Source organism: Salmo salar, chromosome ssa10 (assembly GCF_905237065.1).
Source record: "Salmo salar chromosome ssa10, Ssal_v3.1, whole genome shotgun sequence".
NCBI classification, from domain to species: Eukaryota; Metazoa; Chordata; class Actinopteri; order Salmoniformes; family Salmonidae; genus Salmo; species Salmo salar.
Genome location: NC_059451.1, coordinates 6,586,045 through 6,874,402, shown reverse-complemented (window position 1 = coordinate 6,874,402; position 288,358 = coordinate 6,586,045). Strand labels below are relative to the sequence as shown.

Sequence of the window (288,358 nt, the reverse complement as noted above, 5' to 3'; positions counted from 1 at the left end):
TAAAGGGCACCAATAAGAAATGACTTGCTTGAGCCAAGAAACACAAGCAATGGACATTAGACAGGTGGAAATTTGTCCTTTGGTCTGGAGACCAAATTGGAGGTTTTTGGTTCCAACCACCGTGTCTTTGTGAGACGCGGTGTGGGTGAATGGATGATCTTCGCATGTGTATTTCCCACCTTAAAGCATGGAGGTGTGGGGGTGCTTTGCTGGTGAAACTGTCTGATTTTATTTAGAATCCAAGGCACACTTAACTAGCATGGCTACCACAGCATTCTGCAGCAATACACCATCCCATCTGGTTTGTGCATAGTGGGACGATCATTTGATTTTCAACAGAACAATGATCCAGCACACCTCCAGGCTGTGTAAGGGCAATTTACCAAGAAGGAGCGTGATCGAGTTCTGCGTCAGATGACCTGGCCACCACAATCACCCAACCTCAACCAAATTGAGATGGTTTGGGATGAGTCGGATCGCAGAGTGAAGCAAAAGTAGCCAACAAGTGCTCAGCATATGTGAACTCCTTCGAGACTGTTGGAAAAGCATTCCAGGTGAAGCTGGTTGAGAGAATGCCAAGAGCGTGCCAAGCTGTCATCAAGGCAAAGGGTGGCTATTTGAAGAATCTCAAATATATATTTTTGGATACTACATGATTCCATATGTTATTTCATAGTTTGTCTTCACTATTATTCTACAATGTAGAAAATAGTTTAAATTAAAACCCTTGAATGAGTAGATGTTCTGAAATTGTATTGTGTCAAAGCTTTTTAACCTGTTGGGGCTACAGGTTAGCAATGAACCCCGAGTCGGGATTGCTAACAAGGCTGGAAATTCAAAACATCAAAAATCTAATAATTTCAATTTCTCAAACCATCAACTATTTTACACAATTTAAAAGATAAACATCTCCTTAATCTAACCACATTGTTCGATTTTCAAAGAGGCTTTACGGCAAAAGCATAAAGTTTATGTTAGGACAGTACATAGCCACAAAAGTACAAACATCCATTTTCAATTCAAGGTCAGGCGTCACCAAAAGCAGAAACCAGCTAGAATTATGCACTAACCTTTGTCAATCTCCATCAGATGACACTCCTAGGACATTATGTTATACAATACATGCATTTTTTGTTCCATCAAGTTCATATTTATATCCAAAAACAGCATTTTACAGTAGCGTGAAATTCAGATTTTTTTCTTCTCTGAAATGCTTCCGGTGAACATAACAAAATTACTATTCGACAACATTGGTAAATTATAATATTGTCATTCAAAGAATAATATATTATCATCTCGTAATTGCTACCGAATGGCCAGATCTCAAAATAACTTTACTGGGAAATCACATTTTGCAATAAACGGGGTGCTATGCTAAGAACAACAGGCTATGCTATACAGTTAGCATCATCTAAAAATAATAATAATAATAATAACATTGTAAATACCCCCTTACCTTTTGATTATCTCCATCAGAAGGCAGGATCCCAGGTCCGGAAGGCATTCCAGGTCCGGAACAAATGTGGTTTCTTTTGACAAAGTTCATAATTTATGTCCAAATAACACCAAGTACTTAGCGTTCATTATGCTCCCACAAAACGTGGTTGGAGGGCTGGTAAAATCACGCCGAAAAGCTAAAAAAACCTAGTAAATAATCTATTTATGTTCGTTCAAACATGTCAAATGTTGTTTAGCATTAATCTTTTGGTTCATTTTTAAAGTTAAACATCAGTAATATTTTCACACAACCTATCCTATGTCTAGATAAAAAATGATGGTGTCTGTGAGTATAACAGAACTCATTTGGCAGGCCAAAACCTGAGAAGATTCCAAACAGGAAGCGCTCTCTCTATTTCTTGGCCTTCTTGATCATCTCTATCCAAAACAGGGGATCTCAGGCTATAACGTGACATTTTCTAACGCTCCCATAGGCTCTCAGAAGGCGCCAGAACGTTGAATGGTGACATTGCAGGCCATGGCTGAAAAACAGTAGCGCATTTGGATAGTGGTCAATCTGAGAACAATGAGACTGGGGCGCCTGCACGAGCCGACAACATGTTTTTATTTTTTCGTCTTTGAACGAAAACAGGGTTTCCCGGTCGGAATATTATCGCTTTTTTACGTGAAAAATCACATAAAAATTGATTTTAAACAGCGTTTGACATGCTTCGAAGTACGGTAATGGAATATTTTGAATTTTTTTTGTCACGAAACACGTCGGGCCTGTCACCCTTCACCCTACGGATAGTGTCTTGAACGCACGAACAAAACGCCGCAATTTGGATATAACTATGGATTATTTGGAACCAAACCAACATTTGTTATTGAAGTAGAAGTCCTGGGAGTGCATTCTGACGAAGAACAGCAAAGGTAATCCAATTTTTCTTATAGTAAATCTGAGTTTGAGTACCACACTTTGTGGGTGTCAAAATAGCTAGCCCGTGATGGCCGGGCTATCTACTCAGAATATTGCAAAATGTGCTTTCACCGAAAAGCTATTTTAAAATCGGACACCGCGATTGCATAAAGGAGTTCTGTATCTATAATTCTTAAAATAATTTGTATTTTGTGAACGTTTATCGTGAGTAATTTCGTAAATTCACCGGAAGTGTTCGGTGGGAATGCTAGTCACATGCTAATGTAAAAAGCTGGTTTTTGATATAAATATGAACTTGATTGAACAAAACAATTATGTATTGTATAACATAATGTCCTAGGAGTGTCATCTGATGAAGATAATCAAAGGTTAGTGCTGCATTTAGCTGTGGTTTGGGTTTATGTGACATTATATGCTAGCTTGACAAATGGGTGTCTGATTATTTCTGGCTGGGTACTCTGCTGACATAATCTAATGTTTTGCTTTCGTTGTAAAGCCTTTTTGAAATCGGACAGTGTGGTTAGATTAACGAGAGTCTTGTCTTTAAAATGGTGTAAAATAGTAATATGTTTGAGAAATTGAAGTAATAGCATTTCTAAGGTATTTGAATATCGCGACACGGGATTCCACTGGCTGTTGAGTAGGTGGGACGCAAGCGTCCCACTGGCCCAGAGAGGTTATATGCCAACATTTGGGAAGATCAAACCTTTTCAACCCTTGGAATTCGGCCCAACTAAGTCACTTTCCTCAACGAAGTCAAATTCAACTTATGGCCTCCTGGGGACACTCTTTAACGATGCCCTGAGTTTCAAGTCTTTAAGTTAAGAATTGACCATTCTACTTAGGATGGAAAACAGTGTTTTTGTGTAACTTCAGGAAGAGCATGAAGGACCATATTGAGAATTAAGACACTTCCTGTTGCCACTGGATGCTGAACCTCAACACAGGGCATCTCTATGGTCATGATTAGTTGTGTGCAAGAACTGTTAGCTAGCTCAATCGCAGTCAACGGGGGCTCCATGGTCATGTGATGGTTGTAGGTAATGCTTTCCTATGGAAGAAAAGCCTTGTTCTGTATGGGACTAAGTTTTCACTGTGAAGAGTTAATTTCACATGGTCAGATATGTGGGCTTGCATTCATCGAGTGTTTGTTGAACGATCCTATGCGTGCATTTTGTTTCTAGCCTCAACCATTCTGCCAATGTCACTCAAAGGCAAATTAACTCTAGGTCAGGCTTTAAGGCCTAGCTTTCTGCCATGTAGTGGGTGGAGGGTCGAATTAATTGTTAACCATAAGCAAATTATGTCAAAGGGTTGAGGCCCTAACCCTAGCATCATGTCACTCCCAGCTCAACCGTAACCCTAATTATAGCTTCGTATCAACCCCTGGCTCAACCCTAACCTTACCTTCCTAGGGTTATGTCTAGGGTTAAGGTTGAGGCCCACATCTTGGCTCAACCCTATACCTAGCCTCAACCAATGACATGTATATAATTATTGGATTGCTGATGCTATGTGTTGGCCATTGAGAGGCTTAAGCCAATGGTCGGCCATAACGGGCACTCCTTAGTAGGAGCAGTCCTCCATATTTTAATTAAATGTTTTAAGGAAAATTTAAATGCGTTTAAGTATTTTGTTGAAGTCGGAAGTTTACATCCACTTAGGTCAGTCATTAAAACTCGTTTTTCAGCCACTCCACAAATTTCTTGTTAACAAACTATAGTTTTGGCAAGTCGGTTAGGACATCTACTTCATGCATGACACAAGTAAGTTTTCCAACAATTGTTTAGACAGATTATTTCCCTATCACAATTCCAGTGTGTCAAAGTCTACATACACTAAATTGACTGTGCCTTTAAACAGCTTTAAAATTGCAAAAAATTATGTCATGGCTTTAGAAGCTTCTGATAGGCTAATTGACATTTGAGTCAATTGGAGGTGTACCTATGGATGTATTTCAAGGCCTACCTTCAAACTCACTGCCCTTTGCTTGACATCATGGGAAAATCAAAAGAAATCAGCCATGACCTCAAAAAACATTGTTGACCTCCAAGTCTGGTTCATCCTTGGGAGCAATTTCCAAACGCCTGAAGGTACCACGTTCATTTGTACAAACAATAGTATGCAAGTATGAACACCATGTGACTACGCAGCTGTCATACCGCTCAGGAAGGAGACGCGTTCCCTCTCCTAGAGATGAACGCACTTTGGTGAGAATTGCAAATCAATCCCAGAACAACAGCAAAAGACCCTGTGAAGATGCTGGAGGAAACGGGTACAAAAGTATCTATATACACAGTAAAACGAGTCCGAAATCGACATAAGGCCGCTCATCAAGGAAAAAGCCACTGCTCCAAAACCACCATAAAAAAAGCCAGACAACGGTTTGCAACTGCCCATAGGGACAAAGATTGTACTCCTTGGAGAAATGTCCTCTGATCTGATGAAACAAAAATAGAACTGTTTGGCCATAATGACCATCGTTATGTTTGGAGGAAAAAGGGGGAGGCTTGCAAGCCAAAGAACACCATCCCGACCGTGAAGCACTGGGGTGGCAGCATGTTGTGGGGGTGCTTTTCTGCATCAGGGACTAGTGCACTTCACAAAATAGATGGCATCATGAGGGAGGAAAATTATGTGGATATATTGACGCAACATCTCAAGACATCAGTCAGGAAGTTAAAGCTTGGTCGCAAATGGGTCTTCCATGTGCATACTTCCAAAGTTGTGGCAAAATGGCTTAAGGGCAACAAAGTCAAGGTATTTAGTGTGGCAATCACAAAGCCCTGACCTCAATCCCATAGAAAATGTGTGGGCTGAACTGAAAAAGCTTGTGTGAGCAAGGAGGCCTACAGACCTGACTCAGTTACACCAGCTCTGTCAGGAGGATTGGGCCAAAATTCATCCAACTTATTGTGGAAGGCTACCTGACACATTTGACCTAAGTTAAACGATCTTTAAAGGCAATGCTACCAAACACTAATTGAGTGTATGTAAACTTCTGACCCACTGGCTATGTGATGAAGGAAACAAAAGCTTAAATAAATCTATTCTGATATTTCACATTGGTGATCCTAACTGACCTAAGACAGGGAATTTTTACTAGGATTAAATGTCAGGAATTGTGAACTGAGTTTAAATGTATTTGGCTAAGGTAATGTAAACTTCTGACTTCAACTGTATATACTTTAAGAATTGTTTTTATATACAGTACCAGTCAAAAGTTTGGACACCTACTCAAGTTTTTTTTTAAAACAATTTTCTGCATTGTAGAATAATAGTGAAGACAAACTATGATATAAACATGTGACCAAAAAACTGTTAAACAAATCAAAAGATATTTGAGCTTCTTCTGTACTTTTCTCCATTAATCTTTCCCTCGATCCTGACTAGTCTCCCAGTCCCTGCTGCTGAAAACATCCCCAGAGCATGATGGTGCCAGGCTTCCTCCAGACGTGACGCTTGCAATTCAGGCCAAAGAGTTCTCTTGGTTTCATCAGACCAGAGAATCTTCCTCATGGTCTGAGTCCATTAGGTGCCTTTTGGTAAACTCAGTGGGCTGTCGTGCCTTTTACTGAGTTGCTTCAGTCTGGTCACGCCACCATACAGGCATGATTGGTGGAGTGCTGCAGAGATGGTTGTCCTTCTGGAAGGTTCTCCCATCACCACAGAGGAACTCTGGATCTCTGTCAGTGACCATCGGGTTCTTGGCCACCTCCCTGATCAAGGCCCTTCTCATGCTTGGCCATGCAGTCATGGCTCCCGAGTGGCGCATCAGTCTAAGGCACTGCATCTCAGTGCAAGAGGCGTCACTGAAGTCCCTGGTTGAAATCCAGGCTGCATCACATCCGGCAGTGGTGGGAGTCTCATTTGTTCTTAAACTTCTTAGGGCTAGGGGTCCCGCTAGCAATTCAAATGTATAATTATGGATTTTAAACATTTAAAACCTCTTGGGGCTAGGTGGGACGCTAGCGTGCCACCCGTGGTGCACTCCATCAACAGCAGGTGCATTTCAAGAGCGGCAAATTTGAATCCAAATAAATGTCAAAATTCAAATTTTTCAAAAATACAACTATGTTACACCATTTGAAAGATAAACATCTCCTTAATCTAACCACGTTTTACGATTTCAAAAAGGTTTTACGGCGAAAGCATAAATTTAGAGTATGTTAGGACAGTACATTTACAAGAGTTGTGTGTAATGTTTTGTCAAGTCAAAGACAGGGTCACCAAAACCATAAAACCAGCTAAAATGATACACTAACCTTTTACAATCTCCATCAGATGACACTCCTAGGACATTATGTTAGACAATGCATGCATTTTTAGTTCTATCAAGTTGATATTTATATCCAAAAACAGCGTTTTACTATGGCATTTATGTTGAGGAAATCGTTTCCCTCCAATAACCGGCAGTCAAGTCAGCGTCACAAATTAAATAATTAAAATTAGAAAACATTGGTAAAATATTATATTGTCATTTAAAGAATTATAGATTTACATCTTTTGAACGCAATCAACTTGCCAGATTTAAAAATAACCTTACTGGGAAATCACACTTTGCAATAATCTGAGCACTGTGCCCAGAAAAATACGCGCGTGCGATACAGACTAGACGTCATGTTGGGGAGATCTAAAATCGAAAATACTATGTAAATAATCCATTACCTTTGATTCTCTTCATCAGATGTCACTTCCAGGTATCACAGGTCCATAACGAATGTAGTTTTGTTCAAAAAAGCTCATCATTTATGTCCAAAAATCTCCGTCTCGTTAGCACATGATGTAAGCCAGCCGGACTTCTCGTCATGAACGAGGGGAAAAAATATATTTCCGTTCGTTCAAACATGTCAAACGTTGTATAGCATAAATCATTAGGGCCTTTTTTAACCAGAACATGAATAATATTCAAGGTGGACGAATGCATAGTCTTTTATAACGTATTGGAACGAGGGTACCCAACATGAAGTAGCGCGCCAGGTGTCTAATGGGACATCACCGTTCCATGGCTCTTGTTCGGTCAGATCTCCCTCCAGAAGACTCAAAACACTTTGTAAAGGCTGGTGACATCTAGTGGAAGCAATAGGAAGTGCCAAAATATTCCTAAACCCCTGTGTTTTTCAATGGGATAGGTTTAAAGTCAATACAACACATCAGGTATCCACTTCCTGTCAGAAAATGTCTCAGGGTTTTGCCTGCCAAATGAGTTCTGTTATACTCACAGACACCATTCAAACAGTTTTGGAAACTTTAGAGTGTTTTCTATCCATATATAATAAGTATATGCATATTCTAGTTACTGGGTAGGATTAGTAACCAGATTAAATCGGGTACATTTTTTTTATCCAGACGTGCAAATGCTGCCCCCTAGACCCAACAGGTTAAGTGTCTTATCAGCTGAAAGCTTAAATTCTTAATTTAATTGCTCTGTCTGGTTTACAGTAGCTATTACAGCGAAAACATGCCATGTGATTGAGGACGGTGCCCCACATCAAAATATTTTTCCACTGGCGCAGGTTTCATACATTAACATATAACGATAAAATATTCACTTACTTTTTGAAAATCTTCCTCTGATTTGTCATCCAAAGGGACCCAGCTATAAGATGTAGTGTTTTGTTAAATAAAACCCTTCATATCCCAAAAAGTCAGTTTAGTTGGTGCCATTGATTTGAGTAATCAACTCGTTCAACTTGCAGAGAAAGGAATCTGTAAATCTACTCCTGAAAGTTGTTTCAACAAGTGAAAATAAGTTTCTATTTACTCTTTAGATACCCTAAAATGTAATCAAACTATAATATTTATTTTGGAAAGAATTATGTTCAATAGGAAACCGATTTTTAGCAGGTGCGTAATGTCTTCGTGGCGCGTGCAAACACAAATTTCCAAGACTGTCCCTCTACTAAAACTGTTATTTCTTTGTTTTTGAAGTTACAAACCTGAAACCTTGAACAGACTGCTGACACCCTGTGGAAGCCATAGGAATTACATCCAGGGAGCAAATTGTCAATATGAAAAAAGCTTCTGGTTGGTTTTTCTTTGGATTTTCTCCTACCATATCTATTGTTATATTCTACTACATTACTTTAACATTTCTACAAACTTCAGTGTTTTCTTTTGAATGATACCAATTATATGCATATCCTGGCTTCAGGGCCTGAGCTACAGGCAGTTTACTTTGGGCAAGTCATTCAGGCAGGAAGTGGAGAAAAAAGGGGCCTAGACCTAAGAAGTTAACTGACTTGCCTAATTAAATAAATGGGTGAATAGGGAGTACAGGAGGGGACTAAGCGCGCACCCCTGAAGGGCCCCTGTGTTGAGGATCAGCGTGGCGGATGTGTTAGCTACCCTTACCACCTGGGGGCTGCCCGTCAGGAAGTCCAGGATCCAGTTGCAGAGGAAGGTGTTTAGTCCTACGGTCCTTATCTCAGTGATAAGCTTTGAGGGCACTAATGGTGTTGAACGCTGAGCTATAGTCAATGAATAGCTTTCTCTCGTAGGTGTTCCTTTTGTCTTTGTGGGAAAGGGCAGTGTGGAGCGCAATGGAGATTGCATCATCTATGGATCTGTTGGGGAGGTATGTAAATTGGAGTGCGGGCACTACTGGGGAAATGGTGTTGATGTGAGCCATGACCAGCCTTTCAAAGCACTTCATGGCTACAGACGTGAGTGCTACGGGTCGGTAGTCATTTAGGCAGGTTGCCTTGGTGTTCTTGGGCAGAGGGACTAGGGCGATCTGCTTGAAACAGGTTGGTATTACAGACATGGTCAGAGACAGATTAAAAATATCAGTGGAGACTCTTGCCAATTGGTCAGCGCAGGCCCTGCAGCCTTGTAAATGTTGACCTGTTTTAAAGGGCTTACTCACATCGGCTACAGTGTGATCACACAGTCGTCCAGAACAGCTGATGCTCTCATGCATGCTTCAGTTCTATGCTGCCAATGACTGGAACAAACTGCAAAAATCTCTGAAGCTGGAGACTCATATGCTGTCAGAGCAGCTCACAGATCACTGCACCTGTACATAGCCCATCTATCTACCTACCTCATCCCCATACTGTATTTATTAATTTCTTGCTCCTTTGCACCCCAGTATCTCTACTTGTACATTCATCTTCTGCACAGCTACCATTCCAGTGTCTAATTGCTATATTGTAATTACTTTGCCACCATGGCCTATTTATTGCCTTTACTTACCTCATTTGCACTCACTGTATAGACTTTGTTTTCCTTTGTTCTACTGTATTATTGACAGTTTCGTTTATTATATGTGTAACTCTGTGTCAAATTGCTACGCTTTATCTTGGCCAGGTCGCAGTTGCAAATTAGAACTTGTTCTCAACTAGCCTACCTGGTGAAATAAATACATTCAGTGTTGCGTTCCTCGAAGCGAGCATAAGTAATTTAGCTCGTCTGGTAGGCTCGTGTCACTGGGCAGTTCGTGGCTGTGCTTCCCTTTCTACTCCATAATAGTTTGCAAGCCCTGCAACATCCGATGAGCGTGTAGTACGATTCAGTCTTAGTTCTCTATTGACACTTTGCCTGTTTGATGGTTCGTCGGCGGGCATAGCAGGATTTCTTATAAGCGTCCGGGTGGGAGTCCCGCTCCTTGAGAGCGACAGCTCTAGCCTTTCGCTCAGTGCAGATGTTGCTTGTAATCCATTGCTTCTGGTTGGGGTATGTACAGTAGAAGTCAGAAGTTTACATCACCTTAGCCAAATGCATTTAAACTCAGTTTTCACAATTCCTGACATTTAATCCTAGTACAAATTCCCTGTCTTAGGACAGTTAGGATAACATTTTATTTTAAGAAAGTGAAATGTCAGAATAATAGTAGAGTGATTTATTTCAGCTTTTATTTATTTCATCACATTCCCAGTGGTTCAGAAGTTTACACACACTCAATTAGTATTTGGTAGCATTGCCTTTAAATTGTTTAACTTGGGTCAAATGTTTTGGGTAGCCTTCCACAAGCTTCCCACAATAAGTTGGGTGAATTCTGGCCCATTCCTCCTGACAGAGCTGGTGTAACTGAGTCAGGTCTGTAGGCCTCCTTGCTCACACAAGCTTTTTCAGTTCTGCCCACAAATTTTCTTTAGGATTGAGGTCAGGGCTTTGTGATGGCCACTCCAATACCTTGACTTTGTCCTTAAGCCATTTTGCCACAACTTTGGAAGTATGCTTGGTCATTGTTCATTTGGAAGACCAATTTGCGACCAAACTTTAACTTCCTGTCTTGAGATGTTGCTTCAATGTATCGACATCATTTTCCATCCCTCATGATGCCATCTATTTTAAGTGCACTAGTCCCTGCTGCAGAAAAGCACCCCCACAACATGCTGCCACCCCCGTGCTTCACGGTCGGGACGGTGTTCTTCAGCTTGCAAGCCTCCCCCTTTTTTTCCTCCAAACATAACAATGGTCATTATGGCCAGACAGTTCTATTTTAGTTTCATCAGACCAGAGGACATTTCTCCAAGGAGTACAATCTTTGTCCCCATGTGCAGTTGCAAAACGTAGCCTGGATTCTTTAATGGCGGTTTTGGAGCAGTGGCTTCTTCCTTCTTCCAGTGGCTTCTTCCTGCTTCCTTGTCGATATAGGACTCGTTTTACTGTTTTCCTCCAGCATCTTCACAAGGTCCTTTGCTGTTGTTCTGGGATTAATTTGCACTTCTCGCTAAAGTACGTTCATCTCCAGGAGACGGAATGCGTCTCCTTCCTGAGCGGTATGACAGCTGTGGTCCTATGGTGTTTATACTTGCGTACTATTGTTTGTACTGATGAACGTGGTACCTTCAGGCGTTTGGAAATTGCTCCCAAGGATGTCCCAGACTTGTGGTCGACAATTTTCAGAAGCTTCTAAAGCCATGACATTTTTCTGGAATTTTATAAGCTGTTTAAAGGCACAGTATGTTAACTTCTGACCCACTGGAATTGTGATTAAGTGAAATAATCTTTCTGTAAACAATTTGAAAATTTCCTGTCATGCACAAAGTAGATATCCTAACTGACTTGCCAAAACTGTAGCTTGTTAACAAGAAATTTGGAGTGGTTGAAAAATGAGTTTAAATGATTCCAACATAAGTGTATGTAAACTTCTGAGTTCAACAGTATTTACGGTCACTGTGGGGACGACATCATCGACGCACTTATTTATGAAGCCAGTTACTGATGTGGTGTACTTCTCAATGGAAGAATCCCGGAACATATTTCAGTCTGTGCTAGGAAAACAGTCCTGTATCTTAGCATCAGCGTTCTCTGGCCACTTCCTTATTGAGCAAGTCACTGGTTTGGGGATAGTGAACCTGCTTTAGGTTTTGCTTGTAAGCAGGAATCAGAAGGATAGTGTTATGGTCATGTTTGACAAATGGTGGGTGACAGAGCTTTGTATGCGTCTCTGTGCGGAGTAAAGGTGGTCCCGAATTATTATTTTTTTCCCTCTGGTTGCACATTTTAACATGCTGGTAGAAATGAGGTAAAACGGATTTAAGTTTCTCTGCGTTAAAGTCCCCAGCCACTAGGAGCGCCTCCTCTGGATGAGCATTTTTCTGTTTGCTTAGGACCTTATACTGCTCATTGAGTGTGGTCTTAGTGGTAAATAGACAGCTGCAAAAAATATAAGCTGTAGACCACACTATTTAACAAGAGTTTATCATGAGATACTCTACGTCAGGCGAGCAAAACCTTGAGACTTCCTTAATATCATATTTCATGCACCAGCTGTTATTTACAAATCGACACAGACCGCCACCCCTTGTCTTACTGGAGGCAGCTGTTCTGTCTTGCAGATGGACTGAAAATCCTTCCCGTCGGACTCGTTATGTACAAAATAAGTAAAAAATATAAGTTACAAACAAAAAATAGCAGTTTAGGAGCGCATAAAACGGCAGCCATCCCCTCCGGCGCCATTAGGTCACAAAAATTATATTATAAGTAGACATTAAGGTGTCTGTAATAGAATAAATGTGTCAAAAACGAATGTAGACATGAATAAAGGCATTTCTATAGCTTTACAATTGAGGAGTACCGAGATGGCTGCGCAGTGGCTTCAACAGTGGCCCCTGTCATAATCCAGGCTTTATTTGTCTTTTATATAAATTAGGGTACCAGTGAGCCTTTCTTGTAGTGGAGCTGTTACAAAATAATTTATAATAATGAGCTTTTTTTTCATGTTCAGATATATACATTAAGATAAAGGGGAATATAGATACATTCACCAAAATGTATTAATTATGTTTAAACCCTTTCTCATGCTTGCAGTCTTCAGCGATTTTGAAAGAATTGTGACATAAAAACCCTGTCTCTGCCACAACATAGTCATTACTATATTAACAACATTACGTTTTTATCATAAACATCAACATTATCCAAACCACAAGCCAGAATGAGCGCATTTTCATTTCACTGGCAGAATAGGGAACTTTTGATTTCCTGTGTATTTGTCTGCTCATAGTGAACCACAAAGTCCAGCATTCATAGTGAAAAGGCAGATGGGGCTTGCCTACAGACTTTGTTGGTGGCATTGTTTACTTCAAATGACCAACACATCAATCTCAGCTCTTCTCTAGGCACATTTTTTTAATGTTTGTTTTTCCACTAACGTTTGTCATCATGCCGTGGGGTGTTCTGTCTGGCTGTGCTAATTACAAACATGTGTGAAAATGAGTTAGCTTTCACCATTCTACCTACCAGAGATTTACCCTGATACTGCCAGATGTTTGTGGCTATCAAGAATGATGCTTACGGTGACCAAAGATTATCAGAGGGGTTTCAGGCTGAATGGATGGTGAATCCATTTAGACGACAGCTGAGAAGTGATGCGATACCATTGTTTTCTCCCTTTACAATGTGTGCATATACATATACGTGTGTGTGTGTGTGTGTGTGTGTGTGTGTGTGTGTGTGTGTGTGTGTGTGTACATTGTAAAGGGAGAAAACAATTGGTATATATGCAGGCATCAACCACTACCCTGAGAGCACTTGATTCCGTTTTTCATGTGGCCCTCAGCGTCATTACCAATCAAAATCATCTAGCACATTATTGTGATCTCTACAGTGCCGTTGGCTAGTCGTCATTGACCTTGCATAGGCTTAAACACTGGTATACACTGATTTTATAAGGCCATATTGGGTAAAATGCCTTTTTTTTTTTACCTCCTAGTGTAGGGGGCAGTATTTGCACGGCTGGAAAAAAAACGTACCCGATTTAATCTGGTTATTACTACTGCCCAGAAACTAGAATATGCATATAATTATTGGCTTTGGATAGAAAACACCCTAAAGTTTCTAAAACTGTTTGAATGGTGTCTGTGTATAACAGAACTCATATGGCAGGCAAAAACCTGAGAAGATTCCTTACAGGAAGTGCCCTCTCTGACCATTTCTTGGCCTTCTACACTCTCTTTATTGAAAACTGAGGATCTCTGCTGTAACGTGACACTTCCTACGGCTCCCATAGGCTCTCAGCAGGCGGCAAAACGCTGAATGATGCCTTTGGAGCCCCTGGCTGAAAAACAGTAGTGCATTTGGATAGTGGTCGATCAGAAAACAATGAGACTGGGGCGCATGCACGAGGCGACACCATGTTTTTATTTCTTCGTCTTTGAACGAAAACAGGGTTTCCCGGTCGGAATATTATCGCTTTTTTACGAGAAAAATCGCATAAAAATTGATTTTAAACAGCGGTTGACATGCTTTGAAGTACGGTAATGGAATATTTAGACATTTTTTGTCACAACGCGTCAGGCGTGTCACCCTTCGTCACCCTTCGGATAGTGTCTTGAACGCACAAACAAAACAGAGGATATTTGAACATAACTATGGATTATTTTGAACCAAACCAACATTTGTTATTGAAGTAGAAGTCCTGGGAGTGCATTCTGACGAAGAACAGCAAAGGTAATCAAGTTTTTCTAATAGTAAATCGGAGTTTGGTGAGTGCCAAACTTGGTGGGTGTCAAAATAGCTAGCCGTGATGGCTGGGCTATCTACTCAGAATATTGCAAAATGTGCTTTTGCCGAAAAGCTATTTTAAAATCGGACATAGCGATTGCATAAAGGAGTTCTGTATCTATAATTCTTAAAATAATTGTTTTTTGTGAACGTTTATCGTGAGTAACTTAGTAAATTCACCGGAAGTTTGCGGTGGGTATGCTAGTTCTGAACATCACATGCTAATGTAAAAAGCTGGTTTTTGATATAAATATGAACTTGATTGAACAAAACATGCATGCATTGTATAACATAATGTCCTAGGTGTGTCATCTGAAGATCATCAAAGGTTAGTGCTGCATTTAGCTGTCTTCTGGGTTTTTGTGACATTATATGCTAGCTTGAAAAATGGGTGTCTGATTTCTGGCTGGGTACTCTGCTGACATAATCTAATGTTTTGCTTTCGTTGTAAAGCCTTTTTGAAATCGGACAGTGTGGTTAAATTAAGGAGACTCTTGTCTTTAAAATGGTGTAAAATAGTCATATGTTTGAGAAAATGAAGTAATAGCATTTCTAAGGTATTTGAATAACACGCCACGGGATTCCACTGGCTGTTGAGTAGTTGGGACGATTTCGTCCCACCTACCCGAGAGGTTAATCATAAATGTCAGTTAGTCCCATTCTCACATTGGTGGAGTTTAAACACTTGGTCGATGTAAATATCATAGAAGCATGTAATTGTCTATAGGTCAGCTGTTTTTTAGGTATGACATTTTTGTTTCTTTACGTAGTATGTAATTGTTGTACTGTATGTGTGTCTATAGTTGTTGTCTGAGACCTTGTTCCCCCTGTTGCTGTTGGACCAGGTCTCTTAAATTTTTTTTTTTTTTATCTCAATAAGAAAAACCTGTATTAAAAAAAAGGTTAAGTGAAACATTTAAAATAAGATTCTTAGAGGCAACATAACATTACCTAGACTAGGTACATTTGCTAGCTAATGTTATAGTCCTGATTTGAACTCTGAAAGCCATCAGCTAAATCATATAGCTAGCTATCTTTTGGACACTCGCTGTCTATCAATTTTGCATATGCCATGGTAGTCACTACTAGACCTTCAGCAGAGTAAACATTTGTCTATCTTTGATTACAGTTAGCTAACCTAAGCAAGCTAACGTTAGCAAATAAGAGCAACTCAATCAGGTAGCCATCTATTCCACCCTTGTCTGGAAAATACTGTTACTAAAAATGGATTTGTCGATATAGCTAACTCACTCTCGGTGTGTTGGTAGTAATGATGGTGTACAAATTGTCTATGGTTGGTTGGTTAGTTGATTATCAGCTGGCTAACAATCTTGCTCCCAATTTAGTGATGCTAACTAACACCAAGCTGAAAATATTAATGTTAGATGTGTTCAGCTAGCCAGTCTAATAGAAATCAATACAATTTGTGTGGTGGTTAAATTATGTATTGTGTGTTTTTGTAGGTGTTACCGTACATAATCTGATTCCACCAACATGTTTCCAACCCCTAGCTCTGCACTAGGTGAAGGTAAATTGGTAAAATATTTACACATTGACGGCTAACATTGCCATTCTTACTGTAAATTGAGCTTACACATGAATCGGGTAGTGTTTATGGGGTTACAGGTGGTTAGATGTAGCCTCAGAACCACAGAGTACCTTCCAGACCGTGTAATCAATTTAATCTACCCCTTTTCTCTTTGTAAATCTCCTTCCACAGCCCTGCTGAAAAATACCCCAAAGGGATGACATTTTTGGTAGACGAGCATTACCTTGTGGTAATGGAGCACAACAAGATTGTGGGACAAGAACAAGCAAGGGACACTGAAAGGTATAAAATCAACATCACAACAGTAATGCCACAACCATCTCATTCTTCTCTCTGCAGATTCTCAAAACACAATACAAAGACACATCAACAAAAATCCCATGCTACTATTGACAAGAATGATCTGTCAGTCAATGGACTGTGGGAGTTTTACAGATAGGTCTTTGAATGAGGAAGGGGTTTGGTTGTGCTTAGACAGTAAATGTATTATGTATGAAAAAGTTTGAAAGGTGCCATTTCTCCTCAAGCTCACTTTCACAACAATACGCACTGTGTAAGAACTGCCCTCCTAAGACTTTTCACACCTTCTGCTGCCCCCCCAGCCCATTCACTTTGACGTATCTCTCTGCTCAAAAGCAGCTCCGTGTCCCTCATTGTCCCTGAACAGTACACTAGTCTCTCTAAACACTTAGGTCCCAATTGGTTTGACACCTTTACCAACAATGGCATGTTACTCTACGTGCCTTCCACAAAGTGTAAAATGGTAACACCACAGCCATGTCTTTCCAGGAGACATGCAGTACCAGCAAATCTCCTGCAAGAGGTCCAAACAGTTGGTGGTTGGTCTACGAGCCCTACACCACTTCTGGCAGACTTATCCAGCTGGCCGTACACCGCAGATGGGACAAAACCATCACCACAAACACTCTGCTTCCACAGCCCACCATGCCAAACACCATTGCCAGTGTACCGGATAAAGGACCATAAAATAAATATGGATTTTTCTATCAATCCTCAATTTGTCTGGCTTTATGGATTCACAGAAGGTATTTATACAAGATGTATAGGGCTCTGTAACATCAACCCGATTTTAGACATTCAGATATATCCCAAAAATATTTATTTGTCAATCTAAAATACAGGGGAGTGAAATATTTCATGCTAACTCAAAAATAGCTAGGTATTAAAAGTTATGGTAAAAGTATGAACAGTGGTGTACAGTTCAGTGTGTAACAAAGTGCAGAGAACTGAAGCTACAGATTGTTACAACAGATAATGTGATTCAACCAAAGATTTTTGGTTTCAATTACTGGGAAAAAGAGGAAAGGTACCGTTTGGTGTAGCACAGAGAATTTTTGACCAACCTTAGCTTGGCAATGGTGCCTTAGTCCTTAAAACAGGAGTCTCAAAATGTCCATGTCCAGTTGCAAGGGTCCATTTTGAATTTAGAAAATGCTCCGTTAAAACAAATGCTTTATTGTTTCATTAACTAATCCAACAGTGTACACCGCCATCTTATCTATTTCAAGTTCTCTCATTGATCGAGACAGGTGTGTCCACTCCAAAGTGTCGCAAGACATGTCTCGGGCCTCCCGAGTGGCGCAGCAGGGCATGATGGGTCACTACAGATTTGGGTTCAATTCCGGGCTGTGTCACAGCCGGCTGCGACCGGGAAACACAGACTCAAATGGCCAAGCGTCTTCCAGGTTAGGGGAGGGTTTGGCCGGCCGGGATGTCCTTATCCCATCCCGCTCTAGTGACTCCTGTGGCAGGCCGGGCACATGCACGCTGACATGACTGCATGTTGTACGGTGTTTCCTCTGACACATCGGTGCGGCTGGCTTCTGGGTTAAGCGAGCAGTGTGTCAAGAAGCAGTGTGGCTTGACAGGGTCATATTTCGGAGGACGCATGGCTCTCAACCTTCACCTCTCCCGAGTCCGTACTGGAGTTGTAGCGATGGGGCAAGACAGTAACTAGCAATTGGATATCATAAAATTGAGGAGAAAAAGGGGTAAGTCTTTTTTTTATGAAATAGACACCTGTCTTGATCAATGAGAGAACTTGATAGACTAGATGGTGGCATAGACATTGTTGGATTACTTCATGGAAAATTATATTTTTTAAACATTTTCTAAATTCAAAACAAACCCCATGCAACTGGACACAGACATTTTATGAGACTCTTGTTTCCACGAATCAAGGACAAAGACAGCATCGCCAAGATAAGATTGATTAACTTCTGTGCTACACCAAACTATCCTGTAACTTCCAGTAATGAATACCAAAAATATTTGGTTAAATTACATAAACTGGAGTAACAAACTGTGGCTAAGAGAACTTCTGATCAGCAGATGGGAGACGTAGTCATGATGAAATTGCCATTCCAAAGAAACGTTGAGTAAGTTCAGGGGACATTTGTATAGTTGTGGGAGGAGTGTTGTCATAATAAAACTGCCTTTTAACTACTCTTGAGTCATCTTCTGCTTGGATTCCAGCATAATTTCCAATCCATCAAGGTGGATAAAGTTAATTGGATACAGTTTTGCTACAAAGACAGAGGCAAAGGAATTCTGTTTCTCTCCAAGAATCCACTGCAGGAAGAAGCCCAGGTACCACGTATTGTCTGTAAGTGAAAAAATATAATAAATTAATTAGGGTAGATTAGTTGAACATGCATACATGTGCATAGGCACAGAGATTACACAGAACAATATCTAGCCTAATATACCAGACCGTACAAATGTACGTACGTAGGCAGACAGTATCTACAGTGACTTGCAAAAGTACCCCCCTTCGTGTTGTTCCTATTTTGTTGCATCACAACCTGTCATGCAATTAGATTTTTATTTGGATTTCATTTAATGGACATGCACAAAATAGTCCAAATTTGTAAGGGGAAATGAAAAAAAGAACATTTATTTAACCAGGTAGGCAAGTTGAGAACAAGTTCTCATTTACAATTGCGACCTGGCCAAGATAAAGCAAAGCAGTTCGACACATACAACAACAGTTACACATGGAGTAAAACAACAGTCAATAATACAGTAGAAAAATAACTATATACAATGTAAGCAAATGAGGTGAGATAAGGGAGGTAAAGGCAAAAAAGGCCATGATGGCAAAGTAAATACAATATAGCAAGTAAAACACTGGAATGGTAGATTTGTAGTGGAAGAAAGTGCAAAGTAGAAACTGAAATAATATGGTGCAAAGGAGCAAAATAAATACTGTAGGGGAAGAGGTAGTTGTTTGGCTAAATTATAGATGGGCTATGTACAGGTGCAGTGATCTGTGAGCTTTTCTGACAGCTGGTGCTTAAAGCTAGTGAGGGAGATGTGTTTCCAGTTTCAGAGATTTTTGTAGTTTGTTCCAGACATTGGCAGCGGAGAACTGGAAGGAGAGACGGCCAAAGGAGGAATTGGCTTTGGGGGTGACCAGCGAGATATACCTGCTGGAGCGTGTGCTACAGGTGGGTGCTGCTATGGTGATCAGTGAGCTGAGATAAGGGGGGACTTTACCTAGCAGGGTCTTGTAGATGACCTGGGTTTGGCGACGAGTATGAAGAGTGGGCCAGCCAAGAAGAGCGTACAGGTCGCAGTGGTGGGTAGTATATGTGGCTTTGGTGTCAAAACGGATGGCACTGTGATAGACTGCATCCAGTTTGAGTAGGGTATTGGAGGCTATTTTGTAAATGACATCGCCGAAGTCGAGGATCGGTAGGATGGTCAGTTTTACGAGGGTATGTTTGGCAGCATGAGTATAGGATGCTTTGTTGAGAAATAGGAAGCCAATTCTAGATTTAACTTTAGATTGGAGATGTTTGATGTGAGTCTGGAAGGAGAGCTTACAGTCTACCCAGACACCTATGTATTTGTAGTTGTCCACATATTCTAAGTAAGAACCGTCCAGAGTAGTGATGCTGGGCGAGCGGGCAGGTGCGGGCAGCGATCGGTTGAAGAGCATGCATTTAGTTTTACTTGTATTTAAGAGCAGTTGCAGGCTACGGAAGGAGAGTTGTATGGCATTGAAGCTCGTCTGGAGGGTTGTTAACAGTGTCCAAAGAAGGGCCAGAAGTATACAGAATGGTGTTGTCTGCGTAGAGGTGGATCAGAGACTCACCAGCAGCAAGAGCGACATTGTGTAAACATAGAAAAGAGTTGGCCCAAGAATTGAACCCTGTGGCACCCCCATAGAGACTACCAGAGGCCCGGACAACAGGCCCTCCGATTTGACACATTGAACTCTATCAGAGAAGTAGTTGGTGAACCAGGCGAGGCAATCATTTGAGAAACCAAGGCTATTGAGTCTGCCGATGAGGATGTGGTGATGGACGGAGTCGAAAGCCTTGGCCAGGTCAATGAATATGGCAGCACAGTATTGTTTCTTATCGATGGCGGTTACGATATCGTTTAGGACCTAATTTTAGAAAGGGTACAGATTATCTAGCCCGGCTGATTTGTTGGGGTCCAGATTTTGCAGCTCTTTCAGAACATCAGCTGACTGGATTTGGGAGAAGGAGAAATGGGGAAGGCTTGGGCGAGTAGCTGTGGGGGGGTGCAGTGCTGTTGACCACGGTAGGGGTAGCCAGGTAGAAAGCATGGCCAGCCGTAGAAAAATGCTTCTTGATATTCTCAATTATAGTGGATTTATCGGAGGTGACAGAGTTTCCTATCCTCAGTGCAGTGGGCAGCTGGGAGGAGGTGTTCTTATTCTGCATGTACTTTACAATGTCCAGAACGTTTTTGAGTTTGTGTTGCAGGAAGCAAATGTGTGCTTGAAAAAGCTAGCCTTGGCTTTTCTAACTGCCTGTGTATATTGGTTTCTAACTTCCCTGAAAAGTTGCATATCACGGGGGCTGTTCGATGCTACTGCAGAACGCCACAGAATGTATTTGTGTTGGTTAAGGGCAGTCAGGTCTGGAGAGAACCAAGGGCTATATCTGTTCCTGGTTCTACATTTCTTGAATGGGCCATGCTTATTTAAGATGGTGAGGAAGGCATTTTTTTTAAATAACCAGGCATCCTCTACTGACGGGATGAGGTCAATATCCTTCCAGGATACCCGGGCCAGGTTGATTAGAAAGGCTTGCTCGCTGAAATGTTTCAGGGAGCGTTTGACAGTGATGAGTGGAGGTCGTTTGACCGCTGACCCATTACGGATGCAGGCAATGAGGCAGTGATCGCTGAGATCTTGGTTGAAAACAGCAGAGGTGTATTTAGAGGGCAAGTTGGTTAGGGTGATATCCATGAGGGTGCCCGTGTTTACGGCTTTGGGGTGGTACCTGGTAGGTTCATTGATAATTTGTGTGAGATTGAGAGCATCAAGCTTAGATTGTAGGATGGCTGGGGTGTTAACCTGTTAGGGCTAGGGGGCAGCATTGACACGGCTGGATAAAAAACATACCCGATTTAATCTGGTTACCACTCCTACTCAGTAACTAGAATATGCATATACTTATTACATATGGATAGAAAACACCCTAAATTTTCTAAAACTGTTTGAATGGTGTCTGTGAGTATAACAGAACTCAAATGGCAGGTCAAAACCTGAGAGAATCCTTTACAGGAAGTGGCCTGTCTGACCATTTGTTGAACTTCTTTTCCATCTCTATCATTTACTAAGGATCTCTGCTCTAACGTGACACTTCCCACGTCGTCCATAGGCGCTCAGAGCCCGGGAAAAAACAGAATGTCGTCATTCCAGCCCCAGGCTGAAACACATTATCGCCTTTCTCAAGTGGCCGATCAAGAGACACTAGCTTATGCGCGTGACCCGACCGCCCCCGCCTTTGGGATTTTTTCCTCTGTTTGCCGAAAAGGAGATTCCCTGTCGGAATATTATCGCTTTTCTACTAGAAAAATGTCGTAAAAATTGATTTTAAACAGCGGTTGACATGCTTCGAAGTATGGTAATGGTATATTTAGATTTTTTTTGTCACGAATTGCGCCATGCGCACGACCCTTCTTTACCATTCGGATAGTGTCTGGAACGCACGAACAAAACGCCGCTATTCGGATATAACGATGGATTAAGGGAAACATTTAACCTCTATGGGCTAGGTGGGATGCTAGCGTCCCACCCGTGGTGCACTCCATCAACAGCAGGTGCATTTCAAGAGCGGCAAATTTGAATCCAAATAAATGTCAAAATTCAAATTTTTCAAACATACAACTATTTTACACCCTTTGAAAGATAAACATCTCCTTAATCTAACCACGTTTTACGATTTCAAAAAGGTTTTACGGCGAAAGCATAAATTTAGAGTATGTTAGGACAGTACATTTACAAGAGTTGTGTGTAATGTTTTGTCAATTCAAAGACAGGGTCACCAAAACCATAAAACCAGCTAAAATGATGCACTAACCTTTTACAATCTCCATCAGATGACACTCCTAGGACATTATGTTAGACAATGCATGCATTTTTAGTTCTATCAAGTTCATATTTATATCCAAAAACAGCGTTTTACTATGGCATTGATGTTGAGGAAATCGTTTCCCTCCAATAACCGGCAGTCAAGTCAACACCACAAATTAAATAATTAAAATTAGAAAACATTGGTAAAATATTATATTGTCATTTAAAGAATTATAGATTTACATCTCTTGAACGCAATCAACTTGCCAGATTTAAAAATAACCTTACTGGGAAATCACACTTTGCAATAATCTGAGCACTGCGCCCAGAAAAATACGCGTTGCGATACAGACTAGACGTCATGTTGGGGAGATCTAAAATCGAAAATACTATGTAAATAATCCATTACCTTTGATTCTCTTCATCAGATGTCACTTCCAGGTATCACAGGTCCATAACGAATGTAGTTTTGTTCAAAAAAGCTCATCATTTATGTCCAAAAATCTCCGTCTCGTTAGCACATGATGTAAGCCAGCCGGACTTCTCGTCATGAACGAGGGGAAAAAATATATTTACGTTCGTTCAAACATGTCAAACGTTGTATAGCATAAATCATTAGGGCCTTTTTTAACCAGAACATGAATAATATTCAAGGTGGACGAATGCATACTCTTTTATAACGTATTGGAACGAGGGTACCCAACATGAACTCGCGTGCCAGGTGTCTAATGTGCCATCATTGTTCCATGGCTCTTGTTTGGTCAGATCTCCCTCCAGAAGACTCAAAACACTTTGTAAAGGCTGGTGACATCTAGTGGAAGCAATAGGAAGTGCCAAAATATTCCTCAGACCCTGTGTTTTTCAATGGGATAGGTTTAAAGGTAATACAACACATCAGGTATCCACTTCCTGTCAGAAAATGTCTCAGGGTTTTGCCTGCCAAATGAGTTCTGTTATACTCACAGACACCATTCAAACAGTTTTAGAAAATTTAGGGTGTTTTCTATCCATATGTAATACGTATATGCATATTCTAGTTACTGGGTAGGAGTGGTAACCAGATTAAATCGGGTATGTTTTTTTTATCCAGCCGTGTCAATACTGCCCCCTAGCCCTAACAGGTTAAATGTCTTGGAATGGCCTAGTCAAAGCCCAGACCTCAGTCCAATTGAGAATCTGTGGTATGACTTAAAGATTGCTGAACACCAGCGGAACCCATCCAACTTGAAGGAGCTGGAGCAGTTTTGCATTGAAGAATGGGCAGAAATCCCAGTGGCTAGATGTGCCAAGCTTATAGAGTCATACCCCAAGAGACTTGCAGCTGTAATTGCTGCATAAGGTGGCTTCTACAATGTATTGACTTTGAATAGCTATGAATAGCTATGAATGTTCAAGGTTGTTTTTTTGGTCTTATTTCTTGTTTGTTTCACAAGAGAAAATATTTAGCATCTTCAAAGTTGTAGGCATATTGTGTAAATCAAATGATACAACCCCCCCCCGAAAATCCATTTCAATTCCAGGTTGTAATTCAACAAAATTGGTAAAATGCCAAGGGGGGGAGTGAATGCTTTCGCAAGCCACTGTAGCTACAGCCATGTCTTACAAGGATGCTTGGGCTAATATTTGTATTGTAAAACCAGTTTATCAGTTTCAGAGATTTACAACAGTTAAATTGTTGTATTTTTGTTTCTCCTCACTGTTAGCTAGTAAACTTAGCTAGCTATATTGCTGGATAGCCATTTTTTATTTACAACTGTTTGGAACCTTATCTTGCATCATGCCTATAATTTTGTGATTTTGAAATGGATCCACATTCATAATCATAACCAATGTCAACCCTCATCAATTATGTTACATAGCTAGCTAGTAAAACTATATACAGTTGCTGATGTTACACTTTTGCAAAAAAATTACAAATGGGAGGCCTGGCACATAGTAATAAGTTAGCAGGTGGTAGGCTAACCAGTTTTTATTTTATTTTACCTTTATTATTTGCTGCGGGGACTTGCTTCCATTCAGCCACGAGCATTAGAGAAGTCGGGCAATGATGTTGGCAGTTTTAGCCTGGCTCGCAGTCAGCATTCCAATTCATCCCAAAGGTGTTCGATGGGGTTGAGGTCAGGGCACTGTGCAGGCCAGTGAAGTTCTTCCACACCGATCTCGACAAACAATTTCTGTATGGACCTCGCTTTGTACACAGGGTTATTGTCATGCTGAAATAGGAAAGGGCCTTCCCAAACTGGCCCACAAAGTTGGAAGCACAGAATCGTCTAGAATGTCACTGTATGCTGTAGCGTTAAGACCTACAGCACTCCAGTCGATGGTTGGCATTGTGCATGGTGATCTTAGGCTTGTGTGTGACTGCTTGGCCATGGAAACCCTTTCATGAAGCTACAGACGAACAGTTATTGCGCTGACATTGCTTCCAGAGGCAGTTTGGAACTCGGTAGTGTTGCAACCGAGGACAGACGATTTATACACACTAAAAGCTTCTGCACTTGGCGGTCCCAGTCTGTGAGCTTGTGTGGCCTACCACTTTGTGGCTGAGCCGTTGTTGTTCCAAGACGTGTACACTTCACAAATACATCACTTACAGTTTACCAGGGCATCTCTAGCAGGGCAGAAATTTGACAAACTGTCTTGTTGTAAAAGTGGCATTCTATCACATTGAAAGTCCCTGAGCTCTTCAGTAAGGCAGTTCTACTGCCAATGTTGTTGCTGGAGATTGCATGGCTGTGTGCTCCATTTTATACACATTTTATGCAACGGGTGTGGCTTAAATAGCTGAATACACTAATTTGAAGGGGTGTCCAAATACTTCCTATTTATTTCAAATATTTTTCTTATTTTTGGGTTGGTGGTTGGATAGATCAGCTTTAATATTGCAAATAGTGTGGCTTCTATCAGTGTAATTGTCTGCATCATTTCCATATATATTATTTTAAATATATACAGCACCAGTCAAAAGTTTGGACACACCAACTCATTCAATGGTTTTTCTTCATTTTTACCATTTTCTATATTGTAGAATAATAGTGAAGACATCAAAACTATGACATAACACATATGGAATCATGTAGTAAGCACAAAAGTGGTAAACAAATCAAAATATATTTTCTATTTGAGATTCTTCAAAGTAGCCACACGTTGTCGTGATGACAGCTTTGCACACTCTTGGCATTCTCTCAACCAGCTTCATGAGGTAGTCACCTGGAATCCATTTCAATTAACAGGTGTGCCTTGTTAATTTGTGGAATTTCTTTTCTTTTTAATGTGTTTGAGCCAATCAGTTGTGTTTTGACAAGTAAAGGGTGCTACAGTGGCTTGCGAAAATATTCACCCACATTGGCATTTTCCCAAATTTGTTGCCTTACAACCTGGAATTAAAATATATTTTTTTGAGGGTTTTTATCATTTGATTTACACAACATGCCTACCAATTTGAAGATGCAAAATATGTTTTACTGTGAAACAAACAAGAAGACAAAGTAACTGAACTTGAGCGTGCATAACTATTTACCCCTCCAAAGTCAATACTTTGTAAAGCCACAATTACAGCTACAAGTCTCTTGGGGTATGCCTCTGTAAGCTTGGCACATCTAGCCACTGGGATTTCTGCCCACTCTTCAAGGCAAAACTGCTCCAGCTCCTTCAAGTTGGATGGGTTCCGCTGGTGTACAGCAATCTTTCAGTCATACCACAGATTCTCAATTGGATTGAGGTCTGGGCTTTGACTAGGCCTTTCCAATACATTTAAATGTTTCCCCTTAAACCATTCGAGTGTTGCTTTACCAGTATGCTTAGGGTCATTGTCCTGCTGGAAGGTGAACCTCCGTCCCAGTCTCAAATCTGTTGAAGACTGAAACATGTTTCCCTCAACAATTTCCCTGTATTTAGCACCCTCCATCATTCCTTCAATTCTGACCAGTTTCCCAGTCCCTGCCAATGAAAAACATCCCCACAGCATGATACTGCTACCACCACTGCCACCACCACTCTAGGGAGTTTTTCCTAGCCACCATGCTTCTACACCTGCATTGCTTGCTGTTTGGGGGTTTAGGCTGGGTTTCTGTACAGCACTTTGAGATATCAGCTGATGTAAGAAGGGCTTTATAAATAAATTTGATTTGATGACCATGCTTCACTGTGGGGATGGTCTTCTCGGGATGATGGGAGGTGTTGGATTTGCACCAGACATAGGGTTTTCTTGATGGCCAAAAAGCTCAATTTTAGTCTCATCTGACCAGAGTACCTTCTTCCATATGTTTGGGGAGTCTCCCACATATGTTTTGGCGAACACCAAACGTGTTTGCTTATTTTTTTCTTTAACCTCTTACATCTAGACGTTCCGCTAGCGGAACACCTGCTCCAATATCCAATGATAGGCGTGGCGCGAATTACAAATTCCTCAAAAATACAAAAACTTCAATTTTTCAAACATATGACTATTTCACAGCATTTTAAAGACAAGACTCTCCTTTATCTAACCACACTGTCGGATTTCAAAAAGGCTTTACAGCGAAAGCAAAATATTAGATTATGTCAGCAGAGTACCAAGCCAGAAATAATCAGACACCCATTTTTCAAGCTAGCATATAATGTCACAAAAAACAAAACCACAGCTAAATGCAGCACTAACCTTTGATCTTCATCAGATGACAACCCTAGGACATTATGTTATACAATGCATGCATGTTTTGTTCAATCAAGTTCATATTTATATCAAAAAACAGCTTTTTACATTAGCATGTGACGTTCAGAACTAGCATACCCCCCGCAAACATCCGGTGAATTTACTAAATTACTCACGATAAACGTTCACAAAAAACACAACAATTATTTTAAGAATTATAGATACAGAACTCCTCTATGCAGTCGATATGTCCGATTTTAAAATAGCTTTTCGGTGAAAGCACATTTTGCAATATTCTCAGTAGATAGCCCAGCCATCACGGCTAGCCATTTAGACACCAACCAAGTTTAGCCCTGATCAAACTCCGATTTACTATTACAAAAGTTTCATTACCTTTGTTGTCTTCGTCAGAATGCACTCCCAGGACTGCTACTTCAATAACAAATGTTGGTTTGGTCCAAAATAATCCATCGTTATATCCGAATAGTGGCGTTTTGTTCGTGCGTTCCAGACACTATCCGAAATGGTAAAGAAGGGTCACGAGCATGGCGCAATTCGTGACCAAAAAATTCTAAATATTCCATTACCGTACTTCGAAGCATGTCAACCGCTGTTTAACCTGTTAGGGCTAGGGGGCAGTATTTGCACGGCTGGATAAAAAAACGTACCCGATTTAATCTGGTTACTAATCCTACCCAGTAACTAGAATATGCATATACTTATTATATATGGATAGAAAACACCCTAAAGTTTCTAAAACTGTTTGAATGGTGTCTGTGAGTATAACAGAACTCATTTGGCAGGCAAAACCCTGAGACATTTTCTGACAGGAAGTGGATACCTGATGTGTTGTATTACCTTTAAACCTATCCCATGGAAAAACACAGGGGCTGAGGAATATTTTGGCACTTCCTATTGCTTCCACTAGATGTCACCAGCCTTTACAAAGTGTTTTGAGTCTTCTGGAGGGAGATCTGACCGAACAAGAGCCATGGAACATGATGGCCCATTAGACACCTGGCGCGCGAGTTCATGTTGGGTACCCTCGTTCCAATACGTTATAAAAGAGAATGCATTCGTCCACCTTGAATATTATTCATGTTCTGGTTAAAAAAGGCCCTAATGATTTATGCTATACAACGTTTGACATGTTTGAACGAACGTAAATATATTTTTTTCCCCTCGTTCATGACGAGAAGTCCGGCGGGCTTAGATCATGTGCTAACAAGACGGAGATTTTTGGACATAAATGATGAGCTTTTTTGAACAAAACTACATTCGTTATGGACCTGTGATACCTGGAAGTGACATCTGATGAAGAGAATCAAAGGTAATGGATTATTTACATAGTATTTTCGATTTTAGATCTCCCCAACATGGCGGCTAGTCTGTATCGCAACGTGTATTTTTCTGGGCGCAGTGCTCAGATTATTGCAAAGTGTGATTTCCCAGTAAGGTTATTTTTAAATCTGGCAAGTTGATTGCGTTCAAGAGATGTAAATCTATAATTCTTTAAATGACAATATAATATTTTACCAATGTTTTCTAATTAATTATTTAATTTGTGGTGCTGACTTGAATGCCGGTTATTGGAGGGAAACGATTTCCTGAACATCAACGCCACAGTAAAACGCTGTTTTTGGATATAAATATGAACTTGATAGAACTAAAAATGCATGCATTGTCTAACACAATGTCCTAGGAGTGTCATCTGTTGGAGATTGTAAAAGGTTAGTGCATAATTTTAGCTGATTTTATGGTTTTGGTGACGCCTGTCTTTGAATTGGCACAACATTACACACAACTCTTGTAAATGTACTGTCCTAACATACTCTAAATTTATGCTTTCGCCGTAAAACCTTTTTGAAATCGTAAAACGTGGTTAGATTAAGGAGATGTTTATCTTTCAAAGGGTGTAAAATAGTTGTATGTTTGAAAAATTTGAATTTTGACATTTATTTGGATTCAAATTTGCCGCTCTTGAAATGCACCTGCTGTTGATGGAGTGCACCATAGAGGTTAAAATCAATTTTTATGCCATTTTTCTCGTAGAAAAGCGATAATATTCCGACCGGGAATCTCCTTTTCGGCAAACAGAGGAAAAAATCACAAAGACGGGGGAGGTCAGGTCACGCGCCTAAGCCCACAGTCCCTTGATCGGCCACTTGAGAAAGGCGATAATGTGTTTCAGCCTGGGGCTGGGATGACGACATTCAGGTTTTTCCCGGGCTCTGAGCGCCTATGGACGACGTAGGAAGTGTCACGTTAGAGCAGAGATCCTTAGTAAAAGATAGATGGCAAAGAAGTTCCAGAAATGGTCAGACAGGCCACTTCCTGTAAAGGAATCTCTCAGGTTTTGACCTGCCGTTTGAGTTCTGTTATACTCACAGACACCATTCAAACAGTTTTAGAAACTTTAGGGTGTTTTCTATCCATATATATAATAAGTATATGCATATTCTAGTTACTGGGTAGGATTAGTAACCAGATTAAATCGGGTAAGTTTTTTATCCAGCCGTGAAAATACTGCCCCCAAGCCATAAGAGGTTAAGCAATGGCTTTTTTCTGGCCACTCTTCTGTAAAGCCCAGCTCTGTGGAGTGTACGGCTTAAAGTGGTCCTATGGACAGGTACTCCAATCTCTGCTGTGGAGCGTTGCAGCTCCTTCGGGGTTATCTTTGGTCTCTTTGTTGCCTTTGTGATTAATGCCCTCCTTGCCTGGTCTGTGAGTTGTGGTGGGCGGCCCTCTCTTGGCAGGTTTGTTGTGGTGCCATATTCTTTCCCTTTTTTAATAACGGATTTAGTGGTGATCCGTGGGATGTTGAAGGTTTCGGATATTTTTTTATAATCCAACCCTGATCTGTACTTCTCCACAACTTTGTCCCTGACCTGTTTGGAGAGCTCCTTGGTCTTCATGGTGCCGCTTGCTTAGCGGTGCCCCTTCCTTTGCAAAGGGGTGAATATGTATGCAATACGTATGCATACACCAATTTTCCATTTTTTTAGTTTGTTACATTTTTTTGAAACAAGTTATTTTTTTCATTTCACTTAGCCAATTTGGACTATTTTGTGTATGTCCATTTCATGAAATCCAAATAAATCAATTTAAATTACAGGTAGCATAGCAACAAAATAGGAAAAACACAAAGGGGGATGAATACTTTTGCAAGGTACTGTAGACAGAAGACCTACTTTGTTAAAATACCAAGTCCATGTAATGGCAAAAACAGCTCCAATAAGCAAAGAGAAAAGAGAGTCCATCATTACTTTAAGACATGAAGGTCAGTCAATACGGAACATTTCAAGAACTTTGAAAGTTTCTTCAAGTGCAGTCGCAAAAACCATCAAATGCTATGATGAACTGGCTCTCATGAGGACCGACACAGGAAAGGAAGACCCAGAGTTACCTCTGCTGTAGGGGATAAGTTCATTTGAGTTACCAGCCTCAGAAATTATTGCCCAAATAAATACTTCAGAGTTTAACCTGTCTGGGAACCTGGGACGCTTGCGTCCCACCCTAGTCAACAGCCAGTGGAATCGCGACGCGCGAAATACAAATACCTCATAAATGCTATAACTTCAATTTCTCAAACATATGACTATTTTACACCATTTTATAGATACACCTCTCCTGAATCGAACCACGTTGTCCGATTTCAAAAGGCTTTACAGCAAAAGCAAAACATTAGATTATGTTAAGAGTACCCGGCCAAAAATAATCACACTGCCATTTTCAAAGCAACTAGCATGCATCACAAATACCCAAAACACAGCTAAATGCAGCACTAACCTTTGACAATCTTCATCAGATGACACTCCTAGGACATCATGTTACACAATACATGCATTTGAGGTTCGATAAAGTTCATATTTATATATAAAAACAGCAATTTACATCAGCGCGTGACATTCAAAATATTTTCCCTCAAATGCTTCCGGTGATCAGCGCTACAATTTACAAAATTCCTATTCGAAAACATTTTTAAAATGTAATATTGTCATTAACCTGTTAGGGCTAGGGGGCAGCATTTGCACGTCTGGATAAAAAAAATGTACCCGATTTAATCTGGTTACTAATCCTACCCAGTAACTAGAATATGCATATACTTATTATATATGGATAGAAAACACTCTAAAGTTTCTAAAACTGTTTGAATGGTGTCTGTGAGTATAACAGAACTCATTTGGCAGGCAAAACCCTGAGACATTTTCTGACAGGAAGTGGATACCTGATGTGTTGTATTACCTTTAAACCTATCCCATTGAAAAACACAGGGGCTGAGGAATATTTTGGCACTTCCTATTGCTTCCACTAGATGTCACCAGCCTTTACAAAGTGTTTTGAGTCTTCTGGAGGGAGATCTGACCGAACAAGAGCCATGGAACGATGATGTCCCATTAGACACCTGGCGCGCGAGTTCATGTTGGGTACCCTCGTTCCAATACGTTATAAAGAGTATGCATTCGTCCACCTTGAATATTATTCATGTTCTGGTTAAAAAAGGCCCTAATGATTTATGCTATACAACGTTTGACATGTTTGAACGAACGTAAATATATTTTTTCCCCTCGTTCATGACGAGAAGTCCGGCTGGCTTAGATCATGTGCTAACAAGACGGAGATTTTTGGACATAAATGATGAGCTTTTTTGAACAAAACTACATTCGTTATGGACCTGTGATACCTGGAAGTGACATCTGATGAAGAGAATCAAAGGTAATGGATTATTTACATAGTATTTTCGATTTTAGATCTCCCCAACATGACGTCTAGTCTGTATCGCAACGTGTATTTTTCTGGGCGCAGTGCTCAGATTATTGCAAAGTGTGATTTCCCAGTAAGGTTATTTTTAAATCTGGCAAGTTGATTGCGTTAAAGAGATGTAAATCTATAATTCTTTAAATGACAATATAATATTTTACCAATGTTTTCTAATTTTAATTATTTAATTTGTGACGATGACTTGACTGCCGGTTATTGGAGGGAAACGATTTCCTCAACATCAATGCCATAGTAAAACGCTGTTTTTGGATATAAATATGAACTTGATAGAACTAAAAATGCATGCATTGTCTAACATAATGTCCTAGGAGTGTCATCTGATGGAGATTGTAAAAGGTTAGTGCATCATTTTAGCTGGTTTTATGGTTTTGGTGACCCTGTCTTTGAATTGACAAAACATTACACACAACTCTTGTAAATGTACTGTCCTAACATACTCTAAATTTATGCTTTCGTCGTAAAACCTTTTTGAAATCGTAAAACGTGGTTAGATTAAGGAGATGTTTATCTTTCAAAGGGTGTAAAATAGTTGTATGTTTGAAAAATTTGAATTTTGACATTTATTTGGATTCAAATTTGCCGCACTTGAAATGCACCTGCTGTTGATGGAGTGCACCACGGGTGGCACGCTAGCGTCCCACCTAGCCCATAGAGGTTAAAGAATTGTAGATTAACATCTCGTGAATGCAACCGCATTGCCAGATTTTAAAATAACTTTACTGGGAAATCACACTTTGCAATAAACGAGCGGACTATGCTCAGAAAAATAGGCTAGGTGATACAGGTTAGCGCCATCTTGGAACCATCTAAAATCAAATATACTATTGTAAATATTCTCTTACCTTTGATTATCTTCATCAGAAGGCACTTCCAGGAATCCCAGGTCCACAACAAATGTAGTTTTGTTCGAAAAAGTTAATCATTTATGTCCCAATAGCTCCTTCTTGTTAGCGCGTTCCGAAGGCTACTCATAATGTACGAGGCGCGCCGGACTTGTGGTCACGAATGTGCAAAAAAATATATATTTACGTTCGTTCAAACATTGTATAACATTAATCTTTAGGGCCTTTTTCAATCAGAGCTTCAATAATATTCAAGGCGGACGATTGCATTGTCTTACTAAACATTTCGGAACAAAAGGGTACCCATGGGCGCCCGCGTCATAGTAGTAATGGCCCTCCCCCTGTGACCAACTTTCTAAGCCTCTCTTTCGGTCAGTTTCTACCATAGAAGACTCAAACCACTTTGTAAAGACTGTTGACATCTAGTGGAAGCCTTAGGAAGTGCTAAATGAATCCTAACTCACGGTGTGTTACATAGGCAAAGCGTTGAAGGTGATTCCACAAATTAGATTTCCACTTCCTACATGGAATCTTCTCAGGTTTTGGCCTGCCATATGAGTTCTGTTATACTCACAGACACCATTCAAACAGTTTTAGAAACTTTAGAGTTTTCTATCCAAATCTACTAATTATATGCATATTCTAGTTACTGGGCAGGAGTAGTAACCAGATTAAATCGGGTACGTTTTTTATCCGGCCGTGCAAATACTGCCCCCTAGCCCCAACAGGTTTTAAGTAACAGACACATCTCAACATTCGCTATTCAGAGTAGACTGCGTGACTCAGGCCATCATGGTCAATCTGCTGCCAAAAAAACACTACTAAAGAATACCAATAAGAATTAGAGACTTGCTTGAGCCAAGAAACATGAGCAATGGACATTAGACCGTTGGAAATCTGTCCTTTGGTCTGATGAGTCCAAATGTAAGATTTGTGGTTCCTACCGCTGTGTCTTAGTGAGACGCAGAGTAGGTGAACGAATGACCTCCGCATGTGTGGTTCCCACCGTGTTGGATGGAGGAGGAGGTGTGATGCTGTCGGGGTGCTTTGCTGGTGACACTTCTGTGACTTATTTTGAATTCAAGGCACACTTAACCAGCATGGCTACCACAGCATTCTGCAGCGATGGGCCATGCCATCTGGTTGGCGCTTAGTCAGACTATCATTTGTTTTTCAACAGGACAATGACCCAACACACCTCCAGGTTGTGTAAGGGCTATTTGACCAAGAAGGAGAGTGATGGCATGCTGCATCAGATGACCTGGCCTCCACAATTACCCGACCTCAACCCAATTGAGATGGTTTGGGATGAGTTGGACTACAGAGTGAAGGAAAAGCAGCCAACATGTGCTCAGCATATGTGGGAACTCCTTCAAGACTGTTGGAAAAGCATTGCTCATGAAGCTGCCTGAGAGAATGCCAAGAGTGTGCAAAGCTGTCATCAAGGCAATGGGTTGCTGCTTTTGAGAATCTAAATTATAACATATATTTTGATTTGTTTAACCTGTTGGGGGTAGGGGGCAGTATTGACACGGCCGGATAAAAAACGTACCCGATTTAATCTGGTTACTACTCCTGCCCAGTAACTAGAATATACATATAATTATTGGCTTTGGATAGAAAACACCCTAAAGTTTATAAAACTGTTTGAATGGTGTCTGTGAGTATAACAGAACTCATATGGCAGGCAAAAACCTGAGAAGATTCCTTACAGGAAGTGGCCCTCTCTGACAAGATCTTGTTCTTCTTGTCTCTGTTTATTGAAGACTGAGGATCTTTGCTGTAACGTGACACTTCCTACGGCTCCCATAGGCTCTCAGAGCCCGGGAAAAAGCTGAATGATATCGAGGCAGCCTCTGGCTGAAACACATTTGCGCTTTTGACAAGTGGCCGATCAGAGGACAATGGGCTTAGGCGTGTGCACGAGTCGACTCCATGCTTTATTTTCTTTCGTCTTTTTACATAAACGCAGATTCCCGGTCGGAATATTACCGCTTTTTTACGAGAAAAATGGCATAAAAATTGATTTTAAACAGCGGTTGACATGCTTCGAAGTACGGTAATGGAATATTTAGAAATTTTTTGTCACGAAATGCGTCGTGCTCGTCACCCTTTACCATTCGGATAGTGTCTTGAACGCACGAACAAAACGCCGCTGTTTGGATATAACTATGGATTATTTGGGACCAAACCAACATTTGTTATTGAAGTAGAAGTCCTGGGAGTGCATTCTGACGAAGAACACCAAAGGTAATAACATTTTTCTTATAGTAAATCTGATTTTGGTGAGTGCTAAACTTGCTGGGTGTCTAAATAGCGAGCCCTGTGATGCCGGGCTATCTACTTAGAATATTGCAAAATGTGCTTTCACCGAAAAGCTATTTTAAAATCGGACATATCGAGTGCATAGAGGAGTTCTGTATCTATAATTCTTAAAATAATTGTTATGCTTTTTGTGAACGTTTATCGTGAGTAATTTAGTACATTTTTTGTAAATTCACCGGAAGTTTGCGGGGGGTATGCTAGTTCTGAACGTCACATGCTAATGTAAAAAGCTGGTTTTTGATATAAATATGAACTTGATTGAACAAAACATGCATGTATTGTATAACATAATGTCCTAGGTGTGTCATCTGATGAAGATCATCAAAGGTTAGTGCTGCATTTAGCTGTCTTCTGGGTTTTTGTGACATTATATGCTAGCTTGAAAAATGGGTGTCTGATTATTTCTGGCTGGGTACTCTGCTGACATAATCTAATGTTTTGCTTTCGTTGTAAAGCCTTTTTGAAATCGGACAGTGTGGTTAGATTAACGAGTGTCTTGTCTTTAAAATGGTGTAAAATAGTCATATGTTTGAGAAATTGAAGTAATAGCATTTCTAAGGTATTTGAATAACGCGCCACAGGATTCCACTGGCTGTTACGTAGGTGGGACGATTTCGTCCCGCCGGCCCTAGAGAGGTTAACACTTTTTTTGGGCTACTACATGATTCCATATGTGTTATTTAATAGTTTTGATGTCTTCACTAAAATTCTACAATTTAGAAAATAGTAAAAATAAAGAAAAACCCTTGAATGAGTAGGTGTCCAAACTTTTGACGGGCACTAGGTATTTTGTAACAATTATATATATATACACTACGGTTCAAAAGTTTGGGGTCACTTAGAAATGTCCTTGTTTTTGAAAGTAAAGCACATTTTTGTCCATTAAAATAACATCAAATTGATCAGAAATACAGTGTAGACACTGTTAATGTTTTAAATGACTATTGGAGCTGGAAACTGCAGATTATTTTATAGAATATCCACATAGGGGTACAGAGGCCCATTATCAGCAACCATCACTCTGGGGTTCCAATGGCACGTTGTGTTAGCTAATCCAAATTTATCATTTTCAAAGGCTAATTGATGGTTAGAAAAACCTTTTGCAATTATGTTAGCACAGCTTAAAACTGTCGTCCTGATTAAAAGAAGCAATACAACTGGCCTTCTTTAGACAAGTTCAGTATCTGGAGCGTCAGCATTTGTGGGTTCGATTACAAGCTCAAAACGGCCAGAAATAAAATACCTTTCTTCTGAAAAGTGTCAGTCTATTCTTGTTCTGAGTAATGAAGGCTATTCCATGTGAGAAATTGCCAAGAAACTGAAGATCTCATACAACTGTGTACTACTCCCTTCACAGCACTGTGCAAACTGGCTTAAACCAGAATAGAAAGAGGAGTGGGAGGTCCTGGTGCACAACTGAGCAAGAGGACAAGTACATCAGAGTGTTTAGTTTGAGAAACAAACGCCTCACAAGTCCTCAACTGGCAGCTTCATTAAATAGTACCCACAAAACACCAGTCTCAACGTCAACAGTGAAGGGGCAAGTCAGGGATGCTGGCATTGTTGGCAGAGTTGCATAGAAAAAGCCATATCTCAGACTGGCCAATAAAAACAAAAGATTAAGATGGGCAAAGGAACACAGACACTGGAACTCTGCCTAGAAGGTCAGTGTACAGAAGTCGCTTCTTCACTGTTTCCTGGAGTCGAACCAGGGACTGTAGTGACACCTCATGCACTGAGATGCAGCATCTTAGAGTGCTGCACCACTCGAGAGCCTGTGTTTGTATCTGTGTTTTCTCAGCACATTCAAGATGGGAAGGTATATTGAGCCCAGATATGCATTTCTTGGCTGAGGTCCATATCTGGATCTCTATATGCTTTTTGATATTATGAAAATTAAGAAGGATTTCTGATGCATTTCTGATTTTTCAGCACATGCTCAATGTTTTGACAAATATGAAATACTTTCATGCACGTACCATTTTTGGCTTCCCTCTGGATATTATAAATGTTATGGCCAGATAGGGTCTCAATAGATAAATACATTTTTTTTAACTAGGCAAGTCAGTTAAGAACAAATTCTTATTTACAATGACGGCCTACCGATGTCTTGAGATTGGCTTATGTGGACAACTTATTTTCTCTATATGTTGACAAATACTGACAATAGGCCTACATAGTATATCAGCACATAGAATGCATATACTCTTTGAAGACATGTTCAATAATTGGACAAATATTAAATCCATATCATTCTTTCAGACACTATAATTTTTGTATTCCCTCTGGATAAAGGTGCGTGCAAGCCATAAGCCAAAAGTGCTGTAACTGGTAGCATAGCAACAAGAATCACGTATTTTCTGCTGTGGGGTTCCAACTGTCATTTTTTTGTTTGGCCGGCACAAATGAGTGTGTAAACGGTGTGGGCGAACTGACAACTGGAGAAAGAAAGAGGTGAGAAGCTCATCAGAAAATACTTCAAAGAAGTTAATGGTAAAGCGAGTAGCTAATTTGACATGTTTTATTATCTTAGTAACTAGAATCAAGGATGTTAGCTACTTTGGCCAGTAGCCAGGTAGAGAACTATACCTTGTGGTATAGTTATTTGAAATGACTATATTTTCTTGCAATATCGACAATTTTGATTCATGATTTATGCATTGACAGTTTGGAGTGGATCACAGAACAACACTCTACCACCATGTTGGGTCTGTACTGTGAGGTACCGTCGCTGATGACCCAATCTGCATCCATTGCATCATCCATAATTAAAAAAACGAGCAGGCAGGGGTATTAAGGGGGTGCAACTTATATTTTCTGTTAAATAAATGTAATAAATTTTTTGCAAAGATTGGCCTATGTTTGCATCTTTCCATAAAACAAGTGTTGTGATTGGAGCTCTGGATTTGCTGTGCTGCATTTTTTAATACGGAAATAGCAGAAATGTGCATTGGAAATAGCAACTTTGATTAAATATGACAATGTTTGCCTTTCTGCGCCCTGTAGCCTATTTCTGAATATGGTGCAAATGTAAGCTCAGATATGTCACCTTCATGCAAAGAAGAAGCACAATGATTTTCGGCGCCTGAACAGGGAAAATAATTTGGGTGCTGGACATTTCATGAGTCGGATTGAGCCCATTTTCGATGATTCACATATCATGTAAGGATGTCCAATGAAATTCAGCTTTTTTTATATATACGGATACATAAATTATCAGGTCATGACAAATGATACATTTCTGAAAGTATATGGATTTGTTTATGCCTGAGTATAAATGCTTAGATACAATATGTCAGCATGTTGACACATACCCTTTGCGGAGTTAGAAAATTCTACAAATATGTAAGTACCAGGTGCGTTTCAAAAATGTATCTCACCTCAGATGTCTCCCTGGATTCATACTGTAGCAGGGAGAGTTTGTAGGTCCGGATTGGATGCATGTAGAAACTGTCCCATTACGGAGAATATCCTAGCTCCTTTTATGAAATTAAGGACGTCTATCTGGAACATGTCTACTCCTTATATCTAATAAAATGTCAGATATCATGAAATATACAGATAAAGATATCCCCTGATATTGACCCATTTCACTTAGTGTTAATATTTACAAACCTCAAAGCAAAGTTTGGAGACAAATGCTCGCTCTCAGATACACAGCCATTGTGGTCTTTCCCCACTCCACATCACATCTTCCGTTGGGGCATCAGTGTGTGGATCCTTAAAGTAACTGTCCAGTGTTTTAAGATGTCTATGAAATATGACCTATAATTAATTACAATATTAGTTAACCTCTTAAGCCTCACCAATATCCAATCATAGAGCGTGGCGCGAATTACAAACACCTCAAAAATCCCCAAACTTCCATTTTCAAACATATGGCTATTTTACACCTTTTTAAAGACAAGACTCTCCTTTATCTAACCACACTGTCCGATTTCAAAAAGGCTTTACAACGAAAGCAAAACATTAGATTATGTCAGGAGAGTACCCAGCCAGAAATAATCAGACACCCATTTTTCAAGCTAGCATATAATGTCACAAAAACCAAAACCACAGCTAAATGCAGCACTAACCTTTGATCTTCATCAGATGACACTCCTAGGACATTGTTATACAATACATGCATGTTTTGTTCAATCAAGTTCATATTTATATCAAAAACCAGCTTTTTACATTAGCATGTGACGTTCAGAACTAGCATACCCACCGAAAACTTACGGTGAATTTACTAAATTACTCACGATAAACGTTCACAAAAAACATAATTATTTTAAGAATTATAGATACAGAACTCCTTTAAGCAATCGCGGTGTCTGATTTTAAAATAGCTTTTCGGTGAAAGCACATTTTGCAATATTCTCAGTAGATAGCCCGGCCATCATGGCTAGCTATTTTGACACCCACCAAGTTTGGCACTCACCAAACTCAGATTTACTATAAGAAAAATTGGATTACCTTTGCTGTTCTTCATCAGAATGCACTCCCAGGACTTCTACTTCAACACCCAATGTTGTTTTGGTTCCAAATAATCCATAGTTATATCCAAATATCTGCGTTTTGTTCTTGCGTTCAAGACACTATCCGAAGGGTGACGCGCCGGCGCATATCGTGACAAAAAAATTCAAAATATTCCATTACCGTACGTCGAAGCATGTCAAACGCTGTTTAAAATCAATTTTTATGAGATTTTTCTCGTAAAATAGCGATAATATTCCAACCGGGAGACCTTGTTTTCGTTCAAACACTGAAAATAGAAAATGGAGTCTTCACATGCACGCGCACGCCAGTGTCATTGTTCTCAGAACGATCACTTTCCAAAACCCCTACTGTTTTTCGCCCAGGGACTGCAGAGCTATCATTCCCCATTCTGGCGCCTTCTTAGAGCCTATGGGAGCCTTAGAAAATGTCACGTTACAGCAGAGATCCTCTATTTTCGATGAAGAGGCTACAGAAGGCCAAGAAATGGTCAGACAGGGCACTTCCCATATAGAATCTTCTCAGGTTTTGGCCTGCCATATGAGTTCTGTTATACTCACAGACACCATTCAAACAGTTTTAGAAACTTTAGGGTGTTTTCTATCCAAAGCCAATAATTATATGCATATTCTAGTTTCTGGGCAGGAGTAATAACCAGATTAAATCGGGTACGTTTTTTATCCGGCCGTGAAAATACTGCCCCCTATCCTAAACAGGTTTTAAATAGTTTTCCTTCCAAAAAATGGTAATTAAGTATTTTAAAAAGCAGGTTTTCTGTGTTGGAATAATGTGGGTGTACAACAAAAACAATATAATGGTCATTAAACATATTAATGCAAGTAGAACGCTTGATTGGCCAGCTCATCCTCCTCAGAAGGATGACATCACCCCTATGAGGAAATAGCAATAATTTTTAAACGGTCTGTTTGAGATACAAGTTTGAGGTGGTGGTTTTAAAGTGTTTTTTTTCTCGATAATTTATGCTTTGGCCACAAATAACATTATTTGGGTATGAGTTAACAGAATATGAACTTTATGTGTCCATTCCAGGGTGCTCACTCTTTGCTCATGTCTGAGCTGCCCACTACTGTTTCCTTATTGACCACATGACCATTGTCTCCAAGGTATTCATTATGGTCTTTATGGTAAGATACACAAGAATGCAGCAGCAGCTTCTGAGCCTTTGCCACCTCGGAGTAGTGGAGGGAAGCTCCCGAATACAATTCCACCAGCTTATGTTCAATACTACAAACTGGTGACCCAAGTGTTCACAAAACTGGTTGGAGGGGTGGTGTGTGTACATGAGCACACAAACTCAAATGGAATATTGATGTACTGATATGAGGTTTGAAATCTGAAAAAATACAAATGGATAATTATAATTAATTTCACTTATGCAGTACTTTTCATTACAGAAAGAATCTAAAAACGTGTACATTTTAAAATAGGCTTTAACAGTAGCGTGTACACCTTTACGGGTGCTTCTTAATAAAGCCTCCAACAGATGGGTGGTTATGGTCAGATTCTGGAAGTTCATGGCTTTAGCGGTCAGTAGAGTTGGTGATCACTGGTCAAAGAAGATGGATTAAGAGCCAAATACAATCGCTCTCATGCATGTAAACATTGAACACACACATACTTCTAAAAATGTGAGGCTTCTATTTGTGTAGTTCTACGTTGTATTATGCAGTACCTAGGGCTTTTGTGGTGACCGTATTACCGACATGCCGGCAGTCATGAGTCATGACCACAGTCAAATTCCATGTGACCGTTGAGTCACGGTAATCTCCTCCTATGCATATGTATAGGAACGGTGTTGATGTGTTGATAGTACTTAGCTTGCACTCTATTGTCCCTCTAATCACGCTGACATCAATGCAAATGCTATAGAAAATCACAGAAAAACACCTATCGTCAAAACAGCATCATGCTTTTAAAACTCAACCTTAGGCTGCATTGTTTGTTTGACCTCAATGTGATCAATCAATTTGAAAAAAATAAGTTCAACAGGTTGATACTGAGTGTAAAACATGGTCATTGTTGATCTTGTTTCAAAGCCAAACACAACAAAATTGACAGCGCTTTCTAAGGTGATTAATTCAAAGCATTTAAGACTTTGCATGTAGAGCACCCATACACATATTAGAGCTTATGCATACACATAGGCCTACAGTATATATGAGCCCAAGCCCGATACAATGCATAGCCTAACAGCCATCGCATATTACGGACTGCAGGAAAAAAAGCCTGTACTCCAAAATTAAATAAAGTAAAGTAATCACCTTTGACTGTGGGCTGGTATTATGCACACTGCATGGACTGGTTACCATATGCTATGCTCCAAACTTTCTATCCATGAGTCTGGGAGAGAATATATATGCCTAGGCGATGCTGTTGGTTCATTGATTATGCAGGGTGGCTAACAGAGTAGGCTAGTTAGCCTACAATTATAGTAAATTTGTATTTGATTTTGAATAGCCTAGTAATAGGGGATTTTTTAAAATATTTTCATAATTAAGAGGTTGACATTACTTTTAACTATAGACATATCACCGCCGTGCTCTGCCATCTCCTCCTCTCTCTCCTTCATTCTTTTCTCAAGCACGCAGAGAGAGGGGCTGTCAACAGTTTAATGAAATATGTTTTGTTGTGAAAACATGTTATTATGGATGTTCCCAATTATGGATGTTTCTCTTCGGATGTTCCCAAAGAGGTTTCCCTTGGTTTCCCAAATTAAGCACTGGGTAACTGTAAGAACAGGGTTCAGGAGTTCCTGAAAACAGAGTTTGGACGGAATATCACCTGTCACGCAGTGAGAGGCTGCTCCTCATGATGCATGCCTTTAATTTTTCCACATTTAGTTGTGTTAACAGCCTGAATATAAAATTGATTAATTAAATAGATGTTTTGTCAAAGTGGAATTATGTTTTTAGAAATGTTTACAAATAAATAAAACATGTTAACCTGAAATGTCAATAAGTATTAAAACCCTTTATGGCAAGCCTAAATAAGGTCAGTAGTAAATATTTCCTTTACAAGTCACATAATTCATTGCTCTGTGTGCAATAATTGTGTTAAACATGATTGTTGAATGTCTACCTCATCTCTGCACGTATTGGTAGATGGGTAAAAATGATTTTAAAAAGCAGACATTGAATATCCCTTTGAGCATGGTGAAGTTATTAATTACACTTTGAATGGTGTATCAATACACTCAGTCCCTACAAAGTTACAGGCGTCCTTCCTAACTCAGTTACCAGAGAGGAAGGGAACCGCTCAGGGATTTCACCATGAGGCCAATGGTGAATTTAAAACAGTTACAGAGTTTAATGGCTGTGATGGGAGAAAATTGAGGACAACATTGTAGTTACTCCACAATACTAACCTAATTGACAGAGTGAAAAGAAGCAACCCTGTACAGAACAAAAATATTTCAAAACATGCATGCTGTTTGCAATAATGCATTAAAGTAAAACTGCAAAGTATGTGGCAAAGAAATTAACGTTATGTCCTGAATACAAAGTATTATGTTTGGGGAAAATCCAACACAACACATCACTGATACCCCTCTTCATATTTCCAAGCATGGTGATGGCTGCATCATGTTATGGGTATGCTTGTCATTGACAAGGACTATGGAGTTTTTCAGGATAAAAATAAACAGAATAAAGCTAAGAACAGGCAAAATCCAAGAGGAAAACAGGTTCAGTCTGCTTTCCAACAGATACTGGGAGACAAATTCACCTGTCAGCAGGACAATAACCAAAAACACAATGCCAAATATACAATGGATTTGCTTATTAAGATGACATTGAATGTTCCTGAGTGACCGAGTTACAATTTGGACTTAAATCGGTGTGAAAATCTATGGCAAGACTTGAAAATGTAATCGCTGCCAAAGGTGATTCTAACATGTATTTACTCGGGGTTGAATGCTAATCTAATAAAGAAATATGAGTGTTTTATTTTTTATACATGTTTTGTTTTTCTGTCAGTTTAACATTATAGAGTATTTTGTGTAGATCGTTGACAAAAAATGACAATTAAATACATTTTAATCCCACTTTGTAACATCAAAATGTGGAAAAAGTCAAACGGGTGAAATACTTTCTGAAGGCACTGTAAGTGTTCTTATAAATCTAGATATTTCTATATGCTTCGTAAAACTACAGGTGTAGACTAATAGTGAAATGCTTACTTACAGGCCCTTCCCAACAACACAATGAAAATAAATAATTATAATAGAAAAATAACGTAACACCAAGAATAAATACACAATGAGAAACGATAGCTTGGCTATATACATGGGGTACCAGTGCCGAGTAGATGTGCAGGGGTATGATGAAATTAAGATAGATATGTACGTATAGGTTGGGGTAAAGTGACTAGGCAACAGGATAGTTAAGACAGTAGCAGCAGCGTATGTGATGAGTGTGTGTGTGTGTGTGTGTGTGTTGAATGTGTGCCTGTGTGTATGTGTTATATGTGAGTGAGTGTGTGTCAGTGGAGGATCCTCAGAGGAAGAAGAGGAAGACCATCCTCCTCAGTGAATTTCCGAAAAATGTAAATATTGAAACATTAAAAAAGTTATCCTTTTAGAATAAATATATTCACATCACCAAGTAATTGAGTAAAATACAATGTTTTGCAATGAAGGTCGAATGTAGCCTCAACAGCACTCTGCAGGGTAGCACCATGGTGTAGCCGGAGGACAGCTATTTTCCATCTTCCTATTGACTCCAACACAAAACCTAGGCGGCTCGTGGTTCTCACCCCCTTCAATAGACTAACACAGTAATTATCACAATTTCCGGAGAACGTCCTCCAAATTATCAGAGCTCTTGCAGCATGAACTGACATGTTGTCCAAACTTTGAACATCCCACGGAGCACCATTAAATCTGTTATAAAAAAATGGAAATAATATGCCACCACAACAAACCTGCCAAGAGAGGGCCGCCCACCAAAACTCACGGACCAGGCAAGGAGGGCATTAATCAGAGAGGCAACAAAGAGACCAAAGATAATCCTGAAGGAGCTGCAAAGCCCCACAGCTGAGATTGGAGTATCTGTCCACAGGACCACTTTAAGCCGTTCACTCCACAGAGCTTGCCTTTACGGAAGAGTGGCCAGAAAAATCCATTGCTTAAAGAAAAGAATAAGCAAACACTTTTGGTGATCGCCAAAAGGCATCTGGGAGACTCCCCAAACATATGGAAGAAGGTACTCTGGTCAGATGAGACTAAAATTGAGCTTTTTGACCATCAAGGAAAATGCTATATCTGGCACAAACCCAACACCTCCCATCACCCCGAGAATCTCATCCCCACAGTGAAGCATGCTGGTGGCAGCAAGATGCTGTGGGGGAAGTTTTTCATCGGCAGGGACTGGGAAACTGGTCAGAATTGAAGGAATAATGTATGGCACTAAATACAGGGAAATTCTTGAGGGAAACCTGTTTCAGTCTTCCAGAGATTTGAGGCTGGGACGGATGTTCACCTTCCAGCAGGACAATGACCCTAAGCATACTGCTAAAGCAACACTCAAGTGGTTTAAGGGGAAACATTTAAATGTCTTGTAATGGCCTAGTTAAAGCCCAGGCCTCAATCCAATTGGGAATCTGTGGTTTGACTTAAATATTGCTATACACCAGCGGAACCCATCCAACTTGAAGGAGCTGGAGCAGTTCTGCCTTCAAGAATAGGCAAAAATCCCAGTGGCTAGATGTGCCAAGCGTATAGAGACATACCCCAAGAGACTATTCACCCCCCAAGAGGTATTGACTTTGGTGGGTGAATAGTTATGCACGCTCAAGTTTTCAGTTTTTTTGTCTTATTTCTTGTTTGTTTCACAATAAATCAAATGAGACAAACTCCCCCAAAATCAATTTTAGTTCCAGGTTGTAAGGCAACAAAATAGTAAAAATGCCAAGGGGGGGTGAATACTTTCGCAAGACACTGTTCAAGTCAAGGTAAGCTTTTGGTTTTATTCATTTATTGCCACCGGGGGCCTCTGGAGAAACGGCTACACTGCTTGCTGACTGTACACCGTACTGCATGATTGTAGCACGTTTAAGTAGCACGTTAGTTTTAGTAGCGTAGATGCGAGACGGAATTATACAACGAGCAAGTGATTATGCTGTTTGCATGTGGCTGCTATGAAAGTGAAATGTGTTTGCGTGTGATCAAGGGGTGTATTCATTCTGCCAATTCTGTTGAAAAAGGTTTCTTAAATGGGGGGTTCCTGAGTGTTGCAGCGGTCTAAGGCACTGCATCTCAGTGCAAGAGGCGTCACTGTAGTCCCTGATTCGAATCCAGGTTGCATCACATCCAGCTGTGATTGGGGAGACCTTATAAATGAAAATGGTTTCTTTTAACTGACTTGCCTAGTTAAATAAAAAATAAATAAATAAGGACTAACAAAATGAAACGGGAATAACATACCTGAATTTGTCCAATAGAGACTCGTTTGCAACTCTTGGACTAATGATTACACCTTAGATCAGCTAGATGCAGGCAAGAGTTTGCGAGGCGGTATTGAATGTGTTACTCTCTGTCACCTTGATTACTTAAATTTGTCTCTTGACCTGTGCACCTACGTTGTAAACTTTAATTCATAGGCTAGGTTGTAGCAACCTCATGATGTTTATGGGGAACATTTGAGTATCATTTAGTAGCCAAAACCTATCAATATTACATTGAGCTGGGTGGATGGAATATGGATAACAGTCATCCAATATGCTGTAATAGAAATAAGGCCATGCTCATAAAGAAAAAAAGATCGTCCTCCCTCATCTTAAATGGCACAGACCGCCAGTGGTGTGTGTGTTTGTGTATTTGGTGGAGTGTCATTGTAAGTATGTGTGTGGGCACAGTCCAGTTGGTGTGCATAGAGTCAAAAAGAGTGCAAAACTGTCATTGCAGATAGTCCAGGTAGCTGTTTGGTTAATTATGTAGCAGTCTAATGGCTTGCGGGTAAAAGCTGTTCAGGAGACTTTTGGTCACACAATCCGGTACCATTTGTAGAGAGAAGTCTATGACTTGGGTGGCTGGAGTCTTTTACAATTTTTAGGGCCTTCCTTTGACGTTGCCTGGTATAAAGGTCCTGGATGGCAGGGAGTTCGACCCCAGTGATGTATATAGTTGCATCATGCAGGCCATATATGTTTTGATATGCAAGACATTCTAAGGTTTATATTATTCACAACTAAAGATGCCAAATAACTCTATATCTAGCATATACCACGTGTTTAATGTGAAGTGGCTCAACATAGCCACTTCATATTCGCACTCTCTTGGGAATGGGAAAAATATCCTTTCTATTTTCAAGTTCAATTATACTGAACAAATTTCTAAGATCTTACTGAGTTACAGTTCATATAAGGAAATCAGTCAATTGAAATAAATAAATTAGGCCCTAATCTAAGGATTTCACATTACTGGGAATACAGATATGCATCTGTTGGTCACAGATACCTTAAAAAATAGGGGTGTGGATCAGAAAACCATGCAGCGCGATACATCTCCTTCGCATGAAGTTGATCAGGCTGTTGAGTGTGGCCTGTGAAATGTTGTCCCACTCCTCTTCAATGGCTGTACGAAGTTGTTGGATATTGGCGGGAAGTAAAACACGCTATTGTAAACATTGATCCAGAGTATTCCAAGCATGCTCAATGGATGACATGTCTGGTGAAAACTGGGACATTTTCAGCTTCCAGGAATTGTGTACAGATCCTTCCGACATCGGGCCGTGCATTATCATACTGAAACATTATGTGATGGTGGCGGATTAATGGCACGACAATGGGCCTCAGGATCTCGTCACGGTATTTCCACACTACGCCAGCTCGCCCACACTACGCCATACACATGGTCTGAGGTTGTGAGGCCGGTTGGACGTACTGCCAAATGATCTAAAACGACATTGGAGGCAGCTCATGGTAGAGAAATGAACATTCAATTCTCTGGCAACAGCTCTGGTAGACATTCCTGTGGGCAGAATGCCAATTGCACGCTCCCTCAAAACTTGAGACATCTGTGGCATTGGGTTGTGTGACAAAACTGCATTTTAGAGTGGCCTTTTATTCATCCCAGCACAAGGTGCACCTGTGTAAGGATCATGCTGTTTAATCAGCTTCTTGGTATGCCACACCTGTCAGGTGGATGGATTATCTTGGCAAAGGAGAAATGCTCACCAACAGGGATGTAAACAAATCTGTGCACAAACTTTGAGAGAAATAAGCTTTGTCTGCATATGGAACATTTCTGGGATATTGTCCACCAGAGCGGTTGCCAAATAATTAAATGTTCATTTCTCTAACATAAGCCACCTCCAACATCGTTTTAGAGAATTTGGTAGTACGTCCATCCGGCCTCACAACTGTAGACTACGTGTAACCACGCCAGGACCTCCACATCCGGCTTCTTCATCTGCGTCATCGTCTGAGACCAGCCACCCGGACACCTGACGCAACTGAAGAATTTCTGCACAAATTGTCAAAAACTGTCTCAGGGAAGCTCATCTGTGTGTTCATCGTCCTCACCAGGGTCTTGACCTGATTGCAGTTTGGCGTTGTAACCGAATTCAGTAGGTAAATGCTCATCTTCGATGGCCTCTGGCATGCTGAAGAAGAATTCCAGTTTCAACCGTACCGGGCAGATGGCAGACGGAGTGTATGGCGTCATGTGGGTGAGCGATTTGCTGATGTCAGTGTTGTGAACAGAGTGCCCCATGGTGGCTTTGGGATTAGGGTATGGGAAGGCATAAGCTACGGACAATGAAAACAATTGCATTTTATCGATTTCAATTGAAATGCTAAGAGATACCGTTACAAGATCCTGAGGCCCATTGCCACGTCATTCATTTGCTGCCATCACATCATGTTTCAGCATGATAATGCATTGCCCCATGCCACAAGCATCTGTACATAATCCCTGCAAGCTTTAAATTGCCCATTTCTTCCATGGCCTGCAAACTCACCAGACATGTCACCCATTGAGCATGTTTGGGATGCTCTGGATCGACGTGTACGACTGCATGTTCCAGTTCCCGCAAATGTCCAACATAGACATTGAAGAGGAGTGGAACGACATTCTACCGGCCACAATCAACAGCCTGATAACTCTATGCGAAGGAGATGTGTCACGTTACTTGACTAAAATGGTGGTCACACCAGATACTGACAGGTCTTCTGATCCACGCCCCTACATTTTTTTAAATGGATCTTTGACCAATAGCTGCATATCTGTATTCCCAGTCATGTGAAATCCATAGATTATGGCCTGATAAATGTATTTCAATTGACTGATTTCCTTTTGTGAACTGTAACTGTACAATCTTTGAAATTGTTACATGAAATGTTTATATTTTTGTTCAGTGTAAAATAGGTGGTTTTCTTTTGCTTTTGACATTTTGACAATGTCACATTTGACATTTTGAATATATGCTTTCTGTTTAGTGGTTTTATTTTTGATGCTTTGATCAGTAATTACTTTTGATATTTGTGAACTACCATTATATTTGGTAGACAAAAAGTGAAAGAGTAATAGCCCATTGCGGTCCAATGATAGCTCAATAATGTCTTCTGAACATTATAAACAAAGGTGGTAAAATTGTCAATTGATGTGAATTTAGCACATCAATTGGGCTCCCGAATGGCGCAACGGTCTAAGGCACTGCATCTCAGTGCTAGAGGCGTCACTACAGACCCTGGTTTGATTCCAATCTTTATCACAATCGCCCGTGATTGGGAGTCCCATAGGGCAATGCACAATTGGCCCAGTGTCATCTGGGTTAGGGTTTGGCCGGTGTAGGCCGTCATTCTAAATAACAATTTGTTCTTCACTGACTTGGCTAGTTAAATTAAATAGCACCTGTGGTGTGCAGTATACTACATTTTTGCTGGTCACCATAATTGCTACTTGCATCTATCTAGTATTTTTTGGCTGAAATATTCTGCAAAGACCAACAATAAAAAAAAACAAGCCTCTGTAGGACAACAATACAGCGCATTCAGAAAGTATTCAGACCCCTTGACTTTTTCCACATTTTGTTATGTTACAGCCTTATACTAAAATGGATTCAATTGTTTTTTCCCTAATCAATCTACACACAGCACACCATAACGACGAAGCTAAAACAGTTTTTCTGTTGTTTTTTGCACACACCAAAAATGACAATAAATGAAATGTTCCATTTACATAAGTATTCAGACCTTTTGGCAACGATTACAGACTTGAGTCTTCTTGGGTATGACGCTACAAGCTTGCCACTCCTGTATTTGGGGAGTTCCTTGTATTCTTGTCTGCAAAGCCTCTCAAGCTCTGTCAGGTTGGATGGGGAGCGTGGCTGCACAGCTATTTTCAGGTCTCTCCAGAGATGTTTGATCCCGTTCAAGTCCGGGCTCTGGCTGGGCCACTCAAAGACATTCGGAGACACTCCTGCATTGTCTTGGCTGTGTGCTTAGCATCGTTATCCTATTGGAAGGTGAACCTTCGCACCAATCTGAGCTCTTGAGCGCTCTGGAGCAGGTTTTTATCAAGGATCTCTCTGTACTTTACTCTGTTCATCTTTCCCTCGACCCTGACTAGTCTCCCAGTCCATGACCCTGAAAAACATCCCCACAACCCTGATGTTGCCACCACCATGCTTCACCGTAGGGATGGTGCCAGGTTTCTTCAAGACGTGAAGCTTGGCATTCAGGCCAAAGTTTTCAATCTTGGTTTCATCAGACCAGAGAATCTTATTTCTCATGGACTGAGAGTCCTTTAGGTGCCATTCTGCAAACTCCATGCAGGCTATCATGTGCCTTTTACTGAGGATTAGCTTCCGTCTGGCCACTCTACCATAAAGGCCTGCTTGGTGGAGTGCTGCACAAATGGTTACCCTTCTGGAAGTTTTTCCCATCTCTACAGAGGAACTCTGGAGCTCTGTCAGAGTGACCCTCAGATTCTTGCACACCTCCCTGATCAAGGACCTTCTCCCCCGATTGCTCAGTTTGGTCGGGCGGCCATCTCTAGGAACAGTCTTGGTCGGTCCAAACATCTTCCATTTAAGAATGATGGAGGCCACTGTTCTTGGGGACCTGTGCCCTGTGTCGGAGCAGTCCTGTGTCGGAGCTCTACTGATAATTCCTTCGACCTCATGGCTTGGTTTTTGCTCTGACATGCACTGTCAACTGTGTGACCTTATATAGACAGGTGTGTGCCTTTCCAAATCATGTCAAATCAATTGAATTTACCACAGGACTACAATCAAGTTGTAGAAACATCTCAAGGATGATCAATGGAAACAGGATGCACCTGAGCTCAATTTAGAGTCTTATAGCAAAGGGTCTAAATACTTACAGTATGTAATTAAGGTATTTCTGAATTCTGATGTACAAAGGGCTGCAACTAAAAGATACCTTTTATGTAAGTCCACTTCATGCACATTATCACATTATCTCAAGACTATACATTTTGTTGTAGCAATCATAAATGTATCCTTGCAACTTTTCATGTCTCCAAAATATTACTAGTTTGAAAAAAGTCTTAATAGGATCTATTCAGTGAAACTCAATTTGCATTCCGTATAGAGATAGTTGCTGTATTATTGTTTGAATACAGACAACTGCATCTTGAAATCCAGTCATGTTTCCTCTATGCGTAGTCCTCACTCAAGATTCAGAGCAGAGTCGGACAAGTCATTGTGTTTGACCCAAGATATTAGCCCCGTGTGATAAGGCCTGTTGAAAACCACATGTGCTAATTTTGTGATAACCTTTCCCCTCATGGGTCAGGCTGTGGCGCTGTGTCTCCCGCCTCTCTGAGTAGAAATGCCATGCAAAATGCATGACATGATATTCAAGATTTTCCTCATCAGATTGAAGAGCTTATACTTGTTTTCTATGCCTGCAATCAGTCAATTATTCTTCAAGTACACGTAATGAACATTGCAAGAATGGTCAGAATTTAATCAAAGCCTGTGCATGAGCATGTGCAGAATTATTATAGTCATAATCAACCATCCAAGTATTAGCTCAACCATTACATGACAAGCCTATCCGGTATCTGATATGCATAATATCCAGCACATTTTACAATGCTTTCATGTGATTTTCTTGTAAAAGACGTATTGCAATTAATTTGACCTGAGCATATTTTACTTATTTTTTACAACCAATAAACTGGTCCTGTGTGACTCAGTTGATAAGAGTGTGGTGGTGCTAGCATCTCCAAGGTTGTGGGTTTAATTCCGACAACTTCTGAGAAGAACTATGAGGTTAAAACATTGCAAAATGTGAGAGGAAAGAAAGCAAAAGCTAATCAAATACATTATATGTTCCTTCCATGCACCCTTTTTATTTAGCTTGACAGCAGAGCTTGGGTTCTAAAACGTTTTGTAAAGATAAGCAAATTAAATTTGCAATAGGAAAGGTGATTGTCCTGGTTGAACTTCTGTCACAAAGCTTGCTAGATTATGAGAACATGTTCAAGTGCATTGAGAGATCTTCAATTCAATCAACAGACATAGTTAGACCATGTTTAAGACCTCTGTGTTAAGTATGAAAGAAATAATCTTATTAAATACTTTTTTCTTTACATTGTTGAATGTGCTGACAACAAAATCACACAAAAATAATCAATGGAAATCCAATGTATCAACCCATGGAGGTCTGGATTTGGAGTCACACTCAAAATTAAAGTGGAAAACCACACTACAGGCTGATCCAACTTTGATGTAATGTCCTTAAAACAAGTCAAAATGAGGCTCAGTAGTGTATGTGGCCTCCACGTGCCTGTATGACTCCCTACAACGCCTGGGCATGCTCCTGATGAGGTGGCGGATGGTCTCCTGAGGGATCTCCTCCCAGACCTGGACTAAAGCATCCGCCAACTCCTGGACAGTCTGTGGTGCAACGTGGCGTTGGTGGATGGAGCGAGACATGATGTCCCAGATGTGCTCAATTGGATTCAGGTCTGGGGAACGGGCGGGCCAGTCCATAGCATCAATGCCTTCCTCTTGCAGGAACTGCTGACACACTCCAGCCACATGAGGTCTAGCATTGTCTTGCATTAGGAGGAACCCAGGGCCAACCGCACCAGCATATGGTCTCACAAGGGGTCTGAGGATCTCATCTCGGTACCTAATGGCAGTCAGGCTACCTCTGGCGAGCACATGGAGGGCTGTGCGGCCCCCCAAAGAAATGCCACCCCACACCATGACTGACCCACCGCCTAACCGGTCATGCTGGAATATGTTGCAGGCAGCAGAACGTTCTCCACGGCGTCTCCAGACTCTGTCACGTCTGTCACGTGCTCAGTGTGAACCTGCTTTCATCTGTGAAGAGCACAGGGCGCCAGTGGCGAATTTGCCAATTTTGGTGTTCTCTGGCAAATGCCAAACGTCCTGCATGGTGTTGGGCTGTAAACATAACCCCCACCTGTGGACGTCGGGCCCTCATACCACCCTCATGGAGTCTGTTTCTGACCGTTTGAGCAGACACACACACATTTGTGGCCTGCTGGAGGTCATTTTGCAGGGCTCTGGCAGTGCTTCTCCTGCTCCTCCTTGCACAAAGGCGGAGGTAGCGGTCCTGCTGCTGGGTTGTTGCCCTCCTACGGCCTCCTCCACGTCTCCTGATGTACTGGCCTGTCTCCTGATAGCGCCTCCATGCTTTGGACACTACGCTGACAGACACAGCAAACCTTCTTGCCACAGCTCGCATTGATGTGCCATCCTGGATGAGCTGCACTACCTGAGCCACTTGTGTGGGTTGTAGACTCCGTCTCATGCTACCACTAGAGTGAAAGCACTGCCAGCATTCAAAAGTGACCAAAACATCAGCCAGGAAGCATAGGAACTGAGAAGTGGTCTGTGGTCCCCACCTGCAGAACCACTCCTTTATTGGGGGTGTCTTGCTAATTGCCTATAATTTCCACCTGTTGTCTATTCCATTTGCACAACAGCATGTGAAATTTATTGTCAATCAGTGTTGCTTCCTAAGTGGACAGTTTGATTTCACAGAAGTGTGATTGACTTGGAGTTACATTATGTTGTTTAAGTGTTCCCTTTATTTTTTTGAGCAGTGTATATTGCAGGGTTTAATGAGGTTGGATGAAGGGGCGCTCTTGGGTACTGCTAAGATCATGGAACCTTTTTCATTAAACGCTTTGATTCCCACAATTACACCGGCATGATTTAGTGCTTTTCTAACCCCTTTTAAACATGTGTTTCAGCTACAGACTTCTGGGGTTGTTGCATTGGATTTGTCTATTTATTCTGCACACGCTGATACTAACCATTAGGCTGTGCAATTAACGGTGGCTGAGCTAGAGCAGTGTTTCTGAGACAAGGCCGGATCCCAAAAACGGTTCTTCTCACAAAAACATCTGTAAAGTCAGAACGGTTTGAGCAACATACTATTATGACCCCACTATGAAAAGGTTAGCCAGTATGGCTCGTACAAGACAAGGCTCATTCAAGGATACTTACTTAGCTTATGAAAAGCTGAGTCTCTCATGAACATGCTCACAAGCCACACAATAGTTGTTAGAAGGTAAGGTTTTTTTTCTAAACAGATAATAGGAAATACCAGGACATAGTATCTTTAATAACGTAAAAAGCTAACATAGTTGCTGTCACTGTCACAGTTGTTGTAAGAGACTGACCAAGGCGCAGCGTGTGTTAAGGTCCACATATTTATTTAACGTGAAACTTCTTCAACAAAACAACTAACAAGCAACAAAACGTGACTAGGTGGTGCACCAAGCACAAAACCTAACAATATCCCACAAACACAAGTGGGAGAAATGGCTACCTAAATATGATCCCCAATTAGAGGCAACAATTACCAGCTGCCTCTAATTGGGAACCATACAAAACACCAACATAGAAATATTGAACTAGAACACCCCCTAGTCACGCCCTGACCTACTACACCATAGGGCCCTACTACACCAAGGGCTCTCTATGGTCAGGGCGTGACAGTCACAAACTACAACAAAGTTGTCACTATTTGTTGGATATTAATTTCTGACTGAGCATACAATTTCTGTACTTACAGCATTCTCATAAAAAAGAAAATCTGTTTTTTTGCTTGGAGGACCTTAATTTTTTTTTACATTTGTCAATAAAACTCATGAAAGCAACTGTTTATGTCAAATTGTTTTGTATTCTACTTGTAGCCCTGGTTGTCTTGAAAAGAAAATGGTAAAACACTTCAATGTGAGGCTAAATATGAGGGCAGAGCAAGCAGATGAATGAAAGTAGTGAATTTCAGCTTTTTCACTGTGGACTGTTAAAATGAAGTGCTTTGTAACACCAAAACGAGTGGCAACCGAGCTGCCACCAGCGCAAAGGAGACAAAACCTTAACTTCCCTGGAGTATTGAAACACATCACCCTGAGATGTTTTGAGACATGACAGTGTGATGTAACACCACTTAATGAAGTGTTGTGCAACCCCCTGCCAAGGACTGGGAGCACTACCGGAAAAAGTTGAAAACATTATTTTGGTGTTTCAAGTTCTGTTTAGTGCAGAATTAGATACCTTCTCCTTTGTTGTCATTTCCTCTCTCTATAGTTTCTAAACACTAATGTGGAGTTTAAAATCCTGTCTAGTGCAGAATTAGATCACTTCTTCTGGATTGGTTAATGTATCTGATCAGTTGCCAGTTTAACCCATTTTGGCAGTCTACTGTACATTGAGCAGCACCTCTGCTCTCCAACATCAGTAACTGGAGGTTTTTCAGCAGGCATTGCAGGATACTATATTTTCCTCTTCTGTTAAAAGTTGGAAATGTGGGAATGGATTGTCTCAGTGAATGTCATTTGGCCTGATGGTTTTTATATCCGTTCATCATGATTCATTACACCTCATGGCACAACAAGCTGCTTAAAACTAATATAGAAGTATATTTTTATTTCTTCCTACATGCATACAACATTGTATAAAATTAAAAAAAAACACAATCCTATAAAAACAGAGCCACATGCAAGGAGATTAAAACCAGACTGTAGCTCAGTTGGTAGAGCATGATGTTTGCAATGCCAGGGTTGTGGGTTCGATTCCCACAGGAAAAAAAAAAAAAATTATGAAATGTATGCATTCACTACTGTAAGTCGCTCTGGATAAGAGCGTCTGCTAAATGACAAAAATGTAGTTCTATTTTTGGTTGTGCTCATATAAAATACACTTACATTTTATGAAACATTAAGTTTGATTTATTCTTAAATGTTTTGGTAAAATGAAATTAACAAATCATTATAATGACTTTTTTTGAGTCGATTTCAATTCAATCCAGAATAATTTTTTACAGTGTGGCTGTGTGGTTGAGTATGTAAAAATCCATTGAAATTCCAATGAAATGTACCATCTTACTGCCCCAGAAGTTGGGGGTCCAATTCCTTCTTCCGTCTGTCCCACTTTCACTCATTCTCTGTCTCCTGTCCTAATCTGTCTAAATAAAGCAATAAAAAAAATGTAGGTGGAATTCCCGCCAAAAATATTCTCCATAGGCCCTTCTCATCAATCAATATTTAGGCTATAAACCATTTGCATTTCTTAATGATTCGATTGATTGTTTGAGAGACACAATCTGCAAAAAATCAATAGTGTGTTTTGATGCTGCTTTCACTGAAAACCCCCAAAAGTGTTTTTACAACACTCTCAGAAAATCAAATAAAATCCCATTCAATATTCATATTGAATAACATTTTTTACATTTTAGTCATTTAGCAGACGCTCTTTTCCAGAGCGACTTACAGTAGTGAATGCATACATTTCATGCATTATTTTTTTAATTTTTGTACTGGCCCCCCGTGGGAATCGAACCCACAACCCTGGCGTTGCACACACCATGCTGGCGTTGTAAACACCATGCTCTACCAACTGAGCCACAGGGAAGACTGAAATAGCCACTTTGGGTGTTTCAGGGTGCTTCAATTCTGTTTTTAAACACTTCCTGTGTCATAACACTTACATAGGGTTTAAATTCAAACACCCTCCTAACATCAGATCTCAGCTTAGATGCATTGCTTTTCATGGTTTCAATACACAATCATGATGTTTTGAGTCTTTCTATTTTTACAGTATGGGAGTCCCTGGGACCAGTTTTTAAAATACTATCCCATTTTGCACACCTGTGTAAGGACATTATACCCACTTTCACATGCTCGAGTAATTAAGTGCAATTACAAAGTATCTCTTCAGAAACTGGGACCGAACCATTCCATTCATTGTCTTCGCAAATAAGAGTTATTTTTCCGTGTTTTTTTCCATCACATTTATCTGGTCTATATATACCAAACATTAAGAACACCTGCTCTTTCCACGACATAGACTGACCAGGTGAATCCAGGTGATTACAATGATCCCTTATTGATATCACTCGTTAAATCTACTTCAATAAGTGTAGATGAAGGGGAGGAGACAGATTAAAGAAGGATTTTTAAGCCTTAAACCAACGTAAACATGGATTGTGTATGTGTGCCATTCAGAGGGTGAATGAGCAAAACAAAATATTTAAGTGCATTTGAACAGGGTATGTCAGTAAGTGCAAGGCACACCAGTTTGTGTCAAGAACTGCAAAACGGCGGAATTTTTCACGCTCAACAGTTTCCCGTGTGTATCAAGAATAGTCCACTACACAAAGGACTCAATATGAGGGAGGTGTTCCTAATGTTTGGTATACTCAGTTTATAATCAACCAAAACTTTTGATTGGATTGGAAAGATTTCATTCAGGCTAAATTGGCATGATAAACCGTTGAGTAATAGATTTGAGATGTATGCCATTCTGGTACTCCAGAAATGTTTTTTAATAACAGTTGAAGTCGGAAGTTTACATACACTTAGGTTGGAGTCATTAAAACTTGTTTTTCAACCACTCCACAAATTTTTTGTTAACAAACTATAGTTTTAGCAAGACGGTTAGGACATCTACCTTGTGTATGGCACAAGTAATTTTTCCAGCAATTGTTTATGGACAGATTATTTCACTTATAATTCACTGTATCACAATTCCAGTGGGTCAGAAGTTTGCATACACTAAATTGACTGTGCCTTTAAACAGCTTGGAAATTCCAGAAAATGATGTCATGGCTTTAGAAGCTTCTGATAGGCTAATTGACATCATTTCAGTCAATTGCAGGTGTACCTTTGGATGTATTTCAAGGCCTACCTTCAAACTCAGTGCCTCTTTGCTTGACATCATGGGAAAATCAAAAGTAATCAGCCAAGACCTCAGAAAAAAAATTGTAGACCTCCACAAGTCTGGTTCATCCATGGGAGCAATTTCCAAATGCCTGAGGGTACCACGTTCATCTGTACAAACAATAGTATGCAAGTATGAACACCATGTGACTACGCAGCTGTCATACCGCTCAGGAAGTACATTGGTGCGAAAGTGCAAATAAATCCCAGAACAACAGCAAAGGACCTTGTAAAGATGCTGGAGGAAACAGTTGCAAAAGTATTTATATCCACAGTGAAATGAGTCCTATATCGACGTAACCTGAAAGGCCGCTCAGCAAGGAAGAAGCCACTGCTCCAAAACCACCATAAAAAAAGCCAGACTGCGGTTTGCAACTGCACATCGGGACAAAGATCGTACTTTTTGGAGAAATGTCCTTTGGTCTGATGTAACAAAAATGGAACTATTCGGCCATAATGACCATCGTTATATTTGGAGGAAAAAGGGGGAGGCTTGCAAGCCGAAGAACACCATCCCAACCGTTAAGCACGGGTTGGCAGCATCATGTTGTGGGGGTGCTTTGCTACAGGAGGGACTGGTGCACTTCACAAAATAGATGACATATTGAGGGAGGAAAATTATGTGGATATATTGAAGCAATATCTCAAGACATCAGTCAGGAAGTTAAAGCTTGGTCGCAAATGGGTCTTCCAAATGGACAATGACCCCAAGCGTACTTCCAAAGTTGTGACAAATGGCTTAAGGACAACAAAGTCAAGTTATTGGAGTGGACATCACAAAGCCCTGACTTCAATCCTATAGAACATTTGTGGACAGAACTGAAAAAGCATGTGCGAGCAAGGAGGCCAACAAACCTGACTTAGTTACACCAGCTCTGTCAGGAGGAATGGGCCAAAATTCACCCAACTTATTGTGGGAAGCTTGTGGAAGGCTACCTGAAACGTTTGACCCAAGTTAAACAATTTAAAGGCAATGCTACCAAAAACGAATTGAGTGTATGTACATTTCTGACCCACTGGGAATGTGATGAAAGAAATAAAAGCTGAAGTAAATAATTCTCTCTGCTATTATTCTGACATTTCACATTCTAAAAATAATGTGGTAATCCTAACTGACCAGGAATTTCTAAATGTCAGGAATTGTGAAAACTGAGTTTAAATGTACTTGGCTAAGGTGTATGTAAACTTCCGACTTCAACTGTATATTGAAAATATTTACATACTATATATATTTACATACTTTAAATATTTACATACTTTTTACAAATAAAGCTTGCAAAGCTGATGTTTCCAGGGACCTACTCTAGGGCTCTGTACACTAACCTTAACAATGTGGTCCAGCGGTTAGTGCCACCAACCCTGGTACATACAGAATATCCTAGGCCAGGGGTTTTCAAACGTTTCTTGCCCAGGGACCCCCGCCCAGGCAAACCGGCGCCCCAGCGACCCCCATTATATGTTATCACAAAAAAAGTCACATCTTGCCTTATCATCAGGTGAATGATAATGGCAAGTAGAAGTAAAACCTGTAATCAACATTTTAAAATAAGGAGATTTGGAAGTTTGACAGTTTCATTATTCTGACCTCCCCACAGTTTATTGTTCGCATAGTCTATGAGCTAGAAAGGTATCTTGTAGAGAAAATGCTCCTGTTGTAAAGCAAATTTTCTGCAATTCTATACAGTTTGACATGGAGTGTAGAGACAATTTTGCAGTTTAAAGCTAATTTACTGCAATTCTTTGTCATGGCTAATGCTGTGTTCCTCTGCTCAAACATTATAACAAAATCAATGAGTATATGCCATACATTTTCAATTCTCCCTAACTGTCTAGATCTAATTGGATTGTTAGTTCTCAAAGATGGTATTATTCAACAATCGATATAGTTCAATATCTTTTCTCCATGTTTTCCACCCCGAAAATTACCACTTAGAATTAGAATTTTCTATACACCAAAAAACCTGTAATTAGCTCCAATGACTGTAATTTCCTCCATATTAAAGGGATAGTTAGAGATTTTGGCAACGAAGCGTTTTAGGCTATCTACTTCCCCAGAGTCGGATGAACAAGAACAGCTAGCATGCTAACTGTTCCTGTAGACTTTCAGTCATAGCGCTAATGCTAGTTGGCATTGGCTCGTGAAACTACCTCGCATTTCCTTTATACTGGACACAGAGACATAAAAATGGTACCTATGATGGTATTCTGTAGCAGCGAGAGACATTCATAAAATAATAAATGTTCACATACATTTTCTTTTTATATTAAATAAAATGCGGACCCCCTGCAGCACTTCTGCGGTACTATTAAGCATTAATTTTGGCCACTTTTTATGCATTGCTGAGCAGTCCCCTCCAATGTATTTAGAACAATAATGTTTTATGGAAATAAGTTACATGTATTTAAGACTTTTATAATTGCAATCCTTTATACCAGCACAAAGAAGTTACTTTTAAATTAGTCAAATGAATAAGAATACACAATTGGAGGGAGGAATGTGCATTTACAATGATGAATATGTAAGAAATAATTATTTTTTCCCTCAATTAAAACTGCAGGCAATTATTCTAAAAGATTATTGACCTCTAAGGGGACTTGTGATGTCACATATTTGCTCATCTCTATCCTTGGTATAGTATTCATCTTAATTAGTACAAGAGTGTATTAACTTGGACAGATTAGTGCACTAATACATTAGATTTTTATTATTGTTCGGGTGGGGGAGGTTAGAAACCACTGTCCTCATCCTAGAGACCTATTCTTCATCATTGTCAGATATGACCTTTTGAGTTTCTTGTTATTTTGACAACTTTGACCGAGCAGTTATTTTGGGGGGGTCTTTCATTCAAGGATCAAATATGCATGTCCTTACAAACGGTGACAACTCAAAGGGTGACAATATTTCAGATGAGGCTCTTTGGAATGGACAAGGACAAGGTCTCATACAGCTCATAGAGTAAATAGTATGGGTTATATTCATTAAGTCACTGGAAATGGATAAAAGATTGATCCACCCACTCACTGTATGTGTTGAAAGCAATAGAGGGAGACCACTTACACACAGAAATATAGTGCTAATAGATACTAGCATTTACAGTATGATGCACATTTCCTCATCAATTCAAACATGTTAATTTTGCACAAAAGAATGAGTCTTTTGTATTATTTGTTATTCCCATACTTTTCCAACCTTTTGCCACTGCTGCAGGGCATATGCATGTTATCAGTATTATGCTCTTTCAAAGAATTTGTGTCTGTCAATGAAGCCTGCAATCTTGAGATAAATCAATCTGAGAGATTTTCTTATTGAAAGAAACCATAACCAGATTCCTAGATAACACCATAAGATGGCCCATGCCTCATAACATTGAACAAACAATATTTTTCATTCTAGACAAGTATGTATTTGAGAGATGGGATGATAGGTGATCACTATTGTTAGAAAACAAACCAATCATACTTCTTCCGAAGCAGTGAATGGCCCAAAGTCTGTGACAGAGTGTACACAATTCTTTACAAAAAGCTTTGTTTACAAATTAATATTCATATAATCCTGACATTGAGCAAATCATTCCAGGCATTACAACGCATACTGAGACTTCAGTAAGCATAATTATACCACCTCTTTTGTTTAAAAATATGTCCACATTTACACAAACCAGAGCAGGTTGATACAAAGTGAAGCAAATTAGAACTGTTGGTCTCTGCTGAACCATTACTGGCCACCGCATATCATTTTTTGATGGGTCACAAGCAGTGTTGGTCTTGCCTGTGACTCAGTTGGTAGAGCATGGTGTTTGCAACGCCAGCACGGTGTGTGCAACGCCAGGGTTGTGGGTTCGATTCCCACGGGGGGCCAGTACAAAAAAATAATGCATGAAATTAAATGTATGCATTCACTACTGTAAGTCGCTCTGAATAAGAGCGTCTGCTAAATGACTAAATTGTAAAAATGTGTTGGAGGTTTTTAGTTACAAAGTAACACGTTACAGTATTAATAACTTTTTGCGGTAACGAGTAATATAACGGAGTACTGTTCCAATTTGAGTAATAATATTTTAGTTACTGATCACAGAGAGGTCGCCGTTACTTTGTTACTTTTGTTATAATTCACTTCCTATTACAGTTATTGATCCAAATACATATTTGTGATGATTATTATTCCTTCTCTGTTGGCGCAAAAAAAAAAAAATCCCCCCCGCCCCAGATTGTAAATGTTTTTGTCCAGAGTCTGACATCCTCTCACCAAGTTGCTGTTTACGCACGCACTGCTACTAACTGCATTGGTGAGGGAGATGAAAAAGGCCAGAAGCGTCTAAAACATTGAGTTTCTCAGTGTGGAAGCACTCCCGTTATTTTGATTTGGTAGGAGGACAAAATGACAAGAATATAACTGAAAAATGTAAACTGTGCCCAAGAGAGAAACACCTCTCCACTGCTAGGAACACAACCTCCAATATCTTGGAGTGCCTGCAAAAGCAAAGTGCCAAGACAAAACTCGTAGCGAAAGACCCAAAGCATGACCACTGCTGCTGAAGATGACTGTTGGCCTACCTCATTCTTTCGACCAAGGCTTGATTTTAATCGTTCAGGAGGACAGGCTGCAACCCAGGGAGAGCTGAACAAGCTTGTAGATCGGTATGTAGTAGAGGAAATGCTGCCCTTATCCACGGTAGAATCCCCCTCAAAATACTGACAAATGTGTATGTGCATAGGTAACGTTGACATTGTTTACATTGAGTGAGGACATGCAACATTTTGTGGTATAATGCAAAAGTTATACAATGATTAGTGTAACTAATTACTTTCCCCAGGGAGTAATAAGTAAACACATTTTTTACTGTTTAAATAATTAATGAGTAATAGGTAATATATTACTTTTTCGAGTAATGACTACAACACTGGTCACAAGTGAACCACATCACATTTCATTTGAATAGGGATTTTATAATTACATCTGTTGCTTTCATGTATCCTTCATTCGACACATATAAACCATATGGTCTAGGTTGTTTTCTGAAAGAAAAAGGTTGTTTTGTTTTTTACAACAAATTCAATGTCTAAAACAGCCAAATAAACTCTGGGATTCTTCTGTGTGTTTATGCCATGATACATTTTTGGGAATTATTTGTTTATATGGCGTTTTGGTCATTTAACAGTTAATTTATTTGACAGTTGTGCAAGCCAGAGCCTAACGTGTCCATGCTGGACCGTGGTTTTTCAAATTTGATCTCAAAGCCCTCACTGTGTTTGACTTCTTTTTAATTGTTTCCTGTCTGCCGACCCAATTATAAGTACAGGATTCTTTGGGAAAAATTGCATTAACAACATTTTGAAACGGAAAAATTTGTAAATAACTGAAATTCAAACCAAATGATGAGCTTATTAGTTGGGTCTTGATTTGATCATATTTTACTTGGTTTTTGTCAGCTCTTGGTATACACATGTCGATTCCAGTTTAGATGCTGGTTGGGCACCTAAGCTGCTTTTGTTTGGTCGGTATAATGAAAGATGGAAGAAAAAAATAAAACTCTGTATTGATTGAGAGAAGCTTAAGTCAGTCTGACTTTATCATCTATTACTGATTTTGGGTCAGGTGAACTGTGTGTGATATGTTGGTTAACTTAAAAAAAAAAAAAGACTATCAGCATTATGTTAGTGGCAATTGCAATGCAAATGGGGTGTTAGGAGTTATTTATCAAGACTGTATCAATTATTTATTTCTGTAAACATATCTCAAAATAACTACCTTGGTAATAATTTTTTTCATTACTTGGACGAAATGCTCACATCCACTGCATATTTCTCTTACTGCATTATTTCTGAGATAAGTTAAGTGATAAGTGATTAATAACGTTTCAATGTCTTAATCTGCAAGTATTCCATCAGATTTACAGGTAATACTTTGAGGTGAAGATAGATGCGTGAAGCAATGAATAAGACAATTTCAAACTATTAAAGACTACTGCAGTGATAACACATAAAGGCTAACTTTCTTAGAAATGACCTGGTGAGACTGAGCCTTATACAGCACACTCAACAATGCATGAGACATACTGCAAACTGGTGAAAAGAAAAGGAGCTCTCAACGCTAAGCTCTCCCAAGCTCTCTTTATTCCATTGTAACGACAACCACATGAAGGAAAACTATGAAGGACAAATATGGAGTACAAAGTCTAGTGAGTTTGTTTAACATTTAGTTTCATGGGTAGTAACTCCTCTCGTGGGCGTCAGCCAGGAAGTTGTAGCCAACCTGCCTCACTCACCAGTGGACTGAAAACACATGTTTAGCGAGGATTGTGACAGGCACATTCAGTGAAACTGATGGGTAAAAATGGCGGATTAACCCTGCCGTAATGGCAAAGGATTTACCAAGGGAGACAACATTATGCACTGTTGCCACTCTGAAATGAGCGCTGTGCATAGTTCACTCTCTGCAGTGTGAGGGCAGCTCCACAAGGTGCACATGAAGGGAGGTCAAAGCTCTAAGCTGCTGGGTTGCCCATGGCTACATAAATATTAACTGAGCCTCCACTGTTTTGAGAGGGCTTCTTTGATTGTGAATCTCCTCGGAGGGTTCGCTATCCGCTGAGAGTACAGCAGGCATCTGACAAAACTTGGTTTGATGCAAACAAATTAATATAGAGAGGTGTTGCATTTGGTTAACGGGTCAAGAAAAGCCAGTAGTTCTATGCAAGTATGTTGAAGAGAGAAATAGCATACTTGTAGGCTAGATAGTTTGTTCCTGTTCCATGGTGGAACACATATTTGGAGGTTTGCCCGAGGTATTTTACTTTTACTAGGTGAAATTCTATCCTCAAAGGGTCCTTCATAGATTAAACTTTCAAACCATTTAGTTTACAGTTAGAATGACATCTCTATTGAATTGAGAGTTTTTCAAGTTTATTTCATGGGCTTTCCAGACACAGAACTTTTCACAATGTCAAAAACAATTGTTAACTACATCAATAGTTATCATATGCAGTACCTCTGCCGTTTCATTTAAGGACCAAACAATTGACAGCTGTGCCATATAGATTGCACAATAGTTGGGAAAAGATTTTTGATTGACTGATTCCATGGCACATGATTTATGAACTGATACACAAACAACGCTGTATTCAAAACTTAGAGTTCTTCAATTTAAATAATTATCCAAAATTCTTGCAACCAATAGAATGTTATATATATGGGGATACAACCATCCCAGCTCTGTCCATATGTAGCTTGTTTTTGGTCACAGGTTCAGAAATGGCTGAAGAATTACAACATTTACCTGGAGCTAACTCTGCAAATAGCACTACTGCGTGATTTAAAAAGTCATAGTCTATTGATCAAATATATAATAATACTCTTAGCAAAAAAATATATATTTATTTACATTCTGTAGAAATTATGAGAATAGAAAGGTTCATAACTTTTTTGAAACATCAGTGCACAGTTGAAAAATATATGACAAATTGAAATCAAAACTGGATGGTGTTCAGAGATAAAATGTCTATAGTATGTATAAGCTGGAAGTATAAGCCTAAGTGGTGTTGTCCATTAGTTACTCCAATTAGGGGAAGAGTGGTGAGGTTAGGGGAAAATAATAAGGGAAATCATTATAAATGTAATTGAATTATTAAATAAAAAATATATTAAAGTATTTTTTTTTAACTCTGCTAAGATATGCTAGCAGCAATTTGAATTGGAAGCCAACAACAAAGAAACAAGAGGGCAATGTAGTCAGATAACTTATAAACTTGTTAAAAAGAATCAGCATAATGCACAAGTATCTGTTAACTAAGGTGTGAACTATCTATGGGGCACACAAGCTCTACAAATCATTAGCCATCATCATCAAGTAGTCCATGGAGAGACACAGACTTTTTGTGTGCAAATATTTTTGGGAAAAACTATAAGAATTGTTCAAAGAACAATTGAGGGTTCTAAACAAGTCATTGATACTCATGGGAACAAGGGAGCCATATTTATTCTCCTCATGGTTGACAAAATGTCCTCTAAAGTGTGCCCCAACACATATAACCAATATAAAAACAGATAGATACACTTTATCGACATTATCACTAACAAAACATTTTTCATTTACTAGACGTTCTTATCCACAGCGACTTACAGGAACAATTAGGGTTAAGTGCCTTGCTCAAGGAAACATCGACAGAGTTTTCACGTAGTCGGCTCAGAACCAGCAACCTTAGCTTTCGGTTACTGGCCCAATTCTCTTAACCACTAGGCTACCTGGTAGCCTTCTTTTGGTAGCCTTCAATAAGGCTTGATTCAACATTGGTGCTACTAGTGTTTTAATTCAGAAAAAAAGTATCTTGTAACTCTGATTTCTCTGTTCCCGCCCTCATTTCCCTGTCTGCAAGCTAGGTGGGCCAAGCAATCAGGTCTGGAAAAAGTTATACTTTAACCCGAGGTGCCCCAAGCATGCACCATTTAAAACATTTCTGTCTGGCAAGTGATTACTTGCAACCAGCATACCACATGCGAGATATCACTGGTATCAAAGCAGTCTGACTTGCCTTGTTAAATAAAGGGTAAATAAAAAAATACAAATACGTTCATCATAAACACAAATACAATTTCTGTACAACCTTAATGGCTCAATGCACTGAACAATAAATAGGGACCACATACTGAAAGTTGGTGGTCTCACTTCAATGTGTGATGGTATCGCCATTGTAACATTGTAATTAACAGTGTTCACCCTTATCAATAACAAAGTAGTTAATGAATATAATGTGTTAATATATGTGTAACAATTCAGATGTAACTCAATAAGTATAGCTACAATGTAACATGATAGAATGTATGTAGGGATATATGTCTCATATATCCAAGAAAGTGAAATGAAGTACATGCATACAAAATTGCTTTTTTAGCCCTTTAAGACTGTCTTGATCTAGTCTCTCTAGTTCTACAGAGTATTCCTTCAAATATGAATGTCTGCCTTTGGATGACCTTTATAACATCTGCTTTCTCTTTTTGTCCCTTAAAACAGTTGTATAATTATGTAAAATGCTTATGAAAACACAACTATTCCCCTCTCATCCGTTCACCATCACCTAGTGAATATGACTCAATTTCACATTTCCCTACAACAGTTGAAAGGATGTTTTTATTGAAGCCAGGTGTATACCAGTCTCTTGGTGCCTGATAATGTTCCCGGACTGCATTCCTCAAGCAGATCATAACATTTTCCACAGCATCACGACTGATGGTTGTCACTTAGGAGTTTTTCCTGAAAAGACTGATCTTCACTGAAGTTCCATCCCAAATAAGCAAATGAATACGTAAGATAATAATTGAAAAATTATGAAATAGCCAGGTATTGCATTCGTTGATGTATAGGATTCTGAGATAAGATTTTTTTTTTTTTTAATTAGCCCTTTATTCCATGGTAGCTCAAAAAATAAAACATATTTTTAGATTGCTTGTCATACAGTTTATTGCTATACAATTTGTCACCATTATGCAACAATTCCCAATCACACAATATACATTGTTTAGTCATTGGTCAGCTTTGCCCATCTCTCTCTACAGTAGCAGATCACCTTCCCCCTTGGACTGTTGCAATGGTCGTTCAGTCTTTTATTGAGGCCAGTTGGAGAAAAATAATCTCTCTGCACTTTTCTGCTCCTTCCTTTTTTGATGCTAGGTAGTGTTCAAGTAAGAATAAGTCCTCAGTCATTGGTTGAATAGGCTGGACTGCCTATTGTGAGGGGATTGAGCCTCTCCTACACAAAAATAAAATGGAGAAGTAAAATAGTGGCATATATTTATAGATAATCTACTTCACATTTGTACTCTGTTCACTGTAATCTTCTTTGCGACAGTCAGGGCTAAACGGCCGAGCATTAGTCTTCTTGCTGGACATGATAATATGTTTATATGATTCGTTCCTATTGGATGTGTGCGTGTGTCGACTCCGAGTCAGTGTGGATCGGGACTCCGTGTCAGGTTTTGACAGCAGTCCATTCACAGACGACTCTTGCAGAAGGCAGCCTGCCCTGCTGCGACTCACTGCACTGGGCACTGGCTCTGTTTACTGGAAGCCTGCTCCGGTGAATCAAGCAAGTCTCTCAATGCTGTGAGCGGTATCTTTTCCCAAACGCGAGCCCCTTAAACTTTGCAGCACCATTGAACCTCATTCTCTCATCCAGGGGAACTCGGCGTGGATTGACATCAACTGCAGTCTCCTTTTTTTTCTGCAGAGAACAGGTTTCACTGCCTGTTCGCTCTTCTTCCCTCTGTCTCTTCGGGTTTCTACTCTGTGGATTGTTGCTTTGACTCCAGGCGAACAGGGGAGCAGAGATTAAATGCTCAAGCAGAACTGTTGATGAGTTAAGACTGAGCAGCACCTTGCCATGGAAGAGTATGTCCGGTCTGGGGGAATGTATGGGCTGAAAGAGGGACAAGCTGCCTGATAAAGCCCTATCTGTCCCAGATAAGTGGAGCATGCATCAGAACTGCAGAGATTCTCTCAACACTGCTGTGTTCTGATCTGCAGAGGAGTTCCTGTTACAAGACTGCCTGCTTTCTACACACAGCTATTGTCCAACAGATTTTTTTCTGCCTCTGACTTCATCGTATTTATCGTGACTGTTTTCTCAGAAAGGTAAGGATTGCCTTTAAGAGAACTGCATTTCCCTATTACTTAGGCCTACTATCACTTTACCAACCATATCCAAGAGTGGTTTAATCTCTTGACAAGTCTCTGTCTGTAACTTTCTTGTATCACTTTATTAGGGGAATTGTTTGTCAAGTTCAGATATATACCTTCCAACTCACATATGTGAGGATATCAAGTCATTAATCACACACTACAGTTGTATATTTTACTTTCCCAAACCACAAACAAACCATCTGTAGGCTGCTTGAAATCTTGAGTTATGAAAAACCAAAGAGCAGGTTTGCCATGAATTAGGTCTACTTTTAAAGAACATAACTGTTTGAAATAGGCTAATTAAAATGATCCAAGGGATACCATGGTTAATAGAAAAATGGTTAATAGAAACAACCAGATGTGGATTGATTTGGTCAGCTGCCTCCCTCTCAATTTGACTGAATGGAAACTATTAAAATGAGGCGGGACACGTAAAGCACCATTTAATTGGAATTGAATTTATGCCTTTAAAGTTGTAGATAGAGTTGTGCTCCTTGCTGTTTTTTTCATGTAGCCTATCAATGGGTTCCTTGCTTGAATAGGGCTGTATGTTAGCAGTGATCTAAGAATCAATGTGGCTGTGATTCTGGAGAGCAATGAGGCTAATCTCTTTCAGTCTAGCCAGGGCCTTGACTGCTATATTTTGAGAAGGGAAAACTCTAGAATAGCCTATCTTTGCATCATAGTAGACAGACAATATTATGTGTATAACGAGTTAATTAAACTGCAATGCATTGAACTGAAGAACAATATGTAGCCTAATACGACAGGCACTTGATGTTGAAAATGTGAAATAATTGGTTAAAAATATAAATTCCAAGGAAACGACGAGATATCATCTATATGTGTCTTATTTGAAACACAGTTGCGCACAGTGGCAGTAAAATTAGATAATTTTACTGCACATGCATTTTTTTACCAATATCAAAACCATCTTGTCAACCTGCATGTGTTAACGACCGAAGAAAAAGCTAATATGCGGAGCGGAGCTCCTATATTACCCCGGCCAACTCAGCGTCCTAACGGCTGTGTGTGAAGCAGTGGAACAGAGGAGAAAAACGAAATATCGATCATTCATTGTACAGGATACATTTTACTCCAGTCCAGTATTCCCTTTTCCGCCACTAAACTACCAGCACGATTCTCCATTCTGTCATATTTTGTAAGGCGTTACGCCTGATGTGAAATGCTAATGAAAGTTCCTAACTGGATTTGATATCAATCATATGCACTTGTTTCTGCGTGCGATCAGCCAGCGTTAGATATGGCAATGACAGAATAAAGGTTAGTCATTAGCATAATAAGTAGGTTTACTCATTGATGAAGATTTTTTTTTAAAGTTTTTATATTGATAAAAATATGTCACTAATCCAACGTCTCAATATATATTAATTTATATAAATATGAATAAACCTACCTCAGATGAAGCTATATGCTATAGCTGATCATCTAGAATGGCTAACTATTTTATTGTCTTTGTTCATAAATGCAATAATATATAAATGGAATAATACTTTAGTCCTTTGCAAATAGGCTCTAGTCCATCTATCTCATCAGTCCCATAGGGTAAAATGTAACTTTATTTTTGGCTGCAAACAGGGTAGGTCAAATGATGCAACTAATATTATAACTCAACTGTGAAGTTGTTTGAACAGAGTGTGTGCGAACAAAATCTGCACTCTTATTAGATTATTTGAGGCACATTGCTACTCTTCTTCCCCAGCCCCTTTCGTAAAGGGGGATGCCATTTCACATGTTTCTGCACAAAATGTTTGAATTAATGCAAGTACTAATTTTTACTGGTTGAAGGAATAGATGAGCAAATGACAGTGGTCACAACTCTTGCTCGATGGAAAGAACTCCAGCCTTGTAACCAATAGGGTTAGCTGATGCCGAAAGGGTAGGGGGAGTGTGAGTTAGTAAAATGGGAGGTGAAGTTGTAACCCGTCTCTACCCCTTTTATTGTGTTTCTATGTGAAAACACAATTTCCCTGCTTTTTTGTTTGCCAGTTGAATGATATTTTCACGGGAACATGTAATAATGTCTTTCTAGTTTTATTTCCACTCAACTGCAATACTGGTTGTTTTGATATTCTACATTTTTTATCTATTATTTTGTATTAGTTGAGGATTATGAATGTAATACATCTGCAGAATAGGTATAGGCATATACATTTTATGAACAGAGAGAGTATCTGGTTAACTGTCAGAAGCTTGTTGAAAAGAGTACCATTAGATACATTTCAAGCTGTTGCGAATCATACACCCATGTATAGCTTAGGCCATTTATAGGCTTCTCAGTGGTTTCTCATGTGTTGGTCTATTTTATGTCTTTTAGCTCTATGCAATCACACTTTCCCGAGCCAATATGCCTTTATAAGCGTGGTATTGTTTCATTTAAACCAACAGTCGCTTTTTGGACCCAGTCTTGTGTCAGAGGGAGTGCGTCCTGTTTCAAAGAACTGCAGCTGTTGATGTACCAGAGCCCGAATTGCTCCTCTGCCTCTCTGTTCATTTCCACTCACAGATCAATAGACTCAGTGTAGTTCTCTATGGATTTAGGGGACCAAACGGGTACATATTATTATTAGCTCTCTATTCTTGATTGCAGCTGTAGCCTACATTATTGTTATCAAGCAAAAATAGTAAAGTGTTAATTTTAACCTCATAGAGACTGTATTTGAGGAGAAGTAGCACATACTGTACACTATCATATTGTGAAGGCTAGAAAAATCAAGAACCACTATTAATGTTTATATTTAATATTTTTGAATAGATAACACTAAATGCCAAGAGAAATCTTCTCAGGTATGATTGAGTGGCATACTAGAGCATCTCCTCCACTTCAATGGGATCATGTAGATGATTTTGCGTCTCCTACAGTTTTGAAGCTACACAACCAAACTAGATAGCCTAATCTGTTATGACTGTATTGAGGCAATGCACTATTGATTTTGGAGTTGTATTTGTACTGTGACCCCTTTGTGCACACTGGCTAAAATGTTTTATTCTTACTGAACTGAACCCACATTCAGAATGTGACCGTAGTCACATTGGGGCTTTGTTTGACTAGGCTCCTCCAAATAAAGTGGTGTGAAAGTGAAGCTGTGCTTTTTACGAATGCTGTCCAGAATGGCCCGGAGCTGTGCTGTTGCTTTTATTCACAATGTAAGGAACACCAGATTGACACAGGTCAAGAGTACATGCATTCACAGAGTTAAAGTGACTTCCTCCGCAAGTAAAATGACACACAATGAGCCCTTCAACGGACACTCAATTATGGTTAATATGTTATCTGTTTTGTACAAAGAGGCGTTTTCGGACACAATCATTTCTGTTGCTGTTTCTTCTATATGGAGCCCTACTGTGCGGATAATCACTCGCCATTAAATGGAAAAAACAAGGTTGTAAAAAGGGCTAAGGCAAATTGTATGTAATGCGCAGGTCTTTGGGCCAAAATACCTCCCCTTTTATGACTGATTTTATTTTACTATTGGCAATCAGTAAAACACTATGAGCCAGGGTGTTCCCCTCCCTGCTATTTTATGAAACATTTGTTTCCACTTGCCAAAGGCTTCTGTAGCAGTGGATAATTATTTACCTTCTGAAATGGCAGGTAAAACTTTCTGCTTGCCTTATTAATTTCCTTCCAGGGACATGACATAGCATGTACAATGGTAACAATAAATAAGGGTCAATTTAGACCCGTGAAAGAAATAGTGAGGATATTTTTCTATGGCTTCTATATTGTTTTTCCACTGGTCAAGTGGTAGCCATCCTAAGCTTATCTAGCATCTATTTTTCATTAGTTTGCCCCTTTTGGTGCTCCTCTGAATAGGATTCTGGAAATAAAACGGAAACACAAAGATCTTAAAGGCATAGCTGTAAAACTCATGGCTCGTGGCATAAAACAGCTCTTAAGCAAAACATTTTTTTTTGTTACTGGTTGTGGCCAACTATATATATTTTACAGAACCATATTGCATACGTTAGGCATCTCTTTTTCTTGAATAGAACATGTAGTGTGTCATAAGCGGGAGGCATAAGTGTAACCAATGAGATAGTTATATTTTCTCTTGTGCCGTATATTCACAGGATTTTGTCAGCTTTGACAGAAATAATGCAAAAATGTTCTGACAAACATGTAACTTAATTAACTATGCCATTATCAACAAATAATGAAAATAATAATATGAATTACTGTTATTATTAAATATAAGTACAACTAAATAGAAAAAAATGATTTTGTATTTGTTGTTAATTAAATAATAATGAAGACTGAATATAGACACAAAATAAAATATGTCTGTAAATACGCATGTACACACACACACACACACACACACACACACACACACACACACACACACACACACACACACACACACATATCTCACTTTTGGTGGTACGTGCACTAAAGTTGTCATTCTCAGCCCGAGCCTGACCACCCAGTTGGGTTTCGGGCTTGCTGTGTTGTGTTAAGAAATAAAAAAACACCTTTTAGCCTACTACGGCTCTCTCTCAGCTGCAGCAGCCACTAATGGCACCAGGATTCCAATAATGGTTGGGCCAGGGAAATTTGATCAAATTGATGATGAAATGTATTTTTCTGATGATTGAAATGTTTTGAATAGTGATACGAATAGACTGGAGTGCACTCAGGAGAATGATGATCCACAATAACACGACAGGCAGGGTTTCGCAGTATCAGGAGAAGCCCATATTCCAATGGCATCTGTTAACACCCATACATCCTAACAAAATACACCCTATGACTGCCCTGCTAATGTGCCTTGCTGGACCTTGTAAACAGCTACCTTTTAAATAAAAGATTGTATTTAATTACTGAGAAATGCGGTATGACAAACAGAGGATAGCGACAGAGTTAAATTTCATGCTCAGAGCCGTCATTACCCTAGCTAGATCAGGGATGGGCAACTTTAATGGGGTAAAAAGGCGGCCACAAAATCTGAAATCATCATGAGGGGCCGCAGTGGCTCGCGGGTCTGCCTACCCACATCCATACCCACACATAAGTTAAATGTTGTTGGGGGCCCTCACCCACCTAGCGAGCAAAAGAGTTTAGCGTCCCCCCCTCTTGACAGCGGATATATTTTTTTAACGTTTTAGAGTTAATTTCCTGCAATTGCCATGGGTGTAAAGAAAATGTTGCAGTTGTAAAGCAAGTTTGCTGCAATTCTACTAATTTTGCCGTGGGTTGGAGGGAAAATTAGCAGTTTTACAGATAATTTCCTAAAATTCTACATATTTTACTATAGGATGTAGAGAAATGTTTGCAGGTTTTTATATGATTTCTGAGTGCGAGTGACTAACAAAATCAATGGGTAATTTGACCATGATTAGTAGAAGTTTAGATAGCTGGCTAGACTAATTTACCAGTCTAAAAAATGTTTGCTGACATGGGCTAATTGAGTGACTGTCAGTGACTGACATAACAAGAGAAAAATTGCTGATGCACAACCATATTTCGGAATTGCACCTTATGTGATCAGAAGGGATTTCCTGTGCCCTGGATCATACAGCACACTCAGTACTGTGCCCTCAAACAGAGACGGTCCTTGGAAAAGCTGCTCTTGACAAAGATGCATTGTTCAGGTTAGCCTATAACCCACTGCACTGAGTGGCTACATCTTGAATACAGTGAGGGAGCTTGTAACAAGGCGGCAACTGTCACAGCTAGACCTGCTGCTTTCTCGGTAAGAGGCACTCTGTCTTTCTGTTGACCATATAGCGGTATCACTCTTCTATCCCTGACAAAACAGAAGCTATAAAGACGGTGGGTCAACTCAAGAGAAATGCTGAAAAACAGAGGACAAATGCCACTCCCAATAGAGATGTGTAAACGCCCAACTGAAGCCATTTTTTTATATATCTCAATATTAAATATTTTCTGGGTAACAATTAAGTACCTTACTGTGATTATGTTTTACCATTTCAATTTAAAACAAACAAAAATAGCTTCTTAGCAATGAATGATTTTCTCAAGCAAGAATTTTAGACTGTCTGGGAGTGGTCTGACTGGAGAAGGGAAAATGAAAAACTAGCTGTCGTTGGCAGAGAGGTTTGGAATTCTCTTTCTTATTGGTCTATTAACTAATTTACCACCTGGTGATGTAACCAGGCAGGACAAAACTCCATCCCATAAAAACAGGCTGAAATTTCTGCCTGCCTTTTCAAACAACTCTTAGACAAAAAAGGCATTATTATAATTTTCTACATTTCACAGTATTATTCCAACCTCATAATGTTGAAATATATACAAAACACAGGCGAATCACATTTTTGACTGCACTGGGCCTTTAAGTGAAATATCGGCCCTTGGGGAGGTGAGATTTAGTTCCATTTGAGCCTGAATGTAATTTTTCCCTCTACACAACATAGCTGGCAATGAGACTGTGAAGTAAAAACTGACCTCCATTGGACTGAACTATTTGTTCTGTCCTGTACCTCAATATATTTGGTGTTGATGTTGTGTGCAATAATTGTTTCACATAATTTTTGAATGACTACATCATCTCTGTACCCCACACATACAATTATCTGTAAGGTCGCTCTGTTGAGCAGTGAATTTCAAACACAGATTCAACCGCAAAGACCAGGGAGGTTTTCCAATGCCTCACAAAGGGCACCTATTGGTAGAAGGGTAAAAATGAAGAAAAAAAAACAGACATTGAATATCCCTTTCAGCATGGTGAAGCTAATAATTACACTTTGGATGGTGTATCAATACACCCAGTCACTACCATGATACGGGTGTCTTTCTTAACTCAGTTGCCGGAGAGGAAGGAAACCGCCCAGGGATTTCACCATGAGGCCAATGGTGACATTATAACAGTTAAAGAGTTTAATGGCTGTGATAGGAGAAAACTGAGGAAGGATCAACAACATTGTAATTACTGGACAATAGTAACCTAAATGACATAGTGAAAAGAAGGAAGCCAGTACAGAATAAAAATATTCAAAAACATGCATCCTGTTTGCAATAAGGAACTAAAGTAAAATGGCAAAAAAATGTGGCAAAGAAATAAACTTTATGTACTGAATACAAAGCATTTTACAAAGAATAGTACCACTATTCAAATTTTCAAGCATGGTGGTGGCTGCAACAAGGACTAGGGATTTGTACTTATAAAAAGAAATGGAATAGAGCTAAGCAAAGGTAAAATCCTAGAGGAAACCATGGTTCAGTCTGCTTTCCAAAAGACACTGGGAGACAAATCCACCTTTCAGCAGGAAAATAACCTAAAACATAAGGCCAAATATACACTGTAGTTGCTTACCAAGATGACATTGAATGTTTCTGGGTGGCCTAGTTACAGTTTTGACTTAAATCGTCTTGAAAATCGATGGCTGTCTAGCAATGATCAACAACCAACTTGACAGAGCTTGAAGACGTTTTTGAAGAATAACGTGCAAATATTGTACAATCTAGGTGTGAAAAGACTCACAGCTGTAATCGCTGCCAAAGTTGTAACATGAATTGACTCAGGGGTGTGAATACTTGTGCAAATGAGATATTTTTGTGTTTCATTTTCAATACATTTGCAAAAATGTCAAAAAACATGTTTTCACTTTGTCATTATAGGGTATTGTGTGTAGATGGGAGATACATTTTTTTAAATCCATTTTGAATTCAGGCTGTTACACAACAAAATGTGGAATAACTCAATGGGCATGAATACTTTCTGAAGGCACTTTAGACAAGAAACTTGAACCAATTTTAAATCCACTGTAATTTGTTGTGGCCTCACATTAGCCAGCTAGCAATATAAACATTTTTTTTACTGAAAAACGCAGTTAGGGGCAATAACAATGGCCATTTCTCTGTTGTAGCATAATACAATGAATCTAATGTTGTAACAAAACAATGGACAGTAGTGAGGTTATGGTTCATATTAAACAACTGAAATAAAGTGCCACATTAGCAACAAATGTTACAACATTGTGACAAATACACCCCAGTGTGATTAAGCAGTACGAAAGTGGTAGACTGGCTCTACAACATGCCCACTATCCTGCCAGGTCTAAATCCCTAGTTAGGCATGTGAAAAGAAACACAGAGACCCAAGGAGCAGGGCTGCATTGAATGCAGATTGTGTCGGATTAACACGGGGAAGATTGAGCGATTGTGGCCGTGGTGACTTTCCTGTACGGCTTTGCTTGTACAGCTGCACCAGGCCCGGCATCGTACTGACGCTTGCCCAGGAAAAAAAAGCTATATTTGGGTTTATCTGTCTGACAGTTAGATTTTCAGTTTTATAAAAGAAAATTGTATCAGTTGGAATATCAAAATGTACAAAGCTTCTTGTATGTTCCAAAAGTGTATTTGAAAAACGACGTGATGAAACTACACTCAGAATGTATGCCTCCCTCCAAATAAAGTGTAGGTGGTATTTCTGACACAAAATCACACAAACTATGACTTCTTTTATCATTCGGGGGACTTGTTTGCTGAATAGTGATTCACCTCCTACTAGGTTGGTTGTAATTAAATATGGTATGAGAAATATAACCCCTACCACCACACACCTGGCATTATCATCTGAACTGAGCTGGTATTACCTGAGTTGGTATTACCATTAGCATCCTTTAAGACATGGAATAAACAATGCACTCTTTTTGTTTGTCTTATTGCACTTCTTTCAGTTAGAAAATTGGAGATTACCATAAATATTAAACTTTTACACTAAATTAGGTTTAGTTGTATATGAATGCTTATTGTGCGCAAAGGATTTGTTACACTTGAGTGAGCACTGAATTAAAATATATAGGCTATTGTCAGTAACATGCAACATGAACATCCCCTTTCTATATCCCCTGCAGCAACTGGTGTAAGCCATGCAATTGGGTAGTTGATGGAATAAAATACTATTAAAAAAAAGAGAGACAAAAAGAGGGGAAGCAGGGGTGTATTTTTGTCCTTGCAGAGCTGCACTGGTTGCCGCTCGTGGCATTTCCATCATTCATCACCTCGAGCTGATAACTAGCAAGTCTGGAGCGAGCTGACAGGATGCATCCAGCCCCCATTACCATCAGAAATAGGTCCAGCAGGCCCTAGGGCAGCCAAGGAGCCACAGCTCCAAAAGGGAGCCTGTTCAAAGTCTCTAAAAAGTTGGCTTTGTTGTGCCTGATAACATCTAGGATTGGCGCAGGCACCTTTTTGAATTGCCTGAGAGATCCTCCTGTTGTTAACCCTGTAGCCTTTACTAAATTAACAGCGTTGTGGAAATGTAGCCTCGAGAACTTGATGAATCTGACCATTAGCAAAAGTTGTAAACATTTTGGATCTAAGACATGCTACACAAAACCTACATACCTAAGTGCATTAGCCAAAAAGGGGACATTTGTCACACTTTGTATTTTTTACATTGTTGTTTTTCCGATTTACATTGTAGGCCAGGGATAAAATAATGTAGTGTAGCCTTTTTATATCCTTGACATTTGTGGACTTTCAGATTTCTCAGAGAAATGTTCCAATAAGGTGCTGATATTTGCATGATTCACAACTGGAGCATGCACCAGTAGCCTGAAACAAAATGCTAATTGATGTTACATACACTACCGTTCAAACGTTTGGGGTCACTTAGAAATGTCCTTGTTTTTGAAAGAAAAGCATATTTTCTGTCCATTAAAATAACATCAAATTGTTCAGAAATACAGTGTAGACATTGTTAATGTTGTAAATTACTATTGTAGCTGGAAATGGCAGATTTTTAATGGAATATCTACATAGGCGTACAGAGGCCCATTATCAGTAACCATCACTCCTGTCACGTTCGCATGAATTATTCGGGAGACAGGAGCAGGAATGCGTAATAGGGTTTTTTATTGATCCCAAATTACGGCGTGCCGAGTAAAGGCACGGGGACGAAGACCAAACAAACACGTAACAAAACACAGGGTAGAAACCAAAAACAAAAGAGCGAGGAGTACCTCGAATAAATAACACGTGCACAATGATTAACACATGGGACAAGACCCATAATAATTTGCGGAATCCACAATGGCACGAAAGCCAAAACACATAGCACAGGTACTCACACGCATCTACCGACATTGTAATAATAATTGACAGCCCTATGGAAACCAAAGGGCACACTGATACAAGTAATAATCAGTGGGAATAGGGGACCGGTGTGCGTAATGAAAGTTCCGGAGAGATCCGTGACAACTCCTGTGTTCCAATGGCACGTTGTGTTAGCTAATCCAAGTTTATCATTTTAAAAGGCTAATTGATCATTAGAAAACCCTTTTGAAATTATGTTAGCACAGCTGTAAACTGTTGTTCTGATTAAGGAAGGAATAAAACTGGCCTTCTTTAGACTAGTTGAGTATCTGGAGCATCTTCATTTGTGGGTTTGATTACAAGCTCAAAATGGCTAGAAACAAAGACCTTTCTTTTGAAAATCGTCAGTCTATTCTTGTTCTGAGAAATGAAGGCTATTCCATGCGAGAAATTGCCAAGAAACTAAAAATCTCGCACAACGCTGTGTACTACTCCCTTCACAGAACAGCGCAAACAGGCTTAAACCAGAATAGAAACAGGAGTGGGAGGCCCCGGTGCACAACTGAGCAAGAGGACAAGTACATTAGAGGGTCTAGTTTGAGAAACAGACACCTCACAAGTCCTCAACTGGCAGCTTCATTAAATAGTACCCACGCAAAACACCAGTCTCAACATCAACATCAACAGTGAAGAGGCGACTCCGGGATGCTGGCCTTCTAACCAGAGTTCCTCTGTCCAGTGTCTGTGTTCTTTTGCCCATCTTAATCTTTTCTTTTTATTGGCCAGTCTGAGATTTGTATTTTTCTTTGCAACTCTGCCTAGAAGGCCAGCATCCCGGAGTCGCTTCTTAACAGTTGAGGACTTGTGAGGTGTCTGTTTCTCAAACTAGACCCTCTAATGTACTTGTCCTCTTGCTCAGTTGTGCACCGGGGCCTCCCACTCCTCTTTCTATTCTGGTTAGAGTCAGTTTGCGCTGTTCTGTGAAGGGAGTAGTACACAGCATTGTACGTGATCTTCAGTTTCTTGGCAATTTCTCACATAGAATTGCCTTCATTTCTCGGAACAAGAATAGACTGACACGTTTCAGAATAAAGGTCTTTGTTTCTGGCCATTTTGAGCCTGTGATCGAACCCACAGATGCTGATGCTCCAGATACTCAACTAGTCTATAGAAGGCCAGTTTAATTGCATCTTTAATCAGAACAACAGTTTTCAGTTGTGCTAACATAATTGCAAAAGGGTTTTCTAATGATCAATTAACCTTTTAAAATGATAAACTTGGATTAGCACAATGTGCTATTGGAACGCAGGAGTGATGGTTGCTGATAATGGGGCTCTGTATGCCTATGTAGATATTCCATAAAAAAATATGCTGTTTCCAGCTACAGTAGTCATTTACAACATTAACAATGTCTACATTGTATTTCTGATCAATCTGATGTTATTTTAATGGACAAAAAATGTTTCAAAAACATGAACATTTCTAAGTGACCCCAAACGTTTGAACGGTAGTGTTTGTCAATTGCAGATGTCAACATTGTCATTTTTTTCTAATGTTACTGAAGTTAAGTTGTGTTGTTGATGTGCTTAGCCTAAGTGTAAATACATATGGGGACATACTGTTTGTCGATTTTCATTTTTTACTTCATACCATTCCATCTATGTTTTTTGCCAGATAGAAGAGGTTTTAATTCACTTTAGGTTTACAGCTATAGGGGTCACTGGTCTGCACTAAGGATGGTTACTGTAGTTATGATTCGACATTGAATCAGTGTGGAATTTCTCAGTGTTTGCATTCTGGTGTGATGAATTCTCAATTTTATTAAACTATCACACCATGTTCAAGTCATACCATTAGGAACCAAGTAGACAAAGAGAAAGCATTGTGGAACATGTCAACAACGACAATTCAAGTCTTGTGTTTGTGGGGAATCTTGGGTTGGGTCCTATTTAAGCAATTGCCTTTGTCAAAGCCACATTAGTCCTGTAATTAGATTATCTTCTATCGCCGTGGCTTAGTACATTTTGTTGTTCTGTGAATGCCTCTCTCGTGTCAAGAAACATTTAAATAGATATCTCACAGGGAGCCTGTTGTCTTGTGAGGAGATTTCCACCACTAAACAAGGGCCATTATCGAGGTATTACTCTCTCTCACAGCATGGTGCTCTGTTATCACACTTCCTCCATATTCATATGGAGTTTTTAACTCCCTATTATAATTTTGTATAATTTAGAGCTGTGGTAATTACACTTCAGTGGATTACCTGTGCAGAGATACCAGAGATGGCAATCTATACCTCATGCTGGCTCGGCGTAGCAGTTCAAAGGTACGACCTAGACTGAAATTTTATCAGTTTGTATAACACAGAATGGGTCAACCTTTCAGGATTTGTTTGGGAATTTGAATTCCTTTGGTATTCAAAAGGAGAGGGTTTATGACAGGAAAGATAATTTTCCCGGTATATTTTTTCTCCAATTCGCTTTCAGTTTGATGTATCATCCTCTGTGTCTTTGGATTTGCCGACTTTGGTCCAGTTACTCTGAGTCGTTTGTTTCCCCTCCTTTGTTATCACAAAAGAGCAAACACATCTTAAACATACACAAGGTGCAGAAGCAGTGATTGCTGTATCGGTTGTCCTGCTGTGGGTGGTAGAGGGCGATAACGTTGCCAGTAAGCCATGTACATTAGAATATTTTTTTATCACGCCAAGACTCTGATTCTTGAAAAGATTATTTTCCATTGAAGGGAGGCACGTCCTTTTGAAAGGATATATTTTTGCATGACTGACGTAGCTTTAACAAAATGGATTGGAAATAAGATGCTAACACTCAATAGATATCTGCTATATTGAAAAAATGTATATCAATGAAATGGAATGTGGCTGTTTAATATCGTAGGTTGCAATATGTGTCATGTTTGTTTATTGTTCAGCCCTTTGGTTATATAACAACATGTAATACAGCAATTATAGTAAATTGTTTTCAGTTTCATAGAGCACTGACAATGTATTCTGTTTAAGTTTTATGCATGTGGAAAAACCAATCCATTCTCGCTATAATTTTATGGAAAAGCCCACAATGTTTACACCTTGAAGATAACACAGCTGAAACTATTTCAACATTTTATGACTTCCTCTTTGTTTACAGACGATGAGTTGTTGCAACCCAGTCAGTCTACAGTAGGCCTAGACACACAACTGGGCCCCACTCTGTTACAGTTATGCAGACGGGCGTGCTCAATGAGCCAATCCAAGGATGTTTGCATCACAATCGTTCGTATAACACTGGGTGAACACATGTTAATGAGCATGTAACTGCTCAGATGAAAGCTCAGTCCAAAAGCTGCTCTCTGTCACAACCCAAGGCAGAGGGCAACAAGCACTGATACTGATCGAACATGGCCTTAAATATGATGTAAATTAATTGATATAGCTCCACAACCAAACCAGTTTAAAATGACTGCATTGAATGAATGAGTAATTATGATATTACAGTGCCTAAAATCTGTTATAATAGTTTTTCCTTTACAAAAATATACTTCATGTTGTACGGTGCATTGGAGAGGCAAACCATTCATTTGCAAGCAACAGTATCTTAAAAAAAGGTAAATATACCTTCACAAGGTTTAACAAGTTGCATTACCTGTTAGTCAATATTTAGGGCTGACAACTGCTTGCTCTCAAGAAATACTACACAAACTTCTTTTGTCTCCCGGTTTCCTGATGAGAGCCAACCTGTGCTATTCTACCTTGTTTAGCATGCAATGACATGCAACACTTCCCTTGTCTCACGAAGGCATTCATGTCGTCTTTTGAGATTGAAAATAGATGCTACAGCAGCGAGAAAATGTAGAGGGTGAAGTTTGACGTGTCTGCTCCAGTGCTGGCTCAATGTGTTTGTGTTGCTGCTCTGAGGGAAAGGTCCTTGCTCTGCTGTCTATTTTAGTAAGGGCTGAGATTATAGCATCCCTCATTTTGCTTTTGTTTGTCCTTCCTCGGAGCCATAGGAAGGATCAAAGCCTCAATTAGATAGTGTGCCAGGACAGGAAAACTGGAGTATAATGTGTAATCTTAAAGAATTAGCACACCTTCCTAAACTATTGTTTTGCCTATACTGTACACCACACTTCTGTGCACTTCATATATACAATCATATCACTCTATAGTGTCTCCTACCATACCCTTTTTCTTTTTTGTCTTCCAGTGATAGAAAAGATTTGTCTGAATGGAGATAAATTGGCTGCTTACCTACTTGCTCCACATCCATTCTAGATGTTGCTTTTACGAGTCATCGTCTGTGTTACGTTTTTCATGTTTAGTGTTGCCACCCACCATCTTAAAAATTAACCTTCCTGTTGAATAATGCCTCACGATCATGGTGAATTATTGATGGGCATGGTCCTTAATAGAGGGACAGAGCAGGCTTTTTACCCATTCATCTGCTCATTTTCATCCTGTTGTACAGAGAGATTAAAGCTGCTCACTGGTGCTTTTAATGGTAAAGGTAACCACACTTCCACTTGCATGGAGGAAAAAACAAGTATTGTGAATCTAACGGTATACTTTTTCAGTGTCAACACTATCTACTGTCGTTTTGTGACACTAAGTATTATGTGTTCTCTCTGTGTACTGTATACAACTAATGTGTTGTATCCGCGTGGCAAATTAAAACTCAGACAGCCTTGGCGATTTGCCATAGCCTTGGAAGTTCTCTCTCTGACCGGGTTGTTATTAGATGTTGAAGTTTGATTCGGGAATACGTCAGCACAGATGAAGTGGACAACATTGACCCGACACCCAGTATTTTGTGCCAAGTGCCTGTCTGACTTTGTCTTCACCAATACCGCATTGTATCATTTTTTAATGAGCGCAACACTGATGCATTCCGCTGAAATTGAGAAGATGAGCTAAGGAGAACTTGGCTGGGCCAACTGCCGAGCTTCATTTTGTGATCCCTGATTTGTTATGACTAATTTAGGCACAGCATCATGGCACAATGGATCATAGGACAAACGCCTCTGTTGTGCTCATGAAATGCTCTCTAAACAGAAATCCTACAAAATATATCCACATTGGGTTGTCTGTCTCCCTGCATCCACAATGTTATACTGAGAGTATTCCATGCACTTTCCATGCTCCATCTGTCTTTTTCAAGGAGAAATGTATAGTATCAAGGACTTATTGGAGTTGATTGGCAGGTACTATCGCCATGAGACACCTATGTAATGGTGGGCCTCACATTTCTGACCTCCTTATTTATCTTCCTGTATTAATGTCAGCCTATTAATTCCTGAGCTGAGAAGCATTGACAATGGCACCATCTGACAGCTATGGCAGAACAATTCTTATCTACTTTCTCTTGAAAGGAATAGTTTTGTGCTATCAGTAAATGGAAATTACATTTTCAAATTTCATTTGCTATAATCCACTTCACTTCCACTAAAACATCAAAATGACCACTAATAATGTATGGAACCTGTATTAAAACTTGTTACCATCTCAAATCATCTAGCTATAATCTACATGGAGAGACAGGTATAGGCATCTCTCAGAACTAATAGGGTTTTCTGTTGCATTGCTAAAATGATTATGGGGTTATGGATTCCATACTAGTGGGAGAAAGGGCAAAAAAACACAAACCATGTTATGGTACAGCCCAATAATATTTTACAAAAAAATACACATATTTCCATGCTGAACCAGAGAAGATACTTGAACCACTGTTTGGGATCAGAATGTAGACATATGATATTGTATGTAATAGAGATGGTGTAGATTTCCCATCAATATGTTTATTCCTGGTTTATGGTTGACTTGTATTAACTAAGTGAATTCGTACTTAGTTATATGTCTTGCTCATCCAAGACATATTTTGGTTAGTGGCCTTTTTCCTTTTCCTCTCCCAATGTTTAATTAATGACCTATCTTAGCTCATGATTGTTTTATTTAGTAGCCATATGTCCTGACCAATGGGGAATGCTCTAATCGATTAATTGAATGGCCAGTAAAAATGATTTATGGAGAGAACACAAAGAGCAATGGGCGGTACAGTTCCAACCTTAGAGATGTGTTCACTGTGTATTCTACACTACTGTATCATTCTCTATGGTGGAGGTGTAGCAAAACTGAATGGTTACTCTTCGCTACATTCAGAGAAAAATTCCAATATTTAGTTATATTCTGAAAAAACTGTGTTCATATACTCTGAGATGATTAAGTAGAGCTAGTTAAAAACTGTGAATGGGAAAAGACTTAACTGACTCAGATCTCTGAGTTGTAGATTAGTGTCTTCGATTGCATGACAGTGCGAATTGTCATTGTTTTAGAAGCAAAATGGAGGAGCAGTATTTTATTTTTGTCCTGAAAAGACAGCTCTGACTACTGCAATATGTTTTGGATAAGGGAGAGGGGCGTAATGAATTGTTAGCTAATCATTTTTTACTGGACTAGTGAAAATGTACACACACAACATTTATATAAGAGATTGTACGCCATCTGTTGCCACATTTCATTTTCCTAAAATAGTGTAGTGACCCAATTTACAACTGCTACTTCAGAAAAGTATAATTTTTTGGTTTTGCTTTGTGTGCCCCCTTCCCTTCTCATCCCTCCCAGAATAGCTGTAGCAAAGCTGTTCTGGTGAGCAGTGTGTGTTTGACCTAGTATTTCGCCATGATGATCTCTGTCAGGGTCATGGGGCTGTGTTCAGGGGCAACAGCAGTCGCACTGTGTTTGGTTGTGGTGTCAGTCATGCTCCTTGTTCTGACTCTGCTCCATGCTGTTCTCAATCATTCCGCCGACCGAGGGGTCAGCGACTTGATTCCACTCCCCGCCATTTCGAACTCAGTGGGACTCCACAAGTCATCTGATCACTGGCTCAATCTCTTCCCCACCGGAGGGAGAATTTTCTGATTTACGCTTGCAAATTGTACATCTGCAGCAGTGTCAGAGAAGAAATGCAATCTCTTTAAGGAATATATTTCCTCAACGAGCTAGGCTAGGTTACTCCATGACTGAGCCACAGGTCCCTCGGTATTTTATGCCTTCAAAGATTATAATTTTTTACTTGGTAAGACATGAGGATAAGGAGAGTTTGGACAAATGTGGAAAGGACTATAGTGTGAATGTATGATTTTGTTTTTTTTAAACCAAATGGGAGCAGCTATATTTTCATTCAACATGTGCTGAACCAGCACACCAAATCGTTGGATGCGATTTACATTTTGGTGAATCACTGGCCCCCTTTTTTACATTGTTGGGATGTTCCGTGACAATTAACATCCCTACTCGTTCTTGAAGCCTGGGGGCTAATGCAGAGGTCAAGCAACACCTGCAGGCTGTCAATCTTTTATTGTAACCTAGACCCATCCCCCTCTGTCGCTTTATCCTGTCTCCTCCCCATTCTTCCATACCTCGTTTCATATAATAGCAAGCTCTTCCTCTATTCTCTTGTGGCCCTCTTCAGCAGCTTGAGAGGGACAACAGATCTTTGTCCAAAGGACTTAGCATTCTTTCACATCTGCCACTTGTTCTCGGGGCCTGTCATTCAAAATTCAAACTGTCCCTTTTTAATAGCTCCCTTCCTCCCAAATACTTAGCTTTTGTTGCTTTTTAATCGAAAGAACAAATGGGCTCCGCAATTCACGTTTGTCACTCTTACGTCGATTTGATTATAAAGCTGTCTGCCGGTGCTTTGGTTGGATACAGCAAGTGCACATATGTTAAAAGCCTTTGGGCCAACACCTCTGTGGCTTCTCTATCTCTCCGAGTACATCTGTCTGCATTTGCCTCGTATTTAGCAAAGACAATGCTGTGCCTGTTGACATTTCACAATATGTTCTTTACATTCACAGTACATTGACCTCCTATCATGCTTCTTGTGAAATTGAAGGTAGCCTAGGATGATGATTCCTTTGACAACTTTCAATATGACAGCTGGCGCTTTTAAGGTCCGTCTCAGATCAAATCAGAGTCAAGAGTTGGTTAAGAAAACAGTCAGGATATGATCACCGGTGGTTTCGGCTCTAGCTACAAGGTAAAAAAGGTCTCCAGCAGAGAAGTGAGACCTCGGCACGTTTAATGATGAGAATGGCAGGCAGGCAGACTCCCCCATTCGCCTTTGGTGTCTCAGCATGCTAAACACTCTCAGCATGATACAAAGATTATTAAAGTATAGAACTGTTATCATCCATTTACAGAACACCCATTCTCCATGTAGTAGGGATCTGCCGTCTCATTTATTTATTTATTTATTTTCGATGTGGGGGAGCCTGCTGCCTCTGAGGCAGACAGCGCAGCGCTGTTGAAGACATTCTGTCTTTGTCCGACTCAGTCTTATTCAGGACATCTGTGGTGCTGCAGGCTGCAGCTGCTACATCCCTACCTATATGATGCTGATATAGAAGCCTAGTCATACTGATACAGTACCATGGCCTCAAGCAAAGGAAATGTTTTCTTGTCTCTCTGTATCTGCTCCAGAATGGGTTTTTCATGAAAACTACAATAGTGCATCAATGTGTTTTAGGTCATAAAGGATTTCAGTGTAACTCTCTTTTTTGAGTGCTCTTCAGTTGTACTGTAGTTTAATTTTCAAGATAAAGTAACTAGGTTCCTGTTATGACGATTTTGTCCAATGTTGAAAAAGCAATGAGAGCCGTCCCTGCTCCTCGGGCAATTGTGAAAAGTAAAGTCTGAATATGTTTGTGGTCTTTCAAGGTCATCTGAATTCCTATTGCAGCCATACAGAGTTGGCATATTTTATGTTTGCTTTATCCAATCCAATTTTGTATGAGATGGCACCTTGCTTGTGAAAAGGAAATCTCTTAGCCCATACACATGTAACAGTATTGATTCCGTACCTCTCTATTTATTTATTTGTCCCCACACAGCTCCCACCCCTTCGGAGGACAAAGGCAACCTTGTTTTACACTCTTGTTTATACAGATATTTTGCTACATACATTTCACATATATGGCACTTTTCCACACAGTATTACATGACAAAAATACAGTTCAGTATATACACCACATACAAAAAGGCATTCAGACACATGCGGCACACATGATTCCTGGCGCTCTCGGCCCCAGCCACTACAGATCAAGAGTTTTTAATCTCATCCCTCAGCTACTCTCAGCCCATCCCACCTATCTCCGTAAACCACCCGCTCTTGTTTTCCATGTGCCATATATTTTTCAACTGTGCTGTGATGTCTTACATGAATTCTGAACCTTTCTAATCTCATAGTATCCACAGATTGTAAATAAAAAATGTCTATTTTTGCTAAGAGTAATATTATATTGTTAATTGATTGACTATGGTTATCCAAATCGTCCAACAATACTATTTCTAGGGTTAGTTTTAAGTGAATTTTGTGAATTTTCAGCCATTCCTGAACCTGTGACCAGAAACAAGCCACATGGGGACAATATCAGAATAAATGTTCTAATAAATGTTCCTGACTTTCTCCCCTTTTCCCTTGCCTCCTCCATTTCTGTGGTAATGCTGCAACCAGTTGGTTATAACTTTGGATAGAGCAAACATTCTCATATATTTTTGAAAGCTGCATGTGTGCCATAACTTCCCCATTCTTATTCATAGTAAAGATAATACAATTTGTTTAAAAAAATCAATAAAGAATGTTTTTTCATCAATCAGTATATTTTGAGTTTAACCATAATATTTGGTCTGGCTTTTCAGGAGGATGAAATGTAAATTGTAGCCAGCTTCGTATTGCTTGTTACATTTTCAGTTAACCAAAAATGAAAGGTTGTAATTTGTTTAAAGGCAAGAAGGCCATCTTTGAACAGCAGGTGAGCTATTCTTACTAATCTGCTACAGAACCAGTTTGGGTGTAGTATAACTTTTGTATGACTGAAGCTTTTAGTGAGACGTTTGATGCTTTAATATTTCAGAATTTTAGCCCCCCAAACTCATATTCATTATATAAATAAGAACATTTAATTTTGTCTGCTTACTTTTCCAAATAAAGTGAAATATTTCTTACTCATATAATTAGGTTTTAGTCCAGAGAGGCTAGAGAAATTATCTATATCGCCAATGAAACTGTGCAGGGATCCAGATTGCGGACTTAAGAGAATTAGAGCCATCGGCATGCACTGATATTTTTGTTTTTAAGCCCTGGATTTCTAGCCCCCTGATTTGAATAACTAACATTTCGATGGCCATAACAAACATATATGGAGACAGTGGACAACCTTGTTTAGCTCCTCTTGACAGTTCAATATTTTCTGAGAAGTAACCATTATTTACTATTTTACATCTGGGGTTGCTATACATATCTTTAAGCCATTGCATAAGAGATTGACAATTAAAATAGTCCAGGCGTTTATATATAAAGTACGACTAGAATTTATCAAAGGCCTTTTCAAAATCTGCTATGAAGACCAAGCCTGGTTTCTTCGATGTTTCATAGTGTTCTATTGTTTTAAGTAATTGACTTATATTATCTCCAATGTATTGTTTGCGTAAAAAACCTGTCTGATCAGGATGAATAATATCCGGTAAAACCTTTTTTAATTCTACCTGCTATGCATTTTGCCAGGATTTTTGCATCACAACATTGAAGTGTAATGGGCCTGCAGTTTTTTAAGTGGACTCGATCTTTATACTTAACACCTGGGTCCTGTTTCAGTAATAGTGAAATCAGACCTTCTTGCTGAGTATCTGATAGTCAACCATTTTAATAGGAGTAGTGAAAACATGCTAATGGTGGATCTTTTAGTACATAAAAAAAGTTTTTGTATAACTCTATTCGTATGCCATCAAGCCCTGGCGTTTTTCCGAACTGAAAATATGTAATATCGTCTTGAAGTTCCTCCTCTGTAATTTGGCCTTCACACAAATCTTTTTGTACTTTTGTGAATTTTACACTATTATTAGGAAAAATGTCCTTACAGTTGCTATCATTCAGTAAAGATGGAGGAAACTAAAAAGAGAACATACAGTGCCTTCAGATAGTATTCATACCCCTTGACTTATTCCACATTTTGTTGTGATTGTTTTACCGTAAGATTGAAAATTATTGAAAATGAAATACAGAAATATCAAATTTACATAAGTATTCACACCCCTGAGTCAATACTTTGTAGAAGCACATTTGTTAGTGATTACAGTTGTGAGTCTATTGGGATAAGTCTAAGAGCTTTGCACCTGGATTGTACAGTATTTGTCCATTATTCTTTCTACAATTCTTCAAGCTCTGTCAAGTTGATCGTTGGTCATTGCTAGAAAGTCATTTTCAAGTTTTTACATAGATTTTCAATCAAAATTGTAACTAGACCACTCAGGAATATTTAATGTCGTCTTGGTAAGCAATTCCAGTGTAGATTTGGCCTTGTGTTTTAGGTTATTGTTCTGCTAAAAGGTGAATTTGCCTCCCAGTGTCTGTTGGAAAACAGACTGAAACAGGTCTTCCTCTAGGATTTTGCCTTATAGCTGTCCTTGCCGATGACAAGCATATTCATAACATGATGCAGCCACCACCATGCTTGAAAATATGAAAGTTGTACTCGGTGATGTGTTGTGTTTGTCCCAAAGAAAATGCTTTGTATTCAGGACAAAAAGTTATTTTCTTTGCCACATTTTCTGCAGTATTATTTAAGTGCCTTGTTGCAAACAGGAATATTTGTGGAATATTTTTATTCTCTACAGGCTTCCTTCTTTTCACACTGTCATTTAGGTTAGTATTGTAGTGTGACTACAACTGTTGATCCATCCTCAGTTTTCTCATATCACAACCATTAAACTCTGTAACTGAGTTAGGAAGGACGCCTGTATCTTTGTAGTGACTGGGTGTATTGATACACCATCCAAAGCCTAATTAATAACTTCACCATGCAAAAAAGGGATATTCAGCATCTGCTTTTTTATTTTTACACATCTACCAAATTGGTGCCCTTCTTTGCGATGCATTGAAAAATCTCCCTGGTCTTTGTGGTTGAATCTGTGGTTGAAATTCACTACTCGATTGAGGGACGGGGTAGTCATTGAAAAATCATGTTAACCACTATTATTGAACATGGAATGAGTCCATGCAACGTATTATACAATTTGTTAAGCACATTTTTATCCTGAACTGTAGGCTTGCCATAACAAAGAGGTTCAATACTTATTAACTCAAGACATTTCAGCTTTTAATTTATTAATTTTAAAAATGTTCTACCAACAAAATTACACTGACACGATGGGGTATTGTGTGTAGATCAGTGACACAAAATCTCTATTTATGACACAAAATCTCTATTTAATCCATTTTAAATTCAGGCTGTAACACAACAAAATGTTGAAAAAGTAAAGGGGTGTGAATACTTTGAAGGCGCTGTATGCTTAAAATCTTTTGCTTCTTTCAAGATAATGTATCAATCAGTGAATCATGGATGACTCCATTTTTTACGAGTTTCTATAAATTATTCTTCGTATCATTTTTATGTTGAATAGTCAAAATGAATTTGCTTAATTTTTCACAATTTTCCATCCAGTTCTCTTTATTTGTATAATATTACACTAAATCATTCTTGAACAGTTCTTTTAGTTTTTCCTCGTTATTCTGTGCCTCTATGTTACAGCTTTTATTGCCATCCACCTGCGATGTTAGTTCCTCTATTTCCTTTGCTAGTCTAATCTCTTTTGACTGAATTTGTTTTGTTTTAAAGATGAGTAGAGAATTGCATGGCCTCTGAAGGCACATTTGAAAGTGTACCATACAATAAGGGGATCTGCAGTTCCTGTGTTATGCAAGAAAAAGTCAGTTATAAATTATTTTGTCTTGGTTAAGAACAGATTATCATCCAATAGGCTTTGATTCAATTTCCAATATCCCCGACCACGTGGAAATTCTGTAAGAGTTTTGTGGATGCCAATTAGGTGGTGGTGTGATCGCATACTGTCCACTATACAACACTTTTTTTACTTTAGGTGCCAGCGAAAAGGACACAACAAAGTAGTCAAGATGACTAGCTTGATTAAGTCTCTTACATGTACTGTATATTTCACTAGGTCAGAGTTTTTAAGCCTCCACATATCCTTAAGTCCTAATGTGTCCATCATAGTCGTGATCTTTTGTCTCTGAATGGCACATATACACAATCCATGTCTCAATTGTCTCAAGGCTTAAAAATCCTTCTTTATCCTGTCCCCTCCCCTTCATCTAAACTGGATGAAATGGATTTAACAAGTGACGGCAATAAGGGATCATAGCCTTCACCTGGATTCACCTGGTCAGTCTATTTCATGGAAAGAGCAGGTGTCCTTAATGTTTTGTACACTCAGTGTATAGGCTAGCCTACCATTTGTATTTGATATTCATACTTCTGCTTATTCGATCTGGTCACAAACATAGGCCTACGGCATTGAAACAAATTCTTGTTTAAAAAAAATCTAATCTGTGCCTTAGAACCAAAAAGTTGCACGTCTTGACTGTTGACCAATGACCAGTCATCAGCATTGGTGTGCAAAGGCAGGTGCACATATACAGATTAGTGACCAGAAAATAGTCTACCTACATTAATATTACTCATATAAAGTAGGCTACCGTTTTAGCAATCTGCTATGGATGCACAGTATAGTGAAACTCCTGTACTTTTTAGACACTAGAAAATGAAAAATGGTTCGGTACTAGCATTTGTGTTAGTTTCGGCACTTCTATCAAATGTGTCTCATGTCTTAGAAGAATTTATCCTTTCTCAATCAGTATATCAGCGCAGCCGATGTCACCTTATAGTGTGAGTGCACCGTGCATTTCTCTGGTCTGCTCCACTTAAAAAAAAAAATAATAACATATATATTTTGTAGGGGCTTTAATATTGCAGATATTTTGTAGCTTCCATCAATGTAATTGTCTGCATCACTTCCAATCCCCATATATAGATATATACACTGCTCAAAAAAATAAAGGGAACACTAAAATAACACATCCTAGATCTGAATGAATGAAATAATCTTATTAAATACTTTTTTCTTTACATAGTTGAATGTGCTGACTACAAAATCACACAAAAATAATCAATGGAAATCCAATTTATCAACCCATGGAGGTATGGATTTGGAGTCACACTCAAAATTAAAGTTGAAAACCACACTACAGGCTGATCCAACTTTGATGTAATGGCCTTAAAACAAGTCAAAATGAGGCTCAGTAGTGTGTGTGGCCTCCACGTGCCTGTATGACCTCCCTACAACGCCTGGGCAAGCTCCTGATGAGGTGGCGGACGGTCTCCTGAGGGATCTCCTCCCAGACCTGGACTAAAGCATCCGCCAACTCCTGGACAGTCTGTGGTGCAACGTGGCGTTGGTGGATGGAGCGCGACATGATGTCCCAGATGTGCTCAATTGGATTCAGGTCTGGGGAACAGGCGGGCCAGTCCATAGCATCAATGCCTTCCTCTTCCAGGAACTGCTGACACACTCCAGCCACATGAGGTCTAGCATTGTCTTGCATTAGGAGGAACCCAGGGCCAACCGCACCAGCATATGGTCTCACAAGGGGTCTGAGGATCTCATCTCGGTACCTAATGGCAGTCAGGCTACCTCTGGCGAGCACATGGAGGGCTGTGCGGCCCCCCAAAGAAATGCCACCCCACACCATGACTGACCCACCGCCAAACCGGTCATGCTGGAGGATGTTGCAGGCAGCAGAACGTTCTCCACGGCGTCTCCAGACTCTGTCACGTCTGTCACGTGCTCAGTGTGAACCTGCTTTCATCTGTGATGAGCACAGGGCGCCAGTAGCGAATCTGCCAATCTTGGTGTTCTCTGGCAAATGCCAAACGTCCTGCACGGTGTTGGGCTGTAAGCACAACCCCCACCTGTGGACGTCGGGCCCTCATACCACCCTCATGGAGTCTGTTTCTGACCATTTGAGCAGACACGTGCACATTTGTGGCCTGCTGGAGGTCATTTTGCAGGCTCTGGCAGTGCTCCTCCTTGCACAAAGGCGGAGGTAGCGGTCCTGCTGCTGGGTTGTTGCCCTCCTACGGCCTCCTCCACGTCTCCTGATGTACTGGCCTGTCTCCTGGTAGCGCCTCCATGCTCTATACACTACGCTGACAGACACAGCAAACCTTCTTGCCACAGCTCGCATTGATGTGCCATCCTGGATGAGCTGCACTACCTGAGCCACTTGTGTGGGTTGTAGACTCCGTCTCATACTACCACTAGAGTGAAAGCACCGGCAGCATTCAAAAGTGACCAAAACATCAGCCAGGAAGCATAGGAACTGAGAAGTGGTCTGTGGTCTCCACCTGCAGAACTACTCCTTTATTGGGGGTGTCTTGCTAATTGCCTATAATTTCCACCTGTTGTCTATTCCATTTGCACAACAGCATGTGAAATGTATTGTCAATCAGTGTTGCTTCCTAAGTGGACAGTTTGATTTCACAGAAGTGTGATTGACTTGGAGTTACATTGTGTTGTTTAAGTGTTCCCTTTATTGAGCAGTATATATTTATATATACACACATACATACACACACGTACACATAAATACATATATACAGTTGAAGTCGGAAGTTTACATACACATAGGTTGGAGTCATTAAAACTCGTTTTTCAACCACTCCACAAATTTCTTGTTAACAAACTATAGTTTTGGCAAGTCAGTTAGGACTTCTACTTTGTGCATGACACAAGTCATTTTTCCAACAATTGTTTACAGACAGATTATTTCACTTATAATTCACTGTATTACAATTCCAGTGGGTCAGAAGTTTCCATACACTAAGTTGACTGTGCCTTTAAACAGCTTGGAAAATTCCAGAAAATGATGTCATGGCTTTAGAAGCTTCTGATAGGCTAATTGACATAATTTCAGTCAATTGGAGATGTACCTGTGGATGTATTTCAAGGCCTACCTTCAATCTCAGTGCCTCTTTGCTTGATATCATGGGAGAATCAAAAGAGATCAGCCAAGACCTCAGGAAAAATAATTGTAGACGTTCACAAGTCTGGTTCATCCTTGGGAGCAATTTCCAAACGCCTGAAGGTACCACATTCATCTGTACAAACAATAGTACGCAAGTATAAACACCATGGGACCAGGCAGCCGTCATACCTCTCAGGAAGGAGACGCGTTCTGTCTCCTAGAGATGAACGTACTTTGATGCGAAAAGTGCAAATCAATCCCAGAACAGCAAAGGACCTTGTGAAGATGCTGGAGGAAAGAGGTACAAAAGTATCCACAGTAAAAACGGGTCCTTTATCAACATAACCTGAAAGGCCGCTCAGCAAGGAAGAAGCCACTGCTCGAAAACCGCCATAAAAAAAGCCAGACTATGGTTTGCAACTGCACATGGGGACAAAGATCATACTTTTTGGAGAAATGGTGTGATGAAGTTAAAATAGAACTGTTTGGCCATAATGACCATCATTATGTTTGGAGGAAAAAGCGGGATGCTTCCAAGCTGAAGAACACCATCCCAATCGTTAAGCACGGGGGTGGCAGCATCATGTAGTGGGAGTGCTTTGCTGCAGGAGGGACTGGCGCACTTCACAAAATAGATGGCTTCATAACGAAGGAAAATTATGCGGATATGTTGAAGCAACATTCAAGACATCAGTCAGGAAGTTAAAACTTGGTCGCAAATGGGTCTTCCAAACGGCCAATGACCCCAAGCATACTTCCAAAGTTGTGGCAAAATGGCTTAAGGACAACAAAGTCAAGGTATTGGAGTGGCCATCACAAAGCCCTGACCTCAATCCTATAGAACATTTGTGGGCAGAACTGAAAAAGCGTGTGTGAGCAAGGAGGCCTACAAACCTGACTCAGTTACACCAGCTCTGTCAGGAGGATTGGACCAAAATTCACCCAACTTATTGTGGGATGCTTGTGGAAGGCTACCCGAAACATTTGACCCAGGTTAAACAATTTAAAGGCAATGCTACCAAATACTAATTGAGTGTATGTAAACTTCTGACCCACTGGGAAAGTGATGAAAGAAATAAATGCTCTCTCTCTGCTATTATTCTGACATTTCACATTCTTAAAATAAAGTGGTGATCCTAACTGACCTAAAACAGCGATTTTTTACAAGGATTAAATGTCAGGAATTTATTAATACGGAGTTTAAATGTATTTGGCTAAGGTGTATGTAAACTTCCTACTTCAACTGTATGCACATCTTTAAAAAAAAGAAAATCCTTTTGCCTTCCAACCCAACAACTTCTCTCCCAGTTGGAGTAAACTAGTGAACAACACTTAGTCCTGTATTTCCAGTTTATACATACTATAAACATTTTATGGAGAGTCTATTTTAAAATAATTTTATTTTGTTTGTTTTTAACTCTTGTCTTTCCTCTTCCCTCAACCTTCCAATATATTTATAATATTTATATTTGTAATGTCCGTCCTGTTTGATTTCTATTTGCCATATCTTTCAAACTGTGCTCTTTCAAAAAAGTTCTTAACCTATATAAGTTTTACAGGCAAAGTATGTTTTACATTAGTTATCTTGTTATTAGTTATTATTTAGATAAAGTTCAAATGAGTTTATATATAAATGTCTGGAACATTTACATTTTGGAGAATCTCTTGTAAAATGGGTTAATATAATGTATAGTAACCCTATGAGTAAAAAGGTAAAATATGGCTAATTCTCTGAAAGTTTTAAAATGTCAAGAGGAGTATAACAAGGTTGTCCACTATCGGCAGTGAAGAGGCGACTCCGGGATGCTGGCATTCTAGGCAGAGTTGCAAAGAAAAAGCCATATCTCAGACTGGCCAATAAAAAGAAAAGATTAAGACGGGCAAAAGAACACAGACACTGGACAGAGGAAGGCCAGCATCCCGGAGTCACCTCTTCACTGTTGACGTTGAGACTGGTGTTTTGCTGGTTCTATTTAATGAAGCTGCCAGTTGAGAACTTGTGAGGCATCTGTTTCTCAAACTAGACACTCTAATGTCCTTGTCCTCTTGCTCAGTTGTGCACCTGGGCCTCCCACTCCTGTTTCTATTCTGGTTAGAGCCAGTTTGCGCAGTGCTGTGAAGGGAGTAGTACACAGTTGTATGAGATCTTCAGTTTCTTGGCAATTTCTCGCATGGAATAGCCTTCATTTCTCAGAACAAGAATAGACTGACACGTTTCAGAATAAAGGTCTTTGTTTCTAGCCATTTTGAGCCTGTAATCAAACACACAAATGCAGATGCTCCAGATTCTCAACTAGTCTTAAAGAAGGACAGTTTTATTGCTTCTTTAATCAGAACAACAGTTTTCAGCTGTGCTAACATAATTGCAAAAGGGTTTTCTAATGATCAATTAGCCTGATAAACGATAAACTTGGATTAGCTAACACAACGTGTCATTAGAACACTGGAGTGATGGTTGCCGATAATGGGCCTCTGTACGCCTATGTAGATATTCCATAAAAAATCCAGCTACAATAGTAATTTACAACATCAACAATATCTACACTGTATTTCTGATCAATTTGAAGTTATTTTAATGGACCAAAAAAATTGCTTTTCTTTCAAAAACAATGACTTTTCTAAGTGACCCCAAACTTTTGAACGGTAGTGTATATGACAATTATCTGATGGTCCGACCGCATTCTCCACTTACTCATTGCTAGAGCTAGCTCTGTCCTGTCGAGGAACCACTGGACTGGGATTCTGGGCTGCTTCATGTTAGCTCCCCACTCATGCTGCTCAGAAGTTAACACACTTGAATAAATTAACACGACATGTAGAAATGTTTTAACTGTTAATTACTGTTCACAAACCAATGTCCATGCAGGCTAGAACACTTAACAATGCAATAAGATACCGGTAGCTTCCAGCTTGGACTTCCTAGTTCACAATTCACTTCCCTCGTAGTTTGTTTGTGACCTTAACGCAAAATATGCTGAATTTCACAACTATATTCATTTACTTAGTAGTCTCCCTCACGCAGAAATACTTTCCTTCAGTATCCCTTCTTCTTCGTGTGGCTTTCTGGCAGACTAGATTGCACATTTTGGTAAAAATCTTAAAATGGCACCAACATATAGACCTGCACACTATCCCCAAAAACCCACCACCCATCCCACTACTTTGGCCCTAAACGATCCTACACCAGGCCGTCTGCCTGGGAGGATGGAACCCATTCTCTCAAATCTTCCTGTAGATCTTCTAAACTAAAATCTCTCACCCCCAAATATTTCTCTGCTGCTGCAACTTCCACATCCATCTTCTGTGATTTCTGCTCCTTTAACGCAGTGCAGTTGACCACCAACCTTACTCACCCTCTCTGGATCTGGCTCCCAGTCTAATCACTCACCTTTCAGCTATCATCCACTCTCTTCACTGCCTCAGCATAGGAAACTTTCTGCCCAACTCAAACTCTGGCAATCTCAACCTGTCTCTCTCTCACAGGGCACTTCAGATCCCCAGCTGCATGGGCACCCCCACAGTTGACCCACAGTGCTCTCTCTATCCCAACTGTACACTCCCTCTGACTATGCCCTCCTGTGACAAAAACTCTAGTACGAATTCGGACCCAGGTGCAGAGAAACACAGCAGGCAGAGGTGAGGGTAAATCCAGAATGTTTACTGAAGTATTCACAGGAAAAACAACAAAACAAGCGCACATGAGTACAACACAAGATACCTAAGCAACCAGCCCAGTTCCATAGAGGAACCTAAATAGTCCTAAACTAGGTGAACCCAATAATCCCAATCAGGCTCACCTGGACACTAGAAACATAAGGGTGCCCCCCAGTAGCACCCTCAGAGATAATACTCCATGATGACCTCTATCCTGTGACACACTCATACACATTTCGCACATCATGGGATCTCCTTCTACACACTGCTGCAGCATGTTCGAAGCCTTGGCACCTAAAACACCGTAGCGGGTTCGGAACATAGGCCTTCACAGAATAGCAAATATAATCTAACCTGACCTTATCAGGTAGAAACTCTTTGTCAAAGCTCAAGACAGACAGGGTATTCTCACTCTCGCCATTGTCACTGGGTCTACGTCTCACCAAAGGGCTGGCATCACAAACACCAGGAATATTATTTTTCATTTGATCTACCTCTAGACTCAATGCTACCCCACCTTTGAGCGGAGCCGTCTTCCGGAGAGCAAAGCACGCCACAGGTTGAGCCTGAGCCACGAAGCTTCCTCTGGGCGGAGGATGCACAAATAATCTAAACAATTCCTCTTCTCAAAACTAGCACAGGTATAACTATTCCCAGTTTCTCCTTTAACAAGCTTGACACAACGTACAGTGATGTGAACAATAATTTACTCCCTATCTGATTTTCTCTATTTTTGCAAATTTTTTATACTGAATGTTATCAGATCTTCAACCAAAACCTAATATTAGATAAAGGGAACCTGAGTTTACAAATAAACAAAATATATGGTTGTTTTATTTATTTAATTAACAAAGTTATGCAACACCCTATTCCCTTGTGTGAAAAAGTAATTGCCCCCTTTCACTCAATAACGGGTTGTGCCACCTTTAGCTGCAATGACTGCAACCATATGCTTCCTGTAGTTGTTGATCAGTCTCTCACATCGCTGTGGAGGAATTCTGGCCCACTCTTGCATGCAGAACTGCTTTAACTCAGCGACATTTGTGGGTTTTCATGCATGAAATGCTCGTTTCCAGTCCTGCCACAACGTTTCAATTGGGATTAGGTTTGGACTTTGACATTCTAAAACTATTCATGTAGACTTGATTGTGTGTTTTAGATCATTGTCTTGCTGCATGACCCAGCTGCGCTTCAGCTCACAGATGGATGGCCTGACATTCTCCTGTAGAATTATCTGAGCAGAATTCATGGTTCCCCTAGGGCAAGTCGTCTAGGTTCCGAGGCAGCAAAGCATCACCCTTTTTTACCTTTATTTAACTAGGCAAGTCAGTTAAGAACAAATTCTTATTTTCAATGACAGCCTAGGAACAATTGGTTAACTGCCTTGTTCAGGGGCAGAACAACTGTTTTTTTCCTTGTCAGCTTGGGGATTCGATCTTGCAACCTTTCGGTTACTAGTCCAACACTCTAACCAATAGGCTACCTGTCGTCCCCTGCCATCACCATGCTTGATCGTTGGTATGAGGTTCTTGCTGTGAAATACAGTGTTTGGTTTTCTCCAGGCATAATGTGAACCATGTCGTCCAAAAGTTACACTTTTGAATAATCTGTCCATAGAACCTTATACCAAAGGTCAAAAAGTAAAAACCACTGAGCTAGCAAGCAGATTGTTGATTTGCTGTAGAGCTATAGGATCGGGTGCAGGAAAAACGTCAAATTGTAGGGAGAGAGTATTGCCATAAATGAATATGCCGCTCCAAAAATTGGTTGGTGATCATGAATATGAACCGTTTACTTTGCAAGCTCACCAGCAATGGGGCATCAAGCAGCAATTACTGACATAGGCCTTCTGTTTTTTTGGTATGTCAGAATTGCTTGAAATTTATAATTTACTTATGAAGCTTGAATTTGGAAATTGTTGTTCAAATTAATTATTATATAATCAAAATGTTTCTGACAAAATAATGAAAAGGGCTGTTTGGTAGCCTCAATAAATAAACAAAGATTTGTAGTTGAACAAATCATTGCCTGTATAGATTTTTTTACTTGACTTGAGACTTGACTTGCTCTGAGAATGCACGACTTGAACTTGACTCAACCCATTTTACTTGGGACTCGACTTTAGACTTGGACCTTGTGGCTTGTCACTCGAATAATCGTGACTTGGCCCCACCTCTGCTTAAAACCGTGTTATAATCTCCCACCATAATAACAGGATAATGTGTTCCCTGCAAGCTCAATAGATTGTTATGTATATTTTCGAAGAAGTGTGGATCATCATTATTTGGACCGTATAGATTAACCTCTTACATCTAGACGTTCCGCTAGCGGAACACCTGCTCCAATATCCAATGATAGGCGTGGCGCGAATTACAAATTCCTCAAAAATACAAAAACTTCAATTTTTCAAACATATGACTACTTCACAGCATTTTAAAGACAAGATTCTCCTTTATCTAACCACACTGTCCGATTTCAAAAAGGCTTTACAGCGAAAGCAAAACATTAGATTATGTCAGCAGAGTACCAAGCCAGAAATAATCAGACAGCCATTTTTCAAGCTAGCATATAATGTCACAAAAACCCAGAAGACAGCTAAATGCAGCACTAACCTTTGATGATCTTCATCAGATGACACACCTAGGACATTATGTTATACAATACATGCATGTTTTGTTCAATCAAGTTCATATTTATATCAAAAAACAGCTTTTTACATTAGCATGTGACGTTCAGAACTAGCATACTTCCGGGGGAATTTGCTAACAATTTACTAAATTACTCACGATAAACGTTCACAAAAAGCATAACAATTATTTTAAGAATTATAGATACAGAACTCCTCTATGCACTCGATATGTCCGATTTTAAAATAGCTTTTTGGTGAAAGCACATTTTGCAATATTCTAAGTACATAGCCCAGCCATCACGGGCTAGCTATTTAGACACCCGGCAAGTTTAGCCTTCACCAAAATCAGATTTACTATTATAAAAGTTTGATTACCTTTTGTTGTCTTCGTCAGAATGCACTCCCAGGACTGCTACTTCAATAACAAATGTTGGTTTGGTCCAAAAGAATCCATCGTTATATCCGAATAGCGGCGTTTTGTTCGTGCGTCCCAGACACTATCCGAAATGGTAAATCAGGGTCGTGCGCATGGCGCAATTCGTGACAAAAAAAATCTAAATATTCCATTACCGTACTTCGAAGCATGTCAACCCGCTGTTGAATTTTTTTTTTAATGCAATTTATCTCGTAAAAAAGCGATAATATTCCGACCGGGAATCTCCTTTTCGGCAAACAGAGGAAAAATCACAAAGACGGGGGCGGCCAGGGCACGCGCCTAAGCCCACAGTCCCTTGATCGGCCACTTGAGAAAGGCGATAATGTGTTTCAGCCTGGGGCTGGGATGACGACATTCAGGTTTTTCCCGGGCTCTGAGCGCCCATGGAAGACGTAGGAAGTGTCACGTTAGAGCAGAGATCCTTTGTAAAAGATAGAGATGGCAAAGAAGTTCAAGAAATGGTCAGACAGGCCACTTCCTGTAAAGGAATCTCTCAGGTTTTGACCTGCCATTTGAGTTCTGTTATACTCACAGACACCATTCAAAGAGTTTTAGAAACTTTGGAGTGTTTTCTATCCAAAGCCAATAATTATATGCATATTCTAGTTACTGGGCAGGAGTAGTAACCAGATTAATTCGGGTACGTTTTTTATCCAGCCGTGAAAATACTGCCCCCTAGCCATAACAGGTTAATGAGCCAAATGTGTTTATCGTCCAATAGCATGTTTTAAAAGGATCCACTTTCCTTGTGGGTCTGTTTGGACAATTTGCAGTTTCGGATCAAAATTATTGTTAAAACCTCTCTAGGACATATGGTACGGTAGCGTCCCACCTCGCCAACAGCCAGTGAAATAGCAGAGCGCCAAATTCAAAACAACAGAAATCTCATAATTCAAATTTCTCACACATACAAGTATTATACACCATTTTAAAGATAATCTTCTCGTTAATCCAACCACATTGTCCGATTTCAAAAAGGCTTTACGGCGAAAGCATAGCATTAGATTATGTTAGGACAGCACCTAGACAAGAAAAACCACACAGCCATTTTCCAAGCACAGAGAGGCGTCACATAAACCAGAAATACAGCTAAAATGAATCACTAACCTTTGATGATCTTCATCAGATGGCACTCATAGGACTTCATGTTACACAATACATGTATGTTTTGCTCGATAAAGTTCATATTTATATCCAAAAACCCTATTTTACATTGGCGTGTAATGTTCACAAATGATTTGCCTCCAAATCTTCCGGTGAATGAGCACATCAATTTACAGAAATACTCATCATAAACTTTGATAAAAGATACAAGTGTTATGCACAGAATTATAGATAAACTTCTCCTTAATGCAACCGCTGTGTCAGATTTCAAAAAAGCTTTACGGCGAAAGCAAACTTTGCAATAATCTGAGTACAGCGCTCAGGCATCAAAACAAGCCATACAGATACTCGCCATTTTGGAGTCAACATAAGTCAGAAATAACATTATAAATATTCACTTACCTTTGATTATCTTCATCAGAATGCACTCCCAGGAATCCCAGTTCCACAATAAATGTTTTTTTTTTCTTCTATAAAGTTCATCTTTATGTCCAAATACCTCCATTTTGTTTGCGCGTTTAGTCCAGCACTCCAAATTCACTAAGCGCACGAGTTTAGTCCAGACGAAAAGTCAAAATAGTTCCAATTACAGTTCGTAGAAACATGTCAAACGATGTATAGAATCAATCTTTAGTCTGTTTTTATCATAAATCTGCAATAATATTCCAACCGGACTATTCCATTGTCTTTAGAATTGAAAGGAAAGGCAGCTCGCTCTCTCGGCCGCACGCATGTTTGAGCTCATGCCAATTTTCCAGACACATGACTGAATCAGCTCTTATTCTCTTCCCATTCACAGTAGAAGCCTGAAACAAGGTTCTAAAGACTGTTGACATCTAGTGGAAGCCTTAGAAAGTGCAATATGACTCCACAGACACTGTATACTGGAGAGGCAATCACTTGAAAAACTACAAACCTCAGATTTCCCACTTCATGGTTGGATTTTTCTCACGTTTCTGCCTGCCATATGAGTTCTGTTATACTCACAGACATCATTCAAACAGTTTTAGAAACTTCAGAGTGTTTTCCATCCAAATCTACTAATTATATGCATATTCTAGCTTTTGTGCCTGAGTAGCAGGCATTTTACTTTAGGCATGTTTTTCATCCAAGCTACTCAATACTGCCCCGCTTTCCTAGAGAAGTTAATTAATATCATCACCCCTTTAGATTTTTTTTCTCCCACAGAAATAAATGTGTCCCTCCCAGTCCATTTTCCACACAACATCATCTATAGTTGTAGAGTGAGTTTCCTGTAAACAATAGGTATTATATTCCTTATCTTTTAGCTAGGTAAAGATTGATCGTCTTTTTATAATCTGCTAAACCATTAGAAATTATAATTAGCTATACTTATTTTATCACTTACCATAATGAGATACAAGTTTAAATTATACTTACCATAATAAATGAATTTACTACCAAAAAGTACCATTGCAATCAAGCTGCTAGGCATATCTATATATGATATTTATAATGTTCCTAACAGTCCTCCTTTGTCCTTTCCCTGAAACGTCACATGGTTGGCATTTTTTGATTTTCCATGTGTGCTCCATAACATTGATCCTAGGGCCCATGAGAAGTTGGGACACTTCCCTTGAAAAAAGCTCAAAGTGCCACTTACAGCACAAAAACAGGTTAGAGCAGTAAGCATTTCACCTCGGTTGTACTATATAAATTTGGTATAATTGTATTTTTCTTATCCCCAAATGCTTTCATTTCTTTCAAATTAGACAGATAATACACATAGGTAGTTCCTACAAAAATAGAATTACCTTTAACAAGGAACAGGCAGTAGAAATTTGAAATTTAAGGAAGCAAATATAACATGTGATTCAATGTAATCTGTGTTTCTGGTCATACCTCATACCAATAATAAAGATCAGTAAGAACAGAAATAATGATAATGATACCAACTGTAGTATTAACATTAAAATAATAATACTATTAGTGACAATAATAGTAACCATAGTTGTACAGATTAACATACCATTCATAATAGCTCAAATGATTCGGTGTAGGAAAATATTACCATTTCTGTCCCATACAGTCCCTATCATCATCACCTAATAGCAGCGATGGCGGAATGCATACACCCCCCCCCCCACACCCCACACACGCACGCACACACACACACACACACACACACACACACGCACTCCTCTCCCCATGCACACACGCACACACACACACACACACACACACACACACACACACACACACACACACACACACACACACACACACACGAGTAGGCTTGCTATGTGAATGCACATACAGTTGTAACCGTACGTGAGGAGTGCCAATTGTGCAGGGGCCTCATTTATAACCGTTGTGTAAATTTAACACTAAATAGCTGTTAAAGATTTGTAAACTTGGCACACGCCATACATACCCATGTTTCCCATTCTAAATCAGACCTGTCATAAAATTGCACACGTGGATGAGTATTATAATACCGCCTGAAAAACTCCCATCACCCACCTTTTATGGTGACAATAACATCCTTATTTACTGTATAGTTTGGAAGTATTGGAATTAGGCCAAGACAGTATCTAAAGGAATTGCAATGGCGAACTTGATCAAATGTCTTTGGAGGAGTTTGTGTTATCTGACTGTTTCTGAAAGACGAAAACAATTGTAAATTGTTGTGGACCTGTAGATAGATTGTTTAAATGCAATAATGTTGTGTATTCACATTTTCCTCAAACGTAAATATGCCACTGCCTGCGAATTTTGAAACATTGTCTACTTGGATTTTTTTTTAAACTATAGTAGGCCTACTTACAGTGGTAGTCTACACACTTCAATGCAAAATATCAACTGTCTGCTCACCTTTTAAATTCTAATGTATCTTATAAACCGCACACCCTGTCGGTTACATAGAGCAAAAACGTTTAATTATAATATCCTACGCAATTAAATGGGAGATGCGCGTGGTAATTTGGTGTATGGCTACTATGGGAATATAAACTCATCATGACCAGTAACGATTCAACCAATTCTTATAGCTTTTAGCCGTACCCTCATACGTATTCTTCTCTGCTCCTCTGGGGATGTAGAGGTGAATCCAGGCCCTGCAGTGCCTGGCTCCACTCCTACTCCCCAGGCGCTCTCTTTTGATGACTTCTGTAACCGTAATAACCTTGGTTTCATGCATGTTAACTTTAGAAGCCTCCTCCCTAAGTTTGTTTTATTCACTGCTTTAGCACACTCTGCCAACCCGGATGTCCTAGCTGTGTCTGAATCTTGGCATAGGAAGTCCACCAAAAACTCTGAAATCTTCATCCCTAACTACAACGTTTTCAGAAAAGATATAACGACCAAAGGGGGCGGTGTTGCAATCTACTGCAGAGATAGCCTGCAGAGTTCTGTCCTGCTATCCAGGTCTGTACCCAAACAATTTGAACTTCTACTTTTAAAAATCCACCTCTCCAAAAACAAGTCTCTCACCGTTGCCGCCTGCTATAGACCCCCCTCGGCCCCTAGCTGTGCTCTGGACACCATATGTGAACTGATTGCCCCCCATCTATCTTCAGAGCTCGTGCTACTGGGACATGCTTAACACTCCAGCCATCCTACAATCCAAGCTTGATGCCCTCAATCTCACACAAATTATTAATGAACCCACCAGGTACAACCCCAAAGCCGCAAACACTGGCACCCTCATAGATATCATCCTAACCAACGTGCCCTCTAAATACACCTCTGCTGTTTTCAACCAAGATCTCAGCGATTACTGCCTCATTGCCTGCACCCGTAATGGGTCAGCGGTCAAACGACCTCCACTCATCACTGTCAAACGCTCCCTGAAACATTTCAACGAGCAAGCCTTTCTAATCGACCTGGCCCTGGTATCCTGGAAGGATATTGACCTCATCCCGTCAGTAGAGGATGCCTGGTTATTTAAAAAAAATGCCTTCCTCACCATCTTAAATAAGCATGCCCCTTTCAAGAAATTTAGAACCAGGAACAGATATAGCCCTTGGTTCTCCCCAGACCTGACTGCCCTTAACCAACACAAAAATATCCTGTGGCGTTCTGCATTAGCATCGAACTGCCCCCGCGATATGCAACTTTTCAGGGAAGTTAGAAACCAATACACACAGGCAGTTAGAAACGCCAAGGCTAGCTTTTTCAAACAGAAATTTGCTTCCTGCAACTCAAACTCTAAAAAGTTCTGGGACATTGTAAAGTCCATGGAGAATAAGAACACCTCCTCCCAACTGCCCACTGCACTGAGGATAGGAAATTATGTCACCACCGATAAGCCCACTATAATTGAGAATTTCAATAAGCATTTTTCTACGGCTGGCCATGCTTTCCACCTAACTACCCCTACTGCATTCAACAGCACTGCACCCCCCACAGCTACTCGCCCAAGCCTCCCCCATTTCTCCTTCTCCCAAATCCATTCAGCTGATGTTCTGAAAGAGCTGCAAAATCTGGACCCCTACAAATCAGCTGGGCTTGACAATCTGGACCCTTTCTTTCTTACCCTTTCTTTCTTATTACTAGCCTGTTCAATCTCTCTTTCGTGTCATCTGAGATTCCCATAGATTGGAAAGCAGCTGCTGTCATCCCCCTCTTCAAAGGAGGTGACACTCTTGACCCAAATTGCTACAGACCTATATCCATCCTACCCTGCCTTTCTAAAGTCTTCGAAAGCCAAGTCAACAAACAGATTACCGACCATCTCGAATCCCACCGCACCCTCTCCGCTATGCAATCTGGTTTCAGAGCTGGTCATGGGTGCAACTCAGCCACGCTCAAGGTCCTAAACGACATCGTAACCGCCATCGATAAGAAACAATACTGTTCTGCCGTATTCATTGACCTGGCCAAAGCTTTTGACTCTGTTAATCACCACATCCTCATCGGCAGACTCAGTAGCCTTGGTTTCTCAAACGATTGCGTCGCCTGGTTCACCAACTACTTCTCTGACAGAGTTCAGTGTGTCAAATCGGAGGGCCTGCTGTCCGGACCTCTGGCAGTCTCTATGGGGGTACCACAGGGTTCAATTCTTGGGCCAACTCTTTTCTCTGTATACATCAATGATGTCGCTCTTGCTGCTGGTGAATCTCTGATCCACCTCTACGCAGACGACACCATTCTGTATACTTCTGGCCCTTCTTTGGACACTGTGTTAACAACCCTCCAGACGAGCTTCAATGCCATTCAACTCTCCTTCCGTGGTCTCCAACTGCTCCTAAACACAAGTAAAACTAAATGCATGCTCTTCAACCGATCGCTGCCTGCACCTGCCCGCCTGTCCAGCATCACTTCTCTGGACGGTTCTAACTTAGAATTTGTGGACAACTACAAATACCTAGGTGTCTGGTTAGACTGTAAACTCTCCTTCCAGACTCACATCAATCATCTCCAATCCAAAGTTAAATCTAGAATTGGCTTCCTATTTCGCAACAAAGCATCCTTCACTCATGCTGCCAAACATACCCTCGTAAAACTGACCATCCTACCAATCCTCGACTTCGCGATGTCATTTACAAAATAGCCTCCAATACCCTACTCAACAAGCTGGATGCAGTCTATCACAGTGCCATCCGTTTTGTCACAAAGCCCCATATACTACCCACCACTGCGACCTGTACGCTCTCGTTGGCTGGCCTTCGCTTCATAATCGTCGCCAAACACATTGGCTCCAGGTCATCTACAAGACCCTGCTAGGTAAAGTCCCCCCTTATCTCCGCTCACTGGTCACCATAGCAGCACCCACCTGTAGCACGCACTCCAGCAGGTATATCTCTCTGGTCACCCCTAAAGCCAACTCCTCCTTTGGTCGTCTCTCCTTCCAGTTCTCTGCTGCCAATGACTGGAACGAACTACAAAAATCTCTGAAACTGGAAACACTTATCTCCCTCACTAGCTTTAAGCACCAGCTATCAGAGCAGCTCCCAGATCACTGCACCTGTACATAGCCCATCTATAATTTAGCCCAAACTACTACCTCTTCCCCTACTGTATTTATTTATTTTATTTATTTTGCTCCTTTGCACCATATTATTTATATTTTAACTTTGAACTTTCTTCAAACTACAAATCTACCATTCCAGTGTTTTATTTCAATTCATTTTCATTTTAGTCATTTAGCAGACGCTCTTATCCAGAGCGACTTACAGTAGTGAATGCATACATTTCAATTCATTTCATATTTTATTTTTTTCCCCCCCATACTGCCCCCCCATGGGAATCAAACCCACAACCCTGGCGTTGCAAACACCATTGCAAACACCATGCTCTACCAACTGAGCCACAGGGATGCTATACTTTATTTACTTTGCCACCATGGCCTTTTTTGCCTTTTTTTTTGCCTTTACCTCCCTTATCTCACATAATTTGCTCACATAGTATATAGTCTTATTTTTTTCTACTGCATCATTGATTGTATGTTGTTTTACTCCATGTGTAACTCTGTGTTTTTGTATGTTGTCGAACTGCTCTGCTTTATCTTGGCCAGGTCGCAATTGTAAATGAGAACTTGTTCTCAACTTGCCTACCTGGTTAAATAAAGGTGAAATAAATAAATAAATAAAAAGGTGAGGAATTTATTCTGCAGTGGTTATGATGTGTATTATGTTTATAAATTAAATATTTTCTACGTTAGAAATGTCACATTACAGTACTCAGACATTGCCTACAAAAGTCATTGGAAAAGGTGAACCGTCTGATCTAACATTAAACTCCCATAGAGTAAAATAGGCTACTTGAAATAGCTTATCTATTTACTACTGTGAAGCAGGTCCAATTAAATGAGAGATGGGGTGAATGGTAGTCTATTCTAATTTGTTATAGGCCTATAAGCTATTTCGCGAGTAGCCTATGAAACCATCACAGTCAGAAAAGGTGAGGAATTTATTCTGCAATGATCATGGAAATGAAAAAAAAATGAAAATATATGTCTATTCTAATTATTGTAGTATGCAAAGATAAATCGATTTTCGCTTTTCTCACTAATGGCTAATGATTGCATCTTGTTACTATATTTAACTAGGCCTACCCATTTATTGTGTTTTTTACATTGGATAAAAGTACAGACTCAGAGCTAGAAAATTGTATATCATACACTGCAGTTGAAGAACAATGGGAAAGGAATTCTGCTTTGATACAGTGTGGTAGAAATGGCTATCAACACATACTGAGCAGCTCACGTTATAAACAGAAGCATGCTACATGGCAGACCAATCCAAAGTCATCTCCCTGCATGTCCAGCCCTTCTATTAGTTCAGCCAATCATGGCTAGCGGGAAGGTTCCTGCCTTTTTCCATGGCTAAACTACTAGGCTCGTTATTTAACAATTTAATTTGTATTTAAGGATGTAATACAAGTTTGTTATTTACGGCACATGAAAGTTCACGTTCCAGAAGGCATTTCTGCCGGAGAAAATGCATTTTGATAAACAATGTATGTTTACTTTCAAATGCCTCTCCTGTGAAGTAGTGACGTGAGACATATGCCTAGTTTCCTGAAACGAGTCACAAATGGCAACTTTTGCATGAAAACTGGCACATATTTTGGGGAATATTGAGTATGTAACATTTATAAATGAGGCACGAGGGCCTACTTGAAAGTCTCAGAGCGACTGACGTCACCGATTGAAGTGCTACAAAGCGCGCACCGCTAGCTAGCCATTTCATAGTGGTTACACTCATCCCCCTTTGACCTTCTTCTCTGTAGCAACTCCAGCAGTGTGATCCGTGTCAACAGAATGAATGTAACAGGCTTGCTTCCATCCCTTTCCTTGCCCCAACCTGGGCTCAAACCAGGGACCCTCTGAACACACTCCTACGATAAGTGCCATGGGATATTTAATGACACAGAGATTCAAGACACCTGTTTACCGTCCCATCCGAAAGATGGTACCAATGCCCCAGGGCAGTGATTGGGGACATTGCCCTGTGTAGGGTACCGTCTTTTGGTTGGGACGGTAAACAGGTGTCCTGAGTCTCTGTGTCATTAAATATCCCATGGCACTTATCGTAGGGATGTTAACCCCGGTGTCCTGGCTAAATTCCAATCTGGCCCTCAAACCACCATGGCCACCTAATCATCCCCAGCTTCCAACTGGTTCAATCATCCCCTGTAACTATTCCCCAGGTCATTGCTGTAAATGATAATGTGTTCTCAGTCAACTTACCTGGTAAAATAAAAAATAAAAATAAACTATTATTCCACAAAAGCCGCAGCCCTTGCAGAGCAAGGGAAACAACTACTTCAAGGTCTCAGAGTGAGTGACGTCACCGATTGAAACGCTACTAGCATGCACCGCTAACTAACTAGCCATTTCACCCCGGTTACACACACAATGTACTGTAATATGGACATTGTTCAGACTCAGATTTGGTTTACAGTGGTCTTAAGAATTCACTAATTATAATCACATTCCTTGATAAATCTGTTTTGATGCCGCATGCAATGACCAGGAAACTTAATGCAAGCGAATGCACACGAATAGGTTTTGTATCAGATTTTTGCAATATATTACAAATAGATTTCATCACCATAAATGTTTCAGTAGTGTAGTGTTATTGTGACTGGCTGACAAGAATGCAACTACAAGTAGATACAACATCTAGAAGAATATTGTGATTCTGGCCTTTGGGGCAGTGTAGCAAGCAGAAAAATAAGAGTGGAGTTGTTTTTGACTTCTTAAAAGGCAAAAAGAAAAGAAAAGGTTCTACTGGGGTCCTGTGTGCCTTGTTACCCGAGTGATGGTGGGTCCCTGGGTGAATGTGATAATGGTTGATGGGAGAAGAGGACGGGTGCAGCTAGTGAGTGTAAACATGCAGACAAAGGGGATCCATTAGGATTGCACACACCACGCATGATCTTCCAGGTAAGGCATTTTGGTTTCACCCAGCAGCCTGCCAGTCGGTTGTGCGCTGTATCCGTGACAGCTAGCTATTTTCCTTTTGTAGTAGCAAGAAAACAAACCAACAAATTCAACCTATGTGAATGACAGGTACGGATTGAGTGACAGGGGAGGGATTTTGGGGTGGGAGGAGCTACTCAAGATAACTTGGTTGTGTTCACTCAGAACAACTGTGTGGAGAGACACCATTTGGCTAGCTTGTTTGTTTGTTTGTTTGTTTGGGGCAGCAGATAACTCGGTGAGCACTGCTAGCTCTTGGTCATGTGGAGGTGAAAGCGGGACCTCTGAGTAGTAGCAGCCACTAGGCCCAGCCCTATTGAATGGTCACTCAGCACTTAGCTTCCATTAAGGGATTTCCCTCCTCCGGATTATTGACTTTATGGCTTTTTTTTACTAGCTTGTCTGGATTTGTAGCGTTTTACAGTTTGTGTTTCAAAAATTCCACAACGAAGAAACTAAAGCACACAGAGCAGCATCAGAGCTGGTGTTGAGGAGGATGTTAAAGGCGGATGGTACATATTGTGTGAAATTCAAGACTGACTGACACCACTGGACTTTTGAACATGAGAAGAATGTCTCCCTTCCTTTGCCTTGCAGGTGAGAGGGTCAAGGATGAACATCTTTGAGAGCTGTTTGCCTGGACTTTAACCCCCAGTCATCGCTACCAAATCATGCAGAGACCATCCACACAAGGCACTATGGCATGCTCTCTGTGGAAACTACCAACCTTCTGCTGGCTTATTGCAATGGCCCTAATACAGTCTTCAGAGGGTAAGTACACAGTCCTGTTATGTGCAATAACCTAATATTGAAATCCTTTGAAGTTAGAACATTATATATTAATATCAATGTTTTTTTGTAACAATTAGACAGGGAATATGTCAAGGGCCTGTTCTTCTCATTCAATCAATGAAATGTTTGTTGTCTTCCTCAAGTTTAGCATTTAGGCTCTGAAATAAAATAATCACTTTTGCCAGAGTAGCTCCTCTGACTGCATGCAGTAGTTGTATGAATACAGTGGCCTCAGAGGATGAGGGATAATATTGAGTGGTTTCATTAGTTGGTGAATTGTGATTGGTTTGAGATTTTCTGCTTCAAAGCATCAGTTGTCCCTGGTGCAATCAAAGCTTCTACTGGATACATGTTTAATTTTGCACTGAGATTCCCTTGTATATACTGTACATCTTAATCTAGAAATCTAAACCATACATGTTTTTAATCACAGCAAATGTGGGCTTTGATTAATAGACTAAAATAGATCAGAATCATGCCTAAACTATCTCACAACCATTCAGGCCAACATAATATGCATAATGGCAGGAATAGTACACCCACAAATGTATTAGGATCTTCGAATATTTCAAATTTAGGCTTTATGCCAAATGTAGCATCTTTAGAACGCAAGGAATCAGTAAATGCACTGTTTTGGGGGTTTATTTGTGCCAACTGTTCACTGCTTTTTCTTCTAATGGTTGGATTGACAAGGAGCGGTTATCCTATATGGGTGAATCAAACAAAAAATTATGCACATTGTCATGATTTCATAATTTGCTCATGAAATATAGATGCCCAATCCTGTACATGTTATGATCCCATCTAACACTGAGGTGGACTCACAACAGAGTTTGTCCCAAATGGCACCCTATTCCCTACATAGTGCACTACTTTCTATGGGCTCTGGTCAAAAGTATTGCACTATGTACAGAATAGGGTGCCACTTGGAAAACAGCCACAGTCTTTGCTACAATGGTCTGTTTCTGCTTGTCTGGTGTAGTGTATCCTGTGGGCTGGAAGGGATTTACGTAGTAGAGGACCAAGGTGAATGCTGACTAGAGCTGGGACAAAGAAAATTATCAACACCGACCAAACCGAGCACTTATCATAGACACTTTTCTGATATCGTTCATCACGATAAGTAGCATATACTAGAGAAATGTGAAGTTTGAAGAATGATAACAGTAATCTTTTGCCTTGAGAGATATTGTCCTGAAAACGAGCCAAAGAAGGTGGTCACCATTTTCAGCCTGCGTTAATAGATGCACCTATTCACTAATCCATATGAAACCTTTTCATTTGGTTTCTCGTGAGCCCCTCTTCTCCTCCGCGGTCCCGTTCTAACAACGGGGCTCAGCCTTGCAGGAGTTTCATTAAATAATATTCCCAAGTAAACATGGTTCATTAAACTGCATCCTGCCTGTAATATATTTTTAATGCATTTTTATAATTGAATTAAAATGGGTTACTGCCGGGCTATAAATGGCTAAAAGTTTTGATTTAAGACACTGCAAGATTGATTGCTCTGAGGGTTCTCCCGCTCTTCTTTCCTTTACATCCCTCAAAAATTCACATCTCATCGTCCCCATTTGACTCTGTGGGCAGATGTACAGTGGGGTCCGAAATTGACACCATGATAAAGATGAGCAAACATTCCTGTTAAGGCAGATTGCCTATTTAAGTATTGCACTGGGTGAGGTAGAATAACATTAATCTAAAATTGAGTTTCGAAATAGCGTTTTTGGGAGATCTGGAGAGACCTGGTCAGTCAATTACTAATACTCTTATAAAAGTATTTATCTTCAACTTGCAATCAATGGATTCTATTCGATTAGATAGATTCAAATTGTATGTTAACAGCATAGTTGAAAGATATATGGTGCGTAGAAGTCCGAAGAGGGTGGCCAGCAGAGATGGGTGGGATGGGCTGAGGGAAGCTGAGGATTGGGATGTGGAATTGGAGATAAGTGGGAGTGGAGTTGCTGGGTGGGGGATAGAATGACAGTCAAAGGTAAAAATAAAACAAAACAAAAAGTATGTTTGAATGACACTGAGGGGCAACGTTGTTACAGCTAATGCCTGTTTGCTTGAGGCTGATGCCGCACAGGTGTTTGTACACATGCATATACGCACACTCTCATTCAAAGATACACACGCACATGTAAATAGTGCCATACATGCACTCAAACATATTCAGTTGGCCTTGCTGAATGGTTGTTTTCTGTTTTCCTTTGTCTTTTGTTCATTTTGTTGACTGTTGGTGCATTAGGGGATGGGGGCTTGGGGACAGGGGCTTGGGGCTTGGGGGTGGGGAATGGAATTATTTTAATATGATTTTGGGGGCAGGGGGAGGCGTCTCTGGTTGAGGGGCAGCTCTCAGGAACTGTGGGAGGGCTGGTGGCCTGGCGGTTGGTCTCGGAGGGCTGGTGGCCTGGCAGTTGGGAGCTTGGGCCGGTGGCTGATAGTTTGCTGGTTTGGGTTCCCGTTTTTTAGCTTGTGGGAGATCTGTCTGTGCCAGGGCGTTGACCCCGGTTGCTTCTGTGGGTCGCTCTGGATCGGAGTCTGTTAGATGACTGGATGTAATGTAAAATGTTGAGTGGCTTGTCTGCAAGTAGATTGTATGTTTAAAAAAAAAAGATATGAAGAATCCACATGACCATATATAATAAACACAATAATATTATTCCCTGTCATCAGCATTCCAACACATTCTCAGAGCCAGTAGTCAGAGCTAGTAATCATAAACCATCATTCTCCCCAAAGCATTTACAAATAGATTAATTTCAAGGCATACCCAACATTACTTTCTATATAACATCAAACATTCTACCACTATTCCCAACAGTGCGTCTTTAGATGCAAATCAACTGAAACATCAAACAGAAAGGAAAATGTAAACAATATTGTGGGTTACTCACAGTTGGGTATTGGATGCACAGATAACAGAAATAAAATGATAAATGCTGGAGAGGGTTTTTACTACTGCCTGAATGGCTTGGCACTAAACTAATAAGACCAATTAGCTCAGGTATTTAACAAGTAAAATTGGTTGTAGGTGAACTCCAAGCATAGAGATGTATAGAGGTCTCTAGTGTCCAAAAGCCTGTATAACATGGGCAGTGTCATTGAGGACTGATACGTTACGATCTATGGCTCAGAGGTAACTGCAATTAAAGGGATAGTTAGTGCAATTAAAAAGAGACAGTTAACGTTAGCCTTTTCTACAGCTAAAAGTGGTCTCTGCTGGTTTTGCTCTTACTCCTCAGGGGCTGTGCAAGCAGGCCTGGTTTGATCTAGGTCATGCTTTGATCTAGGTCAACCTCAGGCAAGCTAATCAAACAGGCCACCAGTCTGAAGAAGGGTTTGATGTTTGCTCAGAAGGGGTCAGCCAGGATTTGGCTATGTTGCCGTCGACCAACAAGCCCCCTTGTCAGTATAGATAGCTTGGGGTAGAGCACTGTCGTGCTGCCCAATGAGGAGCAAGTTGGGAGTAACTGGGTCCTGGTCAGGTAGACGGATGATGAAGGGGAGTGGTACTGCTGCCCCATGGAGCACCATGGCTGGTGGTTCTGGAGGAGGGTGGCGTGCATGAATGGCAAATGCAGGAGGGGTATGCAATGCCTCTACTCTGGGCCCCCATGAGCCCACAGTTGCATGCTGTTGGAACACTATGAGGATCTGACCCCTGTCACTGGAGGATGAGGTGGAGTTGGCTTGCACGCCACAGGAAGGTGTCTTGCAGTGTCCTCTTCACCAGGAGCTAGGTTGAACACTAGTCTGAATTTGCCGCTGTGTTGCTCAATGAGGTGGCGTGGCAGGTAACAGGATTCCAGGGATCCTTACTCAGCGTCAAGAGTAAGTTTGGCGACATAGCCTGAGGTTACCAGCTTCTTGATCTCCTAATGGTGGACTTTGGCCAGCCTTGGGTTCTTTAGCAACCGACGCTCAGTGCCACGAATGGAAGGCATCACTGCTTGTTTTGTAACATGCAGCTGTGGGCTCATGGGGGCCCAGAGTAGAGACATTGCATATCTCTGGAGCCCATCCACCAAGATTATTGTGGTCTTTTCCTCCAGGAGATTCAAGGCACACTGATCTTGCTTGGAACATGTGAATTCCTTTCCAAAGAGGGAATGTGTCCACCTAAAATAGCTTCTGTACATTCTTAAGGAATTAAGTGACTGGGGAAGCAATGGTAGCGAATAGGCATTGCTGGACGTGTGTGTGTGACATCAGGCTTGCTGGGCCCTGCACAGCCCAACCAAGCAAGGTGTGGACAGCGACAGGGCCTCCCACAGGGCCAGTATGGAATGGCTCAATGGGGACCAGCAGGTATGGATGGTCAGACCCTATGAGCAATAGAGGCCGTGGCCTGTGGATCTTTGGCAGCGGCATGACCTTCAGTTGTGGGAAATTCCTCTGAAGCATGTCAGAAGGGGAGGTGTGCTCCGTTAGGCAGATACTGTCTGCTGTGACTGCACTGTGGACTTGATGCCGGGTGCCGCTGTCTCCTTCAGGGGATATGGTGAATGACACAGAAGCTCCGCTTTCTTGGAGAACATCTTAACGAATAGTTTGAAGGCTCAGTATCTCTGATTCACCCTCTAACCCAAGGCAATAGGCAGCGGCAGGGAGAATGACTGAACGTTCAGAGCCGTCATAAAGATGGGAAAGGTCTCCATCGCCTCTTCACCATGATTTAAGATTAGTCTGACCACTTTTAACATAACTCATGCTGAGCGGTTTGGGCAGTCAAGGTAGAGGACACCAGTCTCGGCTTTGTCAGTACTGACCAGAAGGACGCTCCTGTTCTCTTGCGGTATGACCTCATGTAGCACGGTGAGGTTTAACTCCTTGCAGGTGTTGCATGGCTTTTTTAGGGTGCATTCCTTTGGGGAGTGTTTTCGCCCACACTTCAAGCAGCATACTTTAACCGAGATCCAATCCCTGATATTCTCCCTTGAGAAGATTGAACTCAGGACATGAGCCTAGGAAGTGTTCTTCCCCTTCACAGTAAGGACAATAGAATTCAAACTTGGGCTTGTTTTTGATCGATTGTTGCTGCTTACCACGAAGAGATCTGTAACTGGCTGGTTTGTGTTCATGTTCACTGGTCAGGAACATGGTGGTACCCAGGCACCATGGTTCTTTCCGGTTAACCTCCCGCTTGTCCTGGTAGAGAACAGAGGCTGTCTGTGAGAGTCTTCCGGCCCTTGCTTACACCTGCAACCAGCCAGACAGGTTCTGGAGGGTATAGGTTTGTCCTACTCTAAGATACCATGAGTCAAGCAGCTCTCAATAAACCCAATCACGGTATTCAGGTGGCAATTTACCCAGTAGCTTTTACACATTTGAACTCGGCACACTGGTGACCTTCCAATGTCTGCAGCATGCCTATAAAGGATTGGATGGAGAAAGCAAATTCTTACCTTTACATGTGACGCATTGAGAATGTTGCCAATGTCACACTGCACGAGCTGACGGGGCTGTCCATACTTGACATTTAGGGCATTGAGAGCTGAGGTGTATGGCCTAGTGTTGTACATATATTACTTTGCCAGTTTCTGTGCACTTGGCATTTTCAGATGATCCAGGAGCACTTTAAACGTGCACTGTTCTGAGAGGTGGCCATGGTTACCTAGGATACTGTCTAAGGCCATATTCAAGAGGGTGAATTCACTCTCTTGCCCAATTTCGAAATAAGGCAGCTTAGGTCTGGGTATAACATAAGCAGAGGTGACAAGGAGCTCCATCATGTTGGCCCCATTGTCTGGCGGTGGTAGCGATAGGGGGAGAAAGGGGTTAGGGTGCTCCACCACCACCAGTTGATGAGTTGAAGGCTGAGAGGATGGCTGTGCTAGCTAGTCAGAGCCAGGGTCAGACTGTGCACCCTGGGATCCTAATTGTGGGCGTGGCCCAGAAGTTTGGAGATGTGTTGGTAACCCAACCAGACTGTGAAGGCTTGAGTAAGTCTTGTATCTATTAAAGTATTGTGAGATAGGAGCTGGTACAGGGTGCATGTGTCCCAGTTAGAGGACAAGGTTAGGGAGAGAGACATGAGGTTACATTTAGAGAGTTTGAGCTCCCATTTATTCTCATTTCCAGGGTTGGGTAGGTTACTTTCTAAATGTAATCCGTTACAGTTACTAGTTAACTGTCCAAAATTGTAATCAGTAACGTAACTTTTGGATTACCCAAACTCAGTAACGTAATCTGATTACATTCCGTTACTTTTAGATTACTTTCCCCTTAAGAGGGATTAGAAGGACACAAAAATGTATATTACAAATTGAATGACATCTATTGCAGGATAAATCAATGTTGAAGTTTATATAGCTGGCCATATAAGGATGTAAACTTTTACTTTATCGGTTGGTTATGTAGGCTTCTTCTAACCCATCGCTTCCTACTACATATAATAATAATACGATTCAATTATATTCTGACATTAAAAACCAAAGTCTATCAGAATTCCAGTCATTCCAAAAAAATGTATAGCCATTCATTTTCAAGAATAGGACTTGGACGTATAGATTAGCCAAATTGTTTTACATTTACATTTACATTTAAGTCATTTAGCAGACGCTCTTATCCAGAGCGACTTACAAATTGGTGCATTCACCTTATGATATCCAGTGGAACAACCACTTTACAATAGTGCATCTAAATCTTTTAGGGGCGGGGGGGGGTTAGAAGGATTACTTTATCCTATCCTAGGTATTCCTTAAAGAGGTGGTGTTTCAGGTGTCTCCGGAAGGTGGTGATTGACTCCGCTGTCCTGGCGTCGTGAGGGAGCTTGTTCCACCATTGGGGTGCCAGATCAACGAACAGTTTTGACTGGGCTGAGCGGGAACTGTGCTTCCTCAGAGGTAGGGGGGCCAGCAGGCCAGAGGTGGATGAACGCAGTGCCCTTGTTTGGGTGTAGGGCCTGATCAGAGCCTGAAGGTATGGAGGTGCCGTTCCCTTCACAGCTCCGTAGGCAATCACCATGGTCTTGTAGATTTTATTATTAATAATAATATAATAATAATAATATTAATAATTTATTATTATTTTATTTTATATTTTACCTGAGCATGACCCCAAAACTAAGGACTTATTAGCCAGCCCAACTCTGTTGTTTATGAATTTGTTGTCATGGAGGACTAATTGGGCTCATTGATTTGAGTTGAAAAATAAATGCTGCACTCATGAAATGGCATGCTTTGAGCACTACTGAAGAAAAAAAGCCCCACTTGTATTCCATGGGCTTGGATCCACACTGTGCAGCTGTTGCAAGAGCGCATTTTTCACTGGCTGTCAACTGGTTTCAAAAACAATGATTGATAGGCAGCTTAAACTTCTTAAATTCAACCATTATTGGGTTCAAATACACATTTAGATTTGTGAACAGCCACCCACAACAACCACAATCCGTAAGGCGCCAATAGCTAAATGAGAGAGCAGCAGTATTTATTCACATCAATGCGCTATGTACAGTTGAAGTCAAGTTTACATACACCTTAGCCAAATACATTTAAACTCAGTTTTTCACAATTCCTGACATTTAATCCTCGTAAAAATTCCCAGTCTTAGGTCAGTTAGGATCACCACTTTATTTTAAGAATGTGAAATGTCAGAATAATAGTAGAGAGAGTGATTTATTTCAGCTTTCATCACATTCCCAGTGGGTCAGAAGTTTACATACACTCAATTAGTATTTGGTAGCATTGCCTTTAAATTGTTCAACTTGGGTCAAACATTTCGGGTAGCCTTCCACAAGGTTCCCACAATAAGTTGGGTGAATTTTGGCTAATTCCTCCTGACAGAGCTGGTGTAACTGAGTCAGTTTTGTAGGCCTCCTTGCTCGCACACACTTTTTCAGTTCTGCCCCCAAATTTTCTATAGGATTGAGGTCAGGGCTTTGTGATGGCCACTCCAATACCTTGACTTTGTTGTCCTTAAGCCATTTTGCCACAACTTTGGAAGTATGCTTGGGGTCATTGTCCATTTAGAAGACCCATTTGCGACCAAGCTTTAACTTCCTGACTGATGTCTTGATGTTGCTTCAATATATCCACATAATATTTTTGTACCTGTTTCCTCCAGCATCTTCACAAGGTCCTTTGCTGTTGTTCTGGGATTGATTTGCACTTTTCGCACCAAAGTACGTTCATCTCTAGGAGACAGAACACATCTCCTTCCTGAGAGGTATGACGGCTGCCTGGTCCCATGGTGTTTATACTTGCGTACTATTGTTTGTACAGATGAATGTCGTACCTTCAGGCGTTTGGAAATTGCTCCCAAGGATGAGCCAGACTTGTGGAGATCGACAATGTTTTTTCTGAGGTCTTGACTGATTTTCTTTTGATTTTCCCATGATGTCAATCCAAAAGGCACTGAAGTTAAAGGTAGGCCTTGAAATACATCCACAGGTACACCTCCAATTGACTCAAATGATGTCAATTAGCCTATCAGAAGCTTCGAAAGCCATGACATAATTTTCTGGAATTTTGCAAGCTGTTTAAAGGCACAGTCAACTTAGTGTATGTAAACTTCTGACCCACTGGATTGTGATACAGTGAATTATAAGTGAAATAATCTGTCTGTAAACAATTGTTGGAAGAAGTACTTGTGTCATGCACAAAGTAGCTGTCCTAACCGACTTGCCAAAGCTATAGTTTGTTAACAAGAAATTTGTGGAGTGGTTGAAAAACGAGTTTTAACCTCTATGGGCTAACGTCCCACCCTAGTCAACAGCCAGTGGAATCCCGTGGCGCGATATTCAAATACCTTAGAAATGCTATTACTTCAATTTCTCAACCATATGACTATTTTACACCATTTTAAAGACAAGACTCTCGTTAATCTAACCACACTGTCCGATTTCAAAAAGGCTTTACAACGAAAGCAAAACATTAGATTATGTCAGCAGAGTACCCAGCCAGAAATAATCAGACACCCATTTTTCAAGCTAGCATATAATGTCACAAAAACCAAAACCACAGCTAAATGCAGCACTAACCTTTGATGATCTTCATCAGATGACACTCCTAGGACATTATGTTATACAATACATGCATGTTTTGTTCAATCAAGTTCATATTTATATCAAAAAACAGCTTTTTACATTAGCATGTGACTAGCATGTGACTAGCATTCCCACCGAACACTTCCGGTGAATTTACTAAATTACTCACGATAAACGTTCACAATAAACATAACAATTATTTAAAGAATTATAGATACAGAACTCCTTTATGCAATCGCGGTGTCCGATTTTAAAATAGCTTTTCGGTGAAAGCACATTTTGCAATATTCTGAGTAGATAGCCCGGCCATCACAGGCTAGCTATTTTGACACCCACAAAGTTTGGTACTCACCAAACTCAGATTTACTATAAGGAAAAATTGGATTACCTTTGCTGTTCTTCGTCAGAATGCACTCCCAGGACTTCTACTTCAATAACAAATGTTGGTTTGGTTCCAAATAATCCATAGTTATATCCAAATAGCGGCGTTTTTGTTCGTGCGTTCAAGACACTATCCGAAGGGTAAAGAAGGGTGATGCGCCCGGCGCGTTTCGTGACAAAATATAATAAAATATTCCATTACTGTACTTCGAAGCACGTCAAACGCTGTTTAAAATCAATTTTTATGCAATTTTTCTCGTAAAAAAAGCGATAATATTCCGACCGGGAGTCGTTGTTTTCGTTCAAAGACTGAAAATGTAAACATGGAGTCGTCTCGTGCACGCGCGCCCCAGTGTCATTGTTCTCAGATCGACCATTTACCAAATGCGCTACTGTTTTTCAGCCATGGCCTGCAAAGTCATCATTCAATGTTCTGGTGCCTTCTGAGAGCCTATGGGAGTGTTAGAAAATGTCACGTTACAGCAGAGATCCCCTGTTTTGGATAGAGATGGCAAAGAAGGCCAAGAAATGGTCCGAGAGGGCGCTTCCTGTTTGGAATCTTCTCAGGTTTTGGCCTGCCAAATGAGTTCTGTTATACTCACAGACACCATTCAAACAGTTTTAGAAACTTTAGAAACTATCCAAATCAAACAATTATATGCATTTTCTAGTTACTGGGCAGGAGTAGTAACCAGATTAAATCGGGTATGTTTTTTATCCGGCCGTGCAAATACTGCCCCCTATCCCCAACAGGTTTTAATGACTCCAACCTAAGTGTATGTAAATGTACAACTTCAACTGTAGATATCAATAGTAAGTGCTGTCATCCTTACCTCCAAGCATTTATACAAGTTGGATAATTGACTTGGTGCTCTATTGACTCCTTGTGGCAGGGCTGGCGTCTGCAGGCTGACTTCAGTTGTCAGTTGAACAGTGTTTCCCAGCTGGCTTCCGGGTTAAGCAAGCGGGTGCTAAGAAGCGTGGTTTGGGGATTTGCAGCGTTGAGACAAGATCGTAATCATGAAATTTGGGAGAAAAATAATATATATACATCTGTTCCGTACAACTGTGTGATCACGCTCTCCGTAGCCGATGTGAGTAAGACCTTTAAACTGGTTAACACTTACAAGGCTGCGGGCCAGACGGATTACCAGGACGCGTACTCACAGCATGCGTGACCAGCTGGCAAGTGTCTTCACTGACATTTTGAACCTCTCCCAGACCCATAGCCCCTGTGCCCAAGAACGAGCGGGGTAACCCGTCCAAATGACTATCACCCTGTAGCACTCACATCTGTAGCCATGAAATGCTTTGAAAGGCTGGTCATAGCTCACATCAACACCATTATTCCAGACCCTCTCCAATTTACATTACACCCCAACATATCCACAGACGACGCAATCTCTTTTGCACTCCGCACTGACTACAGCTCAGCGTTCAACACCATAGTGCCCTCCAAGCTCATCACTAAGCTAAGGACCCCGGGACTGAACTCCTCCCTCTGCAACTGAATCCTGGATTTCCTGACGGGACGCCCCCAGGTGGTAAGGGTAGGCAACAACACATTTGCCATGCTGACCCTTGACACCGGAGCCCCTCAGGGGTGCGTGCTTAATCCCATCCTATATCCCCTGTTCACCCACAACTGCGTGGCTGCGCACGACTCCAAAACCATCGTTAAATCTGCCGACGACACGACAGTGGTAGGCCTGATCATCGACGACAATGAGATAGCCTATATGGAGGAGGTCAGAGACCTGGCCGTGTGATGCCAGAACAACAATCTCTCCCTCAACGTCAGCAAGACAAAGTAGCTGATTGTGGACTACAGGAAACGAAGGGCCGAGCACGCTTCCATTCACATTGATGGTGCTGTAGTGGAGCGAGTTGAGAGCTCCTCGTTGTTCCTCGTTGTCCACATCACTAAGGATTTATAATGGCCCAAACACACCAACACAATTGTGAAGAGAGCACGACAATGCCTCTTCCCCCTCAGAAGGTTAAAAAGATTTGGCATGGGCCTTCAGATCCTCATCAAGTTCTACAGCTGCACTATTGAGAGCATTTTTACTGGCTGTATCACCTCTTGGTATGGCAACTGCTTGGCATCCGACCGCAAGGCATCTATAGAGGGTAGTGTGGACGGGCCAGTACATCATTGAGGCTTAGCTCCCTGCCATCCAGGACCTCTATGCCAGGCGGTGTCAGAGGAAGGCACTAAAATTTGTTGAAGACTTCAGCCACCTAAGTCATAGAACTGTTCTCTCTGCTACCGCATGGCAAGCGGTGCCGATGCACCAAGTCTGGAACCAACAAGACCCTGAACAGCTTCTATCCCCAAGCCATTAGACTGCTGAATAGTTAACCAGACTATCTGCATTGACACTTTCTGCAATAACTTTTTTAACTCGTCACATACGGTGCTGCTATTGTTTACTATCTGTCACTTGATTCCTAGTTATATATTACCTCGTACCCCTGCACATCAACTCGGCACTGGTACCCCTTGTATATAGCCAAGTTGTCGCTACTCATTGTGTATCTATTATTACTTTTACTATTATGTGTTTTACTTTTCTATTATTTATCTATTTTCTTTCTCTCGGCATAATCGGGAAGGGCCCGTAAGTAAGCATTTCACTGTTAGCCCACACCGGTTGTTTTATGAAGCATGTGACAAATTCAATTGGATTTGATTTCTTTGGATTTTGATGTGTGCTTGGGGTTATTGTCTTGCTGGAAGATCCACTTGTGGCCAAGTTTCAGCCTCCTGGTAGAGGCAACCAGGTTTTTGGTTAATATTTTACAGTATGTATGGGGGTTATTTTCTGCTCATGTATTTTCTCATTTCAATGCCAAATACACTGGTGTGCGTGGCCAAAGAGCTCTATTTTCATCTCATCCAACAATGTAAATACCTGGGCCCTCATTTATCAATGTTGCGTAGAAAAGCTTCTAAATTAACTCATACGAAGAAAATATAGAATGTTCACAAGTACAAAAAAGTTGGTATTTATCAATTGATCGTACGATTGATTTACACACACCTATAAGTATTTTTCCTTGATCAGTCAGACACGTTCTAAAACACAGTGCTAGTGCACGTGAAGTGTCATTTACATAAAGAACCACGCTAAATAACCATTTATGGACAAAAACCTTCCCTTTAAAGCTGCAAGAAATGTCACAAATTTCTGTCCGCCAACATGGAGAAATCAAAGAAGACAAAAAAATAAATAAAAATTCGGACGCAGAAATAGAACTTTTGATCACCGAAGTGGAAGCAAAACAAGCCATACTTTTTGGAGCCCTCAGCAATGGCTTGACAAATAAGAGAAAACATATTGCGTGGGAGCAGGTTAGAGCTGTGGTAAATTCTGCCTCATTTGAGTGCATAACAGTTCATGAAATTAAAAAGAAATGGTTTGATTTGAAAACGTATGTAAAAAAAATACAAAAATAAAATAAGATCCACAAAGGGGATACACGTACAAAAGGAGGAGGGCAGAGTGACTCTTCACTGTCTGCTATGGACCAGCGCATTGGCAGCATAATTGGAGAGACCTCAGTGTCTGGCATCATTTGTGATGGTGGTACTGAGGACCCTCTCCCAGACCCTGAAGGAATACCAGACACACCAACTGATGGTGGTACTGAGGACCCTCTCCCAGACCCTGAAGGAATACCAGACACACCAACTGATGGTGGTACTGAGGACCCTCTCCCAGACCCTGAAGGAATACCAGACACACCAACTGATGGTGGTACTGAGGACCCTCTCCCAGACCCTGAAGGAATACCAGACACACCAACTGATGGTGGTACTGAGGACCCTCTCCCAGACCCTGAAGGAATACCAGACACACCAACTGATGGTGGTACTGAGGACCCTCTCCCAGACCCTGAAGGAATACCAGACACATCAACTGATGGTGGTACTGAGGACCCTCTCCCAGACCCTGAAGGAATACCAGACACACCAACTGATGGTGGTACTGAGGACCCTCTCCCAGACCCTGAAGGAATACCAGACACACCAACTGATGGTGGTACTGAGGACCCTCTCCCAGACCCTGAAGGAATACCAGACACACCAACTGATGGTGGTACTGAGGACCCTCTCCCAGACCCTGAAGGAATACCAGACACACCAACTGATGGTGGTACTGAGGACCCTCTCCCAGACCCTGAAGGAATACCAGACACACCAACTGATGGTGATACTGAGGACCCTGTCCCAGACCCTGAAGGAATACCAGACACACCAACTGATGGTGATACTGAGGACCCTCTCCCAGACCCTGAAGGAATACCAGACACACCAACTGATGGTGGTACTGAGGACCCTCTCCCAGACCCTGAAGGAATACCAGACACACCAACTGATGGTGGTACTGAGGACCCTCTCCCAGACCCTGAAGGAATACCAGACACATCAACTGATGGTGGTACTGAGGACCCTCTCCCAGACCCTGAAGGAATACCAGACACACCAACTGATGGTGGTACTGAGGACCCTCTCCCAGACCCTGAAGGAATACCAGACACACCAACTGATGGTGGTACTGAGGACCCTCTCCCAGACCCTGAAGGAATACCAGACACACCAACTGATGGTGGTACTGAGGACCCTCTCCCAGACCCTGAAGGAATACCAGACACACCAACTGATGGTGGTACTGAGGACCCTCTCCCAGACCCTGAAGGAATACCAGACACACCAACTGATGGTGATACTGAGGACCCTCTCCCAGACCCTGAAGGAATACCAGACACACCAACTGATGGTGATACTGAGGACCCTCTCCCAGACCCTGAAGGAATACCAGACACACCAACTGATGGTGGTACTGAGGACCCTCTCCCAGACCCTGAAGGAATACCAGACACACCAACTGATTTGGAAGAACAAATATCTAAAACCGTTGTATGATATTGACTCTTGTCCTCAGTGCCAGGGCTATGGGTGGTAGGAAACACTCCCTGTCAGGCATAGGCTCATCGGGTCTGGGTGGATCATTCAGTGGAATGCCATTTTTGATTGCAATGTTGTGGAGCACACTGCAGGCCTTGACAATGTAGCAAACCTAAAAAGGAATTTGCACATTGTATTACATTAACGTAATGGCATTTGAAGGAATGTCATTTTAGAGGCAAACCTTGCTAGGCTGGTATTGCAGCGTGTCTCCTGTCCCAGACAAGCACAGCCAACACCCTTTCAGCAGGCCTATGGTGCACTCCACTGTTCTTGTGCGTGCGTGGGCTTGGTTGTAGCTTGCCTCTCATGGTTGGTTGTGAAATGCCAGACCGATCCGCAATCTCCCGTCGGAATGTTCCAGTGGCCAAATATCCCAGGGTGGAGTTTTCATCAGGGATCTCTCTGTACTTTGCTCCTTTCATCTTTCCCTCTATCCTGACGTGTCTCCCAGTCCCTGCCGATGGAAAAACATCCCCACAGCATGATGCTGCCACCACCATGCTTCACCGTAGGGTTGGTGCCAGGTTTCCTCCTGATGTGGCTCTTGGCATTCAGGCGAACGAGTTTAATCTTGGTTTCCTCAGACCAGAGAATCTGGTTTCTCATGGTCTGAGAGTTCTTTAGGTGCCTTTTGGCAAACTCCAAGCGGGCTGTCATGTGCCTTTTACTGAGGAGTGGCTTCTGTCTGGCCACTCTACCATAAAGGCCTGATTTTGTGGAGTGCTGCCGAGATGGTTGTCTTTCTGGAAGGTTCTCCCATCTCCAAAGAGGTCACCTCCCGGACCAACGGCATTCTCCCCCAATTGCTCAGCTTGGCCGGGCGACCAGCTCTAAAAAGAGTCTTGGTGGTTCCAAACTTCTTCCATTTAAAAATGTTTGAGGGACCTTCAATGCTGCATAAATGTTTTGGTACTCTTTTCCAGATCTGTTCCTTGACACAGTCCTGTCTCGGAGCTCTCCAGACAATTCCTTCGATCTCATGGCTTGGTTTTTGCTCTGACATGCACTGTCAACTATGGAACCTTATATACAGGTGTGTGCCTTTTCAAATCATGTCAAATCAATTGAATTTACAACAGGTTGACTCAAATCAAGTTATAGAAACATCTCAAGGATGATCAATGGAAACAGGATGCACCTGAACTCAATTTCCAGTCTCAGAGCAAAGGGTCTGAATACTTATGTAAATAAGGTATTTTTGTATTTGTAATATATTTGCACACATTTCTAAAAACCTGTTTATGATGTGTTATTATGAGTTTTGTGTTTAGATTGATGAAGAAAAAAAAAATCAATAAAAAAAAATAACGTAACAACATTTTTCTTATGACAGCTGTTCCACACGTTCCCGTGACACTCCAATTTTTTTCTCTCAATTTTATTCTGTTATATTCCATTATATTCCTACAATAAAATACATGTGTTGACTGTGATCAGGGCAGGGGAATGTAAGTGGGTCTCGTCAGTTTTAATTAACTTAATAACAAAGTATAGGCTGCACAGACCAGTAACATAATTCAACTCAATATATATGCTAATCTATTCTTTTGAAGATACATTTTACAAGTCTTATTTTTTTTCTGAGGACCTGCCTAAACAAATGAATATTGGATTTTTTTTGTGAGGGTGTATTTATTTAAAAAAAAATATTTACCTAGGGAAGTCAGTTAAGAGCAAATTCTTATTTACAAAGACGGCCTACCCCGGCCAAACCCTAATGATGCTGGCCCAATTGTGCGCCGCCCAATGGGACTTCCAATCACGGCCGGTTGTGATACAGCCTGGAATCGAACCAGGGTCTGAAGTGATGCCTCTATCACTGAGATGCAGTGCCTTAGACCGCTGCTCATCTCAGGAAATCAATAGATTTGTTAAAATAGATGGCCACCCACATCGGCCTACTGCTACTCGTCACTGGTGCCGACATGCACATAGTAGGGTCATGTAAACATTGCCCAATTTTTTTTACTGGCAACATACCGTACATCCTATGTAAAAAGTGTATAAGTCTCATGTCAGAGATAGGATTGGCAAAGTTTGTTACGTTATGAAAGTGCAAAATTGAGTGCCTAAGTGCAATATTGTACTACTAGAAAATGTGCCCTCTCAAAACAAATAAATCGAATCAAATTGGTGTAGACCTTACAGTGAAATTCTTACTTACAACCCCTTACCAACAATGCAGTTTTATGAAAAATGTGGTAAGTAAAAAATAGATAAGAAAAAATAAGAAATAAAAGTAACAAATAATTAAAGAGCAGCAGTAAAATAACAATAGCGAGGCTGTATACAGGGGCTACCGGTGCAAAGTCAATGTGCGGGGCACCATTTAGTTGAGGTAATTGAGGTAATATGTACATGTAGGTAAAGTTAAAGTGACTATGCATAGATAGTAAACAGAGAATAGCAGCAGTGTAAAATAGTGTGGGGGGGAGCAATGCAAATAGTCTGGGTAACAATTTGATTAGTTGTACAAGAGTCTTATGGCTTGGGGGTAGAAGCTGTTGAGAAGCCTTTTGGACCTAGACTTGGCGCTCCGGTAGCAGAGAGAACAGTCTATGACTAGGGTGGCTGGAGTCTTTGCCAATTTTTAGGGCCTTCCTCTGACACCGCCTGGGATATAGGTCCTGGATGGCAGGAAGCTTGGCCCCAGTGATGTACTGGGCCGAACGCACTACCCTCTGTAGTGCCTTGCGGTCGTGCAGTTGCCATACCAGGCAGTGATGGAACCAGTCAGGATGCTCTCGATGGCGCAGCTGTAGAACTTTCTGAGGACCCATGCCAAATAATTTCATGCTCCTGAGGGGGAATATGTTTTCTCGTTCCCTCTTCACGACTGTCTTGGTGTGCTTGGACCATGATAGTTTTTGTTGTTGATGTGGACACCAAGGAACTTAACTCTCAACCTGCTCCACTACAGCCCGTCGATGAGAATGTGGGCGTGCTCAGTCCTCCTTTTCCTTTAGTCCACAATCATCTCCTTTGTCTTGATCACGTTGAGGGAGAGGTTGTTGTCCTGGCACCACACGGCCAGGTCTCTGACCACCTCCATATAGGCTGTCTCATCGTTGTCGGTGATCAGGCCTACCACTGTTGTCATCAGCAAACTTAATGATAGTGTTGGAGTCGTGCCTGGCCATGCAGTCATGAGTGAACAGGGAGTACAGGAGGGGACTGAGCATGCACCCCTGAGGAGACCCCGTGTTCAGGATCAGGGTGGCAGATGTGCTGTTACCCTTAACACCTGCGGGTGGCCCGTCAGGAAGTCCAGGATCCAGTTGCAGAGGGAGGTGTTTAGTCCCAGGCTCCTTAGCTTAGCGATGAGCTTCGAGGGCAGTATGGTGTTGAACGCTGGGCTATAGTCAATGAATAGCATTCTCACATAGGTGTTCCTATGTGAGAAGGTTGAAAATGTCCGTTGGTCAGCGCATGCTCGGTAAGCATGTCCTGGTAATCCGTCTGTCCCTGCAGCCTTGTGAATTTTGGGCTTACTCACATCGGCTTCGGAGAGCGTGATCACACAGTCGTCTGGAACAGCTGATGCTCTCATTCGTGTTTCAGTGTTACTTGCCTCGAAGTGAGCATAGAAGTAATTTAGCTTGTCTGGTAGGCTTGTGTCACTGGGCAGCTCGCAGCTGTGCTTCCCTTTTGTAGTCTGTAATAGTTTTGCAAGCCCTGCTGCATCCGACAAGTGTCACAGCTGGTGTAGTACGATTTGAACTTTGTCCTGTATTGACACTTTGCCTGTGTGATTGTTCGTCAGAGGGCATAGCGGGATTTCTTATATGCGCCTGGGTTAGATTCCCGCTCCTTGAAAGCGGCAGCTCTGCCCTTTTAGCTCAGTGCGGATGTTGCTCGTAATACATGGCTTCTGGTTGAGGGATGTATGTACGTACAGTCACTGTGGGGGCGACGTCATCGATGCACTTATTGATGAAGCCAGTGACTGATGTGTTGTACTCCTCAATACCATCGGAAGAATCCTGGAACATATTCCAGTTTGTGCTAGCAAAACAGTCATGTAGATTAGCTTCTTGTTCATCTGACCACTTTTTTATTGACGAGTCACTGCTGCGTCCTGCTTTAGTTTTTGCTTGTAACTAGGAATCAGGAGGATAGAATTATGGCCAGATTTGCCAAATAGAGGGTGAGGGAGAGCTTTGTACACATCTATGTGTGTGGAGTAAAGGTGGTCTAGAGTTTATTATTTTTTTTGTTATTTAAATTTCCCCCTCTTGTTGCATATTTAAAATGCTGATTGAAATGAGGTGAAACTGATTTACAGTTGAAGTCAGAAGTTTACATACACTTAAGATTATCCAACTTGTATAAATGCTTGGAGGTAAGGATGACAGCACTTACTATTGATATCTACAGTTTAAGTTGTAAATTTACATACACTTAGGTTTGAGTCATTAAAACTCGTTTTTCAACCACTCCACAAATTTCTTGTTAACAAACTATTTTGGCAAGTCGGTTAGGACATCTACTTCGTGAATGACACAAGTACTTCTTCCAACAATTGTTTACGGACAGATTATTTCACTTATAATTCACTATATCACAATTCCATTGGGTCAGAAGTTTACATACACTAAGTTGACTGTGCCTTTCAACTGCTTGGAAAATTCCAGAAAATTATGTCATGGTTTTAGAAGCTTCTGATAGGCTAATTGACATCATTTGAGTCAATTGTAGGTGTACCTGTGGATGTATTTCAAGGCCTACCTTCAAACTCAGTGCCTCTTTGCTTGACGTCATGGGAAAATCAAAAGAAATCAGCCAAGACCTCAGAAAAATAATTGTAGACGTTCACAAGACTGGTTCATCCTTGGGAGCAATTTCCAAATGGCTAAAGGTACCACGCTCATCTGTACAAACAATAGTACGCAAGTATAAACACTATGGGACCATGCAGCCGTCATACCGCTCAGGAAGGAGACGCATTCTGCCATAACAAAGGCAGACTACGGTTTGCAACTGCACATGGGTTCAAAGATTGTACTTTTTTGAGAAATGTCCTCTGGTCTAATGAAACAAAAATATAACTTTTGGGCCATAATGACCATTGTTATGTTTGGAGGAAAAAGGGGGAGGCTTGCAAGCTGAAGAACACCATCCCAACCGTGAAGCACGGGGGTGGCAGCATCATGTTGTGGGGGTGCTTTGCTGCAGAAGGGACTGGTGCACTTCACAAAATAGATGGCTTCATGAGGCAGGAAAATTTTGTGGATATATTGAAGCAACATCTCAGACATCAGTCAGGAAGTTAAAGCTTGGTCGCAAATGGGTCTTCCAAATGGCCAGTGACCCCAAGCATACTTCCAAAGTTGTGGCAAAATGGCTTAAGGACAATAACGTCAAGGTATTGGAGTGGCCATCACAAAGCCCTGACCTCAATCCCATAGAACATTTGTGGGCAGAACTGAAAAAGCATGTGCGAGCCAGTAGGCCTACAAACCTGACTCAGTTACACCAGCTCTGTCAGGAGGAATGGGCCAAAATTCACCCAACTTACTGTGGGAAGGTTGTGGAAGGCTACCCAAAATGTTTTACCCAAGTTGAACAATTTAAAGGCAATGCTACCAAATTCTAATTGAGTGTATGTTAACTTCTGACCCACTGGAAATGTGATGAAAGAAATAAAAGCTGAAATAAATCATTCTCTCTTCTATTATTCTGACATTTCACATTCTTAAAATAAAGTGGTGATCCTAACTGACCTAAGGCAGGGAATTTTTACTATGATTAAATGTCAGGAATTTTGCAAATCTGAGTTTAAATGTATTTGGTTAAGGTGTATGTAATCTTCCGACTTCAACTGTAAGTTTCCCTGCATTAAAGTCCTGGGCCACTAGGAGCGCCGCCTCTGGATGAGCGTTTTCCTGTTTGCTTTTGGCCGTATACAGTTCATTAGAGTGCGGTCTTAGTGTCAGCATCAGTTTGTGGTGGTAAATAGACAGCTACGAAGAATATAGATGAAAACTCTCATGGTAAATAGTGTGGTCTACAGCTTATCGTGAGATATTCTACCTCAGGCGAGCAAAACCTCGAGACTTCTTTAGATATTGTGCAGCAGCTGTTGTTTACAAATATACATAGACCGTCACCCCTTGTCTTACCAGAGGCTACTGTTCTATCCTGCGATACAGTGTATAACCCGACAGCTGTATGTTATTCATGTCATCGTTCAGCGACAACTCGGTGAAACATAAGATATTACAGTTTTTAATATCCCGTTGGTAGGGTATACATTCTTGTAGTTCATCTATTTTATTTCCCAATGCTTGTACGTTGGCTAATAGGACCGATGGTAAAGGCAAATTACCCACTCGCTGACGGATCCTCACAAGGCAACCCGACCTTCGTCCTCTATCTCTCTCTTTCTCCTTCGAATGACGGGGATGAGGGCCTTGTCGAGTGTCTGAAGTAAATCCCTCTCGTTCAACTCGTTAAAGAAAAAATTGTCTCTCAATACGAGGTGAATAATCCCTGTCCTGATTTCTAGATGCTTTTTTCGGTCATAAGAGACGGTGGCAGAAACATTATGTACAAAATAAGTTACAAATAACGCGAGAAAACACACACAATAGCACAAATGGTTAAGAGACTGTAAAACGGCAGCCATTCTCTCCTGGCGCATTTGGGGCGGCAGGGTAGCCTGGTGGTTAGAGCGTTGGGCTAGTAACCAAAAGGTTGCAAGTTCGAATCTCCGAGCTGAGAAGGTACAAATCTGTCGTTCTGCCCCTGAACAAGGCAGTTAACCCACTATTCCTAGAAAATAGGAATTTGTTCTTAACTGACTTGCCTAGTTAAATAGTTTTGTTTGTTTGTTTTGTTTGTTTTTGTAGAAGGGCATTGGAAGACATAAGTTCTGTAGCTGAGGAGCGTGTATCGGTTATCTTTGTAAGGTTAAACAAAGATCAGGCTGTGATATGAAAGCAATTTCCAACTCTTTCAATGGCAGAACTTGTGTAGACATGTCTGGCATGAAGAAATCCTGTTTCCTCCCCTCCACATACCCTGAACTCAGTGTATTGTTCCTTCTCAAAGCCTGCAATGTTTGAAGTACTTCAGATTTCTCAAGGGCGACACACAAGGACTCCTCAAACATCCCCTTTTGTGTTTGTAAAAGAAATATAAACTTTTTGTGTGCAGGCTACTGTAATGTAAATGTTGTGAAATAGGCCCACAAAGCACCTTGTCTGATATGTATTTATTGGAAATAAGAAGAAAAAGCCATAATGCATAAGAATTATCTTTACTTGTGCTCTTCTTCAGCGTTGGGGTCAATTCCCAATATTGGGGTGCAACTCAATATTAGGAAGGTGTTCCTAATGTTTTGGATACTCAGTGTATATCGATGTGTGCCCGATGCTGCCCCTCATCTCTGATTCTCCGCTCGGTGCGCAATATCAAGTGTGCGTATAGGCTATTTAGTGGGGTTTCAATCAAATGATCCATAGCCAATAGGCTATAGGCTATGAAGTCCATGCTTGGAGATGCACAGAGCAAAGTTATATGTCAAAGATAGCTGCAGGGATGGTGTAAATACAACTAGGCTGCATTACACATGGCAATGGATATTCCAACCCTGAGCCCCGGCCTGATCTGATCAAAATCTTTTTTTGTGTGCTGCCTAACCCATGGCTGTGCAGACTAGGCGTAGTTAGCAGTTCAGGAGGAGAGTCAAAGGCTTTTTCCTGAAAATTCCTCAACCCACCATGCACTCTTTAAATAGCCTACCTCCGTGTCACTGAATGGCTGTTAAGTTAAAACCAAGACTCGAATTGAGGGGTATGAGAAGGTATGCCATTTTTAAATGGCAAAGAAGCACGTGCCTACCCCTTGTTAGCTTATGATTTTGTGGAAAATGAAATGGATCTGATTATATAAAGTGATCTATAACAGGGCTTTGGTCCGCAATGCTTTATGCTAGAAACAAGCTGTAAAATACCCGGGAAAGACGTGACTCCAATGTATATGGGAATATCATTGTTTAGTTTCTTCGACATTCAGAGGCTGAGCTACAACCTTCTGTAGCTGAGAAGACAAAACATGGACTTTGCTTGGGAAGTAATCTAATTCTGTCACTATCGATTAAGCTATTCACTTTCTGTACAATAGAATATGTTTAAACCCAGACAGCTTTTAAGGAAACATCTGTGACCTTCTCTGATTGGGTTAAGCCATGGAAGAAGAGTAGCCTGCAGTTAAAGCTTACATTTTTCTGCGTCGGTAGGCCTGCTCTGTCTGGGGTGGAAAGGTAGGCATAACTTTTGAAAGTACCTTGCATTCCTAATGACGTCTCAGATTAAATTATTTGCAAACAGGGACAGTTTTGCTGCAAACAAGACACACTGATTTGGCGTTGGAGAAATATGATAAGATAAACACATACAGTGCTGTCACGTCCTGACCAGCAGAGGGAGTAGTTGTTTAGTATTTTGGTCAGGACGTGGCAGAGGGATGTTTGTTTTGTATGGTGGGGGTTTTGTGTGTGTTAGAGAGGGGTGTTTGATTCCTGGGTTTTGGGTGTATGTTCTAGGTTAGTTGTTCTAGGTTGTATTTCTGCATGTTGTCTAGTTTAGGTTTTCTATGTTTAGGTTTGGGTGCTGGACTCTCAATTGGAGGCAGGTGTTTCTCGTTGCCTCTGATTGAGAGTCCTATATATGGGTAATTGTTTGGTTTAGTGTTTGTGGGAGATTGTTTCTTGTTTTGCCTGTGTGAGCATTACAAGACTGTTTTGTTGTTCGTGAGTTTTTCGTTGTTTGTTATTTTGGTGTTCACTTTGTTTTAAAATAAATCAAGATGAGCATCCACATTCCTGCTGCGTTTTGGTCCTCCATTCCAGACGACAACCGTGACAAGTGCCTTGCAAAAGCATTCATCCCTTTGGCGTTTTTCCTATTTTGTTGCATTACAACCTGTAATTTGAATGGATTTTTATTTGGATTTCATGTAATGGACAAAATAGTCCAAATTGGTGAAGCAAAATAAAAGAAATGACTTGTTTCAATAAATTCTAAAAAATAATAACGGAAAAGTGCATGCATATGTATTCACCTCTTTGCTACGAAGCCCCTAAATAAGATCTGGTGCAACCAATTACCTTCAGAAGTCACATAATTAGTTAGATTGCACACAGGTGGACTTTATTTAAGTGTCACATGATCTGTCACATGATCTCTGCATATTCTGAAAGGCCCCATAGTCTGCAACACCACTAAGCAAGGGGCACCACCAAGCAAGCGGCACCATAAAGACCAAGGAGCTCTCCAAACAGGTCAGGGACAAAGTTGTGGAAAAGTACAGATCAGGGTTGGGGTATAAAAAAAGTATCAGAAACTTTGAACCTCCCACGGAGCACCATTAAATCCTTTATTAAAAAATTGAAAGAATATGGCACCACCACAAACCTGCCAAGAGAGGGCCGCCCACCAAAACTCACGGACCAGGCAAGGAGGACATTAATCAGAGAGGCAACAAAGAGACCAAAGATAACCCTGAAGGAGCTGCAAAGCTCTTTAGGACCACTTTAAGCCGTACACTCCACAGCCGTACACTCCACAGAGCTGGGCTTTACGGAAGAGTGGCCAGAAAGAAGCCATTGCTTAAAGAAAAAAAATTATTAAACATGTTTGGTGTTCGCCAAAAGGCATGTGGGAGATTCCCCAAACATATGGAAGATGGTACTCTGGTTAGATGTAACTAAAATTGAGCTTTTTGGCCATCAAGGAAAATGCTATGTCTGGCGCAAACCCAACACCTCTCATCACCCTGAGAACACCATCCCCAGGGACTGGTAAACTGGCCAGAATTTAAGGAATGATGGTGCTAAATACAGGGACATTGTTGAGGGAAACCTGTTTCACTCTTCCAGAGATTTGAGACTGGGACTTAGGTTCACTTTCGAGCAGGACAATGACCCTAAGCATACTGCCTAAGCAACACTCGAATGGTTTAAGGGGAAACATTTAAATGTCTTGGAATGGCCTAATCAAAGCCCAGACCTCAATCCAATTGAGAATCTGTGGTATGATTTAAAGATTGCTGTACACCAGTAGAACCCATCCAACTTGAAGGAGCTGGAGCAGTTTTGCCTTGAAGAATGGGCAAATATCCCAGTGGCTAGATGTGCCAAGCTTACAGAGAAATACCCCAAGAGACTTGCAGCTGTAATTGCTGCAAAAGGTGGCTTTACAATGTATTGACTTTAGGGGGTGAATCAGGCCTTTATGGTCAAATTGCTGCAAAGAAACCATTAATAAAGGTTACCAATAACAAAAAAAGACTTGCTTGGGCCAAGAAACACGAACAATGGACATTAGACTGGTGGAAATCTGTCCTTTGGTATGATGAGTCTAAATTTGAGATTTTGGTTCGAACCGCCGTGTCTTTGTGAGGCGCAGAGTAGGTGAATGGATGATCTCTGCACGTGTGGTTCCAACCGTGAAGCATAGAGGAGGAGGAGTGAGGGTTTTGGGGTGCTTTGCTGGTGACACTGTCTGTGATTTATTTAGAATCCAAGGCACACTTAAGCCGCGAAGTTCAAAGCGTGGGAAAAAAGTTGCGGCTTATAGTCCATAATTTACGGTATGTTGATTGGACTTAATTGTTTTTGGTATATTTTAGTTGTCACTGTATTTGACAAAGTAGAGGTGATTTGATGATGTTGAAATGGTGCTGGAATAGTGGAGGCGGCTCCTGTTTTCTTTGCGACTTGCGGTAACTCTCTGTGACTTGCGGTAACTCTCTGTGGTTCTAAATCAATAGTTGTTTAGTGGTTCAAAAATGTTGGAAACATTAACTTGCTTAACCATGTTGTAGGTCATATAACTGTCTGTTACATGCAATATGAGTCATGGACTTCACCGGACAGAGGTTGCTATCCGGTTTTGTGATAAAGCAAAGGTGTGGTTAATTGTCTTCTTACTGTCTTCTTATTGTCTCTGCCTTTAGGCCAACATATCACGGTTGCAAGACATATGAATTAACAGCAAACAACGCCATTATCACCACATACAGTGTAGGTGGCTTTTTTTGTATTATGGCTTTTTTTTGCCACGCACCGCTACTGTAGATTCATTCTTTCCACCCCTATTCTTGTCCATGGTGGTCTGCGAACCCACAACCTTCTGGCCCTCAGCCCCATATGTAATGCATACAGGACAAAGTACAGTTTCTAAAACTACGTTATCTAAGGCTCTGGTCTGTTCAAGAAGTGAGGTAAATGGTAGACATGTTCTCTGCTATTCACTTTGTTTTAATTATTATTTTGGGTATAGGGGAGCGTGACTTTGTTATTTTTTTCAAGCGTTCAGGGATAGTTTAGGTACAATTTATTTTTCTGAAGGGAGGGCCATTCATTTTCATTTCAGAGAGGTCTGATTTTCTGCATGTAACCCTTTGTTATAAATAATGTTCACTCCCTCAGAAGCTATTTTTGTTTCTTTTTGACCATTTTAATTGAAAACAATCACAGTAAGGTACTTAATTGTTACACAGAAATGATTTGATATTGAGATAAAAATGGCTGCATTAGGCCTGAATGGTCTGCATTTAAATGGAATTGACCACAAACCTGCTTTTCTCTTTCATCTATTTCAGTATTAAGAGTAGTAATTATGATGGTTAAACTGCCGGGCCTCGTTACCCCTCTTACTATGCCAATGAGCAGCCATTTTCACTGCAACATTCTAACAGTCTAATTAATAAATGTTATATATGCTATCGGAAAAATTCTGATTGTGTGTATGAAGGTCTTGGGTAACATTAGAATACAAAAAAATAGTATTTTAAATAACTCAGTAGCATTTTCATTAGTTTATGTTACTGTAAGTGAGCTGTTGCTTCCTGCTCATGTTTGGGGTGTGAAGGAACAGCGCTTATTCTTAGAAAAAGTGAGCTTTTGAAATATAACTCTTCAATTTTGAGTGATTTGGCAAAGATAAGTATTTTGCAAACCTTGTAATCTACTAAACTATATGGAATTGTTTTAAGAAGGTCATACTAAGGATCAGTTAGCTTTTTGACTTCGAATTTTAAGACCCCTCGAAGTATCAACAAAATATACAAAACAATTATTTGATGAAACATTTTATTTGGCCTTACTGCTATTAGCCCATACGAACACATTGAATAACAGATTCACTACATGGAACAACATACACTACCGGTCAAAAGTTTAAGAACACCTACTCATTCAAGGGTTTTTCTTTATGAAATAACACATATGGAATCATGTAGTAACCAAAAAAGTGTTAAACAAATCAAAATGTATTTTATATTTGAGATTCTTAAAATGGCCACCCTTAAAATAGCCACCTGCCTTGATGACAACTTTGCACACTCTGAGGCCTGTGGGTGTCCTAGAGCAAAACAACCGACATGTACGTGTTTGTGAGAGTCTCACCTTTACATATTAATTTGTAGCACAAACTGTTCGGGTGCATACAGAATGACTGTACTGACTTCAGACAAGTCCCAAGACGCTTGTGTGAACCATCGAGCAAAACGGAGAACATCATCGTGTTCATGAGTGTCTCATCTTTCCATAATGGGATAGTTTGTAGGCAAAACCGTTTGGACGCTACAGACGATTTTTGTGAGAAGACCAATTTTCGGGATGTCTCATGGTCTGACAAACACCACTGTCACCTTTCACCGCAGATGCAGAAGTGCGACATGGGCGGATGCGGTGGATTGAGACACATCCAATGCAAAAAAAGATATCACTATCTTAAACTGACAGATTTTTATTGAGATTTGTTATTGTTATGCTAATTACATTTCTGCATGGCCGTGGAAATCGACTCTTCAAATCAAGCTTTATTTATACAGCACATTTCAGACATGGTATGCAACGCAATGTGCTTCACAGGAAAAAAACGAATTAAAAACAATGAAAATGAAAGCTGAAATATTTACTACACAACAAACATAAGATAAAAATCTAAAGAATAACAATAACTGAACGACTACAAATCACCCTGAGGAAAAGCAAAGCTAAAAAGATGCGTTTTAAGATCTATTTTAAATATGTCAACAGTTTTGGCCCCCCTCAGGTTCTCTGCCAGACTATTCCAGAGGTTTTGGGCATAATAACAAAAGGCTGTCTCTCCATGCCTCTTTGTCCTAGGCTTTGGGATAGTTAAATGGCCAGTGCCAGAGGACCTGAGAGACCTACTGGGTACATAACTTAAAAGCATGTCTGACATGCATTGGGGTGCCCAAACGTGGATTGTTTTAAAAACCAATAGAAGAATATTAAAATGTATTGTAAAACTCACAGGCAGCCAGTGCAGGGGGCTCTTTCATCGCGGGCCAGCCCTTACAGATAAGGAGATAAGAGGACAATGGTGGCAAGGTGTGACTGCAGCCTCTGGTTCCCACCCCTGCCAAGCCCTTTAAATCCTCATTAGGGAGTATCAGCAAAGGAAGGAGGGATTTAATGGATTATGCTTTGTCACAGCTGGCTCCAGGTTGGTGTTTGTCATGCAAGAGCATGGAGGGTGGCTGTGGCATCCTAACATTCTCCTATCCGATGCGGATTTGACAGACATTTTTGGTGATGTGAAATACCCCCAAAAACCAGAGAAGACCTAAATTCACTGAGAGCAAACCCAGGTACAAACAGTGTTCCTAGTTTGGTGTATTTTGAGCTAAAGTTGAATACTATAGGAAACAAATTATTTTGAGCCCAATGCCCTTGGTTGTAAGCTTGTTTTAGTGGCCCATGTCAGGTTCTTTGAGTTTGGGCTCCTGCGTCAGCATTCCTCTTGATGTTTATTTATACAGGGATAACCTTGAGAAGCATCATTAGTTTTCTGTTTGCTGTCACCTTCCATAACTCATTCTGCGATTTTCCCCCGTCACACCGATTTGGCAGCACAGACAGCGGATACAATGCCTTTTAAAACGGCAGTCACACTCAGTCAAAGTGAAGACTTTCAGTGTAGAGGGTTGGTCAACAGTAATTTATGCATCTTTTTCTTTTCATTCTTTAGTTGGTGCTCCTTTCAGATTTCCTGACCCATATTTTTTCCTGTAAAAACTGAGGCAAAGGGCCTTTCTTCAGGGAGTTCAAGGTAGTTTAAGTACCGACGAGTCGACTATAGTGGTCTTCAGTAAAAACAACAACACGACTTGTGTTACTTGACGTGTTATTCAACCTTTAACATATTCCTTTAATTAGGTTTCAACCTCATCTCCCACAGTGGTTCAGCGCTTCACATTCAGTTGACAGTGCTTCACATTCAGTGTAGAATTGATGTCTTCTCCTTCTATCATTACACAATGATATCAGTGGATAAGCACTGCTCACATTGGGCCCAGGGTCCCTTACTGGGTGGGCACTCAGCACCTAGATTAGTCATCTACCTACATCCTATCTGTTTTTGACTTCCTAATTTCTTGCTTTGTCTCGTTTTGTTCTTGCCAAGGTTGAGTTATTTGGGTCTCTAACAAGTAAATCCCTAACAATCAACAAAACATGCTGTGATAGACGTAGAGACTACTGTCTGAATACCAAAAGGGGAAAATGACTTGCAGTTCAATATCAATCTCTTGTGCTGCTTTCTGGTTCTTGTTTGTTGGTTTGTTTGTTATGCTGACTGTGCTTTTGTGACTTCAAACTACAAAAGGGAGTTATTGCCTTACTGTAGCCTTTGACCTTTGAATCCCCAGCTGCATATGCAGTTCGAGAGTATATTGTTTGGATTGTCTAATGTAGATGCGATTTCAAACAGGAACTGGTTTATGAATAAGCTAAGCAGGGGTTAGAGTGTAAATGTGGAGCAGTTTCCTGTTTTCTAGCTACCGTAAATATTGTGGAATTTTAAGGTGATTAGGCTGTACAAAATTAGGGTCACACAGGCTGCAATATTCATTTCATGTGACTCATGTAAGCTAGAGCGTTTTACCCTCAATTAGAAATAAAACACTAAGTTAATAGTTGATGCTGGAAAAGTCCAATGATAATTTGCTTGTCCCCTATTACAAGTCATTAGTAAATCCTATTCCAGTCTTCCAGTGAGGTTTTAGCTCCTCAAAACACCAGGCCATTGCTGGTGACTAGCGAGGGGGGGATGGGGTGCTTGTGTGAAAAGCTATTTGTGTGACTATCAACTTCAGGACATGACATGTTTTATATCAGTTGGAATACATCTAAACGTTGACAATCATGGATGTAATCATGGCTTTTAATGGCGATCGGGGCAGTTGAGAGGCATGTGTGCTGAAGCTGAGACATGCATGGCATTGGTTATAACCCACAGTCTAGAATAAACAATTATATGGTAAAATCAGCTACGTGATGAACACAATTCCTGCTAAGAGATCTTTACAGCGTATAAAAGGCTCAAAGTAGGAGATAAACACAACATTTTGGGGGGGAATCAAATCCACCTGAGGTGCAATAGAGTAACAAATGGTGGCATTTTTTCACAAATCAATTTCTTTCCAAGAAAATAAAATGGTGGATGTTCTGCCTTGCCCTCAGTGAACTGTCATAAATCCTAAAGGGGTCCTCTAAACCAGAGGTGGTGAGGGTACTCCCATAAATATAAAGGATTTAGGAGCAAGGCTTTCTGAAGGCACTCATGGAGTGTCCACTCACTGCAATGTCTTGCTCTGTCATACTGTATTTGCCCCTTTACCTGCATTCAGAAGTACCCCTGAAATAGCGATCCTATTTGTTGTACTAAATATGTCATCATTTATTCAGGTATTCTATCAGTAAGTCAGCATCGGCGGTTGTCATTTGGAGTTGAATGCTCAGCAAGACTTGACTTGCTTCCCGGGAAACAGTACGCACACCAACTGAGGCCCTTAATATATCAGAGTAATCAGTATTACCTCATCTTGAGTCACATCGTGACCTTGGTTGAGTTATTTGACCTCGGAGTACCTCTGTGTGTAGCATGGGGCCTCTGCACTTTGGCACCGGTCTAGAGTAAATGATGGCTGACAAACAATCCTTAAGGAGTATATGCCGCGGAGTCCCTGCGGAAAGTCATTATCAATCAATATCAAAGCAGAAAGTCATTTCAAATCAAGCCCCATAGTATGTCAATCAGACTTTATGATATTGACTGCAGGAACACTAAGCTCCATTATTTGTTGCCTTGTAACAACATAATTTCCACACATTTTTTTCCAGATTTCCTACATTATTTTTTGAGTAGCCAACTAGCAATAATTGAGACTGATAAGTATGAGAGACATCTGATAAACTCTTAAGTGGGAACATAAAAGTCTTCCTGCTGTGTCTGTTTGAGTGCAAAAAATTAAGGAAAGAATGGGAAAAGTAGGAGGCATGATAAGTCATTGGACTTGATTCAAAGAAGTTAATCCAAATTTGAATTTTCTTATCGATAAAACCTGTAGAGGGCTTTCTAAAGCCATAACAATTTTATCATATATATATTTTTATATGTATGGGAAAGGGGATCAACAGAATTAGGGGATGACAACGTGACAGAGGTTACACAAAACAATATCATTTTTTCAATCCAAGAATGCAGTCTAGTACAATCCAGTATGCATAAGTATAATTTCTTCTATTTCAGTATTATGAGCTACATTTGTCAAAAGGCTGGTGATCATTTGGTTTGTTCTATCATGCGTGTGTTGTGTTTCCATTTGCTTATTGAATGGCACCTTTGACAAATAGCATTGGTTATATTTCCCAGTACATGCTAATTAAGTTGTGTTTATAAGTCTTGGGTTATTTCAGAGCTTGCACCTAACCTTGAGTGAGCTTCTGTTAGGAAACAAAAGCCTGGGCCAGAGCCCAGGCTGGGCCAAAGCATCACTGTGAATAAAAAAGTATTGTGGCACTGGCACATAACAATTGGCCAAACCACGAGCTGATCCACTGAAGCTTCACAATGAATAAGATTGCATAAAGAACAGCTCGAGCAGCTAGTGTCATCGGGCATGACTACCCTGTTGGTCTAGGGAATTGAAATGCCAGGTGGGGGTCAGTCGGAAGCAGTCTGAATAATGTGGCACAAATGTATACACATGAGAGCGCACGCAGTCTCACTGCTCTGTACGGAGATAGAAACAAAATTGTGGTCCATGTGGAAGTAGCTACATGTGGAAACACAAACGGAGCATAAGGACCCTTCTCGTTTGCGTGAGCTGCCACTGTTGACCCATGTGGAATATTATTTCTTTGTTGAATGGAGAGGCATACAATGGCTCATTGGGGCAGAGAGGGAAGTGTGCTCTGCCCCAATATGGACACTGTACAACTGAGTTTTTATCTGCTTTTATCCATTGCCTTGCTTTTGTCTTGCTTTTGTGTTTGGCACAATGGAGGATATGAGGGCAGAGCAAACCAAGTCAAACATTAACATTTAACATCATTTTATAGTAGTCATAATAGTCATATCAATCATTGTTTAAGTTGATAGTATATTTGTTATGGCGGTAAAACTATAGATGGGTTTGTTTGGTAGTAATGCCTGAAGTATGTCGATGATAATAATGACAAATGCAGAGCAAAGTCCATGTTTTTAGTAGATTACCACACCTCAAAACAGGAACTGTCCAATAGAGAATCTCCTTCCAGGAATGACTCATTAGATTAGTAACTAACCATGCAGCATGTTTGTCTTCTTGTCTAGTCAGTGTAGTCTAATTTATTGTGTGCTAAATACCTAGCAAACGGTGAGTTGTTTTTGGGAAGTAAAAAAAACAGTTTCACTGAATGTATCCGCCGGTCATCGAGGCTATTTCATTACGTGAAGATGTCCTTGTTTTTTTTGTGACCTGATGTATAGAGACCCCCATGGATATCCAATATAGCCATGTGCAGATGATGTGTAGTCAATATTGCATTATACAAGAGGAATTTATGACCTTGATGAGGCCAATAGTTCTTAATTAGGCTTAAAGGTTGATTTACATACAAGTGTACATAGAATCTGATGAGAGTACATTTCCCGATGGCACAATACACGTCCATTTCTGGGCTCTCTTTTTTTCTTTAGAAATTAATACCTACAATACACATATTCAACTTTTGTTAAGAAAACTATGCAAATTCAGTGCCATTGAGTACAAGCACACATTTGTCCCTGTGTGGGCTTGTCTATCTATGTTATCCATCTACAAGTGGGGGTTGGGTAGAAGTTGCAATCTAAGGAACCACTGACAGGGTACATCTTTTTCAGAGTCATGTACCTACTGGTAACTGCCAAAATAAACGAAACACTTGCGTAAGTGAGGGATACAATGTATATTGAAAGAAGGTGCTTCCACACAAGTGTGGTTCCTGAGTTAATTAAGTTTACATTGGGGCGGCAGGTAGCCTAGTGGTTAGAGCGTTGGGCCAATAACCGAAAGGTTGCTAGATCGAATCCCGGAGTTGATAAGGTGAACATCTGTCGTTCTGCCCCTGAACAAGGCAGTTATCCCACTGTTCCTAGGCCGTCATTGTAAATAATAATTTGTTCTTAACTGACTTGCCTAGTTAAGTCAAAAATAAAATAAACATCCCATCATGGTTAGGGTCATGTATAAAAATGCCCAGTTTCCCATTATTTAGGCTACCATGGTTAGAATAAGAGATCTCAGTGACTTTGAAAGAGGTGTCTCAATGAGCATCGGGGGTTTAAAGGGTGTGTGTCAGTCACCAGATCTCAACCCAATTGAACACTTATGGGAGATTCTGGAGCAGTGCCTGAGATAAAATCAGCACGATCAGCCCAAATACTAAGGCAGCAGAATAGGTTGCTTGGTGGGATTTATGAGGCCATCCTCTAATGTCTTTGAAGCTTACGGCTATGAGTCTTCATTCTGCGCAGTTCATCAGTGAACCAAGGAGACAAGCGTTGGAATGTTACTTCATGTGTTCTTTCTGGGGCAAGGATGTTTAGGGTATTACTCAGTGCTGTTATACATATTGATCATGTCATCGAGGACCAGCTCACTGCAGACATACTCAAAGGTGGGCTTGGTGTGTTCCTGAAAGAGGGATGGGTTAAGTTTCCTAAGGTTGCGGAATTCAATGGTCCTCTTTGGGCGGTGGAGAGGAGTTGGAGCAGTCAGAGACAGTGCCTTGTGGTCAGAGATGCCTAGCTCGATGACATACAAGTCAGAGGCAATGTGTGTCCATGGTTGTGGGTGGGAACATTTACATGTTGCATAAGTATCTGAGTCAATGTTCTAGACATCATAGTGAAATAACATTTGTGGGTTAAAATCAATGTGTTGTACAGACAAGACACACCAGAGCTAAAGAGCATTAATGTCCAATTGAAGAGTTTCATTACAAAACGCGATAAACACAAATTTTTTAACTGAAATTAATTCTAATAGGCCACTTTCTATGCATATGAATTATGGCTGTTCTCATGCTTTTAAAACGTTTACTTTAGATGTGCTTTAAAATGAGTTTTTTTTTAAAATAAATGCTATACCCGACATACTTGTTTATTACCAAAATGCACTATATCCAGAGCAGGGCTTTAATGTGCGACCAATTTGGACGAGGGTTGCAAAATTCCTGGAACTTTCAATAAAATCCCTTGTTTTCCAGAAATCCTGGTTGGAGGCTTTCTGGATTTTCTGCTTATTCTCTCCTGATTCTAGAAACCTCCAAGTGGGATTTCAGGAAAACCAGGGAATTTATTGAAAGTTCCTCGAACTTTGCAACCCTAATTTGGACGAATATGCAAGAAAAATATTTTACTGTGCGACCAGGAGTTTTATTTTGGGAGCACTGTGCGACTATGAAAAACATCTCCCAGAAAATAATTGTTGTAATGATAAGGCTTCGCTGTACCGTTGTTTCTGAGTGCCCTAGGGAAAAAAGAGATTAGATGGTTGCACCATTACTAACGACTTGCTTCTAGCACAAACAGGTCAAAATATCTGACCCATATTTCCAGCTCAACATTTTTATATTTTATCGATTCGCCAGGACCACATTTTAAAGTCATAAACCATGTTGTGGGCCGTTATAAAACTGCTCACCATTTGTTTACACTTTTTAAAGTCATGTTACCTAATTGGCTAGCTAGCTAACTTTCCCAGTATATGTACACATTTGGGGGCACAGAAGGAAAGGAAAAGGGATAGCTTCTTCAGGAGATCAATGATCATAGCATAGCAAAGCAATTAATTAATGACAGATCGCTTGCATGTCATCAGCACAAACCTGACATTTTTAATGTGATTCATCTCAACAGGAAAATAGTGCTTTTATACCTAATATTCCACAAATGACTCTACAATTTCATTGATAGGTATTCACATCAACATTTGAGCTTTTATAATAAACTATTGTTTTTTCAGTGTTACATATTAGTTTCTAGGGCACAACATGTGCTTCAAAAGTAGCAACAATTAATTTAAGCCCTATATAGGCTGTATCATTAAAAAATATATTTTTCTGGTGCTCCTAAATTTCATGTGGTACTTTTAAACTTGGGAGCACCAGAGCTATCAATAAAAAATATTAATTTAGAGCCTTAATCCAGAGCCATGTGTTTAGAAAGTTGGGCAATTGAGGTTGCTGCATTTACGATGCATTTACATGACACTACAATAATCATTGTAGCCATGTTAGCGTCCGTTAAGATTACATAGGGAACATAATGTCTAGAATGAGCATTATGAAGCATTTACATGACCCTTAAAAATTCTATGGCAGTCATGTTAGCACCCCATTAACATTACATGGGGAATGTTTAATTAAGTGATAATGCCTAAGAAGCCGGTGTTTGGAGGATATATTGGCGTGTGTGTTAGGCCTGAGATGAAATCGAGGACTGGCAAACCGTGTCAATATATCCTCCAAGCACCGTCTTCGAGGTGCTTGGAGGATTTTAAGGGTCATTACCAACATATTCAAATAATTATTGACATATTTTAATTAAAAACAAAATTTTAATGAATTTATTCATACTCTTTCATCCTTCCACAAGATATAGCCCCGACATAAATTGCTACCCAAGCTGGCTAGTCATTTGATCTATCGGTTCGGTTGCCAGAGAAGTGACCCAGTCGTTAAGTATTTTTGTTCTGTATCTATGGATGCGACCCAGTCTTTCGTTCTAAATGTTTATTGCCATACTGGCTGGCAACGTTCTTATCCCTTGCTTGCTAGCTAACCAACTATGGCTAACTTACAGTCACGTCAAACAGTGCAGCCAGAATAACGGTAAACTAGGTGCATTTGCATTTGTTTAAGCTGTTTTCTAGTGATATTTATTTGGACACATCCTTAACAATGAGCTAATGATGCACGATTTTGCCTAGCATAGAAAATGTGCTCTCTGGTCAGGACACGCAGCTATGCAGCTAACACAATCACTTTAAACTGAAGCTGGAAAGGCTGTAAACTAGCTGCATTATTGGAGATAATGTGTAGATGCTTTTTATAGTGGAGATCAAGTTTATAAATTGCCTGTCTGGGCTGATGAGGCAGTGAAATGGAACAAAGTAAATGGGCATTTCAACTTCATAGCTTTAGCCAGTGGTAACTTGTGAAATAGACACCGGCTGGAATGCGATTTTAACCAGTCAGCATCCAAGATTGGACCCACCCATTGTATAAATTATGCTATGTAACTGAATGTCTAGAATTTGGAAAAATATTAAACATTCTAAAAGTTGACCCAACTCTCTAAATATATGGCTCTGGATATATTGACTGTCCCGATGGATGGGATGTTCCATATGGTTTTTGCCGCTGGTGCAAAAGTGAGTCAATTAGATAATCGTTTCCGTTATACAGTATTTGTCTGTTCAGTCGTAAGTTAGGTTTCAGAACCTTATCTTATCCATTAGGCTAACCCCTGGCTTAGTCAGTCAGATGCGGTGATGGACAGCTGTCACTCTCTGCTGTTTGCGCACTGGCTACCTAGCGTTACGTTAGCTTTGAGCTCTTGTGTGTCATTGACCTTTATGATAATGGATCTCTTCAACAGTTTATTGGAGCCTGTGATATCTGTTCCTGTTGGCTGAAAGAGGGAAACTTTCTAAACAAGCTCATGAAAATGAGGGAGCCAAAATCCAGCGCCACTCAAGTGAAGGAAACAATAATATGGCTGCAAACATATACGAAGACTGCAAACCGAATCAATCCAAACAATAAGAATCAATCCATCCTTGACCGGCAAATTATTTCCAACGTCCTTATTAGTCCTTAAATCCTTCCCTAAGGTGTATATGATAAAACAAAAAAATCTGCCCTTGATTTATCCTAACAAAATACATTTTTTGACTTATAAATTTCAACTGTCATAGCTCATCAAAATATAAGCTTGCTTTTACTCCAATGTTAGTAAACAATACATACTGAACAAAAATATAATAACAACATGCAACAATTTCAACGATTTTACTGAGTTACAGTTTATATAAGGAAATCAGTCAGTTTAAATAAATTCATTGGGTTCTAATCTATGGATTTCACATGACTGGGCAGGGGCGCAGCCATGGGTGGGCCTGGGAGGGCATGGCCCCACCCACTTGGGAGCTAGGCCAACCCACTGGGGAGCCAGGCCCAGCCAATCAGAATACAATTTCCTTGCACTATATTTCAAACAAAATCATGTCTTTTCACTAGCCCGTGTCATGGTAAGAATAACAAATTATAGCTCTCTCTCTTTCACACTGTGTTTTAAATTAATGTCAGTTTTCCAACATTTCTGGAAAAAAATATATAGCATTTTTGAATAAAAAATAAATCAATTCAATTACTACTTGAAGGCTGTAGCCTACTGTACATTGTAGCCTGCTGTTCAAGCTAGCACATTCACTTTCTTCTCAGAAATATACAATATTTCCCCTCTCTTCCTCCCCTGTGTGAACCTGACTTCTTAAGAATACACGCTGATGTAAAGGATATCTGCGGATTAAGTTGAATCAGCACTGTGGGAAGAAACTTGACTTAAAGGTTTATTTTTCTCCATGGACTTCCGTTGTGCTGTGCCTTAGGGGGGAGAAAGTGAAACCTAGAGGACTCAAGCTGGGTTTCCTGTGGCCATGACTAATGCTATAGGCCACACTCTCCTTTCGGCACCAAATCCCCTCAGCAAGCGACCTTGTCGACGGAGAGTGTGGAATAATGGCGGCCAGAGAAGAGATGTTAGCATGCTAGCTGTCAGAAACAAAGGAGAAACAAAAGCTGTGTTAACAGTAGACGACAAGCGTCTGGAGAGTCGTCGTCACACTTCTCATTCCCATTGAAGAGAGAAATTATCTGGTTTCACATCAAAATAATCCAGAAGCGCCTTTGTGCTATGGCCACAATGGGCACAGTATGAGAGGGGTGAATGGGCCTTTTGATCAGGTTCCCCTTGCCTCTGACTGTACTTTGGAAACTTTACCCAATGCCATTTTAATATGAAAATAGTCTACTGTAGGCACAATGTTCACTGATGAATAAAAACAAAGCTTCTCCAATCTGCAATATCAGTTGCTGATGATGAGTGGGATAGTTTGTCAGCAATTCAGCTTTGAAAAAGTAATGTTAGTTTTCCCCAACATTCCATATTCAATATGGTTTGTATTCCTCCGTTTAGTGTGTGTGTGTGTACATGTCTGTCTGCGTGCCTGCCTGCGGTGGTTCATGTGTCTCTGTGTGTATGTTTGTGTGTGCTTCTACACTATGCCCCATGTCTGTTTGCTAATAGTAATATCCCCTCAGCAGTTTAGGATTGTGGCGTAGGACACATCCTAATGACTCCCTGTTTGTGTGAAATAGGAAACATTTTGTTCATTACCCCCGCTTCAGTGACACTCATATCCTGGCAGATGGTTACTTTCCAATTGATTTGTCTTGTAGAAGATTTAAAAAAAAAACTTTTATAGCACCAGAGAGATGGTGTGTAATACGTGACTCATTTCAGGAAACTAGGCGTATGTTGCATATCCCTGCACCACTTGAACGTAAACTTATTTTTTCAATCAAAATGTGTTTTGGGGCAGAAATGCCTTCTGGAACATGTGAACTTTCATGTGCCTTAATAACAAATGTGTATGCCATTTGTAAAAAAAAAAAATATAGGAAATTATGAGCCTAGTTGGTTTAGCCATGGAAAACGGCAGCAACCTTCCCGCTAACCATGATTGTCTGAGATAATGAGTGGGCTGGACATGCTGAGAGATGAGTTTGGATTGGTCTGCCATGTAGCACGTATCTGTCTGTAATATAAGCTGGTCAGTATGTGTAGGTAATCCTTTTTAACACAGCTTTTTTGAAAGATATCACGTAGTACACCTGCATAAGTGTTGCTCTCCACTTTCTGGAGGACCGAGTTTTGAAATCAATGGAATTAGAGTATGATTGCTAAGGAGATGGAGAAAATTTTGGCGTTTGATTGCAAATATGCAGATGGAGTCGAAAAGAGAACACACAGAAGGCTGTTGTATAAAACACCTGTCACCGGATTACCTTTTCAAACTAAGGGCAACCATGGCATTCTTGACAGAGGGAGAAGCGTCCATCCATGTATACGGGTAAGAAAGTCTAGCTAGATACATTTTTAGATATTACACGTTTCAAATTTGTTTAAAGTTGTTTTCATTTCAAGTTAAAGTGTACTGTTAGCTAGCTAGCTAATGTTAGCTGGCTGGCTAACATTATGTGTTATGATCTGTGTAGTAATATTATTTGTATCTGAGAGCCATTTGCATTGCTCGTTATAGCCTAATGTTAGCTAGCTAACATTGAACCTGGTTGGTTAGCTACCTGCAGATTCATGCAGGGTAGTAACATTATGAGTTGGGATTATGGTTCATTGAATAGCTAGCTAGCTACGTACATGTCTAAACAAAAGACTCCACTATGCAAGTAACTATTTCAATTTCATGTTTATGATGTTACTGCGACAACTGCCGTTAGACGTAGCTGGTAAATTCTCTCTGACTATTTACTCCGATTTCAGAGCACTCTCGTCTGAGTGTGCCAGAGCGCAGAATAACTGACGGCTTTACGAACGCTCAACACCCGTTGAATATGGTCGGTGTCAGTAAACGTTGGCAAAAAAGCGAAATACATTTTTTGCCAGCAGCACAGTTGCAGTCACCAACGCTCTGGATAACATAACAGCCTAACCAGCTCTGCTAGGGCAAGTAAAATGGTCAGAGTGAGGTGTTCTCTCATTTGTGTCCGGAAGTAGCTAGCAAGCTAGCCAGCGTTAGCCAGTTAGCTTGGGTGCTTGACTGCTGTTAGGTCAGAACGCTCGCATCAACCCTACTTTTCGGCCAGAGCGTCCAGTGTGTGCTCTGAATGCTCCGAGAGCGAAACGCTCTGAATTTACGAACGGTCAATCTGACAACGCTCTGGCACTCCAGATTAAATTTACGAACACACCCGTAGTATAAACCAGCCTTTAGTCTTGAAATCTTTGGTTGTTTAGTACATAGCCTCACATGTGAATCCTTAAAGAGATGGGTGGGGCTAAAGCTTAAAATAGAGGCAGTTCCAAAGGCACCATAAAGGGCTGTAACCCACAAAATGAAGGTCCTGAGCGCCAATCTAAGTCAATTAGTGGCACATTGACCCATACATGATCAACATGTGTTAAAGACAAGTAATCCCTAAAAAAGGATGGTTGTTTGCTAATTTTGGCAGTTCAATATAGGGCAAACCCCCCAAAATGTATTTTCCCCCAATGCTTGCATGCCAGGGTTGGGGATCAATTCTATTCTAATTCTAGTCAATTCAGGAAGTACACTGAAATTCCCATTTCAATTCTCTTCAATGCTTTTCAATTAGCAACTTTTAAATTGGAATTGGAATTTGGCTTACTTTCTCAATTGACTAGATTTGAAATTGAATTGGTCCGAACTCTGTTGCATGCTGATCTCAAATCAAGGCTCTACAATAGGTATATGTTCAGTGTTATTTACCCAAGCTTACAAGTTAATTACTGTCTGTGGACAGAGGGAAGGGGCCTCACTGAATGCACAACATTGTGCTGTGTGGCATGGGCCTGTTCACACACACACACTTGAGTTCAACGCTGGCTACATCGCTGCCTGAGAGGAATTGAAAAGCTACTCACCGAGTGACTGACCAGAATGTCTGATAAGGTGCATGTCAACAAGGAGGATCTCTGCAATTATGGCACTGGTGGACCACCGATTGCCATGGACACAGGATTGAGCATTCCTTGTAATATATTATTGACTACCTCTGTTCCACACTCCTATCATTTAATTAGAAGGGGAGGCAGATCTTTGACTATCTGTCACCTTTATATGTCTTGATTGAGATGCGCATCACTCTTTTAGTAAGTATGTTGCTGTTGTTTTTTACTACTATCACTTTGAAGTGAGACACAAGTGTTAAAAAAGCTGTTAGTGTGCCTGATGATAATGTAAAGAACACACAGATTAAATGTCTCTCTCTCTTTCTCTCTCTCTCTCTCTCTCTTGGTTTATCCAAGTGCATATGTGCCCCACTTTGTGGTCAATGAACAGCAGAGGAACCTGTTTGGCAATTTTGTTGGTCCCTACAGCACCTCTCCATGGCACAATGCATGGTATTAGAAAGGCCTCTGAAACACAAGTGCTCTCAAATACTAATAAGCTGTTGAGATCCCCTAGATGTGTTTCATGACACAACCACAAAAGCCATCAACAATAACACAGGGAAATGATATAGAGCTTTAGACATACAGAATGTGTGCATGTAATAGCCTTTTGAACAATAAGCAAATCATGTGCATATAGGTCCTTACACTAATAGAGAACATTTACATAGAGTACATCCCTTTTGATATTTTAAGCTGAAATTTTGCTGCAATATTGCATTTTTAAAAGCTTGTTATGAGTGCCCTTTAATATAGACCACATGTAAAATCCATTAAATCTGTTTTTTTTATATAACTAAAGACTTGCTAAGGTGCCATAAATCTGCATTTTGACATGTCCCTTGTCATGTTTGTATGACTTATAGGAAGATTTGAACCCCTTAACCCCAACATTTCTTCAAGTTTTCACCATAATTGTAAACCCCTAGTTATGTTCTTGCTTTAATTAAGTCATTTCTGAAGTTTATTATTTATTTCATGTGATTAGTGATTAATTGATTTTAAGGTCAACCATTTGGTGAAACTATTTCTTAAAAAAACTTTTTTTTAAAGAAACATTGAACATGTAATAGTCAAATCATAGTGTAAACACTGGTGAGCTGGTTCTACTCTTTTTGGCAATCTTCTGGTGTTTTGTGGTGGAAAATTGAATGTGTCGAGCATACCACAACCATGTTACCCATAGATAACTAGGCTATCATTTATTTTACAATGTAATTTTCTTTGTGAAGCTTACATTCAATTGCCCCTTCCTGTTGGACCCAAGCTTCCAGAAGAGAAGATGGTGACGACAGAGAGGGCTGCCTTGCTTCTAGTCCTTAGTAAACTTTGCAGTATTTTTTTTATTTTTTATGTATTATTTCTTACATTGTTAGCCCAGAAAATCTTAAGTGTTATTACACACAGCCAGGAAGAACTATTGGATATCAGAGCGACATCAATTTACCAGCACTACGACCAGGAATACGACTTTCCCGAAGTGGATCCTTTGTCCGAACCACCCAGGGCATTTGAACTGATTTCATAGGCTGACCCAAAACAACGCCGCCAGAGAAGAGGTAGACGGAGCGGTCTTCTGGTCAGACTTCGGAAGGCACGCACACCACCCGCCGCTTCTGAGTATTTTACTCGCTAATGCCCGGTCTCTAGATAACAAGGTAGAAAAAATTAGGGCAAGGGTTCTTTCCAGAGAGACGTCAGGGATTGTAACATACTCTGTTTCACGGAAACATGGCTCTCTCAGGATTTGCTGTCGGAGTCGGTACATCCAGCTGGATACTTTGTGCTTCACGCCGACAGGAATAAATATCTCTCCGGGAAGAAGGGTGGGTGTATGTTTCATGATTAACGACTCATGGTGTAATTGTAACAACATACAGGAACTCAAGTCCTTTTGTTTTCCTGACCTAGAATTCCTCACAATCAAATGCCGACCGTATTATCTCCCAAGAGAATTCTCCTCTGTTTTTGTCACAGCCGTGTATATCCCCCCTCAAGCCGATACCACGACGGCACTCAAGGAACTTCACTGGACTTTATGCAAACTGGAAACCATATATCCTGAGGCTGCATTTATTGTAGTTGGGGATTTTATATATAGGGGATGTTGTAGTTGGGGATTTTATATATAGTGTATAGGGGATGTTGTACCTACTGTGACTATTAAAACCTACCCTAACGAGAAACCGTGTATAGATGGCGGCATTCGCACAAAACTGAAAAGCGCGAACAACCGCATTTAACCATGGAAAGGTGACTGGGAATATGGCCGAATACAAACGGTGTAGTTATTCCTTCCGCAAGACAATCAAACAAGCAAAATGTCAGTATAGAGACAAAGTGGAGTCGCAATTCAACGGCTCAGACACGAGACGTATGTGGCAGGGTCTACAGACAATCACGGACTACAAAAGGAAAACCAGCCACGTCACGGACACCGACGTCTTGCTTCCAGACAAACTAAACACCTTCTTTGCCCTCTTTGAGGATAATACAGTGCCACCGACACGGCCCACTACCAAGGACTGTGGGCTCTCCTTCTCTGAAGTGGGTAAGACATTTAAACATGTTAACCCTAGCAAGGCTGCCTGCCCAGACGGCATCCCTAGCTGCGTCCTCAGAGCATGCGCAGACCGGCTGGCTGGTGTGTTTATGGACATATTCGATCTCTCCCTATCCCAGTCTGCTGTTCCCACATGCTTCAAGATGGCCACCATTGTTCCTGTACCCAAAAAGGCAAAGGTAACTGAACTAAATGACTATCGCCCCATAGCACTCACTTCTGTCATCATGATGTGCTTTGAGAGAGTAGTCAAGGATCATATCACCTCCACCTTACCAGTCACCCTAGACCCACTTCAATTTGCTTACCGCCCAAATAGGTCCATAGACGATGCAATCGCCATCACACTGCACACTGCCCTATCCCATATGGACAAGAGGAATACCTCCTGTAAGAATGCTATTCATTGACAATAGCGCAGCATTCAACACCATAGTACCCTCCGAACTCATCCTTAAGCTTGTGGCACTGGGTCTCAACCCCGCCCTGTGCAATTGGGTCTTGGACTTGCTGACAGGCCGCTCCCAGGTGGTGAAGGTAGGAAACAGCATCTCTACTTCGCTGATCCTCAACATTGGGGCCCCACAAGGGTGCGTGCTCAGCCCCCTCCTGTACTCCCTTTTCACCCATGACTGCTTGGCCATGCACACCTCCAACTCAATCATCAAGTTTTCAGATGACACAACAGTAGTAGGCTTTATTACCAACAACAACGAGAGCGGGAGGTGAGGGCACTCGGAGTGTGGTGTCAGGAAAACAACCTCTCACTCAACGTCAACAAAACAGTGGAGATTATCATGGACTTCAGGAAACAGCAGAGGGAGCACCCCCTTATCCACATCGACGGGACAGCTCCTCTTCAAACTCAGGAGGCTGAAGAAATTTGGCTTGTCACCTAAAACCCTCACAAACATTTACAGATGCACAATTGAGAGCATCCTGTCGGGCTGTATCACCGCCTGGTATGGCAGCTGCACTGCCCACAACCGCAAGGCTCTCCAGAGGGTGGTGCGGTTTGCACAACGCATCACCGGGGGCAAACTACTTGCCCTCCAGGATACCTACAGCACCCGATGACACAGGAAGGCCAAAAAGATAATCAAGGACAACAATCACCCGAGCCACTGCCTGTTCACCCCGCTACCATCCAGAAGGGTAGGTCAGTACAGGTTAGAGGTCGACCGATTAATCGGAATGGCTGATTTGAATTAGGGCCAATTTCAAGTTTTCATAACAATCGGAATCTGTAATTTTGGATGCCGATATGGCCGATTTTGTGTTTAAAAAAAAAAAAAAAGACCTTTATTTAACTAGACAAGTCAGTTAAGAACACATTAATATTTTTTATGACGGCCTAGGAACGGTGGATTAACTGCCTTGTTCAGGGGCAGAACGACAGATTTTTACCTTGTCAGCTCGGGGATTCAACCTTGCAACCTTACGGTTAACTAGTCCAACGCTCTAACCACCTGCTTTACATTGCACTCCACGAGGAGCCTGCCTGTTACGCGAATGCAGTAAGAAGCCAAGGTAAGTTGTTAGCTAGCATTAAACTTAACTTATAAAAAGCAATCAATCAATCATAATCACGAGTTAACCTCTATGGGCTAGGTGGGACGCTAGCGTCCCACCCGTGGTGCACTCCATCAACAGCAGGTGCATTTCAAGAGCGGCAAATTTGAATCCAAATAAATGTCAAAATTCATATTTTTCAAACATACAACTATTTTACACCCTTTGAAAGATAAACATCTCCTTAATCTAACCACGTTTTACGATTTCAAAAAGATTTTACGGCGAAAGCATAAATTTAGAGTATGTTAGGACAGTACATTTACAAGAGTTGTGTGTAATGTTTTGTCAATTCAAAGACAGGGTCACCAAAACCATAAAACCAGCTAAAATGATGCACTAACCTTTTACAATCTCCATCAGATGACACTCCTAGGACATTATGTTAGACAATGCATGCATTTTTAGTTCTATCAAGTTCATATTTATATCCAAAAACAGCGTTTTACTATGGCATTGATGTTGAGGAAATCGTTTCCCTCCAATAACCGGCAGTCAAGTCAACACCACAAATTAAATAATTAAAATTAGAAAACATTGGTAAAATATTATATTGTCATTTAAAGAATTATAGATTTACATCTCTTGAACGCAATCAACTTGCCAGATTTAAAAATAACCTTACTGGGAAATCACACTTTGCAATAATCTGAGCACTGCGCCCAGAAAAATACGCGTTGCGATACAGACTAGACGTCATGTTGGGGAGATCTAAAATCGAAAATACTATGTAAATAATCCATTACCTTTGATTCTCTTCATCAGATGTCACTTCCAGGTATCACAGGTCCATAACGAATGTAGTTTTGTTCAAAAAAGCTCATCATTTATGTCCAAAAATCTCCGTCTTGTTAGCACATGATCTAAGCCAGCCGGACTTCTCGTCATGAACGAGGGGAAAAAATATATTTACGTTCGTTCAAACATGTCAAACGTTGTATAGCATAAATCATTAGGGCCTTTTTTAACCAGAACATGAATAATATTCAAGGTGGACGAATGCATACTCTTTTATAACGTATTGGAACGAGGGTACCCAACATGAACTCGCGCGCCAGGTGTCTAATGGGCCATCATCGTTCCATGGCTCTTGTTCGGTCAGATCTCCCTCCAGAAGACTCAAAACACTTTGTAAAGGCTGGTGACATCTAGTGGAAGCAATAGGAAGTGCCAAAATATTCCTCAGCCCCTGTGTTTTTCAATGGGATAGGTTTAAAGGTAATACAACACATCAGGTATCCACTTCCTGTCAGAAAATGTCTCAGGGTTTTGCCTGCCAAATGAGTTCTGTTATACTCACAGACACCATTCAAACAGTTTTAGAAACTTTAGAGTGTTTTCTATCCATATATAATAAGTATATGCATATTCTAGTTACTGGGTAGGATTAGTAACCAGATTAAATCGGGTACATTTTTTTTATCCAGCCGTGCAAATACTGCCCCCTAGCCCTAACAGGTTAACTACACATGGTTGATGATATTACTAGTTTATCTAGCCTGTCCTGCGTTGCATATAATCGCTTAGGTACACGTTGCTCCAACCATAAACATCGATGCCTTTCTTAAAATCAATACACAAGTATATATTTTTAAACCTGCATATTTAGTTAATATTGCCTGCTAACATTAATTTCTTTTAACTAGGGAAAATGTGTCACTTATATTGCAAACAGAGTCAGGGTATATACAGCAGTTTGGGCCGCCTGGCTCGTTGCGAACTGTGAAGACTATTTCTTCCTAACAAAGACAGCCGACTTCGCCAAACGGGGGATGATTTAACAAAAGCGCATTTGCGAAAAAAGCACAATCGTTGCACGACTGTACCTAACCATAAACATCAATGACTTTCTTAAAATCAATACACAGAAGTATATGTTTTTAAACCTGCATATTTAGCTAAAAGAAATCCAGGTTAGCAGGCAATATTAACCAGGTGAAATTGTCATTTTGCGTTCATTGCACGCAGAGTCAGGGTATACGCAACAGTTTGGGCCGCCTGGCTCATTGCGAACTTGCCAGAATTTTACGTAATTATGACATTGAAGGTTGTGCAATGTAACAGGAATATGTAGACTTAGGGATGCAACCCGTTAGATAAAATACGTAACGGTTCCGTATTTCACTGACAGGAAAAACTTTTTGTTTTCGAGATGATAGTTTCCGGATTCGACCATATTAATGACCTAAGGCTCGTATTTCTGTGTGTTATTATGTTATAATTAAGTCTATGATTTGATAGAGCAGTCTGACTGAGCGACGGTAGGCAGCAGCAGGCTCGTAAGCGTTCATTCAAACAGCACTTTTGTGCGTTTGCCAGCAGCCCTTCGCAATGCATTGCGCTGTTTATGACTTCAAGCCTGACAACTCCCAAGATTAGGCTGGTGTAACCGATGTGAAATGGCTAGCTAGTTAGCCGGGTGCACGCTAATAGCGTTTCAAACGTCACTCGCTCTGAGACTTGGAGTAGTTTTTCCCCTTGCTCTGCATGGGTAACGCTGCTTCGAGGGTGGCTGTTGTCGATGTGTTCCTGGTTCGAGCCCAGGTAGGAGCGAGGAGAGGGACGGAAGCTATACTGTTACACTGGCAATACTAAAGTGCCTATAAGAACATCAATAGTCAAAGGTTTATGAAATACAAATCATATAGAGAGAAATAGTCCTATAATTCCTATAATAACTACAACCTAAAACTTCTTACCTGGGAATATTGAAGACTCATGTTAAAAGGAACCACCAGCTTTCATATGTTCCCATGTTCTGAGCAAGGAACTTAAACGTTAGCTTTTTTACTTTCTTCTCCAACACTTTGTTTTTGCATTATTTAAACCAAATTGAACATGTTTCATTATTTATTTGAGGCTAAATAGAGTTTATTGATGTATTATATTAATTTAAAATAAGTGTTCATTCAGTATTGTTGTAATTGTCATTATTACAAATAAATAAATTAAAGAATCGCCGATTAATCGATATCGGCTTTTTTGGGCCTCCAATAACCCGTATCGGCGTTGAAAAATCATAATCGGTCGACCTCTAGTACAGGTGCATCAAAGCTGGGACCGAGAGACTGAAAAACAGCTTCTATCTCAAGGCCATCAGCCTGTTAAATAGCCATCACTAACACAGAAAGGCTGCTGCCTACATACAGACTTGAAATCATTGGCCACTTTAATAAATGGATCACTAGTCACTTTAATGCCACTTTCATAATGTTTACATATCTTGCATCACTCATCTCATATGTATATACAGTATTCTATACCATCTATTGCATCTTGGCTATGCTGCTCTGCCATTGCTCATCCATCATTTTTTATATATATATATATATATATATTCATTCTTATTCCATTAATTTACTTAGATTTGTGTGTATTAGGTAGTTGTTGTGGAATTGTAAGATTTCATGTTAGATATTGCTGCACTGTTGGAACTAGAAGCACAAGCATTTCGCTACACTCGCAATAACATCTGCTAACCATGTGTATGTGACCAATAAAATGTTATTTGATTTTATTCCCCCTGTCACAAGGGGATTCATGGCTGATTTAAGATGAAAACCTCCATCCTGTTACGGTCAACCATGTTACTTTAATGACACTTACTATAGCAGAAAAGATTATTCAACCACTTGAGATGTTGAAACATGTTTTTTATTAAGTTGATCATGTGCTCTTCATATCAGAATATTAAATTCAGGTGAAATTAATAGTTTTTTTTTTACTAAGTTACACTACCTAAAATGTACTCTATTCGTGGAATGACCTTTATAGTTTACTATAACGTGTGTGCGTTCGTGTGTGTGGCAGCATATCCTCTAGCCTAAACTGCTGAGATACATAAGTAGTAAATAAGATTGGTGTTAATCTTGCTGCATTATTAAGCTATTAGCTCCATGATCTGAATAATTATTTATTTCTCTCACTTTTTGGATGATGTGATCATTATTTGAAAAGAGACATCCTGGCACAATCAGTATTTTTATTTTTAATGTTAGATGTGCAAAAATCATGTTATTCTTGCGTAATTGCAGTGCATTGTTGTACAAGGCCATGATCAATGGTGCTTTGGTTCCTTTCTCTCCTCAAGTCTGAACAAAAAAGGAATAGCAGCCCATTATTAAGTTATTGACTGCTATAGTGAGGAAAAGGTTTAGTTTATGTCATTGAGATATTTCAGATCAACTTTCATTTCGCTATCCCTGTCTACCCAGTGAAAATCTCTGGATAGGAGAAGCATTGCCTTATTTGATTAGTAATTGCCTCTCATGCATCCACTAAATCCAGTTTGAGAGAATGATGTTGACAGAAATATTTGAAGTGCATACATTTTGAGTGAGGATCACAGGCATCCTTCTTGATTGTCAATCTCAGAAACTGATTTGGCAAGCCATCTTTTCATAATTTCGAGATATTGCAGAGATATTTTCTGTGAGGTCTTGTCATAGAGAATAAAACTGAATTGCACTCAACAAATACAATACAGATGGTGATGATTATGGTGACTCAGGCTTGTGACTGAGAGTGTCTTAAAATAGACATTGGACACCGTACCTTTGGTCTGAAATAAGCTAGTAGGGTGAGGCTTGAATTGGAAATTTTATTAGGATTCCGAATAGCTGGCGGCAAAATGTAATCTTCCTGGAACCCAACACAGAACTAAAAATACATTACAATAAATTACACTTTACATTAAGCCATTACAAACATTTAATAAGTAGACATTACAGACAATTAAAATACCTTACATGTAAGATGGCGCCTGAGAAGAAGGCAGATGTTTTACGTGCCGCCAATCGATAGTTTTTTGTTTGTTTATTTGCGTTGTTTGTAACTTATTTTTTTACTAATTTTGAACATAATGTTGCCGCTACCGTCTCTTATGACCGAAAATAACTTCTGGACATCAGGACTGCGATTACTCACCATGGACTGGCATAATCCTTTTTTTTCTTCAATGAGTCTGACGAGGCTGATGCAAACGATATACTGCTTTCTCGGGAACGGGCCCAGATCCCCGTGATTTGCGTGAAGAGGAGGCGGAGAAAAAATGTCAGAAGGGCGGGCTGCCTTCTGTGAATTCGTAGGCGATCGAATAAACCCCCACTTCCTTACATTCTGCTAGCAAACGCACGATAGCTAAGGAATTCTCGAGCTATTGCTCGCCTGAGGTAGAGTATCTCATGATGAACTGTAGACCCCAGTCTTTATTTTTCATAGCAGTTTACATACCACCACAGTCAGAGGCTGGCACTAAGACAGCATTGAATGAGCTGTATTCCGCCATAAGCAAACAAGAAAACGCTCACCCAGAGGCGGCGCTCCTAGTAGCTGGTGACTTTAATGCAGGGAAACTTAAATCCATTTTACCAAATTTCTATCAGCATGTTAAATGTGCGACCGGAGAAAAAAAATAAACTCTGTACCACCTTTACTCCACACACAGAGATGCATACAAAGCTCTCCCTCCACTATTTGGCAAATCTGGCCATAATTATATTCTCCTGATTCCTGCTTAGAAGCAAAAATGAAAGCAGGAAGAAACAGTGACTAGATCAATAAAAAAGTGGTCAGATGAAGTAGATGCTAAGCTGCAGGACTGTTTTGCTAGCACAGACTGGAATATGTTCCGAGATTCCTCCGATGGTTTTGAGGAGTACACCACATCAGTCATTGGCTTCATCAATAAGTGCATTGATAACATCGTCCCCATAGTGACCGTACATACGTACATACCCCAACCAGAAGCCATGTATTACAGGCAACATCCGCACTGAGCTGAAGGAAGCTTATAAGAAATCCCACTATGCCCTCCAACGAACCATCAAACAGGCAAAGCATCAATACAGGACTAAGATCGAATCGTACTACACCGGCTCTGATGCTCATCGGATGTGGCAGGGCTTGCAAACCATTAGACTACAAAGGGAAGCACAGCTGAGAGCTGCCCAGTGACACAAGCCTACCAGACGAGCTAAACTACTTCTATGCTCGCTTCGAGGCAAATAACACAGAAACATGCATGAGAGCATCGGCTGTTCCGGATGACTGTGTGATCACGCTCTCCTCAGCCGATGTGAGTAAGACCTTTAAACAGGTCAACATTCACAAGGCTGCAGGGCCAGACGGATTACCAGGACATGTTCTGCGAGCATGTGCTGACCAACTGGTAAGTGTCATCACTGATATTTTCAACCTCTCCCTGTCTGAGTCTGTAATACCAACATGTTTTAAGCAGACCACCATAGTGCCTGTGACCAAGAACGCTAAGGTAACCTGCCTGGTTGCATCACTGCCTGGTGTGGCAACTGCTCGGCATCCGACCGCAAGGTACTACAGAGGTTAATGCGTCTAGCCCAGTACATCACTGGGGCTAAGCTGCCTGCCATCCAGGACCTCTATACCAGGCTGTGCCAGTGGAAGGCTCTAAAAATTGTCAAAGACTCCAACCACCCTACTCATAGACTGTTCTCTCTGCTACCGCAAGGCAAGCGGTACCGGAGCACCAAGTCTAGGTCCGAGGCTTCTAAACATCTTCTACCCCCAAGCCATAAGACTCCTGAACATCTAATCAAATAGCTACCCAGACTATTTGCACCCCCCGCTACTCTCTGTTGTTATTATCTATGCATTGTTATTTCAATAACGCTACCTACATGTACGTACCGTAATTTCCGGACTATTGAGCGCACCTGAATATAAGCTGCACCCACTGAATGAAAAAATATATATATATTTTGAACATAAATAAGCCGCACATTGCATTTACATTTTACATTTAAGTCATTTAGCAGACGCTCTTATCCAGAGCGACTTACAAATTGGTGCATTCACCTTATGATATCCAGTGGAACAACCACTTTACAATAGTGCATCTAAATCTTTTAAGGGGGGGGTTAGAAGGATTACTTTATCCTATCCTAGGTATTCCTTAAAGAGGTGGGGTTTCAGGTGTCTCCGGAAGGTGGTGATTGACTCCGCTGTCCTGGCGTCGTGAGGGAGCTTGTTCCAACATTGGGGTGCCAGAGCAGCGAACAGTTTTGACTGGGCTGAGCGGGAACTGTGCTTCCTCAGAGGTAGGGGGGCCAGCAGGCCAGAGGTGGATGAACGCAGTGCCCTTGTTTGGGTGTAGGGCCTGATCAGAGCCTGAAGGTATGGAGGTGCCGTTCCCTTCACAGCTCCGTAGGCAATCACCATGGTCTTGTAGCGGATGCGAGCTTCAACTGGAAGCCAGTGGAGAGAGCGGAGGAGCGGGGTGACGTGAGACAACTTGGGAAGGTTGAACACCAGACGGGCTGCGGCGTTCTGGATGAGTTGTAGGGGTTTAATGGCACAGGCAGGGAGCCCAGCCAACAGCGAGTTGCAGTAATCTAGACGGGAGATGACAAGTGCCTGGATTAGGACCTGGTCAAGGTTCTTAGCACTCTGGGAGGAGGACACAAGGGAGTTGTCAACCGTGATGGCGAGATCATGGAACGGGCAGTCCTTCCCCGGGAGGAAGAGCAGCTCCGTCTTGCCGAGGTTCAGCTTGAGGTGGTGATCCGTCATCCACACTGATATGTCTGACAGACATGCAGAGATGCGATTCGCCGCCTGGTTATCAGAAGGGGGAAAGGAGAAGATTAATTGTGTGTCGTCTGCATAGCAATGATAGGAGAGACCATGTGAGGATATGACAGAGCCAAGTGACTTGGTGTATAGCGAGAATAGGAGAGGGCCTAGAACAGAGCCCTGGGGGACACCAGTGGTGAGAGCGCATGGTGCGGAGACAGATTCTCGCCACGCCACCTGGTAGGAGCGACCTGTCAGGTAGGACGCAATCCAAGCGTGGGCCGCGCCGGAGATGCCCAACTCAGAGAGGGTGGAGAGGAGGATCTGATGGTTCACAGTATCAAAGGCAGCAGATAGGTCTAGAAGGATGAGAGCAGAGGAGAGAGAGTTAGCTTTAGCAGTGCGGAGAGCCTCCGTGACACAGAGAAGAGCAGTCTCAGTTGAATGCCCAGTCTTGAAACCTGACTGATTAGGATCAAGAAGGTCATTCTGAGAGAGATAGCAGGAGAGCTGGCCAAGGACGGCACGTTCAAGAGTTTTGGAGAGAAAAGAAAGAAGGGATACTGGTCTGTAGTTGTTGACATCGGAGGGATCGAGTGTAGGTTTTTTCAGAAGGGGTGCAACTCTCGCTCTCTTGAAGACGGAAGGGACGTAGCCAGCGGTCAAGGATGAGTTGATGAGCGAGGTGAGGTAGGGTAGGGTAGCACATGTCTATAAGCCGCAGGTGCCTACCGGTACATTGAAGCAAATGAACTTTACACAGGCTTTAACAAAACACGGCTTGTAACAAAAAAAATAGGCTTTAACGAAACACGGCTTGTAACAAAAAATAAAAAATTAGCAGTAAACAGTAGCCTACCAAGAAAGTCATTGGTCACTATCTTCCTCCTCCTGTGCACTGAAACCACTGAAGTCCAAAAAAAATTGAAAGCGGGAAAAATCCATACATTAGCCGTGTCATTGTTTAAGCCGCGAGGTTCAAAGCGTGGAAAAAAGTTGCGGCTTATAGTCCGGAAATTACGGTATTACCTCCACTAACCGGTGCCCCCGCACTTTGACTCTGTACCGGTACCCCCCTGTATATTGTCTCGTTATTGTTATTTTACCGCTGCTCTTTAATTACGTCTTACTTTTATTTCTTATACTTATCCGTATTTTTTTTTTTTAACTGCATTGTTGGTTAGGGGCTCGTAAGTAAGCATTTCACTGTTGTATTCAGCTCATGTGACTAATAAAATGTGATTTGATTTGATACATTTAACTTCAATGGGATTAGTATCTGTCCAGTCATATGACTGATCACATTAGATGTTATTTTTTTGTTTTCTTGAAGGTGGGTTTACTTTTTGCCTGAGAAATGTGATTTGGTAAATAATTACATTTAGTGATGGCTCTGTAAAATTGAGGAGATTTGTCCTTGGTCTGGGGGGTATCAGATGACCTGAACTTGCCTGTCTGGTTTAGTGGTTTGTTGGCAGCGGTCTTAAAAAATATTTGGTGTCTTGAAAATGACTACATTCCTGAAATATATCTAGACTGGATACTAATTTGCTTTCAATGGGAAGCCATGAGAGATTAAGATGCATTCGGTTGACATTCATACGGATAGAGCAATGAACTGCTAATCTGGCACCCCTGTTTTGAGTGAGTTGGAGATTGTTTATATTTTTTGCTGCAGATGACCACATGACTGGACAGTACTCTAGGTGTGATAGAACCAGAACTTCAATCACCTGATTCAGAGTGCTGAGGGTGTCCTAAAATCAACACCATACTATTGGTCTGAAATAAACTAGTGGGTTTGGGTTTGAGATTGAGGGTGTCCTAACATGTACAATGTACAATGTACCATTGGTCTGAAATAAAATACTAGGGAAGGCTAAAGACTTAGAATGTCCTAACATGTACACAATACTGTTAGTCTGAAATAAGGTAGTGAGCCTGACAAGATATAGCTACCCATCATTGTATTGATTTGTCTGTGTCAGTCATCCCCTTGTCCTGGAGCATCACCCAATACCAGGGTGAGAAAGTAGTTCAACCCCGGGCCTAATCAATTGAGAGGCTTTTTGGACGTTGTTTACGAACAACGCTTTGATTCTATGATGTATGAACTATTTGGATGTTCAACATTTCTGGACATGAATCAGAAACATGTCAACTTTGCTGCACTCATTTTGCTGTTGACATGTTTTTGTTTAATGTCCCGGGATTTTTAACAAGAACATGATGATATCACAGATGTGTCATGATAGAAAATGTAATCTATCGAGAGTTGATCATGTCTCTTTGCTGTTAAGTGAATATTTTTCCTTAACTATGTCGTGCTGGTTTGTTTTTGTACTTAAAGCACAATAACTGCACCAGGATTCAGTCATAAAACCAGAATCTGAATTGTTAGAGGCATTGCAGAGTGATTTAAGTGTTTTAACTGTGTTGTTGGGACGCAGACATGGGTGGTTTGGCATCACACATGCAGAGGATCAAACTCTGACGGCATGCATTTTTGGCTCAAGAACCAGATATATTCCAGTCACAAAGTAGGGCAGCGCAAGCTAATATATCTCGTTCAGATTTACATGACTGCAACCTATTTTATCCATGTGAAGTAAATTGAGTCAAACAGGAATGCAGCCCAATGTAGACCATTGGAAAAAAACATGGTTTCAAGTGCTTAAGCAATCGGCAACGACCCTCTACATGGTAATAGCTAGGGGTGTGACGTTTAAAAATTTTGGGGATCGTTAAGGTTTCAAAAAAATCCCTAGCCAATAACCTTTTTATTTTTTTGGTTTAAATTTGTTACAAAATGTAAAATCACAGTGCAGTTATCACAAAACTACCATTAACAGGTCCCGATCATCATCATCATCATCATCATCATCATCATCATAAAGGCAAAAATTTTAATTAAATATATCTAATGCAACTATGCTGTAAGTGGGAGGAGATATGCATCTTTCAAATGATTTGCCATGGATATAAAGGTCTCCGCATGTTATCATCGTTAACAGTTGGAAAAATGGCTGAGAGTGAGACAAGAAAGCGACAGCAGCGAAGTCCTGTATGGCAATAGTTTGAGAAGTTAAATGATGTGATGAAATGCAAACTTTGTGAGGTGGAATTGAGCTACAGTGGCAGTACAGGTGCAATGCTGAAAGAGAGGCAATTGGCAGCAGTGCGATAAGGGATGGAGTGAGAAAATCACAATGCTGATGACCGAAATGATTGCAGTTGATATGCAGCCATTGTCAGTGATATAGGATGTCAGCTTCAATACACTACTGACATATCTAGAACCAAACTACAAGATGCCATGTTGAAAAACCGTGACGACCTTGATGGAGAAATTGTACAAAGTACAAAGTGGGCGCTCTCAAACCACCATACGTGGCGTTAACAACAGATTGTTGGACGTCTATGAACACGGTCATACATCACTGCAACCATCACATGGATGAGAAGTTGGACACGAGGTACGTATTGACAACTGAGAACATGGAGGAGAGGCACACAACAGAAAACCTCAAATTGCTGAGAGGGTGGTGGACAGCAGTAAGGTGAGCTCTGTCTGGTAGGGTTTCCATTAGTTACCTTATACACAAAGTAATACAGTTGAAGTCGGAAGTTTACATACACCTTAGCCAAATACATTTAAACTCAGTTTTTCACAATTCCTGACATTTAATCCTCGTAAAAATTCCCTGTCTTGGGTCAGGTAGGATCACCACTTTTATTTTAAGAATGTGAAATGTCAGAATAATAGTAGAGAGAATGATTCATTTCAGCTTTTGTTTCTTTCATCACAGTCAATTAGTATTTGGTAGCATTGCCTTAAAATTGTTTCACTTGGGTCAAACTTTTTGGGTAGCCTTCCACAAGCTTCCCACAATAAGTTGGGTGAATTTTGGCCCATTCCTCCTGACAGAGCTGGTGTAACTGAGTCAGGTTTGTAGGCCTCCTTGCTCGCACATGCTTTTTCAGTTCTGCCCACAGATTTTCTATAGGATTGAGGTCAGGGCTTTGTGATGGCCACACTAAATACCTTGACTTTGTTGTCCTTAAGCCATTTTGCCACAACTTTGGAAGTATGCTTGGGGTCATTGTCCATTTGGAAGACCCATTTGCGACCAAGCTTTAACTTCCTGACTACTGTCTTGAGATGTTGCTTCAGTATAGCCACATAATTTTCCTGCCTCATGATGCCATCTATTTTGTGAAATGCACCAGACCCTCCTGCAGCAAAGCACCCCCACAATATGATGCTGCCACCTCTGTGCTTCATGGTTGGGATGGTGTTCTTCGGGTCACAAGCGTCCCCCTTTTTCCTCCAAACATAACGATGGTCATTATGGCCAAACAGTTCTATTTTTGTTTCATCAGACCAGAGGACATTTCTCAAAAAAGTACAATCTTTGTCCCGATGTGCAGTTGCAAACCGTCTGGCTTTTTTATGGCGGTTTTGTAGTAGTGGCTTCTTCCTTGCTGAGCGGCCTGCGTGGTCCCATGGTGTTTATACTTGCATGCTATTTGTTTGTACAGATGAACGTGGTACCTTCAGGCATTTGGAAATTGCTCCCAAAGATGAACCAGACTTGTGGAGGTCTACAATTTTTTTCTGAGGTCTTGGCTGATTTCTTTTGATATTCCCATGATGTCAAGCAAAGAGGCACTGAGTCTGAAGGTAGGCCTTGAAATGCATCCACAGGTACACCTCCAATTGACTCAAATGATGTCAATTAGCCTATCAGAAGCTTCTAAAGCTCTGACATCATTTTCAGGAATTTTCCAAGTTGTTTAAAAGCACAGTCAACTTAGTGTATGTAAACTTCTGACCCACTGGAATTGTGATACAGTGAATTATAAGTGAAATAATCTGTCTGTAAAAAATTTTTGAAAAAATTACTTTTGTCTTGCATAAAGTAGATGTCCTTACCAACTTACCAAAACTATAGTTTTTTAACAAGAAATTTGTGGAGTGGTTGAAAAACTGTGTATGTAAACTTCCGACTTTAACTGTATATTGTAAAAGTTCATTGAAACAAAAATGATCATTAAGGTATAAGGTTAGCAGGGTGGTTAGGGTTAGGTTTAAAATCCTATTTTAAGAAGATCAGTTGTAGAAATAGGCAGGCTTTGTGAGTTTGTGGTTGTGGTAACTAGTGTGAACTGGTAGGTAGGTAGCCAGGACTGCGGTTGATTGAACTGCATTGCCCCTAGTGGTCATACGCATAACCATATCTGGATTGTGAATTCACATAATTTAATAAAATGTTTTGTTTATTTTTAAACATAATGATAAAAAAATGGCAGTTTAAACATCACGTAACATCCAGTCAGTTTTACGAAATGTTTATACTGTAAGATTATTGATCCCTTTCAATTCTTGCGCTGTCATGCAGTTGCTTATTTAATAAATTAGGATGATGACAGGGTGCGATGGTTGGCAATAGGCACGTGCACAGATAGGCCTCTAGGGGTGCACTTTTAGATTGGTAGCATTTTTTTATTAATACATTTTAATTTTTATTCTCTTTTCTCTCCTGTTCTGTGAAGAATTGACCATCTAAATAGCTAATTTATCATTTTTGAATCTTTGAAAATGTCCCCTCCCCGCTTCTCTACACCCATGCGAGCACACACTGCACTTGTCTTCCTGCTGCTGCAGCACAATCAGAAACTACACACGCCTAGTGGTAGTAAGATTAGTAGCACACTGGCTACTTTTTGAGTTTTATGTAATCTCTCATGGTCAGAGACAGGGAAGGGTTCAATTAGACTGTTTTTAAATGTGCCCACCAGAGGGCAGTGCTGCCTCTATTTCAACATCATTCCTGTCTTAGAGAGGAAATGCTTGTTTATGTTCCACCTCCGAAGAATGACCTGGGCTACTAATACATATTCACGAAATGGGGGTTTCAGTGTTGCTAGCTAGCTAATGTTATCTGTTGTTGCTGAAGCTAAACTCACTGATTTTGCCTGGCTTTTCTGCCTGCTAGCTAGCCCTAAATCAGAACGAGCGATGGTAGCTATTATTCTGTTCTGTACGCTAACACCTGCGCTGACGTTTTATGTTTAGCCAAGCTGATGGCAAGCTAGCCCAGTGTATGCTGCTGAGGGGAGGATGACTCATAATAATGGCTGGAACGGAGCAGATGGAATGGCATCAAAAACACATGGAAACCATATGTTTGATGTATTTGATACATCCAGCCATTACCATGAGCCCGTCCTCCCCAATTAAGGTGCCACCAACCTCCTGTGAGCTAGCCATATCTGCAGCTAGCTAGACATGATAGCTGATATTTCTCTATCATATCCAGTTATGCAGAAGATGGCGAGCCATTTTCTGCATTTGTGTCATGACACTCGTTTGCTACCGCATCTTGCTACAAAAGTAGCTAGCAACCTTATGTCTGCTGTTAGATCTGTAGAGGATGACTAATCCCAGAACTACTCATATAAATATCCCCTTCAGGTTCACATATGAACATTGCACAAATCTTTCCAAGCTTCAGAACTTGTGCTCTAAGGAAGTTGCAGAGGTATGTTGTGTATTATGTTGATTTGTCAACTCTAATTCTGTGTGTGTGTTGGTGCTACACAGACCAACCTTTTCTACTGTAAAAAAAATAAATCATATTGATGTGCTTATATGAAGACAGTATGCATACACTTTACCTAGCATCAAAATAAGTTGTGTATAGTAGCTTTCTTACACCCCCTCACCACAGGGACAGGATTTGACTGTCTACACACTGACATGCACACTGCACAGCTCTCTAGGCAAAGCTGTGCTGTCTCAAGTCTCCAGTGGGTGTTTATGCATTACAGGTTATGGATCTGTGCATTCAGGTGGCAGGAGGGGTGTCGTGCATGACATTCCATCCTGTGTATAAGGGAGTTTTCCTCAACCCATGGGTCCTGCAGGTTGAGTCCAATAACTACAGGCAGATGTATGGTTAGATGCCAGAGGAAGTTTTGAATCGGTTAGTAGCCTACAGAGTAATAAGAGTGCAATTGCTGAACATGTGTAGATATTATAAACTAGGTGTTTGGATAACTTCCACATTTAGTAACAGGTCCATGTAGAATACGTACAATGAAATAATAAGAAATACACAATTACAACTTGTGTCTAGTAAATACAAGTTGTGTCTTAATGCTGAGTGCAAGGTCTCTCTCCATTCAGAGACATCAGTATCAATCCCGTCTGTCGGTCTGGACTCCAAGTCTCCATACATCTGTGAACACATACACACATAGTCACTGTACTATTACCAGTGGCAGTTAGTATATATTTGTATGTATCATATCATATATTCTATGTTGTAGTTTGAACAGGTCAGACTAAACCTACCTAATTTTGATCTCCCTACGAAATGTAGAAATACGCAGAGTTCACCCGTGCCTGTTGAATAGAGTAGTTGTAAATCTGTTAAACACAAAGGTTCACAAATAGAGGGATAAGCAACGTTCACACAACTATTTATACATACTCAGTTTGAGCCAATCCCTGGCCTCTGCACCTGTAAGGGGTAGGTGCAGGCAGTTTGGGAATATGTCGTCATCGTGACTGTGAACATCTTGGATGTGGTTAACTACCGTTGTCTACCTTGCCACCATCTTCACACCACACTTTGACATTGAGGCCAACCAGTACAGGTGGTTGTAGTAGTAGTGCTTGATGTCAGGCCTCTCCTCCCTCAGGTACTTCTGGATCGAGGTGTGTCGATCTGTGACTATGGAGCCAATGCTGACATCTGCCTCCTCCAGGGCAGCAAGGCTCCTCAGCAGTCCCTCCTCCATTCTCAAGCTGTTGCCAACATTGTTGCTCTGTGTAAGCGAAAAACAGTATTATTGGAAATGTTTACTTTAATCTTTGTGCGGCTGGGCAGAGGCTTCCAAATCAGGATTCAGAGATGCCATTACCAACATGACACAGAGACGCCTATCTAGGCAGAAAAAGGTACTCCATGGATGAAAAGCTCACCTGTACAAGTTGTACGTCCAACACTCTAATGATGTCAGTGGTGGTCGGTGCTGTTTATGATGAGGGAGAACACTTTTGTTTTCATGAGCAAGGCCTTATTTCTATTACAGCATGTTGGATGACTCTCATTCATATTCCATTCATCCAGTTCAGTGTAACATCGATAGGTTTAGGCTACTACGTGATACTCAAATATTCCCTACAACCTAGCCTATGAATGAAAGCTTACAACGTAGGTGCACACAGGTCGAGAGAACATTTTGAGATGACACACAGTGACACATGGACAGACAGTGACACATTCAATACAGCCTTGCACACTCTTGCCTGCATCTAGCTTATCTAGGGTGTAATCACTATTCCAACAAATGCAACTTAGAGTTTCTATTGGACAAATTCAGGTATTTTTATCCCAGTTTCGTTTAAGAAACATTTTTTTGACAGAATCGGCGGAATGAATACACCCCTGATCATAGCAGCCAGATTGGACTTCAAAGAACAACACATCAGCTGTATGTGACCAGGCGAAAAAACCTTTCCAAGCCAAACCATGTCATAACCGCTATACACAGCCTACATCGTTGTCCCCATATTAGCTAAAGTAAAGTCCTAGTCAACATAGGTAATATAACTAATGCGTTGGTAAACCCTCTACAATCAGTAATGTTACAGTGTATAGTCAGTAAGCAGTTAGACCGGCGGGCCCCGGTAGTAATCATTTTATAAAACCAAAAGCTTACCTTGACTTGAAGAGTTCCAGTGTTGTGTTGGATAGTCATAGCCAGCTAGCTAACATAGAATCCCTTTGTTTGAGTGTTTGCGTAACTAAACTAGCCAGCTGAATTTGCTAGCTAAGTGAAACTGAAAGTGAAAAAAATGACACTCTTGCTTCTCCTTCATTTTTGAAGAAATGTATTTGTTGAAAAGAATTCAACTGTTGTCTTTCTCTCTCTTTGAGTCAACTATTCACCACATATTATGCATGGCAGTGCTAGCTAGCTGTAGCTTATGCTTTCAGTACTAGATTCCTTCTATGATCCTTTGATTGGATGGAAACATGTCAATTCATGCTGCAAGAGCTCTGGTAGGTTGGATGACTTTCTCCGTAAGTTTTCATAATTACTGTGTAAGTCTATGTAAGGGGGTGAGAACCAAGAGCCTCCTAGGTTTTGTATTGAAGGCAATGTACCAAGAGGAGGACGGAAGCTAGCTGTCCTCCGGCTACACCATGGTGCTACCCTACAGAGTGCTGTTGAGGCTACTGTAGACTTTAATTGCAAAACGGTGTGTTTTAATCAATTATTTGGTGACATTAATATATTTGGTCTAGTTTTTCAATGTTTTACCTTTTTTTTAAAAGAAATTCACTGAGGAGGATGATCCTCCCCTTCCTCCTCTGATTGATGTTCAAGTTGACCATGGTGTAGGACCCTGTTAGATGTTAGAGGTTGAGATCAATGTCAGTCCAACTCAAGAGAAGTGTGGAGATTTTGTATGTGCGTGTGAATGGTCAAATATGCGTTGGACATGCAGGCATGTGTGTGCCTTTGTCCACATGGAATTCAAAAGTAGACAGCATGCAAATATATTTCATAAAACAAATTTTGCACAGTGGCCAGGTGTCTGCTTTCATATCCCCTCCAAGATCCACAGGTTCCCCGACAGACTGCTGGAGGAGGACTTTCTACTCCGACTTCCAATGCCAGTATGTGGTTGGATGCAGTACCTTTCACTGATGGCTGTAGTCGGTTGATTTGCAAGTGGTCTGCACTTTTAGCGCATTCAGGAACTGAAACAGAAATGAAGCACAGAAAAACGTAGATAAGCATTATATACTTACATCCAAGGTTTCAGATTACACTAGAAAATATTTTGCTTTACCTTGTTGTCTGAGCAAAAGAAGAGCCGGTGAAAGCTATACCTGCAGTCAGGTGGAGGTTGCCTGCAGGGGTGTTGTACTCATCCACATCCTGGTGTTGTCACAGTGAGGGCAAATCTGGGCAATGTAGATCAGGGTAATTTGGAACTGCTTCATGATTTCACATTCTCTGGTGCAAACTGGACAGGATTGGAAAAGCTGCAGCAGGCAGTCTTCGTACACAATGTACTTCCTCACCATAAGAATAAGCGTGTCTGAGACTCTGTAGCAGTGATAAAAGTTTGCAGGTCTGAGGTACAATTTTTTTCACTGTCTACATTAGTCTAGATCTAGTACTTTGGCACAGCAATACATTTCACCTATCAAATGTATCAGTGCAACAACACATTTAGTCATACATGACCATTACAATGTCACTACAAAGTATCTTACAGTTCCATGCTGCAGATGATGTCAGTGATAACTGATAACTGTAGTCATCAGTGGAATAGTCCACTCTTGATCTTTTCACTGGCATGCGAGTAGGCACTGAAGCTTCAGGCATGCATACTAGTGGTGTTGTATCGCAAGACACACCGATTCTGTGCTGAGAAATCGCAAGCCTGTGGCGAATCTGTCTGGTAGGTGATCTCTCTTGTGATAGAAACCTGTAAATAGATGTAACTATGACCTCTCACTTCATTCCGAAGTTTTCATACCATAACGTTACAAATTTATCACAGCAAATGTTAGCAAGCTAATTGCATAAGCATTTCAAGAAGCACATTCCCTATGGCAAGTTTAGAATTGACATTTGAGCAGCTAAGTAGCTCAGAGGCTCTTTTTACTTAGTCTCGCCGTCTGGATAGATGTCGTAATGACATCTTCTTTGAGCCGAAGTCTCCTCTGAAAGTCCATCTCCACCAGTAAATAGTTTGAGAAAGACTCCCGGTTGAAAAACGCATTACAAAATGATGCCTGTACAGTTTCATCCTGCTCATCCAATCCGAGGAAACGTATCCACTGCTGGTAAACTTGACGTTGGCTGCTAGTAAACTTGACGTCAGCAGGGCAACTCATGCGATCCCAGGTCTTTGGTGTTGCAACCGGCAATCCTACAAGCATCATAGGGGGGATTGCACAAATGGACAGACAGGCAAATGTATAAAGATACAGACAGAGACAAACAGATACATGGACAAAGCACAAACGATAATGATAGACAGACAGATATATATAGCAAGAGCAATAGCAAATGAATGTCAAAAGGCTGTTTTGGCTCAGTCACGAAGAAGAACTTTGCCATGCTGGTGGGTGGTAACATTCAAACATAACCCTGCCTGAAAAGAAGCATAGTCTGAAAATAAATGAGTGTGTCATATAATAAGGGAAACACACCTTTGCCATTAATCAATGATTTATTGACTTCAGTTGTTGTGCAACATCTTGGGTAAGCTCTGGGCGTCGTCTTTCAGTTGCAAAAGGCCTATTGCAGATGTTAGCAGCAGAACAAACTCCAGACACAAGTAAAGAGTAGTTAAATTGTTACAACAGCATAGCTAACAGTTAGTTAGCTAACTACATAGCTGATTTACATAATCTGCTGATAATCTTGCCCTCTGTGAGCAGTAGGTTTTTGCTGAAAAAGAAAGGTCTATTAAAACAAAAAATGAAATTGACTAAAGGAGCAGAACAGAATTTGGAAGTATTAGCAGTAGAGAATTTGGGTAAAAAAAATTGTTGTGGGGGGTCTTTTTTCAATTTTTCTTTGAGCGAGCACTGGTCTGTGCATGGCTCTGGTTGGCAATATGATCAAAACATTCATGACATTTGAAGCTTGGCAATAGCCTACTGGCCAGTGGCCACCAAAGGCAAATGTAAAGTTCTCAATTTGAGGACACATAGTAAATAATGTTCAATTGTGTCAGACGTACCAATACTGTACAAGTCCTGGGTATAAGTAGTCATTTTAGTCTTCATAGTCATTTTTCATAGTCATTTTAGTCTTCACCTTGAAAATGTGCCACAATCTTGAAACCAGTTTTGTAGCTCACTCACAGTACAATTGTGGACAAAGCCATTTTTAAGGGGAAAACATTGAAAATAAGCTTTCAAAATGTTTAACATGTACCATACTGGTGCTAAAAGCAAAGCAGGCTGTTCCAGTGAAAAACCTGTATGACATAAAAGAAAGACATTATACATTGACTAGTCTCAAAGGGGTGTGTGAGTATACAAATTGTAAATTGTCATTGATTGATCTATTACAGGGATCATCAATTAGATTTTTTCTTGAGCGGATGGTAAGAGGGCCAGAACATAATTAGAAATAATTTGAATACTACAAAAAGCCCAAACATATATAACGTTTGACTAAAACGTAATAATTTCAAACCTTGCTTACATTTGTATACAATCTCACACACTGTATATCTCTCTATTATGTGTGGGAATACTTTGGAACAGATTTTCAAAATTAAAATCACTTGTTGCTGATTTGCTGGTGTTTTTTTTAAGTATTTTATGTCCAATAATAGGGAACCCTGATGTATTACATAGGTTCTCTCAGTTATTACATTGTGTGTGACTGACTTATTATAGAGCTATTCTGGAATGCATTGACATAAACGTTAGATTGGTTCTCAAATCATGTTTCTGGCATGCCGTGTTTTTTTTGTTTTTTTAACTTGAGGATTTCTCGCGAGCCAACAACACCTCTGAATTGTGTATCACCTAAAGCATATTTTTTTTCTACTGTAGTGAGGAGAAAAAAAACTTCAGACTTTGAAGTAAGGTGAAAGCCTATCAGACTTGAATGCTTTTCCTTTTTCATGTTTAATGGTCGGATGAGAAAGTTGGATGTCAAAAAAAGACCAATAGCAAAATCGCCTTTCCCCCATGTTCTGGTTCTTCCAAACATAAATAAAAGACTAATACAACTATTAAAGACAGCAATCTGACTCCATGGTGATGCAACCATTACTTCCTCTTAAATCTACACTGTAAAGCATTAAGCACATTAACAAAACCATCTTATTGGCACAAAAGTGGAAGCATCAGACAATCTAAACTGACATTATTCTTCCTTAGCAAAACACCAGGGTAGCACTTCTAGAGAGGGACAAAACCCGGAATGTTGATTGTCTCTAACAACAGTAGTACAGCATTACATTGTGCAAAGTAATCTTATTGGTTGTTAATTGATGAAGCATTCGATGGGAGAAAAAAAATCTTAGCCTCGCGGGCCAATTTAGCAGAGTTCAAGTGAATTGCTTTGAGAACACTGCGCTCATGCTTGGTGAGTATAAACTATTTAATTTATGAAATGCAAAGGCCCTGGGTAATTATCAAGCATAGCACAGACAGGATCTGTCCGAGTTGCCATTGCCAGTCTTACACAACAAATGAGTGTATGAAAAGGAGTAATGGCATTTTTTCAAGCCACCAGACTGTGAACACAGACTCATTAGAGAGGAAGAAGTCGGTAAACACTAACGACATGTGCTTCAACCAAGACAGAAAAGTTACAGCTAACAACGTTATTATATACAGGGCAATATGTGGTAAGAGTTCTCCTCAGCAGTGCAAATGCCAGACGCCTGTGTCTGTACTAAATTGTAACTCGGTGAAACCATTGTCATGAGCAAGTTTTGGAGAGTTCAGTCTATTTCTAGAGAGTGATGTATTAGCTACAGTTCCTTTTAATATTCCTCGTCTTCTGAAGATAGTTCATAGCTGGAATGGAAGGAAAGCTGTCCTTTCAAAATCATTAATTGAGAGAGAAGAAAATGGAGCAAAATAGTTAACTTTACCCGGCCATAAGCACAGCTATTTGGCCGTGTTCACATTTTCAGAACACAAGCCCCCCCCTCTAAATTTCCATGGAGAGAATAAAGGAAACTTAAATGCAGTGCTTCAAATGGTGTCGTTAAAGCTAATTGATGCACAACATTTCAGTTAAAAAGTAGAGTCCGAAACTTTTAATCAAAATACGTAACATTTTTAAAGGAGAGTTTTCACATTCATCATTGATATACAGTGATTTCAGTATTTTCAGTTTTGGTTGAGAGTTCATGCTGCTTTATGACATTTTCTTTTACACCTTTGTCAGTCAGTCACAACTGTGTTATGGGCATGTCAGTGGCATACTAATGTGGTTGTACGTATTTTAAAAACAGGGATGCTCTACTACTGCCCAATAAATTTGGCATTGCATGTCTCTTTCACAAATGTTTTATGGATTCTGAATAAGGGTATACTGTATTGTAAAACACTTAATGATGTAACAGTTCTTCAGAAATGTACTTGTGAGATAGAAGTTCTGTCATCTCATATCCCTGTCTTAGCCAAGCACGTTTTGTCATTTTCCAGTCTACAGCCTTGGTGAGTACTTTTCAGAGTGGCTACATTTCTCTCTTTGATTTTCTTTTGTACTGATAGAAGACTCTTCTATTCCCTCAGGGTTTAGCCGGGCTGCCCTGCCGTTCGGCTTAGTGAGGAGAGAGCTGTCTTGCGAGGGTTATCCGATCGACCTACGCTGTCCAGGAAGTGATGTCATCATGATTGAAAGTGCCAACTACGGCCGAACTGACGACAAGATCTGCGACGCTGACCCCTTCCAGATGGAGAACATCAACTGCTATCTCCCAGACGCCTACAAAATCATGTCACAAAGGTAAACCTCCTGTAATTCCTGATGGGTACTGTTGTTTTTACACCTGTTTTTCCTGTGTAATCAATTTGGATTAACACATGGTCAGAATCAAAATGGGATATCAGTATTTAGTTATCAGCAACATCATTTAAATGAGTTTTGACTTCCCCCAGACATAATCAACCCAAAATCACTCCCCATTAAGAGATTGCTCTTCTCCAACTGCTTTCATTGGCAAATCCTATTGCAAGACTAAGGTCAGACTCCTTGGCATGAACGGCCACTGGATGCTCCCAGATGCCCAGTGTCTGCTACAACGGAGTCTGTAGACTACACACTACATAACTGTCTGTATTGTACAGACAGGAGTCTTTGGACTACACACTAGAGAGGGGTATACTATGAAGCAAGCTAGATCTACTCAGTTTCAGTTAGCTTCCTATTCCAGCTCAGGCTTCATCCATACTATGACAGTGGATATTGCTCGTCCACCTGCCCCTAACTCTAGCAGGCTTGTAACTGCGCTTGCGTGTCGCACATGGCTAGTCAAACGCCGAACTGCCCATACCGAACCCTAATATAGTGACATCCCTATTGATGTCACTTGTTAAATCCACTTCAATCAGTGTAGATGAAGGGGAGGAGACAGATTAAAGAAGGATTTTTAAAACTTTGAGACAATTGAGACATAGATAACTCAATATTAGGAAGGTGTTCGTAATGTTTGGTATACTCAGTGTGTATTATAATACATGAGTTTTCTGTATGGGTGTTCATTGAGACACTGCTGAAACATCAATCCATGGGCAAGTAAGTCAGTGCCACATTTTGATTTGTGCCGAAATCAAAATGAAAGAAAAGTTATATTGCAAATTCAGCAGGCTATCGTGTGAAATAGACTTTTAGAAGTGGCATCTTTATTTTATTACCTTGGTGTGCATTGGTGTGGTTATCAATGCACAAGCACCTTTTGTCCCACTCCTATCGATACAATTATTGTAAATCAAATCCAATTTTATTGGTCACATACACGTGTTTAGCAGATGTTATTGCGGGTGTAGCAAAATGCTTGTGTTTCTAGCTCCAACAGTGCAGTAATGTCTAACAAGTAATATCTAACAATTTCACAACATATACACAATACACACAAGTCCAAGTAAAGGAATGAAATTAAGAAAATATACATTTATGGACGAGCAATATCAGAGCGGCATAGACTAAGATACAGTAGAATAGGATACATACAGTTGAAGTCGGAAGTTTACATACACTTAGGTTGGAGTCATTAAAACTCGTTTTTAAACTACTCCACAAATTTCTTGTGAACAAACTATAGTTTTGGCAAATCGGTTAGGACATCTACTTTGTGCATGGCACAAGTAATTTTTCCAACAATTGTTTACAGACAGATTATTTCACTAATAATTCACTGTATCACAAAAATGATGTCATGGCTTTAGAAGCTTCTGATAGGCTAATTGACATAATTTGAGTCAATTGGAGGTGTACCTGTGGATGTATTTCAAGGCCTACCTTCAAACTCAGTGCCTCTTTGCTTGACATTATGGGAATATCAAAAAGAAATCAGCCAAGACCTCGGAAAAAAGATTAACGTACTTTGAGAAAAATGCAAATCAATCCCAGAACAACAGCAAAGGACCTTGTGAATATACTGGTGGAAACAGGTACAAAAGTATATATATCCACAGTAAAATGAGTCCTATATCGACATAACCTGAAAGGCCGCTCAGCAAGGAAGAAGCCACTGCTCCAAAACCGCCATAAAAAAGCCAGACTACGGTTTGCAACTGCACATGGGGACAAAGATTGTACTTTTTGGAGAAATGTCCTCTGGTCTGATGAAACAAAAATAGAACTGTTTGGCTATACTGACCATCATCATGTTTGGAGGAAAAGGGGGAGGCTTGCAAGCTGAAGAACCCCATCCCAACCGTGAAACATGGGGGTGGCAGCATCATGTTGTGGGGGTGCTTTACTGCAGGACGGACTAGTGCACTTCACAAAATAGATGGCATCATGAGGGAGGAAAATTACATTTACATTACATTTTTTTACATTTTAGTCATTTAGCAGACGCTCTTATCCAGAGCGACTTACAGTAGTGAATGCATACATTTCATTTCATTTTTTCTGTGCTGGCCCCCCGTGGGAATCGAACCCACAACCCTGGCGTTGCGAACACCATGTGTTGCAAACACCATGCTCTACCAACTGAGCTACAGGGAAGGCTGTAGCTGAAATTACGTGGATATATTGAAGCTACATCTCAAGACAGCAGTCAGGAAGTTAAAGATTGGGTCGCAAATGGGTCTTCCAAATGGACAATGACCCCAAGCATACTTCCAAAGTTTTGGCAAAATGGCTTAAGGACAGCAAAGTGAAGGTATTGGAGTGGCCATCACAAAGCCCTGACCTCAATCCTATAGAAAATTTGTGGGCAGAACTGAAAAAGCATGTGCGAGCAAGGAGGCCTACAAACCTGACTCAGTTACACCAGCTCTGTCAGGAGGAATGGGACAAAATTCACCCAACTTATTGTGGGAAGCTTGTGGAAGGCTACCCGAAACATTTGACCCAAGTTAAACAATTTAAAGCAATGCTACCAAATACTAATTGAGTGCATGTACACTTCTGACCCACTGGGACTGTGATGAAAGAAACAAAAGTTGAAATAAATAATTCTCTCTACTATAATTCGGACATTTCACTTTCTTAAAATAAAATGGTGATCCTTGCTGACCTAAAACAGGGAATTCTTTACGAGGATTAAATGTCAGGAATTGTGAAAAACTGAGTTTGAATGTATTTGGCTAAGGTGTATGTAAACTTCTGACTTCAACTGTATGAGATGAGTATTGCAAAATATATAAACATTATAAATGTGACTAGTGTTCAATTTTATATAGTGGCCAGTGATTTCAGGTGTATGTATTAATTCATACAGACATTTTACTGTGCTTAAAGTTCCAAATGCATTTGTCATTATTTAATGTGTGATGTGATAGGCATGTTAACATTACTATGTTTTTACACACAAAAAACATTTGAGTAATAAAATATGTTATCAAATGTCTTCCTCGAATGAAGTGGATGATGACACTATCTTTGCGAGGGAGAGTATCTGATTTAATTGGTCTTCACCTTGCTGCTTAGATTCTTTATTCAGTATAAATGTAGTTAGCCATGAGTTTGCCTGCCCCGGAGCAGGTTAGATCTGAAGGATTCGTTGCCATATACATTTTCCTGGCTATAAGGTGAGCCGGTTTCGTGGTACCGGTTATCCGAAGTTGAACTCTGAGTTGACCAAAGTTGCCTCGCTAACTCCACAAACTATATTCGTAGTATAGGGCTCAGGATAGTCTTTTTAGCAATACACTGATTTTCATAATACAAAATGGGTTAATATTCTAATAATGAACACTTTCTCTGACTACACAAAGCATTGCTTGAATGTGGCTGGAATAGATATGAACACCTGCACACCTCAGTAAACAACCCGTAGTATAGTTGTGCATCTTAATACACAAGGTCTTGTCACACAGGGTTGCAGTGAGACAAAGTGCATGGGATGGCATGACGTACGAGCGCCACAACCCAAGATATTGGATCATTTGAGAATGTCAGCAACTCTGGCAAATCTGTCTGGGGAAATAAGAAATAATGAAATAAAACAGAGTTGCATTGTATTCAGGGGGGTTATTGTCAAGTCGTATTTGATGATGTCAGATAGCTGACTCCCACGGTTGATCTGGCCTGAGAGGTTTTAATACCCCATATGTGTGACCCTGCTGAGTAGCACACAGGCTCAGACATATAGTCACAGAGAAACTGCCCACTGGATCAAACATTGTCCTTAGACGTTCTCCAACATCTTTTCACCCAAGCCTCTGATAGCCTTTTCACACTAATGAGCCAGCCAAACCAAGCCAAACTCCTCTGACTGCATGGTCCTGGATAAACATCCACCATCGTTGCTGGAACCGTGCTGGAAGGGGCAATATGAAAATAATGTATCCGAGCTAGCAGAGTACGGATGGGGTCGGCACAATAATGTGAAAAGGGTGTATCTTGTTAGAACAAAGGCAATGGTTCCACAGACTTTACAAAGGTGTCTATGGGAAAATGACCCTCCATTGTGATAGTGTTGAATAAACTAGCTGGCTTCCATCAGCGAGTAAACTGTATCAGCAAGTGACTGCTTTCGGTTGCATTGACGTTATAATTTATCTCGTTTTGTTTTTAATGCATACTGTGTCCATAAAAGTTTAGCATTTTTTGGATAAAATGGTTCTTGTATGTTTTAAACCAGCTCATGCCAGTCAGAGAAAATGAATGAAAAAAAACCAACAACTATTCTGACCATTCGCACCACTGTATCACGCTGAGCCAAATACTAACACTAGATAACGTCATATTTTGTGAAAATCTTCCATTGACATCAATACATGCTTTATATGAAAGCCACGGAAAACACATGTATTTGAAGTTAGGATTGAGTAGTATGTTTTCTTTTATCTAGTCTTCACACTATAATAACATATTGTTTGCATAACATATTAATGGATGAATGCAAAACAATTCATTTTCATAATTCTATCATTAGGGACAGCTTGAATTAGCACCCAAGATCACAAGACATTAATGAAATGTGGGGCAATTCCACAGTAACAGACTCACTTCACTTAAAATGTATGCCAAACAAAAACATTGATTTAAAAGTTTAACAAACCATACAACTATATGCACTAGGACTACTTTTAACGATTTACACTGAACATTTTACAAAAAAAAAGATTACTGGTAGAACTGTGCTCAATGTTTGGTCACTGAATCTCGTTTTTTTATTTGTCCATGTTGTCCAAAATCTGCTCTGAATTAAGATTCAACTATGTCTGCAAAATGAATGGGTTGTCAACGATGACATGACGTTGAAAAAAAATCTATTTTGTTTACTGAACTACAATAAGTGAAGTGGATTTACACCCGGTAACGGTGATGTATCCTAAATAGATACCCAAATATGAAAATGTATACCTTTTGTGTATTTTTCTATACACTTGCTATTATTTTAATGAGCTCTGCACCCAAACAAGACCACATTTGGTTGGTTCGGACTAGGCCAAATCTGAACCAATCATAGAAGTCTGTTTCACGAGTTTGGACATCAAAGTACAGCAGCACAGAGTAGAGTTCAGTTAAGTACAATAGAATTTAGTAGATTACTGTGCAGTAGAGTACAATCGAGTAGAGTTCAGTACAGTATTATTGTGTACTCAACTCTAGTGTGCTCTACTGTGTACTGTACTGAACTCTACTGCACAGTACTGAACTATACTCTACTTGTCTTTACTGTGCTGTCCAGTACTGTCCAAACCTATGTACTCAACTGTGGTTTGTGACTACTATGATTTCCTATTGTATCCAATTCAATTGCAGAAATTCAGTTACCGATTTTTGGGGAAATTTGAGTTTTAATCACTTAATTCTTAAGCAAAAACACTACAACTAATTGATAGGTCTACCTTGTTACTTCTGTCAACTTTCATTATCCTTCGAAAATATCTTAAAACTATGTGGGTTTTTGGTAGCGGAATTTCCAAGGCATAAGGCAATGTTTCTTAAACTTACAGAAGGCAGAAAAATGGATCCAAAACTAAATATGTGTTGATAATAGTTGGCAGGGGTCTTTACTTCAACATTATTGTGTTTTGATGTATTTCTAATACTTTTTAAGACTTTTTCTGGGAGATGTTTTCTAAGACCCATTTTTCATCTGTTTGACAAGAAATCAAAGCCTTTGTTTATTTCACATTTTTAGGATGGATAGTGGTTAAATTTGGTATAAATTCCATAATTTCAAAAACAAATAGACTCTTAGCTTTAGTTTGACACCCAATTTGACATGTTCCTATGAACTTCACATGCTGGTGCTCATGGATCCTTTGCATGGAAATTACCTGCTCTCTCTATGTAAAAATAGGTTTGGGTCTGCTAAATCCACGCATTCCCAAATTTCAGCACACTATCTCACATCTAGAATTGCCACAGTTATCTAAGTAACATTGGAGCGATTAATCAAACCATAGCTGATCTAATGAGCCATTCACACTTTCACTGTACAGACTGGCTTAATCTTTGGACTTGCTTAGCTTAATGTTTGGTATGTGAAGAAGGCATGACAACGCCTATTCCCCCTCAGGAGACTGAAAAGATTTTGCATGGGTCCCCAGATCCTCAAAAAGTTCTACAGCTGCACCATCAAGAGCATCCTGACTGGTTGCATCACCGTCTTGTATGACAACTGCTCTGCATCCGACTGTAGGGTTCTACAGAGGGTAGTGCGTATGGCCCAGTACATCACTGGGGCCAAGCTTCCTGCCATCCAGGACCTCTATACTAAGCGGTGTCAGAGGAAGTCCCAAAAAATTGCCAAAGACTCCATTCACCCAAGTCATAGACTGTTCACTCTGCTACCTCACGGCAAGTGGTACCGGAGCACTAAGTCTAGGTCCAAAAGACTGCTGAACAATTAATCAAATGGATACCCAAACTATTTGCATTTGTTTACACTTCTGCTACTCGCTGTTTATTATCTATGCGTAGTCACTTTACCCCTACCTACTGTACATGTACATATTACCTCAATTACCTTGACTAACCTGTACCCACGCACATTGAATCGGTACCCCCTGTATATAGCCTCGTTATTGTTATTTTATTGTGTTACTTTATTTAGTAATTATTTTCTTAAAACTGCATTGTTGGTTAAGGGCTTGTAATTAAGCATTTCACGGAAAGGTCTAAACCTGTTGTATTCGGCACACATTTCATTTGATAGAAAATGCTGGCAGGATCAACCAGGATCAACCCTGAAACATTGAGGTTTACCTGGGCACACAGCGACGCGCAGGGGCCCAATCCTCCAGTGATTGATGAGACCCAAGCACACTTGTGGGCACCTGCATCATCACTAGGGAGAGGTAAAACTAATTTGACCCTTCCCAGAGGGCAGAGACAGACTCAGAGGTCACCAGAGGAATGGTCACCTGCCGAGAGTGAGAAACCATGCGTGGGAGAATTAATACAGTATATAAATATTGTACTCATAACCACTTAAAAGGATCAAAATTGCAACAGGATACAAATAAATCTAATGCAAATACGTGTTATTTGATGAAAAATACATTTTAAAAAGTTAATTATAGAAGTTTATTAATTGGTTATGTCCCCTGGAGTGACTGCTACTGTATTTCCTCAGGTGTGACACCATCTTCATGTCACAGCCAGGAAAAAGAAAGCTGTCACACAGTTAGAAATCTCAGGCTGTATGGTCCATTTGGGGCCTTATTTTTAACAGTAAGCCTTCCATAAGATTTCACATGTTTTCATTGTATTTTATATTTCAATTGTTAAGAAATCTGAATTATTTTCATATATAAATTCAAAAGGCGTTACACCAAATGACTAAGAAACTGACCCCTTTAATTTCAATGGCAGAGAAGTGCAATATTTTGATAAATATTTCTGATCAAGTTTACAATCTGTTCAGGCCATGTGCTCCATCCATGTCTTCTGTACTTCCTCATTGCAAGAGAACCCTTCCCAGCGCAATAGTGTCCAAATGCTGACTCTTTGTTTAATCCCAGAATTATGTCACATCAAGTGGATATTGCTTTTAGGAACAAAATGTAGTCAGAACTATTTGGTAATATCATGAATAGACTTGGGGACTATTGTTTCTTGAAATAAACTTCTGTGTTATAACTACAAGAGTAGGTGAAGGGAAGTAAATAATTTATTTTCATAAATTTACTTAAGGTCAATGTCCCACAACCTTAGGACAAAGGTCACGTTTGGTTCAAAATTCTAATAAAATAAATCATATACTGCATGATTTTACTCATGATCCAAATATAAAAAATAAAAAAAGCTTTTTGTGTTATATCACAATTTTAGGAAATTTGGAAAGAAAATCCAATGAAACAATGCCTAAGCAGCCAACATCAATTATCTTCAAAACATAATGATCTTCACTGGGTATTGGAATGCAAAGTCAGTGTTATAGTCAGGAGGTCTGATCTTCTACATTTCCACAAGTCAAAATGGGGTACTGTTCTTTCCCTTTTTTGAGCTGAAATGAGCTGAAAAACTCCATATGTGGGACAACTGGCATACAACTATGTATGTTCTCTCTTATAATTACGCCATCATATGTTTAGGACACACAGCCGGCATTACTTTCTTTAATGTTTTTCCACAACTAATCTGAGATAAGAAAGCACATCATCTAAATAAACCCTCCTGTAATCAAAAATGGTTCACAACATAATGAACTGCTGTCTTGTAGAGTATCACATAGACGCAATGACTTTGATGGATCTTGTTGGCAGTAGGAGTTATTTTTAAATCGGGTTTTATATGAGCACCGTGATTTTATGAAAATAGCCGTAGGACTGCTGAAGCTCAATTAGAATGGCCAGCTGCAAGCAATTAGGCAGCTCAAGTGGGTGATTGTCTGTAGAGAAATGTTTAACTGAGACCCCTCCCCAACATATGTGGACCTGCAAGGATATACAGTTTTAGTACAGATTTTAAATAATATGTAATTTATAGTATTATTATTTTAATATTTAAAATTGTACTAGTAATACATTGTTTACTAGTATCAGGGCCAGAATAGGCCCCAGGGCTTTGTTTTTATTTTACCCCAAACACCATCATTTTCTGTGAACAAATCCTTGCACCAAGATGCAATTTGATGTGTGGTAAATTTACTGTTGAAGAAAAAGGCCCTTTATAATAAACCGATAATAACATTTGTGATGTGGCATAAGCTCAAGTGGTGAACATGGGGAACATTTGAGAGCTAGAAAATGGTATATCATACACTGCAGTTGAGGAACAATGGGAAAGTAATTCTGCTTTGAAAGTTGATAAACTTGTAACCCCACTTTTGAGAAAATGGCCCTTGTATATATTTTTTATCTCAATTTCCATCTACTGACTGAACATACTCTCCTGTAACCCACCTCACCCAATGTGGTACGGATCTGCTATTTTTTACACGTTACAACCGGAACCCCCATCAGAAGCTAACTAGCTACTAGCTAGTAGTCAGTTTGCCACTGCTAGCGGTCATCACCGTTAACTAGGACATCAGCCAGCCTCAGTCCAGTCAATTCCTGCCAGTCTGCACAGCACGATATCAACCTTATCATAACCGCCATCGATAAAAGACAGTACTGTGCAGCCGTCTTCATCGACCTGGCTATCACTCCAGTGTTAATGCTAAGTTGTTATTATTTCGCCTCTATGGCCTATTTATTGCCTTACCTCCCTACTCTTCTACATTTGCACACACTGTACATAGATTTTTCTATTGTGTTATTGATTGTTCGTTTGTTTATGTGTAACTCTGTGTTGTTTTTGTCACACTGCTTTGCTTTTCTGGGCCAGGTCGCAGTTGTAATTGAGAACTTGTTCTCAACTGGCCTACCTGGTTAAGTAAAGTTGAAAAAAATAAATAATAAACTTGTACTTGCATAGTAGCAATATCAAAAACAGAAAGTGTCATAAATATTTTATCTTTATTAGATGACGCTTACACGACACTTTTGTCTAGACATGTACACATGTTCATGAAATACAATCGATGATCGTAATCACCCCCAGACAAATCAAATCGTATTTGTCACATACACTTGTTTAGCAGATATTATTGCGGGTGTAGGGAAATGTGACTCACCACCTGGATTCGGTTTTATGTAGAATTTTTTTTATTTTTTTATTTTTACATTAGATAAAAGTAGAGACTCAGAGCTACAAAAAAAGTGTATCATCTTCTGCATTTGAGAAACAATGGGAAAGTAATTCTGCTTTGAAAATTGATCAACTTGTAAATTCACTTTTTTGAGAAAATCGCCTTTGAATGTTTTGCTATCTAGTGAAGAGATCTACTTTGTCTACACCCATTCAGCTTCGTTCACACCCTCTTAAGCTTTAGCCCCACCCATCTCGTTGCGCTCTCAGAGCACACACTTGATGTTCTGACCAATGATTTGTTTACCTCTGAATAACATGAAAACAGCCTAACCAACTCTGCTGGCAACAATTTCATTACGCTTTTTTGCAGACGTTTACTGACACAGGCCATATTCAACAGGTGTTGTATACACGTCACGTAACGTTAGCTAACGAGCCAGCCAGCTGAATTTAGCTAGTTAAACAACAATGAACAATGCCAACAATGCCGCAGTGCTGGGAGCTAACCAACCATGTTCAATGTTAGCTAGCTAACATTAGGCTCTAACTAGAACAGCAAATGGCTCTGGGAAACGAATAATAACATCAGCTAGGGAGCCCGCCAGCTGACTTTAGCAAGCTAACAGTACACTTTAGCTTGAAATGAAACCACTTTCTGTCAAAATTAGATAACGTGTAATATTTGAAAATGTAGCTTGCTAACGCTAGACTATCTTACCTGTAGACATCATCATGCATGATGGATGCATCACCCTGTCAGGAATGCCATGCCACGGTTGCCCTTAGTTTGAAGATGTAATCCAGAGACGGGTGTTTTCTCCATCTCTTTAGCTATCATACTCTAATTCCACTGATTTAAGGACTTGATCCTCCAGAAAGTGGAGAGCAACACTTATGCAGCTCCACTACACAATACATAAAAAAAGCTCCGTTCGACAGGATTACCAACAAAGACTGATGAGGTCAAATGGACATAAGCCTTCTATGGAAGACCAACTCCTCTCTCGGCATGTGCAGCCCACTCATTATCTCAGCCAATCAAGTCTAGTCAAAAGTCTGACATCTGTTGCTTAACCAACAAGGCTCGTAATTTAATCATTTTATTTGTATTTACAGATTGCATACAAGTTTGTTATTAAGGCACATGAAAGTTCACATGTTCAAGAAGGCATTTCTCCTGTGAAGTTGTGACTTGCGACATACGCCTAGTTTCCTGAATCGGATCACAAATGCTTGTATTTGTAGTTCTAACAGTGCAGTTATATCTAACAATAATATCTAACAATTTCACAACAATACACAAAAATCTAAAGTAAAGGATTGGAATTAAGAATACATAAATATTTGGATGCGCAATGTCAGAGCGGCATAGACTAAGATACAGTAGAATAGGATAGAATACAGTGTATATACATATAAGTAATGCAAAATATGTAAACATTATTAAAGTGACTACTGTTCCATTATTAAAGTGGCCAGTGAGTCCAAGTCTATGAATATAGGGCAGCAGCCTATAATGTGCTAGTGATGTCTATTTAACAGAATTGAACAGTCCGATGACCTTGAGATAGAAGCTGTTTTTCAGTCTCTCGGTCCCAGCTTTGATGCACCTGTACTGACCTCGCCTTCTGGATGATAGTGAAGGTGAACAGGCAGTGGCTCGGGTGGTTGTTGTCCTTGATGATCTTTTTGACCTTCCTGTGACATCCGGTCCTGTAGGTGTCCTGGAGGGCAGGTAGTTTTCCCCCGGTGATGCTAATTTGATGGGTCATGTAATAATCCGGCCGAAGTGGAGTATTTTGTTTGGGCATGTAGCTAGCTGGGTAGCTAAATAATGAACTGGCACATCCCCAACTCATACTACTACCAATACAACCATTGTCATAGCTGTAGTATGAATCTGCAGGTAACTAAAGCTAACAAACTAGGTTCAATGTTAACTAGCTAACATTAGGCTGTGTCTTGCAATACAAATGGGTTTCTGATTTGAATAATATTACTACAGGTAATGTTGGCTAGCGGGCCAGCAAGCTAACGTTTGCTAGCTAACTAAAATAATCCTTTTTATCTGACAATTATATCTTGTAAATGTAGCTTCACGACAGACTGGAACCATTTAACTCAGTTTTGTTTGTAGTCACATCTTATTTGTCCATTCTTGTGTCAAGTCACACTGGTTCACTGATTGTGGCGTGTGCAGAAAGTAGCCCATCACTTGTTCCTACTGATCTGTCGATAGCTCCTACTAAATTCAGGGCATTCATGTTTTTGAGAAAAGTAGCAAAATGTTGTAGTTCTGAAAAGGCTAAAGTTATATCTTTCAAAAATGGTTCGGTAGAAAGGACTGTCAGCACATACTGAACAGCTCACTTTATAGACAGAAGCTTGCTAAAGTTGAAGTCGGAAGTGTACATACACCTTAACCAAATACATTTACACTCAGTTTTTCACAATTCCTGACATTTAATCCTAGTAAAAATTCCCTGTTTTAGGTCAGTTAGGATCACCACTTTATTTTAAGAATGTGAAATGTCAGAATAACCATTGCCTTTAAATTGTTTAACTTGGGTCAAACATTTCAGGTAGCCTTCCACAAGCTTCTCAAAATAAGTTGGGTGAATTTTGGCCGATTCTTCCTGATATAGCTGGTGTAAACAGAGTCAGGTTTTTAGGTCTCCTTGCTCGCACAGTCTTTTTCAAGTTCTGCCCACAAATTTTCTATGGGATTGAGGTCAGGGCTTTGTGATGGCCACACTAAATACCTTGACTTTGTTGTCCTTAAGCCATTTTGCCAAAACTTTGGAAGTATGCTTGGGGTCATTGTCCAAGAAGACCAATTTGCGAACAAGCTTTAACTTCCTGACTGATGTCTTGAGATGTTGCCTCAATATATCCACGTAATTTTCCCCCCTCATGATGCCATCTACTTTGAAGTGCACCAGTCCCTCCTGCAGCAAAGCACCCCCACAACATGATGCTGCCAGCCCCATGCTTCACGGTTGGGATGGTGTTCTTCGAGCATACAAGCCTCTCCCTTTTTCCTCCAATCATAACAATGATCATCATGGCCAAACAGTTCCATTTTTGTTTCATCAGACCAGAGGACATTTCCCCAAAAAGTACAGTCTTTGTCCCCATGTGCAGTTGCAGACCGTTGTCTGGCTTTTTTATGGCGGTTTTGGAGCAGTGGCTTCTTCCTTGCTGAGCGGCCTTTCAGGTTATGTCGATATAGGACTCGTTTTACTGTGGATATAGATACTTTTGTACCCGTTTCCTCCAGCGTCTTCACAAGGTCCTTTGTTGTTGTTCTGGGATTGATTTGCAATTTTTGCACCAAAGTACGTTCATCTCTAGGAGACAGAATGCATCTCCTTCCTGAGCGGTATGACGGCTGCGTGGTCCCATGGTGTTTATACTTGCATACTATTGTTTGTACAGATGAATGTGGTACCTTCAGGCGTTTGGAAATTGCCCCCTAGGACGAACCAGACTTGTGGAGGTCTACAAAGTTTTTTCTGAGGTCGTGGCTGATTTCTTTAGATTTTCCCTTGCTGTCAAGCAAAGAGGCACTGAGTTTGAAGGTAGGCTTTGAAATACATCCACAGGTACACCTCCAATTGACTCAAATGATGTCAATTAGCCTATCAGAAGCTTCTAAAGACATGACATAATTTTCTGGAATTTTCCAAGCTGTTTAACCTCCCTGGGCAAGGTGGGACGTTTGCTATAACTTCAATTTCTCAGACACATGACTATTTTACACCATTTTATAGATGCACTTCCCCTGAATCGAACCACGTTGTCCGATTTCAAAAAGGTTTTACAGCGAAAGCAAAACATTAGATTATGTTAGGAGAGTACCCTGCCAAAAATAATCACACAGCCATTTTCAAAGCAACTAGCATGCATCACAAATACCCAAAACACAGCTAAATGCAGCACTAACCTTTGACGATCTTCATCAGATGACACTCCTAGGACATCATGTTACACAATACATGCATTTTTTGTTCGATAAAGTTAATATTTATATATAAAAACAGCATTTTACATCGGCGCGTGACGTTCAGAAAATATTTTCCCTCAAATACTGCCGGTGAATCATCGCCACAATTTACAAAAATACTTGCCATAAACATTGATATAAAATTAAACTGTCATTCAAAGAATTATAGATGAACATCTCCTTTATGCAAACGCTATAAAAGATTTCAAAAAAGCTTCACGAGGAAAGCACTCTTTGCAATAATCTAAGTACTGAGCTCAGAAAAATACACTAGGCTATACAGATAGCCGCCATCTTGGGGACATCTAAAATCTTACATTGCATTAGAAATATTCCCTTACCTTTGATCATCTTCATCAGAAGGCACTTCCAGGAATCCCAGGTCCACAACAAATGTTGTTTTGTTCGATAAAGTCCATAATTTATGTCCAAATAACTCCTTGTTGTTCGTGCGTCCAGTAAGCTACTCCAATTGTAGAAAGCGCGCGGATGATGTCGCGACAAAGTAAAAAAAAGTTGTATTTACGTTCGTTCAAACATGTCAAACGTTGTAAAACATCAAACTTTAGGGCCTTCAGAACGTGAAGATTCAATAATATTTCAACCGGACGGTTCCTGTGTCTTGAAAAAGGTTTTGGAACGGGAGGATCCACCCTCGTGAACGCGCCCCAAGAAGTGATGTCACCCCCTGCCTCAACAACTTCCCCTCCTTGTCATTTGGGCTCTGTTCATCGGAGAAGCTTCAAACAACTTTGTAAAGACTGTCGACATCTAGTGGAAGCCGTAGGAAGTGCACAATTATTACTATGTCACTGTGTATTCAATAGGAGATGACTTGAAGAGAGCCCATGCATCCACATTTCCTCTTCCTGGTAGGATTTCTCTCAGGTTTTTGCTTGCCATATGAGTTCTGTTATACTCACAGACACCATTCAAACAGTTTTAGAAACTTCTGAGTGTTTTCTATCCAAATCTACTAATAATATGCATATTTTAGTTTCTGGGCCAGAGTAGTAACCTGTTCAAATTGGGTACGTTTTTCATCCGGCTGTGAAAATACTGCCCCCTAGCCCCATCAGGGCAAGGCGACCGGAAACATGACCGAATACAAACAGTGTAGCTATTCCCTCCGCAAGGCAATCAAACAAGCTAAGTGTCAGTATAGAGACAAAGTAGAGTCGCAATTCAACGGCTCAGACACAAGGTATGTGGCAGGGTCTACAGTTAATCACGGACAACAAAAAGAAAACCAGCCGATGACCCCGATGTCTTGCTCCCAGACAAACTAAACAACTTCTTTGAGGACAATACAGTGCCAACGACACATCCCGCTACCAAAACCTGCGGACTCTCCTTCACCGCAGCCAACATGAGTGAAACATTTAAACGTGTTATGGGCACATATTTTTTCCAAAATTGTCAATACTGCCCCCTAGCCCCAACAGGTTAAAGGCACAGTCAATTTAGTGTATATAAACTTCTGACCCACTGGAATTGTGATAGTGAATAATAAGTGAAATAATCTGTCTGTAAACAATTGTTGGAAAAAATACTTGTGTCATGCACAAAGTAGATGTCCTAACCGACTTGCCAAAACTATAGTTTGTTAACAAGAAATTTGTGGAGTGGTTGAAAAATGAGTTTTAATGACTCCAACCTAAGTGTATGTAAACTTCCGACTTCAACTGTACATGGCATACCAGTCCAAACCGGCATATCCAGCCCATACATGATCTCAGCCAATCATGGCTAGTGGAAGGTTCCTATCTTTTTCCATGGCTAAACCAACTGGTCTCGTAATTTAATACTTTTGTTTGTATTTATGGATGGAATACAAGTTTGTTTTTATGGAACATGAAAGTAAAAAAAAAAGCATATTTACGTTCAAATGCTGCTCCTGTTGTCACTTCCTGACCATAGAGTGCTCTTATTTTCTATGGTAGAGTAGGTCAGGGCGTGACTGGGGGGTTTATCTAGTTTATTTTTTCTATGTTGGGGGTTTTGTATGATTCCCAATTAGAGGCAGCTGGTCATCGTTGTCTCTAATTGGGGATCATATTTAAGTAGTTGTTTTTCCCACCTGTGTTTGTGGGAGATTATTTTGAGTTAGTGCATGTTGCACCTCTGTCGTCACGGTTTGTCATTTTGTGTATGGTTTATTGTTTGTCTGTCTAAGTTTCACATTCAAAATAAAAGATGTGGAACAATACTCCCGCTGCGCCTTGGTCCGTTCCTACACACAAGCGTGACAGAACCTCCCGCCACCAACACAGGAAGAAAACAGGCTGCCCAAGTTTGATTCCCAATCAGAGACAACGATAAACAGCTGCCTCTCATTGGGAACCACACTCGGCCCAAAAACATAGAAACAGAAAACATAGTTTCCCACCCGAGTCACACCCTGACCTTACCAAACATAGAGAATAATAAGGATCTCTATGGTCAGGGCGTGACACCTGTAAAGTAGTGACGTGCGACATACGCCTAGTTTCCTGAAACAAGTCATATTTGTTAAGTGTCCCCCCCAAAAATGTGCCTTTGTACGTAATTTACATGTCAGAAGACATTATAGTAGCTGAATATTTTTTAATACCACGCAAATTACCAAAATGAGTGGCTACCCTGACACTGACAAATATGGATCAATCTGGTCTTGAATTCAAACGAACAATTGCCCAGGCCAATGTAGTGATACACAGATTGTACAATATTATAAGGCAATAGCCTATAATATATATTTTATTTGCTACAGCAGGCTACTAAATACAATTTCCAGTGGCACACTAACTCACCTAATAATGAAGATGAAGCCATAGCCTACTACTCACGGTGAAGCCGATGCGCTCAAGGTGAGCTACTTTAAAAAACAATGCTGCTGTTCACAAAAAAAAAATGTATATTGGTTCAACAGAGATTAGTCTTCTCTTTTCACTGGTAGGGGTTCCTTTCCAAACTGTACGTTTTTCCCGCGATTGTATTTAGAAATTTGATAAAGGCTAACAGGCAGCCGCAACCAACCATATAAATATAAGCCATAGATGGCAGTTCCCATTCAAGTCACGACTGGCAACCATTGCTAATGGACCCATGAGTTTAACAGTCAAATTGCCAGGGTTAGAGGTTCCAAAACCCTTCTATGGATTCTATGTCTATGGCCACAATGCAACAAAAGCTATATCTGTATATGTACTGTATATAAAAACAAAAAATATATCCTACATATCTAATATTTAAGTGATATTGCCCGAGAAGCCGGTGTTTGGAGGATATATTGGCACGGCTGTTGTTATAATGATTGACATATTTTCATAAAAAAACGTTATTTAGATGAATTTATTCATACTATTTCATCCTTCCACAAGATATAGTTTCTACACAAATCTAGGGTTGCTACCCAAGCTGGCTGGTCGTTCGTTCTATTGGTTCGGTTGCCAGAGACGGGACCCAATCATTCAGTCTTTTTGTTCTGCATCTATGGACGCGACCCAGTCGTTCGTTCAAAATGTTCCATTGCCATACTGGCTGGCAACGTTCTTATCCCTTGCTTGCTAGCTAGCCAACTACTGCTAACGTACAGTCACGTCAGAAACCCAGAATAACAGCAAAGTAGCTGCATTTGCATTTGTTTAAGCTGTTTTCTAGTGACATTTATAACAATGAGTTAATGAGGCACAATTTCACCTGCCATAGAAAATGTGCTCACTTGTCAGGACTTTGTTCAGAGGAGCTAGCCACCAACACAGCTAACGCAATCACTTAAAATTGATGCTGGAAGACTGAAAACTAGCTGCATTTCATTTCGTTTGACCTTTTTTCAATTGCCATTTCTTTGTATATATCCGTAAAAATTATGCCAGCTGATTCATGATTTCGACTGGCTGAGAAAAGCTGCCTGCCTGTCTGTCTCGTCCTGACTCCCGACACATTCATTACTATGGGACAGCTGAGCGATTGAATTTGAATATTGAAACAATGTTGCAAATGTCGGAGAGACAGACAGCAAGGTTTATACAAATCTCCGCTGTTGATAAGTAAATGTTAGTCTAAAAGAAATGTGAGATAATGTCTAGATGCTTTTTATAGTGGAGATCACGTTGATAAAGTGCCTGGTTGGACTGATGAGACAGTGGATTTTGCAGTCAGCTGGAACAGAGTAAATAGGTATTTTAACATCGTAGATTTAGCCGGTGGTAACTTGTGGAATAGACACTGGCTGGAATGTGGTTTTAACCAATCAGCATTCAGGATTAGACCCACCCGTTGTATGAATACTGTATACACTCTATATTATACACTGTGTGGTTCAAGCCCTGAATAGCATAAATAGGAAAGTATGCCAGTTTCATTTGAGGACCAGGATGTTGACAGCTGTGCCAAACAGATTTTTGATGTACTGATTCCATGGCAAAGTGTGAATGAGTTGATATATAAAGTGTCGCAAGATTCAAGACTTTGTGCTTTTTAGCTAAAATTATTGTACAGAATTCATGCCACCAACAAAATGTTGAATATTTGGGGCATACAATCATCGCATCTCTGCAGAATTATTTTTTGGTTGCAAGGATACAGAATCAACAGACCATTTGTTCTGGTGTTTCCCTCAGGTAGCCTGTTTCTGGTCTCAGGCTCAGGAATGGCTGAAAAAGCATAACATTAATCTAAAATTGACCCTAGAAATAGCATTGTTTGGATATTTGGAGAGACCTGGTCAGTCAGTTACTAATATACTAATACTCTTAGTAAAAGTAATTCACTTCAGCTTGCAATCTGTGGATTGTATACGATTAGATGGATTCAAATTTTTGAACATCAGAGCATAGATGAAAGATATAGTCGTGGCCAAAAGTTTGAGAATGACACAAATATTAATTTCCACAAAGTTTGCTGCTTCAGTGTCTTTAGATATTTTTGTCAGATGTTACTATGGAATATTGAAGTATAATTACAAGCATTTCATTTGTGTCAAAGGCTTTTATTGACAATTACATGAAGTTGATGCAAAGAGTCAATATTTGCAGTGTAGAGCCTTCTTTTTCAAGACCTCTGCAATCCGCCCTGGCATGCTGTCAATTAACTTCTGGGCCACATCCTGACTGATGGCAGCCCATTCTTGCATAATCAATGCTTGGAGTTTGTCAGAATTTGTGGGTTTTTGTTTGTCCACCCGCCTCTTGAGGATTGACCACAAGTTCTCAATGGGATTAAGGTCTGGGGAATATCCTGGCCCTGGATCCAAAATATTGATATTTTGTTCCCCGAGCCACTTAGTTATCACTTTTGCCTTATGGCAAGGTGCTCCATCATGCTGGAAAAGGCATTGTTCGTCACCAAACTGTTCCTGGATGGTTGGGCGAAGTTGCTCTCGAAGGATATGTTGGTACCATTCTTTATTCATGGCTGTGTTCATAGGCAAAATTGTGAGTGAGCCCACTCCCTTGGCTGAGAAGCAATCCCACACATGAATGGTCTCAGGATGCTTTACTGTTGGCATGACTCAGGACTGATGTAAGCGCTCACCTTGTCTTCTCCGGACAAGCTTTTTTCCGGATGCCCCAAACAATCGGAAAGGGGATTCATCAGAGAAAATGACTTAACCCAGTCCTCAGCAGTCCAATCCCTGTACTTTTTGCAGAATATCAGTCTGTCCCTGATGTTTTTCCTGGAGAGAAGTGGCTTCTTTGCTGCCCTTCTTGACACCAGGCCATCCTCCAAAAGTCTTCGCCTCACTGTGCGTGCAGATGCACTCACACCTGTCTGCTGCCATTCCTGAGCAAGCTCTGTACTGATGGTGCACCGATCCTGCAGCTGAATCAACTTTAGGAGACAGTCCTGGTGCTTGTTGGACTTTCTTGGGCGCCCTGAAGCCTTCTTCACAACAATTGAACCACTCTCCTTGAAGTTCTTGATTATCCGATAAATGGTTGATTTAGGTGCAATCTTACTGGCAGCAATATCCTTGCCTTTGAAGCCCTTTTTGTGCAAAGCAATGATGATGGCACATGTTTCCTTGCAGGTAACCATGGTTGACAGAGGAATAACAATGATTTCAAGCACCACCCTCCTTTTGAAGCTTCCAGTCAGTTATTCGAACTCAATCAGCATGACAGAGTGATCTCCAGCCTTGTCCTCGTCAACACTCACACCTGTGTTAACGAGAGAATCACTGACATGATGTCAGCTGGTCCTTTTGTGGCAGGACTGAAATGCAGTGGAAATGTTTTTGGGGGTTCAGTCCATTTGCATGGCAAATAGGGACTTTGCAATTAATTGCAATTCATCTGATCACTCTTCATAACATTCTGGAGTATATGCAAATTGCCATTATACAAACTGAGGCAGCAGACTTTGTGAAAATTTGTATGTTAGAAAAGTGTATATTTGTGTCATTCTCAAAACTTTTAGCCACGACTGTACACTACTGTTCAAAAGTTGGGGTCACTTAGAAATGTCCTTGTTTTCCATGAAAACATACATTAAATGAGTTGCAAAATGAACAGAAAATATAGTCAAGACGCTGACAAGGTTGTAAATAATGATTTTTAATTGAAATAATAATTGTCTCCATCAAACTTTGCTTTCGTCAAAGAATCCTCTATTTGCAGCAATTACAGCCTTGCAGACCTTTGGCGTTCTAGTTGTCAATTTGTTGAGGTAATCTGAAGAGATTTCACACCATGCTTCCTGAAGCACTGCCCACAAGTTTAATTGACTTGATAGGCACTTCTTACCTCCATACGGTCCAATTTTTCCCACAACAGCTCAATAGGGTTGAGATCCGGTGACTGTGCTGGCCACTCCATTATAGACAGAATACCAGCTGACTGCTTCTTCCCTAAATAGTTCTTGCACAGTTTGGGGCTGTGCGTTGTGTCATTGGTCATCTATAAATTGGCTCCAGGTCATCTATAAGTCTATGCTAGGTAAAGCTCTGCCTTATCTCAGCTCATTGGTCAGGATAACAACACCCACCCGTAGCACACGCTCCAGCAGGTATATCTCACTGGTCATCCCCAAAGCCAACACTTCCTTTAGCCACCTTTTCTTCCAGTTCTCTGCTGCCAATGACTGAAACAAATTGCAAAAATCGCTGAAGCTGGAGACTTATATTTCCCTCACTACTTTAAACATCAGCTATCTGAGCAACTAACCAATCACTGCAGCTGTACATAGCCCATCTGTAAATAGCCCACCCAATCTACCTACCTCATCCCCATATTGTTTTTATTGACTTTTCTGCTCTTTTGCACACCAGTATTTCTACTTGCACATCACCATCTGCTCATCTATCACTCCAGTGTTAATTTGCTAAATTGTAATTAATTCGCTACTATGGCCTATTTATTGCCTTAACTCCTCACGCCATTTGCACACACTGTATATAGACTTTCTTTTTTTTCTATTGTGTTATTGACTGTACGCTTGTTTATTCCATGTGTAACTCTGTGTTGTTGTTTGTGTCGCACTGCTTTGCTTTATCTTGGCCAGGTCGCAGTTGTAAATGAGAACTTGTTCTCAACTAGCTTACCTGGTTAAATAAAGGTGAAATATATATATATATATATATATATATATATATATATATATTATTATTATATATTATTATTATTATTATTATTATTATTATATTTATTATTATTATTATTTTTTTAATTGTCCTGTTGTAGGAGGAAATTGGCTCCAATTAAGCACCGTCCACAGGGTATGGCATGGCGTTGCAAAATGGAGTGATAGCCTTCCTTCTTCAAGATCCCTTTTACCCTGTTCAAATCTCCCACTTTACCACCACCAAAGCACCCCCCAGACCATCACATTGCCCCCACCACGCTTGACTGACGGCATCAAGCACTCCTCCAGCATCTTTTCATTTTTTCTGCATTTCACGAATGTTCTTCTTTGTGATCCAAACACCTCAAACTTAGATTTGTCTTTCCATTAAAATAAAATCCAATCTTCCTCTGTCCAGTGTCTGTGTTCTTTTGCCCATCTTAATCTTTTATTTTTATTGTCAGTCTGAGTTATGGCTTTTTCTTTGCAACTCTGCCTAGAAGGCCAGCATCCTGGAGTCACCTCTTCACTGTTGACGTTGAGACTGGTGTTTTGTGGGCGCTATTTAATGAAGCTGCCAGTTGAGGACTTGTGAGGTGTCTGTTTCTCAAACTAGACCCTCTAATGTACTTGTCCTCTTGCTCAGTTGTGCACTAGGGCCTCCCACTCCTCTTTCTATTCTGGTTAGAACCAGTTTGTGTTGTTCTGTGAAGGGGTAGTACACAGCGTTGTACGGGATCTTCAGATTCTTGGCAATTTATTGCATGGAATAGCCTTTCTCAGAACAATAATAGACTGACGAGTTACAGAAGAAAGTTCTTTGTTTCTGGCCATTTTGAGCCTGTAGTCGAACCCACAAATGCTGATGCTCCAGATTCTCAACTAGTCTTAAAGAAAACCAGTTTTATTGCTTATTTAATCAGCACAACAGTTGTTACCTGTGCTAACATAATTGCAAAAGGGTTTTCTAATGATCAATTAGCCTTTTTAAATTATAAACTTGGATTAGCTAACACAACGTGCCATTGGAACACAGGAGTGATGGTTGCTGAAAGTGTGCCTCTGTACCCCTATGTAGATATTCCATAAACAATCTGCAGTTTCCAGCTACAATAGTAATTTACAACATTAACAATGTCTACACTGTATTTCTGATCAATTTGATGTTATTTTAATGGACAAAAAATAGCTTTTCTTTCAAAAACAAGGACATTTCTAAGTGACTTCAAACTTTTGAACTCTAGTGTAGATTTACAAAAAAATATGGTGGATTGGAAATTATGCAGACAATTACATTGATGGAAGCCACAATCTATCTGCAGTATTAAAGCTGATCTAAGGGGCCTAGCCCAAACCTTGAAAAACAGCCCCGGACCATTATTCCTCTTCCACCAAACTTTACAGTTGGCACTATGCATTCAGGCAGGCTAGCGTTCTCCTGGCATCTACCAAACCCAGATTTGTCCGTCGGACTGCTAGATGGTATAGTGTGATTCATCACTCCAGAGAACGTGCTCCAGAGTCCAATGTTGGCTATCTTTACACCACTCCAGCCGATGCTTGGCATTGCGCATGGTCATCTTAGGGTTGTTTGCGGCTGCTCGGCCATGGAAACCCATTTCATGAAGCTCCCGACGAACAGTTATTGTGTTGATGTTGCTTTCAGAGGCAGTTTGGAACTCGGTAGTACGTGTACAAAGATTACAGACGATTTTTACGCACTACCCACTTCAGCACGCAGCGGTTCCGTTCTGTGAGCTTGTGTGGCCTACCACTTCTTTGCTGAGCCGTTGTTGCTTCTAGACTTTTCCTCTTCACAATAACAGCACTACAGTTGACCAGGATTTCTCTAGCAGGGCAAAATTTGACAAACTGACTTGTTCAACGATGCCATGTTGAAAGTCACTGATCTCTTCAGTACAGGCTGTTCTTCTGCTAATGTTTGTCTAGGGAGATTGCATGGCTGTCAGCAACGGGTGTGGCTGAAATAGCCAAATCCACTAACTTGAAGGGTAAGCTCCTGCATTAATCCGGCCCTGCCTGGTACATTATGACTGTATCAATCCGCTGTGTACTCCCAATTCTGAAATGAAAGATGACTAAATGGCCCACATTTGTATGGATTTCTTTTAGACTAATGAGGTTTATTGTAAGTTTTCAATAACAGGGTCATTGATCACTGTAACATGACATGGCCTAGTCCTGTCTGGTCTGTGGATCATGTGTTTTGGGTGAACGTATCAATAGCGAGAATGATCAATGTAAATGGGTCTCTGATGAGGGCTGGGGTAATTGTATCAAATTGTAGAATATGTTTTAGTCTGGATTTTACTTTTCAACCAGCCCTGTTACTGCTGTGAACATTTTTACAAACTCAGCCATTTTCACTTGTAATTTTTCAGGATAATGTAATCATGATGTTTCAAGTAGCTATTAGGTTCTTAGAAAGGCAAACAAGGCCAAAGGAAAAATGTCCGTCAGGTTTTGATCCTGAGCATTGAATAATGCTCTGTGCTTACACTATTTATATCAGTGACAGAAGTGCTTGCAGGGCTCTCCAAGGACCTCCATCTCTGCCGCCTGACAGCACACAGCCTTGTACTTCCCCTTCTGTATATATGGTGTTAGTATTTATTTAAAGAAGTCCAGATTAAGATTTCATATGCCTCCAAAACCAGGAAATGGACCTCAATTCAATAGCTTCAACTAGACTTAACTAGTCAAATGAAAAGAAAGAGAGAGAGAGGTTTCCTGTAATGAATGATTGAACTCAAATGGTCGGATAAAAGTTCCCTTTGAATTCAGCTGGATCGGTACAACTTTATCATTCAGCTGCACCAGTATGAATATATGATGGCCTCTGGAAGAACTGATTGTCAATATCGACTATTGGAGGAGAGTGCTGCTTAATACGAGGCCTCTCATTTTGTTCTTCTGAAAGCCCTAGATACAGTAATCTGTAGCCAGGATGACAGTTTGACGACGTTTAGATTGCAAGGCAACATACTGATTTAGATATCCCCCACCTCACCCCCACCCACTGCTAACAGTTAATTTTTAACAACCTATTTCACAGAAAACCTTGTTAAACCTGTAAACCAACCATGGCAGTTGAAAATAGGTCAACATTTCCTGGTATCAGGGATGACTGAGTGTGCTGTTTTTGTTTACCAATGCTACCCTTTTTACATTTTTGTGGCGGTGAATTTCTTTGATTTTGTAAATGGCCACACCACCATCAGCAGGACACCCCCTAGAGTGGCACGTCTGCCTTGATAATTGCGCTGCGATCCTCATCAGCATTTCAGAGTAAATGGAGCTAGACGTGTCACTCAGAGTTTAACAGACTCTAATTGAATTGAAATTCAAAGTGGGAGTTCCGCGAAGTAAATTGTCAGAATACATTATTTAGAATTTAATTGATTTAATTGATCAAATAATCTGTCATGCCCTGATCTGTTTCACCTGTCCTTGTGCTTGTCTCCACCCCCCTTCAAGTGTCGGCCATCTTCTCCATTATCCCCTGGGTACTTATACCTGTGTTCTCTGTTTGTCTGTTGCCAGTTCGTCTTGTTTGTCAAGTCAACCAGCGTTTTGTCTCAGCTCCTGCTTTTCCTCAGTCTCTCTTTTTTCTCACTCTCCTGGTTTTGACCTTTGCCTGTCCTAACTCTGAGCCCGCCTGTCTGACCACTCTGCCTGACCTGACCCTGAGCCTGCCTGTCGTCCTGTGTCTTTGCCACTATTCTGGATTATCGGCCCCTGCCTGCCTTGACCTGTCATTTGCCTGCCCCTGTTGCTGTAATAAACATTGTTACTTCAACACAGTCTGCATTTGGGTCTTACCTGAAACGTGATAGTACGAACTGGCCATGACTGACCCAGCAGACTTGGACCAGCTCCGCAACGCCATCTTCTCCCAAGGAGCCATTGTTGGTAGACACGAGGAGTTGCTTTGCCGTCTGATGGAAGGGTTCCAGGATGTGGCTGAACGTCACGACCTAGAATTGGATGCATTTTGGGAGCAATTCTGTGGGTTGCCTACTAGGCAGCCTACAATGACGATAACCTCCCAGCCCCTCGGTAACCCGGCTGGTAGCAGCGCCATCACCACGGTTTCCTGGGAACCCTGCTTACTTCCCCCAGAGCGCTACGATGGATATTCCAGAACCTGCCAGGCCTTTCTCTCCCAGTGCTCCCTCGTTTTCAAGCTGCAGCCTTCTTCGTTCCCCTCGGATCGCTCAAAGATAGCGTACATTATTACGCTGATGTCCGGGAGGGCACTTGCCTGGGCCACGGTGGTGTGGGAGCAACAATCCGCCGTCTGCCTCAGTCTGGAGGTATTCGTGGCGGCGGTGAGAAGTTTGAGGCTCCTGCGTCCGGGAGAGAGGCTGCCCGGAAGTCACTCCAGCTTCGGCAGGACTATGCAGTGGCTTTCCGCACGCTAGCAGAGGAGGGTGCCTGGAACCCGCAAACGCTGTTTGACACGTTCCTGCACGGATTATCGGAGGAAGTAAAGGACGAGCTTGCAGCCCGGGAACTACCAACGGATCTTGACTCACTCATCACTTTAACCATCCGGATTGATGGTCGGCTAGGAGTTAGAAGAGGTCTGATTGCAGTCCCAGTTGCTTTTGAAAGGATCCCACCTTGCATTTGATGAACTCCGGGAAGTCCCGAGTGGACTCGAGCTTATCGGAGTTCCTCCGTGAGCCTCCGAAGACTGCCGATTTGCCTCTTCCCAAGGCGATGCAGCTCGGCAGGGCTAGGCTGTCTTCAACCGAACGCGTACGCAGACTTAACACCCAGAGTTGTCTGTATTGTGGTACTGCCGGTCATTATGTGTCTACCTGTCCCTTCAAGAGAACTAGCTCATTGGTAGGAATGAGTACTCTGGTTGGTCTTAAGGATAATTTTGCTTCTCCCCTTACTCACCCCCCTCTCCATGCCACCCTGCGGTGAAGCGACCAGTCCAAGTCTCTCCAGATACTCATCGACTTGGGGGCCGATAAGAGTCTTATGGATGTTACTCTGGCGTCCGAGCTGGGCATCCCTACTCAACCCCTCTCCATTCCCATGAATGTCAGAGCGTTGGACGACCGCTCTATAGGCCCGATCACCCACCATACCACCCCCATCAACCTACGTGTTTTGGGGGACCACAACAAGGCGATCCAATTCCTGCTAATTGAGTCTCCGCAGGTACCTGTGGTATTGGGATTGTCTTGGCTCCAGCGACACAATCCCTTGATTGACTGGTCTACTGGTACCATCGTGGGCTGGAGCCCGTTGTGCCATGCTCATTGCTTGAAATCGGCTCTGCCAACCCCGGGACGTCTTCCTGGGGGCTTGGAAATTGCCCCAAACCTCTCTGCCTTTCCCGTGAAGTACCAGGACCTCTGGGAGGGTTTCAATAAGGCCCGGGCCACTTCGCTTCCGCAACACCGCCCGGTACCCAAGGATGTTAAGCCGGATGCGCTGGCACGCCGCTATAGCCCCGCTGCTACACTCCTGGAAACCGAGACCTTTTCCCCATGGTCCAAAGTCATTAGCCCCTCTGCTGTTCGTCCTCTGTTGCCCCGTACCCTCCGTATACTTCTAGATGTAAACCCAAGTCTCTCAGCCCTTTGTCTCCTGTTTCCTGTCGTTTGCCTGCCCCTGTTGCTGTAATAAACATTGTGTTGAAGTAACAGTCTGCATTTGAGTCTGAAACGTGATATAATCTGTAACACAACTAAAATGAACTGCAAATGCATCCAAGTTTGTAGAGTCACAAGCTTGATTTAGTCATTGCGTGTTAGGAATATGGAACCAAATACTAAACTTTTGACGACTTTATTTATAAGAATTTAGGAGTGTCAATAATTTTGGCCCCTACCTTTTTGAGAAAAAAAAGATTACTTTTTCAATTGTATGATTATTAAAAAAATATTTCATTTCGACATTTTTTGGAGCATACAATATAGCTCAGTATTGTTATTATTTATTTTATACAGTCATTATTGGTAAGGGTGTCAATCATTTCGGACCCCACTGTATTTCTTTGTGGAAATGGGAATTACATTTTTCTTTTCATTTATTATTCAATTAGCCCCTTATCTCTTTGTCCAATTATTCCTTTGACATGCTTTATGATCGAAATGTTAAAGGTTAAATTGCATGTTGGTACATGGTATCACGAGTGCTATCAGTTACACTTTGTTGGCATCTTATCAGACACTTCCTGCTGTCAGCCCAAGTGCTCATTTCAAAAGTAGATTTGCATCATTGCGTTCTACGACGATCTAATTGTGCTGATGTCTGGCTCTCCCAAAAGGTCAGGGATGTGATGGGATTAGAGTTGGAATGTTATCGTTCTGATTGAAAAGCCACTATATTGAAGACTGAGGATGTGAAAGTAGAAGGGAGTTTAATTTCGTACCATGTTCCTGGTCAACTTGATTGGAATTCTGATATTAGCTGTTAATGATATGCTATTGGAAAATGAATGACAGAACAAACTCATGTTACGTTGGGTAGTCGGGTATCACTTTATTTGGATAGTCCAACTGTAGATGCTTACAGACATTTCAACTAACTGTCTAATAACCCTAACCTTATCCTAACCCTAAACTTAACCCTTACCCTAACCTCAACTCTTACCCTAACCCATATTCTTAACATAACCGTAACCTTAGCAAGCAGTTGCTTATCAACAGATTTGTTGATAGTATAACCATCTGAAGAGCATCTACAGATGGACGAACAGGACTATCCAAATAAAGTGTGACTGCTAGTCGATAGTAAATGAGATGGACAGCACACCAATAAATAATCTTCAATAATCCACATAGTTTTATCAACCTATTGTCACGCCCTGACCAGGTGAACTCGGGTATTTTGGTCAAGGTGTGTCATGTTGGGTATTTTTCCTTGGTTTGTTTTCTATGTTTACGTTTATAGCCTTGTGTTAGCTCTATGTGGGTTATTTCTATGTTGGGTTCTGTCGATTCCCAGTCAGAGACAGCTGTCGCTAGTTGTCTCTGATTGGGATCACATTTAAGTTCCTTTTTCCCCCACGCTGTTTGTGGGGTGTTGTCTCTTTGTTTTTGAGCAGTTAACGTATCGGCATTGTCTTGGTTTTGTGTACGTGTTTATTTCAGTGTAAAGAATAAACATGTGTTCGCTCCCAGCTGCGTTTTGGTCCGCTTCCTCATCACCCGATGATGATCGTTACACCTATTGACTGTAAATAGTGTGACAAGAGCATAATGTTACATCAATAGCTTCAGATGTAATATGTACGTCTAATGTAGTGCAATCAGTTTCTATACCAAATTGTTAAAACTCCAATCCTACGACATCATATTTTACATATCCTTGGTTGAGAAATGTACACTATAAGCCCCAAAAGGTGATGTAATATAGGAAGATCTATAAACTCTCTCTCAAATTGACAGTGAGGACTTTGGTCTGTGAAGGCTTAAGGCTTTTTCAGTTGGTCTCATGAGATTTAGCCCACCCAATCTACCTAGCTCATCCCCATATTGTTTTTATATACTTTTCTGCTCTTTTGCTCACCAGTATCACTACTTGCACATCCTCACCTGCTCATCTATCACTCCAGTGTTAATCTGCTAAATTGTAATTACTTTGCTACTATGGCCTATTTATTACCTTACCACCTCACGCCATTTGCACACACTGTATATAGACTTTCTTTTTTCTATTGTGTTATTGACTGTACGCTTGTTTACTCCATGTGTAACTCTGTGTTGTTTGTGTCGCACTGCTTTACTTTATCTTGGCCAGGTCACAGTTGTAAATGACAACTTGTTCTCAACTAGCATACCTGGTTAAATAAAGGTGAAATAAAAAAAAAAAAAAAAAAAAAATGTTCACAAGTGAGACAAAGTCACAAACTTCCATAGATACTCCTATAGAGCCAGGTCCTACTCTCCAGCTGTAAAATTAGGGCAATACTGTATATCTCAATGTCCCATCAATGCAAATGCTAACATTGAGAGATATGGTTAGGGATATTTGGGAACTTATTCTTTGTCTAATGCTTTCCTTCTTCCTACATGATACACCTAGATTCTTATTAGATTCATGAATCTTTGTAGTGATGTTATTTAGTTATACACGTAACAAGCCAGACGTTAATTCTCCATTCATCCAGCAATTGTTTCGAGTTGGAGCCAGCTGCAATTCATATTAGTTTTGCATGATATTCTTATGCATAAAAAAACAGGATTATCAAAGTCACCACATAAAATATGGAAAATGTTGACACACTGCAGACTCATGAAATGCAACCTGCAAGACAGCCAAGCGCTACATTAAGGGCTCAGCATGAGGTGTGTTTCCAGAATCGTAATTCATTCCTTTTATTATTTTATTTTTTTATACCCTTTCTTCTCCCCAATTTCATGGTATCCAATTGGTAGTTACAGTCCAACCCATCCAAGCTGTTCTTGACACAATGCCCACTTAACCCGGAAGCCAGCCGTACCAATGTGTCAGAGGAAACACTGTACACCTGGTGACCGTGTCAGTGTGCACTACGCCCGGCCTGCCACAGGAGTCGCTAGTGCGCGATGGGACAAGGATAGACCTGCCGGCCAAACTCTCCCCTAACCCGGATGACGCTGGGCCAATTGTGCGCCGCCCCATGGGTGTCCCGGTCGCGGCCGGCTGCGACAGAGCCTGGACTGGAACCCAGAATCTCTAGTGGCACAGATAACACTGCGATGCAGTGCCTTAGACCACTGTGCCACTCGGGAGGCTGTAACTAATTTCTATGAACAAATATGCTGATTTTCTCATCTGTTATCATACATGAAGGTCGTTAATAAAGTAAAGTCCCTTATGAGACACCTCTCTGGTCTCTCTCTCTCTCTCTCTCTCTCTCTCTCTCTCTCTCTCTCTCTCTCTCTCTCTCTCTCGTGCCTGTGACTATTGGGAATATACAGCTTGCGTTTTGTTTCGTGACACTGCCTAAATTGGATTTTACACTGACCTATAACCGCTTTTACTAATGCCAAAAGCCAAACAAATGACATTTTCCCTTTGACAAAGTAAACATTTGCTCCTTGTATGTATTTGAAGAAAATAGAGTAGTGAATTATATTAATTGTCATAGATGCTGACTGGGGAAGGCGGGAAAAAAGAAGGGGACTTGAGAGAGATTAATTGCCTTCAGGCCCGGTCAGGAAACATCTAATGGCTAATTCAGCTCCCTAATGTTATCATGATTTAGTGGGCTTTTCATTTTAACACTGGATTGTTTGTACAAGTCAGTGGATTTTGCACTGCAGAAAGTTGGAAAAGATCCTTAAGACAAAGATTTTGTCAAGTTTTATCTAAAAGGTCTGTCTACATATTCACTGCATATCTATGGTAACCATTGACAATAGGCTAGCATGACTATGCTAATGACTTAGAGTCAATGACAGAACACTGAGGATGCCTTTTTAAAATGAGGCAGGAAGAGTCAAACCAAAATAAATAAATAAATATTTACCCAACAAACTGTCATATATTTCCAATGATCTATTGTAAATGTGGGCACTGGTTTGTGACAAGAGAAACAAATGTTATCACTAAATCAGCAGAACAGGTCTATTGATTTACAAACTATGCGCTGCAGATAGTCTCCATCGGCAAGATGACCAGCTCGGGGCATTGATGTATTTATCATGATTCGTAGGTAGCAAGGGGTGGCCACCTGCAATTCCCTGGAACCGCAAAACACTTCTTGTTCAATTAAAATGTCTGTAACGTATATCTGAAAGGTCATTGTTCAGAAAATAGGGGGAAAGATACTGTTTCCTTAAAAGTCACGGTGTTGCCAACACAAATGATACTGCTGCACAATGACATATACAGTACATTCTGCAGAGGAGATGCTATGTGGAACTAGAGATTATGTAAGTATTTTTGCTGGGTATCTGTCCATCAGTGTATTGTTTTTTTTCTTGCCTCTTTTTAAGTCAAGTTTGAACTATTGACAAGGAACGGAACAATGCCATTTGCTCTGAGCATAGGATGCCATTTTCTTTGTCTGCACTTATTGATTTTTATAACAACAATAACTGTACTGTATTACTACTGTGAAGATTGTTAAGGAAAGCTGCCTTTTATGAATGGCTTCTCTCTTATTTTCCTCCAGGTGCAACAATCGAACCCAGTGCATAGTGATCACAGGTTCTGATGTCTTCCCAGACCCCTGTCCAGGGACCTACAAATATCTGGAGGTCCAGTATGAGTGTGTTCCCTACAGTAAGTATGAACTTTCCATCATGCATTTAACAGTTCTCTGTCCTCTTCTCTGACTCTCTTTCTATAATTTCTCTCACTTTCTCAATCTCCCTTCCTCGATCCCTCCCTATATCCCTCTATATACTCTGATAATGTATCTCTCTTTACACGCTAATGTAAGATAAATTCAAATTATTTGCATAAGTATTGGTTCCTAGGGAGGATCTATATACAATGTTTTATCTCTACACCATTTGTCAATGGACCGTGCTGAGGTAAGTTTTAAATATATGATGATGTTAGTGGAGGGCTATATTAAAGTAATACAATAAAAGGTGTGATCTATTCATCCCTCAGATACAACACCCTATTCCCTTTTTTGTACACTACTTTTGACCAGGGCTCCATAGGGCACTGGTCAAAAGTAGTGTACTACAGTATATAGGGAATAGGGTGCACTTTGGGATGCATACCTAGGATTGATATCAGCAAAATAATCACCACTGCTCATTGCAATGGTTCTATGTAGTTTCTGAACAACAGGTGTTGAGATCTGTCAACAGATGTTTTGTATGAAGGAAAACAGAATGCCTCCAATTAGATAATTCAACAAGGTGATGTATCATGCTAAATTACAGGATTAACATTTGTCTATCACTTGGTTAATACAATATTCATTGTGTCTTAGCCTCAAAATAATCTATAGTCTATATATACCCCTTGTCTGAACCATTGCCCTAATAATGTTGTTGATATGCAAGTACAATGAATTGCCAGGAATTCAAAAGTCAGGGAAAATCCACTCCAAACAATATTTGGTCATTTTTTCATTACTCCACTGTTGATACAGTCATGATGATGTGGCCGGTGATACTTTGCTTCTTGAAAGTCCAATATCTTAAAAACTTGACTGTTGACATGCAAAACGTTTTTGGGACTGTATCAACAGTGGACTAATGAAAAAAATACTTAAAAGAAAGTTTTTGAGTGGATTTTTCCTTTCATTGATTTGAGCATGATCCAGCTCTACTAGCTGCTTACAATTCTATTTTAGCTGTTAATGTGTTTGTGAGCTCAACCTACAAACATGTACATCGTGTAGATTTGACCACTTAATCAAATGATTTCAGAGCGTCTGAGAGCATCTGGAATAATTATAGTCTATACGACCCAAAGCTCTAACCATTCTACGTAGAACGTTCATATGAATAGCTAAGTGAACAGCATTAGAATATGAACCTTATTACAAGTTAAAGTTTGACCTCTCCAAGGTTTTAAGACCCGAGATTATCAATGAACTATGTAATAATGAGAAATAGGATTAAACTACGAAAGCACAGCATAATTCATTATTTTTAGCTGAAAATCCCTATCCCAGTACTGTTTTTCAGGATCTTGCTCTGCTTGTCTCAAAGTTATAGAGAACTATCGATCCATCTCTTGCTGTTTTGCTTGAGACCTTAATCATAGGATTAGCCCCAAGGTCCACCTAGACACCCTCAATATGTTTTGGGGGGTTCCTGTCCCTTCTTGTGCTAAGGAAGCAGACAAACTTCCCTTGGAACATGTCAAAGGAACTACGAGGTCGTTGAATCCCAGCTATAGGTAGATTTTTTGTAAAAGATCCCAAGCAAACCTCTCTATGCTCTTTGGTTGATCCATAGAGTCCATGCATGTAGCGCCATCTTTTTGCTTCTTAATTTCCGTAAAGGTCCATGTCCGCCCAAAATAGGACCGAGGATACAGAATGTGTCGTATATCAACTGCCCTGGTAAGTTCTTAGTGTTCCCCCCCAGTCCAGCCCTTTTTTTAGTGTTCCCCCACCCAGCTAGACCACCAAGTGCTGTTGTAGACTGTGTTCCATGGGGCAGTGCTGTGTTTGGTTTTGTTTCCCCCACCAACCCCTTGTCTTTCCTCACACAAGCACCCAACCAGTGACCAGTGACTACCCTTAAGACCGTCTTTAAACTCTGAAGTATCAGATTTGTCTCAAGCCAAGAATTGCCTTCACTGGGCAATATTTAGTAAGCTTCTGCATAAGTGCAGAGATATTACCACTTTTACCAGAGGGAGCAAATCATATGGTGAACATGAAGATATTTTGATTAAAAACCTTGACCTGGTTCAAACTATTAATAAATATGGCCCTTAGAGAGGTCCTTGGAAATATATTTTTCAAGTCAACATTAAACCCCTATTAAGCCAATCCACAAGTGAGATGAGTGAAGACCAGTAGACATATGCATCATCATTCTAGACTAAAGCTTCTAGAGCCTCTGCAACATAACTGACAATCTTACTTCAGAATATATCCAACACATTTTACCTTTATCACTGGTTTGATGTAATATGTCGTGTAATTTATTGATTTCTCTTTAACAAGCATTCAATTCGAACTGGTCCATCTTCGATACGTCTTGGATCTTTCAAAGTAGCACATACCAACAAAAACCTATATTTCCACCATATATATGGTTAAAATACCTGGGTCTGTATAACCTCTATTTCCATAAATCTACCTCTTGTTCTTATTTGGTTCATGTCAAGAGCTATCCTCATTAGGCCCCATTATCTCTGTGTTTAGTCTGTGGATGTGGGTTGGGCCTTCACCTGGCATCTAGTAGCCCTCTGTATTGCCTGTGTTAATTGCCAGGACGATATCAAAGTGACATACAAGTCTTCATTAACATCATTCTTTGCATTCTGCATCGAAGCAGCGAGACGAAATCTGCCACGACTGTTTCTACGGCACCTTATAAAAATGCAGAGGCATGCAAACATATGTTAACAGGATTCCAAAGCAGTCAGACCTAATTTTGTTTTATGTCATCGTCTGCTATCATAGCTATCCTCCAAAACTGTACAATATAGAAACAGACAGATAAGTATTTTATTCAGGCAAAGAAAATAGGCATGATGCTTCAGCTTATGTTCCATCACATTTACAATTGAGAACTTTACTCTTTACATTTACTGACATTAGTAGCGTAGTTTGCTTTGCTCAATTATATTATTTAGAGTTTGCATTATTCCCCAATTTAATCCAATTTAATTTCATGCCCTCTGGACGAGACTGGAGCCACTGATTGAGTCTACATGGTGGTCAGCAGGCTTCTGAGGCCATGGATTGCAGCCAATACACAAGTCTAGTCACTCCAGAAAGTACATTACATGCAAATCAAAGGAGCTTCTGACTCCAGCAAATAAAGAGGTTTTGTTGTTAGTCAAGGTTAAAGTAGAGTAATGATTAAATAAAGACAGAATGTTCATGTTATTTATAGGTGTATACCTTAAAATAAGTTAACAGGGACCCCTTTACTGCTATGTTTGGTGATAATGATGGCAGGGTTTTGGTGCTATCTTGTTTTTGTAATGCTGCTCTTTTAAATGTTATTCACTTCTCTTCTTCCCTTGTGCAATCTGCAGGAGACTTCCTTGGCTCCCTGACTCTCATTATGTTCCTCTACTGACCAGTTTCTGATGACCTTTTTAGTTTTACACTAATGTCTGCTCAGGTCTTCCATCTTGTCTCCTCTCCTTTTTCAGATTTCTGTCTTCTTCAATTTTTATCTGGCTGGCTGTCTGAGAATTTCTGCTGTCTGTTAATTTGTTTGCATCTCTGCCGTTTAATCTTGTAGGTAGCCAGAACTCTGCTCATTCTTAACCATGCCTTCCTCACACTTGAATCACTTGCATTTTTGCAGAGTGGAGGACATGCTTATGCCTCTCCCTCTTTCTCTCTTTTTTATTTCTTTCTCTTTTCACTCTTTTCTACACACTTGAGGGATATATTTTAGAACAGTAAAATAGTATGTATTGTACTATAAAAGCATCTTTGTATTCTATCTGATTAAATTGACAGCCTCATGAAATCTTTGCTATTGATATTGATTGTTTTTTCTACTCAATGTCCCATTGTGATAAACTAACAGCTCATTGAATCTGTATTATATTCTTGCTTTAGAGTACTAATAGGCTGTCTTTATATGAAAGCAGATGACCGTATGTAACACATGTTATTTACACATTTTGGTTAACATTGTGTTTCATTCAGTAAGATTTTCAAATCGATGAACTAGCAAATGAGTCATTCCACCATCAATCCAAAATACAAATGGCACTATTATCATTAACCTCAATTTACACAACTAATTAAGTGCAATGTTTACTTTGCAACTTAATGCATGGTAAATGTCAAAACATTGCTACACTACTGTTTTGTTCTATAACTATAACACACTACTTTTAGTAGTTATATTAACTGATTATCTACTTCCTCAATGGAGAGAGGGCAAATAAACCACAAATGTCAGCAGATGCTTCAGGGTTTGTTTTTGTTTGCACCTGTGCTGCCTAAAGTCATACTCAGCAGGTGCCGGAAGCCTTGGTGCAAAAATATGAAATCACCAACTTACAGTGCATCATAGATTCTATATCAATCTGTAACTAATGAAATAGACCTTGGAAAATCTATGAATGTTGGATCACTGCAATATTGTACAGTAAACTGTGAACTGCAGGCTCTATTTTTGAACAAAACTTTTTAACTCTAAATTACCATTATAGGACTTATTTTAGACCTCTGGTTTCATGACACAAATTCTTTAACTAGTATTGTTTGTTGCTAGCACAAAGAAAGTGTTGTGTTTGGTATTTGTGTTATTTACCTGGGTCGTGTCCATTTATGGCATGCAACTGAATTTAAAAAAAAAACGGAAAACGAACCTTTATATTTCTCATCAGTGTTACTCAAGTCCAGGTAGCCCCTCACTGTTTCAGTAAAAAAAAGTCTCCAGTTTCTGCCTACTGAACACGACCCTGGTGATCAGATTGTTTTTAAAAGGACAATGTACAGATTCCTCTTTTATGGGACTCAGCTCCCTTTCAATAGTGTTAAACTGTAAATTGAGTTGGGAGTTTTTTTTGTGGAAATATTTGATAGATATGATGTTAATAATTTACTCTGTTAGCAGCAGAGTTACTTGGTTTATAGTTTGTTGGTCAATTGCTGTTCATCAAAAATCACAGCAATGTCATTAACATTATTTTATCGTCTGATGTTCAACGGTTACATCCAGATATATCAAAAGTCAAAATAGTGTATATGTTATCAAAAGTGACAACAGTAGTCACACTAGCAGCCTACAGACAGTTGACCTGAATATAAAATGAACATTGTTGTGGCCAAGTGTGGTTGACCAACCTTCTATAAACCAAGCTTAACACTTGGCCACTAGCTCCATACATTGTCCATGTGGACCACTCTGGGTGTCCTAACCTTAATCTTTCCCTCGAGATAGGGGGTCGTCTGCACTGTCTGATGGTGTTTACTGTATCTCCTGTTTCTCTTTCCTTTCTCAAAATAGGTCTGCCTATCTTTGTCCATGTGTCATTATATGTTACTGCTTATGTAACCATAGAGATGACAGTTAATTCATATTAATCTCTTTTTTTCCTTGCACCCCTTTCATTCTCTCTTCCAATGCTTAAAATAGAAGTGGAGCAAAAAGGTAAATAACTGACACAATCCAAACCCTAGATCCTTGTTTTGTGGCATATGGTTGTAAATCTTCCTATCCCCACTACGGTGTGCCAACCCCATAGCAGGCAGTAGCAACAAACACATTCCCCATATAACAGTAGTCAGTAAACTGCAACGATGGGAGTGAGACTGATTTAAAGAAAAAAGATGATAAAACACTAGCAGCAGTACAGCTGTAAGTGCAGAGTGTAGTAGCTGGATTCCATAGGGGTTTCTTCCCCCATCCCCCTGGGTGCTTTTGCTACTCAGCCCAATCTCATATTGCCTGGCTTCCAAACCCCTCCCCATAGCATGCCATGGTAACAGTGTTTTCTGGCCCTTTGAAATCTACTGGTTCTAATGTCCTGTTCTCTTTTAGCGCCCTCTCCTCCCCTTATGCCTTCCCTCTTCCCCTTATCCCTTATCCCTTCCCTCTCCCCCCTTATCCCTTCCCTCTTCCTCCTCATCCCTTATCCTGCCACTTGCTGCTCTTCTCTCCTTTGATTCATGCACGTACTCAGACCAACAACAAAAACACCTTGAGAACACGCTCACTTGTAACTTTAATGGTTAGGAAATTTGCAACATTTTGTCACAACAACAAACCTCTCAGGTATATGGTAAAAAGAGTGGTGTAAGTGGCAAATGTCTCAGAATACACATTTTCAGACCTGCTGAATCCTGCTCTCGATTGAAACCTCCTGTCTGTTGCCAAATGACTTTAGTTGGCTGCTTTTTTGTTTACAGGATTTTTGTTTGGTTTTCGTTCTGTTCTATTCTCCCCTCGTTTGTTTTCTATTCCCCTACAGTAGATGTCTAAGAGGCAAGGCTTCTTTTGTTTCAGAAAGTTATGTTATTACTTCATATACTATACATTTGCTTAACAACTTTCCTATTCCTTTTTTTCTTTCTATGCACAAAACCAAACTCCCCATACTGCTTGTGAACATTGGTTATAGCTGTAGTTGTCTTTTGGGCACTTTAATGTGTGTTTGTCCCCACTCTCTTTTTGGACAACCCGTAAAACAAAATGGAGAAATTAGAGATATCTTGACATTGTCTTTTGCTATTTTGATACGTTTCACTTGGATTTGTTGACTTAAATCTGTTTCTTATTTTACTCTTCCCCCATCACTAGTTTTTGTTTGTCCTGGGACTCTGAAAGCTGTCGGTGATCCTTCCTTTCTCTTTGAAGCGGAGCAGCAAGCCGGGTCATGGTGCAAAGACCCTCTACAAGCCGGTGACAAAATCTACTTCATGCCTTGGACTCCTTACCGGACAGACACACTCATTGAGTACTCTTCCCTCGACGACTTCCAAAACGCCCGGCAAACCATCACGTACAAGCTCCCCCACCGGGTGGATGGCACTGGATTTGTGGTCTACGATGGGGCCGTGTTTTTCAACAAGGAGAGGACCCGCAACATTGTAAAGTTTGACATACGGACCCGAATCAAAAGCGGCGAGGCCATCATCAATAACGCCAACTATCATGACACGTCACCCTACAAGTGGGGTGGGAAAACGGACATCGACCTGGCCGTGGATGAGAACGGCCTGTGGGTGATCTACGCCACAGAGCAGAACAATGGCATGATGGTCATCAGCCAGTTGAACCCTTACACACTGCGCTTCGAGGCCACCTGGGAGACGACGTATGACAAGCGATCGGCCTCCAATGCCTTCATGATCTGTGGAGTACTCTACGTAGTGAGGTCCACATATGAAGATAACGAGAGTGAAGTCAGCAAAAGCTTAATAGACTACGTTTACAATACCAAACAGAACCGTGGAGAGTATGTGGATATCCACTTTCCCAACCAGTACCAGTATATCGCAGCTGTGGATTACAATCCCAGAGATAACCAGCTATACGTGTGGAATAATTTTTACATCCTGAGATATAATCTGGAGTTCGGACCACCCGATCCCGCTCACGGTAAGCAGCATCTCATTTCTTCAGCGCACAATACTGGTAAATTGCATTTTGTGACATTGTGAATATGGCTGCTATTAAGTGTGTTGATATTCCTTGGGTATTCCACTGCCTGCGTGTCAAGTGTCACGGATGGCAGATTTGTTTATTTAGAATTTAATATGTGTTAGATATGTTACAGAAGCTTTGGAGTGCATGAAGCTTCTCGGGGTGAAGTAGTCTTGCTCAGCAGTAAACAACATCACAGACCCACTTACCATCTCATAAGGGATCAGTATCGGGGGATTTAGTTGGGTTTACGGTGCGGGCGTTCCCCCACGTCCCCAGTGCAAAGGAAGGCCCATGGGGGTAGCTGCTGCCACCAGCTCTTCTCCCAGAGAGAGAGGAAATTTACCCCCACCACTGGAATCATACCTTTCTGGACAGGTACAAAGTGTTATTCCCACTGGTACAGAAACCCTTAATCCCCATCGGGCACCGTTCAGGTAGCAAGTAGTCTAGTGTTTAATAGCATTGGGCCAGTAGCCTTAAAGGTTGCTGGTTCAAATCCCTGAGCTGACGGGGAGAAAAATCTGTTGATGTTCGCTTGAGCAAGGTACTTAACCCTAATTGGTCCTGTAAGTCACTCTGGATCAGAGCGTCTGCTAAATGACAAAAAAAGGGTTCACACTATCAGGCTAGTATGAGGAACAGTGTGTCTTCTGGAAGAAGAGGAGGCAGAGAACACGGGGAAGGGATCAATCACTCGGGTCATGTCAGATGAATATGTTTTTAATTTAACTGTCCAAAATTGACATGAGGCCGCTTAGGCCCCAGATAGTCTTTACATTGAGCATATAATAACTGTAATTACCCTAATCCCCTCCTCACCCCAAGTCCTAAATCCATGTAATACTCCATACAGTCGGCGATGAGCGTGGAGGTCAAGCAACTTTCCTCCAGATTACCACAGCTCAATATTTATTAATGTATTTGCTAGCCCACTTTTGTATTGATAGGGCTGAGGAGGCTAAATTGGGTTCAACCAGTGGAACATGCCCACTATAGTAAGAGCCAGACAGGCTTTAGTGTAACAAAATAACTTCTCCTAAGTTTAGATACAGACCCTTAGGGGGAAATTAGTATGCAGTGGGTGCACTGGATTGAAGTGAAGTAATCAAGGGGAGGAAGATGAAAATTCACTAATGTTCCTTTATTGCTGTCCATGAGCAACTTGTTTGAAGTTTCTCTTTAGCCAATAACGAGGTATTTGTGGATTTTGATTGAATATTTGCAGCATTACAAGCAAAATGTCATTTTCTTTTCCGATTTCCCATTTGGCAAATAGTTTGTCATTAACAGATACTCAAATACAAATAGGTGACAATCAGCAGAAAGGCAGCTAGTATATTACATTTCTGTTTACAGACAGCTATGGTAATGGTAGTAGCAAAAACACTTGTCATCTCGTTAAATCTAAGAAGTATTCAAATATTTTTGTTACAGTTCCAAGTTATACGGCTATAAAAAGCCAGACATTGAACTAACTTTGAACTATGGTTTCAATACCATTTTTGCAGATTCATGGAATAGAGTTGCATTGCTCAGTTGATTAACTCATCTGTTGAATGCACATTGAATGCCAATATAGAAAATAAAGCACTTTAAAGGTGCTGTACAAAATAAGACTGGGTTTCAGTCAAACGTGTGTCTAACAAACATTCTTAACTCTTCCCACAGAGAACCTGGGCTGTAACATAGTGCATATTTAGGGGCTCGTCTGGGATGTGGGAGACATAAGATACCTACATTATACCCTTAGGCCTAAACGCTAACTACACTGAACAAAAAATATAAATCCAATATGTAAAGTGTTGGTCCCATGTTTCATGATCTGAAATAAAAGATCCCAGAAATGTTCCATATGCACAAAAAGCTTATTTCTCTCAAATTATGTGCACAAATTTGTTTACATCCCTGTTAGTGAGCGTTTCACCTTTGCCAAGATAATCCATCCACCTGTCAGCTGTGGCATATCAAGAAGCTGATTAAACAACATGATCATTACACAGGTGCACCTTGTGCTGGGGGCAATAAAGCCACTCTAAAATGTGCAGTTTTGTCACATAGCACAATGCCTTCAGATGTCTCGTGTTTTGAGGGAGCATGCAATTGGCATGCTGTCTGCAGGAATGTCCCCCAGAGCTGTTGCCAGATAATTGTATGTTAATTTCTCTACCATAAGCCAGCTCCAACGTCTTTTTAGAGAATTTGGCAGTATGTCCAATCAACCTCACAACCGCAGACCAAGTGTAACCACGCCTGGCCCAGGACCTTCACATCCGTCTTCTTCACCTGCGGGATCATCTGAGACCAGTTACCTGGACAGCTGATGAAACTGAGGAGTATTTATTTCTGTAATAAAGCCCTTTTGTGGGGAAAATCTCGTTTTGATTGGCTGGGCCTGGCTCCCCAGTTGGTGGACCTATGCCCTCCCAGGCCAATCCATGGCTGTGCACAATGTGTGAAATCCTTAGTTTAGGGCTTAATGAATTTATTGTAATTGACTGATTTCCTTATATTAACTGTAACTCAGTAAAAAACTATTGTTACTGTGTAATTTCAGGCAATTATTAGGGCTGTCAGTTTTCTTTTTTGGGGCACACAATTTTTTTATCATGATTAATCGCAATCATGATTAAATATCCCAAATACATAATATATACAGCTAAAGTCTACATTGCCATGTAAAACTAATTGACATTGAGGTTAGAGAAGGTTGTGCTTTCTCAATTTACCTAATTTTACTAACCATTACTGTAACAGTCAATATTCCTGTAATGTTCTTTGTATAAAAATTCTTAAATTACAGCTGAAATTGAGCAAATTCGGAATTTGTGAGTCATCGCAAGCAAATCCTGCGATTAACTCTATTACATTTTTTTTATTGTTTGACAGCCCTACTAGTTAGACTATTCTTACAACATCAAATAAAATGTACCTGTTTAGAAAGTCATTACTCACTATTGGTGTCTAAATTCAGGTTACAACATAACTATATCACAGATTTTGTTAACACATAGAATTCAATCACATGACGTTGTGTAAGGACATTTTTTTTTAGACCCTGGTAGATCGGGGCCTTGTCTAGTGTGAATGATGTTTATGTCAATGCAAGAGAATCAGCCTGTGGGATCGCGATGACAGGTGGCAGTGGATGGGGTTGAATCCAACACGCAGAGACTGGAAGTGTAAGTTAAATAGGGCTGGCACAATTACCCTATAACCTTTGTAAAGAGCGACTACCCCTAAAAAACAACTTCTCATTTTGAAAACAGCCTGTGTGCCATCAATATATGAGTCAGAAACATTTAATCTAGTGTCAACATTAACTACAAAGTGTAAAAATTCCATGACCATCACAGCCCTAAAGTTAAATGGGTCAGCCACCTTTTCATGACCAATCAGATCCAGATGTGTCTCACGTATGAACTCTAATCCACTGTTACATCACATGGCGTCACAGCTCTTTTTAAACCACTACGGCTTTCATGTAACAGCTCATAAAAAGAGGTATTCCTCCATCAGCTCCAGTTAGTGAGATGATTACATTAAGTAAGACATTACCCTGGAAGTCTCATCGGGCACACAATTATAAGGCCTGTTTATGCATCCAAAGCACAGATAGATTGTCTAAATTCTCTGAGTAAGCATCTAAAAAGCTGCTTTTTGACTGAGAGATTAACATTGGGCCTCAGTCTAGAAGCTCAATGCGACACAGGTCAGGCCTAGCTGGGGAACCCCTTTATTTATCCTGAGTTGTAAAATGAAATTGCTGATTGCTTTCATAAAAAAATCCCCCTGAGCGCCAATTAAGACCCACACAACTCACCAACTGCCTCTTAATTGTTTAGATGTCAATACATTGGTATGCAATTTCATCTGGCGAGCCTCAAATTGCAAGTGCTGCTCTTACGGCTCCAAATGACCCAATTTATTGTAAATTATAAGGTGCGCGTCATGCCGCCAGTGACACAACTTACCAATTAGCTCACCAGTATCTCTATGTGGCCGAACGTTGGCCTGCTGTTGCGTTATTTTATTAGTGCACAGCACAATACAAGAAAACCGTGCTAATACATTAACTGTAACACATAAGCAAATGGACAAGTAAATTCACCCCACATTTCAGGTGAATTCACAGCTTTCCAATCAACTCTATAATCTCAGAATTTCCTCTACCTCTTAAATGTGGGCCATTCTACCATTCTATGTAGGTCTGCTCACAGAATGGATGGAAATGGGTGCTACATGTGTGCACATACCTAGAACACCATGAGAGAGAGAGAGGGGATTGAATGTGTAAGGCACAGCCTCGCAGTGAGCCAAGGTGCTCTGCATGGTAACAGCGAAGGCCCCTCTCTACATGCTCCAGAGTTATCCCGGATCAGAGATCAAGGTGCTGAGGAAAAATGTGCAAAAGATGACACTGTTTGTTTTGACAACACCAACCCCATGTCCTCCGAGTGGACATCACTTGAAAGGGAGAGCGTATTGATGTGGAAAATTGCCATTTTTATTCCTCCCACATTCTCTCTCTCTGGTGTGGACACACGTCGACGGGCCTGTCGCCTGTCTTACTGCGGCTGCTGATAGCGAGAGCCATTGTTCTCCATAGTCAATAGCCCCATGTCCCTGTAGATGAGCAGCACTGCCATGGGCCCTGTAGAAAATGCATCATTCCTACCTCCCTTCCTTGAAATAATCACATAACCAGAATTGGTTGGATTGGGGAAAAAAATTGGGTGGCGAACTTGCTTTCACCTATCCAATCACTTATAGATCTGTGATTACCTGAAGGAAACAAGAATGGTAGGGTGGATTATATTATTATGTATTATGATTTGAACAGGGCCTGTGTCTGGCTTAGTCTGCTGGCCAGGATCAGCGTTCGACTTCAGCAAGCCAATCTGTTGCCCAGAGGCAGCGTTTCTATACTCCCGTTACTCTCCAGACTCACGTCCCTGCCAGTGCCGGCAGCGTCCACACCGCCTCCCCTCCTCTGCATTAGCAATGGAGGAATGAATTACCTGCGCAATCTGCACTGATGATAGGAGGAACATGCTAATTCAATGACGGATCCCCGGCCCCTACGCGGCACCCTCTCTGAGGCTTTTTCCTCTCCCTCTCAGGATTTTCCTCACTTCTTCCTCCAAATGAGTCCATATCTTTTTAGATTATTTCTGTATTCAGTCGTGATTCATCCGACAAGGGCTGTTCTAGCAGGCTCCTTCTCAGATGTACTGGGATTTCACTATGTGCTTCCATTGGATCCTATTTATTAGTATACAGTAGGGATGTCCCTGGTTGAAGATTTATAGGTTTTTCAATTCTGAAAAGTCTCAATTCTGAGAAGTGTATTTTTTGATACATGGGGTTGGATGTCAGCTATTTCTCTAAAATGTGATCGATTTCAAGTTTTTCCCTCCACACATTCCCAAACTGTGCTATTATTGTAAGACATGGAACAATTTGCGCACTTCCAAGCATCCACATGTATGATATTTTGTATTCCAACACTGAAGGTAATAAGGTTTAACAGTTCGGGTTACATCATGTTGAACTAGACCGCTACTGTGTCATATAGTCCAAACAAACTACTGCAAAATGATGTGTGCTGACAGCATATGTGGGCAACCCTCAGCCTTGGGTTACGTTTCACAATGTCACAGAGAGATGTTTTACATAAGAGGATGATTACTGTTTCTCTGAGGTATGGCTGACAGGATCAGCTCAGTCTCATGTTTGATTACGGATTAAACAATGCATATTGAAGTTATTATTATTATTGAGACGTCTATACAGTTATTGTGCCTTTGAGAATATTTGTTCTGGGATTGGGCTGTGTGTGTGTGTGTGTCTGTGTGCGCGTGCATGCATAGATGGATGTTCTGCTGGGTGGTTTGTTTGCCTGTCTGTGTCTGTCTGTGTGTTTGGGGATGTTCTGAAATAGACACCCAGTGTGTATGGCACCAAATGTAGGCTAGTTCTTTGCACTCTGAGTTAATGCTTGAAATGTGAGGCACGTACAGTAGAGAAAGCTGAGAGAAAAAAAGAAGTCTCTAGTCTAGCAGCTGCTGTGTGTGTGTCTGCTCTCTGTACTTAAATGTATGTGTTCCATTCGAGACAACCTCTAACAGCTATTAGGTTTTGTTCACTTAGACACAGACATGGACCTATAAACACAAGTACATTACTCTTAGAAAATAAATCTTTAGGAATTGCTGATATCGCTGAAGCAAACAATGTTATTTAATTTTTTCATGTGTGTTATTGTTATGGTAGGAGGATATTGGAATTTACTGGCAGACATATTATCACAACAATCAGCAAGTATAATTTCCAGATGGATCTTTCACTGAAAGCCCAGGGAAATTAATGAATGAATAGGACGATGTTAAAGTGTGCACTTTAGAAAAAATGTGACATTTGGTTGCAAGGATTGGTTATGAGGTTATCACTTCCATCTTTACAGCTAAGGTAAACGGAACCCTGTGCAGTTCACTGTAGCCGATAAGGGGTTAATTCTTTTTTTCAAATTACTCTTGAAGTAGATGGCTTATTAGTTTATTTTCCTGGTATAATTTTCTTGGCCCTTTCACAAAGGCTGAACTTGGCTCCTTTTTAATCTGAGAAACAGGGTTTTAATTGTTTGAGCCTCTGTTGACTTCTGTTTGCTTTTACTCTTCTATTAGGAGCTGATTGCCACCTGGGACCCATATTTCACAACTGATAAAAGCCTGTGTATAAAGGACCCCTTTAGTTTTGCACCAGAAAGGCAGAGGAAGAATCTCAGAGGGAGATCTTTTCAGCAGGTTTATTTGACACAATGTTGTTGGTTTTTCTTCAGTGACAAGCAATAGTTGGTACAAATTAAATGAAATACTATTTTACCTCTTATGTGCGAATTATCTGAAACATTGGTCTTACAACCCTTCCCTATAGGGTTTCCTCCCTTTTTTCCTCTCCAGATAAACAGCCCCTGATAACGTGTATGAAGCATTACTCATGTGAACAACCATGCGGTGCACATCGTAAGTGCGGCCATTAAGCATAATATAAAAGACACACTCGCTGTCAGTTTTCATTTTTCAACTCCGCCAAGACTGGTGAGGCCTGGAGAAGTCCAATCTATGCTCGATGCAGCGCTGACAACACTAGACAGCACTTCCCCCCTCCTCTCCTCTCTCCCTTTCTCTCCTCTCCTTCCTCTCCTGGATTATTGTCATATCATCTCAGATGAAACCCCTGTCCTATACCCACAGTAGTAATAACCGAGCGATGAAAATATGTTTCCAGGCAAAAAGACGTGGGCGGCGATCACATAAAGAGGTTATGAATGTGTCCATGTTTGACAATTCTCAGCACTTTGGAGGATATCTCTACCTTACACTCATAACTCCATGACAGTTAATTGAAGGTCCCTCTTGCGCTTGAGTGCTAGACAGACATTAATTGGGGGGATCCTCTCTGGTTTTTCCAATCTGAGAGAGATTTGCTTGAGTTGTAATCAAAAGGAAATTGTACAGGAGGGATTCACAGGTGTAAAAAACATGTATTTCATCTGCATATGTTACAGATGTATGGCAGGAGGAATCTTCTGCCACAGCAGAACAAACAATAAATTGAACCCCTAAGAGTATGGATGTATTCGAAATGGCACCCTATTCCCTATATAGTGCACTATTTTTGACAAGAGCCATTTGGGCCTAGGTCGAAAGAAGTGCACTATAAACATTTTGGACGAACCGCTGCCTATCCAAAGATAGCCATCCATCACTGTATACTGCAAACCAGCAACAGCATGGTAGGAGTGTCCGTTTGTATACCTGTAGCGTTAATTCTTCCCAGTTTTCATTGGATTAATGGAATCTTCGGCATCAAGGTAATGAGATTATATAGCTGTTAGGATTACAGACCAACAAACTGCATCAATTTGAATAGCACAACATTTAAATAAGGGTTAGAGAAGCACAAACATTGTGTATCCTATTTGTATCCAACTTTATTAAAGTGATTATCCGGTACTTTTGTATAGTTTTTAGGCAGTAGTTCAAAAAGTAGTGCTCACAAGCCAAAAGTGTTCCCCGAAAATTGCGTACTATGTTGCATACGTGGAGATTTGTGCACCACATCATTGCTCTCTCTTTAGTTCTGCTGTGGGTGCATCATGTGCCGTTTGCTCATATGGTGAGGGGGTGAAGCTCATTGGTTGAACTCTAATTGCTAGGGGACTGGCCCAAGTGGGGGAACATTTTGAGAAAATGGCGGAGCACAGTTTCCAGAAAAACAGTTACTTTCAAATGAGGGATTTCATAGCTAATTAAGGTAATTATGCTCATAGATTATGCATGTGTGAATTACACATTGACATATCCAGCCCAAAGCGGGAGGTTTCAAAAATAATTTGTAGTTGCCAAAGTTCCGGAGCATCTTTAAGTATGTGTAAATGAATTAAAATGGTCATCAATTTCATAAGAAGGCTAATCTCCCTTTAGAAACCTGAATGCAAAACTCACAAATGGGATCATAAAGGGCCTTTTCCATAACAAGTGTCATCCATGTACACATATTTTTTAGGACTTGCATATTGACAGCAATTCTGTTGAATTAACCTCTTACATCTAAACGTTCCGCTAGCGGAACACCTGCTCCAATATCCAATGATAGGCGTGGCGCGAATTACAAATTCCTCAAAAATACAAAAACTTCAATTTTTCAAACATATGACTATTTCACAGCATTTTAAAGACAAGACTCTCCTTTATCTAACCACACTGTCCGATTTCAAAAAGGCTTTACAGCGAAAGCAAAACATTAGATTATGTCAGCAGCGTACCCAGCCAGAAATAATCAGACACCCATTTTTCAAGCTAGCATATAATGTCACAAAAACCCAGAAGACAGCTAAATGCAGCACTAACCTTTGATGATTTTCATCAGATGACACACCTAGGACATTATGTTATACAATACATGCATGTTTTGTTCAATCAAGTTCATATTTATATAAAAAAACAGCTTTTTACATTAGCATGTGACGTTCAGAACTAGCATACCCCCCGCAAACTTCCGAGGAATTTACTAACAATTTACTAAATTACTCACGATAAACGTTCACAAAAAGCATAACAATTATTTTAAGAATTATAGATACAGAACTCCTCTATGCACTCGATATGTCCGATTTTAAAATAGCTTTTTGGTGAAAGCACATTTTGCAATATTCTAAGTACATAGCCCAGCCATCACGGGCTAGCTATTTAGACACCCGGCAAGTTTAGCCTTCACCAAAATCAGATTTACTATTACAAAAGTTTGATTACCTTTTTTTGTCTTCGTCAGAATGCACTCCCAGGACTGCTACTTCAATATCAAATGTTGGTTTGGTCCAAAATAATCCATCGTTATATCCGAATAGCGGCGTTTTGTTCGTGCGTTCCAGAAACTATCCGAAATGGTAAATCAGGGTCGCGCGCATGGCGCATTTCGTGACAAAAAAATTCTAAATATTCCATTACCGTACTTCGAAGCATGTCAACCGCTGTTTAAAATCAATATTTATGCAATTTATCTCGTAAAAAAGCGATAATATTCCGACCGGGAATCTCCTTTTCGGCAAACAGAGGAAAAACCACAAAGACGGGGGCGGCCAGTGCACGCGCCTAAGCCCACAGTCCCTTGATCGGCCACTTGAGAAAGGCGATAATGCGTTTCAGCCTGGGGCTGGAATGACGACATTCAGCTTTTTCCCGGGCTCTGAGAGCCTATTGGAGCCGTGGGAAGTGTCACGTTACCGCAGAGATCCTTTGTAATTGAAGGAGATGTCAAAGAAAGACAATAAATGGTCAGACAGGCCACTTCCTGTAAAGGAATCTCTCAGGTTTTGACCTGCCATTTGAGTTCTGTTATACTCACAGACACCATTCAAACAGTTTTAGAAACTTTGGAGTGTTTTCTATCCAAAGGCAATAATTATATGCATATTCTAGTTACTGGGCAGGAGTAGTAACCAGATTAAATCGGGTACGTTTTTTATCCAGCCGTGAAAATACTGCCCCCTAGCCATAACAGGTTAACAAGGCAAAGTAACAGCACAGCCTTCTGAAACATTTGTTATTGCCTAAGTGAATTAATTTCCGTAAATTTCTCGTAAAACAATCCCCTGTTGTACAGAGCAAAAACCAGTGAGAATCAGCAAAACAGGAGCCTACATCAAACGAGGAGATACTTTTGGTCATGTAGGGTATGTGGACACCTGCTCATCAAACATCTCATTCCAAAATCATGGGCATTAATATGGAGTAGGTCCCCCCCTTTGCTGTTATAACAGCCTCCACTCTTTTGGGAAGGCTTTCCACTAGATGTTGGAACATTGCTGCAGGGACTTGCTTCCATTCAGCCACAAGAGCATTAGTGAGGTCGGGCACTGATGTTGGGCGATTAGGCCTGGCTCGCAGTCGGCATTCCAATTCATCCCAAAGGTGTTCGATGGGGTTGAGGTCAGGGCTTTGTGCATGCCAGTCAAGTTCTTCCACACTGATCTCGACAAACCATTACTGTATGGACCTTGCTTTGTGCACAGGGGCATTATGCTGAAACAGGAAAGGGCCTTCCCCAAACTGTTGCCACAAAGTTGGAAGCACAGAATAGTCTAGAATGTCATTGTATGCTGTAGCGTTAAGATGTTCCTTCACTGGCACTAAGGGGCAGGTAGCATTCTCCTGGCATCCGCCAAACCCAGATTCGTCCGAACTGCCAGATGGTGAAGCGTGATTCATCACTCCAGAGAGAGCGTTTCCACTGCTCCAGTGTCCAATGGCTGATGGCTTTACACCACTTCGCATTGCGCATGATGATCTTAGGCTTGTGTGCGCCTGCTCGGTCATGGAAATCCATTTCATGACGCTCCCAAAGAAAAGTTATTGTGCTTCCAGAGGCAGTTTGGAACTCGGTAGTGAGTGTTGCAACCAAGGACAGACAATTTTTACACGCTACGCGCTTCAGCCCTCGGCAGTCCCGTACTGTGAGTTTGTGTGGCCTTGGTTGCAACACTCACTACCGAGTTCCAAACTGCCTCTGGAAGCACAATAACTGTTCGCGGCTGAGCCGTTGTTGCTCCTAGATGTTTCCACTTCACAATAACAGCACTTACAGTTGACCAGAGCAGATCTAGCAGGACACATTTTTTTATGAACTGACTTGTTGGAATGGTGGCATCCTATGACGGTGCCACGTTGGAAGTCACTGAGCTCTTCGGTAAGGCCATTCTACTGCCATTTCTACGGCGCCGACAGAGATAGCCGCCTCGCTTCGCGTTCTTAGGTAACTATGCAGTATTTTGGTTTTTTTATGTATTATTTCTTACACTTTTACCCCAGGAAGTGTTATTACATACAGCTGGGAGGAACTATTGGATATAAGAGCAACGTCAACTTAACAACATTACAAGCAGGAATACGACTTTCCCGAAGCGGATCCTCTGTTTGGTCCACCACCCAGGATAATGGATCGGATCCCAGCAGGCGACCCAAAACAACGGTGCCGCGGAAGGGGCAGACGGAGCGGTCTTCTGGTCAGGCTCCGTAGACGGGCAAATCGCCCACTGCTCCCGAGTATACTACTAGCCAATGTCCAGTCTCTTGACAACAAGGTAGACGAAATCCGAGCAAGGGTTGCCTTCCAGAGAGACATCAGAGATTGTAACATTCTCTGTTTCACAGAAACATGGCTCACTCGGGATACGTTATCAGAGTCGGTACATCCACCTGGTTTCTTCATGCATCACGCCGACAGAAACAAGCATCTCTCTGGTAAGAAGAAGGGCGGGGGTGTATGCCTTATGATTAACGAGTCGTGGTGTGATCATAACAACATACAGGAACTCAAGTCCTTTTGTTCACCTGACCTAGAATTCCTTACAATCAAATGCCGACCGCATTATCTACCAAGAGAATTCTCTTGGATTATAATCAGTCGTGTACATTCCCCCCCCCAAGCAGACACCTCGACGGCCCTGAAAGAACATCATTGGACTCTATGTAAACTGGAAACCACATATCCTGAGGCTGCATTTATTGTAGCTGGGGATTTTAACAAGGCTAATCTGAAAACAAGGCTCCCTAAATTTTATCAGCATATCGAATGCGCGACCCGGCCTGGAAAAATTCTGGATCAATGTTCCTCCGCCCTCCTATTGGCAAATCTGACAACAACTCCATTTTGTTGCTCCCAGCCTATAGACAGAAACTAAAACAGGAAACGCCCGTGCTCAGGTCTGTTCAATGCTGGTCTGACCAATCTGATTCCACGCTTCAAGATTGCTTCGATCACGTGGACTGGGATATGTTCCGGATAGCGTTGAACAACAACATTGATGTATACGCTGATTCGGTGAGCGAGTTTATTAGTAAGTGCATCGGTGATGTTGTACCCACGGCGACAATTTAAACCTTCCCCAACCAGAAACCATGGATTGATGCCACCATTCGCGCAAAACTGAAAGCGCAAACCACTGCTTTTAAAAACCTCTTGGGGATAGAATCCCACTGACGGGATTGCTAGCATGGCGTGAAATTCAAAACAGCAAAAATCGAATAATTTCAATTTCTCAAACAATCAACTATTTTACACCGTTTGAAAGATAAACATCTCCTTAATCCAACCACATTGTCCAATTTCAAAGAGGCTTTACGGCGAAAGCATGAAGTTAGATTATGTTAGGAGAGTATATAGCCAAAAAAGTACACACAGACATTTTCAATGCAAGGACAGGCGTCACCAAAAGCAGAAAACCAGCTAAAATTATGCACTAACCTTTGACAATCTTCATCAGATGACACTCCTATGACATTATGTTAGACAATACATGCATTTTTTTGTTCTATCAAGTTCATATTTATATCCAAAAACAGCATTTTACATCGACGCGTGACGTTCAGAAAATGTATCTCCCCCAAAACTGCCGGTGAATTTACAAAGAATTATAGATTAACATCTCCTGAATGCAACCGCATTGACAGATTTCAAAATAACTTTACTGGGAAAGCACACTTTGCAATAATCTGAGTACTGCGCTCAGAAAAATACACTAGGTAATACAGATAGCCGCCATTTTGGAGTCATCTAAATGCATAAATAACATTAGAAATATTCACTTACCTTTAATAATCTTCAGCAGAAGGCACTTCCAGGAATCCCAGGTCCACAACAAATGTTGTTTTGTTCGATAAAGTTCATAATTTATGTCCAAATAACTCCATGTTGTTAGCGCGTTCAGTAGGCTACTCAAAATGTAGGACGCGCAAGGAAAATGTCACGACGAAAAGTAAAAAAAAAAAAAATCTATTTACGTTCGTGTCAAACGTTGTATAGCATCAATCTTTAGGGCCATTTTAACGTGAAACTTCAGTAATATTTCAACCGGACCTTTCCTGTGTCTTGAAAAACATTTTGGAACACAAGGTTCTCATCCTTCTAGACCTATCTGCTGCCTTTGATACTGTGAACCATCAGATCCTCCTCTCCACCCTCTCCGAGTTGGGCATCTCCGGCGCGGCCCACGCTTGGATTGCGTCCTACCTGACAGGTCACTCATTCCAGGTGGCGTGGCGAGAATCTGTCTCCGCACCATGCGCTCTCACCACTGGTGTCCCCCAGGGCTCTGTTCTAGGCCCTCTCCTATTCTCGCTATACACCAAGTCACTTGGCTCTGTCATATCCTCACATGGTCTCTCCTATCATTGCTATGCAGACGACACACATTAATCTTCTCCTTTCCCCCTTCTGATAACCAGGCGGCGAATCGCATCTCTGCATGTCTGTCAGACATATCAGTGTGGATGACGGATCACCACCTCAAGCTGAACCTCGGCAAGACGGAGCTGCTCTTCCTCCCGGGGAAGGACTGCCCGTTCCATGATCTCGCCATCACGGTTGACAACTCCCTTGTGTCCTCCTCCCAGAGTGCTAAGAACCTTGGCGTGATCCTGGACAACACCCTGTCGTTCTCCACTAACATCAAGGCGGTGACCCGACCCTGTAGGTTCATGCTCTACAACATTCGCAGAGTACGACCCTGCCTCACACAGGAAGCGGCGCAGGTCCTAATCCAGGCACTTGTCATCTCCCGTCTGGATTACTGCAACTCGCTGTTGGCTGGGCTCCCTGCCCGTGCCATTAAACCCCTACAACTCATCCAGAACGCCGCAGCCCGTCTGGTGTTCAACCTTCCCAAGTTCTCTCACGTCACCCCGCTCCTCCGCTCTCTCCACTGGCTTCCAGTTGAAGCTCGCATCCGCTACAAGACCATGGTGATTGCCTACGGAGCTGTGAAGGGAACGGCACCTCCATACCTTCAGGCTCTGATCAGGCCCTACACCCAAACAAGGGCACTGCCTTCATCCACCTCTGGCCTGCTCGCCTCCCTACCTCTGAGGAAGCACAGTTCCCGCTCAGCCCAGTCAAAACTGTTCGCTGCTCTGGCACCCCAATGGTGGAACAAGCTCCCTCACGACGCCAGGACAGCGGAGTCAATCACCACCTTCCGGAGACACCTGAAACCCCACCTCTTTAAGGAATACCTAGGATAGGATAAAGTAATCCTTCTAACCCCCCCTCCCTTAAAAGATTTAGATGCACTATTGTAAAGTGGTTGTTCCACTGGATATCATAAGGTGAATGCACCAATTTGTAAGTCGCTCTGGATAAGACCGTCTGCTAAATGACTTAAATGTAAATGTAAATGTAAGGTTCCATCTCACATGAACGTGCGCCAATGAAGTGATGTCATTCCCTGGGTGACCAACTTCCCCACCTTCTCATTCGGTCTCTGTTCATCATAGACGCCTCAAACAACTTTCTAAAGACTGTTGACATCTAGTGGAAGCCTTAGGAAGTGCAAAATGAATCCTTTGTCACAGTGTGTTCCATTGGCAATGACTTGAAAATAGTACAGCCACAAGATTTTCATTTCCTGCTTGTATTTTTCTCAGGTTTTTGCCTGCCATATGAGTTCTGTTATACTTACAGACACCATTCAAACAGTTTTAGAAACTTCTGAGTGTTTTCTATCCAAATATACTAATAATATGCATATTCTATATTCTAGTTTCTGGGCCAGAGTAGTAACCTGTTCAAATTGGGTACGTTTTTCATCCGGCCGTGAAAGTACTGCCCCCTAGCCCCATCAGGGCAAGGCGACTGGAAACATGACCGAATACAAACAGTGTAGCTATTCCCTCCGCAAGGCAATCAAACAAGCTAAGTGTCAGTATAGAGACAAAGTAGAGTCGCAATTCAACGGCTCAGACACGAGGTATGTGGCAGGGTCTACAGTTAATCACGGACAACAAAAAGAAAACCAGCCGATGACACCGATGTCTTGCTCCCAGACAAACTAAACAACTTCTTTGCTCGCTTTGAGGACAATACAGTGCCAACGACACATCCCGCTACCAAAACCTGCGGACTTTCCTTCACCGCAGCCAACATGAGTGAAACATTTAAACGTGTTAACCCTCGCAAGGCTGCCGGCCCAGACGGCATCCCTAGCCGCGTCCTCAGAGCATGCGCAGACCAGCTGGCTGGTATGTTTACGGACATATTCAGTCAATCCCTATCCCAGTCTGCTGTTCGCACATGCTTCAAGAGGGCCACCATTGTGCTTTGAGAGACTAGTCAAGGATCATATCACTTCCACCCTACCTGACACCCTAGACCCACTCCAATTTGCTTACCGCCCCAATAGGTCCACAGACGACGCAATCGCGAACACATTGCACACTGCCCTAACCCTTCTGGACAAGAGGAATACCTATGTAAGAATGCTGTTCATCGACTACAGCTCAGCATTTAACACCATCGTACCCTCCAAACTCGTCATTAACCTCGAGACCATGGGTCTCGACCTCACCTTGTGCAACTGGGTCCTGGACTTTCTGACGTGCCGCCCCCAGGTGGTGAGGGTAGGAAACAACATCTCCATCCTGCTGATCCTCAACACTGGGCCCCCGCAAGGGTGCATTCTCAGCCCTCTCCTGTACTCCCTGTTCACCCATGACTGCGTGGCCATGCATGCCTCCAACTCAATCAACAAGTTTTCAGATGACACTACAGTGGTAGGCTTGATAACCAGCAATGACGAGACGGCCTACAGGGAGGAGGTGAGGGCCCTCAGAGTGTGGTGTCAGGAAAATAACCTCACACTCAACGTCAACAAAACAATGGAGATGATCGTGGACTACAGGAAACAGCAGAGGGAGCACCCCCCTATCCACATCGACGGGACAGTAGTGGAGAAGGTGGAAAGTTTTAAGTTCCTCGGCGTACACATCACGGACAAACTGAAATGGTCCACCCACACAGACAGTGTGGTGAAGAAGGCGCAGCAGCGCCTCTTCGACCTCAGGAGGCTGAAGAAATTTGGCTTGTCACCAAAAACACTCAGACTTTTACAGATGCACAATTGAGAGCATCCTGTCGGGTTGTATCGCTGCCACAACCGCAAGGCTCTCCAGAGGGTAGTGAGGTCTGCACAATGCATCACCGGGGGCAAGCTACCTGCCCTCCAGGACACCTACAACACCCGATGTCACAGGAAGGCCAAAAAGATCATCAAGGACAACAACCACCCAAGCCACTGCCTGTTCACCCCGCTATCATCTAGAAGGCGACGTCAGTACAGGTGCATCAAAGCTGGGACCGAGAGACTGAAAAACAGCTTCTATCTCCACGCCATCAGACTGTTAAACAGCCATCACTAACATTGAGTGGCTGCTGCCAACATACTGACTCAAATCTCTAGCCACTGTATTAATTAAAAATTGAACTTAATAAATGTATCACTAGTCACTTTAACCAAGCGTCCCACCTACTCAACAGCCAGTGTAATCCCATGGCGCGATATTCAAATACCTCAAAAATGCAAAAACGTATAATCCATTGTTATATCCAAATAGCGGTGTTTTGTTCGTGCGATCAAGACACTATCCGAAAGGGTAAATAAGGGTGACGAGGATGGCGCATTTCGTGACAAAAAAATTCTAAATATTCCATTACCGTACTTCGAAGCATGTCAACCGCTGTTTAAAATAAATTTTTATGCCATTTTTCTCGTAAAAAAGCGATAATATTCTGACCGTGAAATCGTTTTTTAGTACAGAGTGAAAGTAAAAGCATGCTATCCCCTCATGCACGAGCCTCAGTCTAATGGCCCTCTGATAGAGCACTTGCCAAACGCGCTAATGTGTTTCAGCCTGGGGATGGAATTACATCGTTCAGCTTTTTCCCGCCTTCTGAGAGCCCATGGGAGCCGTAGGAAGTGTCACGTCATGCCAGAGATCCCCCGTATTTGTTAGAGATGATCAAGGAGGGCAAGAAATGGTCAGACAGGCCACTTCCTGTAAGGAATCTTCTCAGGTTTTGGCCTGCCAAATGAGTTCTGTTATACTCACAGACACCATTCAAACAGTTTTAGAAACTTTAGGGTGTTTTCTATCCAAAGCCAATAATTATATGCATATTCTAGTTACTGGGCAGGAGTAGTAACCAGATTAAATCGGGTACGTTTTTTATCCGGCCGTGCAAATACTGCCCCCTAGCCCCAACAGGTTAAACAATGCCACTTTATTTAATGTTTACATACCCTACATTACTCATCTCATATGTATATACTGTACTCTATACCATCTACGGCATCTTCGCTCATCCATATATTTATATGTACATATTCTTATTCATTCCTTTACACTTGTGTGTGTATAAGGTTGTTGTTGTGAAATTGTTAGATTACTTGTTAGATATTACTGCATGGTCAGAACTAATAGCACAAGCATTTCGCTACACTCGCATTAACATCTGCTAATCATGTGTATGTGACCAATAAAATTTGATTTGATTTATGGACATTGTATGGCTGTGTGCTTGATTTTATACAGTTGTCAGCAACAGGTGTGGCCTAATCCACCAATTTGAAGGGGTGTCCACGTACTTTTGTATATATTGTGTACCTTCTAATGGAGAGCTCTAGAGGAGAAAGAATGCTAGTCAGTTTTGGAGCTGGGACAATAAACCGAAAATTATCGACACCGTCCAATTATCCTGGCATTTTGCTGATATCGTTCATTACGATAATAAGCCTTTAATAGAGAAATGGGAAGTTTAAAATTATGTTTGCTAATATGGGTGATTGTTGGGACAATTGATAGCTACAACATTCAATCTAGCACTAGTAGTTTGACGGTTAATAAAAACAATTGTGCACATTATTATTAACTTATGTATAGTTATCGTATTGATTCAGTCAATTTATCGTGATATGGATTTTTGTCTATTTCGCTCCGCTCTACAGTCAGTTAGCCTAGCCTCATTTAATTACCTCACTGTTATTGTGCTGATAACCCACGCGGCAGATTGTAGGAACAGACTTCAATGAGATGCAATTGGACGTCCTTTAGCATAAGGGCAATTCCATGGTAACGGAACTACGCTGAGCATGCAGGCAGGAGAAGTGACATTAACTGGAGAGAGAAGTGGGGGAGGGGGGGGGGGAGTGAGTGGGAGGGGTTTTACAGACTGTTTTTACATTTGCTTTAACCACCAGACGACAGAAAGAGAAAGACAACAGTTATGAGCTGAACATAACAGTATGCCAGCGGAAGGGAGGACTGTACAGGTGATCCAACTGTGGTTTATGACTATTATGATTTTCCATTGTAAGCAATTGAATTGCAATAATTCTGTTATGGATTTTCACAAATGCTGTTACCAATTGGTAACAGAATTTACATTTTTTTAGTACATTTTTTACCCCCCCTTTTCGTGATATCCAATTGCGATCTTGTCTTGCTGAGACTCCCCAATGGGTTTAGGAGAGGCGAAGGTCGAGTCATGCGTCCTTAACACCTGCCCGCTTAACCTCTTGGGGCTAGGTGGGACGCTAGCGTGCCACCTGTGGTGCACTCCATCAACAGCAGGTGCATTTCAAGAGCGGCAAATTTGAATCCAAATAAATGTCAAAATTCAAATTTTTCAAAAATACAACTATGTTACACCATTTGAAAGATAAACATCTCCTTAATCTAACCACGTTTTACGATTTCAAAAAGGTTTTACGGCGAAAGCATAAATTTAGAGTATGTTAGGACAGTACATTTACAAGAGTTGTGTGTAATGTTTTGTCAAGTCAAAGACAGGGTCACCAAAACCATAAAACCAGCTAAAATGATACACTAACCTTTTACAATCTCCATCAGATGACACTCCTAGGACATTATGTTAGACAATGCATGCATTTTTAGTTCTATCAAGTTCATATTTATATACAAAAACAGCGTTTTACTATGGCATTGATGTTGAGGAAATCGTTTCCCTCCAATAACCGGCAGTCAAGTCAGCGTCACAAATTAAATAATTAAAATTAGAAAACATTGGTAAAATATTATATTGTCATTTAAAGAATTATAGATTTACATCTTTTGAACGCAATCAACTTGCCAGATTTAAAAATAACCTTACTGGGAAATCACACTTTGCAATAATCTGAGCACTGTGCCCAGAAAAATACGCGTTGCGATACAGACTAGACGTCATGTTGGGGAGATCTAAAATCGAAAATACTATGTAAATAATCCATTACCTTTGATTCTCTTCATCAGATGTCACTTCCAGGTATCACAGGTCCATAACGAATGTAGTTTTGTTCAAAAAAGCTCATCATTTATGTCCAAAAATCTCCGTCTCGTTAGCACATGATGTAAGCCAGCCGGACTTCTCGTCATGAACGAGGGGAAAAAATATATTTCCGTTCGTTCAAACATGTCAAACGTTGTATAGCATAAATCATTAGGGCCTTTTTAACCAGAACATGAATAATATTCAAGGTGGACGAATGCATAGCCTTTTATAACGTATTGGAACGAGGGTACCCAACATGAAGTAGCGCGCCAGGTGTCTAATGGGACATCACCGTTCCATGGCTCTTGTTCGGTCAGATCTCCCTCCAGAAGACTCAAAACACTTTGTAAAGGCTGGTGACATCTAGTGGAAGCAATAGGAAGTGCCAAAATATTCCTAAACCCCTGTGTTTTTCAATGGGATAGGTTTAAAATCAATACAACACATCAGGTATCCACTTCCTGTCAGAAAATGTGGTTGGGTTTCCGAAAGGTTTTTGCCAAATAGTCAACACCATCAGGCAACTTACATTTGGTCTTTAGAGTTTTCTATCATAATTAATGCATATTCTAGTTACTGGGTAGGATTAGTAACCAGATTAAATCGGGTACATTTTTTTTATCCAGACGTGCAAATGCTGCCCCCTAGACCCAACAGGTTAACCCGGAAGCCAGCTGCACCAATGTGTCTGAGGAAACACCGTTCAAGTGACGACTGGAGTCAGCCTGACGCTCGGCCCGCCACAAGGAGTCGCTAGAGCGCGATGAGCCAAGTAAAGCCACCCCGGCCAAACCCTCCCCTAACCCAACGACGCTGGGCCAATTGTGCACCGCCCTATGGGACAACCGGGCGGCTGCGACAGAGCCTGGACTCGAACCCAGAATCTCTAGTGGCACAGCTAGTACTGCGATGCAGTTACTTAGACCGCTGCGCCACTCGGGAGGCCACCAGAATTTTGAAAATGCAAAATACATATCAGTAAAAGCATCATAACTAATTGGCAAGTCTACCTTTACTTTTTACTTCTGTGAACTTTTAAAGATATGAGGGTTTTTGGTAACGGAATTTCAAAGCACATAGCAATTTTTCTTAAACTTACAGAAGGCAAATCATTTCTCAAACTAAATATGTATTGATATCAGTTGGCAGGGGTCTTTTTTTTTCTCCCCAATTTCATGGTATCCAATTGGTAGTAGTTACTGTCTTGTCTCATCGCTGCAACTCCCGTACGGACTCGGGAGAGGCAAAGGTCAAGAGCCATGCATCCTCCGAGACACAACCCAACCAAGCCGCACTGCTTCTTGACACAACGCACATCCAACCCGGGAGCCAGCCGCACCAATGTGTCGGAGGAAACGCCATACACCTGGCGACCTGGTCAGCGTGCACTATGCCCGGCCCACCACAGGAGTCGCTAGTGCGCGATGAGACAAGGATATCCCTGCTGGCCAAACCCTCCCTAACCCGGACGACGCTGAGCCAATTGTGCGTCGCCCCGTGGGCCTCCCGGTCACGGCCAGCCGTGACAGAGCCTGGGGTCAAACCCAGAATCTCTGGTGGCACAGCTAGCACTGCAATGCAGTGCCTTAGACCACTGTGCCACCCAGTAGGCCCTGGCAGTAGTCTTTACTTCAACATGATTGTTGTTGTTGTATTTATACTAGCTTTTAAGACTTTTTATGGTAGATGGTAGAATACCCCTTTTCCATCTGTTTGACCAGAAATCAAAGCCTTGGCTTATTCCTCATATTTCATATTAATGAAAAATTTATATATGCTTTAATTTCTCAAAAATATAGACCCTTAACTTTCATTTGACACTAGATTTAACATGCTCCTGTGAACTTCAAATGTTGATGCATAAGGGTCCTTTACGTGGAAATGACCATAACTAGAGCAAGGAGTTAGAGTGCTACAGAAAGCCTGTACAAGGATCTGCTCACTGAAGAGAGGTGTGGACATAATATCATTAGCTAACATGCTCAATGAATGTATTTGAATCAGAGCACTGTACATGCATCTTGCTGTATTGGGGAGTGAACCCCTCATCTTAAATAACTCCAAACATCAAGTAATCGTGTTGTATTTTCACATCAATCTTACTTTTGTCTAAAGGGGGAAAACATGTAAACATTTTCTCATCCATACAGTATAGAGGGGACTTTCATTATTCATGGCTGTTCTCCAACTACCGCCTAGCCTAACATGATGTAAATACTGTTGATAATACACGTATTATGTGTCAAGCTATGTTCAACTAGTAGACCTGCATAATCTGCAGAGGTAGCTAGTCTTCATGTGGCCAATATATGTGAAATGCAAAGGACTGAATAGTTTTTTTTTCAGTAGTTTATCTGGGCTTTAAAATTATGCATGTATATTACAGCCAAATTTACCATCAAGCTCCGTATCAAAACATCCAGTCAGCTGAGAACTTCTCCATGTCACCTTTTCAGGTCTGAAGTCTGTGTCTCAGTCAGGAAGCATCATGTACAGGCAGTTACTGAAGCCAAGACTGGGGTGCTTCCCAAATGGCACCCTATTCTCTATATAGTGCACAAATTTTGACCAGGGCCTATAGGGCTTTGGTCAAATGTATTGAACTATGTAGGGAATAGAGTGCCATTGCGGACCCGCTTGGGCTCCCGCTAGGCAGGAAGCGCATTGACTTGTCTCCAATGGTCAATAGAGACTAACTCGCAGCAGGTAGCAAGCTAACCAGCCAACCTCAAAGAGGGATCCCTTCAGCCTGGGCTGTGCTGAAGTCTTCCATCCACACCATGGGGGCGCTGCCAGACAAACTATTTCCATCAGCCCAGTCCCATTATCCAATTGAAGCGATAGATATGGTGGTGATGTCTGTCTTCCCTCCAAGCCTGGAAGCGAGAGCTTCTCACTCTCACTTAGTGAGCTTAGTAGTTGTTTAAGTGAATTTACGGGGAAAAAACAGCAACAGCAAATACCACTTTAAAGTCCTCCATGTTACGGACAACTTAATGGGATAATAAAAGGGATAACATACCTCGCACATCATTTTGTGTTCAAAATTGTATTATATTGCTGAACTCTCGCTTCAGTACCTTGAGATGTGAACAGATATATAGCAAATGACTGGTTTATGGTTATCACCGTTTCACTGGATGAAACACTCATCCACTTACAGGAAATACAGTTATAATAATACTAATACAACAAAAGAAATGTCAGCCATAGCCCCTGTTGTAATACTTCAGAAATGTGTAATTTCATCCTTGTTTCCTTGAGGTAAGCACAGATCCTTAAGTGATGGATAGGTGTAAGCAAGGTCGCCAACCTATTGCTTTCACCAATTCCGAGCTGTGATTACTTCAGAATGGAATGAGGGATGTATTTGAATGTGGTGTTTCCTTTGCTCTCCTGACTGAAACATATTGTTTTTGCCCTTGGCACATAACACATACCGGCTTTATCAAAATGTGGGGCGAGTAAGGAAAACAACCACCGAATGAATGTTCCGACAACAAAACGGCACACACGGGCTCCTTGTTTCTCTGTCAAAATGTAATCAGCCGTGCCTCATAGTCTCTCAGGCAAGAGTGACTGCCAGGCAGGAAGATGTTACAGTAATTATTGTCTTGTTCAGTGCAGACTCAGTGCCTTGAATAAGATATAGTCCAGGGGAAAGCAAATATATTTGCACAAAGCACTCCCAGCTCCCCATTTGTGTGTAGCCACCATTGTGTGTAGCCAGCTTTGTACCATGTGTGTTTTGAGAGAACGAGAACAGAAAGACTTGGGCGAGCTAAAATGAGACTACGTTATCATCTTCTCCCCAGCTCCACCTCTCTCCGAAGCGACCTCGGCGCCGGCTGAGCCTCTCCGGACGACAACCACCACAACAACCACCACGGCAGCACGCAACAAAGGCGTAGCAAACACCATGACCACAACAGGGCCCAAGGAGGGTAACAACAGAGGAGGGCCCAAACCCCCTCTGGAGGTTCCCCAGACCACCGCCCAGCCGCCTCTGGAGTCCTTCCCCCTACCGGAGCGCTTCTGTGAGACCACGGAGAAGAGGGACATCGTGTGGCCTCAGACCCAGAGGGGCATGTTAGTAGAGAGGCCTTGCCCAAAGGGGACCCGAGGTAAGCAGAGGGTTTACCTTAGGGCATTCGCTACTGTTTATCACCATGATGAGTGGTTAGAGAGATGAGATCGCTTGTGTGTTTTTGTTACCTGTACAGTATGTTATTGTTTCTGACGATCATTTATTGATAGATTCAATTCGTGCAGGACTGTATAGGGAGTCAACAAGATTTAGTGTTTTTACAGTTGTGTTAATAATTCACTGCATTGTTATAGGTCAAAATAGTCTTTAGCAATGTGCAGCCATTGTGTTGAAGGGAACTGGCTCAGCTGTTTCCCCAAGCTTGATTGAAGATGTTCAGGCCTTATTGGATTGTGTGTGAAATTGTGTTATCATTCAGGGTTCATTAGACGTTGGTGTAATTGGAACGGAAGGAAAAGTCTTATTGTTCCTTAATTTGTAGTGAAACTGGCACTGGGAGTATATAGTCAGTATTTATGTTAAATTACCAGCTATTGATGTAAAGACAACAATTAAATGCAGTGTATGTAGGCTTTTGGAGGTCAGGTTGGTTTAACACGATGAGGTATATGGCTAATATAACATGACATAATCCAATGTAGTTTCTAATATATATATATATCTTATATAACTGAGCTATTGTAAATGTATTTTCCTGACAGGCACTGCCTCTTATTTATGTGTACTTGCCACGGGGGCCTGGCACCCAAAGGGCCCTGATCTCAGCAACTGCACTTCCCACTGGGTCAACCAAGTAGCGCAGAAGGTATGTGTGAGCTGTACTATCTCAATGTTTTGAGCTACAGTATACAGTTGAAGTCGGAAGTTTACATACACTTAGGTTGGAGTCATTAAAACTTGTTTTTCAAACACTCCACAAATGTATTGTTGACAAACTATAGTTTTGGCAGGTCTACAGGACATATACTTAGTGCATGACACAAGTAATTTTTCCAACAATTGTTTACAGACAGATTATTTCATTTATAATTCACTGTATCACAATTCCAGTGGGTCAGAAGTTTACACACACTAAGTTGACTGTGCCTTTAAACAGCTTGTAAAATTCCAGAAAATTATGTCATGTCTTTAGAAGCTTCTGATAGGCTAATTGACATCATTTGAGTCAATTGGAGGCTTACCTGTGGATGTATTTCAAGGCCTACCTTCAAACTCAGTGCCTCTTTACTTGACATCATGGGAAAATCAAAAGAAATCAGGCAAGACCTCAGAATAAAATTGTAGACCTCCACAAGTCTGGTTCATCCTTGGGAGCAATTTCCAAATGCCCGAAGGTACCACGTTCATCTGTACAAACAATAGTACGCAAGTATAAACACCATGGGACCACGCAGCCGTTATACCGCTCAGGAAGGAGATGCATTCTGTTTCCTAGAGATGAACGTACTTTGGTGTGAAAAGTGCAAATCAATCCCAGAACAATGGCAAAGGACCTTGTGAAGATGCTGGAGGAAACAGGTACAAAAGTATCTATATCCACAGTATAACGAGTCCTATATCGACATAACCTGAAAGGCCGCTCAGCAAGGAAGAAGCCACTGCTCCAAAACCGCCATAGAAAAGCCAGACTACGGTTTGCAACTGCACATAGGGACAAAGATCGTACTTTTTGGAGAAATGTCCTCTGGTCTGATGAATCAAAAATAGAACTGTTTGGCCGTAATGACCATCGTTATGTTTGGAGGAAAAAGGGGGGGCTTGCAAGCTGAAGAACCCCATCCCAACCCTGAAGCATGTGGGTGGCAGCATCATATTGTGGGGGTGCTTTGCTGCAGGAGTGACTGGTGCACTTCACAAAATAGATGGCATCATTAGGGGAGATAATTATGTGGATATATTGAGGCAACATCTCAAGATATCAGTCAGGAAGTTAAAGCTTGGTCGCAAATGGGTCTTCCAAATGGACAATGACCCCAAGCATACTTCCAAAGTTGTGACAAAATGGCTTAATGACAACAAAGTCAAGGTATTGGAGTGGCCATCACAAAGCCCTGACCCCAGTCCCATAGAAAATGTGTGGGCAGAACTGAAAAAGCTTGTGCGAGCAAGGAGGCCTACAAACCTGACTCAGTTACACCAGCTCTGCCAGGAGGATTGGGCCAAAATTCACCCAACTTATTGTGGGAAGGCTACCCGAAATGTTTGACCCAAGTAAACAATTTAAAGGCAATGCTACCATATACTAATTGAGTGTGTGTAAACTTCTGACCCACTGGGAATGTGATCAAAGAAATAAAAGCTTAAATAAATCATTCTCTCTGTTATTGGTTGGACATTTCACATTCTTAAAATAAAGTGCTGATCCTAACTGACCTAAGACAGGTCATTTTTACGAGGATTAAATGTCAGGAATTGTGAAAAACTGAGTTTAAATGTATTTGGCTAAGGTGTATGCAAACTTCTGACTTCAACTGTAAGTAAATATACTAATTCCCTTAAAATACTGTAGGTACTGTGGTGCTTGAAGTGGAATGAAAATGGTGCCTGCTCATTTTAATCTTACAGTAGTGGTGCTCATATTTTATATTTGATAAGAGGTGCCGGTAATCTGTACCAGTTTGAACTGGCTCAATTCAAGCACTGCACTGTAATAATTGTATATTCCTCTATCCCTTATATGGCACCTCTTTCCTTTCATCTTCCACCATTTATGATGGTAAAAGAGTCAAAATAGCCGCGGGCCATCCACTAGGTTGCGCTGTCTGCTGTTTGTTCTGATAAGTGACTCAGACATAGAATGTGTAGTAATTTAAGCACGACGGACGACCCTTCATCATTTTGTACTCTTGTGTTCACTTCCATCAAATGAGAAATACAGCACCCCGAGGAGTGTTATTAAGTGTAATTAGTCACCCATCTCTCCAGACTGGCGTTATATGGGGCAGCTCATCCTAGAATGACCTCACGTCAGAACGGGAGGGAGAGAGCCTCATAGTCTGGTGGAATATTCCCTTAGTCTGGTCCCTGATCTGTATGTGATTAAGCCAATAGCATAATAACCATATTTAGAGGACCACAAACAGATCTGGGTACAGTCCTTAGCAAAGTTGATTCTTCCAGCCATTTCAGCTGCCCATTTTAAAACATAGAAAGCCATAACAAATACCTTAGTATAAAGGTGTTTTCATGCTTATAACAAGTCTTAAGCCTATAACATGGCTGTAAGAATATCAAATTCAATCAAATTTCTAAAATCCCAAATAGCTAGCAGTGCAGAGGCAAAAGCACAGTGGCCAGGAAAAACTCCCTAGAAGTAGCCTAAGAAAACACCTAGAAAGGAACCAGGTTCAGTGTTACAAATATATTTTTTATCGCTCCAGATCCGTAGTGGCGAGAACGCAGCTAACCTGGCCAATGAGCTGGCCAAGCACACCAAAGGACCCATCTTTGCCGGCGACGTGAGTTCGTCAGTCCGACTGATGGAACAGCTGGTCGACATCCTGGATGCTCAGCTTCAGGAGCTGAGACCCAGCGAGAAAGACTCTGCGGGCCGCAGTTTTAACAAGGTAACTGATTTTCCACCCTTTCAAAATGGCTGCCACTTGAAATCTTCATTCCCCTATCATGTACTGTGCTTTATGGAGATAAATAGCACTGCCATTTCTCCCCACCGGCAATCTCTCTGGATCTGAGTCACTGCTAGACGTTTTGTGATGCTCTTTTGAGCCGTCTCCCGCTTCAAGTTAGGAGAAATGTGATTCCTTGTAGTCAGTGAAATTAGTGGTTATATTTTTCTTAATATTCCTCATATTATGTCTATTCCTCTCTCCCTTTCTTTCAAAGTCAGACAAATGTAATCAAGCAAACAAAGAAACAGCAAACCAATTAGGGTATTAAATTATATGTACTGAAATGCAATAAGATAATGTTATTCCCTGACATATTTGTACACCTGAAGTAATTGCTGTAATTGCCTCAACCAAGGCTTGTTCTGTGAAGTCTCCGGTGTATTTGAGAGAACTACATCATGCCACAAATGGAAGTGAGGGCTCTTTTGTTCTGGAACCTGCAGGTAGCGTAGCCTAAAGCATGACGAAGGAGAAAGCCAGCTGATCAGTCAGAAGAGAATCGAAGCCTTGAACACTTGTTCTCAAGCTTCTACATTTTGCTAATTGTGTGTTTCTTTGTTTTATCTTTTTTCTACCTAATGAAAAAGCTTCAAAAACGAGAAAGGACATGCAGGGCATACATGAAGGTATCTGATCTATGCTAATGTACCACACTCTGCTTCTCCGCACCTCCCTCCTCCCCTCCACTCCCCTGCTCAGCAGCATGTACCCTCTGTATTGTCATGTAGCCTCTCCCCCCTTTTTCTGTGCTTCCTGCATTTTGGAGTAATTGCTTCCACACAGCCATAATTGTGCCAAAGGTGCACGCTAAGTGGCAGAGAGATCATTGGCAGTTACTAATGTAACTTATTTTCTCCCTTATATTTACAGGAGGATTTTGTTTTGTTTTGTTTTCACGTATCTTTGTCTTCCATTGAATGTTCCTTTCTCTTTTTGCTTTAAGAATGTACATGCCTAAATATGTAACACAGTGATTCACAAACTGCATTTCATGGCTAAAATATGGGCAATTTCCTATATAAAGTTAGCCTGTTTGTCTTTTAAGGCACACATTCCTTTTTACTGTCACCTCCAATTCTGCGAGTCTCCTCAATAGAAAAGCCCATTACAGTGCTACAGTGCTAAGGATAGCTGTACTTAAGACTCAAACCTTTGTCTTCTTCGGCCACACTCTGACCTTTAGCATGTTAATTCATGACAGTTCATTCATCAGGGCACAGATTTTCATTTGTGTCATAAATTAGAGGCACAAATCTGTGCTTTCCGTTGGACTAATAAGGCTGGTGGGGGCAAACCAATTTGTATCCTTCTCCATTTAATAGTTCCAGTGGCCTGCCGCTCTAAGTATTTTGGCCATATCCCTTCTCTGGCCATTAGGGACTTCTCAACATCCTTCTCCACCTGTCTCCAAAGTCAAGCTCTCTGACATCCAGATCGATCCTCAGGGACGGTGTTAAAATGGATCAGGTTAATTAGTCCTTAGATGGCCATACTTGTTTAAAAAAAGAATGTTAGCTAATAGCTACTATCCTTTCTCCCCAAATGTCTCATTATCGTCATCTCGTTCATATTATTATTTAGCATTTTTCCAGCGCATTGCATGTTTCTGTGTTTCTGTGGCACATGCGTCTATTTTTGTTAGTGAGAGTGGATGGGGAAGATTTGAAATATGTATGTGACTAGATGACAGTGTGTGTGAGTGGGATGCTGTGTTGGGTTCCTTAGAAAGCGCTGAGTCGGCAGTGTTTGACATACAATATAGTTGATGGGAAATCACATTAGCCATCCGTGCTAGCTAGAGGAACCGGGCCCCCATTGATTACCTGATTAGTCTGATTGATTTGATAATTTTTTTAGGAGATCCCACTAGCGTCTGCATGTACTTTATCTACTGCCTGTCGAGTACTAGCGACTGGCTAAACAGCTTGGATTTAATATTTCAAAATGCATAATGTTTTGGTTTTCTCAATGATTTGAGCTGTTTAATAGTGGTAAATGTTTATTATACAATACATTATAAAGATTAGCTGATAAAAAAATAAAATAATAATTGTCCCAGAAACATTGAAACACCCCTCAGTTTAAAATATATTCAATTATCTGCTTGAATGCACAGCAAATCACAAGAATTTACACCACATCGATTCCAGAGAAGTTACTTGTGTGGAGCATTTGTTTAGCACTTACTCTAAACCAAAAACATTTTTTTTATGATCGTCCATAATATGTCAATGGGATTGCTTCGCCATGCATTATCAAAACTATTCATATAACTCCCCTCTTTGTTTTTGCTCATGAAAATGACTGTAGTCGAATGTGTTGAAAACGGTCTTGTTTTCAGAATTGCTTACACATCTCTTTTTCTGATGGACACAGGCCATTGTAGACACAGTTGACAACCTTCTGAGACCAGAGGCTCTGAAGTCCTGGCATGATATGAACAGCACGGAACAGACACATGCTGCTACTATGTTACTGGATACCCTAGAGGAAGGCGCGTTCGTCCTTGCCGACAACCTAATGGAGCCAGCTATTGTGAAAGTACCCGCTGATAATATCAGTAAGTAATTGAATTCCCGGTAAACAAATAATAAAGCACGGCCAGCGATTTGAACGCAATCAGTCGTTTTTTATGCTGTATGCATATTTCAACTACTCATGTCAAGAAAGAAAATGAGTCTGTTCTATGAGTTTAGTCACAATGTACATTTAAAACAAAGTGATGAATTTAAGACAATTTCCAGGTTATTAGATTGGGAGGACTTGGTTTATAAATGCGTAGGTCTGCGCCATGTAATTCTATACATTAATGTGAACATTACGCTACTGCGGAGACCTAGTAAAAACAGTGTTTAGACCCTCTCTCCTCCTTTAATCTCAAAGCTCTCGGGACATGAGAGGGAATGAATATAAAATGTTCCACTGTGCATTGCAACTACATTTCTTTCTTTTTTTATTCAAATGCTGCAGTTTTATCTTGCACGTCCAGTCTTTCACTGGATTTCACAAGTGTACTGTATCCCACAAAGGGACTCAACAGGAGCTAAAGGATCACCTTGGTTCTGACATTTTAACTCAGCAGCAACATTGTTGTTGCATAGAATCACTTGAACAATGTCTTCAGTGGCTGTAGTACCTAACACCCCTGCACTCTTGCTTCGCCTTAGGAATGTAAGCAACCACGTCCTTGGCATCAACATTTTATTTTTTATTTTTTATTGCCCTCGTCTTACTCAAAACACACTGTAACGTCTGGTATCTCTCTCTCTCGATCTCTCTGTTTTCTTGTCTCTTTTTTCCCCCTTCATCACCAAAACCCCAGTCCTGGATGTGTATGTGCTCAGCACGGACGGCCAGGTTCAGGATTTCAAATTTCCACAGGCCAGCAAGGGTGGTGTTTCTATCCAGCTGTCCTCCAATACTGTCAAGCTCAACAGTCGGAATGGTAAACCCCATACACTTCCCTCTAAGAAATCTCACTTAATTCACAGGCAGAGCTGCATGTGGGTGTTTATCCCGAGTGTGAGTGTTAGCTCAGACTTTTTGTTCCATTCCAGTGTCTATGAAAAGGTGAAGAGTCTGTCGAACCGGTCTGTCAATGCAGCTTGTCAAAACTGACAATTCACAGTGATTACTCAGTGGGACTGTTAGATAGGAGCGACCACTAAGGATTTGAACCCTAAAACCCAGCACCATGATATTTTCTGAAGATAACTGACAAGGCCCACTTATGTTCCCTCATGGTCTAATCCGTTTTTTATTCTCAGCCCTTAGTTTTTTTTTAACACTACAGTTACTGCTGCTTTTATTTGAAAGGAACATGTTTTCCTAGCCGCTTACCTATTCTGTTTTTCCTTTCTTCAGGTGTTGCTAAGCTGGTGTTTGTTATGTACAAAAACCTTGGGCAGTTTCTCAGCACGGACAACGCCACGATCAAAATGTCCAACGATGCTTATGGGCGGAATGTGTCGGTGGCCGTAAATTCAGACATCATCGCCGCCTCCATCAACAAAGAGTCCAGTCGTGTGTTCATCACGGACCCTGTGATTTTCACCCTGGAACACATTGACGTAAGTCTTCCCAAGCTAAATTAATGGAGAGGTCATAAAACCACTGGGAAAGAGAAGAGCCTGGCAGACAGAAATCCTTCCATTTTAATTATAAATGCCTGGCTAGGTAAAATGTATGCAAAATGTAAAAGTACAAAGTATGCACACATACTCGCTTTGGATAAAAGCGTAGTCTAAATGGCATATACAGGTAACTGCCAAAATAAAGGAAACACTAGAGTAAATGAGGAATACAAAGTATATTGAAAGAAGGTGCTTCCACACAGTTGTGGTTCCTGAATTAATTAAGCAATTAAAACATCCCATCATGCTTAGGGTCATGTATAAAAATACCCAGTTGGCCATTATTGTAGCTACATGGCTAGAATAAGAGATATCAGTTACTTTGAAAGAGGGGTCTCAAAGGAGCATGGGCTCCCGAGTGGCGCAGCGGTCTATGGCACTGCATCTCAGTGCAAGAGGCATCACTACAGACCCTGGTTCGAATCCAGGCTGTCTCACATCCAGCCGTGATTGGGAGTCCCATAGGGCGGCGCACAATTGGTCCGGGTTTGGCTGGGGTAGGCCGTCTTTGTAAATAATAATTTGTTCTTAACTGACTTGCCTAGTTAAATATAAAAAATAGGGGGTTTAAAGCAGTGGTTTCCAAACTCTTTTACCCAGGGCCACCTTATTTACATTTAATTTGTTTAGATCATTGTTTATTGAGATAGCCTATATTAAATACACCATCATTTTGTTTAATTTGAGGGACCTAGGAAATGTTGTTTCGAAGCTCATTTAATGCATTTCTACGTAGTCTAACACGACTCATTACTATTTTAATGATGATAATAATAATAATGAATAAGGAAAATAAAGTCTAGACCCGATTTCCCAAAATGTTATTCCGCTACCAAATATGATTTATGATAATTTACATGAACCTTCAATTCAATTTAACATATTCTGTTTTACAGAAAGTGAATAGATCAATTGATAGCAACAGAATCACACATTGTATAAGATTACTTCCCAAGCAATGTCCAATTTCTTTGAGTCCTCAACTTTAGAAGGTCGTAGGTCAGCTTCTGAATGTCATAGAGTAAAGATCTTCCCATGTGTATCAGAGTCGCGTCTTCCTCTGGCATTTTACCGCTTGTTTCTAGCCTAAAGCATCACAGATTTATGTGTTGTTTTAGATCGCTATAGACAATCGCGATCCCATTGGTATATGTGTGTGTGACTGAGACAAGTAGGTCTTCAATTGGATTGAGATCTGGTGACTGAGACAGACTGATACACACACAGTTTAAAGGATGTGTGTGTGTGTCTCAGTCTCCAGATCTCAACCCAAAATAACACTTTTCGGAGATTCTGGAGCGGCGCCTCAGACACCATTTCCACTACCACCAACTAAACACCAAGTGATGGAATTAGTCGTGGAAGAATTGTGTCGCATTTCTCCAATAGAGTTCCAGACACTTGTAGGATCTATCCCAAGGTGCATTGAAGCGGTTCATGCGGCTTGTGGTGGCCAAACGTCCTATTAAGATACTTTATATTCCTTTATTTTGTCAGTTACCTGTATATAAATATACAGACTGAATTCAAAATTGACTAAATAAGAGTGTTGAGCTCAGGTGCATCCAATGGCCTTTGATCATCCTTGAGAACTTCATTGGAGTCCACCCGTGGCCAATTCAATTGTTTGTACATGATTTAGAAAGAAACACACCTGTCTATATGAGGTCCCACAGTTGACATTGCATGTCAGAGCAGAAACTATACCATGAAGTCCAAGGAACTGTCTATCGATCTTTGAAATAGAATTGTGATGAGGAATATACAGTTGAAGTCGGAAGTTTACGTACACTTAAGTTGGAGTCATTAAAACTCGTTTTTCAACCACTCCACAAATTTCTTGTTAACAAACTATAGTTTTGGCAAGTCGGTTAGGACATCTACTTTGTGCATGACACAAGTATTTTTTCCAACAATTGTTTACAGAACGATTATTTCACTTATAATTCAATGTATGACAATCCCAGTGGGTCAGAAGCTTACATACACTAAGTTGACTGTGCCTTTAAACAGCTTGGAGAATTTCAGAAAAGGATGTCATGGCTTTAGAAGCTTCTGATAGGCTAATTGACATCATTTGAGTCAATTGGAGGTGAGTTAGCTACCTTCAAATCAGTGCCTCTTGCTAAAGTTCCATGCCTGAAGGTACCACGTTCATCTGTACAAACAATAGTACGCAAGTATAAATGGGACCACACAGCCGTCATACCGCTCAGGAAGGAGATGTGTTCTGTCTCCTAGAGATGAAAGTACTTTGGTGCGAAAAGTGCAAATCAATTCTAGAACAACAGCAAAGGACCTTGTGAAAATTCTGGAGGCAACAGGTACAAAAGTAACTATATCCACAGTAAAACGAGTCCTATATCGACATAACCTGAAAGGCCGCTCGGCAAGGAAGAGGCCACTGCTCTAAAACCACCATAAAAAAGCCAGACTACGGTTTACAACTGCACATGGGGACAAAGATTGTACTTTTTGTAGAAATGTCCTCTGGTGTGATGAAACAAAAATATAACTGTTTGGTGTAATGACCATCGTTATGTTTGGAGGAAAAAGGGGGATGCTTGCAAGCCGAAGAACGCCATCCCAACTGTGACGCATGGGGGTGGCAGCATCATGTAGTGGGGGTGACCCCAAGCATACTTCCAAAGTTTTGGCAAAATGGCTTAAGGACAACAAAGTCAAGGTATTGGAGTGGCCATCACAAAGCCCTGACCTCAATCCTATAGAAAATGTGTGGGCAGAACTGAAAAAAGTGTTTGCGAGCAAGGAGGCCTACAAACCTGACTCAGTTACAGCAGCTCTGTCAGGAGGAATGGGCCAAAATTCACCCAACTTATTGTGGGAAGCTTGTGGAAGGCTACCTGAAAGGTTTGACCGAAGTTAAACAATTTAAAGGCAATGCTACCAAATAATAATTGAGTGTATGTAAGCTTCTGACCCTTTGGGAATGTGATGAAAGAAGTAAAAGCTGAAATAAATCATTCTCTCTACTATTATTCTGACATTTCACATTCTTAAAATAAAGTGGTGATCCTAACTGACCTAAGACATGGAATTTTTACAAGGACTAAATGTCAGGAATTGTGAAAAACTGAGTTTAAATGTATTTGGCTAAGGTGTATGTAAACTTCCAACTTCAACTGTATCTGGGGAAGGGTATAAAAAAGTTTCTCGAGTGTTCAAAGTTTCAAAGAGCACAGTGGTCTCCATCATTGGGAAATCAAAAAAATATGGAACTTACCAGACTCTGCCTAGAGCTGGCCGTCCGCCCAAACTGATCAACCGTGCAAGAAAGACCTTGGTCAGCGTGGTGATCAAGAACCCAATGACCACTCTGACAGAACTACAGAGTTTCTTTGGCTGAGGTGGGAGAACTTGCCAGAAGGACAACAGTCTCTACAACTCTTCACCAATCTGGGCTTTATGGGAGAGTGACCAGATGGAAGCCACTCCTGAGAAAAAGGTACACAACAGCATGCCTGGAGTTTGCAAAATGGCATGTTGAAGATAATGAAAAATTCTGTGGTCTGAAAATGTAATGGCTTCAGAACAAAAATGTAAAAGTCCTTTAGTGGCCCAGCTAAAGCCCAGACTTGAATCCCATTGAAAATATATGGAAAGACTTCACTACCGCTCCCATCTAACTCAACAGAACTTGAGAAAATCTGCAAGGAAGAATGGGAGAAAATCCCCAATTCCAGATGTGCAAAACTGATACAGACACCCCAAAGATGACTCAAAGCTGTAATCGCCACCAAAAGTGCTTCTACAAAGTATTGACTCTGTGGTGTGATTACTTATGTAAATGAGTAATGAATTTCATTTTCAATACATTTGCAAAATGTTCTAAAAACCTGTTTTCACTTTGTCATTATGGGGTATTGTGTGTAGATGGGTGAGAAAAATTATAATTTTGAATCCATGCTGTAACACAACAACATTTGGAATAAGTCAAGTGGTATGAATAGTTTTTGAAGGCACTGTCTATATCAACATTAGGATATAAATTATTCCCATTTTATTTTATGGAGGAACAAATGAACTCATAGATTAGACATACAATGTAGGACGAAATTACTGGAGCATCAATTATCCTTTGTCTTTTAAAGTTGTCAAGATGGACTCACAGAGGGCTACGCATGAGTCTGTTCTTTATCAAGGAAATTGTTCATTTCCAAAGACAAGCTGGCCTACCAATTGTATAAAGAAAAAATAATAACACTAGGAATAAACAGGCAGGCAGCGTTTCTCAACCAGTCAAAATCATGAATCAGCTGGGATTGAAAAAGTGTAAACCGAAACAAAGTGCAGCTAGTTTGCAGTCTTTCCAGCTTCAGTTTGAAGTGATTGTTTTAGCTGTGTTGTTGGCTAACTTGTCTGAACAACAGTGTCCTGATGAGTGAGCACATTTTCTATGCCATTGTTATTGATTTATCCAAATAAATGTACTAGAAAACAGCTTAAACAAATGCAAATGCGGCTACTTTGCTGTTATTTTGGCTGATCTTTTTGTAAGTTAGCCGTAGTTGGCTAGCTAGCAAGCAAGGGAAAATAACGTTTTATAACAAAAGACTGGGTCGCATCCATAGACACTGAATTAAAAGACTGAACGACTGGGTCATGTCCATTGATATAGAACAAAAAGACTGAACGACTGGGTCGCGTCTCTAGCAACCGAACCAATAGAACGAACGACCAGCCGGCTTGAGTAGCAACTCTAGATTTGTGTCGGGACAATATCTTCTGGAAAGATGAAATAGTATGAATAAATACCCCATAATGGCAAAGCAAAAACAGGTTTTTAGACATTTTAGCAAACATATTAAAAATGACAACCAGAAATACCTTATTTACATAAGCAAAGAGGCACTGAGTTTGAAGGTAGGCCTTGAAATACGTCCACAGGTACTAAGTGTATGTAAACTTCCAACTTCAACTGTAAGTATTCAGACTTCACTGACTTGCCTAGTTAAATAAAGGTGATATAAAAAAAAGCTTAAAAAAATTGTATTCAATTGAAGAAGTTTGGAACCTCCAAGACTCCCTAGAGCTGGCTGCCAAACTGAGCAATTGGGGGAGAAGGGCCTTGGTCAGGAACGTGTCCAAGAACCTAAGCTCCAGAGTTTCTCTGTGGAGATGGGAAAACCTTCCAGAAGAACAACCACCACTGCAGCACTCCACCAATCAGGCCTGTGGCCAGATGGAAGCCACTCCTCAGTAAAAGGCACATGACAGTCCGCCAAAAGGCACCTAGTCTTAACAACTAGGTCGCGTCTCTGGCAACCAAACTGATAGAACAACCAGCCGGCTTGGGTAGCAACACTGGATTTGTGTCAGGATTTCATCTCGGGCCTAACAACACCCCTGACAATATATCCTCCAAACACTGGCTTCTCGGGCCTTATCACTTAAATATTCACACGGTACAATTACCGAGTTGATGTTTATTTTTTTAACTAGGCAAGTCAGTTCAGAACAAATTCTTATTTACAATGACAGCCTAGGAACAGTGGGTTAACTGCCTTGTTAAGGGGCAGAACAACAGATTTGTACCTTGTCAGCTCAGGGATTCGATCTAGCAACCTTTCGATTACTGGCCCAACGCTCTAACCACTAGGATACCTGCCGCCCCACTAGGCTACCTGCCGCTGGCGTACGAGGTAATTGAGGTAGATATGTACATATAGCAGCATATGTGATGAGTTAAAATAGTTAGTACAGGGGGAGGGTCAATGCAGATAGACCGTGTAGCTATTTGGTTAACTATTTAGTGGTGTTATGGCTTGGGGGTAGAAGCTGTTCAGGGTCCTGTTGGTATTGCTTTGGTAAATTTAGTAAGTAGGCAACCAAATTAGATATTATTTTATTAAATAAATTAAGAAAATGCATTATGCACCTCCCCTTTATCAGTTCAGTATCTTTATGCGAGTGGAAAAAAGTTAATAGGTTCTGTACAAATTATGATTTGGACAGTCAGTTATTTCAACACTTAATCTTATCACCAGATGGACCACTACTTCAACTCCAATTGCTCCTTTTGGAATTATTCGGAGAGGAGCATGATGGGATACTGGTCCACCCAGGGCTGCAAGCTCCTGGGCTCCAATAAGACCCACACCACCTGCTCCTGCAGTCATCTCACCAACTTTGCAGTTCTCATGGCACATCAGGAAATCTCGGTAAGCAGCTCCTGTTTTGGTATATTGATTAATTAATTTATCCTTGGGTAAAACAATTTGTAGAGTTAAAACCAATTTAAAAGTACAAAGAAATCACAGAGGATAACACATGAAATAGTTTAATACACTTATTTCTAATGTACATTTCGGTAGATTTGCAGTATCATCTAGCATCTTTTTTTCCTCTATTCATTAGATTAATTCCTTTTCCTAAAGCCCATTCATTTCAATGATTTTATTGTACCACAAAGTGTATTTCATGAGGGTCTGTAGGCCTAATACTCCATGTTTAAAACTCCATGTTTTCCAGGTGTATGCAGGTTGTAGGAATTAAAAAAGCCTCTGTAGGAGTTAAAATGATGCGCCCTAACTACAGCGCCTTGCTTTAAATTCCACCCAGTCAGTTGTCCTCTATCAGACGCTAATTGTACTCATCTGAAGGGCTCAGCCCATGATTGATGGCTGCTGAGCATTTATTTCCTCATGTCTCCCATGAAATAGAAAAGTAATTTTCCCGTGGCACTTGCCGAAATGAAGTATGGAAGCATTGGCCGTCCTCTATTTTTTTATTGACAAAAACAGGCATATTAATTTGCCCCATCCGTTATCCCCGCAGGGCCAAGTTGGAGTGCACGAATTACTCTTGACTGTCATCACCCGGGTGGGCATCGTTGTCTCACTGGTGTGCTTGGCCATCAGCGTTTTCACCTTCTGCTTCTTCCGGGGCCTGCAGAGCGATCGCAACACCATCCACAAGAACTTGTGCATCAATCTCTTCATTGCCGAGTTAATATTCCTAATCGGTATTGATATGACCGAACCCAAGGTAAGCAGCACAGATGTACCAATTTTTTGTGAATATATTATTTTATGTATATTTTTCTATTGCACCCCAAACTAAAAACCCTTCAATGTGAAAGTCATGAGACTTTCAAACATAGTTGTGTTTAACCTTCAGTACTTGTCCTCTGCATGGCATGGGTCAGACAGACAGCATCATTAATATGGATTACAGAAGAGGGATGTCATGCAGTACTTTCCACTTTTTTCTTCGTCACTGAAAGCTATCGTTTAGAACGTTCTGAAACACTCAATACAGCCTCTGCACCCTTTTTAGTTCTTCAATTTCCTCTGTATTCTCTTTTAGTTCTTCTTCTCTCCATGGCCTTTGTGTAGTCATAGTACCTTCCACCTCCACACAGTCAGTATTCACTGTAAAACCAAGGCTCAATGAAAGGACAAAACCAGAAGTAATTCAAATAGGTTGACCATGGAGGCTGCAGCACTTAGCCTTTCAAGACAACTGTCATTTAAGCAGCCAGCTGCAAGGTCGAACTTGAGCAAACCTGTTCGGAGCATAGTGTGTTTGAATATTTTTTTGTCTTTCAAAGGGAAGTGTGATAACTTTTACTTCTGTTCATTACTTACATTGAAATGCACATAACCACTGTATAATGACAGTTACACTCAATTGAATGACATCATTTTCATTGGGATTTGAGAAGATTAACATGGAATGTTGTTGCTCAGTTAATTCCTCATAAGTTGTTACTTTATTTGAAGTTAATATCTATAATATTTTGATCAATTGAAACTATTAATCCATCCACTATAGATTGGCTGTTCCATCGTCGCTGGGATTTTGCATTTCTTCTTCCTGGCCTCGTTTTCCTGGATGTGTTTGGAGGGCGTTCAGTTGTACCTGATGATGGTGGAAGTTTTCGAGAGTGAACATTCAAGGAGAAAGTACTACTATGTATCTGGATACCTTCTCCCAGCCATTGTGGTGGGTGTCTCTGCTGCTATCGACTACAGGAGCTACGGGACAAAGAAAGCGTACGTAAAAATGTTTCCGCTATTTTGTTCTCAAAAAAACTGTCATAGTTCATTTATTCCGTCTGTATATGCGGTATGGACGCTAAAAAGTGACTAAGAACTATCTTTGCTGTTGTTGCTTTTGTCTGCACCTGGGACCCCTTCCTGGAATGGACTGATCCATTTTTTATGTCATTTTAAAGAGCCTGACAGACTCAACACTGTGGTTTCTATGGGGGCATGGCAACATTAATGCCTTTCTGTTCAAAGACCCTCCTGCGACCTCTTGTTTTTAAATGCTCTCTTAAAGAGAGGAGTGCTGTCTGGAAAAAGGCTTTTACATAGATTAATGATAGTATTTTAGCTAAGCTTCAGGATTGAGGCTAGAGTCCTCACTTTTGTCTTGTGTAACCATGTAACTGCAATGTGGGGCTTTGTTTTTAGATGGCTTTTTTTAGGTTGCTTTTTCATTGATTATTGACAATAAACTAACTACCATGTGTTAAGAGGGGCAGGGTACGTTTTTGTCCTCATAATTCATGCCCATGCATTAATATTTGGCCTAAGGAGGCTGTTGATAGACTGGGTTTAGTTGTTGTTCCTCTTACGTGTGTGTTGTTCTTTTACGGATTCCTAATGGTTGTTTTATCTTCCATCGTAGTTGCTGGCTAAGAGTGGACAATCACTTCATATGGAGCTTTTTAGGACCTGTCACCTTCATCATCATGGTAAGTTAGTTTTCTTTTCCTGAGAGGCAGAGGGAGAGAGATAGGAAAAGAGAGAGAGAAAAATGTTCCTCAATGATTGGCCACACTGATACAGTATGTTCATAGTTACTCGCAATTGTCTGTATCAAGGACCGATGACATGTACAACAACCACAGTGTGAAAAGACTTAAGGTCGAATAGTATCTTTGAATTTTTTTGTTGTTGTTGAGAAACCCACTGTTTTCTGCTCAAATCCATTTTCTGAATGTACCTAATTAGCCTAATATAGTCCTAAATGTCTTGGAGTAACAGTTTCTCTCTGAAAGATCAAGGAGGACAAAAAATACAAAACATCTCTGTTCTTCTCATGCCCCCATGCTGTAGTATTTAGTAGTATTAGTAGTATTTATTGGGATCCAGAATTAACCACTTCCTGGGGTCCAAACAGGAAACTAAACACAACAAATAAAATACATAATATAATAGTCATAATATACTTAATACACATAATATACACTAGATAATCTCCTGCCTCTGCCTCACGCTTAAGAAACAGGAGATGGCTCCTGCCCTTTGAGCCGTTCCAGCTCGCACAAGCCAAGGATTCGTGCAAGGTCACCCACCTACATAATACAATAAATAATACAGTGCAAAATACAATACAAATATATAAAACATGTCTGTCTCTTCACAGTCCCCATGGTGCGGTAAGGTGCTCTTTTATCTGGTTTTTGAATGTGGTTTTATTGCTAGCATATGTTTCCTTGGGTGGCAGAGAGTTCGATGTAGTCATGGCTCTATGTAATACTGTGCATTTCCCTAGCCTGTGTTCTGGACCTGGGGACTGTGAAGAGACCTCTGAATGCATGTCTTGTGTTGTACTGATAAGGGAAAGGGGGATACCTAGTCAGTTGTACAACTGAATGCCTTCAACTGAAATATGTCTTCCTCATTTAACCCAACCCCTCTTAATCAGAGAGGTGGGGACGTCTTCGGCGCTCGGGGAACTGTGGGTTAACTGCCTTGCTCAGGGGCAGAAAGACAGATTTTTACCTTGTCAGCTCGGGGATTCGATCCAACAAAAGTGGCCGAACTGTGTGCTAACTGCTTGAACAAACAGTTCAGTACCTTGCACAAAGACCAATAGTGATGCAGTCAATCTCTCCTCAACTTTGAGCCAAGAGAGATAGACATGCATGTTCCTGACATTCACCCTCTGTGTACATCTAACTGCAATATGTGCTGCTCTGTTCTGGATCAACTGCAATTTACCTGTCCCTCTTTGCCGCACATGACTACACAACTGGGCAATAGTCCAGGTGTGACAAAACTAGAGCCTGTAGGACCTGTCTGGTTGACTGAGATGTCAAGAAAGCAGAGCAATGCCTTATCATGGACAGACCTCTTCCCGTTTTAGCAACCTTTGTCTATATGTTTTGACCATGAGTCTGTAAGTCCTTACAAAAAAAACATCACTGACCAGGTGAATCCAGATGAAAGCTATGATTCCTTATTGATATCCCTTTTTAAATCCACTTCAATCAGTGTAGATGAATGGGAGGAGACAGGTTAAAGAAGGATTTTTAAGCTTTGAGACATGGATTGTGTATGTGTGCCATTCAGAGGGTGAATGGGCAAGACAAAATATTAAAGTGCCTCTGAACCGGGTATGGTAGTAGGTGCCAGGCGCACCGGTTTGAGTGTGTCAAGAACTGCAATGCTGCTGGGTTTTTCACACTCAACAGTTTCCTGTGTGTGTCAAGAATGTTCCACCATCCAAAGGACATCCAGCCAACTTGACATAACTGTGGGAAGTATTGGAGTCACCATTGGCCAGCATCCCTGTGGAAGGATTTTGACACCTTGTATGCCCTGATGAATTGAGGCTGTTCTGAAAGCAAATGTTCCTAATGTTTTGTACATTCAGTGTATGTGCTGTTCAAGCGTTATTTACTCGTCATGACATTATTATCTCCAACTCGATCAATGGAGGTTCGGTGGCTCCCAGGGAAGAGGCCTGGGGGAGTATTATTTTCCCATTTGGAAAAAAATAAATAAGAAATAGCTGGTGGCATTCATCGGATGTCAGAGCCCTTAGAGCCCTTTTGACTGTCTATTGTTTTGGCCTCTTTCACACCAGGTGAATGGTAACAGTCTCGAAACTGTCTCCTGTGCAGAGGGAGGAAGAGCAATATTTTCTCAGCGCTGTGTTCATTATCGGGCGTAATGGATGGATTTACAGACGCGCTGACCTCCCTGAGCGAGAACACAGTGGCCAGAAGGAGGGCTTCCTCTTTGCCGCATCTTATTGCGGTGCTTTACTGCTTTATGACAACGGCCAGCGAGGTTTTGTAACACACGAACGACTTACCCGTTCAGTAGAGAAATATAATAATATTCCCTTTAAATTGCAAATTAAAGGGGGTGTGTTAAATATGTATCCCCATGTCAGCAAATGCTCTGCCAACTGCGTGAGATAGTTCTTCTCTAAATTGGACATTGTTGTTTTTTCTCTTTGGTTTCAGAATTATTTGCATGAAAAAATGTGTTGGCTGTTGAGACGATAATCCGGAATCCCAGTCCCAGTGACCTGCATGATAAAACGGTGACCCTGACAAAACTGATATATTGTTGCAGTGCTAATGTGGACAGGAATGAGGATTTGCAGTTCTAGCGGAGGGAGGTATCGTAATGCTGCTTTTTGACTTTTTGCAAAAATTGACAACAAACGGTGAAGCACAAGGGTAGGGGATCTCAAGGGAATGTGTGGGAGCAAGGTTTTCCACAACCTGTGACCCTGGTTCCTCAACAAATTGGCTTTGTCCTTGTCAAATAGATAGAAGAGAGAGCAGAGCGCGAGAGAGAGAAAGACACAGACAGACAAAAAAAGCATCCAATCTCACATTCAGTGGCTAGCTGTAGCAGCCACAGCTCCTGTCTTCGAACACCATACTCTCCCGCTGTGTAACTTTTGGTCTAACCCGAGTTGGTCAGGCTCAGTGAAAAGCACTCACAAAAATGTTGTTTTTCCTCTTCCTCCCTAGTTTTTTTTTTTTTCCCCCCCCACCTCCCTGAAAGCCGTCTTAAAGCCCAGGCTTGAAGTGAAGCTTGAAGAAGCACTCTGTTCGCCCTGTTCTCAGGCAAGAGGTTAGTTGGCCCTGTCTCCGGGCACAGAGGGTATTAGCTCCATGAAGAAGGAACATGGAAGTAATGAGTGGTGGGGGGAAACCATTAGTATGCCTGAGATGCTTTAACAGCAAGCCTTTGGATCATGACACGTCGCAAGCAGTTCCTATCATCCAGACAGCTCCATCTGCACCTTTAATATTTCATCCCCAGTTCACAAGGAGTTCAGGGTTGTAGCACACACTCGACACATACTCGCTCAGGAAAAAGCTTTCTCCTCGGTCCCAGTGTGGCAGAGATGCTTCTGCTTGGCTAGCGGTGATGATTCAGGGCAGCGAGAGAGAGGCCCAGGCATAGTAGCTTGCAGGCTGCCACTCTCACTAGGTAGACCGGGCCCTGGGGAAGGCAGAGAAAGCATGTTGGTGGGGGTAGTGAACATGTGCCATGCTAGCTAGGGTCCTTTAAAGTACTGTTGTCTCCGTCCTCTGTCTCATTGGATCCATGTCACCACTCCAGGGTGTGTGAAGGGCATTTCCAAGTGCCCGACTCATGCAAGCGAAGTGATTAAAAATGATTTGTCTGATGGCGGCATAAACAAAACGCTGCATTACTCTGAAAGTCCATGATATAAAGGAGCTGCTCCATTTATGTTTTTTTTTCTCGCCCTCGCTTGTTATGCTCTGCTTATTGTTCTGTGACTCCACTGGTTGATTAGGCGGGGGAGGGGGAGATATTGATCACCTAGCTACTCCTTTCATAGCAGAGTGCAGTAGAGCGCAAGGGGAGCGTGAATGAACAGCCAGACATGTCCAGTACATTATGGAGCTCACACAGCACCTCCATTTGTCTCATTCCTTCATATTGGTGTTTTCACCCTCTTTTTCTCTTTCATTCGCTCTTGCAGCATTCAGAAGATAACCTGAGACAATTGAAAAGCTTTGTTCATGTTCAACTAAGTAAACAATTTAAAATGAATATAGTTAAATCACCCCTCACCAGAATTTCTTAATTTCTGAAGTCAAGATGTGGAAGGTTTCTATTAGTAGAACAAACATGTTTTGTTGTTGGTTGTTTGTTTGTTTCTATAATTTATTAGCAGCCTTCCTACATTTGTCCAGGGTTCAGAGTGGTTGAAGTACTTGAATTTGGAGCTCAGAAAATCAAGTGATGGAATACCTTAAAAATCTGACATTTCCTCTATTTTGTCCTTGAAAAGTCCTTGAAATTATTGGAGATGATTTATATGCTTGGACTGCTCAATATAATTATCCACAAATTTTATTTCTGATCAGTTGTTTTGAGAGAGACGCTTTTGTTTGTTTCCCGTCATTTCAATTGACATGGGTTGCGCTTGTCTGTTAATTTGTTGCGGTAAAACCACGTGGAGTTATTGTGAGGACGACAATGTTGGCTTCAACTTGGCTTTCCATACAAAGCGTTCCATTACAAAGAGAACTCTTTTTTTGGTGGTGCTTTCTCATTTGAAAAACATGATACAAACCCCTACAACATCTCAAATGGCGAGGGTGAGCATAAAGCTACTGCTAGCCTACTCGGACAGGCTTTATCAGTGCGCTTGTGTCGCCAACACCTCTACGGTTAGGCTATACAAATCGTCACGCATGCAATCTATTTAGTCAGGCAATGTCCATATTATCCTGTCATACTTAGAATGTCATAATTTGAATGCCAATGCATAGTGCCATTAGGAAGAACTATAAAATGCGTTATTCTTAAAGTTGTAATGACACTTTTTGCATGCTTTTGTGGGAGTTTTTTTCTATACTTTTAAATATAAAATCGAGGCCCTTGAAAACTGCAATTTAGTGCTTGAAGAATTCCTTGAAAGTCCTTGAATTTGACTTGCCAATGTCTGTACGAACCCTGTTTATAACATACACTACCGTTCAAAAGTTTGAGGTCACTTGTCCTTGTTTTTGAAAGAAAAGCAATTTTTTTGTCCATTAAATAACATCAAATTGATCAAAAATACAGTGTAGACATTGTGAATGTTGTAAATGACTATTGTAACTGGAAATGGCTGGTTTGAGAAACAGACGCCTCACAAGTCCTCAACTGGCAGTTTCATTAAATTTCAGTTTCATTAAATAGTACCCGCAAAACACCAGTCTCATCCAGAGGTGACTCCGGGAGGCTGGCCTTCTAGGCAGAGTTAAGAAAAAAAGCCATATCTCAGACTCGCCAATAATAATTAAATATTAAGATGGGCAAAAGAACACAGACACTGGACAGAGGGACTCTGCCTAGATTTATTTTTAAGGGCCCAAAGATACAGCACACACTATCCCACTCCGAACTTGATATGTACCACTGGCTTTCTTGGGATTTCATGTGGTATTAAAACAAGGAAGTGAAAGTGATGGGAATCTCTCCCTCCCTGTCTGTCTGTCTATTTTCCTGTACAGGAATTGGAGAAATATACTGCATTCCATATAGCGTTTTATAGTTGCCAGACTGTAGCCGTGTTTTTTGGCTGGACTGCGATGGATTTTAATGCATGTTCATGGTCTTATTGATATAGAATGACACAACATTTGGCGCCAGTCTGCTTGTCTGAGTCTTGCAGGACGATAGATGTCTATTACATTAGGGCAGTGGATGAGAGAAGCTCAGGAAGGCACTCCTATTTTAATAGTTATGGACAAATTAACAGTTTTTTCTCCTTCACCATGCCATTAATCTCCATCAATTAACAATGCCATTACTCTGTTTTGACAGCTCAATCTCATCTTCCTGGTCATCACCATGTACAAAATGGGGAAGCACTCCACTACTCTGAAACCAGACTCCAGCAGATTGGAGAACATCAAGTAAGTAGAGATTCTGGGTAAATGCACATTTTCTAATATTCTGGGCAATAGACAGATATTTCCACAAACACAAAGACAATAGTACTGTATGGCATGGTTCATTTTTTTCTATGTACTGTAGAGGTAATGTTTTTGATAAGTCGAATTTGTGTCCTTGTCGGTAGCATTAATGTATCTATATCTGGTACACATTTAAATTGTCCGTACAGAAAATTGACCAGAGGAATTCCAATTGATCTCCAGGGAGATCATATTTTACACAGAGACTGGTGGTTTCGGGTGGGGGATTATGGCATGACCGTCGTGCAATGATGACAACATTTACTTTGTGAATGGTCTTTAGTCTTTGTTGTATTCCTCTGTGTCAGCGACCACTGGATTGTGTTGGCATGGCACACACCATTCGGAAGCTTCTGGCTCAAAGTATGCGCTGTTAGGGCTTCAGGGTGGGGTGAGTGGAAGCACTATCATGTGTTTTCCATGGAACAAAAACAGTTTGAGTCCCAGAAAAGAAGTCCCCCCTCACTTAACTCCACTCCCTCCCCATCCCTTAACGAGTCTGGTTTTCTCAGTCACCTCTGCATTTGCTAAGTGTTTTGCTTTGGGGAAAGTAAATGTTTTCCAAAGTCTTGATTGTTTATCATTGACAAAAAACAATATATTGTATATTGTGCTTGAAATCAGTGAGCAGAATACAGGGGCTCCTGAAAGACATGGGTATTTTGGTTTGTTGGTTAGAGAGTGTTATTTCCGATGCCATGGCTGGGTTGCATAGCCTAATCCTAACCAATTCACACCATGACATTATTACATCAACTCAGCTCCATCCCACTGTGTGTAGGAGCATTGATGCATTTATTTTTTGTGGTCTAATTACTACTATAAAAAAAATCAAAAACACAACCATAGGTAGTGCCAATAGACATCCAGTTCACCTCTGCAATGTTTAATGAAATGAATTAGGTGATTATGTGTTTTAAATGTGCACATTTGATCACATTCTATTTCTACATGTGTTCCATTCATGTTGCTGTTTAATCACTAGTGGATATTGTCTTTTTGGAGCGTAATGAAACTACACCGCATAAAATGTTTCCTCCAAGCAATGTTTGTTCATGTATAAGTATTACTGTATTTTCTGTTGTCTTCTTGTGGTCTTATGTTGTCTGTACCAATCCTCAAGGACCTTGGTTAGTCAACCACATAGATGGGGGATGGAAATCAGCATAGCACCAGTGTCATTGCATGTTGCATGTCAAAGAGAAAGCTAATCTGCAGCGTCTCTCGTTTCTCTTCCTGTTGCGTTTCTTCTTTTCTCTCTGTCCTATCTTCCAAACCAGTAATTATCGCGTTTGTGACGGCTACTATAATACCGATTTGCCTGGGTAAGCTTTCACCATACATTTCCCAAAAATTGTCTTTATCGCAGAGCGGACATAGTAGCATAAACACAAATTGAACGGCACGCAAGTGGTTTGAACTGACCAGTTTACACATTTTGTCATTTCATCAACAGCTAAATACACACACACTCTCGCTTCTTGTTAGCCTCTTAATTTCATTCCCTCGTAATTTTCCTAAAATCAAAGGTGAAGATCTCTGCCTCAAAATGCCAACTAACCACGCTGTGATGCGTCTGATCTAATTTGTGTTTCTCTTTCCCGCTTATCATGCTCTCTAGCTATGAAGATAATAAACCATTTATCAAGTAAGGACATTAGCCTCAGAAGTCTGAGTCTGTTCTTCAGCCTGTAGTTTATTTTCCTCACCATTCTGTCTCTCTCTCTCTCTCTCTCTCTCTCTCTCTCTCTCTCTCTTTCTCTCTGTGATCACTCCAAGGTGCTCCTCATTTTCTTTCCTTACTGTTCACATCCCCATGTCTGTCCGTCCATCCGTCCGTCTTGTCTCTATCCAGTTTGCTGTTTTGTCTTTTCACCTGTGAAGGTGTTTGAAGGCTCCATAGGACCTTCACACAACCGGCTCCAGGCTTTCCTCTATAGAAATAATAAATATATTAAAGACTTGTTGAAAGAGAGACAAAACACAGGTAATAATTTTTATTGAGTCTGATTCCCCCCCCCAGATATGATATGATACCAAAAGAACAGTATCTGTAAACAAGCTCGCGTGTCCCATACACATTGTGTGAATGTTGTCTTGAGTTTTTGGTCTCCTTGGCTGAATCTGCCGGTGGAGATGTCCAGTCTGTCCACCTGTCATGGTCTAGCTAGCACAGATTGATCGTTATTCCAAGAGAACACAATATCCCCCTCACACTGGATTTCCCTTTTGTTTTTGTTTGTTGATTTGTTTGTTCAGATCCTGGGTCCTGGGGGCGTTTGCACTGCTTTGCCTGATGGGACTGACGTGGTCGTTCGGCTTGTTCTTTATCAACGAGTCCTCTGTGGTGATGGCCTACCTCTTCACAATATTCAACACCTTCCAAGGAATGTTCATCTTCATTTTCCACTGCCTTCTCCAGAAAAAAGTATGTTTGCTTCCTTTATAAGTTTGCACTATAATTTTGCACAAACACTGTGATCGTCTACGTGAGACTGAATCAATTGTCAATTTAAACAGTTGAGGGGTCAGTGGGGTAAGTTGAGCCAAAGGTTTGGTTGAGTCACCCTTTGTTTCTAGGAGACCATAAACAAAATTAATCATGTGACCAAATATTTAGGAAGAGGTCATCATTTCATGGAGTCAGTAAAGGAAGAAACCACAGAAAAGTAAAATACATTTATTGTGTTATAGATTTCATGAGGATTGTATCTAAACAAAAGTATATTGTTTTAAGATTGTTTTGTACATCAGTTGGGGTCTCTATAAGCTACAATATGAGGTCCTAAACCTAGCATGAAAGTGCATCCTTGTACCTGTGTGGGCTAATAAAGTCAACATTTTGCCTTCGGGTAAATTGAGATAATGGCCACAATATCCCATACAAATTATTATTACATTTAGTCAGTTTTATCCATAATATGCATCATATTTGTGCAATGTGTCATGCATATGAACTCCAGATTTTTGTTACAGAGCAGACATCATCATGCACCGTAAACAAGCAGGGGTCTAGCCCCCCTTGAGGTTCTTGAGAGAGAGAAGCCAAGGAAGTGAGAGAAGGGAAGAAGTCCATTTGAGCAGCAGCAAGTGATGAAATATAGTCTGAATGACACTGAAGAGGTACATTGACAAAAAAGAAAACAAACATGTACCTGTGTGAAAGAGAGGCTATGACAGAGTAGCAGAGGGGCACAACTTCTTATCTGATGAAATGGAGGTTGAGCTTGCTAACCATATCAAGAATCTTGCAGACCAGTTTCATGGGCTTAGTAGCCTCAAATGCAGAGAACTTGCCTACGAATTAGCACATCGAAACAACATCCATGTCCCAGACAACTGGTCAATAAATAGAAGGGTAAGTAATATTGAAGACAGAGATCTATATCTGAATGTAGGCATACATTTAAGATATACAATATACCAAACCCCTATTCCTTGAATTCAACACCATCACCCACTGTCACAGGACACCAGCCCTCACTTACCCCAAGGCGGCTCAACTTACCCAATTCCTATGCTCAATTTACCCCATACCTAGACCACTTTTTTGGACAAGCTATGTTTTCAAAACTGCTGTGTTTACATTAATTCTGGTTATTTCCAGGGGTACAGGGAAAGTATTCAGACCCTTTGACTTTTTCCAAATTGTGTTAGGTTACAGGCTTATTCTAAAATGGATTAAATTGTATTTTTTCCTCATCAATCTAAACACAATACCCCATAATGACAAAGCAAAATCAGGTTTTTAGAATTTTTTGCTAATTCCCCAAAAAATGTAATGGAAAATTACACATTTACATAAGTATTCAGACCCGTTACTCAGTACTTTGTAGAAGCACCTTTGGCAGCGGTTACAGCCTCGAGTCTTATTGGGTATGACGCTACAAGTTTGGCACACCTGTATTTGGGGAGTATCTCCCATTCTTCTCTGCAGATCCTCTCAAGCTCTGTCAGGTTGGATGGGGAGAGTTGCTGCACAGCTATTTTCAGGTCTCTCCAGAGATGTCAGTTTGGGTTCATGTCTGGGCTTTCGCTGCAGAGATGGTTGTCCTTCTAGAAGGTTCTCCCATCTCCACAGAGGAACTCTAGAGCTCTGTCAGAGTGACCATCGGCTTCTTGGTCACCTCCTTGACCAAGGCCCTTCTCCGCCGATTGCTCAGTTTGGCAATGTGGCCAGCTCTAGGAAGAGTATTGGTGGTTCCAAACTTCTTCCATTTAAGAATGATGGAGGCCACTGTGTTCTTGGGGACCTTCAATGCTGCAGAAATGTTTTGGTACCCTTCCCCAGATCTGTGCCTCGACACAATCCTGTCTCGGAGCTGTACGGACAATTCCTTTGACCTCATGGCTTGGTTTTTGCTCTGACACCCACTGTCAACTGTGGGACCTTATATAAAGAGGTGTGTGCCTTTCCAAATGTTTTATTTTAATTTTATTTTACCGTTATTTTACCAGGCAAGTTGACTGAGAACACGTTCTCAATTACAGCAACGGCCTGGGGAATAGTTACAGGGTAGAGGAGGGGGATGAGTGAGCCAATTGTAAGCTGGGGATGATTAGGTGACCGTGATGGTATGAGGGACAGCAAATAATGTCCAACCAATTGAATTTACCACAGGGTGACTCCAATCAAGATGTAGAAACATCTCATGGATGATCAATGGAAACAGAATTCACCTGAGCTCAATTTAGAGTCTCATAGCAAAGGGTCTGAATACTTATCTAAATAACGTATCTGTTTTTAATTTTTTTATTAAAAAGTAAAAACCTTTTTAAAATTTTTAGATACATTTTTGACTAAAGCCAAAATGTAACAAAATGAAATGTGGAAAAAGTCAAGGGGTGTGAATACTTTCCGAAGGCACTGTACTTAGATATCTTTGTTATAGAATATTATATTCCCCTAGACGTAGTGATGCTGAATGTAAAAAAATGTCTCAACATACTCTACGCTCCCCTAAATATATACTGCTCAAAAAAATAAAGGGAACACTTAAACATCACAACCTAGATCTGGATGAAAGAAATAATCTTATTAAATACTTTTTTCTTTACATAGTTGAATGTGCTGACAACAAAATCACACAAAAATTATCAATGGAAATCCAATTTATTAACCCATGGAGGTCTGGATTTGGAGTCACACTCAAAATTAAAGTGGAAAACCACACTACAGGCTGATCCAACTTTGGTGTAATGTCCTTAAAACAAGTCAAAATGAGGCTCAGTAGTGTGTGTGACCTCCACGTGCCTGTATGACCTCCCTACAATGCCTGGGCATGCTCCTGATGAGGGGGTGGATGGTCTCCTGAGGGATCTCCTCCCAGACCTGGACTAAAGCATCCGCCAACTCCTGGACGGTCTGTGGTGGATGGAGCGAGACATGATGTCCCAGATGTGCTCAATTGGATTCAGGTCTGGGGAACGGGCAGGCTGGTCCATAGCATCAATGCCTTCCTCTTGCAGGAACTGCTGACACACTCCAGCCACATGAGGTCTAGCATTGTCTTGCATTAGGAGGAACCCAGGGCCAACCGCACCAGCATATGGTCTCACAAGGGGTCTGAGGATCTCATCTCGGTACCTAATGGCAGTCAGGCTACCTCTGGCGAGCACATGGAGGGCTGTGCGGCCCCCCAAAGAAATGCCACCCCACACCATGACTGACCCACCGACAAACCGGTGATGCTGGAGGATGTTGCAGGCAGCAGAACGTTCTCCATGGCGTCTCCAGAGTCTGTCACGTGCTCAGTGTGAACCTGCTTTCATCTGTGAAGAGCACAGGGCGCCAGTGGCGAATTTGCCAATCTTGGTGTTCTCTGGCAAATGCCAAACGTCCTGCACGGTGTTGGGCTGTAAGCACAACCCCCACCTGTGGATGTCGGGCCCTCATACCACCCTCATGGAGTCTGTTTCTGACCATTTGAGCAGACGCATGCACATTTGTGGCCTGCTGGAGGTCATTTTGCAGGGCTCTGGCAGTGCTTCTCTTGCTCCTCCTTGCACAAAGGCGGAGGTAGCGGTCCTGCTGCTGGGTTGTTGCCCTCCTACGGCCTCCTCCACGTCTCCTGATGTACTGGCCTGTCTCCTGGTAGCGCCTCCATGCTCTGGACACTACGCTGACAGACACAGCAAACCTTCTTGCCACAGCTCGCATTGATGTGCCATCCTGGATGAGCTGCACTACCTGAGCCACTTGTGTGTGTTGTAGACTCCGTCTCATGCTACCACTAGAGTGAAAGCACCGCCAGCATTCAAAAGTGACCAAAACATCAGCCAGGAATTATAGGAACTGAGAAGTTGTCTGTGGTCCCCACCTGCAGAACCACTCCTTTATTGGGGGTGTCTTGCTAATTGCCTATAATTTCCACCTGTTGTCTATTCCATTTGCACAACAGCATGTGAAATGTATTGTCAATCAGTGTTGCTTCCTAAGTGGACAGTTTGATTTCACAGAAGTGTGATTGACTTGGAGTTACATTGTGTTGTTTAAGTGTTCCCTTTATTTTTTTGAGCAGTGTATTTCAATGTAGTTTTGAGCATAATGAACCAACCTTTGTTCATGACTCCTGTATTTGTATTTATTTGAGTTAATTTACAAATATAAAGGATAACAGCCAATATAGGCTTAGCATAGCCTCTGCTTTCTGGCTTGGCTCACGTTGTTCTCAAAAGCCTGGGGAAGGTTATAATGGAAAAATATGAGTGTTGATTGCCAGCAGATGCTGGCTGATTTTGCTATGAATATACTTTTTTTTTAAACAACCACCCTTTCAATCCCTCTTCAGAAACAAAACTTATCCAGAGTAAGCTAATTTATGGTCCAAGCATTGCTAGCATGTTATCATTTAGAAAATTAACATTTCAGAAATAATTTATATTAAATGTTTTATGTAATTTTGTTGAAATGACAAAATCTAGGTATTTTTGGGGTGAAAATGTTTCGCTGTTTGGTTTTGAATCTCTGCCTCTGTTTGAATGTGCCTATTTCAATTGTTGGGAGGGGCAAATGGTTTGGATATACCATCCACTGTCTTTTAGCTGACAAAAACTTCCTCAGGCTTTCGAATGGTAAGGTATATTCCAAGGGCTTTCAGGACTACGTTTACAGTGCTTTCAGAAGGTATTCATACTGCTTGACTTATTCCACATTTTGTTGTGTTACAGCCTGAATTAAAAATTGATTAAATAGATTTTTTCCCACAAATCTACACACAATACCTCAATGTTTTTAGAAATGTTTGCACATTTATTGAAAATGAAATACAGAAATATCTCATTTAGATAAGTATTCACACCCTTGAGTTAATACATGTTACAATCACCTTGGGCAGCGATTACAGCTGTGAGTCTTTCTGGGTAAGTCTCTAAAAGCAATGCACACCTGGATTGTACAATATTTACACATCATTCTTTAAAACATTCTTCAAGCTCTGTCAAGTAGATCATTGCTAGATGATGTTGTTGATCATTGCTACACTGCCAATTTCAAGTCTTTCCATAGATTTTCAAACCAATGTAGCCCTTTCCTGCAGTCAAATGACCTAGTGGCCTCATGGGTGGAATGTTATTAATATTTTTCATAATTTCATAATTACTAAACATATATATTTTTTAAACGCTTAAAATCCTGTGTTTCTATGGCAAACAGTTTTGTTATACACTGCTCAAAAAAATAAAGGGAACACTTAAACAACACATCCTAGATCTGAATGAAATAAATAATCTTATTAAATACTTTTTTCTTTACATAGTTGAATGTGCTGACAACAAAATCACACAAAAATAATCAATGGAAATCCAATTTATCAACCCATGGAGGTCTGGATTTGGAGTCACACTCAAAATTAAAGTGGAAAACCACACTACAGGCTGATCCAACTTTGATGTAATGTCCTTAAAACAAGTCAAAATGAGGCTCAGTAGTGTGTGTGGCCTCCACGTGCCTGTATGACCTCCCTACAACGCCTGGGCATGCTCCTGATGAGGTGGCGGATGGTCTCCTGAGGGATCTCCTGCCAGACCTGGACTAAAGCATCCGCCAACTCCTGGACAGTCTGTGGTGCAACGTGGCGTTGGTGGATGGAGCGAGACATGATGTCCCAGATGTGCTCAATTGGATTCAGGTCTGGGAAACGGGCGGGCCGGTCCATAGCATCAATGCCTTCCTCCTGCAGGAACTGCTGACACACTCCAGCCACATGAGGTCTAGCATTGTCTTGCATTAGGAGGAACCCAGTGCCAACCGCACCAGCATATGGTCTCACAAGGGGTCTGAGGATCTCATCTCGGTACCTAATGGCAGTCAGGCTACCTCTGGCGAGCACATGGAGGGCTGTGTTTTCTATTTCTATGTTTAAATCTAGTTTTCTATTTCTATGTTGGGGTTTTGGTAGGACCTCCAATTAGAGTCAGCTGGTTGTCGTTGCCTCTAATTGGAGGCCATATTTAGTTGGGGTTTGTTTCACTTGTGTTTTGTGGGTGGTTATTTTCTGTGTAGCCTGTGTGCCTTATGGAACTGTTTTTCGTTGTACGTTTATTTTGTTTAAGTGTTTTCTTTAATAAATTAAGAAGATGAGCACTTTACCCACTGCGCCTTGGTCCAATCCTTACGACACCCATGACACAATGCCTATTTACAGTAAACAAATTGACAACATACTTTCAGCACGCTTATAGGGAAGTACATTCAACAAGCACAGCACAAATGACTGATGATTGGCTGAGAGAAATTGATGATAAAAAGATTGTGGGGGCTGTTTTGTTAGACTTCAGTGCGGCTTTTGACATTATCAATCATAGTCTGCTGCTGGAAAAATATATGTGTTATGGCTTTACACCCCCTGCTATATTGTCGATAAATATTTACCTGTCTAACAGAACACAGAAGGTGTTCTTTAATGGAAGCCTCTCCAACATAATCCAGGTAGAATCAGGAATTCCCCAGGGCAGCCGTTTAGGCCCCTTAATTTTTTTTTACTTTACTAATGACATGCCATGTCATGGTCAAAACATATTGATACAACAGAAGCTAAGATGGGGACAAGTCTGTCCATAATTCTACATCAGGTAACTGATACAAGAAGCATAATCAGATTTAAAAAAACAGGTAAAGTACACCTTATGGAACAGCGGGGACTGTGAAGAGACACAAACAAAAGTACAGACACACCCATACGCAAACAAGCGCAAGCACACGCACTCTACACACACGTACATTGTAATATTGTTGTATGGTGGTATTGTAGATATGTAGTGGTGTAATAATGTTATATGATGTACTGTTTTATCTTTGTTTTATATGTAATGTAAGTGCCTTAATTTTTTTTGCACCCTAGTTACTGTGTTGATACACCATGCTCAAAGGGATTTTCAATGTCTGCTTTTTACATTTTTTACCCATCTAACAATAGGTGCCCTTCTTTGCGAGGTATTGAAAAACCTCCCTGGTCTTTGTGGTTGAATCTGTTTGAAATTCACTGCTTGACTGAGGGACCTTACATATAATTGTATGTGTGGGGTACATACATGTGGTAGTCATTTAAAATCATGTTAAGCACTATTATTGCACACAAAGTGAGTCTATGCAACTTATTATGTGACTTTTTAAGCAAATGTTTACTCCTGAACTTATTCAGGCTTCCCATAACAAAGGGGTTGAATACTTATTGACTCAAGACATTTCAGCTTTTTATTTTTTATGAATTTAAAAAACACAATTCCACTTTGACATCATGGGGTATTGTGTGTAGGCCAGTGACACACAATCTCAATTTAATCTATTTTAAATTCAGGCTGTAACAAAACAAAATCTGGAAAAGGTAAAGGGGTGTGAATACTTTCTGAAAGCACTGTAAGCACACACAAAAGGTACACACAAAATAAACATAGCCACTAACTTAGCGTCCCCTTCTTTTTGCTTCCACAGGTCCGTAAAGAGTACATCAAATGTTTCCGCCACACATATTGCTGTGGTGGCTTACCAACGGAGAGCTCACATAGCTCAACAAAGACCTCCACCACAAGGACAAGTGCACGCTACTCCTCGGGCACACAGGTACTATATCAGGGATTCTGAATGGGATTCATCTCTATGTCAGGGTAGATTGGCATAAACCCAGTTTACCGCAAAGTATCACCTATAATAGTTAACTAGGAGAGACTCCAATGACTTCTGAATCCATTGAATCCATCAGAACGCCCAGTAATGTTATATTTTTCAAGACCGCTGGCCAATGTAATTGTACCAGAAACACAGACCGTAGTTAAACAGTGACATGTATACTTTATCGTAAGCTAACTGTTTCACGCAGTATCTACTGTATTGCATGGGTACCTTTTTCCACTCTACCCCTTAGCACTCGCTTTATCTTTTTTCTCACTAACGCCACTGTACATGGAACTATTTGCGCTATTTTAGAGCATTGCAGTAAGCTTTTACTCTTTGAAAAACAAGAATGCAAATACAATTTTATGTTTATTCCTATGTTATTCCTTTGCTATTGAACCATTTTTTTTATAAATGTTTTGATAGTAGACAATGCTCTAACCACTGTTACGGTGGCAATAGAAAGACAAAACCGTCACAAGACATTCCCATTTTAACTTCTAATTAAACCTATGGAGCACCCCCCTATAACATCCACTACTTTTGACAGGAAGTATAAAAGTAGTCACTCAAAGCCCGAGTTAATATAATGTGTGGAGGCCAGACGTTGCACTTGGTGCGCTTTGTGTGAAGAGTCGGTTCGCCGATGCAGGAACACTACATATAGCAAAAATAATGAAAAAGAATCTCAACAGTGAACAGGCTTCTTTAGGTCCTAATAACTGTCCCTTGTTAATCTGACAGAGCCGTATCAGGAGAATGTGGAATGACACCGTAAGAAAGCAATCTGAGTCCTCCTTTATCTCAGGTGACATCAACAGCACCTCCACCCTTAACCAAGGTCAGTCACACACCTCATCTCTTCTTCACACACCATTCACCATCATCGAGACGTAAAATACATTTTCAAGTACCAATGATTTCATACAGAGGGGCTAACATCCTGAGAAATTGTAGTGAATGCTTTGGGCTTGATAAGATTTGCGCACTGTGCTAAAAGGGATAGCAAGGATAGTCTCCCTGTTCTGTTCTGCCAACTGAGGATTACAGAAATCCGTCCTCAAATACTTTGTGCTGTCATTTTGGGCAGTAATGTCGAACACGGATTGGGGCAGCCACTGTACTGTTTGTACTAAGTCCAAAGTTCATGTGGCTCAGTCCATTCAAAAAAGAAGAAGAAGGAAATGCCAACAAACTCTAAATAAAGTTTCGTTTTTATTTTTAAACCTATGTTTGCTTGACACGCAGGGGCACATTATTTGGTCGGTATGTAAGGGGACCTCTGCTATTTCAGGGATTCAGGAGGGAGGAAAACAACCTTGTCATTTATTATTTAGCCAGAGCACAAGTATGATGATGAGAAGATGTTCAACTCTGGGTGACCCTGAGTGCTTAGTGCTTAGCTTCAGCCTTTACGGCTCGGCATGGCTCTAAAATGGCTTTCCAAGTATGCAAGGAAAGAGGTTAGCCTGAGGTAGTCTGACTTTCCCCTCCCAAACTCCCCCTTATTATTTTTCACTCTTCAATTTCCTTGAGGTAAAATGTTACGAACAGTATTTTGAAATTCATCTTGTCAATATTTTTTTTCTTCTGATAAGCTGTATGTTAGATGTTAAGGTTACATTTATCTATCATGCTCCAGTCTACTACCCTAGTTACCCTTGAGTATACTGTACTGAGGATGGCCCGCTCTTCAGAAACCACTCCTTGTCATTATAACATCCTCAGAGAATACCCTACAAGAGTGATGGGGTTTTCTAGTACACAGCTTATAAAAATGTGACTGGAAATGTCCTAGTTTTTAAACGTGATGCAAGAGGTCCATTGTAACATTTTAATCGGGGTGAATTCAGTATTTGAAGAAAAGGTCTGACATTGTAAAGTATTGGCATCCAGGTGAAGTTAGTGTTATGATATTTTACTAAAGAGACAAGGGTGTGGTCATTTGTTGTGTACACGTTTCAAGCAATTGCATCATAGGACTTCAACTAAAAACTGTGGCCTAGCAGTAGCAATGGACAAAAAAAGCATTGCACTGCAAAAAATACCTGCTAATTCCGTTTTTAACAATTAATTTATATTCACAGCAATAGAAGGCTAAATGAGAGCATCGTTTTTTCACCAGTTACCTTTCTTGTCAAATAACAAAAACACAAAATGGCTGACTTTATAATTTTGTTCTGTAGTTGCGTTGCTTCTCATTTACATTTCAGATTGTAGTAGAATTAGAATGAGGTGAACAAAAAGTGCCTTTTGTGGTAGTGACTGTTAAGATGTTCTATATCCCCTCTGTATCCTAATCCTTGCTTCCACAAAATGCCTGTACACTTTGTTGAAGTGACATCCAGAGATGGTCATAGATAATATTAATATCCTGTCCTCCCAAAAAATTCCCAAATTCAATATATACTCTGAAAATAATAGCCCAGTTTTAGATGTACTTGACATTTTGTTCCATAAATCACCCCAAAAAAACACTCATTGTACCAATGCCAAAAACTGATCTCTGATCTGTCTTCTTCTGTCTTACCGCCTCCAGGAATGACGGGCAATTATCTTCTAACAAACCCTCTTCTTCGACCACAAGGCACTAACAACCCTTATAACACCTTACTGGCTGAAACAGTCGTATGTAACGCTCCCACGGCTCCAGTGTTTAACTCTCCAGGTGTGCTTACTTAACACTTCTTGACGTACAGTTAACTTCTTCTTCTCTCTTCATTTTTTATACTTTGACTAGTTTTTTATGAGTTATTGTGGCCTTATCAAGATCAGAACGTTATCGAGTATCAACTTCCACTCTGGATCTCAGCAGGATCCCCAAATGGGTAACAGACATCAGTTGCTGAAATCGGTGTTGTAAGAAAGCACCGTGTGTATGACTTGGTTTGTGATTTATTAAGAGACCTCTGGTGTGCAGTTTCACATTTTGGTCTTTTAAAGTGTCTCTTGAATGAGATAAAGTGATTCATCTACAATGGAGATACTACATGTTCTGCCTTGAAAAGACAGTATGAACATTGTCATAGCCTTTCAAACGGTACTCTTAAATTGCAGGATTATTGATGATTGTTGATTTATTTATTTAGTGTTTTGTGGGTGAACCTAGCCCTAAAAGCGTATACGTTGCAATACGGGCAAGCTGAAATATTCAGTTTGCGCTTGAATATTTGTGTATTCATGATTGTGACGCAACATGATTTAAATCAACATTTGATTTTGACCACAAATGATACAAAGAACAGAACAGATACCAATCCTGACAATCATTGGATGCTGTTTGATAAGCAAACAGTTAATTTACCTAAATGATAATGATATTTAAAATGTGTTCGTCCAGTATTTCAAATTGTGTGTAGGGATTATTATGGTACAATGCAATGACGTTTACATTTTATTAAATGACAATTTAAGTATTTTTGTTATGTTTTTTGTTTTCTCATTATGCTTTTTCCTTAAGCGTTTTAAGAATGATTTTCTGCTATTTATTTATTTTGTGTTTTGGGGTGAACTTACCCCTTAAACCGTATACGTTACAATACAGGCAAGCTGAAATATTCAGTTTGTACTTGAATATTTGTGTATTCATGAATGTGACGCACCATGATTTAGATCAACATTTGATTTTGAGCAATGATATGTTTTTCAGGTATGAACAGATACCAGTCCTGACAACTGTCACTAGACACTGTTTGATAAACAAACAATTCATTTAGCAAAATTATCATGAGATATTACATGTGTTAGTCCAGTATTTCAATTTGTGTGCAGGGATTATTGTTACAATGCAATGGAATTTAAAAAAAATACATTTTTAATTACATTGTATATTTTGTCATGTTTTTTTTGCTTTCTCCTTACGCTTCCCTCTAGTGACCTACAGAGAGACAAGTATGGGAGTAAAACTTAACTTTGCCTATCAAATGTAAATTTATTTCAGCATGCTTATTAAAAACAACAACTCCCTGGTACATCAATGGTCATTGGCATTTACTCAGTGGGCAAGTGGTTCACAAACTATACCAACCAAATTATATTCCACCAATAGGAAAATAATACTTTCCAATATTGCATTCCTTTGGGATCCAACAGCTATCTAAGACAGCTGAGAAAGAATGGTTTTGTTATACCTCAGATACTCTTCTTCTTTCTCTTGGATGTGTATAAGTAGTTTGTGATCTGCAGACATCAACTGTAGCTTTGTTACTGGGGTGGCAAAGAATATTTCCTGAGTGAATTGAGAGAAGAGAGGCTTCCTACGTGAATGCCGTTCCCTGTGGCACTCAGCATTCTGTGTCCAGTTACATTCCCCTCACATCTCTCCCCTATTCTCCAGACATCACCTTTGTGAGGAAAATTGTTCTCCTAGTGAGGCATAAACAAAATGTACAAACGTCATGGTAGCAGCTGTAATCTTTTTTTTTGTCCTCTTTCACTCTTTCCTTTTTTGTCATTTCTCTCCTCTCATCTCCGCTAAACTCTGTGATGTCTGTTTTACATGTTGGTGTGTCTGGAACACAGGAGGTTGGTGGCAACTTAATTGGGGAGGACGGGCTCATGGTAATGGCTGGGGTGGAATGGTATCAAATACATGGTTTGATGCCATTCCATTTGCTCCGTTCCAGCCATTATTATGAGCCGTCCTCCCCTCAGCAGCCTCCACTGGTCTGCAAAAATGGTCTATCCCCTTATCTGAACAACAGCATGTCACCATAATATACCCATTCCTCTTAATCTCTCTCTTCTATCTGTGGCAGGAATTTATCTAAATGTTTTTCGCAATTTCTTTCTGTGCCAAAGCCGTGTTATCCACGGCAGATACACAACCCCTCTCTCCAATCACACCCCACTAATATTTATTCTATCGCCGCCTGATTTCCATGGCCCTGTGCATACAGAAATCCCTAACATGACTGCATCTGACCTTCACAGCTGTGTTTTTCTTGGGCTGTTCTTGTAGAGACCAGGCGTACACTGGGGACTGTCATTTTGACTGATGTGAACCGCAGGGCTGCCGGCCAACTCTGACCTTGCCTGAGAGAAAATACAAAAAAACACAACTCGGTCACCACTCAATTAAACAAATACAGCCAAAACAAATTAAAATCATTAAAACAATTTAAATAAAAATTGGTGGTATTTAATCTTTAAAAAAAGCTTTGATTGCTTGTTAATCAAATTTGCTGAACCCTTGCTCTAACTAAGTTGCTATGTTTTAATTTTTTTCCTTTCAGTGATTCTTCATGTTACAATAAATCATTTTACTTTCTTTTGTACATCAGCTACTCTTAGGCCAGATAGCCTGAACAGACAAACATGATGTGAGTTGTCCAAAGTGAGTCTCTCCACCTGCTGTCTGTCGTGATGTCGGATGGTGCTTGTGGGCCCTGAAGTGAGAAAGATGGCTGTCCGTGTTGACCATGACTCTCCTTTCTGTATACATTCATATTTTCCCATTATTTTTCCCTGTCACCTCCAACAAAGAGTTGCTAGACAACTTCTTGTCTATGTCGTAGCTTGCCCATTTCTGGCTACATACCAAGGCCCGGTTTTCTGATAGTGATGGAACTTAGGCTTACGAGTGTTTTAACGATGCATCTTTCCTACAACGGCTGAAAATGTAACATGCATTTCCCAAAACACCACGCAGAGAGAATGTTCGCTAAGTGCATCGTTGAGGCATTTGTCGAAACTGAAAGGATCGACAAAAAGGAAGCACTGCTCTCAGATCAGCGTTCTCTCTTTCAAAACTTACCTTAACATTAGAATTATTACACAATACCGACGACGGATCAGTTCCTAGAGAGATATTATCACCTATGACTGCAAATATTGAGGTGGCTTATTCTAATGCTTACCCTATAATAATGCAGTAAATCAAGATTTTTCACATCATTGTGCACGTTACACATAATGAAATATATTGAGGCAAAAATTACACAGTAGCGTACAAATAGCTAAATAAAACTCAATTGAATTAACATGAAAATGTATTTATCTTTTAATACAGTTATCTCAGTTTTCATTTGAAGCGTCTTTATATCCTTTGCTTGTTATGCAAAGAAATGGGAAACTTTGTATTTGTCGTCACTGTCACATCGTTCTGAAGCTTTCAGCGGTCACAGAAAGACAGATAAACATCTTGATTTTGTGTTTAGCGGAGATCTTCTGTGTATAAAGTGACACGGAAGGGGGGAAAATAATCTAACGATGTACTTAGCTATTCTACAAGTGGTCTGAGGCTGTCGTTAAATACCAAACGTTTTCAAGATCATCTTTAGTGACGATGGTTTTGGGAAACAGCTCAGAGATTTAACTATGCTCCTACGAAGGTTTTAATGATGAACGTAGCCTTAAGATGCTTTTGGGAAACCGGGCCCTGTACATTTGCCTCTGACATGTGTGTTGTGATCTTCATGATTTCTTCATGTTTTTTAATGTTGTTTGGGATCACGCCTGTCCCTTTGTTACTAGAAAGTCAAAGGCAGAATATTTTAGTGAATTGGAAAGGCTTTTAGAGAAAGTATTAGTTCATGATATACAAACATTTTCCAAATTACCGCATAACTGAGAATGTAAAATTATTGTTCATTGTGTATATGCATGCATACACATTCTCCTTACAGATTGTCTAATTAGTAACATGGTACAGCTGATTCTTAGTCTTGTGCCAAATTATCTCCAGCGTCCTGAACAGCATTAAACCACTTTTCTCATTTTTTTCATATTGCTTTCGGAAGAATGGTTGTGACTAATGTAAATCCCCTCATATGTTTTCTCATTTCAGGACACTCACACACACTGAACCATCCCAGGGACACCAGTGCAATGGATACTCTACCGCTAAATGGTAACTTTAACAATAGCTACTCGCTTCGCAACGGGGACTACGGCGACAGTGTGCAGGTGGTGGACTGCGGACTCAGCCTGGACGACGCAGCCTTTGAAAAAATGCTAATATCGGAGCTGGTGCACAATAACCTCCGGGCTTGCAACAAGAGCCACAACCACCATGTGGAGCGGGGGGCTCCTCTTCCTCCATCGTCCAAGAAGGTGAACGTGGTGGGCGGGAGCAGCAGCGAAGATGACGTCATCGTGGCTGACACCTCATCTTTGGTGCACGGCCACAATATCAACACACCGGTGGGCCTGGGCATAGAGCTGCACCACCGGGAGCTGGAGGCCCCGCTCATCCCCCAGCGGACTCACTCACTTCTGTACCAGCCGCAGAAGAGAGTGAAGACCACTGAGGGGGGCTTGGAGAGCTACGTCAGCCAGCTCACGACCAACGAGCATGGGGACAGCCTACAGTCCCCAAACAGAGACTCTTTGTACACTAGTATGCCCACCCTAAGGGACTCTCCATACCCCGAGAGCAGCCCCGATGCGGAGGAGCTGGAGGACCTCTCGAGCCCCTCTAAGAGGAGCGAGAATGAGGACGTTTACTACAAGAGCATGCCTAACTTAGGAGCAGGACACCAGCTCCAAGCGTACTACCAGATAAGTAGAGGAAACAGTGACGGTTACATCATCCCTATTACTAAAGAGGGCTGCATCCCTGAAGGAGATGTACGGGAAGGACAGATGCAGTTAGTGACAAGTCTTTAAAATATATTTAAATTATCGTCCCCTGTCCGCAGTCCCGACATCCTCGAGGACAAACAGTACTGTACTCTGAGAGATGCCGAGGAAGTTTTTTTCAGAGAGCCTTAGAGCCCCCAACAACACACACACACACACACACACACACACACACACACACACACACACACACACACACACACAGTCGCTCCTCTCCCCCCAGACTCTCCACACCCCATCCTCCTCACAAACCAACAGACTTAAGTGCACTGCGTTGGCAGTGCGATATTACCCCGACTGCTGGAGTGGAGTTTTAAACAGACTGTATATAAAATGCAGAGTTCAATTTAAGACACATGCCATTTCTGTATTTAATTATTCTGCTGCTGTTGAATTAAAAAAAAACGATATAAAAAAACGATTTAAAAAATGTTATCGGCCACTCCAGTTCAGCAGTTTTTTTCTGGCCAAAGGTTGTACATACACTCCCACCATCCTTGTCAAGCCTGTTTCGTATTACATACAAAATGAAGCTCTCGGACCAGGATAAGGACTTATTTGTTTGATGGTGTTCCTGATCAGACTATTAATTAGGAATATAAGGTCCTGGATCCTAGAGTTGTCCCCATCACCGTGAAGGTTGGATTAACCACTAGCAATCAAGCCCCAGGCCTTATATTTTCTCAATTGAGCTGTTGTCAAGGGAAATGGCAAAATGAATATATATTTTGCTAGTGTAAAATAAAATTCATGGAAACCCGTAAATATAAAGAAACCTTTTAATTGAAAATGTAATATTTGAAGAGAATATTGTGTAAAAGTTGCACATATGTTATAAAATGTGTTTATAGTTCTTACACATCATTCATTATCGTATGTTTGAACAAAAAAGCAGATGAAAACAAAATAAGTCTACAAAGAACAAGGTTAATGCATACTAATTTTTTCCACTTATGAAGTGTTTTTGCATACTGAATTCATATACAGTATGTTGTCCATTGAAATGTATATGATTTTATATTGCTAAAAGGTTGTTATTTTAGTAAAGTGGGAATACAAGAGTGCCCTATGAAAGTCATGCCATACCATGTTTTGGGGGGTGAATTTGATTTAAATAATCTAATCGGATAAACAATCATGACATAGAAATGGGCCACTCAAGACTAACAGCCACTCGAGATAAAACATTTACCATAACATTTTTATTCATTATACATGTATTTCTTCTGCCTGGGTATGGACATTTATTTATTGAAATATTTTCAAAAGATTATACATTGGAAAATGTAATATTTTCCAGCACTGGTATACATAGTCCTTCTTTTTATGTAAACATGCTATTAAGGGGCCCATCAATAAAGACAAATGTAAAGTTCAACACTTGTTTAACAAATAAATAAATGTGAGATTTTTTTGTAAAATGACAGTTTTATTAATGTTTTGTGTTTTTGTACCATTGGAGAAGTTATAGGTTTGATTATTTTGCTATGGACAAAATACACTTTTGACTCAAGTCATGAGTACATCCCAAGCACCTTGGAAGGTTATCAGTGAAATATTTTCAGAGGGATTTCTTTGCTTTTGTTTTCTATCAAAGACATTGCCTAATAGTCAAGCTCATTTCACCGTATGTGTTGATAAGCCAAATCTTTCCATGTGATTAAATTATGAGAAACTCAGGTAGGAAAATTACATTGTAAATGTTCCTCTGTGTGGTTGTAACACTCCAATAAAAGTTCGAAAATTACACCGGTTCATAACATTGTCCGCTTAGTATATTATTGAGCACTTCACCAGACACCATTAAAATCTAGGTGATACAATTCTGTAACTCATCAGCTGGTTTTTTAATAATATGAAAGTGGAAATGAGTCTGATGCGTTACAAGGGTTGCTGTTATAGTTGGAGGCGGTTTGGAGAAATACAGTACATCACAGTAAATATGTCTTATTTATGACACATATTTGCACCAATTAATGCCCACTCCTGCTGAGGACAAAAGTCAGTCCTTGGTTAATGCCTCAAGTATTGCTAATTTATGACACATTCTAATAGGGTAAATAAGCCACCGGTTAGAGCAGGTTGACAGCTCACTGCAGGGATTCTGGAAATTACATTGTTTATCATTTGCCATTGAAGGAAATGACTCAGGATCTGCACCGCCAAGACGCTCTCACTGTCAGAGGAAGTTCACATTAAAGGAACAGTTCACCCAAATTACAAATTAATGACTGCAATTTCGGTGAACTATACTTTTAAGTTGCATAGACTTTGTTGATGTTGCTTTTCTTATAATTGAGTGTGAGATATTGTTGCAATTATCAGAAGGACAATTTATTAACTACGAATTCTTGGGTTTCTCACATTCTCGGTTTATCATCTGGAAACAGCTGATGATTACTTTTAGTATTTTAGTGAATACTTTGAATTATATGATTATTATATCATTTTATTTTATATCAAGTATTTTATATCCAGTTTTTATTATTTATTTTGGATCCAGCGACGCAGATTGCCACAGTGCTGGGACCGCTAAATGTGTCCCTGGAACATTTTAGTAGCCTTTTAGTAGCCTATTGGCTAGCAAGCAAAATGCCGGAATTGATTAAAGGGTGTTCTATCAGCTTCTACACAAAGCAGTGAAAACTCCTTTGACTCTATCGCTGACCATAAGACCATTAAATGCATTTTATGTTCACCGTCATCCGAGTGAAGGACTTTTATGAAAACTTCACCTGTGTCAAATGCCACGAACTAAATGCTGCCAAGAAGAGGATCGTTACTTTACTTGATGAAATTAAACATCTGGATGAGCGTCTAATTTTGAATAAGGATGCCTCACGTTGAAATACTCTAGTCAAGTCAAGGAAATGTACATTATCCCTGTCTTAATTTCAATAGTTTTTAAACAGCCATCAAATAGATGCAGCCGCAGGCCCATCGGGGCAAGCTTTGATAATCTAATTTCTATTCCTATGAAATTTCCTGACTTACTTAATGACCAAGTTTATAACAACCTGGTTAAGGTAAATATGGACACCCCTGCTGTTTTTACGTCTGGCGAAGGGCTGCGTTTGTTACATTTAATTGTGCAAAGTATGATGTAAAAGATTGACTTTATCGATATCTGGATGCATGACACGAACACAGACATTCTTGTTTTATCAGAGACTTGGTTAAATGGTTTGATCATGGATAAGGACATTGACATTGCTAATTACAAGATTTTTAGATGTGATAGGCAGAGAAAAGGTGGAGGGGTGGCGATGTAAGTAAAATCCACTTTTGTAGCATCATGTGCTCTTAATATCACTATACCCCAGAAATGTGAAATCCTGGTTTTAGATATGACCATGAGCCAAAACGTGCATGTATTTGTTGCTGGAGTGTACAGTATAGGCCTCCTGCTGCTTTAATTCATGGGATTAGTATCCTAGCTGAGCATTTAAAACCTTTTCTATCATCTGAACTACTGGTCTTAGGTGAGTTTAACCTGGACTGGCTGACACCGATCTCGGATAACTTTAAGAACATTTGTTTTGATCTTAATATAACCCAGCTGATCACAAAACCCACTCAGTTAAATGTGAAAAATCTAGATAGATCCTCATTATTAGATTTAATTTTCACAAATAACCCCCATAAGTATGTGTCTTTTGGTGTGTTTGCAAACTTAGTAATCATTGTCCTATAGCCTGTTTTGGAGATGCTAGACAGCATAATTCTGATCCCTGTATTATTAGGAAGATACATTTGAAAAACTTTTCTACAAAGCGTTTATGCATGACTTGTACCATCAAGTGCATACCTGACCCTGAATTAGCTATTGAGCATTTCTCATCTATTTTATATCACTTGCAGATAAACACGCTCCTTTTAAATGCTTCCCTACCCAATCAAGTTATACTGAACTCTACATCATTATTGAAAAATTAGATAGGTCATGCTTTTTATCAAAATCTCCTGTCCGCTGTTTTTGTTTGAAAGAAATCTTGGTTTAATAGACCCGGGTCAGTCAGTAAACTGCTCGTCCCTCTCCCAGCTGCTAATCGACTTGATAGAGGACCAGACAACCCCCAGTGAATTCTTGTACTCTCTGGATCAACTGTCTACCTTGTGAAGATGAAAGGCGCCAGGAGGAGTTGGCTGCTGTTTTATGGGCTCTTAACCAATTGTGCTATTGTGTGTGTTTTTGCGCGTTATTTGTAACTTATTTTTAACATAATGTTTCTGCCACCGTCTCTTATGACCGAAAGAGCTTCTGGATATCAGGACAGCGATTACTCACCTCGTACTGGACGAATATATTTTTTTTTACTGTGTCGGACGCAAAGGATTTACTTCAGACACCTGACAAAGCCCACATCCCCGTCATTCACAGGAGAAAGAGTCGGAGATATCGGGGACGTAGGTCGGGGTGCCTTGTAAGGATCCAACGCGAGTGGGTAATCTGCCTCTTCCAGTCCAATTAGCCAACGTACAATCATTGGATAACAAAATAGACAAGCTACGATCACGAATATCCTACCAACAGGACATTCAAAACGGTAATATCTTATGTTTCATCGAGTTGTGGCTGGACGACAGCATGGATAAAATACAGCTGGCGGGGTTTACGCTGCATCGGCAAGATGGGTCAGCTGCCTCCGGTAAGACGAGGGGTGGCAGTCTGTGTATATTTGTAATCAACAGCTGGTGCACAAAATCTAATATTAAGGAAGTCTCAAAGTGTAGCTCGCCTGAGGTAGAGTATCTCATGATAAGCTGTAGACCAAACTATTTACCAAGGGGGTTTTCATCTATATTTTTTGTAGCTGTCTATTTACCACCACAAACCAATGCTGGCACTAAGTCTGCACTCAATGAGCTGTATAAGGCCATAAACAAACAGAAAAACGCTCATCCAGAGGTGGCACTCCTAGTGGCCGGGGTTTAATGCAGGGAAACTTAAATACATTTTACCTAATTTCTACCAGCATGTTAAATGTGCAACCAGAGGAAAAAACTCTAGAAGACCTTTACTCCACACACAGAGATGCGTACAAAGCTCTCCCTGGCCCTCCATTTGGCAAATCTGACCATAATGATATCCTCCTGATAACTGCTTATAAGCAAAAACTAAAGCAGGAAGCACCAGTGACTCTGTAAATAAAGTGGTCAGATGATGCAGATGCTAAGCTACAGGACTGTTTTGCTAGCACAGACTAGAATATGTTCTGGGATTCTTCTGATGGCCTTGAGGAGTACATCACATAAGTCACTGGCTTCATCAATAAGTGTATCGATGACATCGTCCTCACAGTGACCGTAATTACATACCCCAACTAGAAACCATGGCTTACAGACAACATACACACTGAGCTAAAGGGTAGAGCTGCCGCTTTCAAGGAGCGGGACTTTAACCTGGACGCTTATAAGAAATCCCGCTATGCCCTCAGACAAACCATCAAACAGGCAAAGCGTCAATACAGGACTAAGATTGAATCGTACTACACCGGCTCCGATGCTCGTCGGATGTGGTAGGGCTTGCAAACTATTACAGACTACAAAGGGAAGCACTGCCGCGAGCTGCCCAGTGAAATGAGCCTACCAGACGAGCTAAATTACTTCTATGCTCGCTTCGAGGCAAGCAACACTGAACCATGCTTGAGAGCATCAGCTGTTCCGGACGACTGTGTGATCATGCTCTCCGTAGCCGATGTGAGTAAGACCTTTAAACAGGTCAATATTCACAAGGCCGCGGGGCCAGACGGATTACCACGACGTGCACTCCGAGCATGCGCTGACCAACTGGCAAGTGTCTTCACTGACATTTTCAACCTGTCCCTGACTGAGTCTGTAATTCCAGCATGTTTTAATTAGACCAATATAGTCCCTGTGCCCAAGAACACTAAGGTAATCTGCATAAATGACTACCGACCTGTAGCACTGACGTCTGTAGCCATGAAGTGCTTTGAAAGGCTGGTCATGGCTCACATCAACATCATTATCCCAGATGATGCAATCTCTATTAGAATCCACACTGCCCTTTCCTACCTGGACAAAAGGAACACCTGCTTGAGAATGCTATTCAATGACTACAGCTCAGCGTTCAACACCATAGTACCCCCATCACTAAGCTAAGGACCCTGGGACTAAACACCTCCCTCTGCAACTGATCCTGGACTTCCTAACAGGCCGCCCCCAGGTGGTAAGGGTAGGTACCAACACATCTGCCATGCTGATCCTCAACACGGGGGCCCCACAGGGGTGCATCCTCAGGCAGATGTACTTCCTCTACATACAGGTGACAACCTGAGTAATCTAAATAATTATCATCCCGTTTCCAAACTCTTGCCTAGCAAAAATCCTGGAATCATTGATTAATACTCAGCTTACATTCCTTTTAACTGGTACTTATTTTCTGAATTTAAAACAGTCAGGGTTCAGACCAGGTCATAATACCATCTCTGCTACTTCTATGGTTTTAAATTGTCATAAATTGTTTAGATACGAAGAAATACTGTGCTGTCCTCTTCATTGACCTGTCCAAGGCATTCGACACTGTGGATCACACCTTACTTATTCAGAAACTCTCTACGATTGGCTTATATCGGCCTGTTTGTAGCTGGTTTGAGAATTATTTAAAAGACAGAACACAGTGTGTACTTACTGATGGCGTTAAATCAGGATTTCTAGACTTAACAAAAGGTGTCCCACAGGGTTCGATTCTTGGTCCAGTTCTTTTCACTATTTATATTAACAGCATTGGTCTATCTGTACAAAACTGTAACTTTCATCTGTATGCAGATGACACTGTTGTATATGCTACTGCCCCTATGGCAGCTCAGGCTCTGTTGACTCTTCAATCTGCTTTTACTACCTTGCAGAAAGCCTTAGTTGACCTGAAGTTGGTACTAAATGCTGGTAAAACCAAGTACATGTTATTTTCCAAATCATGTAATAATGTAACTGATGATTTGTGAATAAGTACGTTAGATGGTGCCCTTATTGATCATGTCCCGCCTATAAATATCTGGGCATCTGGAATGACGAAAAGCTATCTTTTAAAAAGCATGTTGACAAGTTAGTCAAAAAACTAAGAATTAAGTTGGGCTTCTTAAATGGGAATAGGGCTTGCCTTTCATTAAATAATAGTAAACAGATAATTCAGTCTACATTTATTACTGTTATAGATTATGGCAATATTATATACATGAATGCAGCACCCAGTGTTC

General features: G+C 40.8%; 1 protein-coding gene and 1 long non-coding RNA gene across 19 annotated transcripts; one reads left to right on the top strand and one right to left on the bottom strand.

Moving 5' to 3' along the window:
* Positions 1-67,459: 67,459 nt before the first annotated feature.
* adgrl2a (adhesion G protein-coupled receptor L2a) lies at positions 67,460-282,888 on the top strand. Of its 17 annotated transcripts, none has more exons than XR_006756885.1 (27): positions 67,461-68,114; positions 111,375-111,548; positions 177,982-178,195; positions 209,659-209,768; positions 215,243-215,257; positions 216,407-217,207; positions 240,733-241,041; positions 241,667-241,770; positions 244,346-244,531; positions 245,182-245,220; positions 246,971-247,154; positions 247,917-248,039; positions 248,459-248,664; positions 254,736-254,909; positions 255,526-255,735; positions 256,525-256,745; positions 257,386-257,452; positions 263,298-263,389; positions 264,730-264,774; positions 265,071-265,097; positions 265,709-265,877; positions 273,381-273,509; positions 274,305-274,401; positions 276,100-276,228; positions 277,434-277,451; positions 278,843-278,952; positions 280,348-280,464. XR_006756885.1 is itself a non-coding variant. In XM_045687276.1 (27 exons), exons 2-26 carry the CDS (start codon positions 111,449-111,451, stop codon positions 278,878-278,880), a joined length of 3,807 nt encoding a protein of 1,268 aa, XP_045543232.1. In that variant the 5' UTR covers positions 67,461-68,114; positions 111,375-111,448; the 3' UTR covers position 278,881; positions 280,348-280,611. The 17 variants fall into 17 exon arrangements, 16 of the variants coding, with proteins under 16 accessions (XP_045543222.1, XP_045543232.1, XP_014071126.1 ...); XM_045687276.1 differs by having other exon boundaries at positions 278,843-278,881; positions 280,348-280,611; XM_014215651.2 differs by lacking the exon at positions 278,843-278,952 and having other exon boundaries at positions 280,348-282,888.
* On the bottom strand, positions 168,679-174,844 carry LOC123724375 (uncharacterized). 2 transcript variants are annotated; one of them, XR_006756887.1, is made up of 6 exons: positions 174,369-174,844; positions 173,544-174,188; positions 173,389-173,451; positions 171,169-173,093; positions 171,030-171,080; positions 168,679-170,913 (listed from the first exon to the last, which is right to left on the bottom strand). It is a non-coding gene; the product is annotated as an uncharacterized lncRNA (long non-coding RNA). The 2 variants fall into 2 exon arrangements; XR_006756886.1 differs by having other exon boundaries at positions 171,169-173,451.
* Positions 282,889-288,358: the final 5,470 nt, after the last annotated feature.

Coding starts and splice junctions, on each gene's coding strand:
- adgrl2a (XM_014215651.2), top strand. CDS start 111,449: ATGCAGAGACCATCCACACAAGGCACTATGGCATGCTCTCTGTGGAAA. Junction 264,775..265,070: donor TATAATACCGATTTGCCTGG/GTAAGCTTTCAC, acceptor CATGCTCTCTAG/CTATGAAGATAATAAACCAT. Junction 274,402..276,099: donor CACCTCCACCCTTAACCAAG/GTCAGTCACACA, acceptor TACCGCCTCCAG/GAATGACGGGCAATTATCTT.